At 49.0% G+C, this 283,951-nt stretch overlaps 4 protein-coding genes and 1 long non-coding RNA gene across 12 annotated transcripts; 3 read left to right on the forward strand and 2 right to left on the reverse strand.

Moving 5' to 3' along the window:
- The first annotated feature begins 7,170 nt into the window (after positions 1-7,170).
- Positions 7,171-96,170, forward strand: CREBRF (CREB3 regulatory factor). 4 transcript variants are annotated; one of them, XM_089336215.1, is made up of 10 exons: positions 7,216-7,372; positions 36,645-36,852; positions 38,782-38,907; positions 41,946-43,032; positions 58,721-58,915; positions 60,831-61,020; positions 62,173-62,246; positions 73,846-73,968; positions 84,046-84,181; positions 96,032-96,170. In XM_089336215.1, exons 2-9 carry the CDS (start codon positions 36,844-36,846, stop codon positions 84,159-84,161), a joined length of 1,920 nt encoding a protein of 639 aa, XP_089192341.1. In that variant the 5' UTR covers positions 7,216-7,372; positions 36,645-36,843; the 3' UTR covers positions 84,162-84,181; positions 96,032-96,170. The 4 variants fall into 4 exon arrangements, with proteins under 4 accessions (XP_069932526.2, XP_008253616.3, XP_089192341.1 ...); XM_070076424.2 differs by lacking the exon at positions 96,032-96,170 and adding an exon at positions 31,605-31,785 and having other exon boundaries at positions 7,245-7,372; positions 84,046-89,663; XM_008255394.5 differs by lacking the exon at positions 96,032-96,170 and having other exon boundaries at positions 7,196-7,372; positions 84,046-89,663.
- A 9-nt stretch (positions 96,171-96,179) lies between these two features.
- On the forward strand, positions 96,180-132,893 carry BNIP1 (BCL2 interacting protein 1). Of its 5 annotated transcripts, none has more exons than XR_516447.5 (7): positions 96,180-96,274; positions 99,615-99,707; positions 106,272-106,363; positions 108,505-108,606; positions 110,729-110,847; positions 113,209-113,555; positions 132,690-132,893. XR_516447.5 is itself a non-coding variant. In XM_002710383.6 (6 exons), exons 1-6 carry the CDS (start codon positions 96,191-96,193, stop codon positions 113,403-113,405), a joined length of 687 nt encoding a protein of 228 aa, XP_002710429.1. In that variant the 5' UTR covers positions 96,180-96,190; the 3' UTR covers positions 113,406-113,825. The 5 variants fall into 5 exon arrangements, 2 of the variants coding, with proteins under 2 accessions (XP_002710429.1, XP_089192342.1); XR_516449.5 differs by lacking the exon at positions 132,690-132,893 and adding an exon at positions 115,131-116,524; XR_016236462.1 differs by lacking the exon at positions 110,729-110,847.
- A 10,372-nt stretch (positions 132,894-143,265) lies between these two features.
- NKX2-5 (NK2 homeobox 5) lies at positions 143,266-146,608 on the reverse strand. The gene is made up of 2 exons (XM_002710385.6): positions 146,048-146,608; positions 143,266-144,570 (listed from the first exon to the last, which is right to left on the reverse strand). Exons 1-2 carry the CDS (start codon positions 146,385-146,387, stop codon positions 143,930-143,932), a joined length of 981 nt encoding a protein of 326 aa, XP_002710431.1. The 5' UTR covers positions 146,388-146,608; the 3' UTR covers positions 143,266-143,929.
- A 64,414-nt stretch (positions 146,609-211,022) lies between these two features.
- On the forward strand, positions 211,023-217,856 carry LOC149126155 (uncharacterized). The gene is made up of 3 exons (XR_016236463.1): positions 211,023-211,149; positions 213,365-213,481; positions 217,097-217,856. It is a non-coding gene; the product is annotated as an uncharacterized LOC149126155 (long non-coding RNA).
- Positions 217,496-229,666, reverse strand: STC2 (stanniocalcin 2). The gene is made up of 4 exons (XM_002710386.6): positions 229,073-229,666; positions 226,948-227,090; positions 224,536-224,747; positions 217,496-220,068 (listed from the first exon to the last, which is right to left on the reverse strand). The coding sequence occupies exons 1-4, from the start codon at positions 229,221-229,223 to the stop codon at positions 219,666-219,668; spliced, it is 909 nt and encodes a 302-aa protein (XP_002710432.1). The 5' UTR covers positions 229,224-229,666; the 3' UTR covers positions 217,496-219,665.
- Positions 229,667-283,951: the final 54,285 nt, after the last annotated feature.

Genomic DNA, 283,951 nt, shown 5'->3' on the forward strand with positions numbered 1-283,951 from the left:
CAAGTCTGGTTTTCCTCAGATCCCAGACAAGTTCAGAACCATTGTTATTAGTAGTAATAACATTGGCTAACCTTTACCTAGGGTTTACCACACTCCAGGCTCTGAGGACATGATTTATGTTACTTTATGCTTCACCGGATTGTTAATTGGGTCAAGGCAAGGCAGAAACCACCAGTGCACACTTGTTGCCTTTCTATTGCCAACTCCTCTGTTCTCCACCTGTGGAGTCTTCGCTTCTCTCATGGTGTTTGCAGGAACCTACCCCTATGGCATTACTGGCATTGTTAGGAGGAGGAGAGACCCACCCTCTACTTCATCCTAATCCCCACTCCAGTTCCCAACACTACTCACAATTTTCCCAAATGTGGCTTCCCCTTTGGCCAAACTGGGAAAGAGATTATTAGGCAATCGGACAGGAGGACCCATTGTGTTGGGCCGACTGGTTGTAAGGGCACAGGGGAAGAGCTGTGGCCAGCCCGCCAAGACTCCTGCAGCCCAAATCCTCCTCCGGCTTTAGCCTGAGGATGGGATGCACTCCCAGGCCGCCCAGGGTTGTGTGCCCTCAGGGTCTGTATGGAAAGGCAGACAGCCCTGCAGGCACCTAGGTAGGTACTGAGTTATGGGAAGGGGACTTGGCCCTCTCGCCCAAAAACCTGCAGCTGGCGCTCTCGTCTGTCATGCACTTCACAGCCCACTGTTGCTTGCAGAATCTTGTGCTCGCCTATTTTATCTTGACTCAGTTGCAGCCTCGGGACCTGTATAATCACGATGCACTGTATTTTGCTGTAGCCTGAGGGACATTCACAACTTGGTGAATTTGCAGGTCAAAAAACAACTCTGGGTGCACAGGACCACCTAAATTCACTCTCACATCCCTGAGCTTCTTACTCCTTATTTCTTTTCCTTAGGAACACTCTGAGCCGTTGACTCCCTGCGTCTGGGAATCCGTTTTCATGGTGTTAGAACAGATTGGTTCCTTGGGAGCGTGCCTCTATTTGTAGTTCAACAAACTGTTATCGCAGGACAGGTCTCTGTTCCTGCTTCTTATCAGTCTGTTCCTCTACTTTCTGTTTTTATCGCCCTACTTGTGGCCTCACCAACAGAATGTCTTATTGTACCTGGACTTCGGAATCTTACCTACAACAAATGCTGGATTGTTTTGGCTCCCTTGCTTCCTGGTTTACTATCAGTCAGAAAGGCTGATCCTAACAGCCGTTTGTTCAGTTCTGCACTGACAAAAGACCAAAACAAAACTCGAAAGACCAAAAGCCACAGCAACTATTGGAAGTTTTCAGTCTTCATGAAACAGACAAAACAATTTTGACGGGAACGGGAAGGCTGCATGGGAAGATAATGGAATCATAACACAAGCTGTGTTGTTCCCTGCTGCTCTTGGCCACGTGGCTCCCAGCGACATTCCCCCCAGGAAGGTGGGGGAGGGGCGCCCGCTCTGTATTTGATATCAGGCCCTGCATTTGATCCTTAGAATCAACTTACAACAGGAATTGAGGAAGACAGGTTAGTAACTTTCCCAAGGAGGCCAGCAAGAAAGTGGCACTGAAACACTTCTGTATCCATTTTTTCCCCCAAGATCTATTTATTTATTTGAAAGGCAGAATTACAGAGAGGGAGAGAGAGAGAGAGAGAGAGATATCTTCCATCTGCTAATTCACTTCCCAAATGAACACAAGGGCCATCCAGGTCTCCCACGTGGGTGGCAGGGCCCCAAGTACTTGGGCCAAGTTCTTTTGCTTTCCCAGGTGTGCTAGCAGGGAGCTGAATGGGAAGCAGAACAGCCTGGACTCCAACCAGTGCCCAAACGGGATGCAACATTGCTGGCAGCAGCTTAACCTGCTGTGCCACAATGCTGGCCCCATTTTTCTGCTCTCTCTCTCTTTTTTTTTTTTATTTTATTTATTTACTTGAAAGAGTTACACAGAGAGAGAAGAGAGGCAGAGAGAGTCTTCCATCCGAGGGTTCACTCCCCAATTGGCCACAATGGCCAGAGCTGTGCCGATCCAAAGCCAGGAGCCAGGAGCTTCCTCCAGGTCTCCCACATGGGTACAGGGGCCCAAGGACTTGGGCCATCCTCTACTGCTTTCCCAGGCCATAGCAGAGAGCTGGATCAGAAGTGGAGCAGCCGGGACTTGAACCGGCGTCCATATGGGATGCTGGTGCTTCAGGCCAGGGTGTTAACTTGCTGCGCCACAGTGCCAGCCGGCCCCTTGTCCTGCTCTTAATAGCCGCATCAGAAGGCCCATTTCAGGAGCCCTGTTTTTTGGTTTTCTGCCTCCCGGGTTGGTCTCCTTCAGTCTCTTTTGAGTTCCTGCAGGGCCAGGACCAAGTCTTTGCTCTAGCATTAGCCACTCAACACATGTCAGTTTATGTTTCTCCCTCTCCTTCCTCCACTCATCAACGAAGGCAGACTTGGTAATGAGGTCTAAGGAAGAGCTTTGCATTCTCCAAAGTTCAAGGATATGTCAATGTTCAGGCCATTTGGTTTCATTGGAGACATAATATTGACACATCTGATTGGAATAATGCAAAACGCTAAGGACAGTTGGTGCCCCATTGGGCAGCAGAGGAAAGGAGATGTAGGATGAGAAATGGACACGTCAGAAATAGTCCATGAAGGAGGAGATGTGGAGTCCTGCGGGGAGGAATAGGGTCAGGACGTTAGACCATACCAGACTCTTATCCTGTGGCAGGCCTCATGATGGGTGAGAGGAATTGGGTGGGGTAAAGAATCAGGGTAAACACATAAATGATGGGCTAAGGAAGGATATTTGGGACCACACCAGGTGATTTCTGGGAGAAATGGAAACTGGGACTCAAAACAACACTGTACCCTATTAAGAGATCAGACAGTGGGAAGAACTGACTTTTCTTATTCTGACTTTTCTAATACTGTTTAGAGGCAAATGTTTAGCCTAGGGGTTAAGACACCCACATCCCACATTCAAGTGCCTGGGTTGGGTGCCCAGTTCCGGCTTCTAACTTCAGCTTCCTATTAATGTAAACCCTGGGGAAAGTGGTGATGGTGGAAGTGACTGGATTCCTACCACTCAACTTGGAGACCTGGAATACATTCCTAAGTCCCTGGCCATTTTTTTTTTTTCAAGATTCATTTATTTATTTGAAAGGTGGAGTTATGGGGTGGGGGTAGAGACAGAGAGTGATCTTCCATCTGCTGGTTCACTCCCCAAATAACCACAATGGCTAGTGCTGGGCCAAGTTGAAGCCAGGAGCCTGGAATTCCACCTAGGACTCCTAGGTGGGTGGCAAGGGCCCAAGAACTTGGGCTCTCTTCTGCTGATTTCCCAGGCACATTAGTGAGGTGCTGAATCGGAAGTGTTTTTTTAAAGATTTTTTTATTTATTTGAAAGTCAGAGTTACACAGAGACAGGAGAGGCATATATATATATATATATATATATATAGAGAGAGAGAGAGAGAGAGAGGTCTCCCATCCACTGGTTCACTCCCCAATTGGCCGCAACAGCGGTAGCTATGCGGATCCAAAGCCAGGAGCCAGGAGCTTCCTCCAGGTCTCCCACATGGGTCCTTGGTCCATCTTCTACTGCTTTCCCAGGCCATAGCAGAGAGCTGGATCAGAAGTGGAGCAGCTGGGACTCGAACCAGCACCCATATGGGATGCCGGCACTGCAGGCAGCTGCCTTACCCACAGCGCCAGCCTCGCAGCTAGAATGTGAACCTACATTCATATGGGATGCTGGCATTGCAGGTGGTGGCTTAAACAGCTACACCACAACTCTAGTCCCTAAAAGTTTCCTTTAGAAGAATTTTTTTTTTAAGGCAAGATGAATGAAGAATGGGTACCGATTGTCAACCATGAATTTTATCTCTTTTAGATTCACTCTCAGCAACACTCGAGTCTTTTCAGGAAGAAAATCAGTTTTCAGTGTCAGAGGACACAGCTTTTCCTGGAGACCTTCCAGTTTTGAGTTAATTAATCTCACTTTTGAAGCTGTGAAATCTTAATATATCACTCAGGTCCCAAGGGGTCTGGAAAGACAACACTTACACTCAAAAGGATAACACTTAACAAATGCGTACACAGTCGGCAGGCAGAGCCCAGCCTGCTCCGAGGTAGGCTTACAACAGTGCGAATTTCAGGTTGTTAAGGAAAATGAGCCCCTCTGGCAACTTGTTTTTTTTTTTTTTTGTCTTTCTTGTTTAGATTTTTTAATTAATTGTGACACTAGTGTTTTCAGTTCCTGCTAGTGGCTTTACCCAGATTCTTTGAAGCCTCTGGGGCTGCTTTGCATGCCTAGCAACCATTTAAATTTTTTCAGGATGTGGGCTCAACGTTAAATTTAGCAGGATCACGGAGAACCCCCAGATGTAGTCCAAATTCTGCATGGTGAAGGAACCAGAACCCAGGCCGATTGCCCTAGATCTCATAATAAGTGACAGAGCTCAAACTGGGGTCTTGGATCCGAGAACAGTGTTCCAAACACACCAGAGTTTAAAGTGCGTGAAACGGCGCCGCTCTGGAAGGACTCGCAGCCCTGGGTAGCTGTAGATGCCTCTGAGAAGGGAAATGAGCGCCTGGGAAACAGGGGCAGGAGGGGGAGTTACTCCTCAGCGATGACCTTTTGGAATCTTTTGAATTTTGTGCATGTTGCCTAACCAAAAATAAAGGATTTATTTTAATTCTTTTATTTATTTGAGAGAGAGAGACAGAGAGGGGAAAACACGTGCTCCCATCACTGGTTCACTCTCCAGATGCCTGCAGTGGCTTGGGGACGGAAGCTGGGAGAGAGGAACTCAAGGCAGGTCTTGCACGCAGGTGTCAGGCACTCAGCTACCTGAGGCATCGCCGCTGCCTGCGAGGACCTGCATTAGCAGGGAGCAGAGTCAGGAGTCAGGTACCAAGCTCGGGCGCTCCAGCATGGGGTGTTTCTGTCCTAACTGCTGAGCCAGGTACCCACCCCGATCATCTAGGTTTCAGCCTAGTGCTTTGTTTCCCTTTCTTCTCACATTTGTGCAAAACACGCTTTTCTGACTCGGACGACTGCAATATGCCGATTACTCCGGTGCCAGTTGGTGAGTGCTTTGTGGCTGGAACAAGAGGAGCCTTTTGAGCATGCAGCCAATGCTATTCCGGAGCCTCAGCTTCCTGCCAACTTGGACCAAGGAGGAATCTGGCAGGATTAAACCCAGAGAAACACAGATCAATTAGGAGCCAGGAACTCCATTCACTTCAGAACAGGACCCAGTCATTCACAGTTCTTGATGGAAAGGTCTGTTAGCCAAAATTCTCTCCTTTCCAAGACAACAGAAGATGCAAGAGCGGGAATCCAGTGTACTTTACCACGGAGGAGATAAACCTGGAGGTTCCCGGAGCTCAGGAAACTTGCCCAGCAGAGGAGGTGAAACTGCCAGTGTCTAGCGGGAGGTGTAGCAGAGCTGACCACGGGCTGGAGCTCTACCAAATACAGTGCTACCAGAGAGGCCAGTCCGTGGTGCATCCCATGGAGAGGTACTGCACGGGTGTCATGTAAATGAGCTGGGGGCACCTGGCTGGATGTTCCCAAGCTAGTTTTCTATTCAGGTTTTTATTTTAAACCCCAGTTGGCATGGAGAATGAGAATGTTGTATGTATTCAACTTGACAACGAAAGCAATTATTATTGTGCCATTTCTTGTGCTTTAGAGAAAACAGACTCCTTCACTGGATGTTGAAGCCCTACTGTGTGCCTTACATTGAGGGGGCTATGAGGGATACAGAGGATTTACTCTTACTTTCTCTTGGTCCGGTCCTACATAAACATTTAAAATACCTATTAATTCTGTGTGCACAACTAGTATTTTAGTGACTGTTAAACTACTGAAGTGTAGAGTCCTCCTTATTTGAATTTTAGTCTATGGGAGACTTTCCAAATGCCGCCTTGAAAGAATCTCATAACAGAACCACTCATTAAGTGTGTACTTTATACCAAACACTATAGTATGTGCTTTATACGAGTTATTTCACTTAATGCTCACATCAACCCCAGAAGTTACTCACAGAGGAGGGCATTGAGCCTCACAGAGGTCAGGTAATTTAGCTGGTTCACAAGCGGTAGCATAAAGACTCAAATGCAAGTTGTCCATCCAGCAGTCAGTATGCAATGACTGCCCCAGTGCCAGGCATGGAAGGCAGAGGATAAACAACACAGTTACTCCCTTCCCTCTTGAATATTATAGACTACTGCAGTCTTTTGATTCTCCAGTCCCTGGTTTTGACACTGTTTCCCTAGATCTGTCCAAAAATCTGTTTTTCAAAGACAATTACTCTTAAGAGAAAAGTAGCATTTTGAAGAAATCTAGCTAAGTATCCCGATCTCCTATTCTGGTGCTTGCTTACTGAAAACTTATGTGCTGTGATCAGATGACACAAGGTCTGTGTCCTTAAGAAGTCTGAAGAGCATTCTGGAAGCAGAGACCATGTTCCAGTCCCAGCGAGGTCATTTACTAGCCGCCTGACCTTGGGTAAGTAACATAACCCTCTGAGCCTTCCCTTCCCCAGCTGAAAAATGGGTATATTGTTACTGCATGTGCTTGCAGGGAGAACGAATTCCGATGATGTGCCCATCACACAGCACGTTACTGTTGCCGAGTGTTTTGAAGGCTTCTCTAGGCGCTTCTAGGAAAAGTTGGTTGTGTACCGTAAGCATACAGGTCTTCACTTTCTTAAAGGTGCACGCAGTCTAACTGATCCCTGTGTCTGGAGGATTCAGGCTCCATAAATGTTAACTGAACCGTAAAACAAACGAACAACCGAAAGCCAAGTCAGTTTATCAGTGAGCGGGGAGGCAGCGCATAAAACAGAACGCCGGTACAACCCTCTGATTGATGCGCCCTCAGTCCCTTCAAATTGCAGTGAACTGAAGCCGTAAAACTGGCACACGGACACTTCAGGCCTCACAAACCTTCTGAGACCAGATAAAACGCTGTATATGAAAACCCAGGTTAACTCAACACCCTCTACAAACGTGAGAGCGCTGCTGGCTACCAAAGCCAGCCCACGCCCACGCTGCAGTGGCAGGCGCTGAACCCCAGCTCCGCCCTCTCTTCCTGGTTTTCCCCGGCAACCCGCCCCTCCGCTGTCATGTGACAGGGGTGCCCTGCCAGGTCGAGCCTCTGATTGGCCGAGCTGCAGAGCGCCTCGCGATTGGCTCGAGGCCGGCGGGCCCCCGCCTCCCTCCTCCTCCTCGCCGCGGCCCACGTGAGGGGGGCGAGTCACGCGATTTCCGGGAACCCGTCAGGAAGGACATAAACAAAACAAACCCGAGGCAGCATGGAGAGGGGCCGCGGCCCCTGCAGCGGAACCGGACCCAGCCCCTGAGTCGTCGCCACACCTACAGGTGAGCGACGCTGCCCGCTGCCCGGGACCTGCAGGGGCCCGGGCCAGGGGACCATCCAGGCGCGGGGCGGAGGAGGGCCGCTGGCCTAGGTGGCAGTAGCGCCGGCTCTCTGGGCCGGGCCGGCGCGGGGCGGGGGCTCGGACAGGGGCCGAGTCTGGAGGCGCGCGGAGCGCGGGCCGCCGCCTGCCGGGCACGGGGGCTCCGCTCCCCTCCCCCACCCCCGGCCTGGGACGGTTACATAAAAGCGCGGGGCGGCGGTAGATGGGACCGGCGGCCGGGCAGCAGGCTAGGCCGGGGGTGGGCAGCGCGGGTCGTCCGCCCCTGCCAGGCCGCCCGGCCCTCGCGGCTGCCTCCAAGCCCCGGGGCTGCGGGAGCCGGCAACCGGCCTGTCAGAGCAGCGAGCGGGTGGGAGGGGCCCAGGAGGGGAAGGGAGGCGAGGCTGGCGGGGGAGGAGAGAGAGGGGCGTGTGAGGAAAGGGCCAGGGCCGCGGAGGTTAGAGTCGGGCTGGCGGCAAGAGACAGGGAGGCGCGGGCTAGGGATGGGGGGGCGTCCTGCAGGGGTGCCTCGGGGGCGGCCGCTCCCCCTTCCGTCCCCGCCCCAGGGGCGGCTGGCGAGAGGGGCCTCCCTCCCGGGATTTGTTTATATGTCTTCTCAAAGCAGCCTGAAGCGGCTTGGGGGCGGAGCCCTGGGAGTGGAGTGGCAGATGATGCCGTCCAATGGAGCAGGCAGACGGGGGCTGGGACACCAATGGGCGCAGGGGAGGCGGTGTCGCGGGGGGGGTTCCCCCCCAATTTGTTAGGTTGTGTCGGGGGTGGGCCGGGCGGGGCGGCCATGTTGGATGGGAGGGGACCAGTGATGGTGGGTCACTGAGAGGGGAGGAGACAGGGCAAAGGGCGAGGGATCGGGGCCGGGGGCGACTCGGCGTCTCAGGGCCAGTCCTTTCGGGTCGGGAAGTAGCTCAGGGGAGCCTGGCCCCGACCTGCCGCTCTCCTCACTCGAGCAGGAGCGGCAGGAAAGTACCGTGGGCTGTCAAACCTCCCCCGGGGGTGGTTCCTGGGACTCGATGGAGCTCGGTCTCTGGATTTTCCCTCTTTCTTGGCCCTACGCTTCCTGACAGACCCGGCAGCCAAACCCTCTTAACCCGAGAAAGCAAACCTGTCAGCTGTTTCTGAGCGGGCTTGAGCCTTAAGACTGCCTTAAGGAGGTACTTGGAGAACTAGCGGTTTGCATTTCTTTTCCAGGCCTCAGAAGGAGGCAAGCATTGAGGGGGAAGTTCCGCTTTTCTGGTTATTGCAGAGCGAAACCCGGACTAGAAAAACCGAGAAAGTTGAGGGCTGGGCGGGGCTTTCATTTTCTCATCAGGCTGCGTGCTGAATCTAAGTAATTTACATAAATGGTAGCTCACATAAATCAACTTTATGGGAAAACTGAACCGTGAGAAAATTAGTTAGGTTTTTAGGTTCTTTCGGACTTTGTCTTGCGAATACCCTTGCAGGTGAGAAAGAAGATTACAGACTGACTTAATAAAAAGCAGAAAGTAAGACTTTCATGTAAATCGTGTGATCTATGGTAAACTGGTTGTTACTTGATTGGGTTTTAAAGCTTTGTCTCCTTTTCTTTAAATCCAGACTAGCTAGGAGATACACCAAAGGCGAAGGGGAAAGTGGTATGAGTACCTTATTGGAAAATCACTTGACTTTAATTGTATTGTGATCATTTTGGCTTCGGGTTCCCCTTGTTAACTGCCTAGACTTTTGCTAACAACAGCCTATAACCTATGACTGCAGTGGTATTTCAAGGGTACCAGGCTATTGGTGCTTCTTTAGTTAAGCACTTAGGCATAGGAACATCTTTATCTTGCAGGAATTGTTCAAGAGTTGGCAATATTTGAGAACTGGCAAAATCTCCTGTTAACCAGAAGAAAAAAATTAATAAATGACATTGATTTTTCTATTAATTTTTTTGTGCATGACTCAGTTCTGTTAAGAATGATATGTAAAAATATAACTTGTGGTTATTTGCTAGCCTTTCTGGTTCTAAAGTATAATTTCTGCAGTAAATAAAATGAGTATTAGCTTATCTTTTTCTAGTTCTTATCAGTATTTGTTGCTTTCCAAACCCAGGCCCTTCACAAGATCCATAAGTATGAAAGAGAAATATAGCTAAAATTAAAACAACTGTTTCATTGATATCTAGGATGTATCTTCCAAGCAGTTTTTGTTGTTGGTTAATAGTCAATTTACATTGTTTATTTAATTTTTAAAAAAGATTATTTGAAAGGCAGAAATAGGAGGAGAAAGAAAGAGAGAGAGAGAGAGAGAGAGAGATGATCAGTTAATCCACTGGTTCACTCCCCAAATGGCTGTAATTGCTGGGGCTAGGCCAGGCTGAAGCTGGGAGCTTCTTCCTGGTATCTCATGTTGGTGCAAGGGCTCAAATACTTGGGCCATCTTCCTCTGCTTTCCCAGGTACATCAGCAGAGAGCTGGATCGGAAGTGGAGCAACCAGAACTCCAACCAGCACCCATATGTGATGCTGGCATTAACTTTCTATGTCATAGCACCAGCCCCATATTTGATATTTTATACCAAGAATGGCAGATACCATTCTTACTTGGCAGAACTTTGATATTTTTGTTTTTTACTATGAATGGTAGAGCAGCTTTTGGGTTTTTATTTTACTTTAAAAAATTGTTTTTCAGGGCCGGCACTGTGGCATAGTGGGTAAAGCTGCTGCCTGCAGTGCCAGCATCCCATGTGGGCACCTGTTTGAATCTTGGCTGCTCCACTTCTGATCCTGCTCTCTGCTATGGCCTGGGAAAGCAGTAGAAGATGGCCTGTGTCCTTGGGCTGCTGCAGCCACATGGGAGACCCAGAAGAAGTTCCTGGCTCCGGATCTACCCAGCTCTGGCCATTGCAGCCATTTGGGGATGGAGGACCTCTCTCTTTCTGCCTTTCAAATAAATAAATTTAAAAAATGATTTTCAAGACTTATTTATTTGAAAAACAGAGTGACGGGGAAGAGACAGAGTTTTTCCATCAGCTGGTTTGTTTCCCAAAAGGCCGCAATAGCTGGGGCTGGATCAGACCAAAGCCAGGAGCCCAGAACTACATCTGGGTCTCCCTTGTAGGTATCAGGAGACCCAAGTATGGGTACCATTTTCTTCTGCTTTCTGAGGAGCATTAGCAGGGAACTGGATTGGAAGCTGAGCAGTCAGGGCTTGAACTGGTATTCTGATATGGAACACTGGTGTTACAAGAGGCAGATTAATCCATTGTGTCACAACACTGATCCCAACTTTGAGATTTTTAGACTAGTGTTTTTAGACTGGTTTTTCACCTACAAGGGACTGAATATGCCCAGAAGATATTTTGGAGACTCTGCTGCCTTCTCATTCTCTATATGTCATGGCAGAGGAAAACTCTTTTTTTTCAAGATTTATTTTATTTATTTGAAAGAGAGTGGGAGAGACACAGAGATCTTCGACCCACAGGTACATTCCCCAGATGGCCCAGATGGTTGGGGCTGGGCCAGGCTGAAGCCAGGAGGCAGGAACTCCATCTGTGTCTCGCGTGTGGCAGGCAGGGGTCCAAGTACGTGGGCCATCTTCTGCCTTCCCAGTCACATTAGCAGGGAACTGGATTGGAAGCAGAGCAGCCAGGACTCAAACTGGCACTTCAGTATGGGATCTGGTGTCACAGACAGTGGCTTATCCTGTTGTGCCACGTACCAGCACGAAGACAAACTGTTACAAAGATAGCATCCTATTTAGTTTACTGGTTGGATGTGTGTGGGCCCTCGGACACCAACGTAAGGAGTCCTTGGGCCCCTGCACTCACGTGGGAGACCTGGAAGAAGCTCCTGGCTTCAGATTGGTCCAGCTCCTGCTGTTGTAGCTGTTTTGGGAATGAACCAGCGGATGGAAGATCTCTCTCTCTGTAATGCTGCCTTTCAAATAAATAAATAAATCTTTAAAAAAGTAAGAGAGTAGCTACTATGATTATTGGTGGGATTAGCTAAATATGTATGAAATGCAAGAAAGGATGAGTTTGTATGTTGATTCTATTGTTGTAGCACAATGGTTTTTGTTTTTTTTTTTAGATTTATTTATTTATTTATTCACTTGACAGGCAGAGAGAGAGAGAGAGGGATCTTCCATCTGCTGCTTCACTCTCCAAATGCCTGCAACAGCTAGGTCTTGGCCAGGCTGAAGCTAAGAGTCAGGAACTCCATCCTGGTCTTCCACATTCGTGGCAGGAACCCGAGAAGTTGGGCCATCATCCCTTGCCTCCCGTGCCATTAGCAGGAAGCTGGATCAGAAGCACAGAATAGCCAGGCCTGAAACTGGCACTTTGATATCAGATGTGGGCATCCCAAGTGGAGGCTTAACCTGGTGTACCACAATGCCCACTTCATAGCAGTTTTTAAAATATTAACACAACTAAATTCATTGGTTGTTTCTTTTTTTTTTAAAGACTTATTTTATTTATTTTAAAGAGTTACAGAGAGAGACATAGAGAGAGAGAGGTCTTCCATCCTCTGGCTCACTCCCCAAATGGCCACAACAGCTGGAGCTGCACCAATCCGAAGCAAAGAGCTAGGAGCCAGGAGCTTCTTCTGGGTCTCCAGTGTGGGTGCAGGGGCCCAAGGAGTTGGGCCATCTTCTACTGCCTTACCAGACCACAGCAGAGAGCTGGATCGGAAGAGGAGCAGCTGGGACTAGAACCAGTGCCCATATAGGATGCTGGTGCTTCAGGCCAGGGCATCAACCCACTGTACCACAGTGCCAGCCCCTCTTTCTTTTTAAAGATTATCTTTCTACTACTTTCCCAGGTGCATTAGCAGGGAGCTGGATTGGAAGTGGAGCTACTGGTACTGAACTGGGACTCATTTGGGATGCCTTGTCAGAGGCAGCGGCTTTACCCACTGCACCACTACGCCATCCTCCTTTAGTTACTTTTTTTTTTTTTAAATATTTATTGATTTGGAAGGCAAAGTTACACACAGAAAGGGAGAGAGAGATCTTCCATGTGCAGGTTCACCCCCAAATGGCTGCAATGGGCCAGGCCAAAGCCAGGAGTGAGGAGCTTCCTCCAGTTATCCCACATGGGTGCAGGGGCCCAAGGACTTGAGCCATCTTCTGCTGCTTTCCCAGGCACATTAGCAGGGAGCTGAATTGGAAGTGGAGCAGCTGAGACTTGAACTGGTACCCATATGGGATGCTGGTATCAGCAGGTGGAGGCTTTACCCACTACACCTCCAGCAGTTGGTTTTAAAGCTTAATTTTTAGGATTGGCAATGATGTGATTTTGAAATGAAGTAGCAGAGGCTTGTTTGGTTTCTATGTGAGTTTATTCTTTGATGTTTGGGGGAAGAGTTCAGTTCTTTGAATGTATTCCATAGTTCATTATAGAGCACATAAGCTCTTAAATTATCGATAGACATACATTTGTCAAATTGTTCTGATTATTCTAAGATTGATTGATGTGCTTTTTCCCATATCCAGCCCAATTGTAAATATTTAGGTTTTGTGGGCTATGTAATCTCTAATACTCAGCATGAAAACAGCCACAGAATATATGTTTGACTTGCATTCCAATAAAACTTTAATTACAAGAACAGGCAGTGCTTCCATTTAACCCCATGGCTGTGATTTGTTGACTCCCATTGTAAGACATCAGATTTTAAGTGCTTAGATATGAAGGGGTATTGCAGGATATGTAAACAACACCATAGGTAAATTTCAGCACATACAGAATGTACATATGTCCTTCCTTGAAAGATTGTTAGTAGAAGAGCATGTGACCATATTGTTTTCTATATTTTTACTTCATTTACATATAGATGCTTTCCTGAAAAGCTTTTTAAAGCAAATATTGATATAAGTCCTATTTATTTAGAGTTGCAGTCTAATTGAAAAATTTTGGCTTTAAGATAGGATACCCAAGAACTTTACTACATTCAGAAATGGTCCTATTTGGTTTAAAAGTGCATTTAGCATATCATTCCTAACAAAATTCTGTACAGCTGCTTCAAGAGATGTTGCTCAAGTGAATCGTCAATACTTGCAGTGCTTTATTCAAGTATATAGTTGGTTTAGAAGCTACATTGTACGATTGCCTGATGTGTTTGTAGAATTACATGAATAGGGTAGGATGCTTTTTCAAGGCCCCCCAAAATCCGGGTAGCCTCCCTTCTGTAGACGATGTCACATGGTGCTAACTGCCTGTGAAGCAGAGATGTTATGATCTAAAAATAGCACACAAGGCAGGTACTTAATTTTTTCATCAATAGCTTTTGCCTTGTTTTTAGATAATATTTTGCTGTTTTTGTTGGCTAAAACTGGATTAAAAGGGGAAACATAAAAGTTAAAAAGATATTTTGACCTTTTTTGAACTGAAAAGCATCATGTGTCTTGTAATCTTATTTCTAGTTCTAGCTATTCTATTGTTTGGCTGGATGACGATGGGTAATCTCTGTTTATTAATTTATAATGACTTCAGTTAATGATGTTTTCCATGTCATAGAGGATATTGGAAAATTTTTAGTTATTGTGTTCTCAAAATCTTGTAGTTTGAATATACTAATATTTCAAGCTACTTGGAACTACCTCTCTTATCTGGATTTAATTTTCTTTCTCTTGGCATCACTGCCCTCTCTGTTTATTAGCATTAACCTGTAAAGTCCTTGAGGTTAAAATCTACATTTTGTTTCTGTGTACTCACTGCTTCACACTGTGCTTAAAACCTCTGAGTACTCTGGAACTGTTTAAATAGTGCATTACTAAGAACTACTTATCTGGAAAGTAATAAAGTTTACTGTTAGTTGAGATGTTGGGCTTTTGGAGTGGAGGAATTAATCACCATCTGTTCAAAGAAAAAGCCTTAATTCAAAAGATGGCTCTTTTAAGAAACATAAAGAAGCTATTATAATGTTGTTTAAAAATCCCCTTTTGATAATTTGTTTTCTGATAAACTTCATCAGTTAGACTTGATTAATATTCTTTCTAAGCACAAAAGTTATGCTTTGTTCTTTGCTCTTGTCATTAGCTCTTGGCACACTTGGTTTCTGAATATTTGACAGATGTGAATGAAACCTACATTTTTACAGGTTTAGGATAATTGTTCATTTGTATAGCTGGATTCCTTTTTGGGGTGAGTACTATAAAATCCTTTTGTTAATAAGGCTAGTTCAGGGGCTGCTGCTGTGGTGCAGTAGGTTAAAGCTCTGGTCTGCAGCTCTGGGCATCCCATATGGGCGCTGGTTCGAGTCCTTGCTGCTCCCCTTCTGATCCAGGTCTCTGCTGTGGCCCGAGAAAGCAGTAAAAAGATGGCCCAAGTCCGTATGGGAGACCTGGAAGAAGCTCCTGGCTTTGGCTCAGCTCTGGGCACTGTGGTCATTTGGGGAGTGAACCAGTGGATGGAAGACCCCTCTCTCTCCCTCCCTCCCTTCCTCCTTCCCTCCCTCTCTCTCTCTCTCTCTGTTAACCTTTTCAAATAAATAAAATAAATCTTTTTTAAAAAATATGGCTAGTTCGCTTTGGAGTAGGCTAGCTCTGCAGAAAGTTTAGTGCTTGGGACTACAATGGTACTTTGCAACCACTGTGCTGTTCCATTCCATCGTCAACCAAGTCATGTATGCTTTTTGACCAATTCATAACCTTTCTTCCAAAATCTGCATGGAAAGTCTTTTCCTGAACAGCTTTCTGAACTACTGTTTACTCTCTTATTAATTCCAGGCAATACTAATTGTCTCATTCTGTTCTTTGAACACCAAAACCACTTATACACTTTGTTGCAAAGTTTTATTTATTTATTTATTTATTTATTTATTTATTTATTTATTTTTTTGACAGGCAGAGTGGACAGTGAGAGAGAGAGACAGAGAGAAAGGTCTTCCTTTTTGCCGTTGGTTCACCCTCCAATGGCCGCCGCGGCCAGCGCGCTGCGGCCGGCGCACCGCGCTGATCCGATGGCAGGAGCCAGGAGCCAGGTGCTTTTCCTGGTCTCCCATGGGGTGCAGGGCCCAAGCACCTGGGCCATCCTCCACTGCACTCCCTGGCCACAGCAGAGGGCTGGCCTGGAAGAAGGGCAACCGGGACAGAATCCGGCGCCCCGACCGGGACTAGAACCCGGTGTGCCGGCGCCGCTAGGCGGAGGATTAGCCTAGTGAGCCGCGGCGCCGGCTGCAAAGTTTTATTTTCACTGTTTATCTTTGGATATTGTTGTCTATGATGATTTCTGGTGAAAACTTCATGAGCTTGCTTATAGTTTTTCCTCCAGTTTTCTTCAAATTAAAAAAAAAAGATTTATTTATTTATTTGAAAGAGGAAGATAAGGAGAGAAGCCGAGAAATTTTCTATCTACTGGATCACTCTCCAGATGGCCGCAACAGCCAACACTGGGTCAGACAAAGTCAGGAGTCTCCCACATGAGTGGCAGGGGCCCAAACACTTGAGCCATCCTCTGCTGCTTTCCCAGGCATACTAGCAGGGAGCTGGATTGAAAGTGTACGAGTAGCTGGAGCACAAACTGGTGCCCATAAGAGATGCTGGCATCACAGGCGGCAGCTTTACCTGCTAGGCCACAACACCAGCCCCTTTAGATTATTGTACACTTATTTTTTTCAGTATACTGTTTAGTCTTTGTGGGTTTAAGGAGCTGCTTTATTCTGTAGTGGAATTTCCTTCTTTGATGGATACATACCATTCCTGATGGAATTACTGCCTTCTTTAAGGTGTGTCACTCACCAAGAAAGCATTAAAAAATAAAACTTAATTTAAATTTTTTTTTATTTATTTGAAAGGCAGAGTTACAGACAGAGAGAGGGAGAGACAGGGAGAGAGAGTTTTTCCTTCCACTGGTTCACCCCCCACATGGCCACAATGGCTGGGGCTGTGCCCATTCAAAGCCAGGAGTCTGGAGGTTCTTCCATGTTTCTCTTGTGGGTGCAGGGGCCCAAGCTCTTGGGCCATCTTCCGCTTCTTTCCCAGGCACATTAACAGGGAGTTGGATTGGAAGTGGAAAAGCTGGGTCTTGAACTGTCACTCACAGGGCAAACAGGCTTTGCAAGTGGCAGCTTAACTTGCTATGTCACAATGCCAGCTCCCAAAGTAAAACTTTTAGAAAGTCCTTATGAAGAACAATTAGAAGTAGGATGGGTGTACTTTCAAATTATTTACCTTAAAAAAGGAAGCCTTCTAGCATCCTACTTATGTTGCGTAAAGTGAATTGAGCATGTCCAGTTTTTTGATTTTTTGTTTTTTAGTAAGGTTTCCAGTTTCCATCCTTTCTATTGAATCTTCTAAAGTTGCCAGTAGACTAAGAGAGGAGACAGGCATTGCAGTACAATGTTATCATAGTATTTCTTTCTTTTTTTTTTTTTGACAGGCAGAGTGGACAGTGAGAGAGAGAGACAGAGAGAAAGGTCTTCCTTTGCCATTGGTTCACCCTCCAATGGGCGCCGCGGCCAGCATGCTGCTGCCGGCGCACCGCGCTGATCCGAAGCCAGGAGCCAAGTGCTTTTCCTGGTCTCCCATGGGGTGCAGGGCCCAAGCACTTGGGCCATCCTCCACTGCACTCCCGGGCCACAGCAGTGAGACAGAGAGAAAGGTCTTCCTTCTGTTGGTTCACCCCCAAAATGGCCCCTACGCACTGCGCCATTCTGAAGCCAGGAGCCAGGTGCTTCCTTCTGGTCTCCCATGCGGGTGCAGGGCCCAAGCACTTGGGCCATCCTCCATTGCCTTCCTGGGCCACAGCAGAGAGCTGGACTGGAAGAGGAGCAACCAGGACAGAATCCAGCGCTGCAACTGGGACTAGAACCTGGTGTGCTGGCATCGCAGGTGAAGGAGTAGCCAAGTGAGCCGCGGCGCCGGCCATGATAGTATTTCAGAACAAGATGTTCTCAAAGTATGGAAGAAGGACTGCTAACTCTGCCTGGGAAGGTTGGAGAAGCTTCACAGAAAAGATGACATTGGAACTGGGTTTTGAAGAAAAGTAAAGGAAGCATTCTAGTCCAGTTGACAAGGCTTAACAGGCAGAAAAAAAAAAGGCTTTACAGGCATGCAGATGCAGATAAAAGGCTTGAGTTAAGGCAGAGGTTGGTGAGGGAAGGTGGTATAGAAGATGAGGAAACTGATTTGTAGGGTTTAGGAGGAAAGTTTTTTTGTTTTGTTTTGTTTTGTTTTGTTTTGTTTTTGACAGGCAGAGTTAGAGAGAGAGAGAGAGAAAGGTCGTCCTTCCGTTGGTTCACCCCCAAAGTGGGCGCTACGGCCGGCGCACTGTGCCGATCTGAAGCCAGGAGCCAGGTGCTTCCTCCTGGTCTCCTATGAGGGTGCAGGGCCCAAGCTGTTGGGCCATCCTCCACGGCCCTTCTGGGCCACAGCAGAGAGCTGGACTGGAAGAGGAGCAACCGGAACAGAATCTGGTGCCCCAATTGGGACTAGAACCCCAGGTGCCAGCGCTGCAGGCAGAGGATTAGCCAAGTGAGCCGTGGCGCTGGCCTAGAACTTTTTTTTTTTTTTAAGTTTTTTTTATTTATTTATTTGAAAGTCAGAATTACACAGAGGCAGAAGGAGAGGCAGAGAGAGAGGTCTTCCATCTGCTGGTTCACTCCCCAGATGGCCACAATGGCCGGGGCTACACCGAACTGAAACCAGGAGCCAAAAGCTTCTTCTGGGTCTTCCATGCAGGTGCAGGGCCCCAAGCACACAGGCCACAGCAGAGAGCTGGATCAGAATTGGGTCTTGAACCAGTGCCCATATGGGATTCCAGCACTGCAGATGCCGGCTTTACCCCTGATGCCACAGTGCCGGCCCCTAGGAAAGAACTCTTAACCTTCACCTTGTCCTTTCATTCTCCTGAGCCTCTTCTGTATTTTTGGGTCTCTGGTCTCTCTTCTCTGTAGATCTGATTTTAGTTGGTTGGTCTTTTCCCCTAGTTTTTGGCTTTTCCTTTAATTCCTAGTCAGGGTTTGACATACTTATTTCTTTTCTGATCTGTTGGTATCTGACCAAGGTGTCCCTTGCTTTTATTTCACTCCATAACTCCATTTCCTTTTTCTTTTTTGGTTTCCTTGATCCATCCCCTTTTCATTTTTCTTCATTGAAAAACAAAACAGGTGGGCATTTGGCACAGCAATTAAGTTGCTGCTTAGGATGCCTGTATTCTCTATCCAAGTGCCTGGGTTGGAGTCCTAATTCTGCTATCCATTCCAGTTTCCTGCTAATGCATACCTTGGGAGGCAGCAGATGATGGATCAAGTATTTGTGTCCCTGCCACCCATGTGGGATACCTGGACTGAGTTTCTAGCCTCTGGCTGCAGCCTGACCCAAAAAAAAAAAAAAAAAAAAAAAGAAAAAAAAGAAAAAAAAAGAATTGTTGGGGCAGGCATTGTGGCACAGCGGGCTAAGCTGACACATGTGACTGACATCTCATGGCAATGCCAATTCATCTCCCTACCAATGCACCTGAGAAAGCAGTTGGAAGATGGCCCAAGCACTTGGGCCTCTGCACCCACATGGGAGAACTGGAGGGAGTTCTTGGCTCCTGACTTCATCTTGGCCCAGCCCTGACTGCTGTGACCGTTTGCGGGGTGAACCAGCAGATGGAAGATACTCATTCCCTCTCTCTCTGTAACTACCTTTCAACTAAATAGTAAATAAATAAATCTTAAAAAAAACACCCAGGAGTTTTTTTTTTTTTTTTTTTTTTGACAGGCAGAGTGGACAGTGAGAGAGAGAGAGAGAAAGGTTTTCCTTTGCTGTTGGTTCACCCTCCAATGGCTGCTGCGGCCGGCGCGCTGCGCTGGATCCAATGGCAGGAGCCAGGTGCTTCTCCTGGTCTCCCATGGGGTGCAAGGCCCAAGCACTTGGGCCATCCTCCACTGCATTCCCTGGCCACAGCAGAGAGCTGGCCTGGAAGAGGGGCAACCGGGACAGAATCCGGTGCCCCGACTGGGACTAGAACCCAGTGTGCCGGTGCCGCAAGCCGAGGATTAGCCTAGTGAGCTGCGGCGCCGGCCCAGGAGTGGTTTTTTTTAAAGTGAATTGTGGGGTTGGCGTGGTGGCTAGTGCCGGCATCCTATGTGGGTTCCTGTTGGAGTCCTGGCTACTCCACTTCTGATCTAGCTCTCTGCTAATGCACCTGGGAAGGCAGTAGAGGATGGCCCAAGTCCTTGGGCCCCTGCACCCTCATAGGGCACCCAGAAGAAGCTTCTGGCTCCTGGCTCCTGGCTTCAGATCAGCCCAGCTCCGACCATTTGGGGAGTGAACCAATGGATAGAATACTTCGCGCTCTCTCTGTAACTCTGCCATTCAAATAAATTAATACATCTTTTAAAAATGAATTGTTTAACAGTTATTTATTAAGAGTGCCAATTGTTAAATCAACAACGGGAGTCACTGGGTACAGGCTCCCCACGTAGGATCTCTGTCCTTAATGTGTTTTACTATGATACTTAAAAACAACACTACTAGTCGAACAATACCCTATACCTTGTGTGGTTGTGTGAGTGCAGCCTGTTGAAATCCTTGCTTAGTATATACTAAAGTATATATATATGAAGGTAATTGAAAATGAAACTGGATGAAGTGCGGGATGGGAGAGGGAGTGGGAGAGGGGAGGGCCACGGGAGGGAGGGAGGTTGTATGGGGGGGAAGCCACAACAATACAAAAGTTGCACTTTGTAAATTCACATTTATTAAATTAAAAAAAACTATAACAAACAAAAAAAGAAAAAAAAGAACTTAAAAAAGTTATTTATTTTGCATATGGATGGAAATATACATATCTATGGTTTCATTCCTTTTGGAAATCTTGCAAGATCAACTAGTCTTTTTCTGTTTTTAAGACTTACTTGAGACACAGAGTGCCAGAGCTCTCACTGACTGGTTTACTTCCAAATGACCACAGCTGGAGTGGGACTGGAGCAGAATCCAGGAACTGAATCCAAGTCTCTCATATGGGTTTCAGGACCCACCCACTTGAGCCATCACTACTGCCTCCTAGGGTCTGCACTGGGGGGAAGCTCAAACCAGGAGCCAGAGCTGGGAATTGAACCTATTCTGCTGTGGGATATGGGCATTTATTTAAACTTTAAGCTAAATGCCTGTTCCCTCAGTTAGTCTTTGATACCTATTCAAGTACTTATTATCCATCTCTAAGAATTTTTTTTATGAAACATTTTTCTTTGTATTTAAAGACACCACTCCTCATAGGCCTACAGGACAGAATGTACAACACAAATGACTACTAATGTGCCATGGATTTTACTTTCTATGCACCTTAAAATTACTTTTTAAAAGATTTATTGGGGCCAGCGCTATGGTGCAGCGGGTTACAGCCTGGCTGAGGCACCAGCATCCCATATGGGCACCAGTTCTAGTCCCAGCTGCTCCACTTCTGATGCAGCTCTCTGCTATGGCCTGGGAAAGCAGTAGAAGATGGCCCAAGTCCTTGGGCCCTTACACCCACGTGGGAGACCTGGAGGAGGCTTCTGGCTCCTGGCTTCCGATCGGCACAACTCCGGCCGTTGCGGCCATCTGGGGAGTGAACCAGCAGATGGAAGACCTCTCTCTGTAACTCTTTCAAATAAATAAAATAAAACTTGAAAAAAAATATTTTTTGATTTGAGAGATAGAATTACGGGGTTGGGGGGAGAGGTCTTCCATCTGCTGATTCACTTCCCATATGGCCATTAACTGCTGGGGCTGGGCTGATCCGAAGCCAGGATCCAGGAGCTTCTTCTGGGTCTTCCCACACAGGTGCAGGGGCCCAAGGGCTTGGGCCATTTTCTGCTGTTCTCCCAGACCGTTAGCAGGGAGTTGATCGGAAGTGGAGAGGCTAGTACCCAAAATTGCACCCATATGGGATGTCAGTGCTCCAGGTGGAGGCTTAACCTGCTACACCACAGCACTGGCTCCATATTTCAACCTTTTTCCTGAAGTTTTTCCAAACTTTTCCAGGTAGAGTTTGTCATTTTTCTCTGTAGCTCTTTTATCTTTTCTAAATACTTCTTTTTAAAGATAAGCTTTATTAGAGGTATAATTTATATAAAAGAAGAATTTGTTTTGAATTTTGATAAATACATGCTGTCCTGTGTCACCACTGTAGTCATACCTAGAACAGTTTCATCACCACAGAACTTTTATTTAAGAAATGATTTCGATGCCTGCAATATCTTTTTTTAAAAAAAGATTTATTTATTTATTTGCAAATCAGTTACACAGAGAGAGGAGCGGCGCAGAGAAAGAGAGGTCTTCTATCACTGATTCACTTCCCAAGTGGCTGCAACAGCCGGAGCTGTGCCAATCTGATGCCAGGAGCCACGAGCTTCCTTCGGGTCTCCCAAGTAGGTGCAGGGGTCCAAGGATTTGGGCCATCCTCCACTGCTTTCCCAGGCCATAGCAGAGAGCTGGATTGAAAGTGGAGTAGCCAGGACTCAAACTGGTGCCCATATGGGATGCTGGCACTGCAGGTGGTGGCTTAACCCACTACGCCACAGTGCCAGCCCCAAGTTGTTTTTTTTTTTTTTTTAATATTTATTTATTTGAGAGGCAGAGTCAGAGAGAGAGGCAGAGAGAGATAAGTCTTTCATCCACTGGTTCACTCCTCAAATGGCCTCAAAGGCCAGTGCTAGGGCGATCTGAAGCCAGGATCCAAGAGCTTCTTCTGGTGCAGGGTCCCAAGCACTAGGGCTGTCTTCCACTGCTTTCCTAGGCCATGGCAGAGAGCTGTATCAGAAGTGGATTAGCAGGAACATGAGCTGGCGCCTGTATGGGATGCAGGAACCGCAGGCAGAGGCCTTGCCCACTACACCACAGTGTCAGCTCCACTGCAGAAAGCTTTGTGGCTTCTGTTTGTGGTCAGTCCCTCACCCGTGGCCCCAATCAGTGATTTGCTTTGTATCACTATAGTATTGTCTTCTCTAGAATTATGTATAAATGCAGTCACAGAATTTGTTGGCTTGTGAATCTGACTTTTTGTAGTTAACAGAATGCTTTTGAGATATTCATATTGTCTTGAGTATTAGCTAAATCTTTGTTATTGTATGAATATACCACAATTGGTTTACCCATATACCAGTTGAGGGACTTTTGGGTTGCTTCCGATTTTTAGGCCATTATGAATAAAGCTGCTATCAATATTCATCTATCTCTTTTAATGTTGACTTTATTTGGAGGTCCAGTTGCAGACTTGGTGCTAGCTTCCTTTACAAACAGGTGGTGTTTTTTGTTGCCAGCTCTGTGGTTTGGAGCATCTCTCAGCTTAGATTCCCCCATCTGTAAAGTGGGAAGGGGTAGAGATTGGAGCAAGCTGGAGAGCATACACCAGTTTAAAGGGGATAACTCACTTCAGGTGATGATCTTCCTGGATGTGCATGCTCGTGTTGTCAGGTCGGATTTGTTTCCCCCAAGAAAGTGTTGTTTGTTAATCAGAAAAAAAAATTTACATGCAATCTCCTAGTTAAGTCCTGGCAAATAAAATTAAAAATTTTAAAGACCCTAATGTGTGAGCTGAACAAAACCAGCCTGCAGGTATTGATTTTTGGTTGCAATCCAGTTTGAGACTTTGTCAGTTCACTGTCTTATTTTTTTTAAGTGTGCAGACTCTTAGCAGAGTGCACTTGTTAGGTCCCTGTTTCCTTTGTTTTTATAGCTTAGCATAATAACTTGCAGGTTGTATAAACTTCCAAGGTAAAAACTAAGGAATACTATAAATGAATTTTATTCTTCCCTCTGATCGGAGGGCTGCTAGGAATACTGAGTGCTTCGGGCTGTGTGAGGGGCAAGTTCTTGTACTTCTCTGATAGGTACTGATTTAACAACGCTGTTTCTCAGCAGTTGGAATAGTCTGCCTTTCTTGTTTGGTTTATTCTGAATCCTTTGCTTCGGACAAGTAAAGTATAGATTAAACTCTGTGTTGGATTATTAGAAACTATGGTATTATGGATATAAGGTAATTTTATGTGAGTTCATTTCCTCAGGTTTCCTAGACTCTGTGGTGAATCAGTATAACTAATTATAAAATGTGATAAATCATATATAATTGTTTGAACGATTAAGAGTAGTAATCTCTCTGAAAAGACCCTTTCCCCGTGTAATTTATCTGCCAATTCTTTATTTTGCACAGAAATGACTAGTTTGCAACTTTACACATTACTTTGTGGATCCAAAGATTCTTTTGCTGATTAAACCAGCATAATTGACACTCACCCTCGTAAAGCTGAGGGCAAAGGTGTTATATGAACTGTGTTGCCTGAATATCCCTTATCACCCTAGTTGCAGGCAGCTGAGGGTTTTTGTGGTAATTATATGTGGAACTTATGCAATTTAGGATTTTGAGTTGAACTTGTGTTTATACCTTCATAGCAGGAGCATCCCAGGAATATCATATACCTAGGAAGGGATCTGAGAATGAAAATAGCCACTATTTATTGTCCATTTTGTGCTAGGGCTAGACACTTTGCATATTATCAGTTTTTAAAACATTTTTATTTTATTTTAAGATTTATTTTATTTGTTTGAAAGGCAGAGGGAGAGAGAGAGAGAGAGAATATCTTCCATCTGCTGGTTTACTCTCCAAATGACTGCAACAGCTAGGGCCAAAGCCAGGAGCCAGGAGCTTCTTCTGGGTCTCCCATGTGGGTGCAGGGGCCCAAACACTTGGGCCATCTTCTGCTGCTTTCCCAGGCCATTAGTAGGGAGCTGGATGGAAAGTGGAGCAGCTGGGACTCAAACTGGCACCATATGGGATGCTGGCATTACAGGCAGCGGCTTTACCCACTGCCCAACAGCACCAGCTCCACTTTACGTATTATCAAGAATCACAGTATCTTCACACAGTTAGAGACAGAATTCTTGAATCTGTACAGAAAAGATGGCAGGTAGAATCTGGAACAGAATACTAATAATTTTAATGCAGAATCTCTTAGCTAGCTAGGGAATTTTTTCCCCCCAAGAAAGTGATATTTGATAATCAGGAAACAAAATTTTACATGAAATTTCCAAGTTAAGTCCTGGAAGTTACATTTTTTTCAAAAAAATATTTATTTGAGAGAGTTATAGATAGAGGGAGGGAGAGACAGAGAAGAGATTTTCCATCTGCTGATTCACTCCCCAAATGGTTGCAACAGCCAGAGCTGGGCCAATCTGAAGCCAGAAACCAGGAGCCAAGAGCATCTTCCAGGTCTCCTACATGGTTACAGAGGCCTGAAGCCTTGGGCCTTCTTCTACTGCTTTCCCAGGCCATTAACAGACAACTGGATAGGAATAGGAGCAGCCAAGACATGAACCGGCAACCATATGGGATGCCGGCACCACAAGCAGAGGCTTAACCTACTCTGCCACAGTGCCAGCCCCTTTAATAAATTTTTTAAAAGATTTATTTTATTTATTTGAAAGAGTTACAGAGGGAGGTAGAGACATAGAGAGGTCTTCATCTGCTGGATCACTCCCCAGATGGCCACAGCAGCCAGAGCTGCGCTGATCCAAAGCCAGGAGCCAGGAACTTCTTCTAGGTCTCTTGCATGGGTGCAGGGGCCCAAGGACTTGGACCATCTTCTACTGCTATTCCAGGCCATAGCAGAGAGCTGGATCGGAAGAAGAGCAGCCGGGACTAGAACCAGCACCCAAATGGGATGCCAGTGCTTAAGGTCATGGCTTTAACCCACTGTACCACAGCTCTGGCCCCCATCCTTTAATAAATTTTAATCCTACTTCTTTCTCTGCCCTTTTGTTCCTAGGCAAGATTTATCTCAGGTCTTTTTTTTTTTTTTTTTTTTTTTTTTTTTTTGACAGGCAGAGTTAGAGAGAGACAGAGAGAAAGGTCTTTCTTCCGTTGGTTCACTCCCCAAATGGCCACTATGGCCGGTGCACTGCGCTGATCCGAAGCCAGGAGCCAGGTGCTTCCTCCTGGGCTCCCATGCAGATGCAGGGCCCAAGCACTCGGGCCATCCTCCACTGCCCTCCCTGGCCACAGCAGAGAGCTGGACTGGAAGAGGAGCAACCGGGACAGAATCCGGTGCCCCAACTGGGACTAGAACCTGGTGTGCCGGCGCTGCAGGCGGAGAATTGGCCTAGTGAGCCGCAGCGCCGGCCTATCTCAGGTCTTTAAAATCAACTAAAATTCAAACCACTCTTCCTGGCAATTAAATTGAGAAGTATAACTTTTAATATTTTCACTATATGATACTGCAAAGTTCAAGACTTAAGTTTACAAGTTACTATAAGATATTTCAGAGCGCATTAAAGATTCTCAATAAATATATGCTGAGTGACAGACTTGTTTGTAATATCCTCATTATGTATTATCAGCGTCAAACCTCTGACTCCTTGTCCAGAAGTCCTGGTGGTCTTAGGATATCTCTGTATTCATTGTGTCACCTATCTCTGGATGCTTGTGCTGGGCAATCCATTCCTTTTAGCATGACAGTAAAACAGACACAGGTAAGATAGTCCTTTTCAACAGTTTTACAATCTGATAGTAAAAACACGGAGTTGGGAAGGAGGAAGAGGAAACGTGAGCACAGACATGAAGATCAGAGTCTCATGGTTGGAGATACTTAGTGGAGTGAAATGGGCTTTCCAGTACCTCAGGGGTTTAAGTAAATGGTAAGCTCAGTCTGATATTAGTGTTTATTTTTATTTTTAGAGGCTATTTATTTATTTATGAGGCAGAGTTACAGACAGAGAGAGGGAGACAGAGAGAAAGGTTTTCCATCTGCTGGTTCACTCCCAAAGTGGCTACAACGACTGGAGCTGGGCCCATGTGAAGCCAGGAGTCAGGAGTTTCTTCTGGGTCTCCCACATGGGTGCAGGGGCCCAAGGACTTGGGCCATCTTCCACTGCTTTCCTAGGCCTTAGCAGAGAGCTGGATAGGAAGAGGAGCAACTGGAACCAGAATCAGTGCACATATGGGATGCTGGCGCCGCAGGCTGAGACTTAACCCACTACAGCACAGTACTGACCCCTAGTTTTTATTTATAGAAGAGTAGTGAAAGGTGGGGCTGGAAAGATAATTTCATTTTATCTGGGCATTGTGAAAATTATCCAAAAAAATGTTTGGGAGTTACTGAAGACTTGAGTACAGTGCTCACATAATGTGGGTTAGGAAGAATGATTTTAAAGTGCAACATCAGAACTAGAGAGAGGAAGAGGCTGGAGACAGGAAAGCTATAGAGTACATGTTGGAATGATAGATATGTGATAATGAGGGCCAAGGAAGGGTTGAGAAAATGCAAAGAGCAAAGTGAAAACCTGAGTTTGTGCTCAGTACAAGGTAAGTGGTATCTGAATTTCAGCATGATCTAACAGGGTGAGTGGGGAGGAAGAAGAAATGAGTCAGGGCTGAGATCAGCTCTTTTCACCTGAATGTCAGAGTGATGGTACTATTGACAGAACAGAAACGTTTGGGTGGGGGGATTGCATGTTGTGTCTGAGACGAGAGGACGAGAACATGAAGATATTCCCTTCTCAGATGGAATCATGTCAGTTTAGGCTAAAGATGTAGATTTGGGAGTATTTTAACATTATCTTTGAGGCACTTAGAATAGATAGTCCCTGTGATGATGGGTTTGCAGGGAGACATGAGTTTACTGAATGACCTTGGACAAATCTGTTATTCTTGCTGAACTTTTATTAATTAATATGTAAAAAATGGTTGGACAGAAGGTGATGATTCTAATATTTATTTTGATTACTTCACTGAGATATTTTATTTAAATACTGGCTTACCTTGCCAAGTTTTATCAAATGACATAGTATAGCAGTGTGCATTGTAATCTGTAAACAGTTACATAAACAAAAATGATGACTATTTTGTCCCCAGTGGTAACCAAGGGTGGTTAGGGATAGGAATGCATTCTCTGATTTTGTCTAAAACTGATCCATGCTCTTATTCTTGTTCTCTGAGCAACTTAATTGCTAGTTTTCAAGGCTGTTGAAAGCCTCCAGTATCTTGTACTTGATAGTTTCCAGAAATAAAAAGTAGCCCTTTCCATTCGGCTCAGATTGATCCAGAGACCTACTTTAATGGTCTTTATTAATTGGTTCCTAAAAGGCCTTTACCTAGTTCTTACATATTGTCTCTGTGGCCCAAAAATTAGAGTAGAAGCCTTTGGAAAGGAACAAAATTCTGAAAGATGTCTTTTTCCAAGACTACATTCCAAGGAGAGATCACTTTTTTTTTTTAAAATATCTGTTTATTTATTTGAAAGGCAGAGTTACAGGGAGGCAGAGGCTGAGAGAAAGAGGTCCTTCATCCCCAAATGGCTGCAATGGCCAGAGCTGGGTTGATCCGGAGTCAGGAGCTTCTTCCAGGTGCCCCACAGGAGTGCAGGGGCCCAAGGACTTGGGCCATTTTCTACTGCTTTCCCAGGCCACAGCAAAGAGCTGGATCAGAAGTGGAGCACCCAGGACTCGAACAGCCACCCACATGGGCTTTACCCACTCTGCCACAGTGCTAACCCAAAGAGATCACTTTTTTTTTTCTCTTTTTTTTTAAATTTATTTTTTTTTTATCTTTTATTTAATGAATATAAATTTCCAAAGTACGACTCATGGGTTACAATGGCTTCCCCCCCCATACCGTCCCTCCCACCCACAACCCTCCCCTTTCCCACTCCCTCTCCCCTTCCATTCACATCAAGATTCATTTTCGATTATCTTAATATACAGAAGATCAGCTTAGTATACCTTAAGTAAGGATTTCAACAGTTTGCTCCCACACAGAAACATAAAGTGAAAAATAATAGATGATTTTTTTTAAATGATGATGAAATCAGATCAGACCTATTGTCATGTTTAATCCCAGTGAGAGTCAAGTTGGGAATTGATAATTTCTTTTTTTTTTTTTTTTTTTTTTTTACAGAAGATCAGTTTAGTGTACATTAAGTAAAGATTTCAATTGTTTGCACCCCCATAGAAACACAAAGTGAAATATACTGTTTGAGTACTCGTTATAGCATTAAGCCTCAGTGTACAGCACATTAAGGACAGAGATCCTACATGAGGAGTAAGTGCACAGTGACTCCTGTTGTTGACTTTACAAATTGACACTCCTGTTTATGGCATCAGTAATCTCCCTATGCACCAGTCATGAGTTTCCAAGGCTATGGAAGCCCCTTGAGTTCTCCGACTCTTATCTTGTTTAGACACGGTCATAGTCAAAGTGGAGGTTCTCTCCTCCCTTCAGAGAAAGGCACCTCCCTCCCAAAGAGATCACTTTTAAGATTTAGGATCTTCTCTTAGCTCTCTGGGATTCTCAGTAAAATATAATTCCAGTTAATTAAATTTTTGTGACAAATCTAATTCAACCCCCATATTTTAAAAATGCTCTGAGTGAATGATAAAAGGAAACTGGATTGACCAGAGGTAAAGTTTGCAGGGTGGTATTGCAGAAGGCTCCCAGCTGCTTATAAGATGGTAAGTACTGCTCTGGCTATGAAAATTATCTTTCTCTCCCAGTCTCAGGGAACAGACAGTCTTCTCCTTTATGCTCCTTTTCCCCCTATCATCTGTCTTTAAAGCCTAACAAGCACACGATTTGAAGAATAATGAGAGTCTTTTGCTAATAATTCCTGACATAAACTGTAACCATCTTGTTTGAAGCTTACTTATCTATTTCTGAATTTTGAAGTCAAGAGAACTGCTATTGAAGGGTGAGGTACAGTGATTTGTTTTCAGTGGTGTTTAAACGATTCGTACTACATAAAGGGGAAACCTGACTCAACCTTTCCCCAGTATATTCCTTGCATTAGGCAGTTTCTGCTTTCTGGATGGTTTGGAGATTTGGATCTCTCTGGTTTCTGCTATACTATGAAACAGGTAGTGGCTTAATTTAGTAAGCATCTAAAGAGATATTTTGTTAACTCTTGTGGAGTGAAATGGTTTTGAAAAGAAGAGGAATTCTCCAGTGAGACATAGGAGTTACAGCAAGATGGGTAGGAGGCGTGGCAGATGGGTCTTGGTTTGCTAAGGAATATTTTGGGCAAACTGATAAACTTTCTTGCCAAAAAGGGAGTTTATACACTGCATAACCTTTTAAATTATCAAGTGGTGGTTCATTCCCCGTGCCCCCAGCCCACCTCTTCTCCCCTGTCATCTCCCTGGCTGCTTGTCTGCCTTTCTTTCCTTTCCCTACCTCCCTTTCTATAATTTGTTCTCTTCCCTTCATTCCTTTATTTACTCCCTTTCTTTCTCTTTCAACTTTGCTGAGGATCAGGCTCAGGAGAAATGATTCATTTAAATTAGGAGTCAGGACAACTTTTTTTTTTTTTTTTTTTTTTTTTTTGACAGGCAGAGTGGACAGTGACAGAGACGGAGAGAAAGGTCTTCCTTTGCCGTTGGTTCACCCTCCAATGGCCGCCGCGGCCGGCGCGCTGCGGCCAGCGCACCGCGCTGATCCGATGGCAGGAGCCAGGTGCTTCTCCTGGTCTCCCATGGGGTGCAGGGCCCAAGTACTCGGGCCATCCTCCACTGCATTCCCTGGCCACAGCAGAGAGCTGGCCTGGAAGAGGGGCAACCGGGAAAGAATCTGGCGCCTCAACCAGGACTAGAACCCAGTGTGCCGGCGCCACAAGGCGGAGGATTAGCCTAGTGAGCCGCGGTGCCGGCCCAGGACAACTTTTAATTGTAGGTCTCGTACAATTTAAAGACAATAGAGAAGCAAGCAGTTAGCTAAGTGATTAAGAAGCCCCCGTAGTGTTCAGAGTATCCCAGGTTCGCTTCCTGCTTCAGCTGCTGACTCCAGCTTCTTACTAATGCAGAACCTGGGAGACCATCTGTAATGGCTCTCAAATAACTGGTTTCCTGCAACACATGTGGGAGACCTGGATAATGATCCTATCCCCAGCTCAGCCCTTGTTAGCATTTGAAGAGTGAGTCTCAGTCGGGCGTGCTCTCTCCCGATGCCTCTCAAATAAAAATAAATAAGACAACAGAGAGAGGATCAAGACCCCTAGCCACATGGAAACACTGAAGAGCATGAATCAGAAAGAATCAGGAATGGTAAAAATAAACCACAGTATATGAATTACACAATAGTGTAAGTGTATTTGTTTTTAAAGATTTATTTATTTGAAAGAGTTACACACACACACACAGAGAGAGAGATAGAGTCAGAGTCTTTTATCTGTTGGTTCACTTGCCAGATAGCTGCAATGGCCGGAGCTGAGCCGATCTGAAGCCAGGAGCTAGGAGCTTCTACTGGGTTTCCCACACAGGTGCAGGGGCCCAAGGAGTTGGGTCATCTTCCACTGCTTTCCCAGGCCATAGCAGAGAGCTGGATTGAAAGTGGAGCAGCTGGGACTCAAAGTGGTGCCCATGTAGGATGCCAGCACTGCAGGCAGTGGCTTTACCCGCTATGCCACAGCACTGGTCCCATAAATATATTTTTTAAAAAAGATTTATTTATTTATTTGAAAATCAGGGCTACAGAGGGAGAAAGAGACAGAGACAGAGAAAGAGAAATCTTCCATCCTCCAATTCACATTCCAAGATGCCGCAATGACTGTGGCTGGGCCAGGCTGAAGCCAGGAGCCAGGAGCTTCATCCTGGTCTCCAATGTAGGTGGCAGGAGCCCAGGAATGGGTCATTTTCTGCTGCTTTCCTAGGCACGTTAGCAGGGAGCTGGATTGGAAGTAGAGCCTCTGGGTCTCAAACTGGTGCCCATATGGGATACCAGCGCTGCAGGTGGTGGCTTAACCTGCTGTGCCACAGCTCTGGCCCCATAAATGTATTTCTTATTTAAACTTCAAAAAAATTTTTTGTGGTAAGATAAACCATTCTAACTTTCCAGTATGTAATTCTGTAGCATTAAGTACATTGATAATGTTATGTTGACTATCTGTACTATTTCCAAAACATTTTCATCATTCCAAACAGAAACTCTGTACCATTAAATAATAACTGTCCCAGCCCCCTGGGAACCTTTATTGCAGTTTGTCTCTATGAATTTGCTAATTCTAGGCACTTTATGAAAGTGGGATCATATAGTATTTGTCCTTTTTGTGTCTGTTTTACTTAGCATGTCTCCGAGATTCATTCCTGTTGTAGAATGAATCAGAATTTCATTTATTTTTTATTCTGAATAATATTTCTTTGTATATTAAATTTTATTGATTGATTAACTGTTGATGGCTTCTTGGATGGTTTGCACCTTTTAGTAATGTGGATAATGCTGCTGTGAACACGTATGCACATACCTGTTTGAGTACCTGTTTTTTGTTCTTCTAGGTGTATTTAGGTGGAATTGCTGGTGATTCTATGTTTAGTGTTTTGAGGACATTCTGAGCTTTCTCCCACACTGGCTGCACCATTTTATGTTTCTATCAACAATGCACAAAGGCTCTAATTACTCTACATCTTCGCCAATGTTTGTTACTTTCCATTGTTTGGATAACAGTCATCCTAATGGGTGTGTCAAAAAATTTTAACATCAGTTCTGATAATGTTGGGTGACTCAGAAGGCTACTTACTATTGGGTGCAATCAGTTTCTTCAAGTTACTAACAGGGAGCGGTGGCCTAAGCTGGTGCCACACACAAGAGGAGCTACAGGTATTCTGGCAATCATGTAGAGTATCTACTTTTCATCAAATATTTTTGTTTCTTGAGAGGTTTAAATGTTTCTTGATATGAACTTTTTCTTCATATGTGGACTCAGGGATCAGCTGAAACCCTCGGATTTCAGAAGAGGCACAATTTAAGAGCTCTTGGATATGTATATATGCTGCCTGGAACACACCAGTCAATTCTTGGTTTTAGCTTTTATTTATTCATTTTATAAATTTTAAAATGTATTTATTGATTTTTATTTGAAAGGCAGAGAGACAAAGCTCTTTTGTCTGTTGGGTCACTCCCAAAATGCTTGCAACAAAGAGGATTGGGCCAAACCTAAACCAAGAACCTAGAACTCATTCCAGGTCTCCCACATGATTGGCAAAGACCCAGGTGTTTGAGCCATCCACTGCTGCCTTCCAGGGTGTGTATTAGCAGAAACCTAGAATTGGGAGCAGAACCTGGGACTTACACCCAGGAACTCCAATATGCATCTTACCTGTTGCACCAAATGCCCACCCCAAGTTTGGCTTTTTTTTATTTGTTTATTACTTGACAGAGTTAGACAGTGAGAGAGAGAGAGAGAGAGAGAGAGAGAGAGGGAGAGAGAGAGAGAGAGAGAAAGGTCTTCCTTCTGTTGGTTCACCCCCCAAATGGCCGCTACGGTCGGCGCTGCGCTGATCTGAAGCCAGGAGCCAGGTGCTTCCTCCTGGTCTCCCATGCGGGTTCAGGGACCCAAGCTCTTGGGCCATCCTCCACTGCCCTCCAGGGCCACAGCAGAGAGCTGGACTGGAAGAGGAGCAACCGGGACTAGAACCCGGCGCCCATATGGGATGCCAGCGCCGCAGGTGGGAGATTAACCAAGTGAGCTGTGGTGTCGGCCCAGGTTTGGCTTTTAAAGTTGTGATCAGTGTTTTGAGCAGTCTTAGGGAATCAGTCTTTGTAAGAAGTTCTTTGACTCTACCTATTATTTTTTTGCCTTGCTTAATATCCACAGTAAGCCTCTATTTATGTTCAGATGAAAAGTCACAAAAACTTAGGGTAGAACCTGGTAGTTAGGGCAATAAAGGAAACTGAAGCTATGACTGTCTTCAAGTGGTACCATTGCTGCTCAAAAATCAATTATTTGTCCCTCCTTACTGCTCCAGAGAGCTAGTTCTCTGTTGCAGAAGTATCTTCCTTTGCTTAGGAGCTGCTGTTGAATAGTTTTAAATGAACCCAGGTGCAGGAAATCAATTGGTAAATATTATTTCTGATGGACCACAGTCCTTTCTCTCTGAAAAACTACCAAAATTATATTGGGAGCTGATGAGTTAGTGCTATGAATATCAAGAAAATATTAGTGCTATGAATATATAAAAATTATAGTGCTATGAATATAAAGAAATAAGCAGGAAGATACAATCTTTCCGTTGTTTGTTTTTTGGAAGAAACACAAGGCTTGAGTTAAGCTCGAGGGCAGACTGGAAGATTTTATTATCAAATAAGTTTGGGAAATGGTATGTACTATATTCACCTACAGATCATTTATAATGCACATAAGTACCTGGAAGTTTCCATGAAGTCCTGTAGTAAAAGCAGTGCATGCTCGTGTTAAATGTAGTGTTTTGTAAACCACACAATATTTTTGTTGAGTAATCATTTAACATTACTTCAAACAGATATTCTTCAGGTCACACTTTGAGAAAATAATGCCCTTGATTTTTTTATATATATATATATGACATTTATTTTTGTTTATTTGAAAGGCTGTGCGAGAGAGAGAGAGAGAGAGAGAGAGAGAGGTCCATCTTCCATCCTCTGGTTTACTCCTCAAATGGCCACTACAGCTAGGGCTGAGCCAGGCCAAAGCCAGGGGCCAGAAACTTCATCCTAGTCTTCCACATGGGTGGCTGGGGCCCAAGTACTTGGACCATCTTCTGCTGCCTTCCCAGGTGCATAGCGTGAAGCTGGGTTTGGAAGCAGAGTAACCAGGACTCAAACCAGCACTCCTATATGGGATACTCCTGCTACACTACAACACTGGTGTCTGCTCTTGATATATTTTAATATCAAAGCTTTGAGTATGATGTGGATATTCTTAAGCCCCCCAAAGTGAATTCATCCTGCAAAGCAAGTTGTTACACCTTCCTCAGTGTTACTCTACCATCTAAGCACTAAGGTGCCCTTTTTTTGGTATATGGCTATCTGGTGTAGGATAGGTTTTTGAGCAGTGTATCATTATGGATAATTGCTATAAAAGCCTTTGTTCTTTTTTTTCCCCCTTGACTTTTGGTGGGGAATTTTGTTCTTTATGGTAGTTTTACGATATTGGAATGGTATAAAGCATTTCTGGAAAATGGATGCAAAATGTTAGTATTAAGGATAGTTGTTATGGCTGAAGATGATTAGTTTTAGATAAAAGAAGCATTTATTACTGAAATGGGGGGGGTCTTACTGCTTGGTATAGAGTTGATCCTCCCCCAGCCTACCTGCTGCTGCTTGGGAGGCTAGGAGAAACTATTAGAACTTTCAGCATGTGGGTGCCCAGACTCAGCTCTGTACTTGGTGCATATTCTCTTTGGAAATTGCTGCCTTTAGAACACTTGCTGCCAACAGCTGTCACCGATGGGATGTTTTCAAGTTGGACTAGTTGTGGGACACAGAGGCATTGGCAGAATGTTCCTAGTGACAAAAACTACCTTTCCAAAATTTATTTTCTTACTACATCTTAATGTAATAACTCATTGATTCTCATAACATCCCTGTTACATAGTGAAAAGACTTTATTTACCAAATCTGGGAGCCTAAGGCATAAATGTTAACTGCTTTAATTCATAAGGCTGTTTAGTTTTAATTATGGAGTCAAAACTAGAACCAGGTCTTAAGGTTTTCACGCAAATGCTGTTTTTGCTAACTGCACTAATCAAAGTTTGTTATAATGTATTCAAATAAGATTTTATAAAACACTTGTATATGGATGGAAGTTTTATGGCTTAGAAAATTCAGTAGCTAGAGTAGTATTTTTTCTAGAAATGAGAAAAATGAAGCTTCGAAAGATTGTCTTACCTAGTGTTGTATAGTTCGCAAGTGAGAAATGTGACTAAAACTTAGCTCTTTTTTGTCCATTGTTTCCCTGATAAACCAAGCTGTTGGTAGTGTATTTAGTAAATGCCAATAGGTATATGTTGAAAAGAACTCAATCTCTTTCGGAGTCTCTTAACTGTTTTATGAGCCTTTAATGCTGGTAAGGGTAAGTTTTCAAGTTTAAGAGGGTATCAAACTTTTCTCTTATATCTAAGTTATATGCCACAATTAGTTTGTTGAATGCATTACTTGAATTAGGTATCTTATGGGGGTCCAAGTAATAGTTATGCGGGAATCAAGAGAAGAATTAAGACTGTAATCACATACCAAGGCATGGGGTTACATAAGGAGAAGCTGAGCGAGAACTGGCTTTTGGCAGGAGCAGAGCTCTCCACTTAGTCTGTGGCACTGGTTTGAAAAGTATGGCTAACTCTATTTCTAGGTGCAGCTGAGCGCTTGACAGTGTTTCCTGGGCTAGACCCGTGAGCTTGGAAGGACACCCCGCCAGGGAGAGAACCCAGCAAAGATCAAGGAAATAAAAATTGTAGTCAATATGTTGGTCCAATTAGGTAGAATTTAGTCCTTTATTGACTCTTATTTGTTCAGCAGGAGGTCTTTGAAATGGAAATAATATAGCACTCTAACCCTCTAGCCCAGAGAATGTGCTAACTGCAGTGGCAGTTCAGTTTCAATCAACTCTTTGTTTCAATTTAAGAAATGACACTGTGTCTACACTGAAAACAAGGATAGAGCTAGTGGTTCTCATACTTTAGAGGATCAGGATCACCTGAAGGGCTTATTAAAGCACATTGCTGGGCCCCACTGCTAGTGTTTCATTTTAGTAGATTGAGGCTGGGACCCAAGACTGCATTTCTAACCAGTTCTTACGTTGATGCTGCTGATCTTGGGTTGTACTTTGAGAACCACTGATCTAGGAAGAGAAGATTAAGTGGGTATAACTGTTTAGTTCTTCCCGATTAAGGTCTTCACAGATGAGCACAAGGAAACTAACATTTAAGTCTATATTTTCAAGACCCTATGCCAGATAATTTGCAGTATTGTTTATGTTAACCCTTGAAATCCCTGTGCAAGGTAGTCCTCATTTTCAGTTCTTCCCTCAACGTGTGCCTGATAAAAATTTGCCAGAATAATTATTTCTTCAAGGGCAGATTTTATTTATGAGCCAAAGAATAATGTTAGCATATACCACTACAAATGTGATCTTATTTAATGTATAGAATATATTAAATTACATTGCTGCTTGTTCTGAATTTATTATTCTTGTGGATTTATGAATTATAAAATGTAGATAGATTAATTCAGCAATAATGATTATACAATAGAAGAATTAAATGCTGAGAAATGTTTTATTATAAAGTGATTGAGAGGTTAACTTAAAGTATAGTACATCTTTCAGATGGCAGGAGACATAGGGCTATGTTACTTTTGAGTGATTTTTTTCTTAATGTTACTGACTGGTGATTGATTAGCACTATTTTAGAAACAAGTAGGAAGGAATGGTGAATTTCAGAGTAGTCTAGATAATGCAACTAAAAGACTTATTAAAAGTACAATAATTTTTTGTTAATGTTTTCAAAAGATCAACTTGTTTTCAATGGAGCTCAGTGAAGTTACTTTTTGTTGTTTGACAGAATTGCACAGAATTATTAAAAAAAAAAAAAAAGGCAAAGCAGTAATCCAAGAAATTGAATTGAAGGCATTCTGGGGAAACCTACCATTTATTGTGAGAATCATCTTTGTTCTTGGAATTTGAAAGTAAAGCTGGAAAGGAGTTTACAAACGAGAAAAAAAAGAAGTTTGGAATCGGACTCACAGGATCTGGGCTTGGAAATGCCTCAGGTAAATCATATGGGGTAGATGCAGAATTTTGTAATTTTCCCCGCAGAAAGTCAATACCATTGGTTCTGTCATCTGAGTCTTGAATGGACTTAATGTCTTTTTAAGACATCTTGTTTCTCTTCAGCTAGTTTTGAGTACAAATCCTTCCTCCCATTGCCTTCTGTTTCCTCTTTTGCTACACTGTTGACGTTTAGTGAACTTGACACAGGGAGCATGATCAATAAGTAGATTAGAAGGTGGACAGATTTGGTGGCTTTGTAAGGGTTAAACCAACACCCCTGACAGTATGCCACAGAAATCTCATTTCTGTCTCCTGTGACTTCCTCCTTTCCCCCAACTCTTCCTTTCCATTTACGACAGTTGAATTCAGAAGTAAAATGGAAATGGTGAAGGACCTCAATTCTCCTCTCCCCCAACTCAGCTATGTACATATATACTCCTCTACCTCCTACAAAGAATGATAATATCTGTTTATATTATGGCAGCTACTTCAAAATCATCAGTTTGGGTTTGAGGCAATCGCTAAAACAATAAATGGAGCCCTGTTAGTCTCCATTCTGCTTACCCAAACTTCTTCCCATCCCCTTCCAGGGATTAAATCTTCTTTACTGCTTGTTATAGTGCTGGGGAGAAAGGTAGAAATAATCATCTGGCAGGAACTCTTACATAGAGCTTATCCTTTGAGCACAGGAAATCAACAACTTGCTGGGATTATTTGGTGACAAGGCAGCAGAGGCGAAGAAAGGGGACTTGCCAACCAATAAAAGGATCAGAGGCCCACTTCCACCCTAATGCCTGCTTCGTATAGACTGCATATCCCCTTCAAGAGTTCTCACCCATTCAAGGTTTAGTTTGCTATTTATTGAATACTGGAATTTAAGGCTATAAAACTTATTTTCTCAGGCTAAAATTTTCTAGGAAGAGAAGCTTTGCAGACCTGGAAGAATGGAGGAAAATAAGAGAGAGGGGGAAAAAAAAGTAATAGAAAGTACCAGTGAAGAAAAATAGGATGAGAAGGGTATGTGAAAAGGCCAGCTTATAGTAGCCAGAAGGTATATGAATAGAAAAGGCTAAACAAATAAATGAAAATTATTTTTAAATTTTCCTGAAACTAGCAGAATAATAAAAAGACAAAGAGAAAATTTGTATTCTTACTCATTCTCTTCCTTCTTTAGAGGTAAATTCAAAATGAGGCCTTTCTGTTATTTGAACCACTTTAGGAGTGTGAGTCCTTACTTGACTGGAGTAATTTGTATACATGTTGAAATGTAGAAAGGAAGGAAAAAAAGGAGCATTAACTCTGGATGTTGAGTCCTTTTCTCTTATTAATTTTAGAATGGACTGTATCCTTTTCAGGGATCAGAAGTAAGGCTACAGAGGTCATGCCTGAATTACTGATCTTAACGGGAGATTTTGGAGTGTTTTGTTGATCCTATTTGTTAGACTAGAGATGCCCAAATTGTCTTCCACATTGTTTTGGGAAAGAAGACGTTGGACTCACTTAGGAGTACAGTGTAGACATGGATTTGCTACCTTTGCAGAGCCCAAGAAAGGATAGGAAAATCTCTATTTCAGGTAATTAAAACAGAGTGTGTTGTTAGAAAAGGATTTGAAGAACTGTTATATTCCTAGAGCTAAATCAGAATACTTACTAGGTACTTTATGCTGACTCTGGTGGCTAATTAAACTAATTTTTAGAAGTTAGCTATTATTAACAAATGCTACTCCAATTTTTGCTGTTTTTAGTGCATCATAGGTATTTTTCTAACAAAATCCCACAGTTTAATGAAAGTAAAAGCTCTTAAATATAATACACAGCAGAAAAAATAAATTTTTCTGAAAATGTTCCTTGGTAGGGGTGGGGCTTACATGTAATCAGTTTGTCTTGAAGTAGTCTTTTAACTTTCTAAATTGAAAATTCTGTTGTAGCCTAGTGTAAGCGGAATGGATCCGCCTTTCGGGGATGCCTTTCGAAGTCACACCTTTTCGGAACAGACTCTGATGAGCACAGATCTCTTAGCAAACAGTTCAGATCCAGATTTTATGTATGAACTGGTAAGCAACATTTTCTTGCTTTCTGCTTGGTTTGGGGTGAAAGTGTTATGGTAGAGTTTTTAACTTATAAATGCCTGAAAAGAAAAATGGATGTGTTTGGGCCAGCTTTCATTCTTCTTTTTGTTTGTTTTTAAGATTTATTTATTTAATTGAAATGCAGAGTTACAGAAAGAGAGGGGGAGAGGCAGAGAAAGAGAGAGAGAGATACGAAGTCCTCCATCTGTAGGTTTGCTCCCTGAATGGCCACAATAGCCAGGGCTGGGACAGGCCGAAGCCAGAAGCCAGGAGCTTCTGGTGCAGGGGCCCAAACACTTGGGCCACCTTCATCTGTTTTCCCAGGCACATTAACAGGGAGCTGGATTAGAAGTGGAGCAGCTGGGACTCTAACCAGTGTCCGTATGGGATGCCAGTGCTGCAGGTGGCAGCTTAACCCACTGCATCACAGTGCTGGGCTCAAGAAAAGGTTTTTGATGAGGGTCATGGGGAACTTTTTATTTTTATTTATTTATTTGAAAGGCAGAGTTAGATCTTCTGTCCACTGGTTCATTTCCCAAATGGCCACTACAGCTGAGGCTGTGCCAGGAGCCTGGAACGCCATTCAGGTCTCCCATGTGGGTTGCAAGGGCCCCAGCACTTGGGGCAATCTTCTCCTGCTTTTCCAGGTACATTAGCAGGGAGCTGGATTGGAAGTGGAACAGCTGGGACTCAAATCTGTGCTCATAAGGCATACTGGCATCTCAGGCAGCAGCTTAGCCTGCTACACAACAACATCAGCCTGGGAAGCTGTCTTTTTTAAATATGCCTAGTTACTTAAGGGTTTCTCAACTGGAAAATTAAGGGATGATGACATTGAATAAGGTGTATGACATAGAGAAAGTGAGACCAATAGCAATTCCAAGCAATTCATGAATAAAATTATTTAATCTTGAGGTAAATTGACACTTAAAATTCCTTAGAAAAATGTTTTAAAGATAATTCTGGGGAGGCTGGCGCCACAGCTCAATAGGCTAATCCTCTGCTTAGTGGCGTTGGCACACTGGGTTCTAGTCCCGGTCGGGGCACCGGATTCTGTCCTGGTTGTCCCTCTTCCAGTCCAGCTCTCTGCTATGGCCCGGGAGTGCAGTGGAGGATGGCCCAAGTGCTTGGGCCCTGCACCCCATGGGAGACCAGGAGAAGCACCTGACTCCTGCCTTCGGATAGGCGCGGTGCGCGGCCGCAGCGCACTGGCCGTGGTGGCCATTGGAGGGTGAACCAACAGCAAAGGAAGACCTCTCTCTCTCTCTCTCTCTCCTCTCTCTCTCACTGTCCACTCTGGCTGTAAAAAAAAAAAAAAAAAGAAAGAAAGAAAGAAAGATAATTCTGGGGAGTCAGCATTGTGGCATCATGTGTTAAGTCACTGCCTCTAACCCCAGCATAGCCTGTGAACACCAGTTCAAGTTCTGGCTGCTCAACTTCTGATCTAGCTCCCTGCTAATGCACCTGGGAAAGCAGTGGAAGATGGCCCAAGTGCTTGGGCTTCTGCCACCCACGTGGGAGACCCAGATGAAGTTCTTGGCTCCTGGTTTCAACCTGACCCAGCTCCAGCCATTGCAGGCATTTGAGGAGTGAGAAAGTGGATGGAAGATCTCTGTCTCTGTCTGTATCCATCTCTGTCTCTACCTTTGCCTTTTAAATTAATAAATAAATCTTTTAAAAATATTTCTAGTTACATATAATTTAAGAAGTAAATAAAAAAAAAAGAGGTATAGGGGCCAGTACTATGGCGTGATAGGCTGAGCCTCCACCTGTTGGTGCCAGCATCCCATATAGGTGCCAGTTTGTGTCCCGGCTACTCCTCTTTCAATCCAGCTCTCTGCTAATTGCCTAGGAAGACAGAGGAAGATGGTCCAAATGCTTGGGCCCCTGCACCCACGTGGAAGACCAGAAGGAAACTCCTGGCTCTTGGCTTCAGATCAGCTCAGCTCCGGCCATAGAAGCCATTTGGGGAGTGAACCAGAGGATGGAATACCTTTCTCTTTGTCTTTTGCTTTCTCTTTCTGTAACTCTACCTCTCAAAAGATAAATAAAATCTTAAAAAAAAAACAACACTAGAGGTATATGATAATTGAACAACGGGCACAAATCTGTAAGTTAAAGTCAGTGGGTTTTATGATATGTAAACTGTAGTTCAGTAAGCTTTAAAAGCACACAAAGATGAACATACAAGCTGAAATAAAACAAAAAAGCCAAAATAAACAAATCAGCCCAAAATCAAATCAGTTAGAAGAAACTAGAAAACTGGAAACTTTCTCATTTCCTTCCTGATCCTCTATCCTCCAAATCTTTTTCCAAGGGGTAGTTGCTGCTGACAGTTTTTCCACTGACTATATGAGCATATGAGTATATTTATATGTAAGCATGCTTATGTTTTGAATTGGATGATATGTTTATAGATACAGTGTTTTATAACTTAGTCTTTTTGACAAAAATATGTGGTGGGCAGCCTTTCGTGTTAGTACAATAGAGTGAAACTTCATTCTTTTCCATGGCTGCAGTCTTACTGACATTTCAGAATCACATCTCTAGAATCATGAGTAATATTTTACTCTCCATGCTCAAAAGTTGTTGTAAGGTCTTGGAAAAGATTTTCTCATTCTGTTGATGCCTTCAAATGTCTTTGAATCGCTCTTTGTCTCTTTACTGAAGTTGCTCCTTAAGAAGACAATTTCTTCTGTAATAAAGATAAGGTCTTGATTATTTGCTTCTTAATTGAAGCTTATTTGTAAGGACAAAGCTCCAAAACCTACCATAAGGAAGAACGCTTATGGTAAAGCTTGAGTTTTTGATATTTGAACCATTCCTAAGTCTCTCGTATTTTTCCCTCCCTTGGTGAAAGAAATGATATTCTGTGGCATGGTGAAGTGCCATGTCAGTAGTCTTTATCTTAAAATAAAGGTTAACGTTGTGAATTATCAATTTGGTATATGGGAGTGAGGTTGGTGGTGAATATTTCCTTCCTAAAATATGGTGTGTGATTTCTTTTTCTAAACCTTTCTCAGGATAGAGAGATGAACTACCAACAGAATCCTAGAGACAACTTCCTTTCTTTGGAGGACTGCAAAGACATTGAAAATCTGGAGTCTTTCACAGATGTCCTGGATAACGAGGGCACCTTAACCTCAAACTGGGAACAGTGGGATACATACTGTGAAGATTTAACAAAATACACCAAACTAGCCAGCTGTGACATCTGGGGAACAAAAGAAGTGGATTACTTGGGTCTTGATGACTTTTCTAGCCCTTATCAAGATGAAGAGGTCATAAGTAAAACTCCAACTTTGGCCCAGCTAAATAGTGAGGACTCTCAGTCTGTTTCTGATTCCCTTTATTATCCAGATTCGCTTTTCAGTGTCAAACAAAATCCCTTGCCCTCCTCATTCCCTGGTAAAAAGATCACAAGCAGAGCAGCTGCCCCTGTGTGTTCTTCTAAGACTCTTCAGTCTGAGGTTCCTTTGTCAGATTGTGTCCAAAAAGCAAGCAAACCCACGTCAAGCACACAAATCATGGTGAAGACCAACATGTATCATAATGAAAAGGTGAACTTCCATGTTGAATGTAAAGACTATGTAAAAAAGGCAAAGGTAAAGATCAACCCAGTGCAACAGAGTCGGCCCCTGTTGAGCCAGGTGCACTCCGATGCAGCAAAGGAGAACACATGCTACTGTGGTGCAGTAGCAAAGAGACAAGAGAGAAAAGGAGTGGAGCCCCTTCAGGGTCATGCCACTCCTGCCTTGCCTTTTAAAGAAACCCAGGAACTTTTACTCAGTCCGCTGCCCCAGGAGGGTCCTGGGTCAGTAGCAGCAGGAGAGAGTAGCAGCCTTTCTGCCAGCACTTCCATCTCAAATTCATCCCAGAAAAAAGAAGAGCACAATTATTCTCTTTTTGTCTCCGACAACTTGGGTGAGCAGCCAACCAAATGCAGTCCTGAAGAAGATGAGGAGGACGAGGAAGATGTTGATGATGAGGACCATGATGAAGGATTTGGCAGCGAGCATGAACTGTCTGAAAATGAGGAGGAAGAAGAAGAGGAAGAGGATTATGAAGATGACAAGGATGATGATATTAGTGATACTTTCTCTGAACCAGGTATTATAATGACTGGAGGCTTGCCAGCTGCCTTTGCTGTTAGTTTGCTAAAATCAAAAGTTTTTGTTCAGATGATTTCTTTAGTTTGAGGATTAAATGACTTGGTAAACTGACCCAGATATACAACTGTTGTTTCTATTCAAACTTCTCTGAAGTGATTACTTTTGCATATATAGTAATTGATATGCTGATTCCTTGAAAGCATATTTTTAATTGATCTTATGTTAAGTGACTTGATTTTGTCACTCCTTTGAGTGGTTGTGAAAAGGTACCAAGAGTTTATTAATTCAAAGAAATTCCTGTTTCTGCATGTGTCCCTTTATCATAGTTTAGAAGTTAGGTATAGCTAGAATGCTGAGCCGGGTAATGATGGTTTATTTATATTACTCATGACTATAACCATCAAAGCCTATTTAATGAATAATGTCAAGCAGAGCCTTTTCTTTGTGCCTGCTTCATTTTTATTTCCACAGTATTTTCTCATTTCAGAAAAATACATGCTATAATTTGATGAATGTGAAAGGGAGACTCTGCTTTGTTTATATGCAATGTGAATAAATAAAAGGGTCAAAGAAAATGAAACCTATGGGGAACTGGTTCACTTCAGCATGCTTGTGTGATTTGTTTATTAAAATGGTATTGCTAATTGGTACACTTAAAATGCACATGAAATAGTGAAGATCTAAAATATAAGCAGAAGTTATTTTCTTCAAAAATAGTGTTGATACTAGTAATTATGCATAAAACTAAGTTATTTATAAAGAAACTATAATAATCAAAAAGAGCCTTTTTGTTATAATCATGATTACTGGAATTTCAAGGTCTTCATATTTAATTTTCTGAGAAGCTTTTTTCAATACTAACTTTTTTTTTTCTTTTTTAAGCTTTAAGCTATACAGGTTTCATGTATTTCATATATGCAGCTTTAGGAACATAGTGATACTTCCCTTTCTCCCATTCACGCTCCAACCCTTCTTCCTCCTTCCTCTCTCATTCCCACTCTTAATTTTTACAGAAATCTACTTTCAGTTTACACAATGATTGTAAGGTTAACTTTACACTAAGTAAAAGAGTTCAACAAGTAGTGTGAAAAAAAAAAAAAAAACACTGTTCCTCAACAGAAGAGATAAGGGCTATAAACAGTCATTGAATTTCAAAATGTCCATTTCACTCCAATACATTACATTTTAGGGAAAACATATAATATCTGTCTTTTGGGGATTGGCTTATTTCAGTAAGTATAATGGTTTCCAGTTGCATCCATGAAAAATTTTTAAGGCACTTTAGCTGTATTGCAGCCATTGAAGTACTGTCATTGCTGAGCGACATTGCTTTTCATGACAAAAATGCTTAGATCTATATATTTGATACAAACAAGTTGTTTGACTTGTAGGGAGTTTCCAGTAAGCCAAGAGTACTGTAAAAAAGGTTTATGCTGTTTTCTTTTATTTACTTTAGAACGCTGTGTAGGCTAAATAGAACAGTTTTCTTTTTTGCTTGCCACGAAAAATTTTCTCTGGGAAATTAATAAAAATTTTTTTGAGATATTTCAAGGAAATTTGTCTTGGTATGTAGAGGTGATTTATTTAGCTCCCCACCTAGGAAGATCATAATGCGTCCATGAAAGCCATTATAATCTGACGGATCAATTTGGTTGCTTTTAGTCTCCCATCAAACACTAGGTTAGGACAAAAGTGAGACAAGATGAGGGAAAGAATGTGGGGAAGGAAATGCCTTTACCAGCAGGTGCTTAAATGCATATAGATCAGAGGGAATCGGTAAACGCCACTCTCACCAAGGCAAGCAAGGACTATGCCATTGGCTGTACTTGTATTTATAGTTTTGCTTTTCCTGACTGCTTTCCACCCCAACTTCGAGGTGCATTTAGCAAATAAAATTTATGTATATCTAAGGTTCATAACACATGTTTAATGTATTTGAGGGTACTTAAAAATTTGTAGGGAAGTGGAATCAGCCTAGCGGTTAAGTGCTGATTAAGATGCTTGTGTCCGATCTTGGGGTGCCTGGGTTCATAATCCAGCTCTGGTTTTGGCTCCTGACTCCAGCTTCTTGCTAGTGCAGACCATAAAAGGTAGCAGTGATGATTCAAATAACTGAACTCTTGCCGCCCACTTGGAAGACCTGGATTGAATTCTCAGCTCTTGGCTTCAGCCCCAGATGAATATTTTATTTGGGGGGTGAACCAACAGATGAGAGCCATGTGCATGCTCTCTCTCTGAAAAATTTTCTGAATGAAAAATTTTTTTTTTAAATTTTTTGACAGGCAGAGTGGACAGTGAGAGAGAGAGACAGAGAGAAAGGCCTTCCTTTTGCCGTTGGTTCACCCTCCAGTGGCCTCTGTGGCTGGCGCGCTGCAGCCGGTGCACCGCACTGATCCAATGGCAGGAGCCAGGTGCTTCTCCTGGTCTCCCATGGGGTACAGGGCCCAAGCACTTGGGCCATCCTCCACTGCCTTCCCGGGCCACAGCAGAGAGCTGGCCTGGAAGAGAGGCAACCGGGACAGAATCCGGCGCCCCGACCGGGACTAGAACTCGGTGTGCTGGCGCCGCAAGGCGGAGGATTAGCCTAGTGAGCCGTGGCGCCGGCCTTCTGAATGAAAATTTTAAAAGATAAGTTCATTTCAGTTCAGAAATTTTAAAAATCCATGCATAATTTCATTGTACACATTTAATGGACTTTTTGAAGACCCTATATGTGTTGTAAGAAGATTTAAGATTTACTCAGCAGATTTCTAAGTACGCAGTACAACATTATCAACTATAGTCACAGTGCTGTATATTAGGTCTCCAGAATGTACTTATCTTGCATAACTGAAGCTTTGTACCTTTTGACCAACAACCACTCTATTTCTCCCCAGCCCCTGGGAGCCCCCATTCTACTCCTTGCTCCTTAGGCACTCCAATATGGGATGCTAATGTTGCAAGTGATGGCTTAATTCTCTGTGCCAAAATGCCAGCCCAAATATCTGCCTTTTAAAAGACTGGATAATATTCCATTGTGTGTGTGTGATAATTTCTTTATTGATGGACTCTTGGTTCCATGTCTTGGGTGTTGTGAATAGTGTTGCAGTGAGCATGGTAATGCAGATATCTTTTCAAGATAGTGATTTCATTTCTTTTGGCTGTATCTGAGGTGGGATTACTGGATTATATGAAATTTGATTTTTTAAAAATTTTTTTTGCCAGGCAGAGTTAGACAGTGAAAGAGAGAGAGAGACAGAGAGTTATAAACAGTGAGAGAGAGAGACAGAGAGAAAGGTCTTCTTTCCGTTGGTTCACACCCCTAACGGCCTCTACGGCCAGCACTGCGCCATCCTCCTCTGCCCTCCTGGGCCACAGCAGAGAGCTGGACTGGAAGAGGAGCAACCAGGACTTGTACCCAGCACCCCAACCGGGACTAGAACCCAGGGTGCCAGCACCACAGGCGGAAGATTAGCCAAGTGAGCCAAGGCGCCGGCCTGAGATTTCTGTTTTTAATATTTTAGGGAACCTTCATACTGCCTGCAGCTGTCATCCTTACTTTTTATACATACAACTATATTTGTTTCTTTTTAAGATTTATTTTGTTATATATTTGAAAGTTAGAGTCACACACAGAGAGAAGTAGAGGCAGAGAGAGAAAGGTCTTCCATCTGTTGGTTCACTCCCTAGTTGGCCGCAGCGGCTGGAGCTGCACCAATCCTAAGCCAGGTGCCAGAGCCAGGAGAGTCTCTGGGAGAGGTCTCTCCCAAGCCTCTTTGAGGTGATTTAAAAAATTCTTTGTCTGACCGGTGCCGTGGCTCACTTGGCTAATCCTCTGCAGTGAAGGATGGCCCAAGTGCTTGGGTCCCTGCACCTGCATGGGAGACCAGGAGGAAGCACCTGACTCCTAGCTTTGGGTTGGCTCAACGCCGGCCCGTGGTGGCCATTAGGGGAGTGAACCAACGGAAGGAAGACCTTTCTCTCTGTCTCTCTCTCTCTCACTGTCTATAACTCTCTCTCTCTCTCTCTTTCACAATCCTTGTCAGGCAGTTAATAGAGCCCTATTTATTTTGGGCCAGTTGCTGGTATTTTTTTTGTTCCTTTGGTGATATCAGTTTCCTTGGTTATTCATAATCCTTGTGGCCTTGCATTGGTGTCTGTGTATTTGAAAATATAGACATATCTTCCAGGCTTTGTAGACTTGTTTTGCCATGGAAAGCCCTTCGCTAATCAACTCATCTGGAGATTGTGGGCAGGTCAAGTGAAGAAATACATGGACAGGCTTGCTTCTGGCATCCTCAGGTGGGCTCACCTTGATGTCTGGATCAGCACACAGGAAGTCTGGGATCTGGATTCACAAGGACTATCTTGGAGCTTGGGGCTGTGGAGCTGCCCCAGATTCACAGGAACCATCCTAGAGCTTGGGCCATGCTTTTCTTTGACTTTTTTTTTTTAATTTCATTTATTTGAAAGGCAGACACACACACACACACACACACACACAGAGAGAGAGAGAGAGAGAGAGAGAGAGAGAAACACAAATCTCTCATTCACTGGTTCCCTCAAGCCCAAATACTCATATCAGCCAGAGCTGGGATAGGATAAAGTCAGGAGCTCAAAACTAAATCCAGGTCTCCCACATGGGTGGCAGGGAACAACCACTTGAACCAACATCTACTGCCTCTCAGGATATGCATTAGCAAGAAGCTGGAATCAGGAGCAAACCTGGGACTTCATACTCCAATATAGGATGCAAGCAATCTAAGCAGCACCATATATATATGTGTGTGTGTGTGTATATAATTTATTTATTTTAACGGTTGAATGACGGGGAGGGAGGGAGAGAGAGAATGAGAATGAGAGAATCTTCTGTCTGCTAGTTCACTCCCCAAATGGACACAACAGCCAAAGCTGGGCCAGGCTGAAGCCAAGAGCCAGGAAAACCATCCAGGTCTTCCACATGAATGACAGAGTCCCATAATCTGCTGCCTTCCCAGCCACATTAGAGGGAGCTGGATCAGAATATTAGCTAGGACTTGAACCTGCACTCTGATATGGGATGCTGGTATCACAGGCCATGGCTTTACCCACTGTGCCACAGCACCAGTCCCTCCGAGCAGCATCTTAACTACTAAACCAATTGCCTGTACCTCTTTGACTTTGAACTCTATTTTATAAATTCATCTTTGATCTGTTGACTAGATTCCACTTGAATAAATATGTTGAGAGATGAGGATGTCCTTAAAGAGAGGTCATATGGTAAATTGACCCCATTTCCATTTTATCAGCTGTTGACTATGAGGAGGGGAACCAGTGTTAGAATTGGTATTGTCTTGTTATGCCACATTTTCTTCTCTTGTTCTCTATAGAAGAACCCTTATTTGTGAGCTTACTGTTTGTAAGCAACTGTACAATGGCTTTATATATTTGCTGGCACTCAGCAGGGGACAGTTTTCTTCTTGGACCTAGTTAATCAAACACGGTTGAATGTTTGGATGACATTTAATTTATTCACTTCCAGTTGACTTGAATAAAATTCTTCTGGTTAGCATTACTTGAACAATTCCACAGATGTTAATGAACAACATGCTTAATTTTATTCAGCATATGTTAATTTTATGGTATCATTTGGGCTTCATTCACCCTCGCTAATGAAAATCTCCCCTTTTCTTGAAAGAAAGAGTTAAGCAAATAACTTCAAGGATGTAAAGGTGAATTATTTGTGAGAAACAAGAAGAAATTCTTTAACTCAGAAAAGTCAGGGGAGCTGTAGTTTGTTTCAGAGTGCTGGTTTTAGGGAGGGTTGATTGCTATAATTTGTAGCAGACAGTTTACAAAGGCCCTTTTGTGATGACTAGCTCCCTTGATGCTGTTTCCTGGCAGACGACTACAACAGTTCTTGAGCCTTCAGAGTTCCAGGAAAGGTGCAAAATGGAGTTTCAGTCCCTGTCTGGACTGGCTCCCAAGTTTTAATAGAGCCTATTCTGTGGACAGGATATAACTGTTCGGGGTCGTGAAGTTACATGGTTGTAAGACTAAGAATTGAGCCTTCAGAATGAAAATTTGCTTTGTAAACCTTACTAAACTTTTTTTTAAAAGAACAAGAATTTTAACAAGTTAAAAAAAACTCTAGTGGGAATATAAACAACTGTAAACAGTAATTGAATGGAAAAATAACCGTTCCACCCATATATAGTAAATTTTAGAGTAATCAAAGATCATTTAAACTATAGTAGAATAACATTCTTAACCATTGGTTTCACAGAGCTATAAAATAAGGTTTTATAAAACTATATTTGCAGCAACACTGATACACACAGACATTTCTTTCTTTTATTTTTTAAAATTTTAGCTCCTACATATAACGGATAACATGGAGTATTTGTCTTTCTGGGTTTGGTTTATTTCACTCAACATGATGTCCTCCAGTTGTGTCCACTTTGCTGCAAATGGTAGAATTTCATTCTGTTTTATAGCTGAATAATATTCCATTGTGTATATATAACCTTTTTTTTAAATCCATTATCTGATGATGGACACCTTGATGAGTCCACATTTTGGCTGTTAACAGTGCTGCCAGGAACATGGTGGTACAGGTATCTCTTTGATACACTGTGTTCAAGTCTTTTGGATATATAACTAGTAGTGGGATTGCTGGATCATATGACAAGTCTATTTCTAGATTTTTAAGAAATCTCTACACTGTTTTCCACTGTGGCTGCACTAATTTACATTCCTACCAACAGTGTATAAGTGTTCCCCTTTGTCCAAATTCTTGCCAGCATTTGAAACTCTCTTGTGTTTCAGATTTTAGCCACTCTGAGAGGGGTGAGGTGATATCTTATTGTGGTTTTGATTCGCATTTCCGTAATGAGCATTTTTTCATATATATGTTGGCCATTTGTATTTGTTCTTTTGTGAACTGTCTGTTGAAGTGCTTTGCCCATTTCTTAGCTGGATTGCTTGTCTTTTTATTGTTAAGCTTTTTAAGTTGTTGATATATTGTGATATTAATCTTTTATCAGATAGGTGGTTTAAAAATATTTTTTTAAGATTTTATTTATTTGAGAGGCAGAGTTACAGACAGTGAGAGGGAGAGACAAAGAGAAAGATCTTCCATCTGCTGGTTCACTACACAAATAGCCGCAATGGCCAGAACTGGACCAGTCAGCAGCCAGGAGCCAGGGGCCTCCTCTGGTTCTCCCACACGGTTGTGGGGGCCCAAGCATTGGGCCAACCTCCACTGCTTTCCCAGGCTGTAGCAAAGAGCTGAATTGGAAGAGGAGCAGCAAGGACTAGAACTGCTGTCCATATGTGATGCCAGCACTACAGGCAGAGGATTAACCCCCTGCGCCACAAGGCCGGCCCCCAAATATTATTTCCTATTCTGTTGGATGTCTCTTCATTCTATTGATCGTTTTCTTGGCTGTGCAAAAGCTTCTGAGTTTGATATAGTCCCATTTGTTTAATTTTGATTTTGTTGCCTGTGCTTTGGGGATGTTGTACAAGAAGTCATCCCCTGTACCAATGTCTTGGAGTGTTTCCCCTACATTTTCTTCTAGTCTCAGGCATTAAACTTAGGTTTTTGATCCATCTTGAGTTGATTTTTGTATATGGTGAAAGGTAGGAATCTAATTTCATTCTTATATATATATGAATCCAGTTTTTCCAGCACCATTCATTGAAGAGATTATCCTCACTCCACTGTATGGTCTGAGTATTTTTATCAAAAATCAGTTGGCTATATGTATCTGGATTAATTTCTGGGCTTTTTATTCTGTCCCATTGATTTGTGTATTGGTTTTCATGCCAGTACCATGATGTTTTCATTATATAGGTTTGTAGTGTGCTTTGAAGTCAAGTATTGTGAAGCCTCCAGCTTGATTTTTCTTGTCCAGGATTGCTTAGAATATTTGGGGTCTTTTGTGATAGCATATGAATTTTAGGTTTGTTTTTTCTAGTTCTGTAAAGAATGTCATTGGTATTTTGATAGGGATTTCATTGAATTTATAGATTGCTTTAGGTAATATAGACATTTTAATGATACTGATTCCTGCATAAGCAAGGAATTTTTTTTTTTGTTTTTTTTTTGTTTGTTTGTTTCCTTGATGATTTTTTTCATCGGTGTTTGTTAATTTTTGTTGTAGAGATCTTTCACTTCTTTGGTTAAATTTACTCCTAAGTATTTGATTTTTTTAAATATTTGATCTTTTTGTGGATTGGGAATGGGAATTCTTTCTTGATTTCTCTTTCTCTGAGTTCATGGTTAGCATACAAAAAAACCTGTTTTTTGTACATATGTTTATTTTATAATCTGCAACTTTCCTGAATTGGTTTATCAATTCTAACAGCTTTTTGGTGGAATATGTAGGTTTTTCCACGTTCAATATTGTGTCATCAGCAAACATGGATAATTTGACTTCCTGTTTTCCAATTTTGACCTTCTTTAGTTCTTTCTCCTCTCTAATTGCTCTCACTAAATCTTCCAGTACTATATTGAATAGGAGTGGCAAAAGTGAACCTCCTTGTCTTGTTCCAGATCTGAGGGGAAGTGCTTTCAGTTTTTTTCTCATTCAATAAATTGGCTGTTGTTTTGTCATATATAGCTTCTATAATTTTGAGGAAATTTTGTATACCCATTTTGTGGATTTTTTTTATCATGAGAGAGTGTTGAATCTTATCAAATATTATCTCTACATCTTGAGATGACCATATGGTTTTTGTTCTTCATTCTACTAATGTGACTTATGACATTTATTGATTTGTGAATGTTGAACCACTCTTGCATTTCTGGGATAAATCCCACTTGACTGTGATGTAATATCTTTTTGATGTAGTTTTGGATCTGATTTTCTAGTATTTTTTTGAGGATCTTTGCTTCTATATTCATTGTTTTTTAAAAAGATTTATTTATTTTTTTTTTTGAAAGAGTTACACAGAGGGAAGAGAGACAGAGAGCTCAGAGAGAGGTCTTCCATCCACTGGTTCACTCCCCAGATGGCCGTAACAGCCGGAGCTGAGCCAATCCGTAGCCAGGAACCAGGAGCTTCCTCTGGGTCTCCCACGTGGGTGCAGGGGCCCAAGCACATGGGCCACTTCAGCTGCTTTTCCAGGCGACAGCAGAGAGCTGGATCGTGGAAGAGCCGAGACTCAAACCAGTGCCCATATGGGATGCTGGCTCTGTAGGTGGCGGCTTTGTCCGCTACGCTATAGCGCCGGCCCCTGCATCTATATTCATTAAGGATATAGATTTGTAGTTTTCTTTTTGTTTCGTGTCTTTGTTTAGTTTTGGTATCAAAGCAATGCTGGCCTCATAAAAAGAGTTTAGCAGAATTCCATCCTGTTCAATATTTTGGAATTGTTTTAAGAGTATGGAAGTTACTTCCTCTTTGAATGTTTTGTGGCATTCAGTAGTAAAGCCATCAGGTCCTGGAATTTTCCTTGATGGAAAATGTTTGATTCCTGCTTCAGTGTCATTGATTGTTTTAGGTTTGTTTTGGCTATCTGCATCTTTTTCATTTAATCATGATAGCTTATATGAATCCAGGAATTTATTATTTTCTTTAAGGTTTTCCAGTTTATTAGCGTATAGTTCTTCATAGTAATTTCTTATGATCCTTAGTATTTCAGTGGTGTCAGTTGTAATGTCTCCTATTTCATTTCTAATTTTACTTATTTGAACTTTTTCTCTCTGTTAGTCTGGCTAGAGGTTTGTCTGTTTTGTTTATCTTCTCAAAAAGCTAACCTTTTTGTTGATATTTTGCATTTTTTAAGTTTCTTTTTTTTATAAAATATTTATTTATTTATTTGAAACTCTGAGTAACACAGAGAGAGAAGGAGACTCGGGGGTTGAGGGGTGTATCTTCCATATGCTGGTTACTCCCCAATTGGCTGCAACAGCTGGAGCTGGGCCAATCCGAAGCCAGGAGCCAGGAGCTTCTTGCAGGTCTCCCACACGGGTGCAGGGGCCCAAGGACTTGGGCCGGCCATCTTCTACTGCTTTCCCAGGCCATAGCAGAGAGCTGGATTGGAAGTGGAGCAGCCAGGACTTGAACTGGCGCCCATATGGGATGCCGGCCCTTCAGGTGGCGGCCTAACCTGTTATGCCACAGCACCGGCCCCTTTTTTAAAAGTTTCAATTTCATTTATTTCTGCTCTGATCCTTATTATTTCTTGCCTCCTGCTGACTTTGGGTTTGGTTTGTTCTTCTTTTTCTAAGTCTTCAAGATATATCATTAGATCTTTAATTTGAGACATTTCTCTTTTTAAATGTAGGCACTTAATGTTATAGACTTATCTCTTAATACTGCTTTTGCTTTATCTCACAGGTTTTGATATGTTGTTTTTTCATTTTCATTTATATCAAAAAAGTTTTTTATTTCTTTTTTAATTTACTCAATGACCCATTGATCATTCAGTAGCATGTGGTTTAGTTTCTAAGTATTTATGTGTGTTCTATCATTCTTCTTGTTGCTGATTTCTAGTTTTATTCCTTTATGATCTGAGAAGATACATGGTGTGATTTCAGTCTTTTAAAATTTGCTGAGACTTGATTTGTGGCCTAATATGTGGTCTATTCTAGAAAATGTTTCATGTACTGAAGAGAAGAATGTGTATTTTGAGGCTGTTGGATGAAATGTCTTGTAAATGTCTGTTATGTCCATTTGCTCAAAAGTATCTTTCAATTCTTTTGTATCTTTATGGATCTTCTGTCTGGATGATCTACCCATTGATGAGAGTGGAATGTTGAGGTCACCCACTATTATTGTATTGGAATCCGTTTCTCCCTTTAGGTCTAATAGTATTTGCTGTATATATCTGAATGGTTTTGTGTTGGGTGCATATACATTTATGATTGTTATGTCTTCTTGCTGAATAGAACCTTTTATCAAAATATAACTTCTTTTTACAGTTTTTGATTTATAGTCTGTTTTATCTCACAGCAGGATAGCTACAGCTCGCTTTTGGTTTCCATTTGCCTGGTCTGTCTTCTTCCAGCCCTTCACTTTCAGTCTGTGTGTATCTTTATGAAGTGAGTTTCTTGTAGGCAGCATATAGTGGGTTCTTGGTTTTTTGCCCATTCAGTCAACCTAAGTTTTTTGGTTGGTGAATTTAATCCATTTACATGCAAAATTAATATTGATAGATAAGAACTAAGACCTGTCCTTTGTTGATTGGATAATGATTCTACCTGCTCTGTTAGTGAATTTGGTGGAGACATGTGTTTCACGATGTTTACTTTTAATGCAGAATGTCCTTCAGAATTTCTTGTAAGGATGGCCTGGTGGTGGTGAATTCTTCCAGTTTTTGCTTGGTCATCTAATGGTATCCCATATTTAACATCAACTTTCTTCATTCTTTTTAATTCTTTTCTCTTTATTTTTGTCTGATTGGGTCATTTCAAAATTCTTGTCCTCCAGATAGAAAATTCTTCTTCCATTTGATGTATTCTGCTTTTAAATGCTCTCATCATATTTTTTACTTCACTGATTGAAGATTTCATCTCCAAGCCACCCTCTCTAAACATTTTTTATGGTTGACTTTACTAGCTTAATGGCAGTACCCTGCACTGATCTGAATTTTAGACAGTAAAGATAGCCTTTTTGATTTTCTTTGGATGAGTTAGATCAATATGTGATCTTTTAGGCAAAAAGAAAAGAGAAAAGGCTCCATGGGAAATGTTTCAATAAATAAAATAATTGATTTGTTAAAGAGAATTTGCGTGTCTGCTTTGTATCGTGTCCTATTTCTATTAGGTATTGGCTATGAAGAGATGAACAGAACAGACTTGATCCTTGCTTTATGTGACTTAATGTTGAGTGGAGTTAACTTACTGCTATGATTTCCCACATTCTTTTAATAAGTTGATGTGATTTGGCACTGTGATTTGGCAAATGAGGGATTCAGAATGAGAGGATTTTTTGTTTGTTTGTTTTAAAGATTTTATTTATTTATTTAACAGATAGAGTTACAGACAGTGAGAGGGAGAGACAGAAAGGTCTTCCTTCAATTGGTTCACTCCCCCACAATAGCCGGAGCTGCACTGATCCAAAGCCAGGAGCCAGGAGCTTCTTGCTGGTCTCCCATGTGGATGCAGGGCCCCAAGCACTTGGGCAATCTTCTACTGCTTTCCCAGGCCACAGCAGAGAGCTGGATTAGGAAGAGGAGTAGCTGGGACTAGAACTGCCGCCCTTATGGGATGCCAGTGCTGCAGGCGGAGGATTAACCTACAGCGCCACAGCGCCGGCCCCTTAAATGAGAGGTTTTTTTTCAAATTTCATTGACCACAGCATGCACTTGGGAGTAAAGCTCTATCTTATTTTAATAGTGTTGCTCAGAACATACTTTGAGAAATATTAAGTGACCCTAAATGGTAGACCTAATGATTTGGAAATGAGACTTCTTCTGCATTTAACTTGATCATGGTTAGTCTCCATATTGAAAGGTGGATGGTTTTAGTCAACAAGTCCATTGTACGTGTGTAATGGTGAATTTAGTGTATATGCTATTGGAAAATGTTATGTTAGAAAACTGTTGGCTCTTAAATAGTTTTTTGAAAAGAAACTGAACATATGTAGGTAAATAAGACTAGTAACTACTTGGGTGGGACAAAATAAATAAAAAGTTTCATGACTCTTCAGAGTTGACATGGACTGTGTGAGTATGAGAAGTAAATCCATCCAGACTGTTTAGCTAGTTAGACACTTGGAGCTAGATGCTTGCATCCTGTGATCTGACTCACTCCCAGCTCTGCCAAATTTTGTCAGCCTTTCATGGGAATGTTACTTAGTGTAAATAGGGTTTCTAACCTCTTTTTCACCCATTTATTAGAAATTTCCAGTGAAATTTTAAAAAAAGTTTTGTTTATTTAAAAGGCAGAGTTACAGAGAGAGAGGGAGAGACAGATATTCCAATAAATGGTTCACTCCCCAAATGGCCACAATGGCTTGGGCTGGCCAAGACTGAATCCAGGAGCCTGGAACTCCATCCCTGTCTCCCACATGTGCAAAGGCCCAAGTACTTGGGCCATCTTCTGTTGCTTTCCCAGGCACATTAGCCAGGAGCTGGATCAGAAGTGAAGCAACTGGGTCTCGAACTGGTGCCCACATGGGATACCAGTGTCACAGTTGATGGCTTAACCTGCTGTGCTACAACACTGGCCGCCACTAAGAGGGATACAGTGTTTTGCCAGAAACCCAGGCCACCTGAGGAGAAGCAAATGTAGTTGCTTGCTAAGAGTCTATTGGAGTATCTAGGGGGATGAACCACATACTCTTTCATGTTTTGGGCTGGGGTAGACTTAAATGTTGAACATGAGTTCTTTATATTGGTAGGAAGATGACTGTTTTGGTTGGTGCATCTTTTGGGGTTAAAGTGTTTCCAGTCAATCTGTGAGCCAGTAATTTTGCTTAACCTAATAGAACAAGGGTGTTTTGTAAAAGGCCATTTCTGGTGACATGTTGTAACCCTTGCACCTTTTCTAAAGCTGGATTGTTAACCGGAACAAAATAAAAACATTTAGTTTAAAATGAAATATGAACACAATAGGCTAATGCTGTTGTTTTATATATCTAACACAGTTTCTAAAAAACAGCCTTCTAGAGATTATTTGTGATTCAGCCTCTGTGCATCATTTTTAGAACTTACAGCTCACTGTCACACTGCTTTCCATATGTTTTTTTTTTAATTGATTTTTTTATTTGAAAATCAGAGTTACACAGAGGGAAAAGGAGAGGCAGAGAGAGAGAGAGAGAGAGAGAGAGAGAGAGGTCTTCCATCCGCTGGTTCACTGCCCAATTGGCGTCAATGGCCTGAGCTGCACTGATCCAGAGCCAGGAACCAGGAGCCAGGAACTTCTTCCAGGTCTCCTACATGGTTGCTGGGGCCCAAGCACTTGGGCCATCTTCTACCGCTTACCCAGGCCATAGCAGAGAGCTGGATCATAAGTGGACCAGCTGGGACTCAAACTGGTGCCCATATGGGATGCCAGCACTACAGGTGCTGGGTTTACCTACTACGCCACAGCACTAACCCCCTGCATATTGTTTTAAAGTATCATATATACAATACAATTACATACTGTTAATGCCAGCAGTGCTACAGAGTTTGTCCTAACAGTTGCTCAGAAATCACTCTCTCCAAATCTTTTTTTTTTTTAAGCTTATTGAGGTTTAGTTTTCACAAAATATCTTAGTCTGTTTTTTGTTGCTGTAACGAAATACCTGACTGGGTATTCTATAAAGAATAGAAGTTATTTGGCTCATAGTTCTGGAAAGTCCTGGAGGTACCAGCTCTGCTCAGCATCTGGTGGGAGCTTTAGGGCTGCATCATCACATGGCAAAGGGTGATACAGACCAAGCTGCTGGCTCAGTCTCCCTTCCCTTTCTTAGAAAGTACCAAATGCCATCGTGAAGGCCTGCCCTCACTGCTTCATGTATTTCTAATGACCCTCCAAATACCGTACCAGCAACATCTAAGGCACTTCAGAAAGTTTGTGGAAAATGCATATTATGAACAAATATGCATTGATTTTAAAACGTTTTGCATAAAAATTAACATCTTTTCCATGAGCTTTTTGTAGCACCCTCATATGAATTTGGGGATTAAATTTCCAACACATGAACTCTATGAATTTCAATGTAGTCTTTTAACCACCACCAGAATCAAGATACAGAATAGTTTGATGTATCTCAAAATTCCCTCATTTCATTAATCCATCTTCAACCCCGGCAGCCACTATGTTCCTATAGTTTTGCCTTTTCTATGATATAATCTAACTTATATTTATAGATATATCTGAATACATATTTGTATTATATATTTATATTGTAGACTATATATTCCTTATTGATTCTTACTCTGAAAAAAACTTGGTAAAATTATAAAATTCAGATGTTTAAGGAGAAAAAAATGGTCATTTGCTTGGTCAATTCAGTGCTACCTGATACTTCCTGGCTGCCTTAGAGTTGGAATTGTGTGTCTGTGCATGGCCCATTCCCATTCTCCCACGTACCTAGCATTAGTGCTGTAGAGTATGTCTAAGGTGATCCTTCTCGGAGAGTATTTTAGGTTCGTAGTTCATTTTGAATTGGATCTGACCAACAGTTCTAGCTCAGAATTAAATATTTTCGGAAACTTCCCTTTAGTACGGAAGATACCCCCATCTTAAAAAGTAAAGTAAATGCAAATTGCTTCCAGTAAAATATTAGCTCGAACAGGTATATAAACTTTTACTTGATAATGTTTGTGAGAACTGTTATTTTTTGTACTTTTCTAAAAGTAGTTGGGTGGGAAATAGGAAGAAAATAGTTCCGTCTCACAAAACTAGGACACCTGGAAATGCACACAGTTTTCTACCTAGAATGTTTCAGATGCACAAATATTCAAAGGAATGTATTTAAAAATCACAGTATAGTGTCTAGTATCATTATATAAGAGTATTTTAACACTCTTGTGCCTATATTTGTTTTCTCAGTACTATTTGAAGATACACAAAAAGATACAGTGTCATTATGTTTATTAATCACTATTTTTTGAGTTATAGATATACATAGTTATTTTATAGGCCCTTTTATTATCCTTGACATGCCAATGGTGTCTTCAGATAAAATGTGTCAAGTTACACACAAAAGGATCATTTTGTTTGTCCTGATTGGCTTATTGAAATTTATGGAGCTTAAAAAATTAGGGAATCTTTTTTTTTTAAGGCTTTGAAAATGATTCTGTAGAAGACTTGAAAGAGATGACTTCAATATCCTCTCGGAAGAGAGGTAAAAGAAGGTACTTCTGGGAGTATAGTGAACAACTTACACCATCACAGCAAGAGAGGATTCTGAGGCCATCTGAATGGAACCGAGATACCTTGCCAAGTAACATGTATCAGAAGAATGGCTTACACCATGGTAAGAGAGGATTGCAGTAAAAAATTCAGTTTTGCTTTAAATAGAGATACTGCACCATAGTGCTTAATGTGCCCAGTTATTCAACTGTTCTTAGCAAATGACTGCCCTTTACTTACAAATAGCTTTAACCAGTGTTGAGAGCCATCAGTTAAGAAGAGAGGAGGCACCATGAGAGGAGGCACCATGTAAACACTTTTTCCCTTTTAGTCCCTTCTTACTCTACTTACTCATCCAGGAAATGGCAAGGAGGTTGCTATTCCTGACCTGTCAGTTACTGTAACAGAAGAGCTGGGGAGAAGGCAAATGGGCTCTAGCAGCTCTCTTTTCCATTCTTGTCCAATCCTCAGATCTAAATGTAAATGTGGGGAGATTGGATTTAAAATGGTGGTGGGAAGAAAAGGGGAGGAAGTGAAAAAAAGAATAGTTATGGAGCAAAGGGTAGAAAGAAAAGACATGAGGAGACAGAATTGGAAGAAAGAGGTTTATAATCCTAGGCAGGTCACTTTTTTGAGAGAGAGAGAGAGGTGGGTCAAAACCAAGAGTCACAGTCCAGGTCTCCACATGGGTGGCAGGAACTCAGCTACTTGAACCATCACTGCTACCTCCCAAGATCTGCAGTAGCAAGAAGCTAGAGTCAGGAGTTGGAGATGGGTATTGAACCCAGGCACTTCAGTGTAGGATAGAGGCTTCTCAACTGCTTGATTAAACACCTGCCCCAGATGCATCAGATTTTGAATTTTGAACCTGGATGCTGTGATTAAGTAGATTTTCTTGTACATAAATGTTGTCTTTACCTAAAAAGATGAGAAAGGAGAAAGTACTAATAAGCTTGATTCTCCATAAACAGTTTTTAATATTCACTCATGCTACAGATTTGAATTGCTAAGCATTTTTAAGGACAGGACTTGTATCTGAAGTATACTTAGGCCTCATTTTTTCCTTTCTGTTGGCATCTGGGCCTGCACTGTACTCTCAGTGAATAATAATCAAGGTTTTGCTTTATATCAATTTTCTACCAGAAATGAAAAGATAAGTCCAATAGATAATTCTAGGTTGCATGTGATATATAATATGGAAATTGTTTGGTATACTGAAGAAGTTTGGAGGGCAGAGCCATCCGTTTTGTTGTGGAGTCTTAGGTTGAGACCACTTGAGTTTTCTGTAATGTTATTTTTCAGCACTTCTTAGAAGCTTTCAAACAAGGTGATCCTTATTTGTTGGATTTCTTTTAAAGATTTATTTATTTATTTGAAAATCAGAGTTACAGAGAGAGATCCTCCATCTGCTGGTTCACTCCCCATCTGGCCGTAACATCCAGAACTGGGCCAGGCAGAAGCCAGGAGCTGGAAGCTTCTTCCAGGTCTCCCATGTGGGTAGCAGAGGCCCAGAGACTAGGGCCATGTGCTGCTGCTTTTCCCAGGTCATTATCAGGGAACTGGATGGATCAGAAGTGAGGCAGCTGGAACTCAAACTGGTGCCCATTTGGGATGCTGGCATTGCAGGCAGTGGCTTTACCCAATATGTCGGAACACTGGCCCCACTTGTTGGATTTTTGAGTCCAACACAAAAACTTAACGTATGTTTTACAAATTTTCGGTGCCAGGATCTAATACACATTGGTTTGGGTAAAATCTCCAAACTTTCTTACCACACGTTGTGCACTATCCCTGATTTTTGTGTGCAGTTAAACTTGCCCTCTGATCCTGAGATTCGAGATATTTAGTACTACCATGGAAATAGTTGGGAATTTGTCCACTAAAGCTAGAAACCCAGGGGTAGGTAGCTAAGCAGTTGGAAAAGGTTGGAACCATTTCTTACAGCTGCAGGGTGAGGAGGAGTGTTACTTAAAATGTGGCTGTGGAAAATGCATTTCATTAAAATGACCTAACTTAAACTTCTTTTGAACTGTTGGTAGGAAAATATGCAGTAAAGAAGTCACGGAGAACTGATGTAGAAGACCTGACTCCAAACCCTAAAAAACTACTCCAGATAGGCAATGAACTGCGCAAGCTGAATAAGGTGATTAGTGACCTGACTCCAGTCAGTGAGCTTCCCTTAACAGCCCGCCCAAGGTCAAGGAAGGAAAAAAATAAGCTGGCTTCCAGGTAAATGCTAATAATGTTCACTCATGTGAATAAAGCCCAAGAGGTGAGGTTAGACACTACATAACTTTATAGAAAAGATGACCTTCAAAGGTCATATCTTTCTTTTATAATACTATAAAAATGAATTATATACATGTTTTATAGAAGAAATTTTTAGGAGTGGAGAAGTGAATGTATTCAAGTGTGTATTCTAGTATATGAAAAAGATTACTTTTGTTAGCAAACTTTTGTTTGTTTACAATGAAAAAGATTACTTTTGTTAGCAAGTGAGATTTATTGAAGTATAACTTACTAGTGGTAAAATTCATCCCTTCTGATGTGCATTTTTATGACTCTTATGTTTTATGACAAACATCTAATCATATGGCTGCCACTACAGTAAAAATTTGGAAGATTTCTCATCACCTTAACAAATGATAAAGCAAGCCCATTTTCCTACCCTAGCCTCTCACAATCATGATTGTTTCTGTCGTTATCATTTTGCCTTTTCCAGAATGTCATGTAAATGAAATAGACTGTTTATAGCCTTTTGAGTCTAGCTTTCACTTAATGAATTTCATCTGTTGTTTCAAAGAATTATTTATTTTTATTACTGAGTAGTATTCCTTTGCAGGGATATCCTACAGGTTGCCCATTCACCAGTTGAAGGGCATTTGGCTTGCTTCTAGTTTTAGGCAATTTATGAATAAAACCATCATGAACATTCACTTACAGATGTGTGTGTGAACATAAGTTTTCATTTCTCTTGGATAAAAACCCAGTTGTGTATTTTTAACTTTATGAGAAACCTTCAAACTGTTTTCTAGAGTAGCTATATGTACTTTTTTACATTCTCACCAACAACCTGTGAGGATTCTGCTTACTTCATATCCTCTACAATACTTGATATTATTAGTTTTTGTTTGTTACCTTTTTTTCACTACTCTAACCCATGTATACTAGTCATAGCTTGACTTTTGAATGTGTACTGAAATTAAAAATATAAATTTGGATAAATTATTGAATTGTATTTTTTTGGCAACTCAGTTTCTTGCTAAATATCGGTAGGCAGAGATTATTTTGTTTGCTAGTAGAAAATGTCTGACAGCAACAAAAAGAAGTATATTTTGAATGTCACTTGAAAAGTGAACTAATCATTCCTTCCTTTCACAGAGCTTGTCGGTTAAAGAAAAAAGCCCAATATGAAGCTAATAAAGTGAAATTATGGGGCCTCAACACAGAATATGGTAAACATAAACTTTACAGAATTTCGGCTTTTTTGGCTTTCTAAAACTTTCTTAAAATTTTAATTAGTTTTTTAATAGATTCAGTGTGATTTGTAGATACAATTCTAAGAACATAATGGTATTCTATTCTCTTCTTCCCTCCCTCCCTTTCCCTCTCTCCTTACCACTCTCCCTCTGAATCTCTTTATTAATTTTTTTGTTTTTGAGATAATATATTTTATATTTATATTACAAAGTAATATAAGTATTGTAAGTAATATAAGTAAAAAGTCTTAATATTTTGCCAAATAAGTTTAACAAGTAAAAAACAAAGATAGTAGTTTAATGGGAATATAAAAAATGGCTCTAAGCAATATTGAATGGAAAAATGACCATTTGAAACCAAATAGAGTAAATTGTAAAGTAATCAAAGATCATTTAAACTATAGTAGTATAACCTTCTTAATCATTGGTTTGACAAAATTACAAGAATAAGTTTTGCAAAACTATATTTGCAGCAACACTGATATTTACAGAATTCCTCTTTTCTTTCTTCCCTTTTTTTAATGTTAGCTCCTACATGTAAGGGTGAACATGTGGTATTTGTCTTTGGGTCAGGCTTATTTCACTCTACATGATGTCCCCTTGTTGCATCCATTTTGCTGCAAATGGTAGAATTTCATTCTTTTTTGCAGCTGAAAAAATATTCTGTTGTACACATACACACACCACATTTTCTGTATCCATTCATGTGATAATGGACATCTTGATTGATTCCAAATTTTGGCTATCATGAACAGTGCTGCTATGGACATGGTGTACAGGTATCTCTTTGATACATGTATTCAACTTTTTTGAGTGTGCATCCCCAGTAGTGGGATTGATGGATCAAATGGCAAGTGTATTTTTAATTTTTAAAAGAAATCTCCACACTGTTTTCCACTGTGGCTGCACTAATTTACATTCCCACCAAGAGTGTATAAGTGTTCCCCTTTGTCCACATCCTTGCCAACATTTGAAACTCTCTTGTGTTTTAGATTTTAGCCACTCTGAGAGGGGTGAGGTGATATCTCATTGTGGTTTTGATTTGCATTTCCCTGATGGCTGGTGATGTTGAACATTTTTTCATATATATGTTGGCCATTTGTATTTGTTCTTTTGTGAACTATCTGTTGAAGTGCTTTGCCCATTTCTTAGCTGGATTGGTTGTTTTTTTGTTGTTGTTGTTGAGCTTTTTAAGTTGCTGATATATTTGTGATATTAATCCTTTATCAGATAGATGATTTACAGATTTTTCCCCCATTCTGTTGGATGTATCTTCACTCTGTTGATTGTTTTCTTGGCTGTGCAAAACTTCTGAGTTTGATATAGTCCCATTTGTTTAGTTTTGCTTTTGTTGCCTGTGCTTTGGGGGTCTTGTCCAAGAAGTCATCCCCTATGACAATGTCTTGGGGTGTTTCCCGTATGTTTTCTTCCAGTAAGTCTCAGGTATTAAATTTAGTTCTTTGATCCATCTTGAGTTCATTTTTGTATAAAGTGAGAAGTAGGGATCTTTTTTTTTTTTTTTAATTTTTTGACAGGCAGAGTGGACAGTGAGAGAGAGAGAGACAGAGAGAAAGGGCTTCCTTTTGCCGTTGGTTCACCCTCCAATGGCTGCCGCGGCCGGCACTCTGCGGCCGGCGCACCGCACTGATCCGATGGCAGGAGCCAGGAGCCAGGTGCTTTTCCTGGTCTCCCATGGGGTGCAGGGCCCAAGCACCTGGGCCATCCTCCACTGCACTCCCTGGCCACAGCAGAGAGCTGGCCTGGAAGAGGGGCAACCGGGACAGAATCCGGCGCCCCAACCGGGACTAGAACCCGGCGTCGCTAGGCGGAGGATTAGCCTAGTGAGCCGCGGCGCTGGCCGAGAAGTAGGGATCTAATTTAATTCTTCTACATATATAAATCCAATTTTGCCAGCACCATTTGTTGAAGAGATTATCCTCATTCCACTGTAAAATCTGAATACTTTCATCAAAAATCAATTGGCTATTTGTGGATTAATTACTGGACTTTGTAGTCTATTCCATTGATTTGTGTATTGGTTTTTATGCCAGTACCATGCTGTTTCAATTATATAGTTGGGTTTTTTTTTTTTTTTTTTTTTGGACAGGCAGAGTGGACAGTGAGAGAGAGACAGAGAGAAAGGTCTTCCTTTGCCATTGGTTCACCCTCCAATGGCCGCAGTGGCTGGCGCGCTGCAGCCGGCGCACCGTGCTGATCCGAAGGCGGGAGCCAGGTGCTTCTCCTGGTCTCCCATGGGGTGCAGGGCCCAAGCACTTGGGCCATCCTCCACTGCCTTCCCAGGCCACAGCAGAGAGCTGGCCTGGAAGAGGGGCAACCAGGAAAGAATCCGGTGCCCCGACTGGGACTAGAACTCAGTGTGCCGGCGCCACAAGGCAGAGGATTAGCCTACTGAGCTGCGGTGCCGGCAATTATATAGGTTTTTAGTGTGCTTTGAAGTCAGGTATTGTGATGCCTCCAGCTTGATTTTTTTTGTTCAGGATTGCTTAGGCTATTTGGGGTCTTTTGTGATAGCATATGGATTTTAGGATTGTTTTTTCTAGTTCTGTAAAGAATGTCATTGGTATTTTGATAGGAATTGCATTGAATCTATAGATTCTTTTGGGTAGTATAAACATTTTAATGCTATTGAATCTTTTAATCAGTGAGCAGGGAATATCTTTTTTGTTTGTTTGTTTCCTTGATGATTTTTCATCAGTGTTGGATAATTTCATTGTAGAGATCTTTCACTTCTTTGGTTAAATTTACTCCTAAATATATGACTTTTTTAAATATTTGATCTTTTTGTGTATCTGTTGGGAATAGGAGTTCTTTCTTGATTTCTCTTTCTCTGAGTTCATGATTAGCATACAAAAAACCTGTTTTTTGTACGTATGTTTATTTTATAATCTGCAACTTTCCTGAATTGGTTCATCAATTCTAACAGCTTTTTAGTGGAATATGTAGGTTTTTCTACATTCAATATCGTGTCATCAGCAAACATGGATAATTTGACTTCCTGTTTTCCAATTTTGACCTTCTTTAGTTCTTTCTCCTCTCTAATTGCTCTCACTAAATCTTCCAGTACTATATTGAATAGGAGTGGCAAAAGTGAACCTCCTTGTCTTGTTCCAGATCTGAGGGGAAGTGCTTTCAGATTTTCCCATTCAATGTGATATTGGCTGTTGTTTTGTCATATATAGCTTTTATAAGTTTGAGGAATGATTCTTGTATATCTGTTTTGTGGAGAGTTTTCTTTTATATCATGAGGGGATATCAGATATTTTCAGATGTTATCTCTGCATCTTTAGATGACCATATCGTTTTTGCTCTTCATTCTATTGATGTGATTTATGACATGGATTTGTGAATGTTGAACCACTCTTGCATTTCTGGGATAAATCCCACTTGATGGTGATGTATCATCTTTTTGATGTAGTTTTGGATTCAATTTTCTAGTATTTTGTTGAGGCTCTTTGTATCTGTATTCATTAAGGATATAGGTTTGTATTTTTCTTTTTGTATCGTGTGTTTGGATTGTTGCTTTGGCTTTGGTTCTAGGTTAACCCAGGATTGTAGGCTCTTGCATGATTTCTTTTTAAAGATTTATTTATTTATTTGAAAGTCAGATTTACACAGAGAGAGACAGAGAGGCAGAGTGAGAGAGACAGAGGTCTTCCATCCTCTGGTTCATTCCCCAATTGGATACAATGGCTGGAACTGTGCCGATCCAAAGCCAGGAGCCAGGAGCTTCTTGTAGGTCTTCCATGGGGGTGCAGGGGCCCAAGAACTTGGGCCATCTTCCACTGCTTTCACGGGTCATAGCAGAGAGCTGGGTTGGAAGTGGAGCAGCCAAGACTTGAACCAGCACTCATATGGGATGCTGACACCGCAGATGGTGGCTTTACCCACAACGTTACAGTGCCGGCCCCTCTTTTGTCTTAATGTTGGCCATGTCTATAAATGATACCATGGACTAGTCTGCTGCAGTTTGTAGGTATAGAAGTGTGGCTTTAAGATGAATAATTCTGATGAGTTCAGTGTCAGTCTTCTGGCAAATGTGATAGCCAGGGCCTTATTCTTGGTGTTGAGGGGGACAATGGTAGCTGCCCCCTTGTCCTACTGCAAGCCTGAGTGATGCCGGGGCTTGTGACACCAATTACTATGGCTCTAGGACTATGTGATACACATGGACCCATCCTCTGGTGGTTCTGCTAGGTGAGTCCAGGTGGTACAATGGCTTATAATGCCAATAGCCCTAGTTCTAGGACTAGGGGATAAGAACTCAACCCTGTTTCAGTCCTACAAGACAACTACTAGGTATACAGGAGATTTTTATTCTGGAGGGCATGAGTCCAGGGAGGTGGAATGCAGGTAGATCCCTCCCTGTTTCCACCGGGTAGATTCCAGTGGCACCAAGAAACTTAGAACGAATTGTTTGGGGCCAGGGCTGTGACACAGTAAGCTGTGGCCTACAGTGCTGGCATCCCATATGGGTACCAGTTCGAGTCCCTGCTGCTCCACTTCTGATCCAGCTCTCTGCTAATGTGCTTGAGAAGGGCACAGAAGATGGCCCAAGTCCCTGGGCTCCTGCATCCCATGTGAGATCCAGAAGAAGCTCCTGGCTCCTGACTTTGGCCTGGCCCAGCCCTGGTCATTAAGACCATTTCGGGAATGAGCCAGCAGGTAGAAGATCTCCCTCTGTCTCTCTTTCTCTCTCTGATTCTGTATGTAACTCTCTTTCAAATAAATAAATCTTTACAAAAAAAAAAAAAAAACCAGCTTGTTACAGTACTGGTGTTGTAGGGTACAGCAGGGTCATTATCCAGATCTCCCAGAGTGGGAACAGATTTTTTAGGGGCTGTTTCTGGTGTTAACCCCCAGATACTAAGGTGAATCCCCCTTGCTTACACAGAGTGGGTAAGCATAGCTTTGGGGCTAATGCCCAAAAAATCCCACAGTTGCAGGATGCCAAGGATTTGTCCTTTGCCCCACATGTTGTCCTAACTCTGACTATGATACTGATAGGAGAACAGAGGTGTGCTGTGTTAACTTTTCGCTGCCAAGTATAATACTCTGCAGGAGTGGGGGAGGGGAAGGAAACAAGGCGGCATCCCTGCTCCAAGCCCAGCTGTTGCTCAGATCCCAGTCATCTCGCCAGACTAAAGTATAAGTCAGTAGGTGAGTGTGGAATTCCCTCTCAGCTAAAACTATGAGTGGCGGGGCACACAGCGATTTCTTCCTACCTTGGCATGGTAAGATGGCAGCCACTGTTGGCAGCTGGCTGTGTTGTACAACTGGATGCAGCCATGTCTCTGTCTCCTCTGGTCCCATGCAGTCTTTGTGCTTTTTTTTTTCCCCACTTCTTTGCTGAAAATTTACGTCAGTCAGATCCCCGGAAAGATAGTCCCTGCTCTGTTCTTTTAATATCCCAGAGCAGCTTAATTTAGTGTGGCTATACCCTATTCTGCCATCTTGGGTCTCCCTTTTCAGAATTTTATTCACCGCCTGTTAACTTCGCTGACTACTCTTTTTTCTTTGGTTTTGTTATTTATTTTTCTTGTGTTCTTCCCAGCTTTTGGCTAGTCTCCTTTTTATTCATCAGTTCAGTTAGCCACATGTTCACTTTCATTCATTCTTTTTTTTAAGACTTATTTTACATATTTGAAAGGTAGAGTGATAGGGAGAGAAGGAGAGACAGAGAAAGGTCTTCCATCTGTTGGGTTGCTCCCCAAATGGTTGCATCAGCCAGGGTTGTGCCAAACCAAAGCCAAGAGCCAGGAACTCCATCCCAGTCTCCCACGTGGGTGGCAGGGGCTCAAGTACTTGGGTCATCATTGGTTGTTTTCCCAGGCACACTGGCAGGGAGTTGGATTGGAAGTGGCACTCTGATAATGGGATGCTGGTGTCCCAGTATTAATCTGCTGTACCACAGCCTGGCCCCATTTTTATTCATTCTTTTCTTCCTTTTAGTATGTATGTCTGTATCTGTGGCTCCTCAAAGCCATATTTCATCTGTACATGAATGAACTGATCCACTTGTTACCACCATAATTTGTTACTTCAATTTTACAGTTGTAGTCCATTTTGTTGACTGACTATAATTTCCCTTGTATTAAGTAATGAAATTTTTAACCTTTGTGCGGATAGCTTAGATCTCTGTTTCCCAAAATTTGACTGCTTGTTGGAATGTCTGAGCACTTTTTTTTTTTAAAGATTTATTTGAAAGGCACAGTTTACAGAGAAAGGACACACACACACACACACACACAGAGAGAGGGAAAGTGAGAGGGGGGAGAGAGAGAGAGAAATCTTCCATCCTCTGGTTTACCCCCCAAATGGCCACAACAGCTGGAGCTGGGCCAGTTTTTAGTCTGAAGCCAGGAGGCAGGGGCTTCTCCCACATGAGTGCAGGGACCCAAGGACTTGGGCCACCTCCCAGTGCTTTCCCAGGCATATTAGCAGGGAGCTGAATTAGAAGTGGAGCAGCGAGGACTTGAACTGTCACCCATATGGGATGCCACGATTGCAGGCAACAGCTTTACTACGCCACAGTGCCAGCTCCTTGAGTACTTTTTTTTTTTTTTTTAAGATTTATTTATTTCTTTGAAAGTCAGTTACACAGAGAGAGAAGGAGACGCAGAGAGAAAGAAAGGTCTTCCATCTGCTGGTTCACTCCCTAACTGGCTGCAACAGCCGGAGCTGAGCTGATTAAAGCCAGGAGCCAGGAGCTTCTTCTGTGTCTCCCACGTGGGTGCAGGGGCCCAAGAACTTGGGCCATCTTCTACTGCTTTCCTGAGAGCTGGATTAGAAGTGGAGCAGCCAGATAAAACCGGCTGGGTTTCATCCATATGGGATGCCAGTACTGCAGGCAGCAGCTTTACCTGCTGTGCCACAGTGCCAGCTCCCTGAGTACTTTTAAAATACAGATTTTTTAGGCTTCTCCTCAGATCTTCTGAATTGGTATCTGCAAGTGGAGCACAGGAATCCGTATTTTTAGCTTTCCTAGGTTATTCTTATGTAATCATCTGGCATATTTGGAAAGCATTGGTTTTGATATAAACAGAGTGCATCCCAGTCTTTCACATCATTGTACCTCTAGAAAATCATCTCTCAGGCATCCATGTGTAAGAAGGAGTAGGCTGCTTAGAGGAGGAGATCCTTCCAGGCCGAGGAGATCTTTATCTCTTGTATCTGGAACTCTTTCATAGCAAGCACATTAGGGGATTGGGAAATTTTTTTGATAAAAACCACCACCTCCCTTGCTCAGTTTAAGCCTGGTATCATGACAGTTGGTATGTTCCTTTGCCTCTAAAACTGTCTTCTTCAGTGTGTGACTCTTGGGTAAATTGTGTCTGAAAGTGGAACAGTATGCAAAATGATCAATTTTTTAAAAAAGATTTATGTATCTAGTTTAAAGGCAGAGTTACAGAGAGTACTCTTCCATCCACTGACTCATTCCTCCTGTAGCCTCAATGACCAGGCTGGGCCAGGCCAAAGTGGGGAGCCAAGGAGCATCTTCTGGGTCTCCCACATGGGTGCAGGGGCCCAAGCACTTGGGCCATCCTCTGATGCTTTCCCAGGCACATTAGCAGAGAGCTGGATAGGAAGTGGAGCAGCCAAGACTCCAACCAGTGTCCGTTTAGGATGCTGGTGATGCAGGTGGCAACTTTACCTGGTATGCTACAGTGCCAGCCCCAATTATGATTTGTTTCCAGGGATTTTCTTAAGTTTAGCAAGAGGTCTGGGATGTATGCACTCAATAAACTTTGTGCAGCTTTCTTAATCCTTTACCTTGATTATCTTATTTCCATTTGTGAGGGTAGAAAGAGGATTACCAGCTGTGAAGTTTACAACTTGTGAAATGAACTGATGTTTTTATTCTTAATGGCCACTCAGAAACTCTAATCAAGATAAACAAATTAGGTAAAACAATAGTTGGTTTGTTGGAATGGAAGTAATATCCATTTTCTTATATTCTTTCTTGCTGTTGAAGCAGAGCTCCCATCTGCTGGTTCACTTCTCAAATACTCACAACCACTAGGGCTCAGCTGGGACCAGGAACTCAAAGGTCTCCTCGTGAGTGGCAGGGACTCAACTATTTGAACTGTCACCTGCTGCCTCCCAGGGTCTGCATTGGTAGGAAGCACTTGATGATAGGGGATGTGGGTATTTTAACTGCTAAACCAAATGCCCACTCCTTGTTGAAGCATTTTGACCTTGAGCTCTGTGAGTGATGCTTAGTTTTTCCTAGGTATCCAGGAGTTACTCTATTACTGCTTTGTGGAGCAATTACTATCTATTATCTGTCTGTTAACCCATGGGTTTCTAAAATTTGTGATTCAAAATCAAAGACATTTGAAAAATATCTTTAAGGCATTTTATAAGAATAGAGGCTTGTCAAGTTAATATCTTGAAAAGTGAGGCCATTAAAAAGAACATCTATAATTACTATAATTTCATACAAGGAATGACATTTTTGAGAGCTAGATGCTTTTATTTCTAAAGCCACAGTTTCATGGCAGAGTGAGAGCTCTTCCCCTATACCCTTTCTTTGCCTCCTCTGCCCTCTCCTCTCCAACAGTGTGCTTGGATGGCCACTGCCAAGATTTGAGAAGACCTATTCTGCTCTGTTTGTTTTTTAACTTTTATTTAATAAATATAAATTTCCAAAGTACAACTTTTGGGATATAGCAGCCTTTTCCCCCCATAACCACCCTCCCACCTGCAACCATCCCATCTCCCATTCCCTCTCCCATCCCATTCTTCATCAAGATTCATTTTCAATTATTTTTATATACAGAAGATCAATTTAGTATATACTAAGTAAAGATTTAAACAGCTTGCACCCACACAGAAACACAAAGTATAAAGTACTGTTTGAGTACTAGCTATACTGTTAATTCACACAGTACAACACATTAAGGACAGAGATCCTACATGGGGAGTAAGTGCACAGTGACTCCTGTTGTTGATTTAACAATTGACACTCTTATTTATGACATCAGTAATCACCCGAGACTCTTGTCATGAGCTGCCAAGGCTATAGAAGCCTCTTGAGTTTGCCAACTCCAATCTTATTTAGACAAGGCCATAGTCAAAGTGGAAGTTCTCTCCTCTCTTCAGAGAAAGGTACCTCCTTCTTTGATGGCCCATTCTTTCCACTGGGATCTCACTCACAGAGATCTTTCATTTAGATTTTTTTTTCTTTTGTGCCAGAGTGTCTTGGCTTTCCATGCCTGAAGTATTCTCATGGGCTTTTTAGCCAGATCCGAATGCCTTAAGGGCTGATTCTGAGGCCAGAGTGCTGTCTAGGACATCTGCCATTCTATGAGTCTGCTGTGTATCCTGCTTCCCATGTTGGATTGTTCTCTTCTCCTGTTTTATTTTTCATTTTATAGTGTTTCTTTTTTCTTTTAAAGCTAATTTTTTAACTTGCTAAATATAGGAGAAACTCATTGTTTAAGTCCAGATTCTTGCCAATGTCCTTACTTGTATTTGAACAAATAGTGGTCTGTCTCATTTATTCATGGAGAAAAAGCATAAGGGGATCAATGCTGTGGCGAAACAGGTTAAGACAAAGTCTGTGGTGCCAGCATCCTGTTTTTATTTTTATTTTTATTTTATTTAATGAACATAAATTTCCAAAGTACAGCTTATGGATTACAATAGCTTCCACGCCCCCCCCCCCCCCATCAGCATCCATTTTGATTCCTGTTCAAATCCCAACTGCTCCACTTTGAATCCAGCTCTCTGCTAATGTGCCTGGGAAGGCAGTGGAGGATGGCCCAACTGATTGGGCAGCTGCACTCAGGTGGGAGACCTGGATGAAGCTCCTGACTCCCAACTTTAGCCTGGCTTAGCCCTGGTCCTTGTCGCCATTTGAAAAATGAATCAGCAAATACAAGATTCTCTCTCTCTCTTTCTCCTTCTCTTTTAACTCTGCCTTTCAAATAGATAAATAAACGAAGAAGCATACATTGTTGTTTCATATTGTCCTATGGGTTAGTTGTACTTTCTTTGTTTATTTTAATATTGGCCCTGCATATAGTTTTAACTTGTTTCCTTCCCCATTATTTCTTATTTTCTCTGTTTAACCTCTGTCTAGATTGCCCTTTTTTCAGTATTTTCAGTATTACTAGTTGAGGAAGAGCAAATCTATAATAGAGAGATTACTGCTTAGGGCGGCGCCACGGCTCAATAGGCTAATCATCTGCCTTGCGGCGCCAGCACACTGGGTTCTAGTCCCGGTCAGGGCGCCGGATTCTGTCCCAGTTGTCCCTCTTCCAGGCCAGCTCTCTGCTGTGGCCCGGGAGTGCAGTGGAGGATGGCCCAAGTGCTTGGGCCCTGCACCCCATGGGAAACCAGGAGAAGCACCTGGCTCCTGCCTTCGGATAGGCACGGTGCACCGGCCACAGTGCGCCGGCCGCGGCGGCCATTGGAGGGTGAACCAACGGCAAAGGAAGACCTTTCTCTCTGTCTCTCTCTCTCTCTCTCACTGTCCACTCTGCCTGTCAAAAAGAAAGAGAGAGAGAGAGAGATTACTGCTCTATGGTTTCTTTATGCATGGCCTCACAGATTGAATTAGGCCAGGAAATCTCTTCTCTTTTTCTCTCCTCCCCTCTCCCCATCCCTCTCCCTCCTTCCCTCTTTCTTTCTTTTGAGAAAGTTTGATGAGATCCATTTTATTTCTTCATTGAATTTTTGATATAATTCACCATAAAAACTCTCTGGATTTTCTTTTGGGAAGAGTTTTTGGTTTTTAATTCCTGTACTAGAAATAGACTATTCAATTTTCCATTTCTTCTTGTTGTTGATTTTGTTAAGATGCATTTTCAAAAAAATTTGTCCATTTCCTTCAAATTCATTGTATTTTCTTCTTATCAGTTTCATATTTATAGATTCTGAAGTAATAACCTTTTTTTTCATTCTGGATGTAGGTGATTGGTGTTTTCTTTTTCTTTTTTGTGATCGATTTTCCTTAAGGGGATAGAGGGTAGGTTGTGAATTCTGTTGATCTTTTCAAAGAACCAGCTTTTGGCCTTGTTAATTTTCTTTATTGTGTATATTTGTGTGTTTTCTGCTTTGTTGATTTCTGCTGTTTATTATTTCCTTCCTTCTCTTTACTTTTGTTTTACTTTGCTTTTTTTAAGCTTTTTAAAGTGGTGAAACTTGTTTGTAAAGCCTTTCTCTTTGAAGAACTTGGTTTGATTTATTTAATAAACATTTACTGTGATTTGATGTGCCAGGCATTTTCATAGGTCTTACAGCTATGAAAACAAGTAAGTCAAATTGCTTACAGGCCAGTAGACATTGATGTGTATCTACATGTGTTACCAAAAGCGACACATTATTTGATGTTAGTCTCTTTCGCTAGGAAGACTTATAACCATCATTACTTAATGTTTTCTTATATATTTTTAATTTTTAAAAGGTGAAAGATTTACATGATCTGAAGAGAAACCAGAGTATATTGTATTCTCTGTTTTTAATTAATATTTATTCCTACATAATTAAAAGCAAGCTCTTCCTTGTTAGTGACCTGGTCCAAATTGTTTTTTTTTTTTCTGTTCTACAGATAATTTATTGTTTGTAATAAACTCCATCAAACAAGAGATTGTAAACCGGGTACAGAATCCAAGAGAGGAGAGAGGACCCAACATGGGACAGAAGCTTGAAATCCTTATAAAAGATACTCTTGGTAAGAAGCAAATTGGATAAATTCATAACAAATAGTAACATATCGTATATGATTTAAGTAGGTATTAAAAGTTATTTTAGTTTAAGGAAAATGTCAAGTGCTTTCATTGTAGTTACTCCCCTTAGAATAGTTTTGCCTTTTGAGATTCAGTGTTTGTAAACATGTACTCCTGGTTCCTACAATATGTAATTTAGTCTTAATTGCTGACAAATGTAGACAAACGTAGAGCAACTTTAACTTTCCTTTTGGGAGGAAGGAGGGAAGACTCTGAGCTGTCAGGCGTCTGACTTGCAGTTTAATTTTTTACTTGTTTGTTGTACTCAGTAACATTTTTCACAGGATTCTAAGAAAGTCAGTTATCTGATTTCCCATTCCTATACAGATTGTACAGTGTAAGGAGGGTCAGAGAGGCAGGCATGCAGAACCAGGCAGACTAAGAGATGACAGGGAGGAGAGAGACAGTCAGTGTGGACACAGACAGGGTAACTATAACGGTCCAGGAGCTCAGCTACCATGGGTACACACCACCTTACAGGTCAGTGGCACGCTAAGACTGTCACAACAGAGAACAGACCTTGAAAACCCCCTAAATTCAGTTGATAGAATGGAAGCTAAAATGTTTATCTTGAACAAAACTATATTTATACTGAAAATGACCTTAGGGTTACAAGTAGATCCTAAATATCGGTCTTTTTCTAAACTGTTAAATTATTTTCTACTTTTGTGTAGGTTATTCTAGTACCAAAATGGTAAATTCATTACTTGTTAAGCAAAACAGAGTAGTAAATATGAATTTGTTTGCCTTTTTCTTTAAATAGATTGATGCTATTTTAATATTTTTTTATTTAATTTTTAGAATTTATTTTCTTTGAAAAGCAGATAGAGCAAATTCCTATCCACTGATTTACTACCCAAAAGCCTGGGTTGCACCAAGTTGAAGCCAGAAGCCAGGAACTCAGCCCAGGTCTCCCTTGTGCAGAGTCTCAATGGCCTCCCAGGATGGATATTAGCAGGAAACTGGAATCAGGAGCAGATCTGAGACTCAAACCCAGGCACTCCAATATGGGATGTGGGCATCCACTGCTAGGCCAAATACCTGCCCTTTAATTTGTTCTTTAATAGTTTATGTATTATTTCAAAGCATTTTGATCTTTTTTTTTTTTAAGATTTATTTATTTACTTAAGAGGCAGAGTTAGAGACAGAGAGAGAAAGTGACAGAGAATGAGGTCTTCATCCACTAGTTGATTCCCCAAATGGCTGCAATGGCCAGAGGTTAGCAGATCCAAAGCCAGGAGCCAGGAGCTTCTTCCAGGTCTTTCATGCAGGTGCAGGGGCCCAAGTACTTGGGCCATCTTCTACTGCTTTCCCAGGCCACAGCAGGGAGCTAGATCAGAAGAGGAGCAGCCAGGACTTGGACCAATGTCCATATGGGATGCTGGTGCTGCAGGCACATGCTTAACTTACTGTGCTACAGTGTCAGCTCCATGATCTACGCTTTTTATTTTATTTTATTTTAAAAAATATTTATTTATTTGAAAGGCAGAGTTACAAGAGGCAGAGGCAGAGAGAGAGAAGTCTTCCATCCACTGGTTTGCACCACAGGCGGTGGCCTAGCCCACCACGCCACAGTGCTGGCCTCTATCTGTGCTTTGTAAAAAGCGTTTTGAGGCTGGCGCCGCAGCTCACTCGGCTAATCCTCTGCCTGCGGCGCCGGCACCCCGGGTTCTAGTCCCAGTTGGGGCGCCGGATCCTGTCCCTGTTGTTCCTCTTCCAGTCCAGCTCTCTGCTGTGGCCCAGGAGTGCAGTGGAGGATGGCCCAAGTGCTTGGGCCCTGCACCCACATGGGAGACCAGGAGGAAGCACCTGGCTCCTGGCTTCAGATCGGTGCAGCGCTGGCCATAGAGGCCTTTTGGGGGCTGAACCAACGGAAAAGGAAGACCTTTCTCTCTCTTACTGTCTAACTCTTCCTGTCAAAAAAAAAAAAAAGCATTTTGAGTCTTCCTTTGTTAGGCAGAAAAGGGAATTGAATATTACAAGAAAAAAATTTTTTTCATTAAAAGACCTTGTATATACATTTATAAGCTTGCATATTCTCTCTATACATTTTTTAAAGATTTATTTATTTATTTGAAAGGCAGAGTTCCAGAGAGGCAGAGGCAGAGAGAGAGAGAGAGAGAGAGAGAGAAAGTCAGTCAGTCTTCCATCCACTGGTTCACTTCCCAAATGGCTGCAATGGCTGGAGCTGGACCCATCTGAAACCAAGAGCCTGGAGCTTCTTCTGGGTCTCCCACACAGGTGCAGGGGCCCAAGGACGTGGAACATCCTCCGTTGCTTTCCCAGGCCATAACAGAGATCTAGATTGGAAGTGGAGCGGCTGGGACTCTAACTGGTGCCCATATGGGATTCTTGTACTAAAGGTGGCAGCTGTTAGCAGATACACCACAACAATGGCCCCCTTCCCTCTACACTTGAAAGTCAGTTTTACCAGATACAAAATCCTTGACCTATATTTTCTTAAACTGAATATTTTTAGTATGTTTCTTCATTTTCTTCTGGCATAAAATATTGCTATTAAAAAGCTAATAATTGCTTAATTATTTTTTCCTTATCATTTATTTCCTGATTTTGCCTGGATGCTGGAAGGATTTTCTCTTTTCTTTGAAATTCTAGTGTTATAAGCCGGCGCCGTGGCTCAATAGGCTAATCCTCCACCTTGCGGCGCCGGCACACCGGGTTCTAGTCCCGGTTGGGGCACCGGATTCTGTCCCGGTTGCCCCTCTTCCAGGCCAGCTCTCTGCTATGGCCAGGGAGTGCAGTGGAGGATGGCCCAGGTGCTTGGGCCCTGCACCCCATGGGAGACCAGGAAAAGCACCTGGATCCTGGCTCCTGCCATCGGATCAGCGCGGTACGCCAGCTGCAGCGGCTGCCATTGGAGGGTGATCCAACGGCAAAGGAAGACCTTTCTCTCTCTGTCTCTCTCTCTCACTCTCCACTCTGCCTGTAAAAAAAAAAAAAAATAAAAATAAAAAAATAAAAAAAAATGAAATTCTAGTGTTTTTCCAGGCTGTATCTGAGAATTGGCCATTTTAGGTTGATAATCTCCTTTATGTACAGTGCTTTTTCAATTTGTAGATTCTAATTTTTTAACTTAGTGTTAACCTGTTGCCTTGCTTTTCCTCCAGCAGGATGCTACTGCTCTTCTCTGTGTATCTTCAGTATTTGTCACTTTTTCCTGAATCTCTTTTTATCTCTTCATTTCTTCTTTATTTTAAAATTCTTTCCTTTTCATTTTCTCTTTTTCTTAAAGTCCTTTTCACTTTCTCTTTCTCTTAAAGAATTATTTGCTTTGTTATTTACTATACCTATATTTCTTTTAATTTTGTTTTAATTTTAGAAATTAGCTTTTCCTTTTATATCTAATTATTTTCTCACCTTACCTCTGAGTTTTTCTACTTCTGACTTGTGTTCTTTCATGTCTTAAAGCATTTTCATTAATGTCTTTGGTTCATTTTGAAATAATAGTAGGTGATGATTTTCATCCATTTTGGGATCATGTCTTTAGGCACACTCACTGTTAAAGAGATGTTCTTGTTTTTCTTAGAATAACTTTTTTTTTTTTTGACAGGCAGAGTTAGACAGTGAGAGAGAGAGAGAGAGAGAGAGAGAAAGGTCCACCTTCCATTGGTTCACCCTCCAAATGGCCACTACAGCCGGTTGCTCATTTGTATGTAGAATTAGTTTGGAAAGTGAAGCTACAGGTAGAAGATCTCTTTCTCTCTGTCCCTATGCCTTTCAAATAAGTAGATTAAATCTTTAAAAAAAAAGCATGTAGCCACTTTTAAAATAGAAATATATATGTTATATATAAATATATAAATATCTATGTAATATATTTAATAAAATATATATTGTAAAAATATATATAATATATGTAATTATATAATATAATATTAATATATTATACAATATTATATATTATTATATAGAATATATTAATATTATATAATGTAATATTATATAATGTGATATAATATATATTGTATGATTATGTAATATATTACATAATATAATATAATTCATAATTTAATTATAATACATTATATAATTATATGTATTATATATAATTATATTATAATGTATTATATAATTACATATAATTATATATGATATAATATAATATATGATATAATATAATATTATGTATTATATTATGACATTATATTATATATTATATATTATTATACATAATATATATTTTATTATGTATTTTATTGTTATATATAATATAATATATAATATATTAATATATATTTTATTATGTATTTTATTGTTATATATAATATATAATATATAATATTGTATATTATATTATAACATTATATTATATACATAACTTAGTATAATTATATAATATTTAAAAGTATATGTGAAAAGGCAGAGTGACAGAGGAGAAGAGACACAGAACAAAGATATTCATCTGCTGGATTACTTCCCAAATGGCTGCACTGGAGCAGGAGCCAGGACCTCCATTGAGGTCTCCCACTTGGATGGCAGGAACTCAAGTACTTGAGCCATCAACTCTTGCCTTCCTAGGTGCATTAGCAGAGAGCTGGAACTGAAGAGGAGGTAATGGGCTTCCAGCCAGCATCTGCAAGCATCCATTTACCTACTGTACTCCAGTGGTGGCCCCAGCTAAGTGCTTTCTGAAATTTCTTGTTCTGTTCTCCTTCCCTCATTTTGTCTGCACTCTCTTTCTCTTCCACATCTTTTGTTTTGCCCAATATTAATTCCACTTCTGGAGATTTCTTCTGGAGATTTCTTATCAGTGCTGACTCTTATCCAATAAGAGAGAACCGGGGTGGTCAATTTTCTAACTTCTCAGAGGCTAGACTATGTTGTGGTTTTTTTTTTTTTTTTTGACAGGCAGAGAGAGGCTAGACTATGTACCCTTTTCCCCTTACTGTGTACATGCACCTTGTACTCACTCCTGGGATGCCCAGAGTCTCTCAAAACTTTAGCTGCACTTCTCAAGTTGGCCCCTGGGTGTTCAGTGAGAAACCTATTGGCTGTTTTCAGCTTCTTTTGTTCTGAGGTCCATTGCTCCCTTTTGGCTCATTCTACATCAGTACCGATCATACTGATTCCATACAGGTTATTGTGGTTGAATGTTGGGGTTCATTGGAATACCTTGTTGTTGATGACTGTTTTCCATTTAGTTATTCGAAACTGTTTTCACCATTTAGTTATTCTGTTTTTATAGGGGATATTGGATATTAAAATCTCCAATCTCCAAACAGCTGTCTTCCCAGAATTTCTCTCTGTACCAGCTTAAATATTTTTCCTTAAAGATTTAGTAGAATACTCACTGGTATACCAGAAACTTACTCGTCTAATGTCCTTGTTTTGGGTAACTCTTTGAAAACCTTCTCTATCGCTTATATATGATAATTCATCAGATTACAACCTCTTCCTGAGTAAGTTTTTTTAAAAGATTTATTTATTTATTTAAAAGGCGGAGTTAGAGAGAGAGGCAGAGGAGAGAGAGAGAGATTCATCTTTCATCTGCTGGTTCACTTTCCAAATGGCCTGGGCTGGGCCAGGCCGAAACCAGGAGCTCCATCTGGGTTTCCCACGTGGGTGCAAGGACCCAAGCATTTGGACCATCTTCTTTCCCAGGTGCATTAACAGAGAACTAGATAGGAAATGGAGCCAGCTGGAATTGGTGCCCATATGGGATGCCTGCATTGTAGGTGGCAGCTTAACACTGGCTTCAAGAATCAGTTCTTGAATTTACCAGTCCTAATTCTTTGAGCTACTAGGTGCTTAATTCATTTTATTCTTTCTTGTTAATTTACATAAATAAAAGCCTTTCTGATTTCTTCTTAAAGCTGCTTTAGCTGTACTTTTTAAGTCCTGATATCATATATTTGTTATTTCTGAATGTATTACAGTTTTATGTTTAATTTACTCTTTGACTCAAGAAATCTGTGAGACTTAAAATTTCTTGGGAGGTGAGGATTATTTTCTCGTTTTGTTACTAACTAATACTTTTGTGATTTACAGATTTTTTTAGCTACCTAATACATGCTTATAATTTTAAATGTTCTGTGGACATTTGAAAAGAAGATGTATTTTCTGTTTTATATTCAGACTGCCATATATTTTGACTAGATAATCTTAATTAGATATTCTCTTTTTTTGTGGTTCTATCAATAAGTTTTCTGGGACCCGGCGCCGTGGCTCACTTGGTTAATCCTCCGCCTGCAGCGCCGGCATCCCATATGGGCACTGGGTTCTAGTCCCAGTTGCTCCTCTTCCAGTCCAATTCTCTGCTGTGGCCTGGGAAGGCAGTGGAGGATGGCCCAAGTGCTTGGGCGCCTGTACCTGCGTGGAAGACTGGGAAGAAGCACCTGGCTCCTGGCTTCGGATCAGTTTAGCTCCAGCCGTGGCAGCCATTTGAGGGGTAAACCAACAAAAGGAAGACCTTTTCTCTCTGTCTCTCTCTCTCACTAACTCTAGCTGTAAACAAACACACACACACACACACACACAAAGTGTGTGCTGCTTAAAAAATAAATAAATAAATAAATTTTCCCCCCGTATAATAAACATCTGAGAGAAGCTACTTATGAAGGAAAAGGATTTATTTTGATTTATGGTTTTGGAAGTTCACAGTCCAAGATTGGGTGGCTGCTTTGGTCTGGTGTCTGGTGAGTGCAATGGATGGTGAAACACATGTGGAGAATCACAAAGAATCCAAGAAGCAGAGAGAGCAAGGCCAAACTCAGCTAAAATGACCAGCCTTCTCATGAGGACTACCTTGAGAGCATGCCCAGTGACCTAAGGACCTCCTCTCCCAAACACCATCAAGTCTTCACTTCTCCCAGTAACACCAGCATGGGGCCAAGTCTTTATGGGCACTGAGGAATACTGAAATTAATATCCAGACTTATAGTGGTGGAGGGGATCCATGTACTCTGGGTATACGCTAGAAAGGTTCCCAACAAGGTGTTTCAGATTCATCTTTTATTTTCTTTGTTTTTCTGTTGAATGCTTTGTTTCTGTGGATATTTGTGGGAGGGATATTTGAAGATAATTTGTTAATGTGATTTCTTCATCCCTAACTGTGTCAGCATGTGTATCTTACAACCAAGGACCTTCATCCAAGTTTTTCACATTGGTGTAAAATCTAATATGTGGGCCGGTGTCACAGCTCAATAGGCTAGTCCTCCACCTAGCGGCACCGGCACACTGGGTTCTAGTTCCGGTCGGGGCGCCGGATTCTGTCCCGGTTGCCCCTCTTCCAGGCCAGCTCTCTGCTGTGGCCCAGGAGTGGAGGATGGCCCAAGTGCTTGGGCCCTGCACCCCATGGGAGACCAGGAGAAGCACCTGGCTCCTGCCTTCAGATCGGCGCGGTGTGCCACCTGCAGCGCGCCAGCCGTGGTGGCCATTGGAGGGTGAACCAACGGCAAAAGGAAGACTTTTCTCTCTGTTTCTCTCTCTCACTGTCCACTCTGCCTGTCAAAAAAAAATCTAATATGTGGAATCCTTATTTAAAATTCCCCTAGTTGTCTTTTAATGTCCCTTGTAGCCTTTTTGTTTGCTTGTGATCAAGTTGAAGAGCACGCATTGCGTTTAGTTTCATTTCTTTTTCTCCTATAATCTACATCAGTCTCCAGACTTTTTAATGAAATATTCAGGTAGTTGATGTTGTAAACTGTCTTATTATTTGGATTTATCTGTTTCTTCATGACTAGATGTAGTTAAATATTTTGGCAAGAATACATCTTATGACTTGAGCTGCACTTGTCTTAACTGTAAAGGAACAGTTTTGAGTTTTTTTTTTTTTTCTTCATACTATTTGTTGAGCTCTTTACTTAACATAGAGTTAATCATATGTGCATAAAGTCAGTTGAGGATGGATCTCAGTAAAAATAAGAGTGGGAATAAGAGAGGGAGGAGGAAGTTTGTAACTGTAATGCTGTACAGTTCTGCATACATTCCTACAGAGTTACTTCTAAGGGGATAGCTTAAAAACTTGTCATGGGACTCCAAATCCCATTAAGCTGGGTGCCATCTTAAGTGTTAAGGTGATCATATTAAATGTTAAAGTGAACATATAGATAGGATTAAGTGTTAAAGTGATCATATAAATAGCATCAAGTGTCTAGTAATAATAATAGATAGAATTAAAAAGGAGAGAGTGTTCCAACATGGGAAGCAGTCCACACAGCAAACTCATAGAATGACAATCGCTTTAAGTAACACTCTGACCTCAGAATCAGCCCTTAAGACTTCCTGGTCTGGCTGAAAAGCCTGTGAGAGCATTTTAGGCATGTAAAGCAATGACGCTGTGGCAAAAAAATCCCTCTACATAAAGGATCTCTGTGATTGAGAACCCAGCAGAAAGAAGTAGCCATCAAAGGAGGATGTACTTTTCTCTAAAGGGAGGAGAGAACTTCCACTTTGCTTATGGTGTTGTCTAAATACTGACAGAGTTTGTGTATTCGAAAGTCTTCCATAGCCTAGGCAGCTCATGTCAAGAGCCTCAGGTGGTCATTGACATCATATATAAGAGTGTTAATTGTTAAATTAACAACAGGAGTCACCGTGCACTAACTCCCCATGCAGGACCTCTGTCCTCAATGAGTTGTATAATGAGAGTTAAATGTAAAACTAGTTCTCAGTTTTTTGTGTGTGCAAATTGTTGAAATATTTACTTAGTATAGAGTTGGTCTTCTGTGTACAAAGTAAATTGAAAATGAATCTTAATGGAGAATGGTACTGGAAAGGAGGAGGAAGAGGACAGGGGATGGGAGTATGCGTGGGAGGGCAAGTATGGTGGGAAGAATAACTATATTCCTAAAGTTGTACTTAGGAAATTTGTATTCCTTAAAAATAAAATAAATAAATAAATAAATAAATAGAATGCATCTTATGTTCCTCTCACTCCATCAGCCAGGAGGCACATAAAATTAATTTGTCCCATTGTTAATCATGCCAAACTTATACATGGTTAAGATGGGGTCAGTATTTTTTAAGGTATCTTTTTCTTGTTTCTATTAAAAATGATTAAATAAATGTTTCTATTTTCACCCTTTTTATTTTTCTTAAAACTTAAATAAATATACTTGTGCCTAGGTGATTTATTAATTTTAAGTATATTTTGATATTGCTATAAAAGATGAGGAAGATGAGAAAATCAACCTGTCTGCTACTTCTGCTTCTACTTTTTCTCCTTTTAACTTTCTTATTCATTCATTTTCTTTAAAATGAAGAAAGGGAGCATAACTTTTCTCCATTAATTATAAAAATGACTAAAAACATCCTTCAGGTCTGTATTTCTAATTGCATGAGTAAACCTCCTGCCACCCCTATGGCACCTATTGAGGTTTAGAGCAGTAAGAGAGGAAGGAAACATGTTGGGTCGGGTTAGGAAGCAGTGCCTATCTGTCTTTGGGTTGGGTTTGGGTTTGGGCTGTAACTACTTGTCCTCTGCTCAGCTTTCTGATATGAATTATTCTTTGCTTGACTCTTCTAATCTTAGAATTGTGGATTTTTTTTTTAACAGGCAGAGTGGACAGTGAGAGAGAGAGACACAGAGAAAGGTCTTCCTTTGCCGTTGGTTCACCCGCCAATGGCCGCTGCGTCTGGCGCACCGCGCTGATCCGATGGCAGGAGCCAGGTACTTATCCTGGTCTCCCATGCGGGTGCAGGGCCCAAGCACTTGGGCCATCCTCCACTGCACTCCCTGGCCACAGCAGAGAGCTGGCCTGGAAGAGGGGCAACCGGGACAGAATCTGGCGCCCTGACCGGGACTAGAACTCGGTGTGCCGGTGCCACAAGGCGGAGGATTAGCCTAGTGAGCCGTGGCGCCGGCCAGAATTGTGGATTCTATAATGTGATGCATGGAATGTTTTTCTGTGCTGCGAACAATACACAACTGAACATTCATTTGGGATCTGTATCAAGCTGAGGGCCACACCTGACCCTCAGACATTTCCTACTTCTTCGCTTCCTTTCCCCCTTTCCATTTCTGTGTCTAAGTATGCCTTTTATTTTTTTTTTCTCTCCAGGTCTCCCAGTTGCTGGGCAAACCTCAGAATTTGTTAACCAGGTGTTAGAGAAGACTGCAGAAGGCAATCCCACAGGAGGCCTTGTAGGACTAAGGATACCAACATCAAAAGTGTAATCACCTTCATTGGACCACTGGTCAGAAATGTCTGTTTTTGTCATGTTATCCATTGTAAATTTTCATTCTGTTTTGCATGTCAGTTAGCATTATGTAAACATTTACAATTAGGTTACATTGTTTTAAAAACTAAATAGCATAAGTGAAGCATGATCCAAAATACTTGATTATTGCATTTTCAGAGCATAAACCGTGGTTAAAACTGCTACTGGCATCAGGATTGGAGCTCTTATTTAAGTAAATGTTTAGATCCAGATTGCAAAAATCTATTAAGGCAAAACATTTGGGAGTGACTATGCTAATAAATGCCAAGTATTGTGGCAGGTTTATGCTCTGAATCACACACAAAAAAATTGAGGAAGCATTTTTTTGAAGTTTAGATTGTTTTAGAATTACTGCTTTTGTTCTAATTTTCCACAACCATTAATCTCACTTGTACATGGCACACCCAACACTCATGACTGTGTGCCATATTAGATGTTCATTCAGAGCTCAATATGATATATATAAATATATATATATATATATAAAACCATCTGTGCAAGTAAGAAAAAAGCATATTCTTTGTGCCTTGTATTTTGGGGAAACTATAAAACTGGTAATATTTTGTATGATGAAAACCCTAATGAGGAAAAATAAGACATATAGATGGAAAAATTATGGGGTTTAAATGTTTTTTTTTTGTTCCAACTCTTTTTCAAATTTTTTGAATGTATATAGGACTATGTTGAAATGTAGATATATGCCACAGAGTCTGTGTATTGTATAAAAAACAAAAAAAAAAAAAAGAAAAAAAAAAGATGGCTCTAGAAAACTCCTATTTCGGTACTTGACCGGAAGAAGACAAATACTTGCACATTATTGCGATTGTTTTATTTTTTTGTACCAAAGACAAATGCAACTGATATGGCAAACTGCCAGTCTAAGTAAAGTTTTGCACAGCTTACATGATACTGTATGAATGTATGAAAAAAGGAGAAAAAAAGAAAAAATTAAAAGGTCAGGGTTAGGGATCTTACTGAACTGTGAATTTTATTTCTGTTTGGGTCCAATTATCTACAGAAGGAGCATCCATACATACAAATATTATTTTGCTGTTCCTCTAGTCGCTTCCATAGTAGATAAGTTGGTGGCCATTTAGATGTCTGTAAGTCTTTTATTTCTGCACTTATTGTAGGAAATTTTAATATATTTCATTTTAGTAAGCTATTGGTAAAATAGTTTTTGACTTTGAAAATTAAAGTTTATTTAGCTTATTGTAGTATACTTCCACCAAACAACCAAAATACAGATTATTTTTATTGTATTATGTATATATGTAAAGAAAGAAAAAAGCTAAAAAATATCTAATTCTTTAGTTGCCACTTTTCCAATTGATGTATTATTGTGCATGTAATATTTTCAGAGATCAACACAAGCTTAAAACAAAAACAAAAAAATTTATAGATTTTTATATTTTTGTACAGGTATTTTCAGACTAGCTTCTTCAAACTTACATGTGACTTATTCTTCTATAGTTTCTAGAATTTGAGAAACATTAACACATTTAGTTTTTAGGTGCTCTCTTTTGCTCACATAAAACAGCTTAATTAGTCAGTGTTTTAACTGTTCAAGCTTTACCTCTTGAGAGATTTCTTATGTCAAGGCAGCATTATAAATCTTTCCCACAGGTTTTTTCCATCTGTCTCTCTTACTGTGTTATTCTCAAATCTGTGCTTCAAACTCTGAAAACTGGTGGCTTAAAAACTAAAAGAAAAAACAAATATATCTAACAAAACAATACCAAAAATTTCAGACCTAGCTGCTGGGAAAATCTCTTCCTCTACTCCCCTCTTTAGAATTTATTCTCTAATTATACTTTGTCCATATAGTATGCTTCCATGTCTTTTTCTTTCTTCTCCCCCTCTTCCTCACTTGTAAGTCATAGTACATGAAGCTATAGCTTATGAAGGTTTGATTCTAGAACACACCGTAACCCAGCAGTGTTGCTAACTTGCTTCTTGACATCATGGAAAAGGAAGTCTGAGAAGGATTTTGTCTTAACACCTTAGCTAAACTGTGATGCACAAGATTTTCCTGTGTGTTTGGTGGAAATGTACCTGCTAGTGCATTCACGCTAAACAAGGAATAAGCTCAAATCTGATGGTTTAAAATGGAAGTTCATTGTTTAAAGTTTTTCCTTTTTAGGTGAGACAAGGCAAAGCACAGGTTTGCAACTTGGAAGTATGTGAAGTCTTGACAGAGTGTGTCTGGTAATTTGAAAAGTATTCCAAAATGTGGCAGTTTTGCAATCAGGTGAAAATTGCTTCATGATAGAAATTCAGCTGATGAGGTTTATAAAATTGCCCCTTTCTAGCTGCTCTGTTAGGAGTTCTGGTTTTTGATACTTTTTTCCTGTCTGCAAACCAGAATTTGATTTTTTGGTCTTGCATTTCAAAAAACAAACAAACAAACAAAAAGACTTTGAATCTGTTTAGTAGATTCCATATCCTTGCATTTCAGTGTTTTATATGTACTACTTAAGTTAAATAGTTAAAAGCTTTTAAATAGTTGAGCTTTTTAATGTTGACACTTTATTTTGTACCTATTTATATATATATGTATATCTTAGAAAAGCACTTTGTTAAAAAAAAATTGCATTTTATATGATTCCTGCCATTTGCTGCTAAATCTGGGCTGGTCAGAATGCTGCAGCGATACTTGATCTAAATAAAAACCTGGCAGTAAAATGTAGAGTGAAAGTTAAAGCCTCTTGCTGTTTTAACTTTATCATAAAGATGACATAGGCAAGCTGTGCAGCTTTACATTTTAACCAGGGGACTCTGTGGCATTTAAAACCGTCTAGAAATGGTTGTACTTTAATGCCAGTAATAATCTGCTTCCTCTATTGTCATTAAAATATATACGTTTAGTGTGTCACACAAACAAATCTTACAAGGTAATGTAAAAACCCCAACAGTTGTACATGTTCTGTTTTTGAAAATTGTGGCATGTATTTTTGGGTGAAGATCATTAGAGAAAAGCTCTCTAAAGGTTTTCTGTGTTCATACATGGTATACAGATAGCTCATAAGAAGTCCAGAATCTTCTAAGTGAAGGCATTGTGAATTCACCTCAACTAAATCCATTGTTCCAAAAGCAATTATAAACTTTGACTCTAGTACTACTATGATTTAAAAAACAAAAAAACTTCCTAGTTTCAGATACACTGGATTCTTTATAGAGCTTGTCTCCATATGAAAGCATGCTGTCCAGTTGCTCTTGTTAAGATCTTGTCTGAGTTTTGAATTGGGTGCCACACTTTTTCAGTCACTACGATTGCTTGTTCTACTGTACCATGTATGATTCTTGTCCTTTCCTCTATCCTTCATGACAGATTATGATGTGGCTTTATATTGTGCCTTACTTGTACATTTAAAACTAAACGTCTTCATTCCCTTCCACTTCCTAAATCTTTAACTTTGACCTTTTTGATGTAAGAGAATCAGAGCTATTGCAAAAGCATCATGAAGGATTTCAGATGGGTATGGTTTCAAATTCCCTCTCTTTATAGTTATTTTATATTTGTATGAAAGACCACTTTTGAATGGTCTTTGACTGTGAGAGGGAGAGATTAGCAGTAATTTTACTACATCCCTTTCCTCTGGCTTTCATGAATTTGTCATACATCTTCTTTCTGATGCTTGACTTTATTTGCTTCTTAGCAATAGTCTGCATTTAAAGAAAGGTGTGTTCAGTTCATCAGCTTGAAATTGACTTTCATTTTTCCAGATTTTTTTAGGAGAAGAGTACCCATTTTGTTTGTTTTATAAAACAGTTGACAAGTCTCTTTAAAAGAAACAGAAGTACAGTACTTTTGAAATACAATGCTGTTAGTTTGAATCTTTTTTATATATAATATTCATACAATTATCTGATGTTTGCCTTCACTAATAAAGCTGTTAGTTTATTCACCAAAATGTCAAGAATGGATGTGCTTTTCTTTATTCCATACATTTAAAAATATTTTAGCTGCTAAGATTTAGTTAACTTTCTAAGAAATGAATTAAAGTTGCCTTCAGCAGGAATTAACAAAAACTTATGTTCCCTTTCTTTATATAGTCTTCCTAAAATTCTGTTCAAGTATTTTCTAGTTAATTATGTAACAGAATGTTAGCATCTCTCCAAATCTTGAAACTTGAATTTTGAGAACGCATTGAATTATGCTTTCAGTGTTAAAGTAAAAGGTTTCAAGTATCCTTCTGGTGAAGTCTGTTGTGGAATACCATTTCCCATGGAACTGAGGCCATTTCCACAACTTTGCACAGAACTGCGGTCTTGTTCTTCCCTTGGATCATGACAAATAAGTTTCACACAGTGCCGTAATACTTGTGGATTCTTTTGTAATCTTTGTAATCTTAATAAGGGCATTATGAGAAGATGACTCCATGTTTTTTTAATATTTCAAACACATTGGGATGTAACAATGAATGTCAACTGTAGGAATGGTTGTTTCGTTTTAAGGAATAAGTTTGTTGGGGAAAGATGATGAAAATGTACTACTGAAAGTCGAACACTTCCATAGACATGTGGGATTATGTGTTCAAGCATAGTCCTCATGCTTAGTAAACTGACTGAAATTGTAGAAATTACATCTAGGAACTGAACTATGCCAAATTTCCATTATTGTTCAGAAAAGAGAGATTTAGAGGTAGTAGTGAGGGAACAGAACCTTAAAACTACTTCCAAATACTATTTTGGAATTGAAGACTTGGTGACTGGTGAAGAACATCAAAGTTGGGTATTTCAGTGTGCCAAGTTTGGGTGAACTAGGTTTGCCTCTTTCATAATAACAGTGTAAACACAATGGTGTAGTTAATTCAATTCTGGGTGAATGTGAGCAAGACTGATTACTATGTCTTGCCCTTCACCCTTTGTTTTTTTCAGAACCAAATAACAGAAATGTTTGTGTGTACTGTATCTGCCTTTCCACAACATTTTTATGACACTGTATTCCACTCACCTGCTTTTTTAAAAAAATACCTTCTTTCCCTAGGATTTGTCCTATAGCTTAGCATTTATGGTTAGCAGTGATACTAGGGCTGACAGCACAGAAGTCACAAGAGAAGAGCGGAAGGGCAAGAATTCAAAGCATTTGTTCATACAATGTGGCAACCTCTTTTGCATAGTTGCATAGGATCCTGTTTGTAATGCTATCATAAATATTCTGTAGTTTTGGTTTTTTCCTCCCTCTCCAACTGGAGCTATGACACTTTTTATTGGATTCAGTCTTGTCTCTTGTCTAGAAAGAATTTTATCTTGTTGATGCATGAGCTGTTTAAAAATTATTCTATTAAATGTTGGTTAATAGTTGTGCAGTTTTTCATTTCAGAAAAGGCAATGCAAATGTTGCCTTTGTTTCTGTCACCTTCCAACCCCTCAACACTTCTAGTCAGATACAGATTCATCAGTGTATGCGACATCCTTTGTAATTTAAAATAAAAAAAGATGAAAAGGTTTTGAATTGTTTGCCTCATGTTTTCGCTTTTCCTTTCTCTGCCTTTCTATTGCTTAACACTGTAACCATCCACTCTGCAAGACCACCTAGTCCAAAGAGGTCCCAAACTACAAAGTAGTGATCTGTGGACCGTGTTGCCCCTTTCTTGGTGCTATACAGAAAGTTGATTTTTTTTTTTGATGCTTTAGGTAGATTTTCTAGTATTTCAGTGAAACTTAGCTATTTCGTGGAATTGTTTGTTGATATATGCATTTGTATTCTTCAAAATTTAAAGCATAGTTTATACTTACCTCTTCTTGATTTTTTGGGCAAGTAACTTCTCCAGGGGAAATAAAATATTTTGGGTCTCTCGTGATTGGAACATTTATTTGTGTTGTATGTTTAATCATTCATTTAAGTTTCCAGGCTAGGCTGAGCGTTTCGTTCGAGCCTTAAGTCAGAGGATCTGTGCGAAGGCCACTGTAGGAGTTATGTGTTCTTCAGCCAACAAACTGTTGAGCACTTACTCTGCCAGGACTTGTTCTGTGTACTGGGCTATAGAGAGACTAATGCAACCTCCAGGAACCCACGGTTGGCCGAGGTGGGCAGCACGTGACACAAGAGATGTCTGAGATACGCGCAGGGCTCCGAATACATTATCACTGAAGGGTTTTCAAGGACACAAGTACCATATCTTGGGGAGGAAATGGTAGAGAAGAAATGACAGACTTGTGTCCTTGACATGCTGGACCGCTGAAGGGAACTCCTTTATTTGAAGGTCGTTGGAACCATGAGGAAGCAAAGTAGACATGCCTTCCTCCCATAGAGTGGTTCTCTTTCAGGCCGTGGTCTCTCAAGACCTCTCCTCCCAGCAGTCTCTGTCCCGGTCCTGGTTACTCCGAGGAGCTGGGTGCACCAGATCAATATAGTCCTAGGGAACTAAATTTCTTGTTTTTTGAGTAGCATCCAGTTAGATGAGTCATTTAAATGTCCCTCTACACCAACAGTGGTTAATGTTTATTTAGGCCATTGCCATGGCTCAATAGGCTAATCCTCCACCTTGCGGCGCCGGCACACCGGGTTCTAGTCCCAGTCGGGGCATCGGATTCTGTCCCGGTTGCCCCTCTTCCAGGCCAGCTCTCTGCTATGGCACGGGAGTGCAGTGGAGGATGGCCCAAGTCGTTGGGCCCTGCACCCGCATGGGAGACCAGGAAAATCACCTGGCTCCTGGCTTCGGATCAGCACAATGCGCCGGCTGCAGCGTGCTGGCCGTGGTGGCCATTGGAGGGTGAACCAATGGCAAAAGGAAGATCTTCCTCTCTGTCTCTCTCTCTCTCTCACTGTCCACTCTGCCTGTCAAAAAAAAAAATATTTAACTGTCCTTCTTTATCAGCAATAGTTTGAAACCAGGTGAGCTCTTTAGCCATAGTACCATGAAAATCTGAAAGAAAAAAAAATAAAAAGGAAATGCCTCAATATCCCACTAGAAGGTTCAGATTTGAAAGGTGTTAGGAAGTCTCAGGGGGCTGGGGTGATATTCCATAAGTCCCTGCTGGGTGCTTGCATGTTACACCTCAGCTGCTACTCTTAAGGGCCCAATGAGACCAGAGGTAATTTCCATTTTACCAAGGAGTCAGACTCAAGTGAGGGGAGACAAGGCTGAGCCCCAGTTTGTATGATAGGGAGTCCCAATTTAAAATCCATATTGCTTGCTGCATTCCAGGGACAATCTGTGCCCATCTCAAAGGGACCAGGCCAAGTCGCTGGTGGTATTTGGAAGGATGTCTGTGTAGGAGGGAAATAATGGGCTTAGAGTCTGAAAACCAAAAAAGAACTAAAGCCAAAACTAGTATATGTAGTAAGTGAAAGCTGGCCTTAGAATCAATGTAAAGGAGGGGGAGAAGAACAGGGCTGGGAGTAATTGAGGCCTGGATGTGTGGATTGCCAGATGGCACAACTGTCCCTTAAAATTGTCTTCTAGAGTGGGTGTTGTGGTACAGCTGGTTAAGCTTCATCTTGGGATGCTGGCATCTACTGCAAGCTTCTGATATGGCTTCTTACTAATGTGTCTGGGGAGGCAGCTGAAGATGGCCCAAGTATTTGGGCCCCTGCTATGCACACGGGAGATCAGGATGGAGTTCCTGGCTCCTGGCTTCATCCTGGCCCAGTCCTGGCTGTTGCCGTCATTTGAAGAGTGGACCAGCAGATGTAAGATCTCCCTCTCTGTCTTTCCCTTTGTTGCTTTGCCTTTCAAATAAATATTTTTTAAATAATGAAATACTATGAAGGACACAGAACAGAACTTGAACAAATGGAAAGATATTTCAAGTACTCAGTAGTTGTCAACATAAAGCTACCAGTTCTGAATTAAAAATGTAATATCCTGATAAAACATACCAAAAAGATTTTTTCCCAAGAGGATTTTCTTAAAAAATTAAAACTTTATATGGGGAAAAATAATAGGTGGAAGCAGACTTGAAAGTCTAGAAATATCTGTCATTTTGTTATGGTAAATGTATCAAGAACCAGTGAGAAAAAGAGGGACACTTCAGCGCCCAGTGTTAGAATAACTGAGTAACCTGGAAAAAATAAAGTTGGCTCTAAATCTCTCACCATAAGACAACATATATTTCAAAGTAGATAAAGGTCTAAAAACAACATAAAAAATGTCTTTTATGAGGGACTGGCATTATGGCATAACAAATTAAGCCACTTCCTGTGATGCCAGCATCCCATATGGGCGCTGGTTCATGTCCTGGCTGTCCCATTTTGGATCCAGCTCACTGCTGATGCACCTGGGAAAGCCCCTGCGCACACATGGGAAACCTGGAGGAAGCTCCTGGCTCCTGACCTCAGCCTGGCTCAGCCCTGGCCTTTAAGACCATTTGGGGGGTGAACCAGTGAGTGGAAGATCTGTCTCTCCCTCTCTCTCCTTTCAGATAAATTAATTAATTTAAAAAAATACTAGAAGGAAAGGCCATTCTAACTGGGATTCAAAATCTAGAAGTCATAAATGAAGATTGACCAATTCTGTCAGAAACATGTCAAAGTAGAACTATAGACTTTAAAAAGCTTTGCTACTTGGGGCCGGCGCCATGGCTCACTTAGTTAATCCTCCACCTGTGGCACCAGCATCCCATAAGGGCACCGGGTTCTAGTCCCGGTTGCTCCTTTTCCAGTCCAGCTCTCTACTGTGGCCCGGGAGGGCAGTGGAGGATGGCCCAAGTCCTTGGGCTCCTGCACCAGCGTGGGAGACCAGGAAGAAGCACCTGGCTCCTGGCTTCAGATCTGCGTAGCTCCAGCCAAGGCGGCCATTTGAGGGGTGAACCAACAGAAGGAAGACCTTTCTCTCTGTCTTTCTCTCTCTTACTGTCTAACTCTATCTGTCAAATAATAATAATAATAAAGCTTTGCAACTCATCTCAAAGGACTAATCCTCCTAACACATAAAGAGCTCCTGGAAGCTGATATGAAGAAGACCTGCAACCCAACAGAGAAATGAGAGAAGTAAATACATATGGCTCTGAAACAGAAGCAATCCTCAGTGTCATGCATCGTGAGAAAAATGCAAAATGAAAGAAGGCAGTTTTCATCTACCCAGATTGGCAAAAATCCCAGTGTTTGTTAATGCACTGTGCTGGTGAGGCCATGGGAAGCAGGCATTTGTACTGTGTTGCAGGAGGGAGTGTAAATTGATATAACCCCTATGAAATGCAATTGGCTTGTATGTGTCAAAATTTTAAAGTGCATATGAGGACACTTCAAAAAGCTTGTAGAAATAAAGAAATTTATTTTGATGCAAAAATATTGAAACCCATGCAGTTGTCATACATTTTCCAGAGTGGTTTTTTGTTGTTGTTGTTTTGTTTTTTGAGCGAGAGCTCCCACCTCCTGGTTCAGTGTCTGAATGCCCACAATGTCTGGGGCTAGGCTGGGTCCAAAGCCAGGAACTGGGAACTCATTCTGGGTCTCCCAAGTGAATGGCAGCAGGGACCCAACTGCTAAAGCTGTCACCACTGCCTCCCAGGGTCTCTTCATTAGCCAGGACGCTGGAGTCAAGAGCCAAAGCCAGGAAGCCAACTCTGGCACTCTGATGCATGGGCATCTTTTTTAAGATGATTATTTGAAAGGCATAGTGAGAGAGAGAGAGAGAGAGAGAGAGAATCTTCCATCTGTTTGTTGGTTAGCTCCCCAAATGGCTGCAAAAGCCAAGTCTGGGCCAAGTTGAAGCCAGGAGCCAGAACTCTGGCAGGGTCTCTCACGTGGTGGCAGGGGTGCAAACACTTGGGCCATCTTCTGCCATCCCAGGTACATTATCAGAAATGTTAGGTTGGAGGTGGGGCAATGGAGACTCAAACCGACACTCTGATATGTGATGCCAGTGTACCAAACAGAGGCTTAACCCACTGTACCACAACTCTGGCCCCCATGCATCCATCTTAACCGTTAGGTTAAATGCCTATATACGTCCATGAACTTTGAAGTATTCTCAGGTATTCTTTGACCTAACAACACCATTTGCAAGGCATACTTCCTCTCTGTCCTGTTTTTGTTTGGTTTGGTTTTTTGAAAAGCATAGTTACAGAGAGAGAGAGAGAAAATCTTCCATCTGCTGGTTCACTCCCCATATGGCCCAAATGACCACAACGATTGGACTGGCCAGGCCGAAGCCAGGAGCCAGGAGCCAGGAGCCAGAGCCAGGAGCTTCTTCCAGGTCTCCCACATGGATGCAGGGGCCCAAAGACTTGGGCCATCTTCTACTTCTTTCTCAGGCCATAGCAGGGAGCTGGATCAGAAGTGGAGCAGCAGGGACTTGAACTGTCGCCAATACGGGATGCTGGCACCACAGGCCGTGGCTTAACCTGCTGAGCCACAATGCGGGATGATGCCAGTAAAGCATGTGACAAAGTGCCCAGATGAGGGCCAGTGATACAGAAACAGCAGCCAACAGGCATTCGATTCTCACACTGTGCTGAGTGCTTTTCATACATTATCTCATTTAACCAGCACATGCTGTGAGGTAGGTGCTATTATTATCAGTTACCTGAGGAGGCTGAGCACAGATCTGAGTGGGCTATAGAGCAGGTGCACATGCCAGCAACACATTGCTTCTGTCCTAGGCGCAGTGGGGGGCTGAGCAGCCTGAGTGGGTGTATGGGGAAGGCTGCAGGGACACAGAGGGGTAAGCACATACCCTGCTAATGCAGTGCTCCCCTGCAGGCCGGATGGGCTTTTGAGAAGGAAGTGCCTTTCCATCAAAGCTCCGCCACTTTCAAGTTGGGTTATCTTAGGACAGCTTGCTTGTTTTGCTTTAATCTACTTTCAGCCTGTCTCCCGCTAGGTAAAACTGGGGTATTACCAGTTTTGAGGGTGGTTGTGAGGATTAAGAGAAATGAATGCAGCTGGGCACTCAGGTCCTCACAGTCTGGGCTTGCTTACACGAACTGAGCAAAACTGGATGAGGTCTGGGCAGAGGGAGCTTGGCATCCCACAGCTACAGAGGGAGCCTAAGGATTCCGGGAAGGGTGGGGTGGGGTGGGTTGACTCATGGCCTCGGGGCCCTGTGAACTACTTAGTAGTAAAAATAAAATGGGGAGTGGGCATTTGGCGTGGCAGTTACGTGACAATTTGGGTTGCCACTTGGGACATCTGCATCCCATTCCAGTCCTGGCTACTCTGCTTCTCATCCAGCTTCCTGCTTAATGGGCATCCTGGGAGGCAGTGGATGATGGCTCAAGTACTTGAGTCCCTGCCACCCGCATAGGAGACCTGGATGGAGTTTCTGGCTCCTGGCTGCTGGCTTTTGCCTGGCACAGTCCTGGCTCTTGGAGACATTTGGGGAGTGAATCAGCAGTTGGAAGACCTTTCTCTTCCTCTCAAATAAAATGAAAAAAAAAAAAATTTTTTTTTTTAATTTAAAAAAACTGAGCCAGTTGTTGGCTATTCATTTGCTTGTTGCGGGCTTGCTCTGAAATTATTTCCGTCAACAGAACTACATAAACCTATGATGACCACTCCAGTGACAGAGATTTAATCCAGTTGTACAGAGGCCACAGAAGGGGTGTAGAGCAGGGCACTGACTCATTATCTGTCTTAAAAGGATTCCTCAGACCCTGTGGGATTGGAGGAGTGACCTACCTCGAAGTCCATGCATTAAAAAAAAAAGTTTATCATATTCTCTTTTACTCCATATTTATACTCACTATAGGAAGTAGGAAAAATACAGGAAAATTTAAAGAAACATAAGATTGTTAATTACATCTTCTAGAGACATCCCAATGTATACTTTTTTCTGTGCAAAAAATAAAAAATACGTGGTTGTTAGCATGGCTGATGGAACATGGAAAGAGCCCACTGTTAAGCGTTCCATCTTGTCTTCCTCTCCGTTTTGCTAGGACCCAACTCAGGCCGTTTCCCTGCACGTGTCAGGGACAGTCTCCAAGACGCCGGCCTCTAGGGGGCGCTGCCCGGAGAAGAAGCGGGGAGGGAGAGACGGCGGTGCGGAAACGCGTTTGGATTTGGACACCGCCGCTGTCCGTAGCTGGCGTTCCAACATGGCGGCTCCCCAGGACGTCCACGTCCGGATCTGTAACCAAGAGATTGTCAAATTCGACCTGGAAGTGAAGGCGCTTATTCAGGTACTGATTCCAGGGGCCCTGCCAGGCTTCAGCAGTCGTAACCCAAACTTCGCTGGTGAGCTCGGCGGCCTCACTCCCGAACTGATCCCACTCGGTCAGCGCTCCTGGGCCGTGGGTCGTCTCCCATGGCCGGCTCCCTCCTTGTCCACCCCATGTGGTCTGATCAGGGTGCTCCAGGCTCGCCCTCTCCTGGGACTCCCCCGTATCTGCCGCCCCAGACCCAGCTTCCTTAGTGGTTCCGCCCGGCCCCACCCACGGTCCTGGCCGCCTCCCCGCCCCTGACTACCTCACAATACACCTGTCACCGTGCGCGGCCCCGCCTTCTGACACTTCCTTGCCTGTCATTCGTGGCGTCCTGCAGTCTTTAGCCCCCGCCGGCCAGCGCGGCCGGTCCGGTGCCCTGTGGCACCCAAGGACGCTTGGCACTGGAGATGCTGGGTGAAGGGAACGTGACCGGGCCGATAGTCGCGATGTTGTGAAGCAAGGCCTGGGTCAGAAGGCGGGCAGGGAAAGACAGCCTAGGCAAAGACCGTTACAGGGTCTCCGCTCTGTTTAACAGCTAGGGGAAGCGAAGGGCTTTGCGTTATGCTGTTTAAGGGTAAAAGGCAGTAGTGCAGTAAAGCAGTTGATGAAGGCAAGAGTTAGGAATGCAGAAATGAGTCCTTAAACTCTGGCTTTCCGCAAATCATTTCAGTTGACAATGAGTGTCACTAAACAGATATAGACAATGTGGGTGAAAGCGTAGGGCTCCGCAGGTAAGCCAGACACAGAATAAACCAAAATTAGTGCTTTATCGTATGGAGAAAGAAAGTGTGATTTAATGAGGAGGCCACAGAACAAGTCAAGAAACTTGGTGGAAATAAATTTCTTAAACTTTGCTTCTTCAAAGGAGAAACTACAAAACTTCTGGGCCAATTCTAGAAAAATAAATGTAGTGTTCATACAAATGAAGTTACCTTTTCACATAATTCCAATTGCTTGGGCCCCCTTTTGGGTTCTTGTGCTTGCTAAAGAGAAAGATAGGTTTTAACTGGGTGAATTGCACTGTCTTCCAGCTTCTCTGCTAAGTGCTTTGCGTAGATACAGGGTTTTTCTATGGAGGTGATGTGTTGAAGAAACTGAGGTATGTAGAACTTACCATTTACATAGCCAACAAGTTGCTGTAGCCAGGATTTGAAGACACATCATCTGGTTTGAGAGTCTGTATTAAAACCTGGCCCCTGTAATTCGAAATGCCAAGAAACAAACTCCAAATCTACTTTTTTTTTTTTTTAAGATTTATTTATTTGAAAGAGTTACACAGAGAGAGAAGAGGCAGAGAGAGAGAGAGAGAGAGAGAGAGAGGGAGGGAGAGAGGTGTTCCATCCGTTGGTTCATTCCCTAATTGACCACAATGGTTGGAGCTGTGCCGATCTGAAGCCAGGAGCTTCTTCCGGGTTTCCCATGTGGGTGCAGGGGCCCAAGGACTTGGGTCATTTTCTACTGCTTTCCCAGGCCATAGCAGAGAGCTGGATCAGAAGTGGAGCAGCTGGGACTCGAACCAGCGCCCATATGGGATGCCGGCACTTCAGGCCAGGGCATTAACCCGCTGTACCACAGCACCGTCCCCTCCAAATCTTTTTCTTTTCTTTTCTTTTTCTTCTTCTTCTTCTTCTTCTTTTTTTTTTTTTTTTTTTTTGACAGGCAGAGTGGACAGTGAGAGAGAGACAGAGAGAAAGGTCTTCCTTCTGTTGGTTCACCCCACAAATGGCCGCTATGCCACTATGGTCAGTGCTGCGCCGATCCGAAGCCAGGAGCCAGGTGCTTCTTCCCGGTCTCCCATGTGGGTGCAGGGCCCAAGCACCTGGGCCATCCTCCACTGCCCTCCCGAGCCACAGCAGAGAGCTGGACTGCAAGAGGAGCAGCCAGGACTAGAACCCCGTGCCCATATGGGATGCTGGCACCGCAAGTGGAGGATTAACCAAGTGTGCCACTGCGTCGGCCCTCCAAATCTACTTTTAAAACATTTCTGTAAACTCTGATTTGGGCTAGCATTGTGGCACAGTGGGTTAAGCCACCTCTTGCAGCATCCAGTGTCAGCCCTGGCTGTTGTAGCTATTTATGGAGTGAACTAGCAGATGTAAGATCTCTGTCTCTCCCTCTCTGTCAGTCTGCCTTTCAAAATGAAAAGATCTTGAAGGGGAGGGGGGAACAACTTTGGCTTATAATAGATGGCTTGCAAAATCAGACTAAGTTAGGTGACAGCATTGTAGTGCAGTGGATTAAACCTCTGCTTGTTACACAAGCATCTAATATTGGAGTGCCGGTTTGAGTCCCAGCTACTCCACTTCCTATCCAGCACCCTTCTAATGTGCCTTGGAAGGCAGCAGAAGAGGTCTAAGTACCAGTGCCCTGCTGCCCATATAGAGAACAGGATGGAGTTCCTGGCTCTTAGGTTTGGCCTGGCCCAGCCCTGGTTGCTGTGACCATTTAGGGGGTGAACCAGAGAGTAGCAGATGTCTCTTCCTCTCTCTCTCTCTCACTCTGCCTTTCAAATAAATGTCTTTTCAAAAATTCCAACTAAGTTAACCTTGTCAAAGAGTGCCAGGAATTTAAGCATCACAATTTTCAGATTGGCAGGAACTAGAGTTATAGTATTGCTTTTGGGTGTCCATGTCTGATCGTTAAAGCAAGCTGCTTTAAGACTTTCGTACTATCTGTGTGATGTTTAAGACTTTCCTACTGGGGCCGGCACCATGGCTCACTTGGCTAATCCTCTGCCTGCGGCACCGGCACCCATATGGGCACCGGGTCCTAGTCCTGGTTGCTCCTCTTCCAGTCCAGCTCTCTGCTGTGGCCCGGGAGGGCAGTGGAGGATGGCCCAGGTGCTTGGGCCCTGCACCCGCATGGGAGACCAGGAGAAGCACCTGGCTCCTGGCTTCAGATCGGCGCAGCGCCTGCCATGGCGGCCATTTGTGGGGTGAACCAATGGAAGGAAGACCTTTCTCTCTGTCTCTCTCTCTCTCTCACTGTCTCTCTGCCTGTCAAAAAACAAACAAACAAACAAAAAAACAACCACTTAATAGCTTAATAAAACATATTCAGCCTCATCTTAAAAAAAAAAAAGACTCTCCTACTAACCACAGGACTAATGATTAGGTCAAAGCAGAGTTGTGTTTCTTATCTGTTCAATAATAATCGAAAGAAGGATGAGAAGAATGTAAATGATACTGTTTTTGCTTGTGTCGCAGAGGTAAACAGCAAAGACTGGGATGAATTACAGTCAGGCCACCCTTAGTTGTGGTCTAAGCCATCTCTCACTGAACAGTTGGTATCATTTCATCTCTTCCATGTCTCCTAGGATATTCGCGATTGTTCAGGACCCTTAAGCGCACTTACCGAACTGAATACTAAAGTGAAAGAGAAGTTTCAGCAGTTACGACACAGAATACAGGTGAGTGTCTGCAGAACTGAGATGCTGCCAATGGGTAGCAGTGAAGGGGACTCAGTTCTGGGACTAAGATCTTTCTAAGAGCTGCCCAGTTTCTGTAAACACCAGCTGGAGGGAGTTGTAAACCTGTAGGCAGTGAGGGTGAAGCTATTCACCAAACTTGAAAGCAGAGCACTGTTGCCATGGCAACAAGTAGCCAGCAGGGACACCATTGTCTGAGGTCACTTCAACTCCCTTCTCTTCCCTACCACTCTCTTCAGCTATTCACTCACCTTCACTGCAGTCTATCACCTGTGTCTCCTGGGTTTTTCTATGTTCTCCCTTTACCCAGTGTCTTCCTTTGTATTTCTGTAACCACTAGTCACCTCATGTGCATGTTTGATACACCTGAGTTAACTATGGTGTGTGTCATCCCAGAAAACATCAGCAAGGTTAGAAGAGTGGAAGTGTTGCCCCTGTGGTGCCCTCAGTGCCGGTGAGATGGGAGTGTGGATCTGTCCATCTCCGGTGAGTCTGGAGGCATGTGCCAGGATTGAAGGACTTGTGCTTTTCGTAGAACACAGCCCCAGCAGCTCTGTTGCCGCCTAACAGAAGAAGACTGTTCCGAAACTGGCAGTAAAGCTGGCCATGACCCCTGAGAGAAAGCAAGCCCGTGGCCTGTGTGTTGCCTTGCTAAGGCACTGTCAAGGATAATTTTGAAAACAGACAGTATGTACCAGAGGAGTTAACTGAAGGATTCCAGCAATGTCACTCTACCTATCTTATCTCTACCAGCATCTTCGGTCTGATTTAATCATCTTGTTTAAGTTTTGGAGGGTGTTCGTTTCACATTTTGTATGTGTGTGTGTGTGTGTGTGTGTGTGTATAAATGGCATTATGCAAGGACCAGTGCTGTGGCATTGCAGGTGGAACCGCCTCCTGCGGTGCCAGCATCCCATATGGCGCCAAATCGAGACCCAGCTACTCCATTTCCAATCCAGCTCTCTGCTATGGCCTGGGAAAATAGTAGAAGATGGCCCAAATCCTTGGGTGCCTGCACCCACGTGAGAGACCCAGAGAAGGCTCCTGGCTCCTGGCTTCGGATCGGCACAGCTCCGGCTGTTGCAGCCATCTGGGGATGGCAGACCAGTGGATGGAAGACCTCTCTCTCTCTCTCTCTCTCTCTCTCTCCCTGTGCCTCTCCTTCTCTAACTGTGACTTTCAAGTAAAATAAATAAATCTTTAAAAAAATGCCATTATGCAGTGAAAAATCTCAGGCCCCACATTAGTTCTCTGGTCTTGGATCTCCCAACAGGTGACCCCTTTTATTTGTTATTTATGTATCTTTCCACACTTCCTCTGCTCAGATATTAAGAAAGACAAAGGTATTTTCTTATTCCCATTTCTCATCTAAAAGCATACTAAAACAGTGCTTTTTAAAAGTTTGTACTTTTTTTTTAAATTTATTTGAAAGAGAGAGAGATCTCATCCACTGATTCACTCCCCAGTGCCCGCAACAGCCAGGGCTGGGGCCAAGCCAGAACCCCAAGAACTGGGAATTCTTTCTGGGATTCCCACGTGGGTGGCAGGGACCCAAGTACTTGAGCCTTCAGCTGCTGCCTCCCAGAGTGCACATTAGCAGGAAGCTGGAATAGGAAATGGAGCTGGAACTTGAACTCCCATATGGGATACAAATATCCAAGTGGTGTCTATAAACACAGTGCTAAGTGCACGCCTCTAAAACCCAGTGTTTTTCCCCCAAATATTTATTCATTTATTTGAAAGTAATAAAGGAGTGAAGAAAGAGAGAGAGAGAGAAGGAGAGAGAGAGAGATCTTCTATTTGCTGATTTACTCCCTGGATGCCAGCAATAGCCAGGGCTGGGCCAGTCTGGGGCCAGGAGCCTGGAACCTCATCCTGGTCTCCCATGTGGGTGGCACAGGCCTAACCACGTGAGCCATGATCTGCTGCCTTCCCAGGTGCATTAGCAGGAAGCTGGACTGGAAGAAGCATAGCTGGGACTCTAGCTGGTACTCCAATATAGGATGTGGGTGTTCCAGGCAGCAGCCGAACCCACTGTGCCACATACCCTCCCTTGAAACACTGCTGCTTTTTTTTTTTTTTTTGAGATTTATTTTATTTATTTGAAAGCCTGAGTTTACAGAGACAGAGAGGGAGAGAGAAAGAGAGAGATCCATCTGCTGGTCTGCTTCCCAAATGGCTACAATGTCCAGAGCTGGGCTGTCTGAAACCAGGAGCCAGGAACTTCTTCCAGGTCTTCTCCTACTCGGGTTACAGGGGCCTAAGGACTTGGACCACCTTCTGCTACTTTCTCAGGGACATTAGCAGGGAGCTGGATTGGAAGTGGAACAGCCAGGACTCAAACCAGTTACTGTGTGGGATGCTGGCACTGCAGGTAGCAGCTTTATCTGCTATGCCACAATATCTGCCCCCAAACTTAATAGTATGTATTGGAATTCTTTCCCCAAACCAGTAACTAAAGGCCTTCCTCATTCTTTTTTACAGCTATACTCTTTTTAGCCAGTTCTCTGTCAGAGGAGCTACATATATATATATGTATACTGCTTCCATGACTTCTCACTTTTTTTTAAAGTCAGAGGTGGACTTTTAAAAAAATTTTGTTTTAATTTTTATTTGAAAGGTAGATTCACACACACACACACACACATACAGGCAGAGACAGATCTTCCATCTGCTGGTTCACTCTCCAAATGCCAGGACTGGTTCATGCTAGAGGTAGGAGGTGGGACTCCATCTGTGTCTCCCACATGGGTGGCAGGAACCCATCACCTTGAGCCATCACCTGCTGCCTCCCAGAGTGCACATTAGCAGGAAGCAGGAATGGAGAGCAGTGAGTAGAGCTGGCACTTGAACCCAGGCACTCTGATATGGAATGTGGGCATCCCAAGTGGCTGCCGTGCCACAGCATGTGCCCCCTTAAATCTAATTTATTCTCTAAAAGCCTTCCTTCAACCTGGTGTGACTTCATCCCTCCATGTGTACCTACCAACTTCCGTATGAGTGTTTCCTTCTTGTTTTTTCACTTGCTTACTCAGTGTTTACTTCCTTCACTAATTCATATAAATTATCTCACCAATATATTTACATATTTATTATACACCCCTGCCCCCAGCAACATGAACTCCATGCGCACCGGTGTATCCCTGGCATCTTAGGACCTAGTAAGTAGGTGGTTACTGAATGAGTAACCCTGTCCCTGTCTTCATCTGCATTTCCTAAGCATTTAGATATTCCCTTTATATCTGGAAATAATACAGAATTTCTCTGTTTGGTGTTTTTAGCTCTCACCTGAATGCCTTTTTTGTGTATTTGCAGCAAGATTGTGTGAAACTAGAACTGGCCTTGTACCCTAAAAAGAGCGGTGTTCTGCAGAGACAGATATCTGTGCGTGGCCGAGGTTCTCATCTTTTCTCCAGAACTGTCACTGATTTGCTGGGACATAACTTCTGCAACCTTTCATGAGGAAATCTCACATTTTCCCTCTCTTCCTCCCTCTGTCCTTCACCTCTTCCTGTGCCTCCACGCTTCCATTCAGCGATTTGGTGCCTAATGTGTGCCAGGCACATGGGGCAGATGTAGATGTAGTGAGCAGTGCTAGGCATAGCACCACCTTCACTGAGTTTACAATCTACCAGGGAAAGTAGATTGTTTTTTCTTTCTTTGGTTTCATTTCCTTTTACACTTTTTAAAAAAATTAATTTATTTGAGAGAGTTAGAGGGAGAGACAGAGAGAGCTCTTCCATCTGCTGGTTCACTCCTCAAATGGGGCTGGGCCAGCCTGAAGCCAGGAGCCAGGAGCTTCTTCCAACATGGATGCAGGGGCCCAAGCACTTGGGCCATCTTCTACTGCTTTCCCAGGTGCATTAACAGGGAGCTGGGTTAGAAGTGGAACAACCAAGACTCAAACCAGCACCATATGGGATGCCCGTGTCACAGGCAGTGGCTTAATCCACTACACTACAATGCTGGCCCTGGAATATAGATTTCAAATGAATAATTATACAAATAATAACTGATAGCATTTGAAAAAGTTTTATTATTTTTCTCTACCTCAGCAATAAATTGAAAGTCGTCTCTAAGCTATTAAATTGGTGAAGACATGCCCGTGTTTCAGGCCAGCATATGCAAATTAGTATATGAATAATAAGTATCTATGTGAGCTAATATGTTGATGTTTTAGATCAATAGCTTGATTGAAAGTAGAAGAGAAACATATGACTTGAGATTGAGGTGTCGTGCCATCCGACAGTTGGGTGATCTGCAGTCCTGCAGTACTGCTGGCTGTGTCTGCCGCCTGCGCTCGCAGGGGATTGTTCGTCAGCGTTTGGTGATTGTGCGCTGTGAGCAGACCTCTCCGTGGGCCTTCTGCAGCCCGAGTCCAGGGCAGGCCCCTTCAAAGGTTCTCGTGTTTGTTTCTACCACATCTCCTGGAGTTATCACAAGGCTGGGAACGCTTTTTCTGTTAATTTGTCTTTAGGAAGAGAAATTTGGACCCCAGATCAGTGTGAGGATGGCTCCCCGCTTATAAATTCTCAGTTGTTTTTTTTTTTTTTTAAATTTTTTTTTTTTTTATTTTTGACAGGCAGAGTGGACAGTGAGAGAGAGACAGAGAGAGAAAGGTCTTCCTTTGCCGTTGGTTCACCCTCCAATGGCCGCCGCTGCAGCCGGCGCACCGCGCTGATCCGATGGCAGGAGCCAGGAGCCAGGTGCTTTTCCTGGTCTCCCATGCGGGTGCAGGGCCCAAGCACCTGGGCCATCCTCCACTGCACTCCCTGGCCATAGCAGAGAGCTGGCCTGGAAGAGGGGCAACCGGGACAGAATCCGGCGCCCCGACCGGGACTAGAACCCCGTGTGCCGGCGCCGCTAGGTGGAGGATTAGCCTAGTGAGCCGCGGCGCCGGCCAGTTTTTTTTTTTTTAACTCCTCTATATAGAGTCCACAATGGGGGCACTCTGCTGCTGGACGGTTTCCTAGACCTTTTCATTGATGGTGTAACCCTTTAGGGTCCTGAATTGTGGCCTAAGCCTTTGTTTTTCTGCCCCTACATGAACTTTGCGACCTTGACTGCTTAGTACCAGGATGGATGTTGCGGCACAATGGGTTAAGCCATCTTGCCATGCCTGCATCCCTGATTGGAGTGCCAGTTTGAATCAGGTGCTTCTGATCCGTCTTTTTTTTTCTTTTAGGATTCGTTTTATTCATTTGAAAGGCAGAGTTACAGAGACATGGAGAGACACAGAGAGATCTTCCATCTGCTGATTCACTCCCCAAATGGCCATAAGGAAGCCAGGAGCCAGGAGCTTCTTCTGTGTCTCCCACATGGGTGCAGGAGTCTAAGCACTTGGGCCATCTTCTGCTGCTTTCCCAGGTGCATTAGCAGGGAGCTAATGGAGCAGAAGTGGAGCACCCATATGGGATGCCGGCATCGCAGGTTGCAGCTTTACCTTTTATGCCACAGTGCCAGCCCCTTTCAGTTTCCTGTTAATGCACATCATGGGAGGCAGCAGATGATGGTTCAAGTTTTTGGGTCCCTGCCACCCATGTAGGAGACCCAGGTGGAATTCAAGGCTCCCAGATTTTTCATGGCCCAGCACTATTTGTTGCAGGCGTTTGGGGAGTGGATCAGCAAATGGAAGATCAATCTTTCTCTCTCCCCCCGCTCCATCCTTCTCTCCTCTCCTCTCCCTCTTCCCCTTTCTCTTCTCCCTCTCCCTCTTCTTCTTCCTCTCCCTCTCCCTTTCGTATTGATAAATCTTTTTAAAAAATTATTAGTGGTTTCTTTGTTTTTTTAAATACTGAAGCATATGTGTGATTTTAAAAATTTTACTTTTTATTTGAAAGGTGAAGAGACAGAGATCTTTTATCTGTGGTCTGTTTCCCAAGTGCCTGTAATAGTTGAGGCTGGACCAGGCCAAAAGTGGGAGCCAAGAACTTAATCTGGGTCTCCCACGTGGTCAGCAGGGACCCAGCTACTTAAACCATCATCATAACTTCTCAGGTACACATTAGCAGAAAGCTGGACGAGGAGGTGGAGCTGGGTCTCCAATGCAGTATTCAGGCATCCGTCTTAACCACTGTGCCAAATTAGTGGTTATTAGTGGTCTCTAATAAATAGGTAGAGATTGAGAGTGATCATGGAAGCATATAACAACTTGGTATTTCTGTGATGCCTAAACTCATCTTCTGTCACCTTATTCTGCCCGCTCTGGCTCTTGGTTCCCTTTTCACTTTGGGGTCCTAGAGATTTTCCATACTGTCTTGCAAGCTTAGCTATCATATAGGGGTCTTTAAAGAGCTCATGGGAAATGCATCTTCTGAAAAAACCATGTATGGATTTCAAAAATGTTTTGCAGAAAAATATATCTTTTAATTCCATTTTTTCATCATCATTTTAAAGTCCCCTTGAATGCTACTTGCATTTCTAGGTGTTCTTTGTAAAAGGGTGCTCCAAATACTGCCATAGGCCCTTGCCAGAAGTAGGAGTGCTCTTCTGTTTTTGTATTTGCTTTTAAAACCATTATAACCTCGAGCTATTTTCCCCTCAAAGGAGCTTGAGCAGTCGGCTAAAGAGCAAGACAAAGAGTCGGAGAAGCAGCTTCTACTCCAGGAAGTGGAGAATCACAAAAAGCAGATGCTCAGGTAGGCAGGGCCTAGCCTCCTGCCCGTCACCTCTGCTGGGTCACCTGTTCCCTGTGAGGCTTATACATGCGTCTGTCTCATGGACTGGTTTACTGGTGACTTAACTGTGCCAAGGACACACGGGCTGATGTTCCTCCTAGGTCGGTAATTTTCAAATGGGGCCGGGGGAGGGATAAGCAGGACCTTAGGCGCAGGTGGAGCTGTGCATAGTTCACAGCAGCACATGTAGTATTATTCTGCATCATATATGCATTTAAGAATGGGGTGGTTTTTATGTAAAGATGGTCGCTGATAGAAAAAGTCCACTGAAAGTAGATCTACTTAAGATGCACCAAAATCTAGGAAGTTTTGAATGGGCTGTCATCTGAACAAATGGATCAGAGAGGTGTAAATGTGCCTGTAGGATCGTAAGCCCAGTTGTGGTCAGTTGCCGCTGTGTGCTATTTCTTGATTCTGAGTTGGAGGAGATGCAGCTTTTCAGCTACACTTTTGCATCATAATCATAACAAAGGTTGTTAGAACAATACTGGAAGGGCTCCGTCAACTTTGCTGGTCCTCTGGGACAGATGGTTTGTTCTCTTTGGAAGGCCCACTGTCATCATTCCCACAGGTTTTCTCTTTGTCCCCTCGTCTGTGGGTCTAACCGCAGATTTGTGCCTGGCTATGGCTTGGCTTCGACTTTGAGTGATTCTCCGACATGAGCTCCTCCTCCCCCACCAGACAGCAGCTGTGTGTGACATGCGGCCGCAGGGGGAGACTCGGGCAGGGTGGAGCGAGCATGAGTAGGGAGGGGTTCATGAGTGGCAAGCAGTGCGCTAGTGTGTGGCTCAGTGTGATAACTCCATGTGGTGATGGCTGTGGCTTTCCCGAGCCACCGAGATCGCTCATGCTGTAAACACTGAGTAAGGAAGAGTCAAATAGTTACACCAGACATCATGAGCTTAGCACGGGCCTGATGCTGGGAGTGGCCCTTCGCCACAGGGAGTTACAAGGCAGAGGAGAGAGAACAGGAGGTTCATGCTTTGGCCGCTGTATGGAAACAGTAGTTGTGCTTGCCAGGTTGTCATGCTGGTCACAATGGACAGGATTTGTTCATGTGGCTTTCTCCTTGCGAGCCCCAGGCAGGCGGGCAACGGCCCTGTCACTCACTCCTCCACATCCCAGGGCCTGCGGAACTCCCTTGCTAATGCTTTGAAGATGTGATTGTTTCTTGTTAAGTGGCAAGTGTGACAAGGCAGAGCAGGTGCTGCTTGCACAACGGAGAGCCCCTTTGAAGACCTTCAGCACGCCGGGGTGCTGTGAGAAAGCCGCCCTGTCAGTTTGTACTCTGTCGCTTAACTTCTGAACATTTCCAGGGCTTTGCACAGTGGATTTGAGCTGTGTAAGAGAGCTGGAGCACAGGACACAAATCAGCTTTTGTGTAGTCTGTCAACAAATGCTACATTGCTAACTTCAGGGAGGTGTCCACCAAATTTCAGTTGTCTCTTGGAAGGGAAACAAATCATGTCCATCAGGACCCTGCTGTACAGCATGTGTGTGTTGTCTGTGATTGGTGTGTAGTGTGTAAGAAACAGCAAATCTTGGAGAACTGTTGAGAAATAATGGCTCCTTGTGATCTTTTTACTTCCTGAAACATACATTAATTCAGCAGTGGAGGGACCAAAACAGTTGCTTCTGTTTTGGAGATAGAAGGATGAGAAAGTTACAGTCATCAAGGAAGGACATCACCAGACCCGAGTTAGAGCTGTAAAGCCATGGCAGTCACTTTTCTGGTCTGTGTGCCCAGCTGCAGGGTAGCAGCCAGACCTGCCGGCTGGGCACACAGGCCCCTGACAATGACTTCTAAGGCTTTACTGCTCTGACTTGTGTCTTGTGATGTCATTCCTTGCCATCCGTGCTTTATGTCACTGCAGGCTGCTGCCTGGGGGATCAGGGCAGCTGTAGAACACTGCAGGGAGCTGCGGGTTCCAGGTGAGAGCTGAGCTGGGCCTGAGCTCGAGCAGTTGCTGGGCAACCAAGAGGTAGGGCTGCATGCACCTGGGTGGCCTTCCCATTGCTCCTTTGCCAAAGGAGCTGCTGTGACTGGAACTAACAGCCTGGGGGAGTGGACAGAAACTCATGCATGACCCTTGTGATTCCAGCAATCAGACCTCGTGGAGGAAAGCTAATCTCACTTGCAAAATTGCCATCGACAATCTAGAGAAAGCAGAACTTCTCCAGGGAGGGGATCTCTTGAGGCAAAGGTATCTGTCTTTTTGTGTTTTCTCTGATAACAGAATAGATAACAATGGGCAAACTGAAACCCGCTAGAGGGAATAGCCTCTTGTTTTAATTTGTATATATATATACACATATATATATACACACACATATATATATACACACATACATACATATAATACATATAAATATATTACTATATAAGTAGTAAGTAATATTTTAAAGGTTTGAAAGAAGTAAATGCTTATTTGTAATAAATTGGTAAGATAAAAGTATGACCTACAAAATGGAAATAAGCTATTGTTACTAATGAACATTCTGGAATATTGCCTCCTCCCATTATATTTTCTTTCATATTTATAAAATCATACTCTATGTAAAATTTAGTATCTTTAAAAATATATATTTATTTATTTATTTGAGAACTCCCTATCCACTGGTTCGTTCCTGAAATGACTGATGGTAAGGACTGTGCCAGGCCAAAGCCAGAAGCTGGGAACTCAGTCCAGGTCTCCCATGTGAGTAGCAGGGACCTAAGTACTTGAGCTATCACCTGCTGCCTTCCAGGGCATGCATTAGCAGGAAGCTGGATTCAGGAGTGGAGTGGGGATCTGAACCCAGGCACTCCAATATGGGATACAGGCATCTTAACCCCTTGACCAAATACTGGCCCTTAATATTTAGTATCTTCTTCATTTAATATTATAGCAGAAAGACTTGCTTATTTTTTTAAAAGATTTATTCATTTATTTATTTGAAAGTCAGAGTTACACAGAGAGAGGAGAGGCAGAGAGAGAGAGAGAGAGAGAGGTCTTCCATCGGATGGTTCACTCCCCAAATGGCCGCAATGGCCGGAGCTGTGCCGATCCGAAGCCAGGAGCCAGGAGCTTCTTCCGGTTCTCCCACATGGGTGCAGGGGCCCAAGGACTTGGGCCATCCTCCATTGCTTTCCCGGGCCCTGACTTGCTTTTTTTTTTTTTTTTTTTTTTTGACAGAGTGGACAGTGAGAGAGAGAGACAGAGAGAAAGGTCTTCCTTTGCCATTGGTTCACCCTCCAGTGGCCGCCGCGGCCGGTGCGCTGCGACCGGCGCACTGCGCTGATCCGATGGCAGGAGCCAGGTACTTATCCTGGTCTCCCATGGGGTGCAGGGCCCAAGGACTTGGGCCATCCTCCACTGCACTCCCGGGCCACAGCAGAGAGCTGGCCTGGAAGAGGGGCAACTGGGACAGAATCCGGCGCCCCGACTGGGACTAGAACCCGGTGTTCTGGCGCCGCAAGGCGGAGGATTAGCCTAGTGAGCCGCGGTGTCGGCAACTTGCTTATTTTTAAAAAAATGTTTAAACCTAATTTGAATAGTCTATAGTATCCTATTGTATTAACCAATCCCCTGTTACATGTTTACATTTCTAGCTTTTTGTTCTTATGAATAATACCCTGGGGTGTATCTGAGAACATAAGGCTTTCTCCACATTTTAGAAATGCCCTTTGAAGAAACTCCTAGGGCTGAGATGATCGAGTCAAAGGAGTGACCATCTCTAAGGCTCCCGGTACACGCGAGCAAGTTCTTTTCAGAAGGCAGCCCAGGCCGGCGCCGTGGCTCACTAGGCTAATCCTCCGCCTAGCAGCGCCGGCACACCGGGTTCTAGTCCCGGTTGGGGCGCCGGATTCTGTCCCGGTTGCCCCTCTTCCAGGCCAGCTCTCTGCTGTGGCCAGGGAGTGCAGTGGAGGATGGCCCAGGTGCTTGGGCCCTGCACCCCATGGGAGACCAGGAAAAGCACCTGGCTCCTGGCTCCTGCCATCGGATCAGCGCGGTGCGCCGGCCGCAGCGCACCAGCCGCGGCGGCCATTGGAGGGTGAACCAACGGCAAAGGAAGACCTTTCTCTCTCTCTCTCTCACTGTCCACTCTGCCTGTCAAAAAAATAAAAAAATAAAAAATAAATAAAAAAAAAAAAGAAGGCAGCCCAGTTTATGTTCTTCCAGTCTACAAGATGGTGGTCTCTGCACCCCCTGGCTGGCACTGACTGATAGTTTAAGGCGTAGTTGCTCATTTGATCAGTAAAAAATAGGGTTTCATTTGAACATGAGACTTGCTTGCTGCGAGGCTTTTGTTGACATTTGTCCTCCTTCTCCTTGTGACTTTTAGGAAAACCACCAAGGAGAGCCTGGCCCAGACGTCCAGCGCCATCACCGAGAGCCTCATGGGCATCAGCAAGATGATGTCCCAGCAGGTCCAGCAGAGTGAGGAAACCATGCATACCCTAGGTAAAGCTGGGCCCAGAGTAAGAGGCTTCTCCCAGAGACACTGACCCCACAGCCCCTGCCCGGCCAGCTGCACCCCAGGCTCCTGCCCCTCTGCCGCAGCAGCTTCCTCACCGCGGTGGTGAGGTGCCGCTTTATTTCTCTTTCCAGTTACAACAGTTTAGGAGCCCCCCACACCCCATGGATGCCCCTGCAGTGGAAGAGTTCCCTGGGGCTCTGTGTACAACAGAGACCCCCAGCCCTGTCCTGGAGCAAGGGTATCAGCAGGGCTTGGCTGAGGTCTGGTTTTCAGTGAGGACAATGAGGACTTTATGGCTAGGCAGGTGTAGGAATTGTTGCCCAAGAGATGTTTTGTGTAAAGGCCACTGGCTGGCCTGCTAGGAACACTGGAGGCTTCTCTGAGATCCTTCCAGACAGGGAAACAGAAAAACAGCTAACTCCTTGACTCCCATCTGAACGTTTCACAGAGACTGAAGAGGAGAGCAGGGCGTCGAGAATCCCAGTCAGCAGTGCCCGGCTCCGTTCTGCCCTCCCCTCCCTGCTCCTCCCCCTCGGAGATTGTTGTCACCAAACCCCAGACATCATCTCTGGCCCTCAGTGTCTGTGAAAGAAAAAGGCCTCTTTGAGTTGGGGAGGGGGGCCACAAAATAAAATACCCCAGAACTGCAGTACCATTATGACCCCTAAAAATGATCTGTAATTTGGAACTCATTCTCTTTTTTTTTTTTTTTTTTTAAGAATTTATCTTATTTATGTTGAAAGAGTTATAGAGAGGGAGAGTCAGAGAGAGAGATCGATCTTCCATCCAGTGGTTTACTCCCCAGATGGCTACAATGGCCAGAGTTAGGCCAGGTTGAAGCCAGGAGCCAGGAGCTTCTTCTGGATCTCCCATGTGGGTAGCAGGGACCCAAACATTTGGACCATCTTCTGCTGCTTTACCCAGGCTATTAACAGGGAACTGGGTGGGAAGTGAAGCAGCTGGAACTCAAACCAGCACCCATATGGATGCTGGCATCACAGGTAGTGGCTTTACCCGCAGTGCCACAACTCTGGTCCTAAGGAACTCTTTATTTTCAGTGCATCATTGAAACAGGAAGAAGCTAAAGCACAGCAAGCAAGTAACCCAGGGTCACACCTTGTGTTTGAAACTTGGCTTGGGGGCTGGCGCTGTGGCTCACTTCGCTAATCCTCCGCCTGCAGCACTGGTATCTCATATGGGCGCCGGGTTCTAGTCCCGGTTGCTCCTCTTCCAGTCCAGCTCTCTGCTGTGGCCTGGGAGGGCAGTGGAGGATGGCCCAAGTGCCTGGGCCCCTACACCTGCTTGGGAGACCAGGAGGAAGCCCCTGGATCTGGCTTTGGATCAGCGTAGCTCCAACTGTAGCGGCCTTTTGGGGGTGAACCAATGGAAGGAAGACCTTTCTCTCTGTCTCTCTCTCTCTCTCACTGTCTAACTCTACCTGTCAAATAAATTAAAAAAAAAAAAAAAAAAAGAAAGAAAGAAACTTGGCTCAAAACCAGCAGTCACTTCCTCCAGCATGCTCCATGGGCACGGCCTGTGTCTTAAGAGACCCTGGAGAAAGTGAGAGGCTGGAGACAATTTGGCTTTTGAGTCTCAGGTGTTTATGCTACACAAAGGGTAACAGGATACCCCTCATGCTGATGGTTTCTGGGGTGTTGAGAGGGCCCCCTAGTGTGAAGGTTGTTCTTGGGTGCATTTGGTAGAGGAGAAAGCCATTGACAGAAAAGTGCAGGTCTTAATCCTTGCCTGGACTTAAAAGCTTGTTAGGACCACAACTTAAAAAAGCCTATTGAGGATGTGGTGTCTGGGATTTGCTGCAATATTGCAGGAGTTGGGGGCATTGAGTGGGGGTCAGGAGGGAACAGGATTGCCTGGCAGTTCTTGGGTGTGGGGGAAGGGTATGTTGCATTTCAGGGCACTGTTCTGTCTTTTGTGATAGCTCAAAATCCAAAGTATAAAAACAAAAGTCTGTTGATGGTTTTTCCTTATCAAGTTCTGGCTCATGTTGGTTTGGGGAATGGAAGTGGGTAGGGTGGCTGGTGGGTATTGGTTTCAGAGAGCTGAGGCGGGTGATGAGGTAGGCACCCGCTGCTCCCTGTCTCCCTACTGAGGACTCCTTCCAAGCTGTCTGCAAGCCCCTCCTCTGCTGCTGGATGGGGCCTGGGGAAGAGCATGTCCTCGTTAGGTACTTGTCCTCTGTGCTCATGGCAATGGCCTCCATTCTGGCTCAGAGGAACCGGCTGCAGAGCTGTGTTGTCTTACTGGCCCCTAAGAGCAGCAGAGCAGGCTCTTTGGCTTAGGTGCTGTGCAGTCTTGAATCAGACTCCCTCCTTCTTCTGTTTCAGTCAACTCTTCACGAACCATCCTAGATGCAAATGAAGAATTCAAGTCCATGTCGGGGACCATCCAGCTGGGCCGGAAGCTCATCACCAAGTACAACCGCCGGGAGCTGACAGACAAGCTGCTCATCTTCCTTGCCCTGGCCCTTTTCCTCGCCACAGTCCTCTATATTGTGAAAAAGCGGCTCTTCCCCTTTCTGTGAGGTTGAGGGCCGCCAGCTCTGGCCCCTAAGCTCCTGTTTCAGGATCCATCCAGGCTTCTGAGCTCCAGCCCAGGCTGCCAAACTGAGCCACCCCAGCCAGCTGCCTGGCTGCTCAGCAGGTCTGATGAAGAGGCAGCACGTCGGCTTTCTGTAAGTGGCTTGTCCTGTGGCAGGGGCATCCTATCACTACAAGGCCATCCTCGGATGCCTGTGGGACACAGGCACTCCCTGCTCACTGTGCTGTCGTGACTGTGGGTGGCTGCCTCATGGCGTTTAAGATCCCAGCTTTGGGACTTGAGGCTCCTCTCTCCCTTTCCCTGCCAGGGCCTTCAAGGCTGGATCTGGTGGAGAGAAGAGGTGACAAAAAGGATGAGAAAACTCATTCCTGTTCCATAAGTAAACGTTGACTATTTAATAGGACGTCATGCGTTTGGTGTTAGAAGGTCTCCTTCTGGGGATCTGTGTGGCTCTTTTCCTGATAGCCAGGTTTCTAGGGTGTGAACTTGGGTTGTTTATTCATTCAGCAGAGAGTGACTAAGCAGCTGCCACATGTGGTGTGATGCAGAGACACTGCTGAGCACCACACGTGCACCAGCAGGCCTGGCCCTTCCCTCCAGCAGCAGCAGAAATAAGGTGGGTGCGGGCTCTGGGGAAGGCAGGCAGCCCTGCGGGAGGAGCCTCAGCCTGCGTCTGGACTCTGCCCTCTAGCACGGCAGCCTGGTGGGGCCCAGAGCGTGCAGTGACAAAGGACCCATGCCTTTCTCTCTGGAGTCCAGACTAAGTGTAACCACGGAGGGAGAAGCTAAGGCCAGAGGGATTGGGCCCAAGCTAGGCCTGCCCTGGTCATGTTGGTATTCCTTGTGTTACAGGCCTGGCTGCCTTTGCACTTGAAATCCCAGCCTCCCCCACTATTTATAGCCCCAGGGGACCTGGCAGGGCGATGTGGAGGCAGAAGGGAAAGTGGAAAGAACAAACTCAGATCCCTGGCTCAGACACTTGGTTTTGAGTGTTTGCTCTACTGCTAAGGGACCACATGACCGTAAACAAGTTATTTTATATAGCCGAGCCTCAGTTTCCCCATCTGTACAGTGGCGGTAATATCCGCCTTCTTAGAGGCAATCTGAGAGTCAAAAGGAGATGAAATAACAAGTGCAGCTTCCTTTTGACTGGGCTCGCCTTGGGCTTCCCAAGTGCTGCCACCCCCAGGCTCTGGCCCCTGAGGTTTCTTGCGACATAGTCATGGGCTTCCAGAAGGCAGCGGCAGTTCTGCGTTAAACCTTTTTGAGCAGGATCTGGAGTTAAGGCCTCAGTTATGAAGGGACGGATCATCAAGGGACCAAGTTGAGACTGGTTGCATGCCCCAGACAAGCCTTATAAGTAGGTTCTGAGTTGGTGTGTGTGTGTGGACACACATTTTCTATGTATCATCCTTAAACAATCCAGGCCCCAGAAGACACGCGTGCAAATTATGTGAGCATGTGTCTTATTTATAGTCCAATTAAAGCCAAGAATAAAGCGCAGATGGGAAATTCCCCCTCGGATTCCAGCTGTAAGTGCAGCAGATGGATGTTATCACATTAGGATTTTCTTGTCTTAACATTTTTCTTTACTGTTTCCCACTAATCGTCAACATCCTCTTCACAATATGGAAATGTGTGAGCTCTGTTCTCCCTACAGATTCTCCCTTTGACATTTTATTCCTCTTTTACTTGCCTTCTGAAACAGAGTTGGATTTGACCCATTTTGAAATGTTGAAAACCTATGAAGAGGCCTTCAAAAATTTAATGGAAATCCATACTGTGGAAAACCTACACGTGGAGTTCAAAATGCCTGCACCAAAGCAAACTTACCTTTTGGTTCCATTATTCTGTGAAGTTTCTGAAGTCCCTTCATTCTGGCAACCCTGGTCAGCCCCTAGGTTTAAGCCCTCCCACTCTGTTGGCTGTGTAAGAAGCTGCCCTCCCACAGTCAACCATCAGAGGGCAGTATCCACATTTGCTCTGCCATCTGGTAGTGGGGTGATTGTCTCTCTCCATTTGAAATGTTCTACTGGACTTTTAGAAACAGATGACAAATTTTTTTTCAAAAGCCATATGAATGTACAATGCTTAGCTATATCTTGTTTTTGAAATCTGTTTCATAAGTGGCCGTAATTTTCACTGTTAATCAGTGAGGCAAGTTCATGAGCTGTGTTGTGGTTAGTTGACAGTCAAGGAATTGAAAGATTCCCTGAGATGGTTCATTCAAGATATATTTACTGAGCACTTACTGTATACCAAGCACTTGTGTTAGGGATGCACGGTAAATAAAAACAGATGCCCCAGGCCGTTGCCACGGCTCACTAGGCTAATCCTCCGCCTTGTGGCGCCGGCACACCTGGTTCTAGTCCCGGTTGGGGCGCCGGATTCTGTCCCGGTTGCCCCTCTTCCAGGCCAGCTCTCTGCTGTGGCCAGGGAGTGCAGTGGAGGATGGCCCAAGTGCTTGGGCCCTGCACCCCATGGGAGACCAGGATAAGTACCTGGCTCCTGGCTTTGGATCAGCGCAGTGCGCCAGCCGCAGCCGCGGTGGCCATTGGAGGGTGAACCAATGGCAAAGGAAGACCTTTCTCTCTGTCTCTCTCTCTCACTGTCCACTCAGCCTGTCAAAAACAAACAAACAAACAAAAACAGATGCCCCATGTCAGGGAGCTGCAGTCATTCATTATGTAAGGTAATAGTGGCCTGGGGAGAAGCAGAGTAGTCAATGTTGGCCTCACTGGGGTGAGATCTGAGTAAAGGCTGGAGGCACTGGGGCTGGTGTTGTGGAGCAGTGGGTTAAGCTGCTGCTTATGACTCTAGCACTCTGTGTATGAGCACTGCTTCAAGTCCCAGCTGCTCTGCTTCCAGTCCGGCTCCCTGCTGGTTCACCTGGGAGGCAGCAGATGGTGGCCCAAGTGTTTGGGTCCCTGCCACCCCCTGGGAGATGTGGATGGAGTTCCAGGCTTCTGACTGGGCCTGGCCCAGCCCCTGGCTGTTATGGCCATTTGGGGAGTAAACCAGTAGTTGAAGATCTCTTGTTGCTGTCTCTTTTTCTCTTCCTGTCACTCTTTCAAATAAATAAATCTTTTATTTAAAAAAAAATTAAGGAGTTCTGCACAAAACAAACATAACAAAAAAGACAGGAGGCAGGCAACTGAGCCACGTGCAGGTGAGGGCAGAGGTTCCACAAGGAGGGAGCGGCCACGCAGAGGCCGAGCAGGTCCATGCAGGTGGCGGAGCTGAGGGACAGCAAGGAAGCCAGCATGGCAGGGCGTGGCAGGAGCAGAGCGTGAGGTCTCCATGCCGCCCGCCGCTCAGCAGTTCTTCCAGGGCGTCCCGGGCTGTGTGAAACCACGCTCTCTTGTGTTTCCTTTCACTTCTCGGCAGCGCCTCCCTCTGTTCATCTTCTCAGCCTTAAATGCTGCTCAGATCCTGTTCCCTCCCCTCCCTTCGTGTATTCTCTCAAAGCCAAGGTCTTCCATGACTCCAGCTTCAGTGGTCCCCGAGTTCTGTCAGCAGTGCCCACTTCTCAGGGGAGCGCTGACCCCAGGATCATCATCATCACCCCAGAGACTCTCAGGCCCTCCACCTGCGTGCATGGCCGACACCCGCCCCACAGCAGGCCCTTCTCCAGGCTGCACTTCCATTTCCCCTTCTGGGGTCTGCTGGGGCTCGGGGCATACCACCCCAGAATATGTCTGTGGGAGACCAGAATATGCCACCCCAACATCTTCTCTGGCATATCCTGGGCTGGTTTTTCCGAGAAACCCAGATACTGGAGTAGTTCTGAAAAGCTTTATTTAGAGACATTTTGTAGAGAAGGGACATTACATTAGCAGAGGACCTGGGTCAAGAGGAGGGCAGCCCCTGACTCAGGGGAGAAGGACCTCCCCTGTGTGGGAGACCTCCTCAGCTCCCCACTGCCCCCCTACAGCTGTCACCACTGTCCCCAGGAGCCCACAGCCCCTGTTCTTGTCTGTAGCTCAGACTGCCCTGTGAGCTTCCATCACTAACCCTTCTTGTCTCCGGCTTGTGGGGCTTTCCATGTGCTTCAGCACATATCTAAGTGCAGGTTTTCTCTGGTTAACCTGGTTTATGGCCATTTAATCTGTTGCCTAGACAAAGCCCCTCAGAAAGGTGGGTGGAAGGCGTGTTTTATTCTCCTGCAGACCCCTCTCCCATGGAACCTTGTTCCCCCAAACCAGAGATGAGACTACTCAGCAGTGCCTGGAAATGACGTTTGCAGGAGCTGGCAACAGGACGCCGTGTTGGTGAATTTAGCTCTCCCTCACCCCGTGCCCCACTGAAGGCAGTTTGGCAGGGTAACTCAATATGGAGAGGAAGGAAAAGATAGTAAAACAAGTTCTATTTTCTTCCCGGCCTAATGGTGGTCTTCTCTCAGGCCCCTCCACCGAGTAGGCCCAAGCTGTGTTTCTTCCCCAAGCAAGGGCAGAATAAAAATAGCTGAGGCTAATCTAAGAGATAGCAGACAGGAGTCTCAGCAGTGCTGTCAGGAATGACGGCCTGCAGCCTGGGGTGAGGGGAGGGTGGGTGTTATCACCCCCAATGTCCCTTCAGTCCCCAACAGCAAGCCCAGGCGACACACCAAGAGCCCTGGGGACCGTGGCCATGGGCATGGTGTTGATCAGTCTGTATCTTTAATGGGCTACCGTGCAGCAATTAAAATGCAGCCTTTGGTGGCAGAGGCCTGGGTTCTGACTGTCCTCTTCTCCATCATTGTCTCCTGTCTGCAGCACAGGGACAGCCAACGGCAAGGGCACTGGGAGGAACAGAGCACAAGAGGCTAGGCAGGTAGAGACTCCCGCGTCCCACCTTGGAGTGCCTGGGTTCCGTCCTTCTCCCCAGGTCCTGAGTCCAGCTCCCTGCTGGGGTGGACCCCGAGAGGTAGCTGTGATAGCTCGAGTAAGTGGTTCCTGCCACCTACACGGGAGACCTGGATTGGCTTCTCAGCCTGACTGCAGCCATTGCAGGCGTTTGCAAAGTGAGCTGGCTGGCGGAAGTTCTCTTTTGTCTCTCTGCCTCTCAAATACATTTTTAAAAGAAAAGGACTAAACCTAGACCAAGAACACGTAAGGCGCCTCTCACACAGTAACCCCAATAGCTGCCACGCTCATTCCCAAACAAAAGTTGAGTGGCCTCATTCCCCTTTCTCTTTTGGGCTTAACTTCAGGAAAACAGTGCTTAAGATGAGAAGAGGCTGCTGGGCTTGGCAAGGAAACAGAAACCCAGGCTGCACTTTCTCAAACGGCTGAGAGCTGAGGGTAGGGCAGAGCAGGCCCTGGCCAACGGCCCTCCTTCCCAGTCCACAAGAAAAGCAAATGGGTCACATTAGCTCAGTGTGAAATGTTGTCTTTCCTATTATTTTTAAATCATTATTTTCTCCCTCCTTCCCCGGAAATCTTTTGAAAGGAAGAGTGACACACAGAGAGAGAGGGAGAATCAGAGAGATCTTCTGTCTGCTGGTTCACTCCCTAAATGACCACGAAGGCTGGGATTGGGCCAGGTGACAGGGTCCAAAGTAATTGGGCCATCATCTGTTGCCTTTCCAAGGGCATCAGCAGGGAGCTGTATCAGAAGTGGAGCAGCCAGAACTTGAACCAGCCCAGCATCTATAGGAGGAGGCCTGTGTTGGCAAGTAGCAGCTTAACCCACTACGACACAACACCCGCCCCTCCCCTGCCATCTTGTTTGATGGACAAGAGTTCTCCTCAGTGAAATGAATCCAGAGCAGCAAATGACTAGAGGCTGCAAAACGAGCAAGGGGCAAATCAGGCTTCTAAAAATATTTATTTATTTAATTCTTTTTTGGACAGGCAGAGTTAGTGAGAGAGACAGAGAGAAAGGTCTTCCTTTTCTGTTGGTTCACCCCCAAAATGGCCGCTACGGCCGGTGCTCTGTGGCTGGCGCGATGCGCCAATCCGAAGCCAGGAACCAGGTGCTTCCTCCTGGTCTCCCATGCAGGTGCAAGGCCCGAGCTCTTAGGCCATCCTTCACTGCCTTCTCGGGCCACAGCAGAGAGCTGGCCTGGAAGAGGAGCAACTGGGACAGAATCCGGCGCCCCAGTCGGGACTAGAACCCGGGGTGCTGGCACCGCAGGCGGAGGATTAGCCAAGTGAGCTGCAGCGCCAGCCAATTTATTTAATTTTAATTTGAGAGAGAGAGGTGACAGAGAGCTCCCCTCTGCTGGTTTATTCCCCAGATGCTCACAACAACTGGGGTTGAACCAGGACAAAGCCAGGAGCTAGGAACTCCATCCAGGTCTTCCATGTAGGTGACAGGGACCCAACTACTTGGGCCACCTCCTGCTGCCTCCCAGGGAGCACAGTCACAGGAAGCAGGATTGGAAGTGGAGGAGCCAGGACTCCAGTGTAGGATTCAGGCATCTCAAGTGCTGTGCCAGACACTTGCTGTGGCCTGTCACTTTTAAGCTAGTTGCTGGACTGATAGGAAAGACAAGACTGCTCACGGCAGGAGTTTCTATCTCTACGAAGGGTGCTCCTGGTTTGCGTGGTCTGGCTCTTCTGAGCCCATGATGGATTAGAGGACAGGGTAGCAGGGGCTGCTAGGCTGCAGGGCCCTTAGCTGCCTTCCTGAATGCCCTCCTTCCCTACGCCTGCCCCACTGCCTTCCTGTGTGTGTCCTGCAGCCAGTCTCCACGCTGGGCCCGGAAGACCCAAGAGTAAGCTTGCTGCAGCCTCACAAATGAGCCTGTCAGGAGACCATCCCAGAGCCAGCAGACACACCCAAGAGTGGCCCAGGGCCCCTGGGAAGCCCAATGCTGTGATTCCTCTAGACCACCTAGAAGCAGCAGTTGGCAACACTTGGCGTGACGTTGAAGTTCGGAGTGTTAAGTTCGGGATGGGATCCTGATGCGGATACAGTTACCCAGTGTTCACTGTGCGCCTCTCACCGTGTGTCCCACTCAAGCAGGAGGTGGGTGGCAGTGTTGCAGCAGAAACAGTCGGGGCCCAGAAAGAAGCCCAGGCAGGTTCACACAGGCAGTCGCCAGGTGGACCTGGGCTTCAGATCCAGGTCGTGGGGCTCCAGGGTCTCTGGAATCCTCTCCATGGCAGGAATGAGAGAGGCCAAGGAAGCTGGGGCTGAGAGGTGAGGGATGGCAGGCGGGCATGGGCGGGCACTAGAAGGACTGGTTCCTGTCCCTGCGTAGGGCAGTGACAGAGCAGAAGGGAGGAGGGAGTTGGAGGGTGGGGTGGTGCCTGAGCGCCACATAAGCAAAGGAAGGAATTCACTGGCTCATGTAGTAGAACAATCCAGGCACCTTGCTCTCCAAGGCCTCAAAAGCGTGAGCACAGAATCACCATATGATCCAGCCATTGCACTTTGGGTACAGACCTAAAAGAACTGAGAGCAGAAACTAGAACAGATCTTTGTACCCCTCTCTATATAGGATTATTCACAACAGCTAAAAGTGACCATATAGTGACTGAAGGGTGAGCAGAATAACAAAATGAGGTGTAGTCATATGATAGAATAATCGTCATCCTTCACAAAGGAGCAGTGGGCTTTTCTGAAAAAAGAAAGAAAGAAAGAAAGAAAGAAAGAGAGAGAGAGAGAGAGAGAGAGAGAGAGAGAAAGAAAGAAAGAAAGAAAGATAGATTCCAATACATGCTATACTGTGGGTAAACATTCAAAACTTTATGCTAAGTGAAATAATCCACAAAGGGGCAAATATTATTTAATTCCATTGACATAAGTGCCTGGAATAGTTAAATGCATAGCGAGAGAAAGTAGGATAGAAATTACTGGGACTGCAGAGAGCAGAGAATGAGGAGTCAGTGTTTCTTGGACATCGATTCTCTCAGTTTGGGCTGGAGATGGTTGGTAGTGCTGATGGCGCAATGTTGAATGTCCTTAATTAATGCCACTTGGTAATGACTGAAATGAACACTCTGACAGCTGCCATTGGTTCTGATTTCCAGTTTGCCGCACAATCCCAGAACCTGCCTCTGTCAGAGCTTCCTCATGGCCCCGGCACCAGCCAGGCTATGGCCACCTGACCCAGGAGTCTGGCTTCTGCTCCCCTACTCTCTGTTCCACCAGCTGTAGGCGTGGTTGCTGCTCTCTGTATCCACCCCCCACCCCATCCTTGTGGCACCTCAGGACTCACTTTAGGTTTGCCTTTTAAATTCTTCAGTGTTTGGTTAACCTGCTCCCTGTATGAAATTATGAAATTCCACTGGGATGGGTGTTTGGCTTAGAGGTTGGGATACCAATTAAAACACCTAAATCCTATATTGGAGCGAGTGCCTGGGTTCAGCACCTGGCTCTGGCTCCTGACTCCAGCTTCCTGCTAATGCAGACCCTAGGAGGCAGTGGTGATGGCTCAAGTAGTTGGGTTCCTGCCTCCCACAAGAGAGATCTGGATTGAATTCCAAGCTGTTGCTGACATTTAGGAAGTAAACAGGTAGATGGAAAATTTCTATCTTTCCTGCCTCTCAGATTAATACACCAAATTCTAATGGGGAAAAACAAATATCATGTTATGTATATTTTACTACTACAGGAATTTTTTTAAAAGATTATTTATTTGAAAGAGTTACACAGAGGGGAAGGAGAGACAGAGAGAGAGAGAGGTCTTCCATCCACTGGTTCACTCCCCAACTGGCCAGAGCTAGGCCAATTCGAAGCCAGGAGTGGGTGCAGGGGCCCAGGGAGTTGGGCCATCTTCCACTGCTTTCCTGGGCCATAGCAGAGAGCTGAATTGGAAGTGGAGCAGCCAGGATTCAAACCACTGTCCATATGAGATGCCGGCTTTATCCACTATGCCACAGCGCCAACTCCCATGGAAATTTTTAAAGTGGGAGGGATTTCCTGGGGCCAGTAGTCCAGGATGCCTGGGCCATGCTGAGGACAGCCTCCTGGTCTCAGGTGCACAGCCCCGGACTCTGCCACCTACTGTGGCCCTGCTCTGCTCCAGCATAAGCAGCTTCTTGCCAGCCACTTGCAGCTCTGGGACTTCGGGTGGAAAGGCACTGTCCCCCCAGAGCCAGCAGGAAAGCCCAGGCAGGCAAGGGGCGCCCAGTGCAGACGCTGGACACCCCAAAGTGAGCTCCAAACCCCCCTCAGCCCCTGTACCGTCTCCAGAAGGAGCTTTCCTTTGTCCCTCCCTGTCCCTACTGCTTTCATGGGACCTCAGTGGCTTAGCCTTAGGCTAACCTCAGAAACCTTCCCTGGCCCCAACCCCGGGCTTGAGGTGTATTCCTGGAACTGAGGTCGGGGACAGGGAGGAGGAGAACAATGGGCTGGGTGTGGTCATTGGCAGAGGAAGGCTGGGGACCTCCAGTGTCACCAGGGGAGGTGTCAGTTTACCTCTAAGCCCTGCCAGGGGGTCCGTTGTCTTGGTCTCCCTTTCCCAAGGTGACAGACAGCCTTCCTCCAGTGTCCCCAGTGAAGGCCTAGGCAGAGCCAAGGATGGGGGGTGGGGGTGGGAACAGTGGGGTGGGGGCAGATGGATGGAGGGGAGCTGAGCACCAGCTGAGCATCGCCCGGGTTCTAAGGTTCTTGGGAATTTGGGTTCAAGAAACACTGTGTCACTCTGAGATCCTTTAACAAGAAGTTTCCAAATTCTCAGTTTCTTCCATCAAAAGTGGAGCCCGGGGCCGGCGCAGTGGCTCACTTGGTTAATCATCCGCCTATAGCGCCGGCATCCCATATGAGCGCCGGGTTCTAGTGCCAATTGCTCCTCTTCCAGTCCAGCTCTCTGCTGTGGCCAGGGAAGGCAGTGGAGGATGGGCCCCTGCACCCACATGGGAGACCAGGAGGAGGAACCTGGCTCCTGGCTCCGGATCGGGACAGCGGCCATGGTGGCCATTTGGGGGGTGAACCAACAGAAGGAAGACCTTTCTCTCTCTCTCTCTCTCTCTCTCTCTTTCTCTCTCTCACTGTCTATCTGTCAAATAAAAAAAAAAGTGGAGCCCAAGTCCTCTGATTTTCCACATGGGTTCACTTTCGTGACTTGTTTCGGACTCTAGACTGTGGTGGAGTCACACACACTGTGACACCTGAGACTCCCTGATAGGGCCTGTTGGAGCCACCTGGCGCTCTTCCTGGGAATACTTGCTGTTTGTTTTGTTTTTTAAGATTTACTTGAGAGACAGAGGCAGAGAGAAAGAGAAGTCTTTGATTTGCTGGTTCACTCCCTAGATGGCTGCAACGCTGGAGCTGTGCCAATCCAAAGCCAGAAGCCAGGAGCTTCCTGCAGGTCTCACATGGGGTGCAGGGGCCCAAACACTTGGGCCATCTTCTACAGCTTTTCCAGGCTGTAGCAGAGAGCTGGATCAGAAGTGGAGCAGCCAGGACTTGAACTGGTGCCCATATGGGATGCCGGTGCTGCAGGCAGCAGCTTTACCTGCTATGCCACAGCACTGGCCCCATACACTTGCTGTCTTTCACCCCAGCCACCACGCTGTGCTGTGCGGAGGCTCCAGCAACACCTACTGATGCTCTCTTGCCCAGCTGAGGTTCCAGTCAACAGCCTGCAGGCATCAAGTACCAGGCCTTCTACACAATTTCAGGGCCAGCCGCCAGGAGACTGCTCTGCATCAGAGACTCGAGGCAGGAAACTCCCAGCTGAGCCCAGCCAATCCCCAGAACCACAAGAGAGAGTACCAATAATGCCAGCAGACTTGGGGTGATTTGTTACTCAGCGCAAGATGCATATAGCATGCCGCCCTGCCTCTCTCGCGGTATACATTCCCTGGGTTGATTTTATCTTTATTGTATGAACATCAGGTTTGTTTTGATTATCAAAGTGAAACACGCTGATGTAGAATGAACCTAAGTGTTGGGGCTGGCGCTGTGGCTCACATGGTTAATCCTCCACCTGCAGCGCCGGCATCCAATATAGGCGCTGGGTTCTAGTCCCAGTTGCTCCTCTTCCAGTCGAGCTCTCTGCTGTGTGTTGGGAAGGCAGTGGAGGACGGCCCAGGTACTTGGGCCCCTGCACCCGCATGGGAGACCAGGAGGAAGCACCTGGCTCCTGGCTTTGGATCAGCGCAGCGTACCGGCCATGGCGGCTATTTGGTGGGTGAACCAACAGAAAAGGAAGACCTTTCTCTCTGTCCTCTCTCTCTCTCTCACTATCTGACTCTGCCTGTCAAATAAAGAAAAAAAAAAGGATATAGGAAGAAAGAAAAAAGATGATGTCTAACCTCTCTTTAAAAAAAAAAAAAAGAATGAACCTAAGTGTCCATCGATGAATGGATAAGGAAAATGTAGTACATATACACGATGGCATAATATTCAGTGATAAAATACATGAAATCTGTCATTTTCAGGAACTGGAGGTCATTGTGTTAAGCACAGAAGGGCTGCAAACTGCATGTTCTCACTTAGATGTAGACACTAAAATGTTGCTCTACAAGAAGCAGTGAATTAAGCAGTGGTTACCAGAGCCTGGCAGGGGTATGGGGAGGGGAAGGTGGGGGGAGGCGGGTTAATGAGTGCAGGGTTGTGGGGTAACTGTGATTGACAACAGTAATTGTCTGTTTCCAAATAGCTGGTAGAGAGGATCTTGAATGTTCCCAACACAAAGAAATGATAGCTGTCTGAGGTGATGGTTATGCCCATCTTCCTAACTTGAACACTCTGTACTGCACACATGGATTGAAAGGTCACAGTGAGGAGCCAGTGCTGTTGCGTAGCATGTAAAGCTGCCACCCACAGTGCCAGCATCCCATACAGGCACCAGATTGAGTCCTGGCTGCTCCATTTCTGATCCAGCTCTCTGCTATGGCCTGGGAAAGCAGTGGAAGATGACCCAAGTCCTTGGGCCCCTGCACCCATGTGGGAGACCCAGAAGAAGCTCCTGGCTCCTGGCTTCAGATCAGCCCAGCTCTGGCTTTTGCATCCACCTGGAGAGTGAACCAGCGGTTGAAAGACCTCTCTCTTTCTCTCTCTGCCTCTATATATATATAACTCTGACTTTTAAATAAATAAATCTTAAGGAAAAAAAAGTGTACTTAGAAAGAAATGTCACAAGGTATTCTGTAAATTTGCACAACTACTATGTGTCAGTTAAAATTGTGTATATTTATAAAAGAATCCCAGAGCTCCCATGTGGTGCAGCACTTGCAGCCACACTGGCTTCCCAGATTGGAGCACTGGCTGCAGTCCTGGCTGCTCCACTTCTGATCCAGCTCCCTGCTAATGCACCTGGGAAGGGAGCAGATGATGGCCCAAGTGCTTGGGAACCTGCCACCCATTTGGGGAGACCCAGATGGAGATCCAGGCTCTTGGCTTCAGCCCAGCCCAGCCCTGGCTTTTGGGGGCATCTGGGGAGTGAACCAGCAGATGGAAGATTGATCTCTTTCATTCTCCCCCCACCTCTTTCTGTTGCTCTGCCTTTCAATATATCAATCGATGTATCTTTAAAAAAAAAAAAAGTCCTAAGTAACAAGAAATGATAAATGCTTGAAATGATGGATTTATTAGTTCCCCTTGATCCAATCATCACATAGCGAATAAAATATATTGAATTATCACACTGTGCCCCACAAATAAGTACAATTTTTTTTTTTAATATTTGACAGGTTGAGATAGAAGACAGAGAGATCTTCCTTCCGTTGATTCACCCCCCATATGGTCGCTATGGCCGGTACTGCGCCTATCTGAAGCCAGGAGCCAGGTGTTTCCTCCTGGTCTCCCATGCGGGTGCAAGAGCCCAAACACCTGGGCCATCCTCCACTGCCCTCCCGGGCCACAGCAGAGAGCTGGACTGGAAGAGGGGCAACTGGGACAGAATCCAGTGCCCATATGGAATGCCAGCACCGCAGGTGGAGGATTAACCAAGTGAGCCACGGCGCCAGCCCCAAGTGCAATTATTTTTTATAAAGATTTATTTATTTGCAAGTCAGAGTTACACAGAGAGGAGAGGCAGAGAGAGAGAGAGAGGTCCTCCATCCGCTGGTTCACTCCCCAGTTGGCCGCAACGGCCAGAGCTGCGCCAATCTGAAGCCAGGAGCCAGGAGCTTCTTCCAGGTCTCCCACGTAGGTGCAGGGTTCCAACGACTTGGGCCATCTTCCACTGCTTTCCCAGGCCATAGCAGACAGCTGGATTGGAAATGGTGCAGCCGGGTCTCAAACGGGCGCCCATATGGGATATGCCGGCACTTCAGGCCAGGGCGTTAACATGCTGCGCCACAGTGCTGGCCCCAGTACAATTGTTTTTTAATTGAACTTTTTTAATGTTTGAAGAGAAAAACAGAAACATTAAAAAATTCAGGAAATACTGAAGAAAAAAAAAATCTGATGACCTACCTCCCAGAGATAATCACTGACATAGTAGGTGCTAGATAAATGTTCCGGATGAGGTGAGTGAGCCTGATGAGCCGAGCACGCTAGGGTTGACTCCCCTCCTTTAACAAGTCATGCAGTCAAATGGCAAGAATGGTCCTAGTGAAGGGGTGGGGGGCTGTGGGGCAGTAACACTGTGCCTTGCATATCCCTTGGTGACACCTGGATTAGACTAGTAACACCTGGCAACACCTGGGCAAAGGTGGATGAAGAGTTTGGGGGATGCCACAAGCCCTGGCCAACATCATATGGGCCAATCTCAAGGAGGCCCAACTATTGAAATGGAACTATTGTTTTTGTGATTTAAAAAAATTTATTTGATAGGCAGAGAGGGGGAGACAGAGGAGATATTCCATCCACTGGTTTACTCCCCAAAATGGCTGCATAGGCTGGGGCTGGGCCAAGCCAGTCAGGAGCCTAGAACTCCACCTGGGTCTCCCACATGGGTACAGGGCCCTGGTCCTTGGGCCATCTTCCATTGCTTTCCCAGGTGCTTTAGCAGAGAACTGGATCAGAACTGGGCAGCTGGGACTCGAACCAGTGCTCTGATATGGACTTAACCTGCTGCCCCACAACACAAGTCCCCAGAACTATTGGTTTTGTAGCCAAAGTCTGGTGTTGTGCCCACGTAGAGAAACTAGTTAATCAGTGCAGCTGGGCGAACAGAGCAGGTGGCCCCAGGGGCCTCCTCTGGGTGTCCCAGCTCTGCCCACGTCCACTGCCCCTGGTTCCAGTCTCACCTACAAACGCCTCTTCAGGACCACACAGGGCCAGACCTTGCAGCAGCCCCACTCCTGGCCTCCAGGTGTGTCCTGAGCTCATTAGGTGCCAGACGCATGAACGAATGCCTATGGATTGACTTGTTATGGGGCCTGTGTTCAGTGATCTCATGCTAAATGATTTGGTTTATGTGGCCTTGCATTTTTCATAGCAAATCCATTGAAACTAGTCTTGTGAGCCCGGGTATGTTTCCTAGGGACACTTAACAAAGTACCACAAACTGGCTGATTTAGAAGAGAATATTCTTGTCCTGCTGTTCTAAGGCTGGGTGTCTGACAGGAGGGTGTCAGCAGGGCCCTGTCCTTTAAGGCTCTGCAGGAGACTCCTTCCGTGCCTCCCTGGCTTTTGGAATTTACTGCAACTCTGTGATGTGCCTTGGCTGACAGGTGCATCACTCCAGCCCCAGCCTCCGCTGTCACGTGGTGGTCTTTTCCCTCTGGGTCCTCACATCTTTTCCCCTCTGTGCGAGTTGGTCTCTGTGTCCTGATTTACCCTTTGAGTGCAGGGGTCATGTAGGGTGAAGGCCCACCCTCACGACCTTATCTTAACTTAAGGTCACATTCTGAGTGCTGGGACTTAGCATTTCAATATAACTTTACGGGGAAAGCAGTGCAATCCGCAACAGCTTGGATGACACAAGTCCATTCCTGAGACGCAGGATGCTGAGCCAAAGGCTTCCAAGCCAATGTGACGAGGGTGAGGACCAAGCTTCGGGGGATTCGCCAGATTGCTACTGGAGTGCCCACCTCGCCCCACCGGGGTCTCTGGGGATCCCCAATGTACCAGACATACCGTGATGAGCCTACCACCCAATCTGAGGAGGCCCTGTGATCGTCTCTCTGAATCCGTCTTGTATGGTGCACCCATCGCTGTGTGTCACAGCTCCAGCAAGGGCAGGGTCCTCACGAATCTTGCCCGTACCTGTATCCCCGGCACCCAGCATAATGCCTCAATAAGCACGGATCAAATGAGTGCATGAGACTGGCTTGCTGGAAGGAAACAAGTTCCAGAAACCTCCCTTTGCGCCACTGTGGGTGGAAGGGCAGAGACCGAAGTGGAAGGGATGAGGGAGGTGGCCCTGGCTGTCACATAGAACGCATGTGAGATTTAGTTTGTGAAAGTTTCCACCTGAAAGCAAAATGCCGCTGGAGGCTTGCAGGGAGATAAGGCTTCCAGGTCTGGTGATAACAGCGCCCCTGGGAGCCAGGGAGGCGCTGCGTGGGGATCAGCGTGCACCCCCGCCCGTCACAGAGCCAGGGAGGTAAATATAGAACCACATGAAAGCCGCCGGCAGCCTGCCCCAGCCCCTCCTTTCCAGCTGTGCAATGGTCACTTGTGACCAAGCCCTGCTGCTTCACAGCCCCCTCCCAGGCCTGTCTTGCCCACTGTACCTTTCCTTCCTGGTGCCCAGAGTGGGACCAGGTGCCCAGGGACAGTGAGAACAGAGGGGACATGGGTACTTGGCAAGCTCCCTTGCAAGCAACAGTCACCCAGACTGCTTGCTGCCCAAGAAACACAGGCAGCAAACCCCATTCGGTGCTGCAAGATCTACCAGCCGCCTGCCAGGCAGGCCTCCAAGTCCCAGTGACCACCCCCAGCAGCTCCAAGGGAGAGAACCGTCACCATGCCAACCATACTAACCATGGTCAAGGTCATGCAGCTCAGCAGTGGAGCTCAAGGCTGTGTGTGTCCAAAGCCTGTGCTCTGACCACTCCACCGCCGGCCCTCCCAGTCCACCAGGCTGCGAACGGCTCTGCGAATCTCCGCTTTTGTGGCTCAGAAAAGAATCGTCTGAAGCCAACGACATGGCACGGTGGGCTCCGTGTGTTCTGTTTTGCAGTCAAGGAATCAAGGCTCAGGGAGGTGGAGCACGTTGTCCAAGGACTCATAATGGCAGAGTTGGGATAGGAACCTAGGTTCGAGGCTGCTAAACCCGTGCCTTTCCTACTACCCTCTGGCCCTTCCCAGAAGCCCTCGTGCACCTGCTCTTCTCCCCTAGTCTTCAGGTCTCTGTGCAACCCACCAGGGCTTTTTTTTTTTTTTTTTTAAGATTTGTCTATTTATTTTAAAGGCAGGGTTATGGAGAGACGGGGGAGAGACAGATCCATATTCCAGTTGCTGGTTCACTCCCCAGATGGCTGCAACTCCCAGGGCTACACCAGGCTGAAGCCGGGAGCCGGCAGTTTCATCTGGATCTCCCGAGTGGATGGCAGGGACCTAAACACTTGAGCCATCCTCTGCTGCTTTCCTAGGCCATTAGCAGGGAGCCGGATCAGAAGTGGAGCAGCTAGGACATGAACTGGTGCATTTCAGGAGGCGGCTTTACCTGCTGTACCACAATGCTACCCCCCCTCCAACCAGGGCTTCTTGACCATGACTGGTCAGCCACGGGCCCTGTGTGCTGGTAGCCATGGAATATGACCAGTTCTCCCACCCCAGGGCTGCATTCCTTGGAAATAAGAAGCTGAACAGGGACAATGCTTAAGACATAGCTTGAGACACTTGCGACCCATGTTGGTGTGCCTGGGTTTGAGTCTCAGTACTGTTCCCAATGCCAGCTTCCTGCTAATGCACACCCCGGGAAGCAGCAGGTGACAGCTCAGGTAGCTGGATCCCTACCACCCACGTGGGAAACCCTGGATTGAGATCCTGGGCCCCAGCTTGGCCTTGGTCCAGCCCTGGCCATTGTGGGCATTTAAGAAGTGAATTAGTGGGGGCCGGCGCTGTGATGCAGCGGGTTAACACCCTTGCCTGAAGCACTGGCATCCATATGGGCGCAGGTTTGAGACCTGGTTGCTCCACTTCCGATCCAGCTCTCTGTTATAGCCTGGGAAAGCAGTGGAAGATGGCCCAAGTCCTTGGGACCCTGCACCCATGTGGGAGACCCGGAAGAAGCTCCTGGCTTCAGATCGGCACAGCTCTGGCCATTGTGGCCAACTGGGGAGTGAACCATCAGATGGAAGACCTCTCTCTCTCTCTCTCTCTCTCTCTCTCTGTATAACTCTGACTTTCAAGTAAAAAATAAATTAAAAAAAAAAAGAAATGAATTGGTGGATGGGATATCTCCATCCCTCTCTGCTTTTCAAATAAAAATAAGTTTTTTGTTTTTTTTTTTAAATAGGGTGGTCCTGCTGGGCTAGCTGGGTGGCATTTAGGTATGAAAATAGGCTTTGTTTAGCCAAGGCCCAGATGGAGAGAGACCTCAGATGACCATAGCTCTCAGGGGCCTTTTGCTAAATTGAGTGTGAGAATATTCTGCAGATAGCAGAGGCAGGCTGAGGAGGCCCTGGGGTGAGACACCCTTGGAGTTGGCCCTGGAGCTCCAATTGGCTGTGGGGGGAGGGGACGGCCGAGGAGGAGCAGGGGGGCCCAGGGTTCGGAAGCCTGTGTTCTAAGGTCAGTCTGCTCGGATCTAGCCTGGTGCCTGTAGTTGTCATTACGGCCCTGGCAGCGTTTGCCGGGCCATGTTACACTGTGTCTCCATATTACCCTCTCTCCATGTCATTTAGCTGTGGCCACAACACTGTGTCACAGCACCAGCACCACACCACAGCAGGCATGAAATGAGCTCCGTGGCTTTTGGGGGCCAGCTGGTGCACAGTCTCCCTAGTTTGTACTGATTTTCAAGTTCCTTTGGAAACTCTCTCTCTCTCTGTGTGTGTGTGTGTGTGTGTGTGTCTCTCCTTCTTGCTATTGCTCTGTCTTTTTTTTTTTTTAAGATTATTTATTTATTTATTTGACAGGTAGAGTTACAGATAGTGAGAGGGAGAGACAGAGAGAAAGGTCTTCCGTCCATTGGTTCACCCCTGAAATGGCCTCAACAGCTTGAGCTGCGCCAATCTGAAGCCAGGAGCCAGGAGCCTCTTCCTGGTCTCCCACGTGGGTGCAGGGGCCCAAGCACCTGGGCCATCCTCCACTGCCCTCCTGGGCCACAGCAGAGAGCTGGACTGGAAGAGGAGCACCAGGGACTAGAACCTGGTGCCTATATGGGATGCTGGTGCCGCAGGTAGAGGATTAACCTACTGTGCCACAGCGCCGGCCCATATTGCTCTGTCTTTCAAGTAAATAAATAAATGATTTAAAGGTAAAAGTGTGTTGCGTTGTTCCGACATGAAGATGAGGTAAGGAGGGTAATTGGAAGAGAGGCTGCACACCCTGATAAAATAGTGCCCACCATGTTGTTAGGAGTTAAACTTTGGGGGCTGGCGCTGTGGTGTAACATGTAAAGCCGCTTCCTGCAGTGCCGGCATCCCATTTGGGTGCCAGTTTGAGTCCTGGCTGCTCCACTTCCGATCCAGCTCTCTGCTATGGCCTGGGAAAGCAGTGGAAGATGGCCCAGGCCCAGGTCCTGCACCCGCGTAGGAGACCCAGAGGAGGCTCCTGGCTCCTGGCTTTGGATCGGTACAGCTCCGGCTATTGCGGCCACATGGAGAGCGAACCAGCAAATGGAAGGCCTCTCTCTCTGCCTCTCCTTTCTGTGTGTAACTCTGACTTTCAATTAAATAAATAAATATTAAAAAAAAAAAAAAAGAAAGAGTTAGGCTTTGGAGCTGGACACCCTGGGTTCATATCCCAGTTTGCTACTTTCTCTGTGTAATCATGGAAAGTTACTCATCCTCTCTGTGCCTTGACTTATCTAGTGATAAGATGGGACATTAATCATAAAACTAGGAGTCAGCATAGTGTGGTGAATTAAGCCGCACCTTGGGACGGCAGCATCACATGTGAGCAACTGTTCCAGTCCCGGCTGCTCCACCTCTAACCAGCTCCCTGGTAATGCACCTGGGAAAGCAGTGGAAGACGGCCCAAGTGCTTGGGCCCCTGCACCCACATGGGAGACCTGGATGGAGTTTCAGGCTTCTGGCTTTGACCTGGTCCAACCCCAGTCATCTGGGAATGAATGAGCAGATGGAAGATCTTCCTCTCTTTTTCTCCCTCTGTCACTCTTTCAAATAAAGTAATCTTTAAAAAAAAATACAAAGTGCTTAGATTATTGCCTTACATCATAATTTCTTACCTTTTTATAGCTGAGTAATAGTCTACTGTGTGGGGCTGGTGCTTTGGCACAGTGGGTTAAAATCCTGGTCTAAAGTGCCAGCATCCTATATGGGCGCCGGTTCGAGTCTTGACTTCTACTCTACTTCCGATCCAGGTCCCTGCTGAAGCACCTGGGAAAGCAGCAGAAGATGGCCAAATCCTTGGGCCCCTGCTCCTGCGTGGGAGACCCAGAAGAAACTTCTGGCTCCTGACCAATGCAGCCATTTGGGGAGAGAACCAGCTGATGGAAGACCTCTCTCTCTCTCTCTCTACTTCTTTCTGTAACTCTTTCAAATAAATAAAAACCTTTTAAAAATAATCTATCGTGTATATGTTCCACATTCTGTTGAACATGGATGGACAGATATCTGTCCCAGTCTCTGCTTTCAAATGTTTTTTTTTTTTTTAAATGTTTATTGGGGCCAGCATTGTGGTATAGTGGGTAAAGCAGCCACCTACAACGTTGGCATCCCACATGGGTGCCGGTTCATGTCCTGGCTGCTCCACTTCTGATCCAGCTCCCTGGTAATGACCTGGGAAAGCAGTGGAAGATGGCCCAAGTGCTTGGGCCCCTGTACCCACGTAGGAGACCTGGAAGAAGCTCCTGGCTCCTGGCTTTGACTTGGCCCAGTCCTGATTGTTTGGGTCATCTGGGGAGTAAACCAGTGGATGGAAGATGTCTCTCTCTCCACCTCTCCCTCTCTCTGTAACTCTTTCAAACAAATGAATCTTTAAAAAGTTATTTATTTTCATCTACTTGAAAGGCAGAGAGAGAGATCTTTTTTCTTTTAAAAATTCATTTAATTTATTTGAAAGACAGAGTTACAGAGAGAGGTAGAGACAGAGAGAGGGGTCTTCCATCCGATGGTTCACTCCCCAGATGGCCACAACGGCTGGAGCTGTGCCGATCTGAAGCCAGGAGACAGGAGCTTCTTCCAGGTCTCCCACTTGGGTGCAGGGGCCCAAGGACTTGGGCAATCTTCTACAGCTTTCCTGGCCCATAGCAGAGAGCTGGATTGGAAGAGGAGCAGCAGGGACTAGAACTGGCACCCATGTGGGATGCCGGCGCTTCAGGCCAGGGCGTTAACCCGCTGTGCCACAGCGCCAGCCCCAAGAGATCTTTCATCTGCTGGTCCACTCTCCAAGTGGCCACAACAGCAATTCCATCCAGGTCTTCCACGTGGGTGGCAGGGGACCAAACACTTGAGCTACCATCTACTGCCTCCCAGGGTACATTAGCAGGAAGCTGGATTGGAAGTGAGGAGTAGGTGGGACTTGACCGAGGCACTCCAATAGCCTGTCCCAGGCAGCAGCTTACCCTGCTAAGCCACAATGCCTGCTCCTGCTTTGTAGGCCTTGGGTTTATTATATTCAGACGTGGAATCGCTGGATCCTATGGTTTTCGCAGGTTTCGTTTTTTATGGAATTGCCAGAGCACGTTCCAAAGCGGCTGCCCCACTGCATGAGCACACCTGCAGTGCACAGGCTCCCGGGTCCTCCACACCCGGTTCCATTCTCAGTTGACAGCAGCCACCCTGGCGGCTGTGAGGTTTTGAGCTGCATTTCCCTAGTGAGCATCTTTCCATGTGCTTATTGGGCATTTGTGTATCTTCTTTGGACAAAAGTTTATTCAAGTCCTTTATACATTTTTTAATCAGGTTGTCTGTTTGTTGTTGTTGTTGAGTTGGAGTTGGAATCCTTTGTGTATTCTGGATATCAATTCCTTATCAGATAGATACACAGTTTTCAAATGTTTTCTCCATTCTGAGGGTTATCTTTCACTTTCTTGACTGCTTTTGATGTACAAAATGTTAATTAATTGACAAGAGAGGAGAAGGAGGAAGAAAGGGGGCGGGGAGGGAGAGAGAGAAACTCCCATCCTCTGGTTTGTTCCTCAAATGCCCACAAATGTCTGGGGCTCAGGCCAAGAGCTGGGAAGTCAATTATTCAGACCATCATTGCTGCCTCCTGGGGTCCCCATTAATGGGAAACTGGAGCCAAGAGTTGGAGTTGGCTAGAGAACCCAGGTACTCCAATGTGAGACGTGAGTCTTTTTTTCTTTTAAAACATCTTCTCATTTATTTATTTGAAAGGCCGAATGACAGAGAAAGAGATCTTCTGTCTGCTGGCTCACTCCCTGAACAGCCAGGGCTGGGCCACGCTGAAACCAGGAGCTCAGAACGCCATCTGGGTCACCCATGTGGGTGGCAGGGATCAAGCACTTGAGCCATCACCTGCTGCTTCCCAGCACTCCGACAGGACACGGGGGCGCGGGTGTCCCACGGAGCGGCTTAGCCTGCTCTGCACAAGGCCTGCCCCCCTGGGGCCCTGGGTGTCTGAACTGGCCACCAGACCAAACACCCATGCCAAATCTTTTTTTAAAAAAGATTTTATTTATTTATTTGAGAGGTAGAGTTAGAGAGAGAGAGGTCTTCCACCCACTGGTTCACTCCACAAATGGCCGCAAACAGCTGGAGCTGCGCCGATCCGACGCCAGGAACCCACAACTTCTTCAGAGTCTCCCACGAGGGTGTAGGGGCCCAAGGACCTGGGCCGCCATCTACTGCTTTCCCAGGCCATAGCAGGGAACTGGATGGGAAGTGGAGCAGCCAGGACTCGACCTGGAGCCCATATGGGATGCTGGCGCCACAGGCCGTGGCTTTACCTGCAGCACCACAGCCACAGCGTCGGGCCCCCAAAGCTTTTCCATTGTGGTGAAATCCAACTTACCTACTTTCTTTGGTCGCAGCAATTCCTTCTTAGCCGGCACACTGCGCATGCGTTGTTAGTGCTGTTCCGCCTTGCCGGCGGCCCGGCTCCAGGAACTGCTTGCTACAGGTGGGAACCTTCTCAGAGGCGACCTTGGTGATGACAACACCTGACCCCCAGTGCCCTCGGAGGAGAAGCCATGCTCCTACTCTTGAGCTCACCACAAGATCCGCAGGGTTTCTGCTAAAACGATTAGAAACATGAAAAGGAGCAAGTGTGTGTGCCCGGGAGCTAATCGCTGCCAGGGCCTCCCCTGGCGCAGCCTCTGGGGCTCCAGCCGCACTTGACTCTGAGCCGCAAGCCCCAGAGGCTGCGGGATGAAAGAGCGGGAGGAGGGGTTCTAGCATCTTGATTTCAGACCACAGCTCGGACAGCTGCGGGGAGCAGGCTCCCCGATCCACAAGAGAGAGCCGCCTCGGCCACCTGCTGGGTGGGAGCTGGGGGCGCCTTTCTCTCCTGAATGCTGTGCTTAAAGCAGGTTCTCCGGCTTTGAAGATGATGCCTGCAGGACCAAAGGGTTCATTTTCCTGTGAGCAAACCCTGTCACGTTCAAAGCCTCCCGTCTCCAGGTGGCTGTAACCTCCCCAGCAGCAATACTGTTAGGCAGGGGCTTGATTTCAGCTCCGAGGAGATGTAACTCGGGGCTTCACGGAGCTTCACGCTTAACGAGGATGGGCTGGCACAGGGAACAGACGGGCAATAGGGCCAGAGACAGCCCCGAATAGGTTGATGTTATCCATCTAGTGACTTTCACGTCTGAGTTTTATTTCAGTCGATGCAGCTGTGCTCTCCCGGACACTGAGCCTTAGGGCAGCACAACCATTTAGCATCCCTTCAGTCTCCTCGGGTTTGCTAACCACTTACTGTGTGCCAGTTCCAGGGACAAAAGCGTGGGCTCTGGGTGCGGTCCTGCCTCTACCCCTAACTCTCTATGCCCTGTGGGCTGAGTCTGTGAAAGGAAGCTAAGGAGAGAGCCTATCCCAGGTTGTGGTGATGGCTGAACGTGACATTGCAAGTGCAGCCTGACCCTTGGTGATTGCTCAGCGGCAACTGTGATGACATGGTCCCTGCCTTCACGGTGCATACAGCAGGGGAGGAAAGACAATAAACCAATGCACCTGTCGGAATAAAGGGCGCTGGAGGAGAGGACTTGGTGGGGTCCGTGCTGTGGTGCAGGAGATTAAGCTGCCGTCTGCAATGCTGGCATCCCATATGAGTGCTGGTTTGAGTCCTGACTGTTCCACTTCCTTTTGTTGTTGTTGTTTTAAAGATTTATTTATTTATTACTTGAAAGGCAGTGTTACAGAGAGGCAGAGAGAAAGAGAGAGAGGTCTTCCATCCACTGGTTCACTCCCCAAATGGCCGCAACCAATCTGACACCAGGAAACAGGAGATTCTTCCAGGTCTCCCACATGGGTGCAGGGGCCCAGTCACTTGGGCCATCTGCTTTTCCAGGCCATTAGCAGAGAGCTGGATTGGAAGAGGAGCAGCCAGACATGAACCAGCGGCCATATGGGATGCCGGTGCGCTGGCCCCTGTAGTTGAGGTTTTTTTTTCTTTCTTTCTTTCTTTCTTTCTTTTTTTTTTTTTTTTTTTTTTTGACAGAGTTAGTGAGAAAGAGAGACAGAAAGATAGTTGAGGTTTTTTAAAAAAATTTTTTTATTTATGTGGTGCACACATCTGGCCCAATGATTAGACACTACTTGAGATGCCTGTGTTTCACACTGGACTATCTGGGCTCTGGTCCCAGCTTCCCATCCAATTCCAGCTTCCTGATAATGCACACCCTGGGAGGCAGCAGATGGTGGGTCAAATACTTGGGTCTGTGTCAGCCACATATGAGACCTGGACTGAACTCTGGGCTCCTGACTTCTGCCTGGCCCAGTCCTGGCTGTTGTAAGCATTTGGGGAGTGAACCAGCAGATGGAATGTCCTTCTCTGTCCACCTGTCTCTCTGTTTTCTCTTTCTTCAATCTCTCTCTGCCTTTTAAATAAAATAGAAATAAATATATTTAAAAAATTAAGTTACAATCCATACAGAAGAAAGCTTTCAGGCTCAGCAGTAAGTATCATAACTCTAGGGTCTTCAAAAAGTTTGTGGAAATGCATATAATGAAAAACTGTGCATAGATTCAAAGATGTTTGACCCCCAAATGAAATGAAATGAAGTATCTTTGTTTCCATAGACTTTCTGAAGAACCTCGGTAGGGATGGTTCCGGTCCCAAGCACTGCCTTCTGCTGCACTGGCCCATCGGTCAGCCTTGTGCCAGTGTCACACTGTACTGCCTGCCACAGCTTTACAGGCCTTGATACGCAAGGGTGAACCCCCGCCTCAGTCTCCTGGGCTATTCTTAGACCTCTACACTTCCATGTGAGTTTTCTTTTCTTCTTTTTAAAAAGATTTATTTATTTATTTGAAAGGCAGAGTTACAGAGGCAGAGAGAGAGAGAGAGATTTTCCATCCACTGGATAACTCCCCAGGTGGCCACATGGCTGGGGCTGGGCCAGGCTGAAGCCAGGAGCCCGGAGCTTCTTCCAGGTCTCCTATGTGGGTGGCGGTGCCCAAGTACTTGGGGCCATCCTCTGCTGCTTTCCCAGGTGCATCAGCAGGGAGCTGAATCAGAAGTGGAGCAGCTGGGACTCAAACTGGTGCCCTCATGGGATGCCAGTATTGCAGGTCATGGCTTTATCCACTGCACCCATGCCGGCCCTCAGCTGTTGTTCTAATTGCATGAGATTTATGAAGAACCACAGAAGAACAAGAATGAATCACTCTTGCAGTCATTGAAAATAAGAACTCCCTTCCATGCAACTTTCTTTTGTACAGGCCTCCTCTAGAAAGCTGAAGATAGCGGGAAACCCGTGTGTATGGCAGGAGGTCTTGGGGGGAGGTAGAGCAATGGAGATTTCTGCTGCGCTGGAGTTCTGGGGAGGTGCCGATAGTTTGGGTGTTCTTAGCAGGAAGAGGAGGGTTTGGTTATAGGGCTCACTTGGATGGCACTGGCATTTTGGTGTTGTGGATTAGGCTGCCACACATGATGCTGGCATTCCATATCAGAGGGCCAGTTCCAGTTCCTGCTGCTCAGCTTCCTATCCAGCCCCCTGCTAATGCACCTGTGAATGTGGTGGAAGATGGCCCAAGTGCTTGGGCCCCTGTCACCCGCATGGGGTACCTGGATGGAATTCCATGTTCCAGATTTGGCCTGGCCTAGCCGTGGACTCTTATAGCCATTTGGGAAGTGAAGCAGCAGATGAAAGACCTCTCTCCACCTCTCTCTCTGTGTGTGTGTGTGTGTGTGTGTGACTCCCTTGCCCCCGCCCCCCCCCCCCATCACTTTGCCTTTCAAATAAAGCCTTAAAAAAAAGAGAGAACTCAGCTGGGCTGCTTCCTAGCTGTAGGAACAAAAGTGACACAGCCCTTTCCAGCCTCACTTTCTTCATCGGTACCGTGGAGTCCACAATGCACAGCTGACTTCGAGGCTTCCCTGGCCAGGCACAGGGAGAGCCCCCATGGAGGGGGTTTGCCACCTCTCCAGAACTCCAACGTGGCAGAAATCACTCTACCTCCCCACCCCAAGACCCGCCGCCATATGGGGAGCAGGGAACCAGATCAGAAGTGCAGCAGTCAGGACTCCAACCAGTGCCCATATGGGATGCCGGCGCTGCAGGCTTAACCCACTGTGCTACAACGCTGGCGCCTCTGAGGGGGATTTAAAGAGTCAGAGCTGGGGTTGGGTGTTAGGTGTTAAGATGCCCCTGGGATGTCCACACCCACATCTCAGGGGATTGCATAGGCTGGAATTCTGACTCAGTTTCTCATTCCGGCTTCTTGCAAATGCACACTCTGGGAGGTGCCACTCACATGGGAGACCAGACTGAGTTCCTGGCTCCTCCTGGCTTCACCCACGTGGGAGACCAGAATTGAGTTCTTGGCTCCGGCGTTGGCCTGGCCCAGCCCTGGCAGCTGTGAACCAGCAGGTGGAAGATCTCTGCCTCTGCCTGCCTTTCAAGTAATTAAGTAAACAACAACTTCAAAGCAGCCAGGGTTCTTGTGGCACCATCTGGATTCAAACACCAGCATCCCACTCCATACTGCCAGGGTGGCCTCCGGCAGGTGATATTCTTAATAACCTTTCTAGCTTTCAACTTCCTCCGTGGAAAATGATGGGATGAGATTTGCAGGGTCAGCTCTTATCCCCCAGCCTGGCACGAATAACCCCTGCTGTCATTCCATGTGGGGTGGTGGGAACCCCGCCCCGGGAGCTCTGGGTGACCCTGGCAGGTCTCTTCAGAGCTGCCGCTCTTCTCTGGAAGCAGCAGAGTGAGGCCAGAGGGCCAGACTGCTGGTTCAAGATCTGCCCTGCTCCATGGGCTAATGATCAAGCAGATCTCACAGGCTGATGTGCCTGGCACATGGAAGTCTACTAAGAGCTAAGGGGCCGGCGCTGCAGCACAGCGGGTTAAAGCCCTGGCCTGAAGCGCCGGCATCCCATGTGAGCGCTGGTTCGAGTCCCGGTTGCTCCTTTTCCGATCCTGCTCTCTGCTACGGCCTGGGATAGCAGTAGAAGATGGCCCAAGTCCTCCGGCCCCTGCACCCTCGTGGGAGACCCTGAGGAAGCTCCTGGCTCCCGGCTTCGGATCCGCGCAGCTCCGGCCGTTGCGGCCATCTGGGGAGTGAACCAACAGATGGAAGACTTGTCTCTCTGTCTCTACCTCTCTCTGTAACTCTGGCTTTCAAATAAGTAAAAATAAAACTTTAAAGAAATAAATAAAAGAACTGCTGGCGAACGTATCCCTCCACTTGCAATAACTAGCAATCATTCCGCGGCGCTGCCTCTACCAGACCTGAGAGGGGGCGGGGTGGCGGCGAGCGCGGGGCTCTGGAGCCAGCCTGCCTGGATCTGAAACCCGGCTCTGGCACTGACCAGCCGCCACTTGGAGCAACTTTCTCCTCCTCCCTGCGTTTCAGTTGAATTCTTCGTCTGCCTCTCCAGCAGCGCTCGGAGGTGTGAGAGAGGATTAGCCGGCACGGATAGTGCCCGCCACGCCGCAGTAAGCGCTGTGAGTGAGAAATACATGGAATCCAGGTCACCGCCCCTTTCTCCAGGAGGAGAGTCGGAGACGTGGGGGCCTGGGGGCTGTCAATTCGGGAGCGGGTGCAGGTGCCCCAGCCCAGGACTTCTGCAAGAGGCGGAGCGGGCGCAGAGCGCAGGCGCGGGAGTGGGGCGTGCGCACCGATCCCCGGGACCGCGTTGCCCATGCCTGTCCGTCTCAAGCATAACGGGCATCGACTTAAGGAGAAACCGAGACAAAACAAGAGAGTTGGAGCTATTCCGATTTGGCAAAACCTGTGCCTGCGGGTTAGACGTGACAGAAGGAAACTAAGGGACGTCAGAGACTCTGCGGCGGGGCTGGAGGGGCACAGTGGCCGCGCCTCTGGGTCTGGGGTTCCCAAACCCGGCCCCACACTGCCAGCTGCCAGCTGTTGCCCCAGGCTGAGAGAACCCCTCCACCGCAGACCCAGGGGCCAGGTTATCTTCTTAATATAGCTGTTTAACTTTTTTTTTTTTAAATCGCTGCATGCACTTGTTTGCTTTTAGTTATTAAAAATAAAACCAGTCCCCTGTATGCCTCCTGCTTGCTCAGCGTGCTCAGAGCAGGTGATCCCACGCCTGCCCCAATATCCGCGGGCTTGGCCGTGTCTCAGGTGCTTCGACCTTCCTGTTAATTTTCTGTTTTCCTGTCCTGCGTCGTTTATATAATAACTGGAAAAATGACACAAACGATACCGACTTGATCGGGGGAGAGAGCGTTAGACAAACGCAGCCATTCCCTGGCCCCAGGCGCCCTGGCTCCCTGGAGTGCAAGTTTTTGCGAAGACCTAGAGCGTACCGCTAGGACGGCCAGAGCCTGGGGCCCCGCTCTGCGCTGTGGCGTCGAACCGGTCCCACGTCCCTCTGTGCCTCTGCCGGGGACACAACCAACCCCAGCGTGGTGGCCGGCTCTCTTGCCTTCCACAGCTCTCCTGTGCTTCCCAGCTCCCCTGAGGCCTAGGACCTTGACCATGGACTCAACCGCCTGCTTCCTGGTAGACACCAGAGGGATTAGTTTCGAGAACTGTACAGCATTTAGTGCGGGCTCTGGCTTTGAGCGACCCCTCTGCAGATGCCAGTCAGCCATTGTTATGCCTTTGACAGCTCCTGGGGTAAGACGTGCAAGGAGATCCTGGCTCAGTGGTACAGGGTGACAAAAAGGGAGGAATCGGGGCCAGCATTGTAGCACTACAGGTTAAGCTTGCTGATCGGCTCCCCTGCTAAGGTGCCTGGGAAAGCGACAGAAGATGGCCTAAGTGCTTGGGCCACTGTCACCCACATGGGAGACCTAGAGTTCTGGGATCCTGGCTTTGGGGGGGTCTCTCTCTCTTATATATGGTGGAAGAAGCCAGCGTGTGCTGAGTCCAGGGTCCAGGGTCCAGGGTCCAGGGGTGATGGGCGAATACACCGATCTGATTGAGAGCATGAACGTGGGTGATATCCAGGCAGGACTACCCTGGGGCTGCATGGTAGGAGCGGCCCTCCTCCCTAAGAGCTGCTCTGGTGCCGCCCCCCCCCCCCAGGAGCCTCAGTGTCCCTGGGGGACAGATCTCACAGCAGGGCCAGCAATGCAGGAAGCGGTGGTAAGGCTTGGTTGCAAGGCTCACAGCAGGAGGCAGAATGCCCCGGGACTGCGGGACTGCGTTGAGGGCGTTCCATCCCCTGCGGCCCTCCCAGCTGAGCCTCAGCCTTACGGCAGAGGGTATTCAGGTCAGGGGCTCCCAGTGAAATTTCATCTCAGCCCATTCCCCATCTTCCCCACAGCCCAGCCCATGGTCGTGCATCAGTGGTGGCCCACCTGCACTCCAGCGCTCCTGTATCCTAGGCGCATCGGCTCAGCACCTTGCACTTGGTAGTGCTGAGAATCTGGGTGGGCGGCCGCAGCAGGCTGGGGAGTGCACTTACTGGGAGACAGGACACTGTAGTCCACGGCAGGGCCACATAGGTTCTGGAGGCAGAAGGAGCCCCCCCCCCCCCCCGTGGTACCAGGCCCTGTGCAATGACCCTGTGTGTCCAGCACTCAGCCCCTGGATGCCACACAGCCACCCTGTCGCTTCCCAGGCAAAAAATGGGAGAAGCCTATATCCAGCAGGAACACAGTTCCAGTGCCCTCCTGCATTCTCCCACTAAAATTTTTAAGACGCCCAGGTTAGTACCTCCCACCCAGGATGCTGGCGACAAGACCCGCGGCCTGGGGAGGCCCAAGAGCAGGATATTTCTTGTTATCCACGTTTCACTGATGAAGAAGTGGAGGTGCTAAGCGGGCAAGTTTTTATCTTGATTGCCAAGCCTGTTTCCTCCCATAAAACTGGCACAATAATAACACCCCTAGGTGAGGCCTAGAGCCATAAGAATTCGGTGCTCCGAGGCACTTAAGGACTCAGCGGGGGTTAGGGCACAGGGGCTTCGCTGACCTCAGTTCTGAGGTCCTCCCACAACTGGAGGGAGCCCTATCCACAGGACACCAGCTTGTGGTCAAACCCCCGTGCTTTCCCAGGCGCCACGGCTGTTGAAGTGGGCGTGAGGACTCCTGGGCTGCTGGGTTGGAGCAGCTTGACATTGGCTGTGGCTTCTGGCTTTTCCATCTGTAAGTGGGCTAATGCACCCTTTTAAGAGGGGATGTGCTATGTGTCCTGTAGTCGCAAAGTCCCAGGTCCCTTTGCTCTGCCTTCAAAGTCTACTACTTGGGATGGCGCCCGGGATGTGCTCCAGGCAGGTGCCCTCCTTCTGTGAAGTGGGTTGGGCCAGGAAGGAACCCTGAGCTGGGGCACTTGCCACTTAGGGTGCTGCGGGCATCACTGGTAAATTTAAACAGGGTTTTGCTTTTTGGAGTATGGAAGATTCTCTGAGATGATCCCAGAGTGCCTAATGTGGGAGCCAGCGTGGGCTGGTTTTTCCCATCCCCAATATGATCAGTTAGCGCAATAAATGCCAGCGCCTGCCACTAGCCACGGCCCACAGGCTGCCTCAGACCTCAGAAACCGGTTTCTGGAGCACCGATGGCTGAAAGAAGCACACGCGCGGGGGTCAGCGCACTCTCTTTAATGAGAAGGGGATTCTTATTTCTTACAGCAACAGGTAAAAACATAAATACGGGTGGGTGGGCGGAGGCTAGGTAGGCAAGGCCCGGGCGCCCGGCCCAGGCTTGGGGATCTGAGGCCGCGCGCGCTCCGGCTCTCGGTCCCAAAGGGCCCGGTGTTCGGTGCGTCAGAGGCGCCCCTGGGCTCTCGGAGGGCACTCCTGGGGCGGCGCCCGAGACACCAGGCTGCGGGATCGCTCACCGCAGGCTGCGCAAACGAGGCGCCGAACTCTCCCGCGCGCGGGGACCCCGGGCGCACCGGGGCGGTTCTAGTCCCGAGGCCTCAATAGGAGCGACTGCGACTCGGAGAGACGGAGGATGATGCCGGAGCCCTTCCTCCCCCCACCCCTCCCAGAGTCAGGGGCCCTCTCTTGGGGCGGGAGCGGTCTGAGCGCCCCAGCCTGATCCCTTCCCTACCAGGCTCTGATACCGTGCAGCGTGGACACTCCCGAGTTGCCCTGCGGAATCCCGGGGCTCTGCACCGCGTTCAAGTCCCCGACGCCGAAGTTCACGAAGTTGTTGTTGGCCGCGGCGGTGGCCGGCTGCGCCGCGGGAGGCCCGGCGGGATAAGCTGCGGTGCAGCTGTAGCCGGGGCTGCAGGCCGCACTCCCATAGCCGGGGTACGCGGGGTAGGCGTTATAGCCGTAGGCGTTCAGGCCCACGCCATAGGCAGGCGCGTAGGGCGCCGAGTCCCCTAGGCAGGGCTTGCCGTCGCGCACCAGCACCGGCACGGCGATCCTGCGGGCAGGCGGCGGCGGCGGCGGGGGCAGCCCCACCAGCTCCAGAGTCTGGTCCTGCCGCTGCCGCTTGCACTTGTAGCGCCGGTTCTGGAACCAGATCTTGACCTGCGTGGACGTGAGCTTCAGCACGCTGGCCAGCTGGTCGCGCTCGGGAGCCGACAGGTACCGCTGCTGCTTGAAACGCCGCTCCAGCTCGTAGACTTGCGCCTGCGAGAAGAGCACGCGGGGCTTCCGCCGCCGCCGGGCCCGAGGCCGCTCTGCGCCGTCCGCCTCCGGCTTCTCCAGCTCCACCGCCTTCTGCAGCGCGCACAGCTCTGAGGGGTAAACGCGGGGGGAGAGAGAGAGGCTTGGTCAGAGCGGCCCAATTCTCGGAACGCCCGCGCCCACCTGGGAATGCGCCCTTGTGGGTGCCCATCTGTGCCAAGCGCACTGGGCCCCTCGGCCCGCTTTTGTTGAAAGTTTCCTGGGTGCCATGGACGGCCGCAGGCTCTGGAAAACAATTCCCTGCCCTCGGGCAGTGCTCGCCCTGCTGCGAAAGAGGCGACTTAGGATTCCAGGCTGTAAGAACACAACCCAGGGATGCTCAGGCCAGAGCTACGTTAGGGCGCCGTTCGTTTAAGAAACCAAACGAAAGGAGGCCGAGGCTTCACCTTGGGGACAGCCATGTCATCTCAAAATCAAGGAATCAAAGGAAAAGAAGGCCAAGAGGTGTTGGTTAGGTGGCCGCAGGCACTGGCGCCGCCGCCGCGGTATTGGCGCAGGGCCCAAGCAGCCCCGGGGGGCCGGGCGGCTTAGGAACTCGCTCTGCGCTCGTGTTCTGGCCGAAATCCGCGTGGGAGGCGGTCGGCTCCGGCCGCCATGCCCGTCCGCAGACATTCCCCCAGGCCTTCTCTCCGCTTTTCGGAGCCCTTCGCCGCCTCTCCGCTGCCGGGTGCGCAGTGCCGCCGGCCTCCTGGCTGCTGGGCCAGCCTCACCCCGCGACCCTGGGGCGGCCTGCGAGCCGGTGCGGCCGCCTCCCACGGCCATGCCGCCCACGTCCCGACATTTCCCACTAGAGACCCTATCTCCGGGAAGCTGTGCTGGAGAAAACAAAGCCAAGCGCGATTGCTGAGCGGCCGCGCTATTTCAGTGTAAAACCAAGGCCTCGGGTCCCGAAGCGCCCACTGTCCCAGCACAAAGGAGGAAAGGCCGCAGAAAGCCGGGGAGCCCGCGGGCTCGGGACCTCCCCGAGCCCGCCTCCACTTGTGCCGCACAAGCCTGTCCGGTGCGCAGCGTTTTAACCTCCGTTTAGCGGTTCCCCTCACCTCTCAGAGACGCTGTGCGCCCAAAAAATATTTAAAAAAGAAAAAACAAAAACACAAAACAAACAAACAAAAAACCCAAAATCAAACAGACAAACGAAAAAAACCTATACAGAGTCGATCTGTTTCTCTGTTCTACCGCCAGCCAACCGATCGCTCAGCTTCGTAGCAGATCAAGAGCAGGGCCGCAGCCGCCTGGCGCTTTGTCAGCACAACTAAGAAGCTTTTGTTTGGTTTCTTGTTTCCGATCCTCTTAATCCGGCATTGATTCCGCACCTCTGATTGAAAGTGGGGAGTGGGTGGGGGGATCCCCGCGACAACCTCGCCTCTGACGCTCCGATTCCCCTGCGTGAGGTCCAGGGCCCAGGCGCGCGTCCTTCGGTCACGGGCCTCGGTTCCTTGGTGGCGAGGTTTGGGGACAAAGCGACCCAAGTGTGTCTGTGTGTGTGTGTGGAGGGGGTGGAGGTAATGGTTTGTGATTCCTCCTCACCTTTCTTATCTGCTCGAGGGTCCTTGGCCTGATCTGAGTCGCCGTAGGCCCGCGGATAGAAGGCGGCGGCGGCGGCGGCGGGGAAGGCAGGCGCGCACTTGGCAGGCGAAGGCGCGGGCCCCAGCTCGGCGCGCATCTCGGGGAGGCCGGGCGCCGCCGCCGCCTCTGGCCCCGCGTAGGCCTCGGGCTTGAAGGCGGCCAGCATGCAGGAGGCGGGCGCCAGGGTGGCCTCCAGGCGCGCGGAGAGCTCTCCGGCGGCCAGGCTGCGCTGCTGCTGCTCCAGGTTCAGGATGTCTTTGACGGAGAACGGCGTGGGTGTCAGCGCAGGGCTGGGGAACATGGTGGCAGCGCCAGTGTCACAGCGCCAGGTGGGCGGCAGAGAGTGGCGCTGCCCACGGCCCCAGGCAGCCTCCCTGCATGGTGCCCGCCGGCCGCCCGCGCACCCGCCTGCCTTCTCTGGATGTGGCAGGGCAGCAGGTAGCGCGGAACACAAGGGGAAGGAGAGGCGGGACCAGGCCGGAGGAGGGGGACTCAGCCTGCCATTGGGCCAGGGGCCTCGATGACAGGAGCGATGAGCAGTTTTGTGTCACCTAATATAGTCATAGGGCTAAAAAAAAAAAAGCAGAAGAATCCTATTCCTTTTTTTTTTTTTTAAAGGGACCGCTGCGCATTTGGAACGCTCTCCCTCTGCTCCTTCAGCTTGGGATGGCTCCGAAATCAGCCTCGATTACCCAGACACAGTGGCAGGAAAAGTCCCCACTCTGCTCAGAGCCCGGCTCCTGGGCAGGGTGGGGTGGGTGGTCCTGGGGTTTGAAGAAACATTTCTCATCCCCCAAAACAGAATGGGGGAGAGGAAAAGATGGGGCTGGAAGCTCAGGTGGGGGCGTTCTTTCCAGGGGTCCTGGGGGTTTATTGCTGAAGGTGTGCCTGATTGGAAAGATTTGAGTGGGAAGAGAAGCAGGAGGGGCGGGTTTTGCTCCTAGGGTGATGGCAGGACTGGCAGAGTCTGAACAACGCTGAGGTTGTTGGTCTTGACCTACAGGGCCAGTCTTGCCCCATAGCTGCCACCCTCTCCTTCTCCAAGGTCCCACAGGCCCCCAACCTGGAAGGGCTTGATGGGTGCTGGTGAAGTGGGAGCGGCTGCCTCCTATGGCTGATCAAGCTGCACACGCACAACTCCAGAGGGCCCAGTGTCCTGATGAAACCAACCCAGAATCCCACAGGTAAGCCCAGCTTCCCAGAAGAGCGCGCTCTCCTAGGGCGCCCCAGCTACAGGAGGAGGCCTAATTCCTCCCCCAGCCTCACAGCCCCGCAGCCCCGCAGCCCTGCAGCCCCACAGCCCCTCAGCCTGGCGCCTTCCTCTCCCATTCTCCCCGCCTGGCCGCCAGCTCCAAGGCCTCAGGCCTGCAGCCCAGGCTTAGCTCTGGGGTGGGCAGAGCTCCTTTTGATCCTAGAGAGGCCAGGATTTCTCAGAGGCCTCAGAGCCAGACTCAGAGTGGGGTGCCCTGGCTGCGGGGCCAGCATGGCGGGGGGGGGGGGCAGTGCATCACATAGCGGGTGAGCATTGTTATCCCAGGGCCAGTGAAGGAGAGCACTTGTGTGTTTCACAGCCCAGGCAGATCCTGAAGAGCCAGCCTCATCTGGGAGGACTGATGAAACGCTGGGGCCTTCCTGGACCTCAGAGCTTTGCAGCAACCTGCATTTTCCTTACAATTCCAGGGAGGGTTGGGGCTAGGCAGAGGGGCTCCAGGTTAAGGAGCGGGTCACACCTTATAGCGGCGGACACAGACTTGTCGGTGGAAAACCGTTGACTTCCTAACATGCAAGCTTGTACAGGGAGTCCAGGCAGGACACGCAGACCTGCTGGGAATGCGCAGGTGCAGGGCTCTGCCCTTGCCGAGGGAGGATTGGGGGTTCGGGGAGAGGTTCTTGAAGACCTAGCTGAAGACCTTGCTCCTGCCCCTGGCGCGGGATCCAAAGCTCAGAAGGAAGACGCCAGATACCCGGTGCCCAAGCCTGATGCTGAGCCGTCCCGCAGCGCTGACGCGAGCACAGTCAAGCTTTGGCACCTTTCCTGCAACACTCCCCGGGCCTGCGGCCTTCTAGCCCCTCAGGGCAGTGGTGGTGGCAAGCGGCGCTCCGGCCCCGTCTCCCCGGCGCCAGCCATCGGTACGAGGCCCAGGCCGCTGCAGTGCAGTCTCACCCGGACTTTCCCAGCGCGGAACTGTGCGCGTTCCTGGGGCTGGGACCTGGTGTAAGGAGAACGCCCTTCCCTTTCCTCCCTGGAGCCCCTGGAAGCCGGTCCGCGCCGCCGCCTGTCCACTCCTTAACCGAATTTTCCCTCGACGGATGTGGTCTGCGCCTCGCATGCTGCTATGGCTCCAGACCAGCCCATCTCGGGGACTCGCCTTGCTTCGCCTCAACGCTGAGGATTGCTTTTTGGGGGTGGGAGAGGCTGCCTATCGCCGAGGCGGTGACGTCTGGCAAACGAGCCACATCCGATTCAATTAAACTTCTCGCTGAAAAGAGCTGGAAGCTGGGGTCCCGGCCGGGCGGCGCGCGATGACAGTTTGAAAGATGAGTGTGAGCCGAAGCCTGGAATATTACCGTTTAATGGGGGGGACATCGGGGTTGCATCCGGGATCCCTGTTTGTAGTTTGTAGCCTTTTTTTTTAAAGAGACAGTTTTTGGAGAAAGAAAAAAAAAATGCATCCATTTCCTTAGCCATCAAGGCGCAGACGTTTTATCTAATTTTGGGTGGGTGGGTGGTTCCCAGAGCTGACAGATAGCCCCCGGGGTCAGGTGTCAGAAGAATGGAAGGAAAGAAATCGCTTCCTATTTGGAAAAAATCAGTGATTTCTGCACCCCTCCGTGGGCGCTCTGTGAATCCGGTAATAATTTCTCTTGACTTCTTCCAAAAGAAAAAAAAAGGCCTTGGTGTTTCGGAAACGGGGAACATCGGATAAACATGCACAATCGAAGTCAGGGTCTCCTCGGACGGCGAGTTGGAGCTTTTCTTTACCCAGCGGTCGGCCGGGTGGGGGCGGGGTGGGAGGAAACCCGATTCTCGGCCCGCGCACCCGACCGCGGCTTTCTTCCCAGAGGCGGCGGGCGCGACCTGGCCTCAGCTCTCCGACCGAGCCCGCAGGACAAACAAACAGCCTTCAGCCCGTGGAGAGGCGGCGGGACAGACCCCAGAGCCACCCGTCCGTCTCTTTGCCTTTTGTGAAGATCAGCCACATTCCGGGGCTGCGCAAATAAATTATTATTAATCGAGAGGCGATCGGCGCAGCCCGGGCCGCCCCCGCCCCTTCCTGCAATCAGCCGGGCCGGCCGCGAAGGGGATATATGATTAATTGAAAGATAAGCTGGAACTATCACCGGGAATGTCATTAATGCGCCGGGGAGACGTCCATTGGAGACAGGCGGCGTTATCCGCGGCTTTATCTTCAACAACGCCTCGCTCTCGGCCCGCGCCGGCGAAACAGATGGGGGTTTCTGTCTGGGACGCTCGCCCCATGTTTATATTTTGGGAAGAATCGCAACTCGTGGGAGTCCCCGGCGGGCCCCCTGATAAATGAACATTAGCACTTTTTGGGACTACCGTATCAACAAAAGTGCTGCGGCGCGGCAATAATTGGCGAGAAAGCAAACAGAGGCCCCGGAGCGCGCCTCTGCTCTTCGTCCGGCTGATGGATGGGAAGCGCCGTTGCGGGCCCGGCTCCGGGCCGGGCCGCGGGGCCCCTCCGCCGCCCGGGCTTCCTCCTCGGCCCGTGCCTGGGGGCGGGTCCCACCGAGGGCTGCCGGCCTCGCTCCCCCGGGCTCCGGAAGCATCCGGGCGGCCTCCGGGGACCCCGGGCTTCACCGGCAGGGTCGGTCCCAGATTCTGCCCGCTGGGCGCCCCGCGCGTCGCACAGGTGTCAGCGCGGAGGAGCCGCCCGTTTCGTGGAGGAAGGAGGACCAGAGAGGTGGAGCCACTCGCTCAAGGTCACACAGGCCGGAAGTGACGGTGCCCAAGTGCGAGGATTCGCACGGACTTGCAGAACCTGAGTGATTTTCTCTCGTTGCTGCGCGCGCGGCTGCCTCCCGGAGAAAGCAAGACCCCCAACCCTGCAGCTGGGGACCGCGCTGTTGGGTTTCAGGGGCTGGGCCTCCCCAGGCCTTCCTCACTTCGCCCAGGAGGCTTTCCGCAGAAAGGGGGCCAGGAGAGAGCGAGAGCTTGAGATGTCCCCACCCCGCTCACTCTCCCCACCAACTTTTCCTCCTACTTAGAGTGACTGCTTCTTGAGCTTGTCTTCACAGACCACACTAGCTCGCGTACTGACAGCAAACAATTCAACGATTTTTAGTATGCTCACCCAATAAATTCTAGAACATTTTCATCACCCTTTAAAGAAACTTGCAGCCTTGAGCCATCACCCCCTCCTCCAACTCCTCCACCTTGCCAGCCCTGAACAACCAATACCCCGCTTTCTGTCTCTGTGGATTTGTGTATTTTACATGCTTCATTCATATGGGGTTTTCAAGAAGATCGTGGACAATGCATCTCATGATTTAAAACCATGAGTAGATTTCAACATAAGTTTATCTTTTAATCCCATTGTCCATACACCTCGGGAAGCACCCGTACGCAATGTGTGGTCCTCTGTGTCCGGCATGGTCTCTCAAGCAGCGTGTTTTCCCAGGTCCTGCATGCTGTAGGTTATGTCAGTGCTGTGCTCCTTTACTGTCTGAATCGGATCCCGCTGTGTGGACAGAAGTGGTCTGAACCCACAGAGGCCAGGGAAGGGAATGTCTCTTCCTGTCCCTCATGACCAACCTGAGCCTCGGCTCAAGGCCAGCTTTACTGGCGTGGGATCCATGCAGTCACATGCGACCCCAGCTTTGCTTAATGGTCGCTATGTTGAAATTCTCTTTTTGTTTTTTAAAGATTCATTTATTTATTTAAAAGGCACAGTTGAGAGAGAGAGAGAGAGAGAGGGAGGGAGATTGAGATCCTCCATTCATTGGTTCACTCCCCAGATGGCCATAATGTCCAGGGCCAGGCTGAAGCCAGGAGCTTGGAGCTTCCTCTGGATCTCTCCCGTGGGTGCAGGGGCCCAAGCACTTGGGCTGCTTTTCTAGGTGCATTAACCAAGAGCGGGAGCCAGTGCTCACGTGCAATGCTAGCATTGCAGACAGTTGCTTAACCTGCCGTACCACATCATCAGCCCCGCTATGTTGACATTCTTAGTTTTTGAATAAGGGCGCACATTTTCCTTAGCCACTGAGCGCACCCTTGCTTTTTACAGACAGCGTGGGCAGAGCCCTGCCAACGCTAACTCTGGCTCTCCAAGGCCGCGGTTGTCTGTGTGGCTTTGCAGTCCTTTGCCCCAGTGAGGACTGGCAGGCAGTCCCCCAGGCTCAGAGAGGTGCAGCCCTTGCTCGCCGTCCGTCACACAGACTGGAAGCGACCGTGGCAGGGTGTCAGCACTGACACACAGAACTGACGCAGAGCCAGGGCTGTTTTCCTTCACTGTGTGTTGCCGCCTTGCTGAACCGGAAAGGCTCATCCTTAGGGGCAGAGTTGTTCAGCTGGAGCCCACAGAAGGGGAGAGTGGATCCATCTGGCTAGTGGCTTGTGCGTGTGTGCGTGTGTGTGTGTGTGTGTGTGAGGGAGGAGGCTAAAAGAATCAGAACTCTCGCCCAGCCTCCAAGCGACCCCACCATCTGGGGATTTTTGAGTGTTTGGCCTGGTTTCCTCCTTCCAGTCACCCACACTGATCAGGTGCTCATACCCAGCAGGTGCCAAGGTGGCACAGCTCATGGCACACAGAACCTCGTAGACAGGGTTATATCAGAGGAGCAATGGACTACGAGCCAGGGCTGGGTCTGATCCTGCTTTTCTCCCCAGCGTGTCCATTTTTCTCTCTGGGACCCAGTTTTATGTTTGATCTCTAAATGACATTAGGTGTACCTAAGACCCCTTGCCAGCTGTGCTAACCTGGGAAGCATCTGCATAGTGGAGCGGTGTGGAGAGGTATGTTATTGGCTGTCCAATGTAAATAAATAAACAAATAAAACTGGTTAAGAGGAGCAATAGGTCCCCATCACTTGTAATATTGTGCCACTTTGGGAGGTGTGATCCACACTACCCCACATCTTAAAAATAAAGTGAGGTCAGAAAAAGGGAAAGGTAATGCGTTATTCTTATACAAAATACATTTGGTTCCAGAGAAATGAAAAATCGAAGCCTAAAAACTGAGACATAAGAATGCTGTAGATGATTAAGAAAACAACCCTGGAGTGTTTGTGTACTTGGGAGAATGGATAAGGAGATCAAAAGACCTAGAAACCATTGTAGGTTGCAAGAAAACAAATGGGTACAGCAAAACAAATGAAAGGGAAAATGAACATGGAAAACCGATTCCCACCATAAGGCAAGAGTTCCTGTAAGTCAGTAGGCAAATGACCCAACAGAGCAACTGCAAAGTAGACCAAGAGTAGTAGAGCCCTGCTGGTTAAAACAAAGAACGGAAGGAAGAAAAAGAAATAAAGATGCAGACATGTAAATTAAAATGGAGAGGTCAAGGTCTCTACTTACCAGACTGACAAAGACCAAAACGTTTGATAACTGCTCTGCCTATGCAAGGCAGTATCAATTGGTAAACTTCTTAGGAGCTACCCAATTCTTCAAAATTTTTAAAATGCATGCATCTTTAAGACAAAGACTTCCACTTGTAGATATTATTCTATAGGTAAGTGCAAATGCCCACTTATTAAAGAAAAGGCTTTATTTAGCAGTTCAAAAATGTTCTTAAGAACCAAAATCTGGTAGAAACAACTCGATATATCCATCTTAGGAGACTGGTGAAAACAAATTACAGTCCGCCATTAGAACAGACTGCCAGCAGGTCCGAGAGAGGAATAATCACGTTTGTGTGTATTGTTATGAAAACGTTTTGAAATACATTAAAAACATCAAAGCAAGTGGCTGAATTTGTATTTTAAATATGGGCATATGTACATATGCATGGTACTATGGGATTTTTTTTTAAGGATAAATACAATAGTGATGAAAGCTTTTGGTGAAGAAAACCGGGGGAATAAAATCTGACACTTTTCCTAATGTGTTTTTGGGGGAGAAAGCTAGGGAACTGTTTCCTTTTTATTTTTGAGAACCGTCTGGGCCAGAAGCCTCGGAGGTTCGGGTTAAAAACTGCAGGTTTCTGGGCTGGACCCCGTCCTGGAGTTTCAGAACCAAAGTGGTGCACACTTTGGGACAAGCACCAGAAGCCGCTGCCCGATTAACAGTTGCAGAGGGGTCTGTAAGGGAGGCAGTGACAGGAAGATGGAATAAGACGGTGTGCAGAGCTGCCGGGAAAGAGGCAGAGGGCGGCTTGGTCCAGGACACCCCGGCCACCACCCAGCAGATTCACCCACGCCCACCCTGCTCTTGGGTCCACCTGGAGGGCAGGCCCAAGCCTTGGACCACCCCCTCAGTGCTGGCTTGCTGGCTGGAACTGCTGTGCGGCTGGTTCCCAGGCTAATGTTCAGCGTTGTGGAGAGAGGAGGCTGGGTGACAGGCTCTGTAACGGTACCCAGGCCCTGCTCTCAGGCCAGCAGAGGAGCCTGGCAGTTTCCGGTTTTCCTGGCCCGGCCTTTGGGCCTACTGTCCATCCTTTATCCAGAGGCCGGCCTCCAAACACCTTCCTGAAATAGCCCTGTCTGAAACCTGGATCTGGAATACGTTCCAACAGGGTGGGTGAGCCTCTTCCCTGTCTTGGGCTGGGGGTGGGGACAAATGGAAGCATTTCATCCCTGGTTTCCCCAAACACCACGGAGACCTTGGCATGGCACCGCTGGTCCCAGACCCTGTTCCCTGCGCAAGGGTCGGTAAGCTGCAGCCCGGCTCCTCAGGCAACCAGGGACCCCTAGGGCGAGCCTGGAGAGCGCCTGGGTGCAGCCCTCTCCCCAGGCAGACAGCCGCATCTTTGCTCCAAGCGGGAAGCAGCGTCCCGGGAGCCTCTTTGATCGGGAGCCGTGTCCCTGTGTGTCCTCCGGAGACACCCTTGGCTCTCCTAACCGCCAGAAAAGTCCTGGGCCCTCAGTTCTCGTTGGCGTTACACACAGGCGAATAAAAACAAGCACAACGAAGCTGAGCGTTCACTGTGTTTCCCCTGCCTGCAGATCCCGTGGGCTAGACCATGCGGGATTTTCCCACGCCTGCAAGCGGGGTGGGGGTGGGGGGGCATAAACATCTCCTGTTTTTGCTTTTGCTGTCTTCCTCAACGATTGACTGACTTACCACCACATCCGGTGACTATCCTAAGCACCCTGTTTTTGAATAAGGCATCCTAAAGACAAACCAAGAAAGCAGCCACATCAGAAGGAGACACAGGGGCACGCTTCTCAGACCCCCACCCCACCCCACCCCAAGCACTGGATCCTTGGTGCAAAGGCGAAGTCATCATCCGGCTTATTTGCAGAGGCTTCTCTTGCCTAGGACCAAACGAACGGGCTCTTGCACACCGTTTGAGGAGTCCCGGCACCTGGGAAGACGCTCACGCCATCCCCACCCTTGGCTGTCACGGATCTAAAAAAAAAAAAAAAAAAAAAAAAAAAAAAAAAAAAAAAAGCAACTTTCCAGGGATTTGCTGCAATTTTAAATCCAGTTACTCAGACGTGGGTTTTGTCCTCAGAACAATCATATTTTGTAATTCCTTTTCTTTCTCTTTTTTTTTTTCCGTTGCTAATTTTTTGCTGCTCGCAAGCGGGTGTCAGTCACTTTTCTCTGCGGTGGGGAGATGCTTCCAACACGAAATCCACCCCGGGTGCGTGGGTATGACGCGCTGTAGAACTCGCAAAACGGGTAGCCAGCTCGGAGGGAGTCGCTCTCAGACTCCCGTCGCTCAGTTCGTCCTCGTAGCTCCTCTGCGCACGGCAGCCGCCGGAGGCGTCCGGCTCCTCTCCCCCGACGGCTGCAGACCGCGGCAGCGAACGCCGCGCGGAGATGCGGAGAGAACCCAGACGCTGGACACGGACTCTGAAAGTCTGTTTCTGTAGATCACAGCTCTGTAGATCAGGCGGCGCTCGGACCCCGATTGTGAACCCGGCGAGGGCGCTCGGATTTGCCGAAAGCCAAGCCGGGCTGTGTTTGTCCCAGGGCGCGGGGCACGCGGGACGCGTGGGGCCTTCCAGCCAGCTCTGTGCGCCGGGGTTCGCTCTGCGGCCGGAACGCTGAAGAGGCCCTCCCGCATCTGCCGCCGAAACCCGGGCAGCCGGTCACCGGAGTTTGCTGCTGGGAGTCGCTCGGCCTGGTCAGTGTTGCGCTGTGGCTCGAAACCCGCAGTGGCGATCGGAGCTTCCCGGGGTCGCTGCCCTTCCTTCCTCTGCAGCCGCCTTCACCGGCAGCCCTTCCACCGCGCTCTGCGCCCACGCTGCCGTTTCCACCGCCAGCCAGACCACACGGTGAACCTGCAGACGGCGAGTCGCTGCCCAGGAAAAACGATTTCTCACAATTTGGGTTCCATCAGGGTCTGTCTATGGAGAATTTCCCCAGGGCGTGGCTCAGGGCGCCCGGAGGCCAACAGGCAAATTCGGGACCAGCTGCGCCAAGGGCTCAGAGCGTTCAGCGCCCCTAATAAATTGGCGAAACGCGGGAATTCATATACGCACGGAGTGCACTATGACGCACCCCGCACTCTCAGTGTACACATGACAATTGCAGGTGTTTGCGCCCTTAAAAGGAGAGTGGAGTCGTTCCACTGGAGACGCTGGGAACGTATTCCCAGCCAACAGTCCGGTGACGGTTCACTTTGAGCATGCATCCCGGTGCGCTTTCCATGGACTGAGAAGACACGGGGGGCAGGCATGTCCATTCCTTAGGGTACCGGTCACTTTGTGTGTGTGTGTGTGTGTATGTGTGTGTGTTTAGCGTGCACACGACCACAAAAATGTCCAGAAGACGATCCTGCGGTCCCGGCCACTCTCCAGCGGCGTTCCCGACCCCCGCGCACCGGCGGTGGAGACGGGTCTTCGCTTCCACTGCGCCCGAACTGGGCGTCGCCCCTGCAGGCCCTCTGTGGTGTCGCCTGGTATCTTCAGGCAGGGAACTTCTTTGTCTCTGGCAAGAAGTTTTCCTCCGGGAAAGATAAAGTAATCGATAGCATCTTTTAAATAGCTGCGAGTTTCCTGTCGCGGCGCGCGCGCTCCAAATCTGCTCTGGTATGTCACCTTATCTCCCATCCCCGCTGTTGTCCCCGAGCGCCGCCTGTCAAGGGAGACGCCACCGGCATTAGGACCCGGGCTGGGGCCCTTCCGCTCGGGGTCACGCGCAGCGCCCTCGGCTCGGGCCCCGCGCCCCTCGGAGCGTCGCAGGGGGCGGGGAGCAGAGGAGGGGGAGGCATGGGGGCTCAGGGACCCCAGAACCCGGGACTGGACAGAGTGGACACTAAGAATCACTGAAACTGACCGATCTGGGAGACGCGTTAGCAAGAAAAGCGGTCTGCGGAGGGTCTTTTCCTTTTTCTATCCACGGGAATGGTGGATCCCGGGGCGCTAGGCTACTGGAGCGCCAGGCACCGGCAACTTTGCTTGCCAGTGTCCAGAGGAAAATCCAGCTCATCTTTGGAGAGGGCCAGGGGGCCCTCGGAGGCGCCTGCCTGGGCAGGGGCGATCTTGCGCACCGCGGCCAGGTGCAGTTTCGCCAATCCGCCCGCGACGTGTGTTGGAACAGGAGCCTGCTCGCCATCCCTGGGACTCAGTGGGACCAGGGATCCAGCCTTTCTGTCAGCCTCCTGTGGCCTTGGGGCAGGGCCTAGGGGGGAAAGACAGCACAACCCGAGGCTGCTCTTCCAGCCCCAGCTAAGGCCCCGAGGCCGGCTGCGGACTGTCTCTTCCTTTGGAGAGCCCCCGGCAGAGGTCCTACCCCCTGCCCCCCCCACCCCCCCACCCCCCGCCGCAGGCTCTTCGCGGAAATTTCTAGGCACTCCGATCTGCTGGTGGGCCTTGGGCCTTTTTCAAGGCCCAAGCAAGATTAGCAATGTTAGGTACAGGTCTTCATTTTTTCCTATGCTCAAAGTTGGCTGTATCCATTTTTTTTTTTTTTTTAAGAAAAATAAACTGAATAACAATACCCCAGCCCTTTCAGTCCCCTCCTCCCTGCCACCCTACAGCTGTGGACAAACCGGTCTAGATAAGGTGGGACCCAGCCTCACATTATCCGAAGGCTCCCTCCCTTCTGGGAAGTTGTGGTGGGAGGATGCCTTCTTGGCTTCAAGACAGACTTGCTCCCTCTCCACTTGCCCAGGATCATTCTGGATTACCTACGTGCTGAGAGAAGACCACCCACCCAAACACAGCCCAGGGAACTGCTTGAGCTTGGGAAAAATCCAGCTGCTCGGTTATCAGGGTGTATTTATCCGAAATGAAACCCAATAGTGGAAAACATCACCTTTCTCCTTTGTAGGGAGCAAGGGGGCATTTTCTGATTGTCTCCATTCTGTAAAGCTCTGGGTTGGGCCTTCTTACTCCCCGAGGGCCTTTCATATGATCTCAGGCTCCTTTTGAAAACTAATGAATTACTGGGGCCAGCCGTTGTGGGTGAAGCTGCCTCTGGCCGCGCTGGCTTCCCACCCTGCGGTGCCAGCTGCCCGGCTTCTGACTCAGCTCCCTGCCAATGCACCTGGTAAGAATGATGGCTCTTTGGGCCCCTGCTACCCACATGGGAAGCCTGGTTCCTGGCTTTGGCTCTGGGTATTGGCAGGTATTTGGGGAGTGAGCCAGCAGATGGAAAATCCCTCTGTCTCTCCTCTTTCTCTGTTGCTCTGCCTTTCAAATAAATAAATCTTATAAAAAATAACAAACTAGAATGATAATCGAAGATTGTTGATGACGGAGGGGACATTAGTTGGCTGTGTTTTCTTGCATAGTGGTCATAGGCACACTGTTGCAGCCAGCAGAGGATGTGAATGGGATGTCACTGTTTCTTCCTGGACCAGTGGCTGAATGCACTTCATTCCTGAGCCCCCTAAGTGGACCTGGAGGTGGCTCTGCTGGAGGGAGAGGGCTGCCTCCCTACTCCTCTGGGGAAGAGCTTCCCACCCGCCGTGCGACGTATTCTTCATGTTATACTTCAGGCACTATTTCTTTCTTTTTCTTTTAAAAATTTATTTACTTATTTGAAAGGTAGAGTTACAGAGAGAGACACAGAGAGTGAAATCTTCCATCTGCTGGTTCACTCCCTAAATGGCCACAATAGCTGGAGCTGGGCCAGGAGCTTCTTCCAGGTCTCCCACACGGGTGTAGGGGCCCAGGGACTTGGGTCTTCCTCTGCTGCTTTCCCGGGTGCATTAGCAGGGAGCTGGATTGGAAGTGGAGCAGCCAGGACTTGAACTGGCACCCATATAGAACACTGGCACCGCAGGCGGCAGTTTAACCCACTGGCAACAGTGCTGGCCCCACATTTTTTGGTCTTACACCTGCATGTAAGTATATGGGCTGGCTTGTTCCATTAGAGTTTTGTTATTTCTGAATTAGGCGATGAGGGTGGGGTTGCCTTTGAATGAGCATTTGTTAGAAGGAGCCAGGGTGGGTGGGTCTTTTCCTAACAAAATGTATGGATTGAGAGCTGGAAAAGTTGGAAACTTTACAGATGAGAGTGGTGAGACAGCCAAGGAGGGTTTGGGTGGGGACTCCAGTCCAGTGCTCTCTCCCTGGATGTGACGTTCATCCATTTCTTTCCAAGATTGATTTATTATGGGCTCATTCCCCAGAGGGCTACCATGGCCAGGGCTGGGCCAGGCAGAAGCGAGAGAGTGCAGGCTCCCAAGCACTTGGGCCATCTTCCCCTGCTTTCCCAGAAGCCTCAGCAGGAATGCTGGATGGGAAGTGGAAGCAACTGGCCGTGAGCTGGCACTCATATGGGATCCCGGCATTGCAGGCGGTGGTTTAAACTGCCCAGCCACAATGCCAGCCCCTAAGCGAGGGTCTTAAATAGCAGCTTAAGCCGCTGAGCCACAATGCCTGTCCCTAGGGTTGTTTCTGAATGGGAAGCTGTATTCCTTGTTCATTAGAAACTGGGAGAGAAGTAGGACCAGGGCCACCAGGACGGCTGTCAACACTTAGGAACTGGGTCCAGCCGTGACTCTAGCAGACCCCACCTGGGGTAAGAAAGTGAGCTTTGCTTGTTCCTGTGACGAACTCTGGGGCTCCCTCAGCTGTCCTCCACCCCACCCCCCTCCCCGAGTCTAACTTGTTCCTTTTGGCTCAACACAAGTGTGTGGCTTTGCAGCCTTTTTGTTCCAGCGTAATGCCCAAGTGCGCACACACATGTGAACAGCTGAGCCCAGCTGTGTAACGGGCACACGGTCCAAGCACCAGCAGCCCAGGGCTTGGGAGCTCCTGGAGCTCTTTCCTCCCCATCCCCCAGGGTAGTCACTCTCTGCTTCTTCTCCTTTCATTATTATAAGGTTTATTTATTTTTTATTTGAAAGGCAGAGTTACAGAGAAAGGAAGAAGAGAGAGAGAGAGAAAGAGAGAGAGAGAGAGAATCTTTCGTCCATTAGTTCACTTCCCAAATGTCACAATGACAGGGGCTGGGCCAGGTCAGATCCAGGAGCTTCTTCCAGGTCTCCTTTTCCCAGGCACATTAGCAGGGAGCTGGGTCAGAAGCAGAGCAGCTGGGAATGGAACTGGAACGCCTATGGGATGCCGGCATCACAGGTGGTGGTTTTTCCCTCTGTGTCACAGTTAATTTTTGAAAAAGTTAACTATTTATTATTTCTTTGAAAGGCAGAGAGATAGAGACAAACACAGAGAGATCTTCTATTCCTTAGTTCACTCCTGAAATGCCCCAAATACTTGGGCTGGGCCAAGCTGAAGTTGGGAGCCAGCCTGGACCTCCATCCAGGTCTCCCAACCGGGTGGCAAGGGACTGCTGCCTCTTGGGTGTGGTTAGCAGCAAGCTGGAATTGGAAGCAGAGCCAGGACTTGAACCCAGGCACTCCAGTATGGGATATGGGCATCCCAAGCAGCATCCAATACATTGCACCAAACACCTGCCCCGGGGGTCTTCCTATCTACTTGGGTTTGAGTCCCTTGGGTATCTGTGCTGCTTGTGAATATCAACCCCCAGTGGTTTGCTGTTTTAGTCTCTTAGTGACATAGCACCTATTTTTGGCTCTGGTCTAGTGACCTACTTGTGACCCTGAGCTTGTAGCCCTGCTAGTCTATGCCTTTGGGGTATCTGTGGCTGAGATAACTTCTTGGGCACTGAACTACCAGGCCTGCCATCCACAGCAAATTCTCCGAAGACAGATGCCAGAACTGCATCTCCTTGGTTTCCTCATGGTTGCTACAGCATTGTCTTTCCCCGCGATAGTTTAATAGTTTAATTACCCATTAGGGGGTGATTAGGGGGTCCCTTGTAGGACCTTCAGATCAGGAGAGGACTGACTTGATTATTCGGAAACTTTCTATATGGTGATGGGTCGGATCCTAAGAGACATTCAAGCAGGAGAATTTAAATACTGCAAGTTTTGAAAGCACAGATGATGTGACCATTCTTCTTTTAAGTCTTTGCAAAATATTAGGTGGAAATAACATATAGTTATTTGTAACTATTTCAAATGTTTGTCATCCATTCATATTTTCCTTTTTTAAAAAAAAAAGATTTGTTTATTTGAAAGGTGGGGGGGGGGGCGGCGCCGCAGCTCAATAGGCTAATCCTCCGCCTTGCGGCGCCGGCACACCGGGTTCTAGTCCCGGTTGGGGCACCGGATTCTGTCCCGGTTGCCCCTCTTCCAGGCCAGCTCTCTGCTATGCCCCGGGAGTGCAGTGGAGGATGGCCCAAGTACTTGGGCCCTGCACCCCATGGGAGACCAGGAGAGGCACCTGGCTCCTGCCTTCGGATTAGTGCGGTGTGCCGGCCGCAGCGCGCCAGCCATGGCGGCCATTGGAGGGTGAACCAACGGCAAAAGGAAGACCTTTCTCTCTGTCTCTCTCTCTCACTGTCCACTCTGCCTGTCAAAAAAAAAAAAAAAAAAAAAAAAAAAAGAGAGAGAGAGAGAGAGGGAGGGAGAGGGAGAGAAAGAGAGAGAATGAATCTCCCATATGCTGGTTCATTCCCTAAATGCCTGCAACAGCCAGGGCTGGGCCAGGCAGAAGCCTGGAGCTGGGAACTCCATGGGGTCTTCCACTTGGGGCAGCAAAGACCCAAGTACTTGAGCGGTTACTGCTACCTCCCAGGGTGTGCATTGACGGGAAGGGGAAGCTGGAGTTAGGAGCCAGGATGCAGACCCTGACAGGAAATGCAGGCACCGCAGGGGGCGCTTCCACCACCCCGCCTAGTACTCTCCCTCCTCCCCAGCCATGATAAAGTGGTTGTCTGCATATCACCAGGTGCTGAGCTGGCTTGTCCGGCCATAGACAACCAGGACATAGTCCATGCAAAATGGCTTCGCATATTGTTTGCCCAGTATAGGTGCTCAACGAACAGGACTCAGAGTAGCAATATTGAGAACAGAGTTGTCCCTGTGTAGAGAACAAGAGACTGGTAAAGGGGAATTAGCAGGGAGGCTTGGTATAGGGAGGTTGGCCCAAGATGGTCTTAGCGCTTCTACCTGTACTGTGTCTCTGTCGTGGCCCCAATTCTCACAGCCTGTGGCCACAGGAGCAGGTCAAGAGGCCTCCGAATTTTCTCTTTGGTACCCCAGGCCCCAACTCCTTTTCAGGGTGGTGAAGGCAGGGGTTGTAGGCAGGAGTGGAGTGGTGGGAGTTGAGCAGGTGTTAGAAACAGAGCTGTGGGGCCGGCGCCGCGGCTCACTAGGCTAATCCTCCGCCTAGCGGCGCCGGCACACCGGGTTCTAGTCCCGGTCGGGGCGCCGGATTCTGTCCCGGTTGCCCCTCTTCCAGGCCAGCCCTCTGCTGTTGGCCAGGGAGTGCAGTGGAGGATGGCCCAGGTGCTTGGGCCCTGTACCCCATGGGAGACCAGGAAAAGCACCTGGCTCCTGGCTCCTGCCATCGGATCAGCGCGCTGCGCCGGCCGCAGCGCGGCAGCCATTGGAGGGTGAACCAACGGCAAAGGAAGACCTTTCTCTCTGTCTCTCTCTCTCACTGTCCACTCTGCCTGTCAAAAAAAAAAAAAAAAAAAAAAAAAAAAAAAGAAACAGAGCTGTGGTTGCAACTGCAAAGCCATGGTGAGACTGTGACCAGCATCATGAGTGGCAACCCTTCGCCTGTGGGCTGCCGCCTTTCCTGCGCATGGCCTCGTGTTCCCACGTACACTCTGAGCTCTCTTCTCGATAGGATGTAGTGTCGAACAAATGAACATCCAGCAGTGACGAAGTAACGAGTCTTTGTGGGTGTGAGTGGATCATCTGCTGCACAGGAAGCCATCTTAATTCTTTTTAAAAGATTTATTTTATTTTATTTTTGACACGCAGAGTGGCAGAGAGAGAGAGAGATCATACATCCATGGGTTCACTCTGCAAATGGTGGCAAGTGCCAGGGCTGGCCCAGGCGGAAGTCAGAAGCCAGAAACTCCATCAGGGTCTCCCACTTGGGTGACAGGGGCCCAAGCACTTGGGCCATCCTCCACTGCTTTCCCCAGGAGCATCAGCAGGAACTTGGATGGGAAGTGGAGTAGCTGGGACTTGAACTGGTGCTCTGGCATGGGATGCTGGCACTGCAGGGCATGGCTTAAACCCGGTGCACCACATGCTGGCCATGGGAAAAGGATTTTTAAAGATTTTATTTATGCATTTACATGTTTATTCTTGTGGTCAAGATTCAGGCTTTCAGGTGGCTCTGTTCAAGTGATCTGTCTCTCTCTCCTTCCCCAGGAGCTTGGGGGAGAGATGCAGTCAGGGGACAGTTGAGCCACACAGCATCTGGGAGCGCAGACCGGCCCACCCGCAGGGAGAGCCTGGGAGCTGGCAAACAGTGTAAGCCTGGGAGCTGCCGCACCGGGGCCCTGGACTCCAGCGGCACTGGTCTCCTGGAGCAGGGAGCCCTGGGCGGCGGCTGTGTGTGGAATCCTCTGGGTTTTCCACCTGCTCCTCCCGGGGAACTGCAGCAAGCAGAGAGGCACCGACAGAGTTTCAGCCCCTCCCAGCACATCTGTAGGCCACACCCCTCTCATGGGGAGGTGGGGGCGCTCTGGCACCTCACCCTGGCCTTGTCCAGAGGAGGCTGCTTAGAGACCTGGGAGAGACTGAAGAAGAGGGACTGAGAGAGAGAGAAATGGAGGTGGGGGGAGAACGAGATAGAGGGGAAGGAAGAGGAAGGTGAGGGCATGTACCCAGCCTGGCCTTTGAGGGCTCTTCCCTGCGTGGTGAGCCTTCTCCTCCTCTCTTCCTGACTCCCCTCTCTCCCCCTCCCATCCTCTGCAGGAGACTGCCGGCCGCCAGGTGTGGGGGCGGAGAGTGGGCCTTAGAGGATGGGAGGCATTGGGATCTGATGAAACCTTTATCTGCGGGGGAGCCATAGCAAGGGCGTCTCCCTCCTCATCAGCTGAGCGCGGTTGAGTGGGGTCACTGAGCTGTGCCTCCGGAGACCCTTAGCGCTGGTCAGGAGGGCACCCCCCTGGAGGCGGGAGCGTCCAGAGGGGTGAGTGCCCCTGGCCCACTTTGTGAGCCAACTAGCCCCTTCCTTCCGTTGCAGAAGATGGGGACCCCAGTGGCTGCTGTCAGGTGCAAGGTTGCAGATGGGAAGCCTTGAGCCCTACCGCCAGTCATGAGGTACCCTGTATTTCAAACTAGCTAGCAGTAGGCTTCAAGCGTTTCACCATCAAAAATGACAGGTGATGGATGTTAGTCTGATTGGATCATGCACTGTATGCATGTATCAAAAGCACGTTGCCCACATAGAAACACTCAGAAAGGTAAGGATACCAATTTCTTGGCTGTTGTGAGAATGAACTGTGCTCACCTGCTCAAGGCAAAGACTAATGTCTGTTCCCGGCCCCTCAGCCACCCTCGGCACTCCCAGGCGGCTGACTTTTTGTGTGGTGGCTGTCACAACGCCTGTTCCCTTCTCCTGGCTGCCGAGATGCTAGGAGGGACCCCTGCACACAGAAGATGTGACGTGGATGTCAGCAATTGATTTGCACTATCGAGAATGTGTCTTTGAAGAAACTCTTCTCTCCCACTGTTAGACAGGGAATTGTTTTTGGTTTACTTTTTTAAAATTTTTTTGACAGGCAGAGTGGACAGTGATAGAGAGAGACAGAGAGAAAGGTCTTCCTTTTTGCCGTTGGTTCACCCTCCAATGGCCACCATGGCCGGCGCGCTGTGGCCGGCGCACCGCACTGATCCGGAGGCAGGAGCCAGGTGTTTCTCCTGGTCTCCCATGGGGTGCAGGGCCCAAGCACTTGGGCCATCCTCCACTGCACTCCCTGGCCACAGCAGAGAGCTGGCCTGGAAGAGGGGCAACCGGGACAGAATCCGGCGCCCCGACCGGGACTAGAACCCGGTGTGCTGGTGCTGCAAGGCGGAGGATTAGCCTAGTGAGCCGCAGCGCCGGCCATTTTGGTTTACTTCTAAAGAAGAACATACGGGTAACAAGCAAAAAACCCAAATAGATTCAAGGTCTCAATTTCAGGGAAAACTTCCCACTCAGATGTCCCAACCTTATTTCGTGACTGATTCCTACAAGAACGGTAGGGGCTGAGGGTAGGCTCTAGTCTGCCCATCTAGGCTTTCTCTGCTTTGGAGGGTCAGGGACAGGGCTAACCCTGGACAAGGCGGTCTGTCAAGGACGGGCCTGTTTTTCCGTTGTGGGATGTTCATGCATCATTCAAAAAGATGAGCAGGGGAGGGTGTGGTAGCACAGTGGTTACACTGCTGGTTGGGACAGCTGCATCCCAAATCAGAGTTCCTGGTTTGAGTCCTGGCTACTCCACACTTCCAAGTTAGCTTCCTGCTAACGCACCTGGGAAGGAAGCAGATGGTGGTCCGAGTACTTGGGTTCCTGGCACCCACGTGAGAGACCTGGATGCAGTTCTGGGCTCCTGGCTTCAACCTGGCCTAGCCCTGGTCATTGTGGGCATTTGGGGAGTGAACCAATGGATGGAAGTTTCTCTCTGTCTCTCCCCCTCTCTCTGTCACTCTGTCTTTCAATGAATAAACATTTTTTTTAAGATGACCCATCTTCATACTGAAGCAAGTAGAAATCAGAGTACCTAGATTTTCTTTTTTTTTTTTTAAGATTTATTTATTTATTTGAAAGAGTTACACACACACACACACACAGAGAGAGAGAGAGAGAGAGAGAGAGAGAGAAAGAGAGGGGTCTTCCATCCACTGGTTCACTCCCCAATTAGCTGCAACAACCAGAGCTGTGCTGATCTGAAGCCAGGAGACAGGAGCTTCTTCTGGGTCTCCCATGCAGGTACAGGGGCCCAAGGACTTGGACCATCTTCCACTGCCCTCCCAGGCCACAGCAGAGAGCTGGATCGAAAGTGGAGCAGCCGGGACTAGAACCCGTACCCATATGGGGTGCTAGCACTGCAGGCTGGGACTTTAACCTGCTGCACCACAGTGCTGGCCCCAAGGGTCTGCATTTAGGTGTTTTTTTTTTTTTTTTTTTTTTTTTTTTTCAGGCAGAGTGGACAGTGAGAGAGAGAGACAGAGAGAAAGGTCTTCCTTTGCCATTGGTTCACCCTCCAGTGGCCGGCACACCGTGCTGATCCGATGGCAGGAGCCAGGTGCTTCTCCTGGTCTCCCATGGGGTGCAGGGCCCAAGCACTTGGGCCATCCTCCACTGCACTCCCTGGCCATAGCAGAGAGCTGGCCTGGAAGAGGGGCAACCGGGACAGAATCCGGCGCCCCCACCGGAACTAGAACCCGGGGTGCCAGCACCGCTAGGCAGAGGATTAGCCTAGTGAGCCACAGCGCCGGCCTTGCATTTAGTTTTTTAACATTTATTTTTATTTATATGAAAGGCAGAAAGAGAGAGAGACAGACATAGATAGAGAGATCTTTTATCTACTGATTTATTCTCCAAGTGCCAGCAACGATCAGGGCTAGGCCAGGCCTCAGCCAGGAGCCAGGAACTCAACCCAGGTCTCCCACATGGGTGGCACAAACCCAAGTGCTTGAGCCTGCTGCCTGCCAGGGTGTACATTAGCAGGAAGCTGCAATCAGAGGCAGAGCCCAGATTCTAACCCAGAGACCCTATATGGGATGTGGGCCTCCCAAGTGAGGTCTTAATGCTGCACCAGGAGTCTGCATTTTGAAATAAATGCTCCGGGCTGTTTGGATGACCCTGGCTTTCTGATCTGCCCTTTGACAAGGGCAGACTTAGTTTCCAGCCCTGTGTTTGAGAGCACTGTTCACCTCTTCCTGGGAGATGGCAGACTTCTCATGAGGTAGCCAGGGATTTCTCTTCCTAGATTGGGAAATGAAACTTGTCCCCAGGGCCAGAAGGCCAGCCCCCAGGGCAGCTGGGAACCAAACATTAAAAAAAATGCAAGTATTCTTTTTGCTTGATGAAGTTAATTCTGTGCTTTCTTTGTTAGTTGCTTGGCTCATGGATGGCCTCACTTCTTATTTTTCATAATTTATGTGTTTTTTTAAGTTATGTATTTGAAAGGCCAAATGATAGGGAGAGACATAGAGACAGACAGGTCTTCCATCTGCAGGTTTACTCCCCAGATGGCTGCAACAGCCAGGGCTGGGATGGATTGGGCTGAAGCCAGGAGCCAGGAGCTTCCTCCAGGTCTCCCACATCGGTGCAGGGGCCCAAGGACTTGGGCCATCTTCCACTGCTTTCCCAGGCCATTAGCAGGGAGCTAGATTGGAAATGAAGCTGCCGGGACTCGAACTAGAGCCCATACGGAATATGGGTGCCACAGGTGATGGCTTTACCTGCTATACCACAGAATCAACTCCACTTGCGGAATTTTTTGGCACCAAAATAAGTCTTTTAATTCCATTTTTCCTTGAACTTTTTCAAATAGCCTTGTGTATAGCTTACATGTATGATTACAAGGATAACTGGGATCTCTCATTTTGCATTGATCTACAGTTTACTTTTTTCTTTATCAATCTGATGCTTCCCATCTTCCCATCTCAGCAAGCACACATCAGAACATTCCAGACTGAAGAGCCACCGCTTATGAAGTCACCTCCAGTTGAGGGACATTACTTTGTGTCCATCTTTCCTGTTACATACCAATGAACAGCTTTGATCTTTGACTTTTTTTTTTTTAATTTATTTTTTTATTTCCACATCTCCTGGTTTACAGGGCTAGCTGGGTTTTCCAGAATCTTCCCGAAAAGCCTCGGTGGTGACTTGGCCAACGAAGAGTGCCATGTGGGTCACTGCGGACCTGGGGGCTTTTTGAGAGTGAAAGGCGGTGCTAGCAGCAATGGCTGGGGGAAGTGTCCTGTGCAGAGTGGGACAGAGCGTGAGTCCCCGCGTGCGTCTTCATGGTGGATGCTGCACAGGAAAGGGGTGGAGGCCTCTGAGCCCTCGTCTCAAACACACGCCGGGCGGGGTCCAGTGTCCGGGCCGCCTCTTCCTCCCGTCTGGGGCAGGGCTTCTGAAGCTGGGGGTGGGATGGGGAAGGGATCAGAATCTCCACAGGGGAGGCTCCCGGCCGGCAGCTCTGCCCCACGAGGAGCAGATGTGGGCGGAGGGGCTGCCGGGGCTCATCCCTGTCGTGACCACTGGCCTGGCCGCTAACTCAGGGCGATCTCAGCTGCCGCGACCTCGGGGTGAAAGGCCCCGGATCTTGTTTCTGGTTCCTTCAGGAACCCTCCACTCTCTTCCTGTCCTCCTTTCTGTGACTAATTTCTGAAATCTCTGTAACTGAGAAGGCATTGGATGAGGTTTCCCGCTCTGGGAGGGCCCTGGGTGCCAGACTGGGGCGGTGTGTGTGTGTGTGTGTGTGTACGCATGCACGCACTGGCGGGTGAGGGCTGAGACTCCGACATGGTGGCTGTGGTCACATGCTGTCCCTCAAGAGCCTCCGGACTGGGTGGCAGCAGCTGGCGGGGTGCTGGGATAAATTCGCTGATGACGGGGCAGATAGGGCTCTCCATGTTGGTGGGTTCCAGAAAGCAGAGCGCTCCCTGATGAAAAGGCCATGGTCATTGTCTTAGGGGATCTGCCCGGCCTGGTTTTGACAGTTCTCAGCTGCTCCATAAATCTTCCATCAGCTCCATCTGGCCAAAAAGATGTCATCACTGCTTTTCTCGTAGCCACGAGGAGTAAAAGGTCATGAATGAAACCGCTCTTCCAGCCCTGTTTGAGCTAAAGAAGACAAACTGAAATTTGTTCCATGGAAGGGGGGTTAGCGTGGATATTGGGTTGTTTATGCTGGAGTGATAGTTTATGTTCACTCAAGGATTATTATTGGAGGGAGAATAATTATGCCTTAGGTGCTACTGAGTACTCTTGGCACCCACATACTTCCCACATAGAACTGCAGAATCTCAGAGGATGTTAACATCAGCAGTTAACCAGCTGTTTCTGTTTTTTTTTTTTTTTTTTGTATGATTTGAAGCAACAGAGCTCTTGTTGCGTGTTTTGCGGTCAAATCCCTGGACATAAGGTAGAAGGACCAGGTGTAGTAGAGGCCTGGCACGGTGCCCTCCCAATGCCATCTCCCTCCACACTCACGTTGGCTCCTGTTGGCACCTGCTGTGTTTGAATCCCCCCTCCAGCCTCTCAGCCCCCACTGGCGCATCCCCAGCTATTGGTTATTGGTGCCTTGCTTCCTGCTCACACACTCCTAGTGCCCAGGGAAGCTGCCTCTCTTATGCCAGGATGGAGCTGATGACCAGAAAGATTTACATTCTTCACAACAAAAGTTTTTTTTTTAACTTTTTTTTTAACTTCTGCTCTTCATCTCTTTATAATTCTCTTTCCAATAAATAAATCTTTAAAGTTTTATTTATTTATTTGAAAGTCAGAGTTACACAGAGAAAGAAGGAGAGGCAGAGAGAGAGAGAGAGAGAGAGAGAGGTCTTCCACCTGCTGGTTCACTCCCCAATTGGCTGCAATGGCCGGAGCTGAGCCGATCCGAAGCCAGGAACCAGGAGCTTCTTCCAGGTCTCCCACGTGGGTGCAGGGGCCCAATGATTTGGACCATCTTCTGCTGCTTTCCCAGGCCATAAAAGAGAGCTGGATTGGAAGTGGAGCAGCCGGGTCTCAAACCGATGCCCATATGGGATGCCTGCATTCCAGGTGGCGGCTTAACCCACGCGTCACAGCACCGGCCCCAAATAAATAAATCTGAGTCCTTAGGCTGGACTGAGTGATTGGTCAAGGGTCTAGCTAAGCTCATCTCGACATGCACTGAATGGACACTTCAAGGGATAGGAGGAGGCCACGCTTCCTTGTCCTCAAGAGCTTGAGGCCTGGGCTGGCTCTGGTACCAGGCTTCCTGCAGGGGTGCAAGGGAGAGGCACTGGCCCCATCTCTGTCACTGCAACAGCTGCCCCTGATGCCTGGCTGGGACACAGGGACAGCGCTGGGCTTGCTGTGCCATTCCTAGGCCCCAGCCTTAGGAAGCATTGCTTTTTCAGCCGATGATATCAGGTAGGAAGCTATCCCAGTGATGTCCGGAACACAACAACCACAGAACAACAATCCCAACAACAAGAAGCCAACAAACACAACCCCCGCCAGGTGCACACTCATCAAAGGGGACTCAGGATGGCTTGTGCACTTGGCTGCAGCCTGTGTCTGCCTTGGCCTCCAGGCGTCTATGCTGGTGGCTTTGAGAGCTTCCCGCAAACCTTCCCCTGGTGGTCGTCTCTCTCTCTCTAGCTCGCTCTCTCTCACTCTGCCTTTCAAATAATAAATAAATCTTTAAAAAAATAATTTTTAAACTTTACATAATGTTTTCCCATTTTTTCCTGATAGTACTTTTGGTAGCAAAACCAAAACCAAAATCAAAAAAGTAGTGTGGGGGATTAGCTGCTCAGCTCCGGTTCCTGACTCCAGCTTCCTGCTAATGCAGACCCTGGGAAGCAGCAGTGATGGCTCAAGTAGTTGGGTTCTTTCCACCTATGTGGGAGACCTGGATTGAGCTCCTGGTTCCTGGCTTCAGCCTGGCCAAGCCCCAGCTGTTGTGGGCATTTGGAAAGTGAACTGGTGGAATAAAAGGAAATAAAAAGTTGTGTGGCGCCTCACTTCCAGCAGGAAGGCTGCTCTGCCTGGCTCCTGCTGACTTACCCCCCACCCCACAGTTCCCACTCCCTCCCCTGAGACTGCTGGGCCATAGCTGCTCTCAGGTCCCAGCCCGCCTGCTGTCTGTTGACAGGTAGACACAGAGGGTCAGGACTGGTGCCACTGAAACCCACTGTTGGAGGGAGAGCTTTGTGCTCCCGTAAGTGGCCAGAGACTCAGGGAGAGGAGAGGAGCAGGAGACGAGGGGTATTCTGGCTTCCGTTGACCTTCAAGCCAGCGTTCTGGGCATGTGTGGGTCTCTGATCTGGTTGCTTCCCTTACGCGTGACTCTCACACAACAGAACCACCCTCGGGCCAGCGCTGTGGTGCAGTGGGTTAACGCCCTGGCATGAGGCGCTGGCATCCCATATGGGTGCCGGTTCGAGACCCGGCTACTCCACTTCCAACCCAGCTCTCTGCTATGGCCTGGGAAAGCAGTAGAACATGGCCCAGGTCCTTGGGCTCCCCCTGCACCCATGTGGGAGACCCGGAAGAAGCTCCTGGCTCCTGGCTTTGGATCTGTGCAGCTCCAACTGTTGCAGTCAATTGGGGAGTGAACCAGTGGATGGAAGACCTCTCTCTCTCTCTCTCTCTCTCTGCCTCTCCTTCTTTCTCTCTGTAACTCTGACTTTCAAATAAATAAATAAATCTTAAAAAAAAAAAAAAAAAAAAAACCCAGAACCGCCCTGAGGGCTTGTCAGCACCCGTGGCTGGGCACGCCCTGTTTCTGATTCAGCTGGGCTGAGCTGGAGCTGAGAATCTGCTTTGCTAGTGAGTTCTCAGGGGTGCTCAGACTGCAGGCCCTGGGGACCGGAGAGCCACTGGCCTGGGGCTGGCCCTTGGGCTGTGAAGCTTGAACTGTAGTTAGTTGATCTTATTTCTTGCAGTAGCTTATTTGATGAAGTCATAGATTTTCCCCTGTCCCATGTGTACATCCTTTCTTTAAAAATTAATTTATTTGAAAGGCAGTTACAAAGAGAGAGAGAGAGAGAGAGAGAGAGAAAGAGAAAGAGAAGGAAGAAGGAGATCTTCCATTTTCTGGTTCACTCTCCAGATGGCCAAAAAGGCCAGTGCCGGGGAGGCCAAAGCCAGGATCCAGGAGCTTCTTCCAGGTCTCCCATGAGGATAGCAGGGGCCCAAACACCTGGGCCATCTTCCACTGCTTTCCCAGGCCATTAGCAGGGAGGTGGATGGGCAATGGAGCAGCTAGGGCTGGAACTGGCGCCCTTATGGGATGGTGACGTCGCAAGCAGCGGCTTTACCCACTCCACCACAGCGCTAGCCCCCACGTCCTCGGTGTGACTCTTCTGTGCCTCCCCGGCGGAGGTGAAACGTTCTGCACACCCGAGATCCGGCATGCCCTTGTGACTTGCATTGGCCAACAGGATGTGAGGGGCACAATGTCGGGGGAGTACCTTTGCTCTTTCGGTGTTCTGCCCTGGAAGCATGGGGGGAGTTGGGGTAGCCTCCTGGGGGTGATTCCCTGAGGCCCTAATGACAGTGCCAGCCCCAGGTGCCAGGGATGTGAGTGAGCGCCTTGACCCTCTAGCACTGGCTTCTTGGCCTCAGCACCACTGATGTTTGTACTATTTTAGGCTTTACAGCCCATAATTTTTGTCACAGCCACCTCTGCTGCTGTAGGAGAAAGCAGTGACAGACAAATGTATGGGCGCGCTCCACCAGACCTGGTTCACACATCAGGCAGTGGGCCCGATCTGTCCCATGGCTGAAGCTTGTGGATGCCACAGGTGGAGTGTGGAGAGATTTCAGCCATTGCCGACAATGGGGAAGCATCTGATAAGTGCTGGTTTACTGACATTATTACCATATTGTTGCTACTACTTTACTCTTTTTTTATTTTATTTTATTTTTTAAATTTTTGACAGGCAGAGTGGACAGTGAGAGAGAGAGAGAGAGAGAGAGAGAGAGAGAGAGAAAGGTCTTCCTTTTGCCGATGGTTCACCCTCCAATAGCTGGTGTGGCTGGTGCGCTGCGGCCAGTGCATCGCGCTGATCCGATGGCAGGAGCCAGGTGCTTCTCCTGGTCTCCCATGGGGTGCAGGGCCCAAGCACTTGGGCCATCCTCCACTACACTCCCTGGCCACAGCAGAGAGCTGGCCTGGAAGAGGGGCAACCGGGACAGAATCCGGCGCCCTGACTGGGACTAGAACCTGGTGTGCCGGCGCCGCAAGGCGGAGGATTAGCCTAGTGAGCCGCGGCGCTGACCACTACTACTTTACTCTCTCAGTTGCTGTATTCTGCTTTCCATTTTCACACTTGGTCTCTTCCAGTATTGCTATTTGGTCCCATCTATCGGGATACAGGGAGAAATTCAACTTCTTTCTGGCTACACACACACATACACATACACGCACACGTCTCCCATCTACTGGTTCACTCCCCAAATGCCTGCAGCAGCCAGAGCTGGGCCAGGCCAAAGCCAGGAGCAGGAAAGTCAATCTGGATCTCCCATGTGGGTGGCAGGGGCCCATCACTTGCTGCTTCCCAGGATACGTATTAGTGGGAAGCTGGAGTTGGAGGCAGCGTTAGGATTTGAACCCAGGCATGGGCATAGGTGCTGCAGCATCTTAACCACTGTGCCAAATGCCCATCCATCAGGTGAGAGTTTATTATGCTCGTTCTCACTGTTTTTAGACACGATTGCAATTCAGGAAGCTTCCATGGATTGCTTCTTTACTTTTCTTGTCTAATGACATTCCGTGAGCAGACCCACATCGCGCAGCAGTGAGGAACCCTGGACTTGGCTCAGAGAGCCATGGCCTCCCCCGGCAGCTGGGTCCAGCGGCAAGCAGGGGCCCCTCTGGGTCTCATGCGTTTTTGGCCTCTGTGAACTGTGCAGAACCAGGGCTGGCCCTGCTGATCTGTGGATGTGTGGCCACGACAGGTCCCAGTGTCCTGCCGGGGCTGCAACGTGATGGCATTTGTGACAGGGTGAGGGAGAGAGACTGCTGGCTGGGCTGCAAGGGGCGCGATTAGATTACGGCCGAGCTGCCTGTCTGGCGGAGGTGGAAGACTCGGTTCTGTGCGTGCCGTGTGCAAGGGAGCTAGAGCTAACGCTGGCCCTGGGGTCTGCATTTGGAGCAGCCGGCGACTGCCCACCCAGTGCAGAGCCGAGGGGCTCTCTCCACAGCGCTGCCCTGTGCTTTTGCTTTTTATGCCTTTCCCTCTTTACCTTCCTGGACCTTTTCTGAGCTTGTATGTTGCTGGGGTCCTAAACGTCTTAGGAGAAGCATGGCCAGCCACCTGGGGCCTGGCTGTCTCTGCTCATGCTTGTCTTCCTCCTTTGCCCCTCCTTGCTCTCTGGGCACGCACAAGTCCTTTCCAAGGCAAGGAGCAGGGGCGTCAGTGTCAGGCTCTTCAGGCTGAATCTGTGCTCAGCCAAGTTACACTGGTGACCTTGGGCAAGTTACTGAACCCCAACGGGGCTCGGCTTCCTCAACTGTGATCTTGGCTTCTTAGCTGCTGTAGGGCTGTGGTGAAGAAAATCCACAAAGCTTCTAACAAGGTGCATGGGGGGACCTTCAGTCAGTGGCATTTCCCTTCTCTTCAGTGGCGGTCTGCAAAACATTTAAGAAAAATTCTTCTCTCCACAGTTTTTATGGTCGATTATTTGAAAGAGGGAGATAGATGATAGGCAGGTAGATAGAAAATCACCCATCCTCCACTGGTTCATTCTTCAAATGCCCCAACAATTGGGGCTAGGCAAGGGGGAAGCCTCGAGACCAGAACTCAATTCGGGTCCCCCATGTTGGTGGCAGGGACCCAAGTACTTGAGCCATCACCTGCTGCCTCCCAGAGTGTGCATCAGCAGGGAGCTGGACTCAGAAGTGGAGCTGTGGCTGGCACGGTGGCTCAACAGGCTAATCCTCCGCCTTGCGGCGCCGGCACACCGGGTTCTAGTCCCGGTCGGGGCGCCGGATTCTGTCCCGGTTGCCCCTCTTCCAGGCCAGCTCTCTGCTGTGGCCAGGAGTGCAGTGGAGGATGGCCCAAGTGCTTGGGCCCTGTACCCCATGGGAGACCAGGATAAGTACCTGGCTCCTGCCATCGGATCAGTGCGTTGTGCCGGCCACAGCGCGCTGGCCGCGGCGGCCATTGGAGGGTGAACCAACGGCAAAGGAAGACCTTTCTCTCTGTCTCTCTCACTGTCCACTCTGCCTGTAAAAAAAAAAAAAAGTGGAGTTGCACTTGAACCTAGACACTCGATATGAGATGTGGGTGTCCCAAGTGGTGTCTTTTTTTTTTTTTTTTTTTTTAATATTTGAAAGGAATCATTTGAAAGGCAGAATTACAAAGAGAGGAGGAGGAGGAAAAAGAGAGAGAGAGAGAGAGAGAGAGAGAGAGATCCTTCATCCACTGGCTCACTCTCCAAATGACAATAGTTGGGATTGAGCCAGGCAGAAGCCACGAGCTGGGAGCTTCATCTGTGTCTCCCATGTGGGTGCAGGGGTCTAAGGACTTGGACCATCTTCCACTGCTCTCCCAGGCATATCAACACGGACCTGGATCGCAAGTAGAGCAGCCGGGTCTTGAACCAGCACCCATACAGGATGCTGGCATTGCAGGCAGAAGCTTAACTAGCTACGCCACAAATGCCAGCTCCTCCCCCGCCCCCATAAGCGATATCTTAGCCATTGCATCAAAGACCTTCCCCAGGAACATCTCTTTGATGAGGAGTAAGACATTTAGACACAGGCAGGCTGCTGTGGAATTAGCATCTTACTATGCTGTCCTCCTTGGTGTCAGTCTTCCCATGGCTTCTATCAAAGACCTCTAGTGGGTGAACTGCATCCAGATCACGGAGAGAGAAGACAGGACCAGGAGGAGGCTCCAGACAGAGCCTCACAGCCTTCACAGAGGTGTAACATAGGAGGAATTCAGGCGGAGGATTAGCCTACTGAGCCACGGCGCCGGCCTTTGCATCACTTTTAAAAATGAATTCCCTAATGTAAAGTTTCCAAAATTTTATTGTTCACCATAGTCAGGCACTGACCTGTTATTCTTTTTATTTTTTTTTTAAGATTTATTTGAAAGGCACAGTTATATATATAACAGAGCTGATCTGAGGTCAGGAGCCAGGAGCTTCTTCCTGGGTGGGTGCAGGGGCCCAAGCACTTGAGTCATCTTCCTCTGCTTTCCTAGGTGCATTAGCAGGGAGCTGGATCAGAAGTGGAGCAGCCAGGACTCGAACCGGCACTCTGATACAGGATGTTGGCAATCCAAGTGGGCAGCTTAACCAGCTGTGCCATGCCTACCGCACATTAATATGCAATTTGGGTCCTGATTTTTCCACTTAATATATAGTTATAAATATTTCCCCTATGTCATCAAATACTCTGTAAATTTGATCAGGGTTGTGGGGGGGGCTGATCTCTCTGTGACATCACAGCTTCTTGGGGCCCTCTGTGACTCCTCGATCTGCTGTGGACCTGAGTAGGCCACACTGTCCACCAGCTCCGTTTGCCACCAGGAGTGCAAGGCCCTGATGTGTATGGGGCTCCAGACATGCTTTGCCCTGAAATACCTGCTTGATCCTCCCACGAGCTTCGGGCACACAAAGCGGCTCACCAGTGATTGGCCGTGCAAAGCTCTTGTTCGACACAGCGGCACGAAACCACAAACCAACGTGTCCTCATCCGTGTCCTCATCCGTGTCCTCATCTGTGTCCTCATCCGTGTCCTCATCCGTGGCACGCCGGGTTCTCCTATGCCGAGAGTCAGGGAGAAACCTCTCTCGGAAACCAGTCAGGAGGAGGCAGCTCTGGGCGCTTCCTCCTGTCTGTCCCCACGGAGGGGAGGGCGGGCTCCGTGTCCTAGGTCCTAGGAGGGTTTCTGAGGCTCGCTCCTGAAGCTCCTCGCTTGGGAGCATCTGTGTGGCCTCCCCGTGTTCGTGTCCTTACACAGAGGCTCAGCCTGAGCCCACCCCAGCACAGCCAGGCCTTCCGCTTTCTCCTGGGGTGGAGAGGTGTTTGCCGCGGTGGTGTGTCAGGGAGAAATGGCTGAAGACAGCACACCCAGTTCTCCAGACAGTGCAGGGCGGCCAGCCACTCTGGGGGGACTCCAGTGCTCAGAGGCCACCCCGGTGCTCTGGGCCCCAGAATGTGGGCGGGGCCCGGGAGAAGCACTGAGCCTCCGGACCTGGAGGATGACAACGAACCCCTGGTGATGATTGTACCCAACCTTGGTGGCTCCGTGTCCTATATCTCACATCTCCGGGACAAGCCAGGGAAGCAGGCCCCCGTGGCTGGAAGCTCAGAATTTCCACGGAGCTTCCAGAAAAACCATCTCTTTCCAGGCAGGACTGGGATTAGAGGTGTTTTCATCAGGGCTCTCTCTCCCAGTTGCTCTTCTCTGCCCCAGTGTCGTTCTGGCTCCGACTCAGCCCAGGCCACCCAGGGGCAGTGGGCCGTGGATGGGGGCAGTCCCGGCAGCTGCTCTCTCCGAATTCCCTGGGATTCAAGGCCGGGTGCTGGGTGATTACACCGCTGTTATCTGGGATTAGCTATTTTCGCTCCCTGTATTTATATCATGGAAGCTGCAGCGTGATGCGGCCAGATGCCAGCGTGGGCAAACTGCTTCTTCCTCTGCACCCACCTGCTGTTCTGCTAACACCCGGCAAGGTGGCAGGGGTGGGGACCAGATCTGCCAGCCGCTGTGTTCAGAGGGGTGAGCCGAGTCGCAGGGATGGGCGGAGCCTGGAGCCCGCCCTGGCAGCTGAGGGGGCGGAGGGCTGGCGGTGCGCCCTGCAGAGGGCGCCCGTCACCTCCCTAACCCCAAGAAGTCTTCCAGTCCTGCAGCCCCCTAGCCTGCCTGCTCCTCCCTGACCCCTGGTATCTGTCCAGGGTGCCCGTGAAGGGTGCGAAGGGGTCTCATTTTGGGCAGCCCAGAAAAGCACCCGAAAGTCCCAAATGTAAGTTCAAAGGCATTACAAGGTTCTACACCCCCGTGGCTGGCCGTGGGGCCCTCCCGGCTTGTCGGCTGTCCTTCCGGGAATACTGAGGCTTCTCAGAGGCGTGACCTGTCTCGCGGGAGTTGAGCCAGATGACCTCAGCGAGCGCCTGAAGTGCAGTCCGGGCTCGGTAAGTGGACTTGCTCGCGGCACCGCGGTGATATGTGGGGGATGCGTTTATCTCTGTGTGCATGTGTGTCTACTCGCGGACCTTCCCACGGTGCCCGGAAGGCTGCTTGCAGACTCATTTGGTCCTTCTGGGAAAAAATGGACAATGTCAGGCCTTGGCTGAGCCTGGCTCGGGAGCATGGAGACACCAAGTCAGAGAGAAGCTCCAGCTAGAGCCCCAGGAAGCCCATCCTCCCAGATTGACCCACGGAGACCCTGCACTCAGTGTTGCCGTGTGCAGAGGGAGCCCTGGCTTTCCCTAGGCCTTGGCCTGTGGGACTTTTCTCTCTGGGGCCCATATCTCAGGGTAGCAAGCCTCCCAGGTGCACACTCTCTCTCTCTCTCTTTTTTTTTTTTTAAGATTTATTTATTGATTTGAAAGAGGAGAGAGGAGAGGCAGAGAGAGAGAGAGAGAGAGAGAGAGGTCTTCCATCCACTGGTTCACTCCTCAATTGGCCGCAACAGCAGGAGCTGCGCCAATCAAGATAGGAGCCAAGAGCTTCTCCCACGTGGGTGCAGGGGCCCAAGGACTTGGGCCATCTTCTACTGCTTTCCCAAGTCATAGCAGAGAGCTGGTTTGGAAGTGGAACAGCCAGGACTTGAACTGGCACCCATATGGGATGCCGGCACTGCAGGCAGTGGCTTTATCTGCTTTGCCACAATGCTGGCATGGAGAATTCATTTTTTTAAAAAAAATATTTATTTATTTATTTGAAAGGCAGAGTTACAGAGAGGCAGAGGAGAGTGAGAGAGAAGTCTTCTATCCGTTGGTCCACTCACCAAATGGCCATAATGGCCAGAGCTGTGCTGATCAGAAGCCAGGAGCCTGGAGCTTCTTCCAGGTCTCCCACGCAGGTGCAGGGGTCCAAGGACCTGGGCCATCTTCTACTGCTTTCCTAGGCCATAACAGAAAGCTAGATTGGAAGTGGAGCAGCTGGGACTTGAACTGGCATCCATGTGGGATTCTGGCACTACAAGTGGGGGCTTTACCTGCTACACCACAGTGCTGGCCCAGGAAGACAGTTCTTTCCTTTTTTTTTTTTTTAATATTTTATTTATTTATTTGAGAGGTAGAGCTACAGACAGTGAATGGGAGAGACAGAGAGTGAGGTCTTTCTTCCACAGATTCACTCCCCAAATGACCATGGAACTTCCTCAGAGGTGTAGGGGCCCAAGCACTTGGGCTATCCTCCACTGCTTTCCCAGGCTAGAGAGCTGGATTGGAAGAGGAACAGCTAGGACTAGAACTGGTGTCCATATAGGATGCTGGTGCTGCAGGCAAAGGATTAATTTACCGCGCCACAGCACCAGTACTTCCCCAAGAGCTTTCTAACTGTGGATTGGAACTGGGGCAGAAGCAGCTTAGGGCTCTGAGCCACAACACCGGCCCCAAGCCTGGACCTTTTGATTTTAACAGATAGAGTTAGACAGTGAGAGAGAGACAGAGAGAAAGGTCTTCCTTCCATTGGTTCACTCCCCAAATGGCCGCCACGGCCGGAGCTACGCTGATCCGAAGCCAGGAGCCAGGTGCTTCCTCCTGGTCTCCCATGTGGGTGCAGGGCCCAAGCACTTGGGCCATCCTCCACTGCACTCCTGGGCCACAGCAGAGAACTGGACTGGAAGAAGAGCAACCAGGACTAGAACCCGGTGCCCATATGGGATGCCAGCTCCACAGGCGGAGGATTAGCCAAGTGAGCCACAGCGCCGGCCCCCTGATTTTGCTGTCTTCCTTCCCCCTCCCCCAGTACTGGCACTGAAGCATCTTCCAAGGACAAGGTGGACAGAGTGGACCATAGCGGCTCCGGCCTCCTGTCCTGAGTGTGACCTAACATCTGGGCACCCCTGCCTGCTGCCAGACTTGGACACAGAGAGGGAATGTGCACCAGCCGGGGTGGACAAAAGAGATGGCAGCAACAAGGCCTGGGGCCGGGAGCGTCCGTTTCCAAAGCAGAGGAAAGGAAAGGGGTTTAGTTAGTGCCTCCCCCCACCGCCCCCATCCTCAGTCACCCTCTACCAGAGCCAGAGCTCAGCCTGCTCCCTTCCCTGTTCTGCCGCAGGCTCCCAAGTCAGAGAAGGGGACAAAAAAAAAAAAAAAAAAAAAACAAAAAAAAAAACAAAAACAAAAACACAACAACAACAACAACAACAAAAACTTCAGCAATTGGTGGAAAGCACTGGCCATCCTTAGGCCTGGTGCTCTCCATTTGCCTCTCTCTCTCTCTCTCTCTCTCCCTCTCAAAGGGACGTATTACTTGCCATTTCTGATCTGATTTTTTTTTTTAAATCTGAGGCTTGTTGGGATTTTTTTTTAAAGATTTATTCATTTTTGAAAGGTAGAATTACAGGGGTTGGGGAGAGACAGAGAGGTCTTCCATCCACTGATCCACTCCCCAAATGACTGAAATGGTTGGGGCTGGGCTAATCCGAAGCCAGGAGCTAGGAGCTTCTTTTGGTCTCCCACGTGGGTGCTGTGGCTCGAACCAGTGCCCATATGGGACGCCAGCACTGCAGGCATCGGCTAAACCTGTTACGACACACAGAGCTGGCCCCTCAGAGTCGATTCTTAGACTTATTATAACCTTATCCTATGCCATTAAATGCTCTAGGATGTTAATCTTGGTAGCTAAGTTTCCTGGTTTTGTGCATTTAGGGTTCCATTTTGTTTTATTGTTGTAAATAATATTGCATTTAATAATTTGGTCATGCAACAAAACTTCCAGAGTAGTCCATAAACGGGACTCCTGACTGTGTGGTGTTGGATTTAGGATGTAGAAACCATGTTCTGTGTGAATAAGAGGGAAACACAAGCCTGTATGTTTGTACCTACATAAAGAAGTCATTGAAGACTCCTCGTGAAAGTATTTGGCCACGGACTGAGGCTGGGTCAGACCTGGCCGTGTGGATTTAAAGGGAGACTTCTCACAGAAGGCACTTTGCTTACCGTGGGGTCTGAAGCACGAGTCTCTCTTATCAGCTAAGGAAACATAAAAGACAAATTGCTGCTTGATTGCAGAACAGGAGCAGGAGGGCCTCTGTAGCCGGCTACTGTGTCTTCCTTCTTGCATCCAGAGCCGAGGACTCCCAGCCAAAGGTTGAGTTAGATGGGTTGAGTCATGCAGGTGAGGGAGGCGGCTCTGATCCACAGATAGCTAGCTGGGGAAGCGGGTGACCACTGGGTGCAGCCTCTCCTGGACCCTCCTGAGCCCCTGCCAACTGCATGCTTTAGCAGTGCCGGCAGAAGTGTCCCAGGGGGACGTGCTGATGCAGTGATCGGACCGTCCCCACTGTGATGCAAAGATCTCCAGGGAAGCTTTTGCCCCTTGCTTGGTGTTTAAGGCCAAACCCAGGTCCTGCCCACCATGGGGCCCGGCCTGGTCCCCTCTGCCCGCCCCTCTAGCTGTTCTGGCGTCGGGAGGAGACACTCTCGGACCCCAGTCCTGGCCTGGACACTAATAGGCCATGCCATCTCAGGCAAATGACCTCTTGCAGCCTTAATTTTTCATCTATAAAAGGCAGAAAGTGGCACCCACGACCTCAGGAGGTGGGAGTGCATTCAGTGGGGTGACGTGCGAGGGCGTGAAGGGCCGGGGTGAGGCTGTGCACCCTAAATGGCGGTGCTTCATAGCTGTTACCACCCAGTGACAGATAAACCTGAGCTGCTTAAATCCCAGCTGGATCAGCAACAGCATAGCCTGTCGGTTTCTTCTATTCCACCCTCCCCCCGAACATTCTGCTTTTCTCTAGAGAAGAGAGCTCACCTATTAAATGCACTTATGCTTCTTTTTTTTTAAAATTAACTTATCTTTTTTTTTTAAAAGATTTATTTATTTATTTGAGAGGTAGAGTTACAGAGAGAGAGAGAGAGAGAGACAGAGAGAGAGAGACAGAGAGGTCTTCCATCTGATGGCTTACTCCCCAACTGGCCACAACGACCAGAGCTGCGCCGATCTGAAGCCAGGAGCCAGAAGCTTCTTCTGGGTCTCCCACGCAGGTGCAGGGGCCCAAGGATTTTGGGCCATCTTCTACTGCTTTCCCAGGCCACAGGAGAGAGCTGGAGCGGAAGTGGAGCAGCTGGGACTTGAACTGGTGCCCATATGAGATGCTGGCACTGCGGGCGGCAGCTTTACTCACTATGCCACAGCGCCGGCCCCGTACACTTCTTTTCTAATGTGCTTTAAGGAGCCAACGGTTTCTGAGGAGCTCCCTGGAGGCCATTTGCATCTTCACCCACGGGAGTGTCTCTACTTGGGACACACAGGGACTTCAGAGGGCCTGAAGCACCAGGACTGTGTCATTACAGAATCTGTGTTTTCTGCAACGCACTGCCGGTCAACAGTTCCCATGTTAAAAAAGTGAGTACACAGACCTGCGCTGTGGTGCAGTGGAGTAAGCCTCCACCTTCAAAGCTAGCGTCCCATGTCGGAGCGCCGGTTCGAGCCTTGGTTACTCTGTTTCTGGTCTCTGCTAATGCGATCCTGGGAAGGCAGCGGAAGATGACCCAAATGCTTGGGTTCCTGCCACCCATGTGAGGGACCCGGGTGGAGTTTCTGGTTCTTGGCTTTAGCCTGGCCCAGCCCTGGCTGTTGTGGCCATTTGGGGAATGAACCAGCAGATGGAAAATCTCTCACCCTGTCTCTTTTCTTTGATGCTCTTTCAAACAAATAAATACATCATAAAGAAGAATAAACAACATGAATGCAAAACAGAATGTAGGAAATAAGTTACTCTTGGTCCATCCCCTTATGCATCCAATTTTTACTTATTTCTGTTTCCCAATTGCTTTCTCTCTACAGGTGTATATAATTTTTAGAATGAGTTTTGCATTCTTCCTCCCATGTATATGATCTGTATAATCTTCAGCCTTGTAGCTTTAAATGCTCATCATATGGCTGCATCACAATTTACTTAGCATCATGGTCTTTATGCTGCTTTTAACATCTTTACTATTTTTTTTAAATTATTATTTGACAGGTAGAGTTATAGAGAGACAGAGAGAAAGGCCTTCCTTCCATTGGTTCACTCCCCAAATGGCCGCTATGGCTGACGCTGCGCCACTCTGAAGCCAGGAGCCGGGTACTTCTTCTTGGTCTCCCATGCGAGTGCAGGAGCCCAAGCATTTGAGCCATCCTCCACTGCCCTCCCCGGGCCACAGCAGAGAGCTGGACTGGAAGAGGAGAACCCGGAGCCCATACGGGATGCCGGCGCCACAGCGGAGGATTAACCAAGTGAGCCATGGCGCTGGCCCGATAGTCTTTACTATTTGTCCATAAGTCTGCCAAGAGGCACACAGCTCCCCACCCCCTCACCTTCTTCATCTCCTGGAAGCCGGTTCACTCTCAGGGCCAGCGCAGGCTTCCTCCTGTTCCTCTGCACTGGTTTCCACAACTGCTCCTTCAGTGTCCCGGGCAGCCTGGTCTCCTTCGTCTGTGGTCTGACCGTGCAGGCCGGAGGTGGACGACGGGCGAGTGCTCCTGGCCAGGCTGAAATCTGAAGCTCAAGGTTGCCTTCAAGTGAGGACTCATGGAACTGCAGGGCTGGGAGCCTGGCTCAGCCTTCTGTGCGCACATGCATGGTGTTTGGGCATGCCTGCGTAAGCGTGTGCATGCATGCATGTGTGTAAGCGTGTGCGTGTGTGCATACGTGTGTATGTGTGCATGCACACATACCTGTGTTTCAGATGTAGGGTTGGGAGAGGAGCAGGACCCCCTTCAATTTTTTTTTCAAAAAATGTTTATTTTCATTTACTCAAAAGGCAGAGGGGGAGGGAGGGAGGAAAGAAAGGTGAGGGGAAGAGGAGAGAAAGAGGGGTTTAGAGAAACACAAGTGCTTCCATCTGGTGGTTGACTCCCTACATGCCCACAGCAGCCAGGGCTGGGCCAGGCCCAAGCCAGGAACCCAGACCTCCATCCTGGTCTCCCGTGTGGGCGGCAGGGGCCCAAGCACTTTCTGCTGTTAGCTTCTGCCTCCAGGGAGGCATTAGAAGGGAGCAGGGGGCTGGGAAGCAGAGCAGCCAGGCCTGGACTCTGCCGCAGGAAGCTGGAGCCGGAGGCGGTGGAGCCTAGCCGCCCCTCCTCTCCAACGTGGGGCAGGCACGGGTTCACCGGGCAGTGAGATGGCCGCACAGACTTTCTCTTTCTCCTTTTGTTCAGGTGCGCTGTTGATTTCCTTTCTAGTAGCAGGGGTAGGAAGCTGGGCAGGGGAGAGGTTTAGAAGGGGACAGGGGAAGGGGGAGGGAGGCGATGAGTACAGCCTCTATTAAACGCTTACTGTGTACCAATGTTTTTGCTGTGGATGGCTTACATTGGTCCATGCTGAATTTTATAGCAAAGCTCTTACGAGGGCTATTTAACAAGCCGGGAACCCGAGGCTCAGAGAGACCAAGTCCTGCTGGCCGCAGGAGCCAGTTTCTGCAGGATTCTAAAGCACAGGTTGATTGGCAGATCCCCAGGGCCCTGGCGGTGCTTCCCCCACCCCACGACCCCACTGCCCTCCCAAGACCCCTGCTCAGGCTCCCGGGGAAGCTCCACCTTCCACAAGCCCGCCGACTCCGTGGCTCCCAGCCCTGGGAAACCAGGCGCTGCCTGCCTCCCTGTGTCGCAGGGCGTCCTGGTCCCCTAGCTCCGGGGTCGGGTGTGCCCCCTTGCCCTGGATGGGGAGGGGGCCGGTGCAGCCCCGCCCCCTGCACTGCGGAGGCGGGGCCCGCGGCAAGCCCGAAACTGCCCTGCTCCAAAACCTGCGTTCGTTAGCGTTAAGAAACAGGAGTGAAAGAAAAGGAGAAGCAAACCCAAAAAGGTCACAAGCCTGATTTTTAGATAAATGTTGGTAATTAAAAAAAATCAATACATTCCATCGGCAGAAAAGTAATTCCAGCAGCATAGAAAGGCAGATAATTAAAAGCGCCTAGGTTTTCTTCGAGAATGTTCTTTAGCATAGACCGGCAGACAAATCATACCCGTGGTTACTTAGACATATTTAAACACAACAGGGGAGGGTTGTGGGTTGGAGGGACGTTATGGGGGGGAAGGCATTGTAATCAATATTCTGTACTTTGGAAATTTATATTCATTAAATAAAAGTTAAAAAAAATAACAACAACAACAACAAAAAAATAAACACAACGGGGGCGCGCTAGACCCGCGTCCAGCCCTTCTCCTTTTTTTTTTTTTTTTTTTTTTGACAGGCAGAGTGGAGTGAGAGAGAGAGACAGAGAGAGAAAGGTCTTCCTTTTTGCTGTTGGTTCACTCTCCAATGGCCGCCGCGCCAGCGTGCTGCAGCCGGCGCACCGTGTTGATCCGATGGCAGGAGCCAGGAGCCAGGTACTTATCCTGGTCTCCCATGGGGTGCAGGGCCCAAGTACTTGGGCCATCCTCCACTGCACTCCCGGGCCACAGCAGAGAGCTGGCCTGGAAGAGGGGCAACCGGGACAGAATCCGGCGCCCTGACCGGGACTAGAACCCGGTGTGCCGGCGCCGCAAGGCGGAGGATTAGCCTAGTGAGCCGCGGCGCCGGCTTGCTTCTCCCTTTCTTGTGGGCCTCCTGCTGGGGTCTGTGTGCGTCTGGAGCGACCTCGCTCTTGGCACGGGCTGCGCAGGTTGCTGGGTTTCCGCTGCGATAGCTTCAAGACGCCTCCTAACGGCGGAGCGGATGCTGGGTGGTCCCGCCCCCGGCCGCCGTTCCCCCGCAGCCACCGCGGGAGCGGGAACCAGCCGCAGCGAGGTGAGGTCGGGGCACCGGCTGGAGTTCGCTCTCCTAGCAACGTCCTGGTCCAGCCGGGTCCACCGGGCAGGTGTGCGGAGGCCTGGAGATGCTGAGCTGCTGCCCTCTTGCGGCCCGGCCTGGAGGCGTCTTCTGGCTCCCCCCGTGTGAGTCCCAGCCAGTCTTCGGCTCTACCGACTGCAGCCCCTTCTCCGTGTCACGCGGGAGAAGCATCTTTGGGCCTCGCTCAGTGACTGAATCCAGCTCCCGGCCTGCCTTGGCCGTGCTTCAAACACCCTGTGCTTGACAGTGACTGGGTGCCTGCTGGGAGCTAGGAGGCAGCTTCTGCCTTGCCCTGAAATGCAAAGACCTGTTGGGATCCGGGAAACCTGGCTCTACACTTACTGCTGTGTCTTTTTCATCTGTTCATCCTCCCACACCCCATTGCCACCTCAGTCCACCCACCCACCCACCCACCCATCCATCCTCCCCATCCAGTGACCCACCCATTCAACCGCCCGTCCATCTGTCCATCCATCCACCACCCACCCAACTGCCCATCTAGCCATCCAGGTACTCGTCCCTTCACTCATTCATCCTCTGCCCACCCACCCATCAGCTCATTCATTCACTCACCCATTCGACTGCCCGGCCACCCACCCATCTATTCATCCATCCATCCTTCTGGTCATTCAGAATTACTTGTAGAGTGTCAGCCTGTGCATCGTGAGTTTTAAGCTCTGTGATCTTGGGTGAGTTACCTTACCTCTCTGAGCCTCAGTTTCCATGTCTGTAAATCTAAAATCTCGCCGAGTTGTTGAGAAGATTCAATGAAGCAATGTAGGTGAACTGCTTGGTAGATAGTAGGTTCTTTTTTAAGTTGCATTTATTATATCTGAGGTTTAGAAGATACCGAATCTTCTGTAAGCTTATGCTGTAGTTGGGGAGACCTGGTGTGGGTACATAAAGCAATGGGAGAGTTTTTAAAAAAATATTTATTTATATATTTGAAAGAGTTACACAGAGAGAGAAGGAGAGGCAGAGAGAGAGAGGTCTTCCACCTGCTGGTTCACTCCCCAATTGGCTGCAATGGCCGGAGCTGAGCAGATCTGAAGCCAGGAGCCAGGAGCTTCTTCCAGGTCTCCCACGTGGGTGCAGGGGCCCAATGATTTGGGCCATCTTCTGCTGCTTTCCCAGGCCATAGCAGAGAGCTGGACTGGAAGAGGAGCAGCTGGGACCAGAACCGGCATCCATATGGGATGCCGGCGCTGCAGGCATCGGCTTTACCCACTGCGTCATAGCGCTGGCCCCAGATGGGAGAGTTTAACAAGCACCAGATGTGGTGAGGCTGTCGTGCACGGTCTGTGGGCTGAAGCTGTGTAAAGTGAAGGTCCATGGTGCTGGACTTCCTGGGAGTGAAGTCTTCAGTCTGATTTGCAGGAACTGAGAGAAGATGAAGGGGCGGGTCAGGAGACAGGCTCACTCGGGTGGAAACTTCCTTCCTCAAAAGTGCCCATCAGTGGGGGCTGGCATTGTGGCCTGGTAGGCTAAGCCTCTGCCTGCGGTGCTGGCGTCCCACGTGGGCACCGGTTCTAGTCCCGGCTGCTCCTTTTCTGATCCAGCTCTCTGCTAATGGCTGGGAAAGCAGTACAAGATGGCTTGGGCCCCCCGCACCCCACGTGGAAGATCTGGAAGAAACTCCTGTCTCCTGATTTTGGATTGGTCCAGCTCTGGCCATTGTGGCCATCTGGGGAGTGAACCAGGGGATGGAAGACCTCTTTCTGTGCCTTTCCCTCTTCCTGTCTGTAACTCTACCTCTTATATATCAGCCATGACACCTGCCAAAGAAGCGACGCAGGGCCCTGTCAAGACAGCCTGTTCCCTGCGGCAGGAAGCAGCCAGTCTACTTGAGATTAAATCAGCCACTGATGCTAAATTCAGTTAATGCAGTTGATCTGGGAGTCCAATGGGAACCCTGGCAGAATTGTCCAGATTTCATGCAGGGAAGATTCAATAATTCTGACTCAACCAATGATTAGACACCTGCCACGAAGCATTGTGCTGGCTTCTCCAGGTACCCGTGAGGTGGGATCATTCCGCCCATTTCAGAAGAGGAGACAGAGGGTCAGAGGGGAAAGATGATGCGCCCAGCACCACACAACTAATAGGTCTACAGTCGGGAGTCCCACCCGAGTGCCTTGATGACCCTCCCCCCTCTCTACCCTGTCTTCTTCATGTTCTGTCCTGGTTAGCTCCAGGCAAGGTCTATTTCCATGTCACTGGGTTTTCCTTGTTGTTGGCTTGAGGGTCTGGGATCCCCCCTCCCCCACCAGGGAGCAGGGAGCATGGGGCGGCCCCTCCTCATCTGGAGTGGTTGGGGGAGGCACTCAGAAACCCCAGGGAGTTTCTTTTTCTCTAAAAGGGGTGGCGTTTGCAGCAGTGGTTAAGATGTGGGAGTGCCTGGGAGGAGTCTTGGCTCTTCTGCTGTCTATCCGGCTGGCCTCTCGAGTGGCGATTCCCTTCGTGAAGTAGTGGAGCCGTGGGTTCCTACATCTGTGGGTTCCTGCACCCGTGGCTTTGCTCTGGAAGCCATCGCTGTCCAGCTCCGGCTCTGGCTCTTCCACGACGCAGGAAGAAGCCCCCACCCACCAGATGCTGGGGCCGTGCCCTTGGGTTTCCCAGCCTCGGAACCAGGAGCCAAGAAAGTAAACCTCTTTTCTTGCTGAATTATCTAGTAACTGGCATTCAGCTACGACAATAGGAAACTGACCGAGACACACATGAAATTCTGATTTCCAGCTTGGGATCCTTGTTTCTGTTAAAGAACCTGTCGCTCCCCGTCTTCGCGGAGGAACGACACAGGACCCTGCGCTGTTCTTTCGTCTGCTCGGCCCTCCCCGGGTTTGCTGCTGGTTCTTCCCGGGTTGGCTACCGTCCCTTCCACCTCCGTGGAAGGGCGGTTCCCCCTGCCACATTCCCCACTTCCGCGGGGGAGCGGCACACCGCCGGCGGGCTCTCTCGGGGGCTGCACAGGTGTTCCTTCAGGTAGATGTTCCTGGTGCATGTTGTCTCTCTCCTCCTTTATAGTCCCCTTCCGCCAATCCGTGCTCGGCTGCCCACACGCTGAGTACGCTGCTCTCCTCCAATCAGGAGCAGGATCAGCTCCTGGAGGTCATCACTCAAGTTGGCAAGAGGCAGCTGCGTAGAAGCTGTTTTCTCCTCTCCCAGCGCCATATTGTGGGAGAGCAGATGCATAGAATAAGTCTTAATTCCAGTAACTCAGTCCAGTCCGGGTTGCTCCCCACAGAACCCACCAGCTTGCAGCCACCCTGCTCACTCTGGGTGTGCAGGGTCTAGGCTCCGAAGTCCCCACTGCTCCCTCTTGTCTCCCACCTCTCATCCATGTCATTGCCAATGAAGTGTAAGCTGTGCAGAGAGTAGATCAGAGCAAGGGCTGTGGAAGCCTTACCTCCCGGCCATGTAACCTGGGACAGATTGTTGCCTTGGTTTAAAAATCTGTGAATGGGGACAAGAATATTATCCATCTCATAGGTGTTTGAGAGTTTCACTGAATCAATCTAGAAAAAGTAACTGCTGCATACAGAACATCATATAAACCTTAACTACAAGTTGAAAATTCCTCATCTAAATACTTGACAACAGAAGTGCTTGCATTTTGGATTTCAGCTGTTAGATTTTGGAATATTTGCATGATGTGTTGACATATGATGGGGATGGCTCTCACATCTAAGCATACATCTTACCTGTTATCCATCTGTCTATCTGTCTATCCGTCATCTGTCATACATAGACAAATTTTTTTTTTTTTGACAGGCAGAGTGGACAGTGAGAGAGAGAGACAGAGAGAAAGATCTTCCTTTTTCCGTTGGTTCACCCCCCAATGGCCGCTGCAGCCGGCGCACCGCGCTGATCCGAAGCCAGGAGCCAGGTGCTTCTCCTGGTCTCCCATGGGGTGCAGGGCCCAAGCACTTGGGCCATCCTCCACTGCACTCCCGGGCCACAGCAGAGAGCTGGCCTGGAAGAGGGGCAATCAGGACAGAATCCGGCACCCCGACCGGGACTAGAACCCGGTGTGCCGGCGCCGCAAGGCAGAGGATTAGCCTAGTGAGCTGCGGCGCTGGCTCCAAATATTTCTAATAGTTTTGTGGCTTAGCAGGTTAAACTTCTGCCTGCATCCCATACGAGCACCCGTTTGAATCCAGGCTGCCCCATTTCCAATCCAGCTCCCTGCTGTGGCCTGGGAAAGCAGCAGAAGATGGCCCAAGTGTTGGGCGCCTGCCACCCAAGTTGGTGATCCAGATGGAGTTTCTTGGATCCTGGCTTCATCCTGGCCCAGCCCCAGCTGTGTGGCTGTTGGGAATGAACCAGTGGGTGGAAGATTTCTCTGTCTCTGTCTCTGTCTCTGTCTCTCTCAGAAACTTTACCTTTCAAATAAATAAATAAAACTTTTTTTAAAAAAAAACCACAGTTCCGTGGTGTGGACTTTCCCACATGAGGCACCACGCTGGTGCTCAAAGTTTGAGCTTTGGATTTTCAGATTCGGACTGCCCCATCTATATTGGTGTTGCTATTACTGTTTTCTGTTTGTATTTGCATTTTTCAGCTCTTGTTTTCTCCCCTCGCCCCCTTTACAAATCTCTCACGTCTCTATCCACCTATTTGCTTACGTATTTGAAGGGCAGAGTGTCAGAGAGAGTGAGCGAGCTCTCAGTCGCTAGTTCACTCCCCAAGTTCCTGAACAGCCAGGGGCTACGAACTCCATCCAGTTCACCCCCGTGGGTGCAGGGCAAGCACTTGGGCCATCTTCTGCTGCACATTAGCAGGGAGCTGGGTCGGAAGTGGAGGTGGGGTGGGGAGGACTCCGGTTTAACCCGCTGCACCACAATGCTGGGCCCTGCTTTTCCCTCCTGAGCTACCAAACCCTGTTTCCATGTGATGTGACAGAAGGAAGTGCTGTGGACAGGGCCCTTCCTCTTCCCCCAGAGCCTGGGCTGCCTTCTCCCGGAGCCAAGCCTTTGCTTTTGGTGGTGGGTGGGGGTGGGTGGATGGTGCCACTGCTTCTGCCTGGGAACCTGCTCTGACCTGGGGGACTGCTGTGCCGCCTGTCACCCAGTGTCCCCGACACCCTGGCCTGTCAGGTTGAGCTGAGTTCCTTCGGCCCAGCACCAGACACCTCCGAGACCCTGGAGCGAGGAGGCAGCTGACAGAGAGGCGGTTATCTTGGCCCCGCTCCCCCGCCGCCCAGCTGGGCCGCCCGCCCCTGCTCTGGACAGCATAAAAAGTCAGGCTCTGCTGACAGAGGCACAGGGCAGAGGGCTGGCAGCTGGGATCAGCGCAGGCCCCCAGAGAGTGGGGGCCGGCCTGGGCTCTGCTATTTATAACTTCCTGTGATAATAAGGCCCATTCACCCCCATTCACCCCCTCCCCAGGGCCCTAATTGCTCCGGGCGGGCGGATGACAGCCTCATTATTAACTTCACAAAACTTGAACTTGGGCTGTGTCAACAAAACCCACGGGCGGCTCCCGGGCTCCTGACTCTCGGGACTCTTTGCCCTCTGTGGGGCCGAGGGTAGTGGGAGAAAGGAGCAACCTGGCTCGCTTCCAGCTCTCTGGGCTCTGATTTCTCCGGCCTCAGATTATCCTGGGGAGGCTCTGCCTTGAGCTGACCGAGGGCTCTTTCCTCTTGGCTGTGCTCAGCTGTGGTCAGCTGGTCCCCCTGCCCCGGGCAGGAGGCCACATTTTGCTCCCTGGAAGTATGGGAGGTGAGGATGTTAAAAGGGACTGTAGCGACTGCTTGGCTGCAGTTAAAAACTGGGCCCAGGAACTGGTGCTGTGGCGTAGAAGGTTGGCCTGCTGCCTGTGGCACCAGCATCCCATATGGGCGCCGGTTCAAGTCTCGGCTGCTCCACTTCTCATCCAGCTCCCTGCTAATGCACCTGGGAAAAGCAGCGGAAGATGGCCTATGTACTTGGGCCCCTGCACCCACATGGGAGACCTGGATGAAGCTCCTGGCTCCTGGCTTCAGCCTGGTGCAGCCCTGGCCATTGCAGTCATTTGGATAGTGAACCAGTAGATGGGAGAGCTCTCCCTCTCCTCTCTCTTATTAAAAAACAAAACAAAACAAAAACAAAAAACAGCCTGGTTCAGCCTAAGTGTGTATTTTATTTGTCAGAATATTTGAAAACAGATTGGAGATCCCTTGCTTTGAAGGAGGGTGTTTGGTGCAGTGCTTAGGATAATAGGGCCGCCTGCCTCCCGTATTGGAGTACCTGGGTTCGAGTCCCAGCTCCGCACCCAGCTTCCTGCTAACGCGCACCCTGGGAGGCAGCAGTGATGGCTCAAGTGCTGGAGTCCGTGCCACCAATGTGGGAGACCCTCACTGAGTTCCCGCTCCTGCGCGGCTCAGCTCTGGCTGTTGTGGGCATTTGGGGAGTGAACCAGCGATGGGAGCTCTGTCTGTGTGTCTGTCTGTCTCCCTGCCTTTCAGATGAACAAAGAAACCAACTGAACATTCAAGGGTGCAGTTCCGAGATTCGTGGGCACACACAATAATGGACACCTGTCAGCACCACGGAGCTGCCCGCCCATGAAGCACTTCCTCCCCAGGCTTCCTTCTCTGCAGTGACGGACAGTGAGAGGGACACACACACACACACAGAGAAATAGATATGCACACACACACATGCATACAGACACATGCACATATACACAGGCAGATACACACACACAGAGAAACAGACACACAGACACACACAAGAAGATACACACACACACACATACAGAAACAGGCACACACTGATCTTCTGTCTGCTGTTCCACTCCCCAGATGGCCACAGCAGTTGGGGCTGTGCCGGCCAGGTGGAATCCAGGAGCTAAGAACATCCTGGTTCCCCAGGTGGGTGGGGGAAGCCGAGTGCTGGAGCCGTCATCTGCTGTGCCTGAGGCTCGTCAGCAGGGAGCTGGGTGCCTCATGTCTGAAGCACACGCTGTCGTCCGTGTGCACCCACAGGAGGAAACGCCTCAAGGACAGATGTGCAGTATTGGCACCCCTGGGGGGGTCTTAGAACACATCCAGTGCTGGGGGGGTATTGTGCATTCTACTCTCCCCCCTCTTTTTTTAAAGATTTATTTATTTACTTGAAAGTCAGAGTTACACAGCAAGAGAAGAAGAGGCAGAGAGAGAGAGAGAGAGAGAGAGAGGTCTTCCATCTGCTGGTTCACTCCCTAGTTGGCCACAACAGCCAGAGCTGCACTGTTCCGAAGCCAGGAGCCAGGAGCTTCCTCCAGGTCTCCCACGTGGCTGAAGGGGCAAAAGGACTTGGGCCATCTTCTACTGCTTTCCCAGGCCATAGCAGAGAGCTGGATCAGAAGTGGAGCAGCCGGGACTCAAACCGGTGCCTATATGGGATGCTGGCACTGCATGCGGTGGCTTTACCAGCTATGCCATAGTGCCCCTCCCCCTTTTTCTTAAACGATTGAGTTTTTTTCTAGTAGCACTGAACTGCTCAATCTTACGTGGTTTATAACACACTACTGCTCCAAGAAAACAGACTGACTCGTCATTGTCTCCCAGTGTGTTACACATGGTCTCACTGAGCGCTCACAGCAGCACTGTGCAGCAGGAAGCTCTTATTAATTCTAACCAGACAATAACGACCTCCTGAGTTCTCACCCTCAAGTTCAAGGTTAGGTCCTGTGCCCCGGTTCCCCGGGCCACTGTGGGAAGCGTTTTCAACTTTCCAAAGGGCATGAACATATCTTGTTTCTCTCTTGATCAAAGTACTCCAGGACAGCTGGAAAAGTCGGGAGAGATGGAAAAGTACATGCAATCTCCCCACTCACAATGACCCGCGTTCTCCGTGTGCCGTGTTCCCGAGCTGTGGGCGCAATCTTGTAATATATGAGAGTTTACGCAAAAAGGAACACAGATCATCTGGCAAGCACCATTTCACACTCCGTATGTAGCATGGAAAACGAAGCCAAAAACATGAGGACTGTTTTCCACGTTGTGTTCCCGGAGTGAGAGGAAGGAGGCAGCCGGCCGAGGCTTTGGGGCAAATGAAGGCCTGGCCTCTACTTTAGGGCTGTGGGGGGCTCCTCTGCTGCTGAGGTTGGGGGGCTTCCCCACCTGGGGCGGGACAGACCAGCAAGGCTCCCCCGCAAGGTGGGTGGCCCTGGTTTGTATGTGATGGGGACCCGCTGGGAGGAACGGAGGCCTTGGGCGCCCACTTCTGCACTGGCAGAACGGGCTGGAGAGTGAATGTCAGTGTGAGCCCCACACAGAGGGGCAGTGGGCTGTGCTGGGGCGTCAGACTGCCGCTTGCCCTGGATCAAGAACATGCTGTGCTCTCTGGGGCCACCAGGTGGTGCTGTGGAATAGGAAATGAACTGGCTGTCACGGTGCAGAACGAAGGCAGCCAGGTGCCAACCCACAGTGGAGGGTGTGTGCCCAGTGAAGGGCGAGGAGAGCCTGGGCAGAAGTAGAACCGCTCTGGCGAAGAAGGGCAAAGCGGTGATGAGTTCTCTATGCAGAGGGAATTCCTGAGGTTCTGGGTTCTATGGACCAAGCTTGGTCCAGGTCCAGGCACATTTTAGTGGTAGGATGGTAGCAAGTGGCCTTGTTTTGGAGCCTCAGTTCTCCTGTCTGCAGAATGGGTGATCCCTGTGGGCCGCAGGACAGATGAGAAGAGGAGGGTAAGGGCTCTGGTCTGAGTGGCTCACGCAGGATGATGGGGGAAGGGACAGCAAGGTCAAGACCCTGTGCGGCTGCCTGGTTCTCCTTGGGCTACCAGGGGCACAGCTGCTGTCTGCGTACCAGGCCTGGGGCATTGGTTGCATGGAATCAGATGAGCGAATGTTCATTCCAGAGCATGCTCAAGGGGCTCAGGTTGGGAGACAGACAGCAAACACTGCAACTGGGAGATAAGGGCACAGGCAGGCTTCCTGCAACTGGGCGGGCTTGGGCCAGGCCTTCAAAAACAGGTGGCGATGGAGCGGGAGATCAGATTTCGGATTCCTGGACTCAGAGGATAACCAAGGCGGACGCCTGAGGTGGAGATGGATGTGCTACTGAGGAGGAGGGCGCCCCGGGCGAGGCCTTGAGAGCCCAGCAGGATCTGGACTTGCCTGTGGCAGGTGCAGCGAAGCCGGAGGTGCCTGCCCTGGAGCAGCCTCCAGACCAAGCCTGTCGTGGTTCCAGGTGCTTCTGCCTTGATGAGCTGTGGAGCAGACCCCGTGCAAACCCTGGGAGTGGGCAAGACTCTCCCTGTTTTATAGCTGAACTGGAGCTGAGAAAGGTCAAGTGTCTTGGGTGCAGTCGCCCGGCTCGTGAGTGGCAGAGGGGGAATTCTGACCCCCACCTGTCTCAGGTGCCCCCGGGGGAGACAGGCAGGTGGGAGGAGAGAGGAGCAGCAAAGCCGAGTTTTAGGTGGTGGCCACTCTTGTGAATCGTGGGTTCTGGAAGGCTTTGCTGGAGATGGTTTCACCCGCTCAGCCCAGTGCCAACGAGGACCAGAGTGACAGCCCCGGCGCCGTAGAGGAACCACGGCTGTCTGTTGGGGCGTTTGCATGGGCTCGGCCCGGAGTCGGTGGAATCCTCTCCCTGGTGCTGCGATGTAGAGACCATGAGCTCCATTCTACAGCTGGCAAAGCTGAGGCTCAGCGAGGGGAGAGGTCGTGCCCAGAGTTACATCGATGGTAAGAGTCGAATCCAGTGCTGTCAGTGCTCCAGGCCTGTGGGCTCCACAGCTACGGGTGCAACCAACTGTGGAGAGGAAATGTGACAATATTTTCATTACGAGAGAGAGAGAGAGAGAGAGAGGAGAGATCTTCCATCTGCTAATTCATCTCCTAAGTGGCCGGAGCAGCCAGGGCTGGGCCAGGCTGAAGCTGGAGCCAGGAACTCCATCCAGGTCTCCCACGTGGGTGGCAGGGATCCAGCCACGTGAGCCGTCACTGCTGCCACCCAGGGTGCACGTTAGCAGGAAGCCGGGGTCAGAGTGGAGCTGGGAGTCCAACTCCAGGCACTCCCATATGGGAGGCCAGGATCCCAAGCAGCTGCTTCCCTCCTTCCTTCCTTCCTTCCTTCCTTCCTTCCTTCCTTCCTCCCTCCCTCCCTCCCTCCCTCCCTCCCTTCTTTCTTCCTCCCTTCCTCCCTTCCTCCCTTCTTCCCTTCCTCCCTTCCTTCTTTTCTTTTCTTTTCTTTTCTTTTCTTTTCTTTTCTTTTCTTTTCTTTTCTTTTCTTTTCTTTTCTTTTCTTTTCTTTTCTTTTCTTTTCTCCCTTCCCTTCCCTTCCCTTCCCTTCCCTTCCCTTCCCTTCCCTTCCCTTCCTTTCCTTTCTCTTCCTTCCTTCCTTCCTTCCTTCCTTCCTTCCTTCCTTCCTTCCTTCCTTTCTTTCTTTTTTTCTGTCTTCTTTCTTTCATAAATGCACCTGGCAGGTATGGTTTTATTTATTTCTTTCTTTATTTTTTAATTTATTTATTTGACAGATAGAGTTAGACAGTGAGAGAAACGAGAGAAAGGTCTTCCTTCTGTTGGTTCACCCCCCAAATGGCCACTACGGCTGGAGCTGGGCCAATCTGAAGCCAGGAGCCAGGTGCTTCTTCCTGGTCTCCCATGTGGGTACAGGGGTCCAAGCACTTGGGCCATTCTCCACTGCCTTTCTGGGCCACAGGAGAGAACTGGACTGGAAGAGAAGCAACCGGGACTAGAATCCGGTGCCCATATGGGATGATGGCACCGTAGGTGGAGGACTAACCAAGTGAGCCACGGCGCCAGGCCCCTACTTATTTATTTATTTCTTAAAGATTATTTATTTGAAAGGCAGAGTTACAGAGAGAGAAGGAGGAAGTAAGAGAGAGAGAGAGAGATTGATTCTATCTGTTAGTTCACTCCCCAAAAGGCCCAGGGCTGGGCCAGGCCAAAGCCAGGAGCCAGGAGCTTCATCCAGGTCTCCCACACAGGTGCAGGGGCCCAAGCACTTGGGCCATCCTCTGATGCTTCCCCGGTGCATTAGCTGGAAGCTGGATCAGAAGTGGAGGAGCTGGGACTCGAACTGGCATCTATATGGGATGCCGGCACCACAGGCCATAGCATCAGCCTCTGCACCACAGTGCCAGCCCCACAAGCAGCATCTTAACCACTGTGCCAAGTGCCCAGCCCTGAAAATATTTGAAAAATAAAATCACACCTGCACCGAATGTGGAGAAATGTTTCAAGTTGTTGTTCTCTGAGAAACACAGCACAGCAGCTATGTAAAAAACGTCCGTACTGGGTTCGGTATTCTAAGTACTGTAGACATGACTTGGAGTGTATAGAGGACGTGTGCAGGCTCTGTGCTGCTCCCCAGCGCTGGCCAGTGGGCCTGAGGTCATGGGGGAGGGGCCCCGAGGGGCGGGAGGGCCTGGATCTGCTTGGCTTCTTCTGGGCTCTGGGGGGGGGGCAGCTTTCCTCCCGACAGGGGCCTTGGCTGGAGGCTGCTTTGGCAGGTGTGGGAGGCCTGGGAGAGGGCCGTGTTCGTGGGTCTTCTGGAGCCGTCGCCGCAGAGCGGGGAGATGGGGTCATTTGCTGGGGACAGAGGTGGACTTTGGCTCCTGGAGGGCGGGCCGACCGAGGCTGCGTGGCCTGGGTGGTGGGGGGCCTCGTGCTGCTGCAGGCACAGGGCTGACTTGGCGAGGGGAAGCCTCTGTGACTACCCGACTCTCGCCACGACTCAGCTGGCTCCCCCTGAGAGCCAGAGCGGGGGCAAGAAAGGCTTGAGTCCCCCCCCACCCCAGCTCTGTCGCCGTGGCCCAAGCCCCTGCCAGTCCCTCCCACCCCCAGCACTGCTGCATAGGGGGATCACAGCCCCGATACGCAAGCCTTTGGGGTGGGGCACCCAGACCACAGCAGGGAACACTTCCGTTACGGTAACAGGAGCCCACACCGGGCGGCTCGCACCAAAGCGGGCCCTCAGCTGCCTGCCCTCGGGGCCAAATGGGGGGCCTGGGGCTCACACAGGTGGGCAGCGCTTGGCCCTGTCTCTGCCCTGCCCATGCCTCTTCTGAGGCTTTCTTCTGAGGCTGCCCTCTGTGACGTATGTGGCACGTACATCTCCCGCCCTACATGGGGGCGTGCACCTGTCCACAGCCACCAGCGCGGGAATCACCCATAGACTCAGGCAGCATCTTACCCAAGGTCACCCCTCAGCCAAGGCCAGCGCTCACCTCCCAGCCTGTTGGCTCCCGATGCCTTCAGCACACCTGTGAGGGGCGCCACTCGCGGATCTGCTTCTCCCTGCCCACTGCCCCAGCTTCCCAGGCCTCAGCCTCCCCATCCTCGGCTTCCTTCCTTCTACACTCGCCCCACATTTCAGAGGCTCGGGGACCGCCAGCCTTGAGGATGGTAAGATCTGCTTTTTAAAGGCAGGGTTCTGGAATGAGTCATTCACACTTTAGCAAGAATTAAGCCAATGTGTCTGATGCTTGCGCTGTGTATTCCTAGAGTGAAGAGGCAGGAGAAAGGGGTTGGTAATGCCCTTTAGACAGTGTTGACACAGGGGATGAAGTCCCATCTGGCAGTCACAGCTGTCTGCGGAAGGGACGGCAGCTCAGGTCGGGAAGGGACCTGTGTTGGGGTGTCGTGGAGGGAAATCAAGTAGTTGGTTTTTTTTTTGTAAGATTTACTTATTTTGAAATGCAGAGCAAAACAGAGAGAGAGAGAGAGAGAGAGAGAGGTCTTCCATCTGCCAGTTTACTTTTTAAATGGCTGGGATGTTTGGGCTGGGCTAGGCTGAAGCTAGAAGCTGGAACTCCCACATGGGTACAGGGGTCCAAGCACTTGGGCCTTCTTCTGCTGCCTTCCCAGGCTCATTAGCAGGGAGCTGGATTGGAAGTGCAGCAGCTGGGACTTGAACTGGTGCTTTGATATGGGATGCTGGTGTTGCAGGCGGCAGCTTAATCTGCTTCTCCCCACCTGAGAACTCCACTCGAGTCTGCAAGGCCCCGAGCACTTGGCCATCCTCTGCTGCCTTCCTGGGCGCATTAGCAGGGAGCTGGTTCGGAAGCCAAGTAGCTGGGTCTTAAACCAGCACTCATCTGGGATGCAGACGTCACACATACTGGCTGCACCCACTGCACCACATTGCCAGCCCTCTTAAAGGCTAGTTTGTATACTGATGCTAGAATTAGCACATACAGGAGCCAGTTCCCACCCCTCCCAGCACCCACAATCTCTCTGTAGCAGAGACGGCCACGCCCCACACTTCCCCCTCCAGCTCCATCCAGCCCAGGACCAGTACCTGCAGCTCTTCCCCTGGGGGCCCTGTCATGGCCCATGCACAGGGCAGTAGAGGAGCCAGGAGCTGAGGGCCCTGGGAGCAGCCCTGAGCCAGTGACAAACACACCTGGGCCTCCTCACTCCTCGGGGATCAACCCCAGGACATGTGCTTTGCTGCCCCTTAGCAACCCCCAACCTCAAGTCCTTTCTCATTCTAATTCTGCTATGGCCTGGGAAAGCAGTAGAGGATGGCCCAAGTCCTTGGGCCCCTGCACTCACGTGGGAGACCAGGAAGAAGCTCCTGGCTCCTGGTTTTGGATTGACCCAGCTCCGGCTGTTGTGGCCAACTGGGGAGTGAACCAGCAGATGGAAGACCTCTCTCTTTGTCTTTCACGCTCTCTCTCTGTAACTCTACCTCTCAAATAAATAAATAAATTGTTTAAAAAATTTATGTTATATTTCACAAACTTTTTGAAGTACCCTCAGACCATATTTTCCTATTCATAAGAGACTTTCACCTTTTAAAGGGGGCACATAAAACTTCTCTTCAGCATATCTACATTGGCAGCAGCACGCTCCTTGTGCTTTGGGACTATGATTAAGTAAAGTCAGGGTCACTGATACCATGGCAGTGGACCTGATAACTCACATCGCTACTGAGGGACCGGTGGGTGGGCAGCATATACAGTGTGGATACGCTGGACAAAGGGGCTGATTCATTTCCCAGATGGGATGGAGCTAAGCAGTCTGGTATTTCTTTTTTTTAAAAAAAATTTTATTAATATAAAGTGAATAGACTACATGTGTTTCATAGGTATATACAGTATAGTATTTCATCACGCTACTCAGAATGGTATGAAATATGAAACTTAGTGAATTACTTATTTCTGGAATTTTCCATTGCATAATTTTGGACTGGAGTTAGCTGAGAATAACTGAGCCGTAATAAAACTCGCCTGCAAACAAGGGGGACTTCTGTAATGATGGACGCTGGGCTGTGGCAGTCTTTTAAAAAAATTAGAAAACAGTGTATCTTATTAGTTTTTCATCTAATTAAAAGGAAGAATGACAGACAGAGAGGAAGGGATAGACAGACAGAAGAGAGATCACCCGTCCACTGCTTCACTCCCCACATGCCTACAGCAGCCAGGGCTGGGCCAGGCAGAAGCCAGGAGCCTAAAACCCCATCTGAGTCTCCCACGGAGGGGGCAGGGGCTCCAGCACTTGAGCCATCACCCATCTCCCAGCATGCATTTCCATGGAGCTGGACAGGAAGTGAAGTAGCTGGGACTGTAGTGTGGGATGCAGGGACACCAAGTGGTGCCTTAGCCCACTGTGCCATGAGGCCCACCTCCACTGGCAGCCTTAGGAGGAACGGGGGTGAGAAGCAATGGAGAGAAGAGCAGCAGCTCCCGCGTGCGGTGTGCTCTGCGCCGGGTTCTTCCCACATCACCTCCCTGCCTGAAGCCGGCAGCCGTCCACAGCGGCCGCGCCAACGCCTCCCACCACCAGGCACTGGCAGAGCTGGGTAACCCGAGCTTCGCTGACTCCCCTCTTTGTTTCCAGCTCAGGCCCCCTGGAGGTCCAGGCCGTTAGAGCACTCGCGCGGAGACCCCGAGGTTGGAGGCTGCCCAGTCGGTGTATTCCTTCTCCCTGGCCACGGTGACTGTGAGAACCCTTGGGAGGGGAAGCGCTCTCTCCCCTGTGACTGCCAGCAGGAGAGAGGCTGCCAGCCTGCAGCTGTAGCTGGCGTGGAGGGAAGCCGAGCAGAGTCGTGGAGAAGAGGCGAGGGCTGAGAACTCATGGCACTGTCTGAGCCTGGATCCAGCTAAGCCTGAGGCTGGAACCCCAGATCTTTGTAGCTGACTGAGCCAATACTTTCCACTCACTGGCTTGAACAACTGGAGCCATCTGATACAAACGTCAAGGGTTGTTCTCATTGCCAGGTACTCTGTTCTGTTAGATCTGTCAGTTTGGGGCACCTTCTACACTAATACTGTACAGTCAGTCTCGCCCCAGAATAAGCTCGACCCCTTCCACATCAATTACTGATGGAAAATATTACAAAAAATTGCAGCTCCACTGGACATGCACGGACTGTTTTCCTTGTCGTTAAACAATGAAGGTTAGCAACTATCTGAATGAGGAGTGTGCTGTATGAGATATTACACATCATCTGGAGATGATCTAAGGTATTCAGGAGTGGTGTGTGGGTTCTGTGCAAATACCACGACATCGTGTAAAGGGACTTGAGCTCCGGTGGGTTTTGGTGTCTAGGGGCAGTGGGTGTGGAGGGCAGCTGTGTGGGTGTTGTCTCCCCAGCCTGGTGTGTCGGTGTGTTGCCCATGGCTTTCTCTTTCTCTTTCCTGCTGTTTCCTGTTTTCCCGATGTGTAAGTCACTTACAAGTTCTAGACTCTGTCTAGCCTCTTCTGACCTTGGCACACATGAGGCTGCTTCGACAGATGCATGGGGAAACGGAATTAAAAGATATGTGTGGGGCCGGTGCTGTGGTGGGTTAAAGCCCTTGCCTACGACGCTAGCATCCCATATGGGCGCCGGTTCGAATCCCGGTTGCTGATACAGCCCCCTGCTAATATGCCTGGGAAAGCAGCAGAGATGGTTCAAGTCCTTGGGCCCCTGCGCTTGTGTGGGAGACCCAGAAGAAGTTCCTGGCTCCTAGCTTTGGCTTGGCCCAGCTCTGGCCGTTGTGGCCATTTAGGGAGTGAACCAGTGGGTGGAAGACCTTTCTCTCTATGTCTGTCTCTACCTCTCTCTGTAACTCTTTCAAATAAATAAAAATAAATCTTTAAAAAAGAGATGCGTGATTTTCTTGCAAAAATTTTGTAATCTGAGCATAGTTTCTTTGGAATGTGCATTCTCTGTGAACTTTCTGAAGAGTCATTCTATGCGAGGGTTTGAAAAAATTTTGCCCCCGAATAAACCTTTTTTAAAAAAAAGATTTATTAATTTATTTATTTGAAAGCCACAGTTACACACAGAGCGAGAAGGACAGGTAGAGAGAGAGAGAGAGAGAGAGAGAGAGAGAGAGAGGTCTCCGTCCGCTGGTTCACTCCCTAAATGGCCCCAATGGCCGGAGCTGCCAGGAGTCAGGAGCCAGGAGCTTCTTCTGAGTCTCCCAAGACTTGGGCCATCTTCCACTGCTTTCCCAGGCCATGGCAGAGAGCTGGATTGGAAGTGGAGCAGCTGGGACTCGAACCTGCACCCATATGGCGGTGGCTTTATCCACTATGCCACAGCGCCAGCCCCCGAATAAACTCTTAATGTTCCCTTTGTGTGAGCTTCTGAAGTCCTCCCACTTAGGTGCTCATCAAAACCTTCCAGGAAGTGGAAGATCCTCCTCCCACTGTTCCCACTGCCTTTGTCATCCCAGTGTTGCTGGGAGTGGCAGGTGGGAGCTCAGGGAGGGGCGGGGCCCAGGGCTCTGGGATGTGTTGGCCTGCTCTGCTTCTGCCCCCGGGTCAGGTCCAGGTCACCTCCAGCAGAGGCTTTGGCGACTCAGCCCTCGAGGACGGCTCAGCCTCCTGCTCTCCGCTCTACCCAGTGGTCACTTTAGACAGAGGACTGAAGCCAGGGGCTGGGCTAGAGGGCAATTCTCTTCCCTAAGGTGGGCCTGCCAGTCTAGCAAGTTCTCTACAGCGCGGCGGATTTTGCACAGAAAAGCTTGTACTCAAAGACTGGCCTAAAATCGCCCCCTTCTGCCAATGGGAAAATTGAGGCATACCCCAGCACCCTGACTGGCCGGAGACCGCAGCGAGGGGCCTGGCCTTTTGCTTCTGAGTCCTGCGCTGTGCATTAGTGCTTGGAGCAGCCGCTTGGGCTGCGGAGTTTGTCTCTTCCCTTCCCAGCGAGCCGGAAACACAGCTGCGGGGGCTTGGGGAGGATCTCAATTTCTTAGGACCCCCGCCCCCCGGCGAGGGCTCAATGGGCTGAACTCCTGACCCGCGGGCCTGCGGCAGGAAGTGTGACGTAAGGACTCTGGCTGCGGCTGCGGCTGCGTTCGGAGGCCTGTGGGAGAAGCACGCAAGCTGGGTTGAATTCTTTAGCTCAAGAGGTTAAAAATATGTGGCGGAACGGCTGTGCTAGGACGGCTCCCCCCGCTCCCCAGGCCCTTGGGCGGCTGGGGTGATGTGTGAGCATCCGCGGGATTTAGGGGCCCTCGGAGGCTGCAGGTGCAGCTGCGTGGCCTCCAGGTCACCCCAGACACCCGCAGGCCTTCCTGCAGAGCCACGAGGGCTTCGCAGCTGGGAGTCGGGACTGCAGCAGGTGGAGGGCAGCGGGGAGGGGCGGCCAGGACCCCTTGTCTGCTCCCGGAGCCCCGTGGGGCGGGGCGGCAGGGAACTCGCTGCCTTTGTACCGGGCCTTAGAGGGAGGGGAGCCCTTGGCTGGGATGTGGCCGGCCCTGGATCCAGAATCTCTTGGTCCTCTTGTTGAGTTCTGCGGGTGTTGCTGCCTGCTGCCTAATTTCCCATTTGTGTTTAGCCAGTGCGTCTTGGGGAACTCTTAGACTTCTGGGGCCAGCCTCAGGTCCCTGGACTTGGTCAGGCTGCAGGGGCGAACACATGCCCCAGGCTAGACCTCAGGATAGGCCGGGTTCAGCTGCAGGACCAGATTAACCCCCTGTTGTCTTTACAACAGAAGTGGTTTCTTTGTTTTGTTGGGTTTGAATCCTCTGTCCACCATTGGAAGAGAGGTGCTGTCTTCTTCCTGGGGATGCAAAGCTGTGGGATCTGGGTCTGGGGCCGCCTGGGAGTGAGGCTGTCACGGAGGAAAGCAGAGCAGACAGAGGTGGATTCCCGACGGCATCCCTGAGCACCTGGATCCAGCCATGCCTGCTTGCTTCCCGTGCCCTGAGTGCATAGTGCCCCCTCACATTTTCCTCTTCATCCATTCCTCCTGAGCTCTCTTCTCCCTTTCCTCCCCCTCCTGCCCTCTTTCTTGTTTTCGTTGGGTGAATCTGCTTTGAATTAGATCACTTTGCTTATAAAGAATCCTAATATATAAAGTCAAATTCTATGTCCTCCCAGTAGCTGGTTCAAAACTCACCTCCTTCAAGCAGCCTTCCTAGATTAATGCCTCCTTTCTCGGATTCACCAGTTCTCTTCGATGCTCCTTTAGACTTTATAACTTTTATTTTCATGGGATTGTTTTGTGATTGTCTGTATACTGTCATTTTAGCATATTGATTTTTGTAAAGTCAAGTAAAAGTGCCGAAGATACTTACCAAGTGCTCTGGGTGCGTGGCGCTGTGCTGGGAGCTGGGCTGGAGTAGGAATAAGTCACTGCAGAACAATGGTGGAAGATTTCACTGTGGCCAGAGACACAACTCCTGCGCTGGGAAGGTGCATCCGAGCTGAGAGCCTTCGGGATGGGATGGCGGGGGAGCGGGGCTCAGGCCTGGGTGGGTCAGGGTCCCAGGTGGAGGGCAGCAGGGGTGTGGCCAAGCACACGCTGCTTCCAGAATTGCCTCCAGTAGCTCCTCACCCGGGAGCGTCTGGCCTCAGATCTGGGAGCAGCCAGGGAGTGTGACCATCGCTCCATGCATGAAGGGTCTATGCAAACACAGTGCTGTTGAGGACCCGAGCATTCTCAGACAGACGTTGGCATCCGAGCCGGGGCCTGGGGGCACCCGTGGATACTTAGGGATCGCTGTCTGTGCAACAGAAACACACGCCTATGTGCCCCCAATGTGACATTCTAGAATGTTCCTTGCAGCACTCTTCAAAATAGCACTAACCTGGAAGCCACAGCTCTGCCTCTTCTTGGGAGAATGACCTGATATATTGTGATGCAGCCAGGGGACCCCTGCTTCAGGGCAGTGTGAGTGAACAGTCTTCCACTGTTAATGGTTTGAACCGATTTGGCTCCCCAACTCCAGGCAGCCATTTAAACATCAAAGTCTGGTGCTAATGTTTAACGGATTCATGTTAACGTTGATGGATTGCGGGTGGAGACTTGGTCTAATCGTGGAGTCTGGGAGGTGGGGGGCTTGCCCTGGGGCAGGCAGCTCTCGGGAGAGCAGAGTGTTCCTCTGGGTCCGGTGCACAATGGGAACTTTCTTCTGCTCGGTTCTTCCACCCACCGTTCTCAGCAGACAGCAAGCTCAAGGGGCTGCCCGGTCTCGGACTGTGGACTTCCAAACTATAGGCCAAAGTGAACCTTGTTTTCCGGGAAGCTGCCCTCCCGGCTGCGAGTTAGTGGGAAGCTGGAGCGTGCATTTGGTGCAGTGGCTAAGATGCCTCTTGGGATGCTCACATCCCACACCAGAGTGCTTGAGTTCAAATCCTGGCTCCGCTTCAGATTCCAGCTTCCTGTTAATGCACACCCTGGGAGGGAGCAGGTGATGGTTCAAGTGGTAGGGTCCCTGCTGCACACATGGGAGACCAAGAGAGAGTTCTAGGCTCCTAGTATTGGCCTGACCCAGCCCTGGTGTTGAGTGCAGTTGGGGAATGAACCAGCAGATGGGAGATCTCTGTCTCTGTGTGCCTTTCAAATAAATGAAAAACAAAAGTTTTGAAAAGTCACACAAAGGCCGGCACCGTGGCTTACTTGGCTAATCCTCTGCCTGTGGTGCTGGCACCCCACGATCTAGTCCCAGTTGGGGCGCTGGGTACTAGTCCCAGCTGCTCCTCTTCCAGGCCAGCTCTCTGCTGTGGCCCGGGAGTGCAGTGGAGAATGGCCCAAGTGCTTGGGTCCCTGCACCTGCATGGGAGACCGGGAAGAAGCACCAGGCTCCTGGCTTCAGACTGGCGCAGTGCAGGCCGTAGTGGCCATTAGGGGAGTGAACCAACGGAAGGAAGACCTTTCTCTCTGTCTCTCTCTCACTGTCTAACTCTGCCTGTCAAAAAAAAAAAAAAAAGGAATCTTCATCCGGGTGCCACCTGGAAAAGGCTGGGTCCTCAGGAGCACAAGCTGCCAGGCCTCAGGGAGGTGGCAGCACCTCCAGCCCCAAGGCGCCCACCCAGGCCCCAGCCCAGGCTGCCACCACTCAACTCCTAAAACTCCTAAACTGTCTTTGTACTTCATATAAATGACGACTTCTGGTCTGTGTTCTTTTGTGGGTTTCTCTTTTGCTTAATGTTATCTTTATGGGGTTGATCTACATTGTGGCGTATGGTTGCTTTATTAGCTTTGTGTGACTTTTTTTTTTTTTTTTTATTTGACAGGTAGAGTTATAGACAGTGAGAGAGAGACAGAGAGAAAGGACAGAATCCGGCTCCCCAACCGGGACTAGAACCCCGGGTGCCAGTGCCTCAGACGGAGGATTAGCCTAGTAAGCCGCAGCGCCGGCCTTGGATGAAGATTCCATTGCGGGGGGGGGGCTCCTGCCCTGGTGATGTCTTCCTAGAAACTGAGCTCCGTCTACGAAACCCTAAGCTGGGGACCTGCCCCGGCTCCCGCTCTCTTCTGCTCTCCTTCCTCCCGCTCTTGCTGTTGACCTGGTTCTCCCTGGCCTGCCTGCCCGTCTCTGTTGGGCCATCTGGGCTCCAGGCTTTGGCCGGTGGCCGAGAACCCACTGCATCCAGGCAGGCCTGGCGAGGCTAGGTTCCGGGCACAGTAAACTGTGTCTGATCTAGAACCACATAGTGCACCCCAGCGCCTCCCTGGGCACGTGGGGTGCAGGGGGAGGCAGTGACTGCGTCCAGGTCACCCACAGGGGCTGCGGTTTTATTCAGAAATGCGGGTGCTGCACCTTGAGATCCTCAGATGTTAGTGGAGGAGCAGAGAGCAACTTGTCCTGGCTTTGGAGGCTTTGGAAGGGAAAGGCTTGGAATTCTATATGCTCGGCTCACGGCCTAGCCTTGACAAAAGCCCTTTGAGGACTGAAATAACTGCAGTTCTCAGCTGGGCCACCCGTTTCTACTACCAGCGGCACTGGCTCTTTGTGTGGAAACTGCTGCGCTGGTGCTGGCAAAAGGAGCTCCTCGCTGCAAACCTCGTGCTCCTTCAGCCCCGCGGAAGGCTCACTTCCCAGGAACCAGGGCTGCCAAGCACCCCACCTGCCTCCCACCCCCGCTTCCCTGCTGTGCATCTTGTCTTCCAGTGCCTCATTGCATCTGGTGACCTACTGACAGGCCTGCGGCAGACCTGCCGAGAACCCCAGAGTGGCAGGTGGTCACCCAGACCCCTGGGAGGAGAGAGACCTGGACTTGGTCTTGATTGCTGAGGTCAAGTCCAGCTTCCTCCGGCACAGGCTGGGGGAATGTCTCGTAACCTTGGAGAATCTGTTTCCGCAGCTGTAGAGTAGGAACAATTTCCACCTTGCTGGGGTGGGGGGAACTGCCAGACTTGATTTTTTTTCTCTAAACACTGGTCTCAGTGTGGAAGGCCATCTGCAAGGTGGGTGTGAAGTCACTTGGCCCTGGAGTGAGAGGCTGTCATTTTTTTTTTTCTTAAAGATTTATTTATTTCTTTGAGAGGCAAAATTAGAGACACACAGAGAGAGAGAGAGAGAGAGAGAGAGAGAGACAGACAGACGGACGGACGGACGGACAGAAAGATCTTCCATTTGCTGGTTCACTCCCCAAATGGCCGCAACTGCTGGAAGCCAGAAGCCAGAAGCTAGGAGCTGCTTCTGGGTCTCCCACGCAGGTGCAGGGGCCCAAGCTTTCCTAGGCCATCAGCAGGGAGCTGGATTGAAAGTGGAGCAGCTGGGACATGAGCCACAACCTGTATGGGATGCTGGCGCCACAGGCAGAAGTGTAGCCTACTACGCCACAGTGCCCGCCCCTGAGAGGCTGTCATGTAATACCTCCAGCCCATAATGGCAGCTTCTCAGGTTCCTGGGTGGGTGGGGGCTCACCTGGTTTTGGGGCTGTGGTGGGAGGATGACAGCTCGCTTCAGGGGTCTCTTACCTGCAGAACTGTCCTTCGTCTGCTGGCTGCACGGCCTATTTCTTTTTGTTTGTATTTTGATCTTTATCAAAATTCTCTCTGTATATAGTTAAAAATTTTAAATACAGGTTTGAATGGCAGAGACTTCCTTTTTCCATAGTTGATTTGCAGCTCTCCAGAATTTTTTTTCCCCCTAAGCTCACTTGTACATACAAGTGACCCCAGGGCTTGGTTCTGGCCAGGTAGATTTAAGCAGAAGTATTACATGGTAGCTTTGGGGCAAACATCTTAAAAAAGACAGCTGGTGTGCACCCATCCTCATCTTTGTCTCCTTTAACATCTTACGTTCTGCTGGCTAGAATGTGGGTTTGATGGCTGGAGCTGGAGCAGCCCTATTGGTGCATAAGAAGATCTTGGCACTGGAGGCTGTGCATGATGTTGTAGTGAGAAAACGGAGCCTGAGCCTTGGAGAACTTTGTGGGGCAGCCCCGAATTTCCTCCTTCCAGAATTTTACCTATGATGGAAGCACATTTCTGTTTTTTTCTTTTTAATTTAAAGATTTATTTATTTATTTGAAAGAGTTACACAGAGAGAAGGAGAGGCAGAGAGAGAGAGGTCTTCCATCCACTGGTTCACTCCCCAGTTGGCTGCAACGGCTGGAGCTGGGCCATTCTGAAGCCAGGAGCCAGGAGCTTTCTCCCGGTCTCCCACGTGGGTGCAGGGCCCCAAGGACTTGGGCCATCTTCTACTGCTTTCCCAGGCCACAGCAGAAAGCTGGATCGGAAGAGGAGCAGCCGGGACTAGAACCGGCGCTCATATAGGATGCCGGCACTGCAGGCGGTGGCTTTACCCACTATGCCACAGCGCCGGCACCACATTTCTGTTTTAATTCAAGCATTTTGTTTTGTGTTTCTACTTTTTTGCACAGATTAATTCTAACAGTCCCCAATTACAAGTCCCAGCATCATTTCTCATGACTCACTGGTGCTGAATTCGACCCCCAGAGGCGATCGCTGTTTCTTCTGATGTTTCCCTCCAGGCGTCTGAACAACACACTCTGCTGTGATTTCTGGTTCAGTTACGTATTTTATTTGAGACGGTGACTTCTTCCTATGAAACATTAGGAGTCAGCTCTCTTTGCTCATCCTCAACCTCCTGCTACACACAGACGTGATGTGGTCCTCTTCTCCGTCTTGCCAATGCTGATTTCTGGTTGGAACCACACCTGGTGCACGTCATTTTTCACAGCTTGTTTGAGTACTGTTCAGATTGGAGCAAAATCTTTGGGTTACATTTTCCTTTGAAATGTAACTCTTTCCTTTTCATGGAATTATTAATGAGCCCTTTTTGGCTTTGTACTTCCTCCCAGCACTTTGTGAAGGAACAAATTACATAGAGCAAAACGTAGAAATCTGACGCAGGCCGCTTAATGACTTTTGCATGTGATATGCCTGGGACACTGCCACCAAGGTCAAGAGGGAGAACATTTTGGTAACTCCAGAAGGCTCCCTTATGTCTTTGTCCAGCCGAAGCCTGCCTGTCCTTGTCTCGCGAGACAGCTGCACTATTTTGACATCTAGCCATGTGGATTTTATGCTAACACACTCACACGGCACATATTCTTTTCTGCCTGGCTTCTCACATGCACTCCGCCACTCATTCCTTTTCATTGCTGAGTAGTACTCCTGGATGGAAATACCACGTTCTGTTGATCCATCCCCTATTTGGTGGACATTTGAGCTGACTCCAGGTTTTGTTGATTACACGTTTAATTAGTCTGTGTATCCTCATACGGGTTGACATCTGTAAACTTTCAAAAGAAATGTATCTTGGGGAATTTGTCATGGACTATTTTGAGTGCACTGTAGCCTTTAAACATATATTTTTAAAATTTATTTGAGGGAGGAGCGGCACTGTGGCTTACCAGCATCCCATATGGAGCGCTGGTTCGAGTCCCAGCTGCTCCACTTCCGATCCAGCTCTCTGCTATGGCCTGGGAAAGCAGTAGAAGATGGCTCAAGTCCCTGGACCCCTGCACTTACGTGGGAGACCCGGAAGAAGCTCCAGGCTCCTGGCTTCGGATTGTCGTAGCTCTGGCTGTTGTGGCCATCTGGGGAATGAACCAGCAGATGGAAGACCTCTCTCTCTCTCTCTCCCCCCTCCTCTCTTTCTTTTTCTCTCTCTCTGCCTCTGCCTCTCTGTAACTCTGCCTTTCAAGTAAAATGAATAAATAAATAAATAAACCTTTAAAAATATTTATTTGAGGGGGGCCAGCACCATGGTGCGACAGGTTAAAGTCCTGGCCTGAAACACCAGCACTACATATGGGCGCTGGTTCTAGTCCTGGCTGATCCTCTTCCAATCCAGCTCTCTGCTGGAAGGCAGAGAAAGATGGAAGGCAGTGGAAGATGGCCCAAGTCCTTGGGGCCCCTGCACCTATGTGGAAGACCCAGAAGAAGCTCCTGGCTCCTGCCTTTGGATTGATGCAGCTCTGGCTGTTGTAGCCATTTGGGGAATGAACCAGCAGATGGAAGACCTCTCTCTCTCTCTGTCTCTTCCTCTCTCTGTAACTCTTTCAAATAAATAAAAATAAATCTTATAAAACATAATATTTATTTGAAAGGCAGAGAGACTAGGAGACACAGAGAGAGACATCTCTCACCTGCTGGTTCACTCTCCAAATGCCTGCAACAGCCTGGGCTGGGCCAGGATGACCCACGGAGCTGGGAGCTCACTCTGGTCTCCTGTGTGGGTGGTAGGGACCCAACTCCTGGAGCCATTCCCTGCTGCACCCCAGGGTGCCCACTAGCAGGAAGTCGGAATTTGGATCAGAGAAGGGACCTGAGCTCTGTTGCACCTATGTGGGGTTCTAACTGCTGTGCCAGTGCTTCCCCCACACCTGACCCTGCAGCCTTTCAGTCTGGGACCCGGTGTGCTTCTGGTCTCTGCTGTGTGTCATCGAATGTTCTCCCTACTAATTTCTCTGTCCCCTCATTCTGGAACTCTTGCTGCTTGTATGTGAGGTCTCCCAGGCTGACCCTCTGATTTTCCCATCTTTTCCTTCCATAGTCTGTTTCTGCTTGATTTTCTCAAATGCAGTTTCCCCTGACTTTTTGAATTTTTCATTTGATTCCTCTCATAGCTTAATTTCCAGGAGTCTCACGGGGGTTGGAAAACATTCCTATTTTATGTCTCCTTAAGAAAAGGAATGGCCATGGATGGCTGTGCTGCATTCCCGGGAGAAGGCAGGAGGCCTGGGGCAGCTGGGCTGGTCAAGTAGGGTAGAGCGCGCAGGGTGGGAGATAACAGGGGGTGGGGGGACTGGGGAGCTGGAATGTGGGCTCAGTATCGGTGGGCTTTTCATTCTTGCAGAGAAGCTGGAAATCCGGACTTCTGTGAATAAAAAAGTCAACATGTGCATCAACCCAAGTCCAAACTGTTGGCTGCCATTGGACCTGTGAGCCAGCACTTGGTGGCCCTGCGGTGTGGGTTCTGAAGCTACATTCCCTGGGAGCAGCTGCATTTGCTCCCTCACCACTTTCTCCCAATCTGGCCAAAGGGCTGGGCGTGGGGAGAGCCTGTCTCCAAGCCTGGAGCTCTGTGTAAGGGTGTCGACTGTCCGGCAGTCCTGGGTGAGGGCTGCTCACACGCCGTCGCTGGGAAGAAGGGAGTTAGATCAATGCCTCCCTGGGTTCCCTCCCTGCTTCAGGGTCTGCTATGGTTGGATGTGGCTTGTCTCCCCCTGGGGATCACGTGCTGGAAGCTGTTTCCCCAGTGTGTTAAGGTGTGGTGGGGCCTTTAAGAGGCGGGGCCTGCAGGAGGTCGCTACTGGCCACGCCCCTCTCCCTCACTTCCTGTTCCGCCTTGTGATTCCTGCCTCCCTGCTGAGGATGCACGCAGCCTCTGGGGCCCCTGCAAGAGCCTGCACCATGCTTTTTGGATGTTCAGTCTCTAAAACCGAGTGAAATCATCTGTTTTCTTTGTAAGTTACCCAGCCCCCGGGCATGCCATTTCAGTCATTAAGCAATGGAAGGTGACCCACCCTGGGGGCCAATGCAGTGTCCACCCTGAGCCTCGGGGCAGCCCAGCGTCCTGGCTGGCCTTTCTCTGCGCTCTACTGTGGTCCTGCCCGTTTCCTTCCCTCCCACTCTCCCTTCACAGGTGTCATCTGGCACTGCCGTCCAATGCTCCCCGCCCCTACCCCTGTTCTCTGTGTGGTCCTGCACAACCCTGCCCCCAACAAGTCGCTGGCCCTTTGATTTCTCTCTGCTTCCCAGGGGACCCTCACTGCCATGGCTTTGAAGGCCCAGGCCTGGTTCCTTCCTTCTCTGCCTAAGGATGTCCCTGGTGGAGAGGCTGTGGCTGGGAAGGGACTCTCAGGATGCCCCAGTTGGGGGTGGGGGCATTCCTCTGCACAACTGCATTCAGTAGGAGGCAGGAGGGTCTCAGGGGAGGCTGTCCTCCCTGGAGGTGCTGGGATGCCCCCGGGGTCTCTGTCCATTCCCTGTTTTCTGTTTGGAAGTAAGCAGTAATTGGGGAGATTGATCGCGGGAGGCCCTCGGTGAGGACAGCTGGGGCAGGAGCTTTGCACCGACCCCCACCCTGAAGCCCCTTCCTCAGCACGGGGCGCTGAGTCCATGGAAGTCCTGCCAGGGCACAGGTAGAAGCCGGTGCTTCCTGAGTGACCCTGGTGGAGGAGCAGCCGAGCTGTGCCGGCAGCCACACCTCTGTGTCCACCTTGCTCTGTGGTCGCCCTCCTCTCCACTGCATATTTCAAAGTGAGGATCAGGGTCAGCTGACCTTGGCTGTTGAAAGGGGATGGAGTGGTGTCAGAGCCTCTTTCTTCTCTCCTGCCCGCTCCCCGGTGCTTCTGTGGGTTGAAGGGAGCAGGGGGAGCCCTCCTCTCCTCCTTGCCCTGCTAGGCGGGTGTGAGCCCCGCTCCTCTGTGCTGGAGCTCTCTTGCGTTTCCAGCAGCATGGAGGGGCTACAGTCCTGCCAGGCCACTCCTGGTGTTTCTCTTGCAGAGGCGGGCAGAAGCCCTTGGGGACCAAGAACCCAGGGTCCCCCGAAGACCGTCTTCATTTTCCTGGTTTAACCAGTCTCTTGCCCTTTTTTTTTTTTTTTTTTCAAAAAGAGCTCACTTACTGTGAGGAGGCATTTGGCGCTGTCCCTGGGCTCTGCTTCATTCTTTTGTGCCTTTCATCGTCTCATTTAAAAAAAAAATACATTTTTCTTCATTTCAGCTGAGTCATTTTCCTCCTCCTCCTCTTCTTGACACTCCCGGGAGCCGGAAGGAGCCCTGTCCCAAAACCTCGGCTCCTCCAAGGCCAGATCTTTTCCAAATGTCAAATGCTAAGGAACCTTGGCACAGAGCAGTGCGGGCCCTGGCCCCGAGTCCCTTTCCTGCCTTGTCTTGGGCAGTCCCTGCTTGCCATTTGCGTTAGAGGGGTGGTTATGGCTTTGTATGTGGGGCCTTGCCTTGAGGTATGCACAGCCAGCCTGCAGGAAGGGCCTGGGCTCCCCAGCCAGAGTCTCCTTGCTGGGAGGCGGAACGTGCCTCGGCCTTGGGGAGCTTGCCTGAAACTCACACCGGCCCAGAGCGGCAGCCTCCCGCATAGCTGCTCTTAGAGAGGGGGCTGGGACTCGCTCAGGGTGCCCCCTAGTAAACTCGCATCCCTTCCTGTCTAGTTCAGGCCAAGTCCCACTGCATGGCGCTGGCCCCTCTGCCCTGTCCCATAAAGATTTTGTACCTGCCAACTAATCCGTGGCAAGAACTGGGCAGCCAGCCTGCCTGCGCCCTTGGCTTTAGCTGCAGCCTTCCAGAAGGAACAAAAGCCATCATCCACATGGAACTTGATGGTCCTCATAACTTTTCCTGTGTACGAGGTTTATTCGAAATGTTCACGGAAAAATGGAACTGCAAGCAAAGTTTATTTTGGAGCAGAAAATCTTGAAATTCCACACACACACACACATATATATATATATATTTTAAAGATTTATTTATTTATTCAAAAGGCAGAGTTACAGAGAGGCAGAGGTGGGCGCAGGGGGAGAGGAGTCTTCCATCTGCTGGTTTACTCTGCAAATGGCTGCGATGGCCAGAGCTAGGCCGATCCAAAGCCAGGAGCCAGGAGCTTCTTCCAGGTCTCCCATGCGGGTGCAGGGGTCCAAGTCATCTTCTACTGCTTCCCCAGGCCACCAGCAGAGAGTGGATTGGAAGTGGAGCAGCTGGGACTCGAACCAATGTCCTTATGGGATGCCAGCATGGCAGGCAGCAGCTTTACCGGCTATGCCATAGCACCAGCCCCCAGGTATAGTTTTTTCATAATGTACATTTTTCACAAACTTTTTGAAGACCTCTTGTATGCAGGGATTTCAAGAACTTTTGTACCAAAGCAGCTTATCTTTTAATCCTTTTCCCATGGACTTTTGGAAGTGCCCTGGGATGTGACCGATGTGACTTTTTGGAGTGGGTACTGCGTCTGGCCTCACATCCGCAGGATAAGTGGTCAGTTCCCTCATTTGGAGGCTGCGGAAGCAGGTGTGGAAACTTTACCTGTCTTGCCAAGGTCTCTGGATCCAGCGGGCTTTGTTTTTTTCAGTCATTACTTTTTTCTATCTTTTCCCCAAAGCAGTTTGCCTGGTGTGAGACAAGCGTGTGGTTGGTTGGGAGTCTCCTGACTGCGGGACGACAGGGCTTGCTGTGTTGACACCTTGAGTGATTTGATTCGTCTCATGCATAGGCAAGGATGAAAAGTCACCCCTTCCTGGTTGTGGATTAAACCAACCACACATTGAGACTATTTTGGAAAAAATCCGCATCTCTACTGAACATGTACAGACTTCTCTCCTTTTCGTTATTTCATGAGCACCACGTGTAACAGTGATCTGCATAGCCCTTACGTCCTATCAGGTATCGCAAGTACTGTAGGGACGGTTTAAGGTGTGCAGGAGGATGCAACAGGTCATATGCAAGCTCCTTGCCATCTGATATATAAGGGACTCGAGCATTCGTGGAGTTTGGTATCTGTGTGGGTTCTGGATACCCAGGGGCAGCTGTATTTGCATAGAAGTCAGAGTGAATTGAAGCTTATCTGATTTCCTGCTTGGGCACCCTGGTAGACAACAGGTTTCATTCGTTCACCCACTTATTCCACTGTGTGGTAGCAGGGATCCCTGTAACTGTGTGTGAAAGCGACCTAATCTCTGCCCTCAGGGAGTTTATTTCGATCCTGGGGCTGACAGGACCAAAGGCAAAATCGAAAGTGTCAGCAGATTTGGAGAACATGCTGTAACGTCCTCCGATTAGTCTTGGGAAGGCAGTCACTGTGGAATGAGAGAGGCTACCCCAAGATAGCCATGTTCTGACAAGTGCTGGTGGGGAGAGAGGGAAGCAGACAGGAGCAGCCAGCTCCGAGGCACCATCTTGAGGAAGCCATCTTGGAATTGAATTTTCCAATCCCTGTTGCCCCAGATAACACCCTAGAAAGGGTCTAACCGCCAGCTGAGCCCTTCCACATTTCTGACCCACAAACTTAAGAGCTAAATAGTTGTTTCATCTTCACCATGCTCAGGTGGTAGCTTTGTTGCATAGCAATGGGCCATTGGGGTAGATGCCTAGGGGCTGATGGCTCTTCCTGAAGATGTCCTCCATGGAGCCAGCAGTCCCCCTTCTAACCCGAGGGCTCATGGGCAGTGAGCACTCCCCCTTCCCCTTCAGAACCACCACACATCCTGGAAACCGTCTAATGGAAAATAGCACCAGCTGACTCTCTTCAGCACCTTGTGAACAATGGGCCTGCCCTGAGAGTCGCTGGGGGAAGCTTTCCTTGTGTGTCCCAAGGCTCAGCTAGCCCAGGCAGCCTGATGCCACATGGTGGCTGTAGACCCACCATGTGGGCTCCATGAAGAAAGTTTGTACGTGTTAGTAGAGTGGGTGTTGGGAGATTTGGGCTCATGGTGGAGGAATCCATTTCATGCATATGGTTAGGTTGGCTTTGTGACTTTTTTGTCTGTTCCTTTGGGGAGTGACTTTGTGTGTGTGTGTGTGTGTGTGTGTGTGCTTTTCGGGGAGTGATAAAAACTGAACTGCTTATGCAAGCAGCAACGCGTGACTCCTAGTCCAAGGCTTCTATTGCTCTTTTCTTTTCTTCTCCGCCCACAAAAAAATAATTCACATAAAACCTGTCCTCTGGCCAAGGCTTGTCCCCTGCTTAGCAGGGGGCTTTCTTTTTTTCCTTTTTTTTTTCCTTTTTTTTTTTTTTTTTTGTTGACTTTAGAACAAATTTGGCTTTCTGTCTCCAGATTTTGAGGCTCGCTGCTCTGGCTTCCTTGCAACTCACTTAAACACCAGCCTATTTGGAAACCCCTCTGCCATTTTTCTCCCACAGCCTAAAAATTGCTGAACTGTTGGACTGGAGTAATCCGGGGGGGGGGGGGGTGTCAGGGAGAGGAGGGCAGCTGTGTTTCAGAACTTATCCAGGTGCATTTAACCCATGCGTTCACATCTAGGGTGAGAGAGGGCAAGTCAGGGGAGCAGAGGGAGCCTGGGAGTAGGTTTGCATGCAGGCTCCAGCACTTGCTACCTTGTGACTGGCTCTAGGCGTGTTAAGATGTCTTTGAGCCTCAGTCTTATCATCTGTAAAGTGGAATTCAGAAACGGTATCTGTGCAGCACCAGACAAAGTAGGGGGCACATCACGGATCCCCAAGAGTCTGAAATAGTCACGAGGAGGAGGATGACCATTAGGAAGAGCTCTGGAGAGCCTGGCTTCTCTGTTTTCCTTGGTGGTATGTGAGTGGACCCTTTGGAAAAATCGCCTGCCAGGCAAGCAAAGTGATAAAATTTCACAGTTTTCCTGCTCCCTCTCCTGGACCAGAATCTGGGTCTTTGCAGAGGGGAGAGGTGATGGCGTCACTGCTCCTTTCCATTGCAAAGGGGAACTCATCGGGGGCCCAGTGCTTCCATAAAAGCATGGACTTGTCCTTTCCCCAACCCGCTTAAGGGACAGGCCTGCACTCATCGGTTTAAATTAAAAATAGATCGAAGACCTGAAGTGTGGGCTTCCCAGTCCCCAATCTGGGTTTGAGCTCAAAATCCCATTCACAAGTACCATGACTTGGGACAAGACTCTACCTCAGTTTTTTCCACTGTAAAATGGGAATGATACCTACAACCTCTGGGGATGTAGTCAGGATGAAATCTCGCATGCAGAATGCAGGCCATTTGTGAGCCAGGACTTCAGCTGAGTTTTGTGGTGATGAAGTGCTGGGGAAGAGGCGGTGAGCTCCCTGGCCTGTGCCAGCCTCAGAGCTGTACGGTCGGTGGCATTTACTGCAGGCTCAGTCTGAAAGACAGGGTGGCCAGGCCATAGGAGGAGTTGCCATTGTGACACCAGTGTGCTGTGAGGAGCCCAGACTGGGTGCATGCGATCCCTTCTCTTTGGGTCGCTCCAGCTTGGGTAAAGCCACAGTGGAGGAGAAGCCTGGGTGGTCTTCCTCTGGTTTCCCCTTATCCAGAAGCAGAAGAGCCCCTGGAGTACAGGGTCCCCCCGGGGATGTCAAACACCCTCTGGGACAATGAGGCTGTGGCACTGGCAGCCATTACTTAACACCTTTGTTGATGCTTGAACAAAACATATGCACCGTGACCGTGTGTTAGTCCTGCTGCCCAGACCCCCAGCAGGAGCAGGCACTGCGGCCTGGCAAGCCCGCATGGGCTCCGGGACCAGACGGGGCTGTCTTTCCTTAGGAAATGGCCACTGGAAGCATTGTTTTTCCAGATTGTGTCAGCGACGCCTTTGACTCGGTTCGAGTTAAAATTTCTCCCTTTGTCTGTGTGTGTGAAAATATGACTGCCGTTCTGGTGTCTTCTATTTATTTAGTTTTGGGTGTCAGCATGTTACTCTCCTCGCCCTCTCATTTCAGAAGAACAGAGCTATTTATTGATACAAAGGAGAGGTGTTCAGAGCATCCTGTTAAGATGCAGAGCTCAAAATAAACATCAGAGCTTTCTTTGGAGACCCACACCCTTCCTCAAAGGAAGGCCCGTGCTTAAATTTGTACGGAGTCCGAAGCCCAAGCCGAGGAGCTATTTTTAATGACTGCTTTGCTTACATTTTACACTGTGCAAGTGCCTAGACCAACGCTCATGGGAATCTGGACTTTCCTTGGTTTTGAGCGGAAGAAGCTGGGTGGTAAATGATTTTTGTACATAACACTAGGAACCAGAATGGAATGGTATCCTTCTGACTTTTGAGAAAACAAAACAAAAAAACCCAATAAACAAATGGCATAAAAAATGCACAAGAGACATGAGCCAAGGCGTTCAAAAGAAGAGATTAAGCAGTTTTATGCTTTAGGGGATAATCAATACAAATGACAAATATTTACACCCGAAGCAGCAAGTGGCACATCGGTAGGCACAAACATGTGTGACATGGACATGGAGGAAACTACAAAGTGATGCCTCTCACACCTCCAGGCCAGGAGACGCCAGGAGCCGGCCCAGCTACGAAAGAGAAGGCCACTGCTTTAGCCCGGAGCAGTGTTCGGAGAGTCACGGGCTGTGGGGGGTGTGCGGTTCCCATGGCAGGCTCGGGCTTGCCCCTCCTCCTGCCCACGAGAGCAGAGCTGGACGACGCGCCCCGACTCCTTTGCTGTCTGCACCTGTAGATCTTTCTGGGTGCTTCTTCGGGCACACTGCCCCCTCGGCCCCACCCGATGATGTGTTTCCGACGTGGGGTTGGGTTTTGGGCACTTAAGCATTAGCTGTCTTTCAGGTGAAGTTGTTCTCCAGAAGTTATGTGAGAATAGCTAAAGGCAGCATCTTCTGCGTCCGTGGCCTCCTGTGGCCTCCAGGGAGAGCTGCTAAGTTGATAGATAACGGTGGATGCATTCTTTCTGGCCCAGTCACTAGAACAAGGATTAGCAAACCGTGGCCTCTCAAATCCAGCTGGGTGCCTGCTCAATACAATTTGGCCGGCACAGAGCCAGGACTTTGGGTTCATGTGTCTGTGGCTGTCTGTGTGCCCTCACAGCACGGTTGAGGAGCGGCTGCAGAGACTCCGTGGCCCGCCAAGCTGAAAAGACCCTCATCCACCATCTGGCTCTTGATGGGGGCAAGCCTGCAGACCCTGGCTCTGGATGGACCTGGCCCAGCTCACCCGTGCACTCCTGGCAATAGCGACTCCCGTTCCTGCACCGGCAGTGGGAAAGGATAAGCCTTCATTTGATTGCCTTGGAGGGAGAAAAGGCTGGGCTGCGAGACGGTTTAAATTGCTGCAAGAACCCCACTGCTGTCTTCCTATCAGTCTCCCCTTCCTTGTATTTTTAGATCTGTCTCTCTTCTCTGCCTGCTCTCCTTTCTTCCACTTCAGCTCCTTGTTGCTAAATTTCAAATAAATTAGGATCTGGAAAATCCTGGCCCTTAGAGATTTTGGGCAAGCTCCTCCATTTATGTGAAAGGTCAGCATTCCTTGCTGGGAGTGACCGATTAATTCTTTCAATCTCTTCAACTTTGGGAAAAGCCAGGGTTCCAGCCTGGCCTCCCGGAATGGCCAGGAAGGTGTTTTCCGGCTCTTGGCTGAGGGTCGGGGTGAGATAACCAGATCCTAAGGGAATCTCCCTCCAGCAGGCACCTCCTGTGCTCACACGCCAGCAGGTGTAGTTTGTCTCCAGTGGGGACGAGCCCACGTGAGGCAGTCCCAGGTGCAGCCACGCTGGATTCCTTTTTCAACAGCACTTAAAGAAAACACCAGCCTCCAAGGATGGGCCGTTTTTTTTTTCCCCCTTTGAGCTGGTTTTAAAGACCGAGTTGCTGTGTTTAAAAGCCATTTATTTAGACGACAGATAATGTAGATGGAACCGGATAAATAAAAAAGTGAAGTCGAGATTGGAAGCAGTGGTTAAAATATAAACACACAGGGCCACTCCCTTGGACGGTGTCCCCCAAACAGAACAATGGCTCAGAAACGGCACATGGAAATGACATGCCCCACCCTCCCAAGCAGCTCCGACCCACAAGGTCCCATGCAAGAAACTGGATTTCACTGTGGCGCCAAGCACGCCCTGGGCTCCTGGCTGCTCTCTGCCCTTGCTCTGCAGCGCCAGGGACATTTCACTGTTCTCTCCTGCCCCTGTGCCCTCCACAAAGACAGCACCCAGCGTGTGGCCTAGCCTGGGTGGGCTGCTTCATCCTGCCCCTTCCTGCCTCACCTGCCCTGCCACGGAGTGCTCTGCCCAAGGAAGATGACAAGGGTGCAGGAGGAAGTGTGCGTGGTGCCCGCTGGCCAGGCACCACTGAGACCTCGCTGCCCCTGGAGTCTCCACCTCACCTGCGCATCCCGCTAGCGTGCACCTGCACGAAGTCCACAATCCCCACAAAATCCTGCGTGTGGCATCCCCCCTCTTTAATGGTAAATGTTCTGGAATGTCCATAGATAAGAAAATGGACGGCATGGAGGAAAAAAGGCTCGTGACCTGCCGCGCTGTCATTTCACCTCCGGATGTCGGAATACTCGGACTGCTCGTCTTCCCACTCGCTGCTTCCGGAAGGTCCCTGGGCCCCGGGGCTGCCGGCCCGGCCCCGGGCATGGGCATTTGGGTGGCTCCTGCTTCCTCGCTCTCCCTTGGCTCCACGGCTGGTCTCCTTACTGCTGGGCTCTGCGTGGTGGGGACCAGCTTCGCCGTGGTGGGCCCTGGGGAGCTTGGTCCTGTCCACTTGGAGCTGGCGCTCTGGAAGTGCTGTGGGGGGCCTCTGGATGGTGGGGGTGCAGAAGCTCAGGATGGAGCAGAGGCCGCCCCAGTTCTGCTCACACTGGGCCTGGACGCTGTGGGTGACGGCCTCCTTCACCTCCTCCCCACAGGTCAGAAGCAGGTTCACAAGGTCTACGTAGGGCCTAGGGTGAGAACAGAGACGTGATGAGAATGGGACAGGTGCCGAAGAGGCTATGGACCATGCTGGGAAAGAGAGCTGGGGCTAGCGCCGGCCTGGGTTTGGAATTCTCTAGGATGGCTTCCAGCCTTGACCCGCATTCCAGTGAGTACTGGTCCCTCACTCTTCCTGGGGGACTTTTGGGGCCCTAGAAGGCTCCCACTCTTGGGAGTCATTGTAGAGGCAGGGCACATGCAGGACAAAGGGACAACTCCCAGGTGCACAGGACAGGAGCCTATGGTTGGGGCACCCATGTCAATGATGAGAGGAGGCGGGGGTCCTGGGCTGTGCCCAGGCTGCACCAGCCGGGCGGGTTAGCACAGGTGAGGAGTTGGGTCTTCAGCACACAGCGGCGAGCAGAGGAGTCTTGGGTAGGGCAGAAGCCGTGCAGGTTCAGGGCGAGGGGAGCGGCCACTGACCGTCTTGTGAGCCCCTTATTGTTCCCATCCCTCACTTGTGGTATTGGAGAGGTTGGCTGGTTTGGTACTGGGTGAGTCTCCCCAGAGCGAGGCGCCCAGGAAGCCACGGTCCTCACGTCTATGATTACCCCTGGCTTAAACTTGTGACAGAGGAGGGGCTTTCTGGAAGCCACTGGATGCCCCTCCCTCTGCACCTAGCTAGGGTGGAGCTGTCCTTTCCCGTGGAGCTTTGTATCCCGGGTGATGGGGCTGGGCAGTGGACGTGGCTGTCCAACCATCTTTATTCTTTCAGCCTGGGGGGCGGGGGTCCACGTGCAGAATGAAAGCAAGCTCCTGCGAAGCACGCTCAATTCTGGAGGGCAGAGACAGTGGCTCAGACCCTTGGGTTGTTCTTTGGGAAAACTTCCGGAGTGCACTGTGGGGTGGAAGCTTTTGCATTTGTTCACCCCTTGATATGTGGTGTTCCCAGCCATGGGCTCCCATGGCCCACCCACTGAGCCTCTCTCACCTGCCTCCCTGGCCTTTTAGGATCCCTAGGGAGCATGGGATGTGTCATGTGTATAACCTGCTCTCTTGGTAGCCCTCGGCTAGCAGAGGGTCTGGACACGTCTGACCACGAGCCTCGCGGCCCTGGGCCGTCACCCCGCTGAGGGAGATCCCTCTGGAATGTGAGGTCCTTGGGGACAAGGAGCACACGTGCTCTTCTGTGGGAGCCCTGTCCACTTGGGAGGCCGTGTCACAGCCTGGGTCATCTTTGCCTTGTGGGCTGGCCCTTGTTGCTATGCAGAAGGAGCAGACTGTTACCCGCCATCCCAGTCCTCTTGCTTCCCGGATGTAAACAGCGAGGTGGCTTCTGGAACCTTCCAGGTTGGGGTAGAGCGGAGGAATGCTCTGGCTGACAGAGAACAGGCTGCTTTTTGAGGCCCATCTGATGTCCTTGGAGTTGGATGGGCTGAGAACTGACTCTCTAAGGCAGGTGGCTGCTGCTGACCAAGACGGTGATCAGGCAGGTGGCCAACCCAGGGACACGCTCAGAGCATGTGGGTTTCCTTCATCTTTTGAAAACTAAAGCCACTGTGTCAGGGAGCTCAAGTCCAGTGCTAAAACAGCTGCAGGACTTAAGCGCCTCACTGTTGGGGCCACCCCCGGGCAAGTGTAGGTGTGCCCCCCTCTGGGGATCAGGAGCAGTCGTGCTGGGCTGTCAAGCTGATGTTCCTCCTTAGGCCCCTCTGAAGCAACAGGAGGGCGCCCTCAGTCTCCTTGTGCAGGGCAGGCTGCCTGCCAGGTGAGCTCTTGGAACCCCCAAGGCCAGATCAGCCCACGCTCCCCTCTGCCCTTGGCCCTCACCCAAGGAGGAAGCTGTGAACCCTGGGGACGGGTGTGTGTGTGTGTGTGTGTGTGTGTAACCTCGCATATCTAAGCCGTGTTTGAAGCTGGCACCTCCTCAGGCTGCAAGCTCAGCCCGTATCTACGGACGACTTGCTCGGCTGGGTGTCTGCAGAGGCTGAGAGATTTGAAAGCCTAGTTGGAGGGGGGTGTGTCTGGATGAGTGTGGTGGCCGGCCTGGCAGGCTGGCGGCAGCTAGGGAGAGGCAGACGAGAAGGCGAAACGTGGGGCAGGGAGCAGAGTGGGGTCGGGGAGCTGGGGAGAGAAGCTGCTTTAACTGCATGGGCAAGCTTTGGGCTGCGTAGGGTTGGGCTGAGGAAGAGGAGTGTTGTGGATTCTGGGGTGACTTGATTTCCCCCTCTCTAAAGGGAAAAGCAAATTCTGTCCTAATTTTCTTGCTTGTGACAATGGATGCCACCCCTTTGGAACCGGCCCTCTTGATAGCTGGGGAGGGACCGATTTCTTTAACCTGTTAAGACGGGTGGAGAGAAAACCGCCAAAGAACTCGGGCAATTCAGCTCGAGGAGTGCGCTGACGTATACCGTGTGCTGGTGGCGTCAGAACGGGAGGTCATGGGGGCTGCTGGGGGGCTGGAGTTAGGCGAGACCCGGTGCCTGGAGGTGCTGGCTTAGAAGGAGACAAGGGGACTGCCAGGTGACCACAGGGAGCGTTCTTCCTGGCTTCTTGGAGGGGCTCTGGGCGTGTGCTACAGACTTAGAAACCAGTGCCTCTCACTCGCACCTGACGCCAATCAGCTGTCTCAAATGACTGGCATGTGAGGACAGAGACGCTTCCTGGGGTTCCTCAGCCGTGGGCACTTGCCTCTCCCAGGGCACTTTGAAGGAGAGCGGCATCACAGCGCTCTCTGTGTGTGACGGGGATACATTTGAGAAAAGGAGAATGCTGCCGTATCTGGGGACCGAGGAACCCAGGCCAGGCCAGCAGCAGGGAGGCTGGGAGGTACGAGGTATCACAGCTGGCTTTGGGCATAAACAAAGAGTTACTTCAGAAAGTTCATGCAGAAGTGGAATTAAAAGGTGACATTATTTGGGTTGCAAACTTTTCTGGGGGGACCCACATATAGTTATTTCATCATGTGTACATTTTGCATGAATTTTTTGAAGATCCCTTGTATCACCAACTCCCAAGCTGCAAAGTAGGAATCAGATCTTAGAGCGAGTTTGGTAACCTCTCTGCTGCACTTTCCTGTCTGTTAAATAACAACAGTCACTTCTGTCTCCAGCACCCCTGGGAAAGGTGAATGGGCTAATCCACGCAGAAGCTCCGGCCAAGCGCCTGGCACATTAAGAACTGACAGCTCTTACTGCCGTTGTTACTCTTCCTTTACCGGTGTCTGGAAGAATGAAAGATACTGCATAAAGCATTGGCGTAATTCGAGGAGAAGGCAGCATTATTTTGCTGCCTGCAGAGTGTCACTTGAACCTTATTCTAGCACTGCAGCAAAAGGGTTCTGCGAGCTACCTGGGACCTTCTGTCAAGTGCAAAGTGACAAGAGATAGCCAGTGGTGTTGGTGGGGCCTGGGGCAGCTTGGTTAGTGACACTGCTGGGGGGAGCCCATTGCCCAGAGTTTATACGATTGTACTGATTTGGCCCTATGAGTCCCTGAGGGAGGACCCATGGCACCATCAAACTGGCAGTGACATAGACTGGACTGCACAGCTGCTGGCTTTCTTCCTGCCCTGCACCTCCAAGGAAGGGGCCACTGTCGCCTCCCCAGGTCACTGACCACGCTTGGGAACAACCATGTGTGTTTAGCTCTCTGTAGCATTTACCTGCAGCTGGGATACAGGGAAGGGAGGAGATGTCCCAAGTTCATCACGGAACTGCAGGTCTTTACGTGAACTTACTAAACGTTTAAACTTACTTTACGTAAGTTCACGTTTCCCGGCTCTGGCACGGAAGTGCTTAGCAGCTCAGTGAGAGTCTTTGATGTTTGTTTTGCATTTTCTCTCTGAGGGCATTAATGTGTTAGGAAAGATGAGTTGGGCCATCTAAGAGGGAAGGGAGGTGTGGAGGGAAGGAAAAAGAGCTTTTGCTCTCCCCTTTTGGGCTTTTAAGAGTGTAGGTTCTGGAGCTGTAGTGCCTAAATCCCAGTCCTTGCCATGCCTCTCCCTAGCTGTGTGACCTTTGCCTCGGGACTCAGTTTTCTCATCTGTATAATGGAAGGGCTATGGGAATTCAGCTTATAGGTGTGTTATAGGGTCCGAGCAAAACATTCCTATAAAGGCCCCAGCACAGTGCCTGGACTTAGCAAGTGTTCAACAAATGTCCTTGGCCACCAGCTGTGAGGACACTCTGGCGGCTACTCTGATCACTGGGAGAACCATTGCCTTCTTGGCTAAGGGGAGGAGTGCTTGTGAGTGGGCACATTTCATGCTTAGTCAAAAAATAAAGAAATCTTCATGTTTCTGCTGCTTGTGATTTTGAAAGCGAGGATGCAAGTATCACTTTTCCTGAAAGCCAGCAGCCAAGAGGGCTCCTAGGGCCGGCAGTGCAGCTTTCTGCTGGACCAGAGTGCAGCCGCCAAAAGCACAGCCCCTCACCCAGAGTGCAGCCCAACCCCCCTGCTCTGCCCTAGGTCAGGCCCCGGTGGGGCAGAACTCACTCGTGCAGCAGTAAGTCCTTGAAGTGTATCATCTCCACGATGACCCGGATGTTGTCCTGGGCGGCTGAGCACAGGTCGTGTTTGAGGTAGCATTCCCGCTGCAGCTGGAACACCATCTCCTTAATGGCCGGGCACTTGCGGCTTATGCAGCCGAACCTGTGGCGCAGAGCGTGGGCCTTGCACTTCAAGGCATCCTTGATGAAGGACTTGCCCTGGGAGCACAGCATGGAGAAAGGGAGAGGGGGCAGAAGAGGCTTTGGTCCAGGTTTAAGCATCCACAGGTGCCAACAATGGGGCCCCAAAGTCCCGCCCCCGACTGACGCCCTCCCCGGTGAGGGACTTGACCCCTCAGGCAGTGGGCCAGAAAGGACACTCGTTCTGTCAGCTCACCCATCTGCCTCCTTCCTCCCCGGCCGCACCTTCAGCTTCCCTCGCACTGGGGCAGCCCGGGGTGGCTGAAGGGTGGCAATTTTTTGGGAACACATAGGGGAGTTTGGCCAGACGCAAATCCACAACTCCTTCGTGGCTCTCAGCATGAGTTTTTCTTAAGCGGAAGGTACCCTTCTGTCCAAATCTCACCCTTTCCCATTTCTCACATCCTCAGCGTGACTAACTGCCCTCCCTCTGCCACCCGAGACCTGCACTCTCGTGGCCTCTGATCCCTCCGGGAGCAACGTTCTTGTCCTTCTTGAAAGCGGTTCTATTCCTTTAAACGGCTGGGATGGCTGCCTCGGAGAGGCCGGCCTGGCGCCCTGCCTGGCAGCATCTGGAGTCTGAACTGCCCAACCGACGGGCCCTCCCCCACGCTCCCTGCTTCTGAGCCGCTGAGGCCGCCAGGCATGCATCTGGCCTTCGGTCCGCTTTCCTGGCAACCCCCTTACATTGTGCTTATCCTAGAAAGGAGACAGCTGCTGGGGGTGTGCAGGCGAGCCCGGGCGGCGGCTCCCTTATCAATCTCCGGGGGCCCAGAGGCATTGTGGGATACCCACAGGAATCCCAGGACCCCCCATTACTATAGAAACGAGCTGTCGTCCACGAGGTCACCCCTCTGTTTTTAGACAGGCCCGGAAGTCACTGAGTTGGGAAAGTAAACCGGTTTAGGTTGGAAGTGGGAAGGCAGCCAGCACGTTTATTTTGGTTCTCTCTTTAGAAGCAGCCGAAATGTCTGCAGATAGTGTCTGATTGCCGAGGAACCATGTTCCCCCACCCCCACCCCCCACCTTCCCAGTAGGAGCCAAATGGGATAGAGGGCACGGTGTGGCGACGTATGGAGGAGCTGTGTGTGCACTTGAAAGCGGTGCCTCTCACCGCAGAGCTTGGGAAGCTCACCCAGGCAGGCTGAGTCTGTGGGCTCTGCTTGGGCGTTCTGCTCCGACACACGGTGGGGTTGCCCTGCAATGCACCTCCTTCCTCCGGAATTCCTACTCTGTTTCCTAATGCCAGTTAAGATGCTTTATTAAGGAGCCGCCAGGAGTTCCTTCCCTGGTTTCTGTTTCCTGCTCTGGACACCTCATATCCTCCTGAGTTTGGGCTGCCAGCCCTGCCACCCCCCTCTGTTGGTGCCCAGGCAGTCCTCCGTGAGGTCCGGCTTTGTCCAAGATGTAGCGGATGGTGACTGGCGGCAGCGTGCACTAATTGCACCTACATGGTCGGCCCCCTCCAGACACTGTGACGTGGAGGACCAGGCACGGGAGCTATAATAGCAGGTGTTTCAACAGGGCATGGAGGCCAAGGAGGAGAATGCAGACAATGAGCCTTGGGCCACCTGCCACCTAACTGTATTACTGGAGTCCTCAACCCTGCAGCCCTGCATTGCTTGTTGTCTTCCTGCCCTGCTCCCAGCAGCACCGAGGCTTTCCCCTGGGGACCCGAGGATGACTGAAGTGGCTCAGGCCCTGATGATGCTACATGGAGCCAAAGAGGAGTGTGCAACCACGAAGAGGAGTGTGCAACCACGACAGTCATTCAGGGTTTGGCTTTTCAGGTCTGGAGAGAAGAGGCTGTGACTTAGCGGGGAATGAAAGTCTGCTCCCTTGGAGGCCTTGGAATTATCCAGGTGGCCTGGATTCTCCACACACACCCCAGAGTAGGAGAAGCCAGCTCTCAGGACTGGGTTCCCTGTGGCCAGACGCAAAGTGTTCATCATTTGTTATGACTTTGACAGCCAATCCACTTTGCTTGTGTAGACACTACCAAAGGGTGTAGAAGGTTCTAACCTGATGATGGCTACAGAGGTCAGACTGTGGGTGCAGCTGGGGGACACTGGCACCCTGTTGTAAGCCTAGCATGCCTCTGGCCAGTGCTGAAAACACACCACAGAGAACAGCTAAGGAAATCTATTCACGTCCCAGCCACCTTTTCAATCACACCGCGCTAACCCCAAACATTCTTCCCACTCTAGTTAGCTTTTACCTGGGCATCAAATTTTCCAGCGTTGTGCAGGAAAGTCATGCAGATCCCATGTAAGCCTCGAATCTCACAAGAATTGTTCTCGAAGCATTCAAACACGCCACACCCCACGTCACCAGCGTTGACCAAACAGTGCTGGATCTCGGCTAAAATGAAAATGACACACAGATGTATACAAAACTCTCAGCCCCACTGGGGAACGCAGACAGGTCAGTTGGAATACCAATTATTGACCGTCGAAGGAAAACTTAAAATAAAAAAAAAAAGGAGAGAGAGACAGACAGACAGACTATTTTAGGAATTGAAAAGCCAGGAGGCAGAATCTCATCACGGAGTGGACTCATGAAAAATATGGTTATTTGAAAATACTTGTAAAAATTTGCCAAAAGTGCAAACATTACAACCAGAAGTTCTTAGGTCTGAGCGTTCTTTTTAAAAAATCTATCTTTACCATTTCATTCAAGTATTTGTGGGACTAGCTGGAGAGCAGCCCCTATTTCAGTGTTTTAAACCCACGGCCAACAATCAGAGGTTGATTGAAAGCTGTGCTTTATCAATGAAACGCCCCTCTCTACTTGGATCTGCAGAGGCTGCTGCGCCGAGGTCACAGCCATTGCCTCCCCGATTCCCAAATGAGAGCGTCCAAAAAGCAGTTTCAATTCAGCTTTATGATTCAACACCTAAAAATCAAAACAAAATTCCTATTAAGGCAGCGCCTCCAAACCCTCCGCATTAAAAATACCAGGCTGGGGAAGCTGCGGTTTGCCTGCAGGCTCGGGGAGCTAGGCAGAGGGGCAGCCTTCCGAGGCTCATCACCCCACCCCCGCCCCCGCCCCCGCAGCTGGAAGCTCCTTTTGATCAGGATCCAGGACGAGCGATCACTTAACACCCCCCCCCCCCCCCCAGTCCCTGCGGCCCCGTAGCCCGCGCCCTCCTCCACGGAACGCGGATGTCACCCTCCTCTGAAAGGACCAAACGGGGGAAAATGACTGTCAGGCTGCAGTGTGCGGAACCTCTCGCCTCCTCCCCTCTCCCCAATTCTCTGATTTCAACCAACCACAAAATTACATCAGAAAAGTAGATTTTCGCAGAAGGGCGGGGTCGGAGTAGAAAATCCGCATTCGGATGAAATCTAGTGAGAGAATGAGGGGCGTGTATCGTGCGGTGGGTCACCCACGACCGAGAATCGCGTTCCTTTCTCAGGGACAGCTCGGAGAGGGCGTTGGGGGGCTCGGGCCTGGGGTGCCGGCCCCGGCCTGTGGAGGTACCGGGCTCCGGGCCACCCTGCGCCCGGCCGGGGCGCGAGGGCTGGACGCACGGGGCCGCGACACACTCACTCAGGGAGTCTCTAATGAGCACTGGTGCCTTCCTGCTGGCGCGGTGAGCGCACGCACGCCGCCGCCGCCGCGTTCGCACGGCCCCCGAGAGGCAGCAGTGGGAGGCGGGTGCAGAGCGACAGGACCGGAGGCAGATTTCCTTTCTCTCCCCAGGGCTGGGAAAAGGGCCAGCCCCGTGCTCTGCACGCCCAGCTCGGCTCCGCAGCTTGCCCGTGAGCCGAGAGCCCGGGGGCCGGCGGCGCCACGGCAAAGGTACGCCTTGCGCCACCCGGTTCCCCCCTCCGGAAAGCAATGCCCCCAGGGGCGAAGTTCGCGATGCCATTAGTCTCGTCCGCGAAGTTCTGGGATTGGGGGCATCTTGGGGTGGGAGTGGGGGTGGGGGCTTAGCAGTCCTGGCGAGGCTAGCCGGCCGGGAAAAGAAGTTTTCCGGGTGCACGGCGCAGCCCAGCTCTCGGGACTTGAGGGCTTGCCGCCGGCCGGCCAGGATGGAGAAGTGCGCTTTGCATGGGGTCCGGGACTTGAGGGGCTGGCCCCAGCAACGTCAGGCGCTGCCTCATTCCCCTCGCCCCGGAGTACAGCAACAAGTCGTGCCCCAGCCATTTCATCATCCGGCTAGCACGTGCGGATTCCGGGCGCTCGGAGCTCCGCGCGGACCTCGCCTCGCCTGGCGCTTCCCTCTGCGCGGCCCGCGCCACCCCGAGAGTTTTTGCACGGTCCGAGGTGGGCGCGCTGCGTGGGTGCACGGCGTCCCCTCCGAGTTAAGTCCCGGCCGCCGAGGCGCACGCATTTACCTGTGTTCTGCAGGGACAGGCGGCCTTTCTGCTGGGAGCCCCTGTCTGGGAGCCCCTCGGGCGGGTGGGTGGCGTCGGTCCCCCGCGCCAGGTCGAAGGTGGCGAACACCAAAGTCAGGGTCACGAACCGGCCCAGCCGCTCGGCACACATGCTTCTCCGTGCAAACCTCCTGCCGGGAGACCTGGATTCTTTGTGCGCCCCTCCTCCTCCTCTTCCTCCTCCGCCGCTTCCCCCCCTCCTCCCACTCTTCCTCCTCGCTCGCCTTTCCCTCCTGGTGGCGGCCGCGGCCGGAGTAGAGGTTACCCAGCGCCCTCCCGTAGCTCCCAGGAGAGCATGTGACCAGGCCGTTAGCAGCGCCGCGAGTGCCGGGCAACGGCGCGGATGGTGCCTCAAATATCCCTGGAAGCTCTGGTGTCACTTGAATGAAGGAGTCGAGCAGGTGTTGTCCCGGCGGCTGGACCAATCCGAGACCCCGGCCCGTTTGACAACACAGCCGGGAGGCGGGGCCTGCGTCCAACTACTCCAGGAGGAAGCCGAGCGCCGCTGGGAGCGCCCCACAAAGTTGCCGACCTGGCGGCAGCCGGGCGTTTGCGTGCTCGTGTGTGCGTGCGCGTGTGTGCATATGTGTGTGTGTGTGTGTGTGCGCGCGAGAGAGAGAAAGAGAGAGAGAGCGCGCGACCAAGCGAGCGCGTCCGGAGGGGCGTGCGCGTGTGCAGGGGCGCCAGGGCAATGGCCGAACGGACTTCAAAAAGTCAGAGCGAATCGCGGCTCGCGTTGTAGCTACGCAAGGCGAGAGGGGACCGTCCGCGCTGGGACAACGACCTTCCAGTCCCTGGCTCGACTCAGTGCAGCATCAGGCCGGGTCACTTTCCTATTTCCTCAGTTTGGAAACGAGTGGGAGCCCCAGCCCTGATCCTTGATCGATTGGGCACACTGATGCTGTGTGGGCAAACTGAGCACATGTCAGGATTCCTGGAGCTGTGACGCTTGGCATTAAAGACAAAACAACCCACAAACCCACTCCTGAGGATGGGAACAGGAGCCCCAAAGTATTTGGCCTGAGCAACGCCCCCACCTTCCCACCACCTTGTGGCTCCGCTTTGCTGGTCCCTGCAACACCTAAGGTGTCCTTTCTCGCCCCTCCTCCATCCCAGACGGCTTCCAGGCTGGGCTGCAGGGATCCAGGTGACAATCTGGACTTGCATCATTTCCAGGTGGGTGGCGGGGAGGCCCAGGCCGCCCTGAGTCAGCCCACCGCGGAGCATCGCGTGCCCCGGAGGCTGCAGCTTGAAAGGCAACTTCCCGCGTCTCCAAACACACTGTCCCACGTTCCCAAAGCGCGGCTCGCCGCCCGGCTCTGGATTCCCTTTGCACTCCAGCCAGCGGATGGAAGTGATGCGAACAAAACCAGGAACTAGGGGGCAAGGTCCGAGGACATTCTCTGTTGCAGCCCCCTCCCTAGTCGCGGCCCGGGTCGGGTCGGTCCCCAGCAGCTCTGCCCCGCGGCCCCGCGGCTGCCGGGAGAAAGTTGGGCGCGCTCAGAGCGCTCTTCCCCCCGCTGTGTGCGTACGTGTGCACGCTCACGTCTCCCTCGCGCCGGGCCGGGGACAGGAACTGCTCCTGGCCTCCGCAACCCGACGGCGCAGCCGGAGGGGCAAGCAGGGCTGGGGTGGGGGAGGGCGGGCATGCGAGCGTGGCGGCCCAGCGCCCCGGGACACCCTAGCCGTTCAGCACGCCCTTGCCCCTCCCCCGCCGGCGCCATCCTCCTGCTGGAGAACAGGTGAGCTGGGTACCAGCTCTTACCTCCACCCCGCCCGCGCCCTCTGCAGTAATGCACTGGCTAGGTTTCGTCACCCGCTGCGCAGGGTGACGCGGCCCCGGATCTCCGCGGCGGGGCGCCCTGCTTGGGGAGGGGGTGCGGAGACGCGAGGGTGGGTCATCCTTCGGCTGCCACTGGGCTTGTGAAGAAGCGTCCCTTCCCTGGGACCTGGCTGCACTCGCACCTGGGAAAGGCGAGGGGGCTGGGATGACCGCTACTGACTACAGCTGTCCCACTTGTGGAGCTGTCTGGAGTCAGGAGGAAGGAGGGAGATGGGAGGATCGCTTTGCATGGGCTGTCCCTGGCCTGGATCGCTACCAGCTGCTGTCCACCGGCCTAAGGTCCGAGTCTGCATGGGTGCTGAGACACTGATCAGTGGAACCCCTAATACCAGCTGTGGGAGGAGGTGGGGGTCCCAGTATATTAAAGTACGATAATAGGGCCATCTGCATTGCCCACTCCCTTTTGTTTGCACTGGTTAAACCCAACTTCCTTTATTAGCTTATGAAAGACTACAGCCAGTAGATCCCTGAAAACAAATCAAACAAACAACACAGCATTCTGGCCTCCCACCTGACTCCTGGAGGCCCTGAATTCCCTAGGGCCTTGGAGCCATTTGATCTCCTAGTCTGGCTTAGAAGCCCAGTGGATTTTCTTTCTCGGTGCTGTCTTGTAGGTGAGAACATGAGCGACGTTGGCATCAAAAAAGCATCTGGGTACTTGGTGTGCTGAGGAGGGAGACCCAGGGAGCTCACCATTGCTGGGTGCAGACAGGGCCAGGCAGGTGAAGCTCTTGGGCCTCCTGCCTCCCCACGCCTTATGCACTGTCTTGTCACTGCCAGGCCCTGGGTCTGTCCCCCAGCGGTCCTACTGAATTTAAAATTTCATCTTGAGGCTGTTTGCTCCAGCCTGCTAAGAGCCACTCAAAATTCTCCCCAGCCAGTTGCCCCTTTAGAACCAAAAGGCCATGGTAGCAGGAAGCAAAGGCCCTGGTTCTTAAAGGTTTGTCTCTAGGACACTCCGCCAATGGCACAGCAGTCAGAGAAGGAAGCCCATCCCAGCGGCTTCCACCAGGGCTGTGAAAATTCTGCAGAATCACTGGGCAGTGTGTGGGGACCGTGCAGGCCCCTGGTGGAAGTGGGGTGCAAGGCTCAGGCTGATGACTTTGTAATGACCCCCACTCCTGCCTGGTGATTCTGTTTTAGCTCCATGACATAGGTCCTGTTGCGATGATAACTGATAGAAGGCTGATAGAAATTGAGAACAGACACTGGGTCACCCACCAAGCTTGCGGCTTTGGAGGCCCTCCAGGCCCAAAGTTCTGCCTTGGATGGGAATTAGAGTTGGGAAAAGTAAGGACAGAGCAGCCGGTGCTGCCCTGAGCCTCAGCGGGGAGTCTGGCTGGCTGGACACGCACGAGTCTTCACCCGTGTCTCCGTGGAGAGGCAGACGTGGCCGCGGGTAACATCCAACAGCTTCTGTAGCTGATACCCATGCTTTCCTCCCTGAATCCACTTTGTGGGTTGCATTCCATCAACATGCAGGACACAGGTTTTTCTAGGGGAGCGTAGTGCTAAGCAGAAGCAAGGGAAAGAGGGCGGGTATTGCAGGTGGGAGGACCAGCCCCGGGAGCATGCACGGACCTGGCGAGGTGGGGTTGGTGTTAGCAATGGGAGTTGTGCACTTAGGTGTCAAGCTGGTGGGGTTAACTAGGGCACGTTGTCGAGGCTGGGAGCATTGTGACCCATCTGTACTCATCCTAAAAGATCTTGGCCTGTCATCCTGATGGTATTTAAGGATGAGACTCTTCGACTAGAGTCTGTTTAGGAATTAGGAGAAGCTGGGGCCCAGTGCTGACATTGTGGAACGCGAGGGGAGGAACAGGAAGCAGTAAGCCAGGATCTTGATGCCCAGAGGGATGGGAAGTTGTCCTTGGTCAGATGCGAGCAGTTGAGGCCTTGGAGGATGGGGTCAGTTCTTGGCTGCTAAAGCAGTAACGAGGTTGACATACGTTGTCCAGTCTAGGCTTTCTGTGAATGTGGGAGTCTGGGTGGACAACATGGCTCACCCACGGGGAGCTCTGCCCACTGCATGCACCTCCCCCTTGGGAAAGACTGTCTGGGCTGCTGGCACCACCTTATGGTCAGAGAGGGAACTGTCTAACCCAATAGTCAGTCTCCTCAACTTGACCTGACTCGAGGGCTGGGGCACTAAATACTGGGTCTCCTGCCTTCTCTCCAATTTCCTTACCTTTTCTTTAGGAAAATCAGCTAATGCTGGGTTAGGCAATCTCTCTCTCAATGCTTTAATTCCCCCAAGAAGAACCTCTTTTTATTTTCTCTCTTCTCCTTCCATCCGTTGCTGTTTTCCTTGGTGAACCTAACTCTACCCTAATCATGCCTTCTGTGCATCCAGCTTTTACGAAGCAACTTGGAAAAAGGCATTGATATGAAACTGGGCAGACGGAACGACAAATTGCTGCTGTTGAACTGCCTGCATTCGTGCAAGCAGAGACCTCTCCCTAAAGAAGCCTCCGTCTTGTCTTATCTTATGCTGGTTGTTTCATCATATAGATTCAGGATAAAAAAGACTGTGTCTTTACTACGCATATTTGGGCTTATTGGGACTACACCAAAATTGCTATTAATTTTTACCATAATAGTACACACTTCAACGGTGTTATAAGTTAAGAAAGCTTTTGTAGGGCTAGCCTAGAATCCTAACTCATTTATATTACTGTTTATTGGAGGAAAATAGATTCTGAGTTCCCCAAACCACCAGCTCTCTATAAGAGTTGCAACACAACACCTTGGTGAACTGGGTATTTCCTCTGTGTCGTAGATCAATAGGCAAACCGATCATGGATTGCCTGGAAATACAAAGGACATATCTTCCCTTTTTTTTTTTTTTAAAAGATTTTATTTATATTTTTTAGAGGTAGAGTTACAGACAGAGGAAGACACACAGACAAAGGTCTTCCATCTGCTGCTTCACTCCCCAGATGGCTGCAACAGCCAGAGCTGGGCCAATCCGAAGCCAGGAGCCAGGAGCTTCTTCTGGGTCTCCCATGTGGGTGCAGGGGCCCAAGGACTTGGGCCATCTTCTGCTGCTTTCCCAGGCCATAGCAGAGAGCTGGGTTGGAAGTGGAGCAGCCAGGACTAGAACTGGAGCCCATATGGGATGCGGGTGCAACAGGCGGAGGCTTAGCCTATTGTGCTACAGCACCAGTTGTCCCTGATAAAGACCTTAAAAAAATCCCAAGAGAACAGAAATGTGTCCCTCAAAATAAATCTGTTTACTGGGAAGAATACAAAGCAGTAACAATCGAGTGTCTGATTTTTTGTTAGTGCCTTGCTGTGAATTCTGAGTAACATCCCAGATGTCTTGCCTGCTTTTGTGTGTGTGTGTGTGTGTGTGTGTGAATTTTTTATTTTCCACTGATCCAGATTTTGGAAGTCTTCAGGAAATGACCCATTTATGAACAGGATTTAATCCTCAGTGTATACCATCAGGGTCCATTGGACCGAAGTTTAGATTTTAAGTTTGAGCAGTTCTAACTTATTTTATGACTTTTATCAATTTTTCAAAGTCTTTAAAAGATAAAAGAGAACACCGACTTTTAAACAAAAGTAGGAAAACTCATGCTGACTTGAAGTTACAGTATAGGCCCATTGGAACCCTTTCCAAATCCATACCATGGGTCTTAGTGGCCTTGATTTTCTTATCTCTTCAAATTTTTCTGTTTTTTTTTTTTTTTTATCATTCTTGGGGTTATTTCACCATTACGCACCAACTCCTGCCAGTTATGATAAGAAGCACTAAAATGATAGGGATGTGGAAGAGTGACGGACTCACCTGGAGGTAAGGTGCAATGGGGAAACGAATCACCACTATTGCATCATCCTTCAGTGCTCTCTGGTGCACTGCCCGAAGAGTTACGTCATCTCCCAGGAAGGTGGAAAGCAAGACAGAGCACACCATTGTTGTAGTTTCACTTTACTGTGTTTGCTTTCATTGAATACAGTTGTGATTACAGGATTTTTCATTTTCTGCACGAAGTGGTAAAGAGAAGAAATTGACAGAGGAAAGGAAATGTCCAACCACTCGACAGATCAGAAGATGATTGCGAAGTGACAATGACACCATCAACCCTGGTGATAACAGCGAAACTGACCCAATAAACAAAGGCAGACTGGGACTCTCTCAAGACAATAAGCTGGATGAATTTCTCAAACTTAAGAATCGGTGCATAAGCAACTGATTTCTAAGGACGCAAAGAAGATCTGGTATTCTCATCCAGTCAGTTATTTGACAGAATGATTTTTTTAAAAGATTTATTTATGGCCGGCGTCGTGGCTCACTAGGCTAATCCTCCGCCTTGCGGCGCTGGCACACCGGGTTCTAGTCCCGGTCGGGGTGCCGGATTCTGTCCCAGTTGCCCCTCTTCCAGGCCAGCTCTCTGCTGTGGCCAGGGAGTGCAGTGGAGGATGGCCCAAGTCCTTGGGCCCTGCACCCCATTGGAGATCAGGAGAAGTACCTGGCTCCTGCCATCGGCTCAGCGCGGTGCGCCGGCCGCAATGCGCTGGCCGCGGCAGCCATTGGAGGATGAACCAGCAGCAAAGGAAGACCTTTCTCTCTCTCTCTCTCTCTCTCTCTCTCACTGTCCACTCTGCCTGTCAAAAAAAAAAATGAAATAAAAAAAAAGATTTATTTATTTATTTGAAAGAGTTACACAGAGAGGGAAGGAGAGGCAGAGAGAGAGAGAGGTCTTCTATCCGTTGGTTCACTCCCCAAATGGGTGCAATGGCCAGAGTTGCGCTGATCCAAAGCCAGGAGCCAGGAGCTTATTCCGGGTCTCTCACGTGAGTACAGGGACCCAAGGACTTGGGCCATCTTCCACTGCTTTCCCAGGCCATAGCAGAGAGCTGGATCAGAAGAGGAGCAGCCAGGACTCGAACCAGTGCCCATATGGGATGTTGGCACTGCAGGTGGCAGCTTTACCCACTAGGCCACAGCGCTGGGCCCTGGATACAATTTGAAGGGGGACAAATGAAAGGTGATCATAAAGCTGATCAAAAAGAAACAGGTGACATGAAAACAAAAGAAATTTCATTGGAGGAACTGTTCTCATTGATGTTGATAAATTTAAACATAAGACTGCTTTGTAACTACAGGGAAAAGAAACACAAAACTGTGAGCTGTTTTGTGTTTCAAAGGTGAGGAGTTTTCTGATGGAAGTGTAAGAAGAACCTCAAGTCATGCTGTGCTAGAACTTACTAGAGATTGACTGGAACCAGTATTTGTAGGTTGGGTCAGCCCCATTGAGCTGTCACTCACAATCAGAGGACTGTGCCTGTTTTGGGTGCTTATCCCCTCAAAACCAGGAAAATGTGCAGTGAAAATCTGCTTTGTTAAAATTACTGTTAATTTCTCTAATTAAAATCTTACATTATTAAATTTTCTAATTAAAATGTCAAACATTCAGTCTTCTGTAGACTATTCATAAAAATAGGAAGGGCTCATTAGACCCTGAGGATAAACCATCATCATTTCCTGGTGCATTGAGGGTTAAAGTTCTAGAGGAAAAAAACCCCACCTTTTTAAAAAAATGCCTATCTCTGTTTTTAAATATTTATTTTCATCTGCTTGAAAGGCAGAATGGTTTACTCCTCAAATGCCTCCAACAGCCAGGGGTTGGCCAGGCTGAAGCCAGGATCCCAGAACTCCATCCAGGTCTCCCGTGTGGGTGGTAGGGGCCCAAGGACTTCAGATATCATCTGCTGCCTCCCCGGCGCCTCAGCAGGAAGCTGAATGGGAAGCGGAGCAGCTAAGACCTGTGCTGGCATCTGGTGTGGGATGAAGGTGTCCCCTGTGCCACATGGCCCTCCCTCCGGAGGCAAAATGCTAATGCACGAATGAAGAAAACCGTCTCAGCAGGTGTGGGTCCCTGTGGAGGTCTGCGTCCATTCCCAACCCTTTCCCCACATGTGCCTGCCAGTGAGGACGGATGGTTATTTTAACTTCTTTGTTTATCCTTCCCTTCATTGCAACTCAGTGCTTCTCCAACTCCTGTGGGGATAAGGATCCCTGCGCAGGGCTGCATACACAACACGAACACGGATCCTGACTGTGTTGCCATGGGTGGTTTGTAGGATTTTTTAAAAAAATGTATTTATTTGAAAGAGTTGCAGAGAGAGGGAGAGATCAAGATGGGGGCAGGGAAAGAGAGAGAGGGAGGGAGAGAGAGAGAGAGATCTTCTCTCTGCTAGTTCACTCTCCAGATGGCTGTAACAACCAGGCCTGGGCCAGGCTGAAGTCAGGAGCCAGGAGATTTTTCTGGGTCTCCCATGTGGGTGTAGGGGCCTAAGGACTTGGCCATTTTCTCTACTGCTTTCCCAGGCCATAGCAGAGAGCTGGATCAGAAGTGGAGCAGCTGAGAATTGAACCAGTGATAGAGACAGACAGAGAGATCTCCCATCTACTGGATCACTTGCCTAATGCCTGCAACAGCCAGGTCTGGGCCAGGCTGATGCCAGGAATGAGGAACTCCATCTGTGTCTCTCATGTGGATTCAGGGGCCCAAATACTTGTGCCACCATCCCATGCTTTTCTAGGCTCATTAGCAGGAAGCTGGATTGGAAGGGAAGCAGCTGCAGCCGGAACTGGAACCAGCGCTCTGATGGGGGATGCCCATGTCCCAAGCAGTGGGTTAACCCACTATACCACAATGCCAGTCCCAAGCTCAGAGATTCTTTTCTGAGGTTCACACAGCTGGAAGGGCCCAAGCCCAGATTTGAAGCTGGGGGTTCAAATCCCTAGATCTTATATTTTCTGATGGTTCTAGAAGTCCTAATCCATGTCTCCATCCTTACACTAATAATGATGGTGGGTCGTGTGGCAAATCACTTTTATGATGCTCCCCAGATGGCCACAGTGGCCAGGGCTGGGCCAGGCTGAAGCCAGGAGCCAGGAGCTTCATCCGGGTCTCCCACATGGGTGCAGGGGCCCAAACACTTGGGCCATCTTCTGCTTTCTCAGGTGCCTTAGCAGGGAGCTGGATTGGGAGTGGAGCAGCTGGAACACCAACCAGTGCCCATATAGGATGCTGGCACTGCAGACGGTGGCTTTACCCACTATGCCGCAATGCTATCCTCTCTTCTTGTTTTTGGCAACACTACCACACACAAAGAATTGACAACAAGATAAATTAGGCACACAAAACTAAAGCAAGAAGGATAAAGCATGCTAAAGGAAAAGAAAAAAAAAAAAAAGCAAGCAGCTCCTTGAGGGGAAGGCAGAGGAAAGAGAGGCTGGCCAGAGGGGGCGCTGTGAGCAGCACAGGGATGGCGTCATTGGCTGTGCGGTGGGCACTGCAGGCCAGCAGGAGGGGAGCGTTCCCAGGCCACGGAAGCGAGGGAGGTGTGGGGTCCCGGGTGGCATTACACTGAAGGCAGCCACAGCAGGAGATTGGAGGGCCATCTCCGGAGGGTGGGGTGGAGCAGGCGGGAGTTCTGCACGTAGATGCCTGGGAGTTTATGTCCCAGCCTGACAGTGATGAGCTGTGTGACCTTGGCCAGGTTACCTAGCCTCTGAGCTTTAGTCCGTTCAACATAAGCACAGGAGTAACACCACGGACTCCGCGAGGCGGTTGGAGCGTTGAATGTGATCGTGTGCCCAAATGTCTTGCACAGTGCAGGGAGAGCTGTTGCATTCCCCAGTGATCACAGCAGGGGCCGGGGGCTGTGGTCATGCCGTGACCCGCGCCAGGGTCTGAAAGCCGTGACTTTCTGTGCTCCGGGCATTGTCAGGCTCTCAGAGGTAGGCAGCAGAGGTGGGCGGCCCTGGCTCCAGGTGAGGCTGGGTAGACTTCACTTATGAGGGAGCTGTGTGGGTTGCACCTGGGTACGATTTTATTTGCAGGTTACCGTATGCAGTAACTCGCCATATTCGCTTTTTAAAAAAAGCCTTCATGGGCCTCCATAGTAGAAAAGAGAAAATCTTTCGTTCCTACGCGGGTGTGTCGTCCAAGTGTATTTTTAAAGATGTATTTTTGTGTGTTCGCGATGTTCTTGAATAATGTTTCCATAAGGACGGTCAAAGATAACAGGCGCACAGTGCACAAAATCTGCTCCTGCATATTTTATGGTCTGATTGTCTTTTCCCCAGCCTTGGCGTCCGTTTGCCAACTTCTTCCGAGCTGGGGTTTCCTTAGGAGGAAGCTTGCTTGGGCTGGCTTGGAGGCTTTTGAACATGGGCCAAGCTCACGGGGGTGCCCTTGCTGGGTATCACCCCTTCCCCGTTGCTTGAGACTGCTTGGCTCTCTAACTGTACAATGGAAGCCGGACCCTCACATCTCAGTCCTTTATTCCACATGGATTTGATGGGTGACTCCAGGTGCTAGGGGCTGTGCTGAGCTTTGGGGGGGGGCATGGTGGGGAGCAAGACGGGCAAGGCAGCTGCTCTTTTTTTTTTAAAATTTTTTTATTTATTTTATTTTTGACAGTCAGAGTGGACAGTGAGAGAGAGAGGTCTTCCTTTGCCGTTGGTTCACCCTCCAATGGCTGCTACAGCCGGCGCACTGCGCTGATCTGAGGCCAGGAGCCTGGTGCCTCTCCTGGTCTCCAGTGTGGGTGCAGGGCCCAAGCACTTGGGCCATCCTCCACTGCACTCCCGGGCCACAGCAGAGAGCTGGACTGGAAGAGGGGCAACCGGTGCCCCGACCGGGACTAGAACCTGGTGTGCCAGCGCCGCTAGGCGGAGGATTAGCCTAGTGAGCCATGGCGCCGGCAAGGCAGCTGCTCTTACACAGCAAATCAAGTCATGAGAAAGGGGACAGTGACCAAGGCCTGGCCTAGCTGGGGGGTGGGGGAGTGCTCAGGGAAGACATCCCTGAACCAGTGTCATAAAAAATCAGCCAGCAGGCACAGTGCAAGTGCAAAGGCCCTGTGGTTGGAATAAGTTTGGCTTGCTGTTGAAGTGCTGAAAGATGATTGGAGTGGCTGGAGCCTAATGAGTGGCACAGGGAGTGTGGGACATGAGAGTGATTTAGGGCCAATGGCTAGGGTATGGAGTGTGGATTTTGTCAGATGGAACGGGACTCTTGGGCACTGTGGAGGTGTTCCTGGAGAGGAGGGAGGGGAGGGAGAACAAGCAAGGGTGTAGTTTGTTAGGGCCTGTGGGCCAGGTGGCCTGGGTGTGGCCTGGACGTGGCTTTGCCTCACGCTCTGATCCTTTTGGATGCTGTTTCTGCGACTCTCCTGGCTCTGCAGGTTGGCACCTCTGAGTGCTGAGACCAGCTGAATTCCAGAGGCAGGGTCTGGCCGGCTGAGCATCCCAGTTCTGCTGCCTGGGGAGTCAAGGGGGTCGGGGCTATGTGCCGTGGCCTGGCCGGCGGTGCCCACCCTGGTACCTGGGGCAGGCCGGGGAGAGTCATGCCCTGTGATGGGACCTCAGATGGCCCCCAACAGTGTGAATGCGAAGATCTAGAGGGGGGTGCGGCCTCTGGGTGTGTCTGTCTCTGCCACCCTGCTGTCCTCCGGCTGGGGGAGTTAGAGCGAGAGACCAGCACAAGGAACAGCCATGGGCGGACGGGAGCCTGGCTGGAGAGTGACCCTCAGTCAGGCTGGTCAGGCCCAGTGAGCGCCTCGGGGCCACCTCGGACACCTGGCCTGGTGGACTCCTGCAGGTGGCACAGGAGGTGGCTTGCTGGAGCCTGTCCCCCACAAGGCTCTCACGCCCTCACCAGCCAGGCCCCAGGGCCAGCGTTTGGTCTTTGGGTTAAGATGCCCGCGTCTCAGGTCAGAGTGCCCGGGCCGATGCCTGGCTCCGGCTCCGGCTCCGGCTCCAGCTTCCTGCTAGTGCAGACCCTGGGAGGCAGTGGTGATGGCTCAAGGCACCGAGTTCCTGCTGCCCACGTGGGAGACCTGGGTTGTGTCCCTGGCTCCCAGCTTCTGCTTTCCTGTGGCTGCAGACATTTAGGGGGAGTTTCTCTCTGTTTGTGCTGTCACTCTCTCTGTCTTTTTCAAATAAATAAAAAGAATTCAAAGCAGAGGTTCTTGACATAGGAGTGTTTCTGGGCTCTACCAGACTCATCTGGAGTTCCTGGGCTTCCCTTTCTCCCGCAGCCCACTGTTCCGAGTCTGCTCCCGCTCTCACATACCCTCCTGGCCCCGTCTCTGGGAGTTTCTGTGAGCGTAGCCCTTTTCTTTCCAGCAAATTCCCTTTCTCTGCAGCTCCCCTGTCCCGAGCCCAGCAAAGACCCTTGGCCGACATCTGCCCATTGACTTGAACTGGCTTGTGATTCTGATCTGTTCTCCACCAAGAGAGGATCAAGGTGCATCCACAGGGTGTGTCTGTGCCTGTGCGCTTGGTGTCAGAATCCACAGTCACCACTTGTTTATTTACCTCCATGTGGTTTTTACCAGGCCCGCATTCCACTGGGACAAGGACCTCCTACTTTTTCGCAGATTGCTTCCTTTTTTTTTTTCACTTAGAAAAAATTTTTAAATACTTCACTTAGAAATTACATACATTAAAAAATTTACTTTAGCAGGAAACTTGATACCACTGTGGCACATGGCATCCATGTCATGCCCTGAAAACAGGAAGTGATTGTAAAATTTACATGCATTTCCCTTAAATAAAAAGCATTTGTCAGGGCCGGCACTGAGGTGTAGTGGGTTAAAGCCCCAGTCTGCGGTGCTGGCATCCCATATGGGGGCTGGTTCGAGTTCTGATCCAGCTCTCTGCTCTGTGGCCTGGGAAAGCAGTGGAGGATGGCCCAAGTCCTTGGGTCCCTGAACCCATGTGGGAGATCTGGAGGAAGCTCCTGGCTCCTGGCTCCTGGCTTTGGATTGACTCAGCTCCGGCTGTTGCGGCCATCTGGGGAGTGAACCAGCAGATGGAAGACCTCTCTCTCTCTCTACCTCTCTTTCCCTCTCTGTGTAACTCTGACTTTCAAATAAATAAATCTTAAAAAAAAAAAAGCATTTGTCCATAGCCCCTGAATCAGCTTGAGGGCTCCAATAAAAGGCACACTCTGCCCTAGGGAATGCTGGTTTGTATCATGGGTCAGCATGCATTTTAGGAAAGGCATAACCATCCTTGACAATGTCTGTCTCTTGGGCAACCTTCCATTCTGTAAACTGAGGCCGGGGTCAGCCACCTATCATGGATTACAGTGCCCAGGTCATGTGGGTGACTGGGACGTGGCCATCAGGCCCTACTTCCTTTTTTTTTGACAGGCAGAGTTAGAGAGAGAGAGAGAGAGAGAAAGGTCTTCCTTTTTCCATTGGTTCACCCCCCAAGTGGCCTCTATGGCTGGTGTGTTGCGGCCGGCACACTGCGCTGATCTGAAGCCAGGAGCCAGGTGCTTCCTCCTGGTCTCCCATGCGGATGCAGGGCCCAAGCACCTGGGCCATCCTCCACTGCCTTCCCGGGCCACAGCAGAGAGCTGGACTGGAAGAGGGGCAACCGGGACAGAAGCCGGTGCCCCAGCCGGGATTAGAACCCAGGGTGCCGACGCCGCAGGTGGAGGATTAGCCTAGTGAGCCATGGCGCCGGCCCAGGCCCTACTTCTTCTTTTTAAAATTTATTTGAGAGATAGAGTTACAGAGAGAAAGGGAGGGCTCCCATCTGTTGATTCGCACCCCAAATGGCTGCAATGTCCATAGCTGGGCTGATCCGAAGCCAGGAGCCAGGAGCTTCTTCCAGGTATCCCAGATGGGTGTAGGGGCCCAAGGACTTGGGTCATCTTCTACTGCTATCCCAGGCCATGGCAGAGAGCTGGGTTGGAAGAGGAGCATCCAGGATTAGAACTGGAGCCCATATGAGATGCTGGTGCGGCAGGAGGAGACTTAGCCCCCTGTGCCACAGTGCTGGCTCCCATCAGGGCCTGCTTCTTCCCTCCTGCCCACTCCAGGTTCCTCCTTCTGCTCGCTCTGAGGACAGCCGGGGAGGAGGAGGCTGTGAGGAAGGGACTGGAAGGGGAGCCTAGCCACTGGAACAAAGGTGGAGCTATTGGCTGGGGGAGGAGCCAGTGGAATAAGGGGTGAGGAAAATGGAAGGGAGGGGCTGAGAGGCTGTAGGGTTGACCTTGTAGCAGAGAACGCGGTTTAGGCTGCTAGGAAGAAGACAGCAAAGTGGATGTTTGGCCATTGAGCCTTGAAGTGCAGACTGGGCAGAAAAGCACGAGAGCAATGTCTCAGCTCTGAGGTTGCGACGGGAGACCCTTCTGTGTGGTGGCAGAGTTTCAGAGTGGAAGGCAAGGTATCACCGGAGAAGTGATAGGATTCTTACTAAGGTAGAGTCTCTCTTCAGATTTCTTGTCTGTTTGGACTTGGCTTAATTACTAGCTTGGATTTCAGCAAGTTAAGAAATCAGATCACACAATGGGCTGGGAATAAACCTCCCAATTCCAGATCTGTTGTGTCATGGCCCAGTGAGGCTACAGAGTCTACACTGAACTGCCAGGGGACTTGGGAGAACACTGTCTTAGTGCATTTTCTGCTACTATAACAACATACCTGCAGCTGGCGACTTTATAAAGAAGGGAGATTGCTGTAGCTCACAGCATAGGAGGCTCAAGAGCACGGCGCCAGCTCTGCTCGCCTCTGGTGGTGAGGGCCAAGGGGCTTCATCACCACACAGTGTTGGTGTCGTGGTGGGATTGTGTGTGAGAGAGACACACAGTGAAACAGGAAGCAGGGAGATTTGAGGGTCAGGCTTGCTCTTTTTACAATGAGTCACTCTGTTTTTTTTTTTTAAATACTTATTTATTTATTTTTAAAAAATTTAGTTACTTATTTGAGAGAGAGAGAGAGAGAGAGAGAGATCTTCCATTCACTGGTTCATTCACCAGATGACTGCAACAGCCAGGGCTAGGCCAGGCCACAGCCAGGAGCCAGGACCTTCTTCCCAGTCTCCCACATGGGTGGCAGGGGTCCAGATATTTGGGCCATCTTCCACCGCTTTTCCCAAGCCATCAGCAGGGAGCTGGATCAGAAGTGAAACACCTGGGATATGAACCAGTGCCCATATGATATGCCGGCATTGCAGGCGGTGGTTTAACCAGCTATGCCATAGTTCCGGCCCCTAAAGATTTATTTATTCATTTTTTTAAGATTTATTTATTTATTTGAAAGTCTGATTTACACACAGAGAGAAGGAGAGGCAGAGAGAGAGAGAGCGAATGAGAGAGAGAAATCTTCTATCTGCTGGTTCACTTCCCAATTGTCCACAACAGCCGGAGCTGGCCTGATCTGGAGCCAGGAGCCAGGAGCTTCTTCCGGGTCTCCCACGTGGGTGCAGAGACCCAAGCTCTTGGGCCATCTTCCACTGCTTTCCCAGGCTGTAGCAGAGAGCTGGATCGGAAATGGAGCAGCCAGGGCTCGAACCGGTGCCCATATGGGATGCTGGCACTGCAGATGGTGGCTTTACCCAAGACGCACAGCACTGGCCCCAAGATTTATTTATTTAAAAAGATTTTTATTTATTTGACAGGTAGAGTTACAGACAGTGAGAGAGAGAGAGAGACAGAGAGAAAGGTCTTCCTTCAGTTGGTTCACTCCCCAAATGGCCGCTACGGCTGGCGCTGTGCCGATCCAAAGCCAGGAGCCAGGTGCTTCCTCCCAGTCTCCCATGTGGGTGCAGGAGCCAAAGTGGGCCATCCTCCACTGCACTCCAGGGCCATAGCAGAGAGCTGGACTGGAAGAGGAGCAACCGGGACTAGAACCTGGCGCCCATATGGGATGCTGGCGCCGCAAGCAGAGGATTAACCTAGTGAGCCACAGCACCGGCCCCCCAAGATTTATTTTTTAAAAATTTATTTGAAAGGCAGAGTGACAGAGAAGGAGGGACACACACACACACACACACACACACACACACACACACACACAGATCTTTCCTCTGCTGGTTCACTCCCCAAATCTCCAAATGGCTGCAATGGATGAATCTGGGCCAGTCCAAAGTCAGGAGTCTGGAATACCATGCAGGTCTCTCATGTGGATGGCAGGGATCCATATACTTTGGCCATCTCACTGCTTTCCTGTGTGCATTAGCAGGGAGCTGGAATGGAAGTGGAGCAGCTGGGGCTTGAATCAGCACCTGTATGGGATGCTAGTGTTGCAGGCAGAGGTTTAACCCATTGTACCAGAACCCCGACCCTCCTGACCCACTTCAACCTCCTGAACTAAAGGCTTTGCCAGCTCAGTCACCATTTCTCCCAGGTTTTTGTCTTCATCCCTGCCATCGACTCTTCTGCTGTCAGCGGTCCCTGGGCTCTCACTTCCCCCTCCCTTCTCCCAGGACTCAGGGCTGTGTGTTTTGAATCTGGTTCATCCCTGCCAACACAGATGGAAGCAGAGTTGGGAGGTCAGAGGGTAGAGCTAGGAGTGAGTTCTCATCCCTGTGGGCCTGGACTAGCTGGTTCCCTCCAGAGTGGTTTGTTGGGAAGCCAGGCTGCCCTGTGTCCTCCCTCTCCCCTCACAGCTGTGCGCTTCTGCTTCCCTGCCCTGCATGGCACAGCCCAGTGCCCTCCCCAAAGGCCAAGCAGGTGCGGCCACCTGGTCTTAGACTCCCAGCCTCCAGAGCTGTCGGCCTTTGGGATCTTGCCAGTCTCAGGTGCTCTGTGACAGCAACAGCAAACGGGTTGAGACAAGGGCCTCACACTTAAGTCTGGCTCCGATCCACTCACACTCTCCCAGGGATGCCGGGAGCAGCCCCCGGCTCCAGAGGGGCTGACGGCGCGTGGGATGCTCTCCTCCAGGTTGGGCCTCTGCTTCGATCCCTCTCCTGGACCATGTGGCCCTGTGCCCTTGACCATCATTGACTTCTCTCTCACAGGTGGCAGAAGCCATGAGGGCTGCTCATTTTCATTCCTGGGCTTACTCCCAGGCTCATAGTCAATCTCACTTCCAGTGTCCCTGGCTTCCCCCTGCCGATGGCCAGCTCATCTGCCTGGTCTCTACCTCTGCTCTGAGCCTGGCCATGTGTCTCTGGCGGTCTCAGTTGGCACACTCTCAAAACATCAAGGACCTGACTCCTCAGGCTGCTCCCAACTCGGCTCCTCTTCCTGATGTCCCTGCTGTGTCCCTCAGCGCCAACTCTGCCTGCTCCTGGCCCTCTCCTCACCCCCTACAGCCAATCATCCTTCCCTTCCACCCTGCTCTCCTCCTGCCCGTGCAGCTCTGCTTGTTCAGCAGCTGCCTCCATGGTCTGTTCTTTCCAGGTCGCAAAGACTGGCAGGTGTGGCATTACCCGTCTCCTGCAAACCTTCATGACTCCTAGGGCGGAGCACGGGCGGCAGCCCTCTCTGCAGGGAGCTCGCGTCCTCCCCATGCTGACCCGCACACAGCGGTCCCTGCCCTCAGCACTCCCATCCATGCCTAGATCGGCTTAGCCAGCGCCTTTCTTGCTCCTTTTGTGATGGATCCTGTAATTGTTAGCTTCTGGAAAAATTGAGAGAGAGAGAGAGAGAGAGAACCTCCCATCTGCCGGTTCACTCTGCAAATGCCTGCAACAGCCGGGGCTGGGTTGAGACTGAAGCCAGGAGCCAGGAACTCCATCCATGTGGCTGGCAGGAACCCAAGTACCTGAGCCATCACGGCTGTCTCCCAGGGTGTGCATTAGTAGGAAGCTGGGGTTGGGAACCAGAGCTGGGTTTTGAGCCCAGGCATCTGTGGTTACCGCTGTGCTGAAGACCCACCTCTGATGATTAGACCTTTGTGCTGACTTGGCTAGCTTGCTCGCCTGCACACCAGCCTCGATGTGGCTGCGAAGGCGTTTCTTGGATGTGGTCAGCATCTGCCACCAGCTGACTTTCAGTGAAGCTGGTGACCCTTGGAGACGTAGGTGGGCTCCATCCGCTCTGCCTCAGGACTGTGGTCTCTGTTGCATCTGCTGGGGTTCCCTGTCCTGTACAGTTCCAACGTGCAGGCCCCATGGTTGTGAGCCAGTTATTATAAGAACGCTCTGTCTGCCTCCGTGCGTATACACAGGCAGCACACCCCGCCTGAGCGTTCTGCATTTGCAGATGCAGCCAACTGACAATGTTTTTGGAAAAATTGTGTCTGTCCTGAAGGTGAGGACATTTGTGTCTTCATCATTCCCTCAACAATACCGCAGAACAACTATTTACATGGTATTTACATTGTGTTAGCTATCGTAAGTGATCTAGAGATGATTTAAAGTATACAGGAGGGGCCAGTGCCGCGGCTCACTAGGCTAATCCTCTGCCTTGCGGTGCTGGCACACCGGGTTCTAGTCTCGGTCGGGGCGCCGGATTCTGTCCCGGTTGCCCCTCTTCAAGGCCAGCTCTCTGCTGTGGCCAAGGAGTGCAGTGGAGGATGGCCCAAGTACTTGGGCCCTGCACCCCATGGGAGACCAGGAGAAGTACCTGGCTCCTGCCATCGGATCAGCGCGGTGCGCCGGCCGCAGCGCGCCAGCCGCGGCGGCCATTGGAGGGTGAACCAACGGCAAAGGAAGACCTTTCTCTCTGTCTGTCTCTCTCTTTCACTGTCCACTCTGCCTGTCAAAAAATTAAAAAAAAAGTATACAGGAGGACATGAGTAGATCATATACAAATATTGCACCACTTTATGTAAATGTCTAAAATATGTATAAATATAAAATATAAACTCTAGAGCTGATTTAAAGTTTATAGAAGGACATGAGTAGGTTCTATGCAAAGACTGCAGCATTTTAGATACGGGACTTGTGCATCTGTGGATTTTGTTGTCTGTGTGTATGTGTGTGTGTGTGTGTTGGGGGGGTCCTGCAATTAATCCTCTCTCATACTGAGGGATGACTGTTATACACACACATGCTCAGACACACATGCACACATGACACATCCAAACGTGCACACACATGTAGATACCTGCAGAGATACGAACACACATGCACACATAGATAGACACACCTGCATGTATACACACACCTCACTGGTTCTGTTGCTTTGGAAAGCCCCTCTGACGCTTGTCTCAAGTCTTACTCTCTGGATGCCTTCGCTGAGAATCCAGCCTCCAGGAGCTGTGACTCTGCCTATTGCACAGATGGGCTGGATGCCTCCTGTAGGCTTGGCTCCTGCTGTGCCTGTGGGGTTACATAACTCCTGGACTGGGCATCCCTTCTGATTCTTGGGATAGGTGCCTGTTTTGTACTTGTTCAGATCTTCCTCAGTTCCTAGGAGTACCGAGGACACAGTAGGTGGTCACCAAATATCTTCTGAAAGAATGCATGTGGTGAGACCAGGTGGTATACAGGGGGTGGCAGCGACTCCAGGCTCATCAGGGACACTCTCCTGGATTTTCTGAGGGGAGAGAGTCAAGTGGCGGTCCCTCGGGCTTCTCCAAGGAGTCCCTGGTGCAAAGCCACAGATGTGCCCTTGTGATTGCAAGCCTCTGAGTGGACTGGGCAGGACAGTGCCAAGCTGGGGACTCAGAGGCACCCGCACAGCGCACACTGGCCTCCTCTGCATCCCTGGTGATGCTTCAGCACATGACCCAGTGAGCACACGGAAAAATTCACTTAACAAGTCTCTGTGTTACAGTGGGCTAAGCCTCTGCCTGCGGCACTGGCATCCCACATGGGTGTGCTGGTTCAAATCCTGGCTGCTCACTTCCGATCCAGCTCTCTGCTCTGGCCTGGGAAAGCAGTACAAGATGGCCCAAGTCCTTGAGCCCCTGCACCCATGTGGGAGACCTGGAAGAAATTCCTGGCTCCTGGCTTCAGATTGGCTCAGCTCCGGCTGTTGTGGCCATTTGGAGAGTGAACCAGCAGATAGGAGACCTTTCTCTCTCTCTCTCTCCCTCTCTCTGTAACTCTGCCTCTCAAATAAATAAATGCATCTAAAAAAAAAAAAAAAAAAAAGAAGAAGTCTTTGTCGTGAGCTAGGGAACTTTTCGGTTTCAACAAAAGCCAAGACCTTCCTGGAATTTTCTTTTTCTTTCAAAGACCCAGCACATCACCCTGCTCTACCTCTGCAGGGAGGTTTTTGGAACCGACAACCCCTCTGCTCTCTTCACCAAAGCCACCACCCTTGTTGGTGGGCGAGGCGAGGCAGAGTTAATGAACACAAGCAGGCAGTGCAAATAACTTCAGAGGCAAAAATTCCTTCTAGCTTGTCGTTTTTATGGAAAGGTCAAATAATTGAAAGGCGTCCTCGATGAGGAGTTATACTTCGGGCTTACAGAAAAGCGCACTTTGTTGATAAAATATGAACTGTTTGAAAGATTTATAAGCGTCTAAAATCCTGCAGAGCCCTTCAGAATTCGAAGCAGCAGGAAACCACGGCGATATTTTTAAAACAAGTATTTATAAAAGTAATTGGGTCCCTTTGATGTGGAATAAGGAGGGGAAAAACAAACTGCTCAGGAAGCTATATTGGAGCTGACATAAAAGCGAGGTATGTAATTTGGGAGCAGAACGAAGAGCTAGGAACATGGACACACAGTACCTGCAGGCCCGTCTTTCCGAGGAGCCAGGGGCAAGGACACTGACCGCTGGCCCAGCTCGGCCGCCTCCCCTGGCACCGGGGAAGGAGGCAGCCAGGTCCTAAGGGGCCTGCGGGCAGTGCCCAGGTGTCACAGCTAATTTCTGAAGCCCCGGGTTGAAACTCCGAGGCCCTCTACAACGATGACACGCAAACAGGATGGCAGACACATGTTTCTGTGAATATTTGAGTTGAAATTAAAAATGTGGCTGGGACCGTGCCAATAATTTCCTTGGGAATATCCGAACCAGATGCTGCTAGCCCGTAATTCTGAGGAATTTGCCAAAATTATGGATTTACTTTAATCGCAGAGATGAAGTTAAAGTATGCATGGCTTTTGTTATTTGGGATGCAAGGAAAAAAAAAATTCCAGTGTGACTTCAACTGCTACAGGATGGAGAATGAGAAGCGGTTAGGCTGGGCATGAATTTGGTCACTCACTTGTGACCCCGGGTCACTCAAAGGCTGTAGGGTAAAGATCCTTAGAAAGGACCCAGCAAACATTGTTGGGAAGGATGGGAATTCACAGCACAACCTTGAATTAAGACAGCGTTTCTGCTGGTGACAGGGTCATGACGTCTGAGTGACTGCTCTCACAGGCACATCGTCTTTTCTGGAAGAAAATGGAATGTTGTTGGCAGTCTGGACGGCTGCTCTTCACGGAGGCGGACCATCGGCGCGTGGACAGCATTGCCTTGTGCTGGCTTAGACGTTCAGCTTCCAACTCAGCGTCGTGCAGTGTGTCCAGCCTGCAGGCGCTGAGGCCAGACGGCCTGGGTTCAGATCCCAGCTTTGCTGCAGACGGCTGTGTGGGGGTAGTTACTTAAGCTACCTGGGCTCAGTTTTCTCATCTGCAGCATGGGTACCATGACCGCATCTACTCTGAAGGATTGGTGTGAGGGTTGTGTGAGTTGATGGAAGCCCTCAGTGTGCTACCGGCACCAGGTAAATGCCTTCAGGCGGTGTTTTTTCATCTCCATTCTTCCTAGCATTTGAGACCTAGGGCAGGCTGGTCCTTCCATTTGTACCCTGTTGGCAACTGAGAGGGTTACTTGGTGAGGGAGAGATTTAAGTTTTTATCATGGCAAAAATTACAAAAAAATTATAGATATAAAATTTATCATTTGAGCCATTTTTGTGGCTTTAAGTATACTTGCATTGCTGTGCGACCGTTGCCACCATCCATGTCGCTGAAGAGTTTATTTTTAATGTAAAAACATCTCTGGGGTCCATGGCTGGCTGTCCCTGGTCCCCGGCTGGCCTCATCCCCTCCCCTGAGTCACTTTGGAGGCAGGATTTTTGCTCCTTGGATCTACATTGTTGCTCTAGTTCTGTCCTTTTGGGATCTGTCCTGAAATGCAAACCTGGTTCCCGTTAGCCCTGGTGTCCTTCCAGCCCCATCTGCTGCACTGTCCCCATGGGGAAAGTGTGGCCTCAGCAGCTCAGGGCTCGCCACACAGGCCTCTAGAGTGTTTGGTGGGGGGGGTCTTTGAATATGCAGTGGCTGTGGGGTAAAGCGATCCCACCCAATTTACAGATGGGTAGATGTGTCAGCTCCAGGCTGCAGGGCCTCCCACTTCTGACTGCGTGCTTTATAGAGTCAACACCAGGTTCCAGGCAGCGTTCCCTCCTTCCAAACACATGCTTGGGGTCATCCCTGCACCAGAAATGGAGCCACCAGGGAGTCAGGCTGATGGAGACCTGTGTCTGGTGTGGGGAGGGCCTGACCCTCATGGGCTTCCGTCCTTCGTCTCTGTAATGGGCAGGCTATGCTGTGGCCTGGGAGGCAGCGGGTGCTGGCTTCCCTCTGAAGTGTGGAGAGAAGTTGGGGGAGAAGCGAGATGGGTCTTTGCATGTGTGCTTTGGTGGCTGAGTGGCTGGCTCCTGTCACCTGCTCACATTCCGAAAATGTGCAGCTGGGGCCTGGGTGCAGAGCAGACACCAAAGAAGTGTTCTTGGGAATGATTGTGACTCACGGAGGCACTTTTATTTTAGTTTAATTCTAAAGATTTATTTATTTATTTGAAAGTCAGAGTTACCAGAGAGAGAGGAGAGGCAGAGAGAGAGAAAGGTCTTCCATCCGATGGTTCACTCCCCAATTAGCCACAATGGCCAGAGCTGCACTGATCTGAAGCCAGGAGCCAGGAGTTTCTTCTGGGTCTCCCACGTGGGTGCAGGGGCCCAAGGACTCGGGCCATTTTCTACTGCTTTTTTCCAGGCCATAGCAGAGAGTTGGATGGAAAGTGGAGCAGCCGGGTCTCAAACCGGCGTTGATATGGGATGCCAGCGCTTCAGACCAAGGCATTAACCCGCTGTGCCACAGCGCCGGCCCCTAAAGATTTATTTATTTATTTAAAAGGCAGAGTTACAGACCGACAGTGGCAGAGAGAGAGAGATCGATCTTCCATCTGCTGGTTCACTCCCCAAATGGCTACAATGACTGGATCTGAGCCTATCTGAAGCCAGGAGCTTCTTCCGGGATCTCCCACGCAGGTACAAGAGCCCAAGGGGTCAGAGCTGTGGCGCAGCAGGTTAATGCCCTGGCCTGAAGCGCTGGCATCCCATATCAACGCCGGTTTGAGACCCGGCTGCTCCACTTCCGATCCAGCTCTCTACTACGGTCTGGGAAAGCAGCAGTGGAAGATGGCCCAAATCCTTGAGCCCCTGTACCTGTATGGGAGACCCAGAAAAAGCTCCTGGCTCCTGGCTTTGTATCGGCATGGCTCTGGCTGTTGTGGCCAACGGGGGAGTGGACCAGCAGATGAAAGACCTCTCTTTCTCTCTCTCTACCTCTCCTCCTGTCTCTGTGTAACTCTTTCAAATAAATAAATAAACCTTTTAAAATAAAAAAAAAGTGGAAAGCAAAATTGTGATTGCCAGAGACTGGAAAGGGTAGGAGAGAGGGGGCATATGGAGAGGTCATGTAACAGGTGCAAGGTTACAGTTAGAAAGGAGAAATAGGCTGTAACGCTTTGCAGCAAGCAGGGTGACTGGCTATAGTTAATAGCTCAACGGGCATTTCAAAATAGCTAGAAGAAAAGCTAGCTCTGCTGGGTGACACCTAGGCTCGTCATCCTGGCTGGGCTACTACATCTTGTCTCCCTGCACCGACAGAGTGCACTGGGCCCCAGACATCTGGGCCCCAGACCTGGCCATTACCAGGTGCCAATTGAAAATGTGCCAGCTGGCGAGGAGGAAGAGCAGGGAGGAGCTGGCGATGGGACCTTGGCTAAATCGTCTAGCTCTTTGTGCCTCAGTTTCCTTATCTGTAGCATGGGGATAATAACAGCAGTGCCTTTTTGAAGTGCTGTGAGAATTAAGTGAACGTGGGGCCCAGTGCTTGGTGTGTAGTATCAGATAAATAGTGGTAACTGGTAATCATTTGGGGGCTTCAGAAACTTGTTGCGAACTGGAATAAAAAGCATTTTGAAGTTTCTCTGAGCTTTTCAAAGTCCCTTTGCATTTGCTTCCCTGGAGACACACTTATGGCTGCCCTGGGGCCTTCCTCCTTTTGTACTTTTGTACTTGGGGAAGTGTGGTGGAATGATAAGGTGAGAAGGTCATGCCAAGATGGCTGCTGACAACAGAAACTGCCTGGCAACAGACCATGATTGGATGGCTTCGGAAACCACATGACAACAGAGCCTGACTGACAACAGATCGTGATTGGATGGCTTCGGAAACCACATGACAACAGAGCCTGACTGACAACAGGCTGTGATTGGATGGTTTCAGAAACTGCCTGGCAATAGCGCCTGACTGGCAACAGGCTGTCATTGGATGGCTTTGGAAACTGCCTGGCAACAGGCTGTGATTGGTTAGGGCATAGACCACCCCTTGACTGGATTGACTGCCTTGGCTATATAAGCTATTGTACCAACTGAAATAAACGAGTCTGTAGGCTGCTTGCCTCTGGCCCGTTTTAACCCGACTCCCGGGGTCTGTGTGGTGACTCTGCGCCTCTTGCCCCCACCACGCTCCTCCTCTCAGAAATGAATCCACTGCAACATCTGGCGTGCCAATATGACTGAGAGAGAGACTGCGTGTCGGACTCGGCAAGGTCCCCCTGGATTTCGGTAAGTAGGCCCCTCGGTGTTTTGTGTGCTGTTCGGTTCTGTGAGGGTGAGCACAGAACCCCCTCCTACGCCCCTTTCCTTGTCCTTGTCCTCGGTCTAAGTGACCCCAGGTTAGGCACACACCGCCCAGAAGCATGCGCCACTTCTCGGCTTGCTGGGCTAGCTCAGTCAGTAGAGCATGAGACCCTTAATCTCAGGGTCGTGGGTTCGAGCTCCACATCGGGCGCCAGAAGTCAAGTTCAACCATCTTTTCAGCGTTCCTCCAGGGCCATGGGCCGACCCCGGTGGGGCCTATCCAAGGGCCTCACTAAACCATCCAATAGCGACAGGTGGTGTGTACAAAGGGCAGGGACTTAATCAATGCAAGCTTATGACCTGCACTTACTGGGAATTCCTCGTTCATGGGGAATAATTGCAATCCCCGATCCCCATCACAAATGGTGTTCAATGGGTTACCCGTGCCTGCCAGCGTAGGGTAGGCACACACTGAGCCAGTGTAGCGTGCGTGCAGCCCCGGACATCTAAGGGCATCACAGACCTGTTACTGCTCAATCTCGGGTGGGTGAACGCCACTTGTCCCTCTAAGAAGTTGGGGGACGCCAACTACTCGGGAGTCGCATAACTAGTTAGCATGCCAGAGTCTCGTTCGTTATTGGAATTGACCGTGGGCTGGGGTGCGGGGGAGGAGCCACTCCCCGGGTGTCTCTCCTCCCCTCCACAGGCTTCTGTCTGCTCTGCCCTTCACCCTTCCCAGCCACGGTAGACCATGTTCCTGATTTGCAGTACAGGGCTCCTTAGCAACCCTCTCTAATACAGGATTAGGGACAAAAATACTTTTGGTTAGAATTTCAGTGATCTTTATTATAGACCATTGCTTTTTAAAAAATTACTTGTATTTCCGCCACCACTTTATTTCAAAAGTCATGCAAACTCATTGTAAAGTATTTAGAACACCCAAATGATCAGGAGGAATAAAAACCAGCCTCGTGTCGGCACCACGGTGCGTGTTCTTCCAGTTTTGAAAAGGTAAAGGGGGTGAGCATTTGGCACAGAGGTGAGGCACCACTTGGGACATTTGCGTCACATACTGGAGGGCCTGGGTTGGAGGTCCGGCTCTGCTCCTGAGTCCAGCTTCCTGCTAACGTGCACCCTGGGAGGCGGCAGGTGATGGCTCTGGTGCTTCGGTCTCTGCCACCCACAGGGGAGACCTGGGTTGAGCTTCTGGCTTCTGACTTTGGCTCAGCCCAGCCTTGGCCATTGTGGATCTTTGGTGGTGGGGCGGGGGGGAGTGAATCAGTGAATGGAAGGTCTTTCTCTCTCTCTCAGAAAAAGCATTTCCATATAGAGGTCCAAAATAGGAGCTGTTCTACGTATCCTTTTGTAAACAACTTTCCTCCCATTTCGTGATGTCCGATTGCCCAGAATATTTTAAAAGAACATAATGCTTCGAATCAGGTGAAATGCAGCTTCTCCAGGAAATATGTGGCATCCGGCTCAAGGCGTGTGCAGAGGACAGGATGTGGAGAGGTGAGGGTGGAGAGCTGGGTGCAGAGGGCAGCAAGGATGCAGGTAGATGGGAGAGCATCTCCCTGTGCTCGCTTTTCTTGTGCCCAGAGCTGGCTGTAGGTGCAAGGGGGCGGATGGACAGCCTGCTCTACTCACTCCAAGATGGTTACAGAGAGACGGGGACCTCCTCCCGGAGGGGTGGGAGGTGGTCGAGCACACAGGCGCTTGGAGCCCAGCTTCAGCTGCACAGCACCGCTGCTGCACGCTAGCTTTGTGGCGGCCATGGTTTCAAATGTGTCCCCCAAAGCTCCTGTGCTGGAAACCCAGTCCTCAGATTCGGATTTTGCGGTGTTTGGAGGTGGGGCTTCTGGGAGGTCATGAGGGCAGGACCCCCATCGTGGCGCTGGTGGCTTCCTAAGATGAGGGAGAGAGGCCCGAGCTGCCACACTCGCTCGCTTCGCTGTCATTGTGGGATGCCCGCCCCTTGGCCGTGATGCGCCACGGTGAGTGCGCCTTTGCCAGATGCCTGCTCCTTGGCCCGGGACCTCATTGCCTCCACGAGACATCAGTTTCTCCTCTCTATAAATTACGTATCTCAGCTCCACTGATGAAGTGAGACAGCGATGCGGCCAAGTTCTCTACTCTCTCCCCGTGCCTCAGTTTTCTGGTTGCAGCATGGGGATAAACATGACGCCTGTCTTGCAGTGGACTTGTGTGGGTCAACCTGACACACCTACACAGAACACTGACGGCAGTGTCTGGTTTGCGATAACCACGGCATGAGCCTTAATTGCACTTGTGACTGCTGTGGGTCAGCAATTGCCAACCTTGGTTACACATCAGAATCACCTGGGACAGTCTTAAATACCAGCGGTGGCCGGCCCCGCCCCTGAGCCGTGAGATCAGGTCCTTGGCCGTGGTTGGCCCAGGAACTCTTTTTATGTATTTTTTTTTTTCAGTTTATTTATTTTTACTGATTTGAAAGTGAGATAGATAGATGTGTGTGTGTGTGTGTGTGTGTGTGTGTGTGTGTGTGTGTGAGAGAGAGAGAGAGAGAGAGAGAGGGAGGGGAAGAGAGGGAGAGAGAGAGAGATCTTCCAATCACTGGTTCTCTCCTCAACTGGCTGGTCTGGGCCAGGTTGAAGCCAGGAACCAGGAACTCCATCTGGGTCTACCACGTAGGTGGCAGGAACCCAAGTACTTGGGCCATTGTCTGCTGCCTCCCAGACTGTTAGCAGGAAGTTCGAGCAGAAACAGAGGAGCCAGGACTTGATCCCAGGCACCCTGATGTGGGATATGGGTGTCCCAAGTGATGAAGTGATGGCCTTGTCTTTATTTCTTTCTCTTTCTTTCTTTCCTTTTCTCTCTCTCTCTCTCTTTTTTTTTTTTTGTTTGTTTGTTTAAAGATTTATTTTATTTGGTGCTGGCACTGTGGTGAAGTGGGTTAAAGCCCTGGCCTGCCTGCATCCCATATGGGCGTCAGTTCAAATTCCAGCTGCTCTACTTCCAGTCCAGGTCTCTGCTATGGCCTGGGAAAACAGTAGAGGATGGCATAATCCCTGGGCCCCTGCGCCCATGTGGGAGACCTGGAAGAAGCTCCTAGTTCCCGGCTCCTGGCTCCCGGCTCCTGGCTTTGGCCTAGCCCAGCCCTGGTTGTTGTAGTCATTTAGGGAGTGAACCAGCAGATGAAAGATCTCTTTCTCTGTCTCTACTTCTCTCTGTAACTCTGCCTTTCAAATAAATAAAATAAAAAAATTTTAAAAACATTTATTTTATTTGAAACTCACAGTGGGGGGGGGGGGAGAGTGTGTGTGTTTGTGTGTGTGTGAGAGAGAGATCTTTCATCTGTTGGTGCACTCTCCCAAATGACCATAATGGCTGTGCAGCCTAGAACTCCTTCAGGGTCTCCTATGTGGGTGGCAGGGGACCCAAGCACTTGGGCCATCATCTGCCACTTTCCCAGTGCATTAGCAGGGTGCTGGGTCGGGAGTGGAGCAGCCAGGACTTGAAACTGAGCTCTGATATAAGATACTGATGTCACAGGTGGCAGCCTAACCAGCTGTGCCACAATGCTGGCCCCCAAGTGGGGGCTTAATCCACTGTTTGACAATGCTTGCCTGCTGGGAATTCCAGTGTGGCGGGGGCTGAGAACCACTCCTATCCTGTGGAGGGGGAGCCCAGCTCCTTAACCCAGCATTTGATTGACAGCAGTGTGTGTGTGTGTGTGTGTGTGTGTGTGTGAGTCATCTTCAAAAAAGTCCACGGAAAATGTACATCATGAAAAAAACTATTCATGGATTTCAAAAGGTTTTTTTTTTTTTTTGGCATCAAAATAAGCTTTTAATTCTATTTTCTACAAACATCTAAGCCCTCTCATCTGTCACTCAGTGGGGACAGGTGACAGTTACCTGTGAAGAGGATTTAACCTGGCAGCTCAGAGCTGCTCCATGCAGGGACCCCCCAGACCTGTGTGGGTGTTGGACTCACCTGGGGAACTTGAGAAAAATGAGGACTTCTGGGAACAATTCCTGGAGACTTTAATTCAGTCGCTCTGCAGTGGGGTTCAGGCATGTAGACTTTTATTTTGTGAATTGTTAAGAGTGAAAATTGATCATGAGTGTACCTATTTCTGGGGTACGGTGTGATGTTTCCACATGTGTAAGACAGCGTGTGATGATCTGATCAGGGGAAGTGGTGTAGCCATCACCCCAGACAGTTGGCATTTCTCTGTGCTATGAACATTCAAAGCATGCCCTGCTAGTATTTTGAAATACACGATTCAGTGTCAACCCCAGGTATGTGCCCTCCTGTGCTTCAGCACACGAGACGTGTTCTTCCTGCCCAACTGTGCCCCGGCCCCCATTACCCCTGCTTTCCCCACCCCATTCCAGGCGTGGGGGACCACGGTTCTACTTTGTTACTGTGAGATCAGCTCTGGAAGCTCCCGCACACAAGGGAGATCATGTGGCATGTGTCTCTCTGGCCTTGACTTGCTTCACTCTTTTTTTTTTTTTTTGCCAGGCAGAGTTAGACAGTGAGAGAGAGAGAGACAGAGAGACAGAGAGAAAAGTCTTCCTTCCCTTGGTTCACTCTCCTAATGGCACCAGCCGACTTATTTCACTTCTTATCGTGGACTACAAAGCCACCCGTGCTGCCGCAAATGACTGGAGTTTAGAAATCTAGATTTTTGGGCCAGTGCCATGGCTCACTAGGCTAATCCTCTGCCTGTGGCGCCGGCACCCCGGGTTCTAGGCCCGGTTGGGGCACCGGATTCTGTCCCGGTTGCTCCTCTTCCAGTCCTGCTCTCTGCTGTGGCCCAGGAAGGCAGTGGAGGATGGCCCAAGTGCTTGGGCCCTGCACCCACATGGGAGACCAGGAGGAAGCATCTGGCTCCTGGCTTCGGATTGGTGCAGCACGCTGGCCGTAGTGGCCACTTTGGGGGTGAACCAACAGAAAAAGGAAGACCTTTCTCTCTCTCTCTCTCTCTCTCTCTCTCTCACTGTCTAACTCTGCCTGTCAAAAAAACAAGAAATCTAGATTTTTGGAAAGCTCCCAGGAGAGTGGAAGAAGGCACATCCTTGGCCAGGTGCAAGTTTATCCACTTGTCAGAGCCTCACGTGGCCCGGCTGGACAATGGGAGTCATGGTGTGGCCTGCTCCTGGGAAGGCTGGAGGGCTCGGCCTGGCTTGAGTCCGTCCCCCCCCCACCCCCGGGCTCCACTCCGTGGCTGACAGGGAGGACACAGCGCAGTCACACAGGTGGCAGCATGGACCTCACGCGTGTGCTCCTGGGCAGTGCGCCTCGGGGCCCAGCCGCAGGGCGCTGGGCTGTCCCCAGCTGGCTGGTGCTTTTCTGTGACACTCCCAGCAGGGTGGGCACCTCCTTCTGTCCTGCCTGGGGAGCATTTCTCTATCGCACGTGTTTCCTGTTGCTGCTGTCAACAAGTGACTACAGCCGCAGGGGCTTCATGCAGCACGAGCCCGGGCTCCACGGCTGCTTCCTTTCCGCGGGCTCTGAAGGCCAGTGCGTTTCCGTGTGTTCCCCAGCGTTTCCGTGTGTTCCCCAGCATTTCCGCGTGTTCCCCAGCGCCCAGAGCCCCTGTGTTCCTTGGCACGGGGCCACAGTCCTCCTCAAAGCCAGCCAGCAGGCTGAGTTCTTACATCAAATCTCTCAGATCTGCCACTTCTAGGGACGCTTGGGATTCCACTGGTCCTGCCTGGGTAGTCCAGGATGCGGCCCCTGTTTTACTGCTGGGTGGCCACCTTGATTCCCCTTTGCCATACCAGGTCACATATTAACAGGTTCACGGGACGTGGTTGGGGGCCGTTGTTCTGCCCACTGCGTGTGTTGTCTGGGACGATTCTTTAGATCTTTTCCTAGGCTCTGATTCTCAGGTGTGTCTGGTAAGATTGAGGTCATGTCTTGTTTTTACCTGAACTGTCCATGAGGTGAGCCTCAAATCAGAACAACTGTACTCCTGGAAGTACAGGCAACCTTTGCAAAAGCTTCTAAGGACAAAGGTAGTTTCAAGGGAATCCACAGGTCTTTTTGCTAACACACATCTGCCTGGGAATGCGCCTGCAAGGGGGGTTTGTTCTCTTTCTCTTCCTGCTCTTTCCTTTTTTTTTTTTAACTTTTATTTAGTAAATATAAATTTCCAAAGCACAGTTTATGGATTACAATGGCTCCCCCCCATAACTTCCCTCCCACTCGCACCCCTCCCATCTCCTGTTCCCTTTCCCATTCCATTCACATCAAGATTCATTTTCAATTATCTTTATATACAGAAGACCGATTTAGTATATATTAAGTAAAGATTTAATCAGTTTGCACCCACACAGAAACACAAAGTGTAAAATACTGTTTCAGTACTAGTTATAGCATTACTTCACATTGGACAACACATTAAGGACAGATCCCACATGAGAAGTAAGTACACAGTGACTTCTGTTGTTGACTTAACAATTTGACACTTTTGTTTATGGCGTCAGTAATCTCCCTAGGCTCTTGTCATGAGTTGCCAAGGCTATGGAAGCCTTTTGAGTTCTCCGACTTCCATCTTATTCAAACAGGGTCATAGTCAAAGTGGAAGTTCTCTCCTCCCTTCAGAGAAAGGTACCTCCTTCTTTGATGGCCCCGTTCTTTCTACTGGGATCTCACTCGCAGAGATCTTTCATTTAGGTCTTCTTCTTCTTCTTTTTTTTTTTTTCAGAGTGTCTTGGCTTTCCATGCCTAAAATACTCTCATGGGCTCTTCGGCCATATCTGAATGCCTTAAGGGCTGATTCTGAGGCCAGAGTGCTGTTTAGGACATCTGCCATTCTATGAGTCTGCTGTGTATCCCGCTTCCCATGTTGGATCGTTCTCTCCCTTTTTGATTCTATCAGTTAGTATTTGAAGACACTAGTCTTGTTTGTGTGATCCCTTTGACTCTTAGACCTATCAGTGTGATCAATTGTGAACTGAAATTGATCACTTGGACTAGTGAGATGGCATTGGTACATGCCACCTTGATGGGATTGTATTGGAATCCCCTGGCACGTTTCTAACTCCACCATTTGGGGCAAGTCTGATTGAGCATGTCCCAAATTGTACATCTCCTCCCTCTCTTATTCCCACTCTTATATTTAACAGGGATCACTTTTCAGTTAAAATTTAAACACCTAAGAATAATTGTGTGTTAATTACAGAGTTCAACCAATAGTACTAGAACAAAAAAAATACTAAAAGGGATAAAGTATTACATTGTACATCAATAGTCAGGACAAGGGCTGGTCAAGTCACTGTTTCTCATAGTGTCCATTTCACTTCAACAGGTTTCCCCTTTGGTGCTCAGTTAGTTGTCGCCAATCAGAGAGAACTCTTTTCAAATGTTTTCCTCCTACCTTAAAAAAGAAAGACCCATGGGATGACATTGTGGCTTAGCAGGTTAAGCTGCAGCCTGCAGTGCTAGCATCCCTTATGGGCACCAGTTTGAGTTCCAGCTGCTCCATGTCTGATCCAGCTCCCTGCTAATGGCCTGGAAAAACAGGGAAGATGGACCCCTGCACCCGCATGGGAGACCCAGATGGAGCTCCTGGCTCCTGACTTTGGCCTGACCCAGCCCTGGCCTTTGTGTCCCCTTGGGGAATGAACCCAGTAGATGAAAGATCTCGCCATCTCTTCTTCTCTCTGTAACTCTGCCTTTCAAATAAATAAATAAATAATGAAGTGTGAAACAGTGACATTGGAAATACTGGTGTTTTTGTTCTGAGTAAGACATATATTTTCAATAAATTGTATGTGTGTATTGCATACCTGCATTTAAAGTGTGTTAAACTTATATTGCCCTCATAAAATGTGTATAAATAAGAATTGCAATGACTGCTCAATCCAGAGGAAAATTGTTTTACACCCAGAGCTTAACGGTAATGGGAAATGAAAGTAAATTAAAATTTTAATTTATAGACTTTTTTCTTGCATAGACTCATAATAAGATGATAATGAAGCAATTTCTAGTATGACAATTATATTAGAACAAATGAGTGCATTGGATTTCAAGGAGGGAAAAGAAAAAAATGTAAAAATTTCTGACTCATAAAGAAGTTTGTGTGTTTTTTTCAAAATAGCTCATGGTGAGTATCAAATTGCTATGGTATTTAGATTCCATTGGAAACGTTTAAAAGAGTGATGTAAGTTTTATTTATAAAATGTCAATATTTACAGTGTAGTGGGAATTACATCCTTTGTACAATTTAAACTCATAAAATTTTAGATGTCAATCACCAATGTGCAAGAGCCTGTATAGTAAATCAAAACCATTTGGGGACAGTAAAATTTTGAACCCTGCCTCTCCTGTGGGATTGGACACACAGTAGGTGCTCAACAATGTCCGGATCTCAAGAGGGGACTGTAAACCATTAGAAGGATAAAATTAAAGGATTCTGCGTAGTAGGTAAAACTGCTGACTGCAATGGGCACCAGTTTGAGACCTGGCTGCTCCACCTCCCATCCAGCTCTCTGCTATGGCCTGGGAAAGTGGTGGAAGATGGCCCGAGTCCTTGGGCCCCTGCACCTGTGTGGGAGACCTGGAAGAAGCTCCTGGCTCCTAGCTTCAGATCAGCCCAGCTCCTACTATTGTGGTCATTTGAAGAGTGTATCAGTGGATGGAAGACCTCTGTCTCTCTCTATGTCTCTCCCCCTTTCTAATTCTGACTTTCAAATAAATAAGTACATCTTAAAAAAAGAGCCCAAAGTTAGAAAGTTTGCATAAATAAAATTCTCTACCGAGTGCCTTGGAAGTAATCCTGTTTACGGCTCGTGAGCCTCTGTAGGGATGCTGGGGCTCTACCAAATCAGGCTCCTTTCTCAGCCCGAGAAGCTGGGGCTCTTTAAGGCATAGGAGCAAAAGTGACTTTCCGGGCTTGGCCAGTCCCTGAAGAAGAGTTCTCCGGAAGCGAACAGAGATGTTGTGTGCTCATTCATCCTCTCAGTGAACCAAGCAGTCAATCCACCAACATCCAGCCAAGCCATGAACCAACCGACCAACCGCCTAATCAGCTTCTCAGAGTGCTCGGTCCAAGGCTAGGAGACGGGAAGCGCGAGTGAAACGGAGCACAGTTCCTTTCCCGGAGGAGCGGTGGAGATTCACACACACCACCCCACCCCGCCCCAGCCGCCCGCTGTCCCTTTCAGGATTGAGTCTGACTGATCGGACCTACTCTGGTGGTGGAAGAGGATTTGCTGCCCAACCCTGTGGCTCTTGGGATCCGTGTTCCTGGTGGGAGCCCCGGATGGCTCCTGCTCCCTCCCTCACGTGTGATCAGGGCCATGTTGGGTTGTTGATTGCCTGTTAGCAGGAGGGAGTCCATTTGTAGGAGTGATGAGTAGATGGAAAAATATCACCAGTCACTCATGACAGAGGCTGCCAGCACTAATTAAGAGCAGAGAGTTCTAGCTCAGCAACTTGGGTACATGGTGCAGAAAGAATGCTTCCTCCCGGAGCAAGGATCGGGGCTCTGGCACGAGTTATTATGGTCAGTCTGGCTTACCTTTGTGGAGGGTGATCTGCTATCCGACGTAGGGGATGCAGGAATGAAAAGATGTAGTTTCTGCCTGCATGGAGGCTGTATTATTACAAAGATGTGCATGACAAGGAGTAAGATATAAAACTGTGTCTACACTCCTGCCCCATCCCACTCCTCTCGGTAGCTATAGGGCAGGGGAGGGGCTAGGAGAGGTTCTACCTCTTTTCCTGCAGGTTCCTGGGCCTCATGTGCTGATGGGGTCAGAACGGGGCAGAGGGGATGGTGGTGAGCGCTTGAGAGATGAAGACGCACGGGGAGGAGCCAGGGAGTGGGCGTGGGGGATGAAGGCATCCGGAATCTTGTGCAAGGACTGGGGGGAGAGTTTTAAAAAAATATTTATTGGAAAGGCAGAGAGAGGGAAAGAGAAAGAGAGGTGTTGAGAGCGAGCGAGTGAGTGAGCTCCCATCTGCCTGTTCACTTCCCACAAGCCCCTAACAGCTGGGCTGAAGCTGGGAACTCCGTCCCACCTGAGCAGTGAGAACGCAATGACGATGCACACCTGCTGCCTCTCAGGACGGGTGCTGGCAGGAAGCTGGAGGCAGGAGTCCACCTCAGGCCCCTCCATGGGGGCTGTGGCAGCCTCAACTTATAAGCTAACTGCCCACCCCTTGGGGAGTTTTTTTTTTTTTTTTTTAATTAAAACACTTCTTCTATTTTGTTTTTTCTTAGGTTTGAAGAGGAGTTTGTTAGGCGAGGCTGTGGGTCAGAGCGCCCTGTGGGCTGTGCATCTCATCCCTTCCCCTCCTAGGAGGGGCGCTGGTGAAGATCGCCAGTGCCCCTAGTTCCTCTGGGTCTCCTGGCCTCACTTCCTCACGTCCGGCCTCAGGTGGCGTGCGTTTGCTGAGGCTGCTGCAGCCAAGTGGACCTCGTCCTTGTTCTGGAGGCCGCAGGCAGGCCTGAGAGGCGGGGTGGCGGGCCCGGTTCCTTCTGAGGGCCACATGGAAGCTGCGTCCCAGGCCTCCCGGCTCAGCAGCTCTGTGGCCATCGTCACTCTCCTAGAGCATTGCTTTGTGTGCTCACGCGTGCCCACATCTCCCCTTTTATGAGGACGCCCGTCCTACTCTGCCGGGATCTCATTTTAACCCAAATACTTCCGTCTGCAGTAGTCCTCAGATAAAGTCATGTCTCAGGTCCTGGGGTTAGGACATCAACCTTTGAAATTTTATTCAGTCCAGCCCATAATGCAGATGATGCCCTGGCTTGTATTTGGGTTATATGGATTTTTTAAATCAAATGAGTTAACTCATATAACAGAATAAATGATAAAAAACAACGCATTTTTTCAACTATAATCAACTTACAGCTCCCAGTTTAAGGCTAGATCTGTTATGTGAAAAGTCTTCAAAATGTAATGTAGATTTATTTATTCATATATTTCTGTTTTTTCTTTTTATTTTTTTCTCTTAATTTTTTTAAAGATTTATTTTTATTTATTTGAAAGAGTTACACAGAGAGAGGAGAGGCAGAGAGAGAGAGGTCTTCCATCCTCTGGTTTACTCCCCAGTTGGCCACAACGGCCAGAGCTGCACCAATCCAAAGCCAGGAGCCAGGAGCTTCTTCTGGGTCTTCCACATAGGTGCAGGGGCCCAAGCACTTGGGCCATCTTCTACTGCTTCCCAGGCCATAGCAGAGAGCTGGAATAGGAAGAGGAGCAGCTGGGACTCGAACTGGCACCCATATGGGACACCGGCGCCTCAGGCCAGGGCTCTAACCCACTGCGCCATAGCGTCGGCCCTATTCATATACTTCTTCTTCTTCTTCTTTTTTTTTTTTTTTTTTTTTTTTTTTTTTTTTTTTTTTTTTTTTTTTTTGACAGGCAGAGTGGACAGTGAGAGAGAGACAGAGAGAAAGGTCTTCCTTTGCCATTGGTTCACCCTCCAATGGCCGGCGCAGCCGGCGCGCTGCAGCTGGCGCACCACGCCTATCCAAAGGCAGGAGCCAGGTGCTTCTCCTGGTCTCCCATGGAGTGCAGGGCCCAAGAACTTGGGCCATCCTCCACTGCACTCCCTGGCCACAGCAGAGAGCTGGCCTGGAAGAGGGGCAACTGGGACAGAATCTGGCGCCCCGACCGGGACTAGAACCCGGTGTGCGGCGCCACATGGTGGAGGATTAGCCTAGTGAGCCGTGGCGCTGGCCTCATATACTTCTTATGCTTAAAAACCTTCAGCAGGGGGCTGGCGCTGTGGCATAGTAGGCAAAGCCTCCACCTGCAGTGCTGGCATCCCATATGGGCATCAGTTCAAATCCTGGCTGCCCCTCTTCCTATCCAGTCTTTGCTAATGGCCTGGGAAGGCAATGGAAGATGGCCCAAGTGCTTGGGCCCCTACACCCAGTTGGTAGACCCAGAAGAAGCTCCTGGCTCCTGGCTTTGGATTGGCTCAGCTTCTGCCATTGCATCCATTTGGACAGTGAACCAGCAGATAGAAGACCTTTCTCTGTCTGTAACTCTACCTCTCAAATAAATAAAAATCTTTAAAAAAAAATGCTTCAGCAGCTTCTCCTTTCACTTGAAGTAAAATCTCAGCTCCTCGGAAGACTTCCCAGGCTTTCCGAATAACTCTTCTCCACCCCCTCGGTGGGCACATTTCAGGTCATTTTAGTCCCTCTGGTCATGCTGGTCTTCTTCCAGTTTATGGAGTATTATTAACTTGATTGCTCTCAGGGCCTTTGCACAGGCTGTGCCTTGGTCAGCAGTGCTTTTTCCCGCTACACTTAGTTCTCCCCTACCCTGTATGGCATGATCCTCCTCACCCTGGTCATGGCTTATATCTCACCTTCTAAGAGGCCTTGACTTTTTAAACAGTTTACATTTAAGAAGATTTCTCTGAAGGGAAGAGCAACAGAGACAGCACGCCCATCCACCGATTTACTCCCCAAATATCTGCAATAGTTGGGGCTGGGTTGGGGCCAAAGCCGGGAGCCGGGAACTCAATCCAGGTCTCCCTTGGATCCCAGTGACTTGGGCCATCACTCCTGCCTCCCAGGGTCTGCATTAGGAGGAAGCTGGAGCCCAGAGCTGGAGTAGGATTTGAACCCAGGCACTCCAACATGGGACAAGCATCATAACTGCTAGGCCTAATACCCACACTAGAGGCCTTTTCTGACCCCCTGGGCTACAGTGATGTACCCCGTCATTGTCTCTCACAGAGTGACTTCCCAAAACGTGTGTCCCTGGCCAGGAACTGGTGAATGTGACCTCGCTTGGAGAAAGGGCCCTTGTCGATTTCATTGCATTGTGCATGCTGAGAGATGATCATCCTGGGTCGCTCAGCTGTGGCCTTGTGAGAGACAAACGGGAGCCCGGCTTGGGAGTGGGGGAGAAGAAAAGGCCGAGTGGAGGCCGGCGCCGCGGCTCACTAGGCTAATCCTCCGCCTTGTGGCGCCGGCACACCGGGTTCTAGTCCCGGTCGGGGCGCCGGATTCTGTCCCGGTTGCCCCTCTTCCAGGCCAGCTCTCTACTGTGGCCCGGGAGTGCAGTGGAGGATGGCCCAAGTGCTTGGGCCCTGCACCCCATGGGAGACCAGGAGAAGCACCTGGCTCCTGGCTCCTGCCATCGGATCAGCGCGGTGCGCCGGCCGCAGTGCGCTGGCCACGGTGGCCATTGGAGGGTGATCCAACGGCAAAGGAAGACCTTTCTCTCTGTCTCTCTCTCTCTGTTCACTCTGCCTGTCAAAAAAATAAAAAAAATAAAATAAAAAATAAAAGGCTGAGTGGAGACAGAGGCAGAGAGAGGGGGCACCTTGTGCCCTTGGAAGTTGAAGCGGCCAGGAAGGTTCTGTCTTAGACTGTCTGGAGGGAGTGTGGCCCCGCGCACACCACGCTGGACTCCAGACTCCCGGCTTCCAGAACTGTGAATGAAGACGTCTCTGTTGGCTTAAGCCCACCCTGGTGCCCTGGCGTTTGTGATGATTTGTCACGAACATGTAGCCTGCCGCTCTTTCGCTGACTACCCACTTGCACAGCATGGCCTTGGGGACCTGGCTACTGAATGTCCCCAGCCCTCCCTTCTGTGCTGAGTCACTGTCAGGCCCGGGGCCTTTTCCATTCTCTGCTGTATCCGCTGCACCCAGCACAATATCTGGCCCAAAGCAGATGCCACACAAATATTTGTAGAATGAATGAGAGTTGGTAGCGTGTCTTCAGTGCACGAGGGGGCATGGGCAGGGTGCTCCCCAGCCCTTGACATCCCTAAAGATTGCTGTTCTGTGCATAACCAGTCTTTCTGGAGTCAGCTCACCCTTTGACATTTCTTACATTTCTTTGCTTATTATTTTTTTTATGGAGACATTGAACTTCCCCATGGTCTTTGTCAAAATGACCCCAGACTCACAGCTGTGAGTCTGGGGCAGTGTAGCTCAGAGCCTGGAGGTGAGGTGCAGAGGGCCTGGGCACGTTAGGTTTCAGCAGGACTCGGTGCCAAAGAAAACACATTCTTTGATGAGGAGGGTAATTGCTAAAGACTGTCTAATGTGAAGGCGGAGGAGATGGACCATTTGAACTGGCTTAGTATTCATGATAATATATGGTTCAGGACTCAATAAAAGGCTATAATTCTATCGAGGGATTCCACTGAGCTCATAAACCACGGGCGTGCGGCTCGTCAGCAGAATGCAGGCCTGGGGCTGCCACGGAGCTTGTCAGCCTGGGCTGCTGGTGATCCCTCTGAGAAAGGGTTAGCACAGGGCTGCTTTGGACTGCGTGGCTAGAAAATCAGTGCTTAAAGGACTTGGTTAAATGTGTGTGTGTGTGCACGCGCGCGTGTATGTGTGTATGTGTGGTGTGTAGTCCAAGTCCAAGGATGACTTTGGAATAGTTTCATTACGTGGTATTTGTTAATGAAATTTATGTACAAAAAAGCCATCTCTCAAATGGGTGCTTCCTAGAACTCTGGGTGAAATAGCTTTTGCTTTTCCCCAGGAATCATGACAGTAACTGTGAAAAGTGGTAAGGAGTAAGACAATAGGGATTAGAGGGGACTGTGGTCTATAGGAAACTGCAGGTCTTGCCAAACAAACTGTGTGCAGCCTATGTGAGGTCTTGGTTTTGCACACATGCTTATCTCTCCACTAGACTTGGAAGTCACAAACTGTAGTCTGTTGTATAAAGCCTTATTGGAGCACAAATCCACCTGTTTATTTACTTCCTGTCTCCGGCTGCTTTTGAGCTACACAGGCAGAGTTGGGTAGTTGTGCAAGACAGCAGATGACCCTCAAAGGCTAACATCCATCCTCTGGCCTTTTCCGGAACCATTTAGTGACTCTTTACCAGACTGCGAGGGCAGCTTGACGCGTGCTCTGAGCTCAGTAATTATTTCTATCGAGGAGGGGATTTTCTCTTATCCACGGTAGGTGCTGGGGGTTGATTACCCACCAGCCATTCATTCAGAGTCAGCAGGGAGCCTCAGGGTGTGGGAGGATGGGGCAGGGAGCCCCAGCGGGGAATTCTGATCAGCTTACGTCAACCCCCATTATCTTCTTCCTCTTCCTAGTTCTGGGGTTCAGGCGCAGGCTTGTGATGCTGCGATGGTCCATGAGGTGTGAGGGGAGTTCACTGGGGGTTCAGGGAAGGGAAGCTTATGGGACAGTTTCACACTCTTCAAAAGGAACCCAAAAGGAGCCCTATCTTTCCTGTTTCAGCCTCTGGTCATCGTTGAGGGAGAAGATATGAAGTGTTGGGACAAGTCCAAGGCCAAAAGCCAAAGAGCTGAGAATGGCCAAGTCACAAGATAGAACCTTGGTCCTCACTGATAAAATGCAAACCCAGTGAACCAATCCAGGAACTATCCTACATTTTTTTGATGATTAAATGTCCTTTTTACTTATTCTACTTTTAAGTGGACTAAAAAGCTTGCACCCTAAAAATTAAAAGTGCTGTGGTGTTGAATCTGTTTACTCTTGCCTTTGGATTTTCTTTCATACATATTTATTGGAAGATCTCCTATAGTATGAAAATATTTTTCTTATGTGTTTTGTTTTTCCATTTAGAACTACGCATTAGAAATTTTTAAAGTAATATTTATTTGAAAGAGTTACAGAGAGAGAAGACACACACACACACACACACACACGAGAGAGAGAGAGAAAGAGAGAGAGAGAGAGAGAGAATCATCCATCCAATGGCTCACTCCCCAGATGGCCAGAACAGCCAGTGCTGGGTCAGGCCAAAGCTGGAAGCTGGGAGCTTCTTCCAGGTCTTTCATGTGGGTGCAGGGGCCCAAGCATGTGGGCCATCTTCTACTGCTTTCCCCAGACCATTAGCAGGGAGTGGATTGGAAGTGGAGCAGCTGGCGTCCATATGGGATGTCGGCATCAGAGGTGGCGGTTTTACCTGCTATGCCATAATGCCGGGCCCCAGGACATTTTTTAAATGGTGTGAGATGGAGGTCTAACTTTGTTTTTCTACCAGATGTAATAATATGTGTTCTTAGTTGGCAAGGGTGAATGAATCCAATGCATTTACAGAATTTTCATAAAGAAGCTCTTTTCTAATACAAGATTGGTTTCTTGTAGCTATCTTTTTTTTTTTTTTTTTAAATTTTTTTGACAGGCAGAGTGGACAGTGAAAGAGAGATAGACAGAGAGAAAGGTCTTCCTTTTTCATTGGTTCAGCCGCTGCCGCTGCCGCCGAAGCCAGGAGCCAGGTGCTTCTCCTGGTCTCCCATGGGGTGCAGGGCCTAAGAACTTGGGCCATCCTCCACTGCACTCCCTGGCCACAGCAGAGAGCTGGCCTGGAAGAGGGGCAACCGGGACAGAACCCGGCGCCCCGACCGGGACTAGAACCCGGTGTGCCGGCGCCGCAAGGCGGAGGATTAGCCTAGTGAGCCGCGGCACCGGCCAGCTGTCTTCTTAGAGCGTGAATTACCCAATTGATGATTAAGTGCAATAGTGATGCAAACAGAGTATTTTAAGATTTCCAAAAAGACCGGAAAGCAACTTTGTCAGGGGCACCGATTTTGAGATAAGAACACAACTTGAGGGAGACACTGACCTTGTTCAGTACAATCACTTGTTGCTTACGGGGACACATTCTGAGAAAGGCATCGCACAGATTTCATCACTGTGCAAAAGTCACAGTGAACTCATTCAGGTTTAAAGCTGCTCTGCTTCCAATCCAGCTCTCTGCAGGTGCACTTACAGAAGCTTAGATGGCCTAGAATACTGCATGTAGGCCTTGTGGTGTAGCCTATAGCTCCTATGCCACAAACCTCTAGCATGTTACTGTACCAAATGTTGTAGGTTATTGCGACACTGTGGTAGGCATCTGTGTATGTGAGCATGTTTGCCTATAGAAAAGGCACAGTGAAAATACAAGGTGATAGGAATTTTTCAGCTCCATTAGAATCTGATGGAACCACTGTCACACATTGTTAATGGAACCGTCTTTCTGTGGCCCACGACCGTTATCTGATCTGGCACATCCCGAGGAAAGATACTGAGTTCTTTTCTGGCACTGAGTGGGAACGTTGACCGCAGAAAGTCTGAGTAAAGAATTGGTCAGCATCTTGTGCTGTGTTGACCTTGAATTTCAGCAGTTCCAGGTTATCTGACCATGATAGGTATAGCAAACCCTTACAGTAAATCCTCTTGAACTAGGGGCTAACGCTTCTTCCTTATCAGATCTAAAACAAGCACACACACAAACAAAAACAGCACTGACTGGTACTTTGTTAATTAAAAGCTATGTCCAAAAAGTTGAAATGATAACTTGCCCAGAGAAGGCATTTGCAGTACACACAACAACAAAGGATTAGAATCAAGGACAGTTATAAATCAACATGAAAATATGTAGAAAAATGGGCAAAGACATGAACAGCTATTTCTCAGAAGAGAAACCACAAGAAGCTAATCAGCATAGGCACTCTTGTTCAGAGTATTCAGGGTCAAGAAAATTCAGGTCAAGGTTCCCACGAGATAAACATGTTCACTTAGCTATGAGAAATGGACTATAACATAATCAGATTTAGGTTATAATTGTGGCTGTGTACTAACTCTTGGAACATATGAACTAAGAATCAAATGTTGATTTTGTGTGTGTAATATTTAAAAAAAATTACCAAGTCATAATATAGCACTACCTGATATCCACAGACTTATAGAAAAGATCAGTGTTGACAAAAATATTTGAGGACCTCAAATTCCAATGTTCAAATAATCCTTTTTTTTTTCTTTTAGCAACATTGCTGCAGACTTTCTTTTCCTTTTAAATAGTTTGACCAGATCCTGCACTGGATTTGAGTTGTCCTCCACCATTATTCTCTTGAAAAAAATTTTAAAAAGATTTATTATTTATTTGAAAGCCAGAGAGAGAGAGAGAGAGAGAGAGAGAGGAGGGAAGGAGGGAGGGAGAGAGAGGTCTTCCATCTGCTGGTTCACTCCCCAGATGGGCACAATGGCTGGAGCTGGGCAGATCTGAAGCCAGGAACCAGGAGCTTCTTCCGGCTCTCCTATGTGGGTGCAGGGGCCCAAGGACTTGGGCCATCTTCTACTGCTTTCCCAGGCCACAGCAGAGAGCTGGATCTGAAGTGGAGCAGCTGGGACTCAAACCAGTGCCCATATGGGATGCAGTATTTCAGGCAGCGGCTTTCCCCGCTACCGCAGCGCCAGCCCCTGTCCTGAAATTAATGACTTGCATCTTTGGAAAGATTATTGGTATCACTGTGCATTAAGGTGATGTTGCACTGTAGAGGATTTGCATCTCCTGGATGGGTTTGACAACGAATTTGATCTGGAGTTGCTGAGGTTAGTGGAGGTGGGGAGTGAGTTGGGAAGAGATTAGCCTCGGGAATGGCTCATGCTTGCTTTTGTCTCTCTGGCACACATTTCCTCCTTTTTAGTAATGGCGCCCAGACTTTCTTGGGGAGATACCCTGTTTCCCAACTCCCAGTCCATGTGGTTTGACTGAGGCTGCTCCCACATCCAAGTCAGAGGGAGGCATGTATCCCAGGCCTGGTCAAACAGAGCACCTGCATCTTCCTAGCCACAGTGGCAAAATAGTCCTTGGGTAGCCGAGATCCCTACTGGTTTACTAGATGTGTCCTTGCTGGAAGCCGGCACATGTTTCCTGTGGCTGCTATGGCAACTTACCTCAAGCAATGGCCTAAAACAACACAGATCATCTTACAGCTCTGCAGACATGCTACCTCGGTCTCACTGGGCTCAAATCAAGGTCTTGGAAGGACTGTGCTCCTTTGTGAGGCTGTATTTGTCAGCTTCTGGAGACCACCTGCATCCCTGGCCTCCTGGTCCCTCCTCCCATCGTCAAAGCTGACCAGGGTGGCTCAGGGGCTTTCACATGTGTCACTTGGGTCTGCTCTGCCAACTTACCCATTTTCCAGGACTCCTGCTTTTACAATGGACCCACTCAGATGATCCAGGATAATGTCCCTATCTTAATATCAGCCCACCAGAAGCTTTCATTACCTTTTCATTACCTATGTAAGGTCACCCATCCACAAGTTCTGGGGACTAAGGCAGGGGTGTCTTTTGGGGACAGGGGTGAGGGAGAGGAGAGGAGATGGTCTTTTTCTGCCTACCACAGAAATTCGTTAATTGATCCTAACTTGATGTAAATGGTAGCTTAACACTACCCACTTTCCTTTGCTTGAATTTTTGGTTCATTGAGAAATCTGTATTTAAAGAGGTAACATTTGTGCTGCCCTAAGAACTTGTTTATCTGATAGGCTATCACGGAATGTCAGGACTGCTGCCCCCACTCGTACTATGCTCTCTGATTTGGTTTCTCTCTCTCTCTCTCTCTTTTAAGATTTCATTTATTTATTTGACAGGTAGAGTTATAGACAGTGGGAGAGAGAGACAGAGAGAGGTCTTCCATCTACTGGTTCACTCCCAAAGTGGCCACAACAGCCGGAGCTGAGCCAATCCGAAGCCAGAAGCCAGGAGTCTCTTCTGGGTCTTCCACACGGGTGCAGGGGCCCAAGGACTTGGTCTGTCATCTACTGCTTTCCCAGGTAATGGCAGAGAGCTGGAGACAGCAGCATGGTGTCATGGATGGGGGTAGTTTCTTCTTGACATTTTTAAAAAAGTTTACTCAAGAGGCAGAGTGGCAGAGAGAGAGACAGAGAGAGACAGACAGAGAGAGACAGAGAGAGATATGGAGAGATCTTCTGTCTGTTGGTTTACTCCCCTAATGCCTGCAATGGCCAGGGCTTGGCCAGGCTGAATCCAGGAGTCAAGAACCCCTTCTGGGTCTCCCATGTGAGTGGCAGGCCCCAAGTACTTGGGCCATTATCCGCTATGTCTCAGGGTGTGCACTAACAGGAAGCTGGATTGGAAGAGGAGGCGAATTTAATCCCAGGCATTCGGATATGCAATGCAGGTCTCCCATGTAGCAGCTTTACCTAGTACACCATAATGGCAGCCCCCTCATCCTGACTTTTTTTTTTAATGTTTTGAGAGATTTTTATTTTCTATTTTTTGTTTGAGTTTTTTTTCCCCCATTTGCCTTCAAAGGAGGCCAGTGAACTAATATGATGGCCAAATTGAGGTTAGTACTCACAGGCTTACTCCCACGCTGCAGTCTCCAGCACACTGGGGCACTTCCCCACAGCCACGTGTTCAACGTGTTCAATGTCAACCTGCTTCCGGATTTGTGGTCTTGAGAGGGATGATGCTTTTACACATGTGAGAACCCACCGCCTGTACTCACGGAACCCTGGCTGCATCAGCCAAGCAGGTGCTCTGAGAAATGCCACCAAGCTTCCCTCATCCCCAGCAGGCTTGTGCAGGACCTTCCCAGTGAAACTTCTTAGCAGGAGGTGAGTTTGCACCCAAAGTGTAGGCCTTTGAAGAGGGTTCAAAGAATTGCTAGTGGGTGCCACTTAGGAACCGAGACACGGCTCAGTAAGAAGCCAGGAGACAGACTAAGCCATCAAACATGGCCAAAAATGGTGTTAGAATGCTAGCAGGGAGATGATGGATGTGAGAAGGGTAAGTAATTTAATGAGCATTTATCATGGACTTTCCAAGTGCTAAAGGGAAGAGAGGCTGTATGTATCAGTCAGATCAGGTTAGGTTTGCTGTGGTAACAAGCAGTCCCTACATTGTAATCAGTTTTGCTGCAAATACAGTGTTTTGTCAACCTAGGTTTTAAATCTTTGTCAACCAAACTGCCAAGAGTTTTCTACTGCTGTAGTTTTAATGATCTGTGACTATTTAAAAATTTTCTGTGTATGAGTGAAATTGAGGGCTTTTCAGCTGTTTATAGCCCTGGCCTATATTTCTGCTGAATTAGGGTATTTTTATTTTTTATTTGTTGAACTCTTCACTTAGTGGAACATTAAACCTTTGATCATAATGTAAATAAAAAATGTTTCAAAAAAAATAACCCCCAGCCAACAAAAGTTTGTTTCCCACTCATGCTGCATGACCAGGGCAGGTTGACCAGGGTACCCAGGCGTCAGAACAGACACCATCTCCAGTGTGGCCACGGCATCCACAAAGGCATAAGAACTCGGGGGGTTCATGCACTTGCGATTAAATGAGTCACACCACCTTCATTAACAACTCCTGGGGCAGCCGTCAGGGAACCAGAACCTACAGTGCTGCTAGGTGTTGGCAGTGGGAGCGTTGGAAATATCTGGTGAGCAACACTTGTGAGATTCATGGTAGATACCTTCTGGGCTTTGCCCTTGATGGGAGGGGAATAAGATGTGTGGGGGGAATAAAAGTGGCACCAATCATGTGAGGCAGGACGAAGGGAGGGGGTGAGCTAAGCTGGGGCTGGAAAGAGCAGGTGTCAGGGTCCCATGGGTGTGTCACTCACTCGATGTGCTGGATCAGAGCTGCCGTTGGTTTCAAGTACCTGGATACCAGGTACGCTCTTGTGCTAAGCTCTTCCATCAGTTAGTGAGGGCGCTTGGGAGGTTCATAGCGTAAATGTGCTCTACCCAACAAGTAAGGATGCGTGGTAGCAGGAGGCTCCCGGGGAGCTCGCAGAGCTGTAGGGAACACAGAGGAACCAGGCTTCCCAGCAGAATGAGATCAGTGCCAGGGCTCTCGGGGCAGGGCCAGCACACGGTCCTGTGGTAGCATCGGGGAGCCATCTGCAGCTCTCCGGCTCAGGCCTCTCCCACAGGATGCCTCTGCACTTCTGGCTGTCTTCATTGTGGCCTTTGTGTTTGTGACTCCATGGAGAGAGAGAGGAGAGAAGGGGGGAGAGAGAGGGAGAGAGAGGGAGGGAGAAGGAGAGAGAGAAGGAGAGAGAGAGAGAAAGAGAGGAGGGAGGGAGGGAGGGAGAAAGAGAAAGAGAGAGAGAGGAGAGGGAGAGAGAGAGAAGGAGAGAGAGAAGGAGAGAGAGAGAGAAAGAGAGATGAGAGGGAGGGAGCAAGAGGGAGAGAGAGAGAGAGAAAGAGAGAAGAGGGGGAGGGAGGGAGGGAGAAAGAGAGAGAGAGAGGAGAGGGAGAGAGGAGGAGAGAGAGAAGGAGAGAGAGGGAGAGAGAGGGAGAAAGAGGGAGAGAGGAAGGGAGAGGGAGGAAGGGAGAGAGGGAGGAAAGAGGGGGAAAGAGGAGAGGAGAGAGATGAGAGAGGTGAGAGAGGAGAGAGGGAGGGAGGAAGAGAGAGAGGGAGGGAGAGAGAGAGGGAGAGGGGGAAAGTAGGAGAGAGAGGGAGAGAGAGAGGAGAGAGAGAGGAGAGAAAGGAGAGAGGAGAGGGATAGAGAGAAGGAGAGAGAGGGAAAGAAGGAGAGGGAGAGAAGGAGAGAGAGGGAGAGAGAGGGAGAAGAGAGGGAGGGAGAGCAGGAGAGAGAGGGAGAGGAGAAGGAGAGAGGAGAGGGAGAGAGGAGAGGGAGGGAGGAAGGGAGAGGGAGAGAGGGAAGAGAGAGGGAGAAAGAGGAGAGGAGAGGAGAGAGAGGTGGGAGGAGAGAGGGAGGAGAGAGAGAGATCAAGAGAGAGAGAGAGAGAAGGCACCACACACTCAGTACTTTCATTCCACTTGGACCTGCTGAGGTCACACACACCCCCTGACTCAATAATTGTTGCTCAGGCAATGCTATGTGCTGATTGGCTCACTTCCATATTCTTGAACCAGCTGCTAGGAATCCCTTTGGCCAATCAGGCCCATCCCTGGGGGAGGGGCCTTCTCAAAGAGGGGAGTGGGTGCTGGGGACACAGCCAACTCTGGTGTCCCAGGATGGGGAGGGCAGCGATGTCCAAGTAAGAAAATACTGTGCTAATCCCTGCCTGGGAGTTCAGGGGAAAGAATGTATAAAATATGATATGCATTAGGTGGAAACTTTAATAGAAATATTGCGGCTGCCACATTTCATTTAGGAGAAAAGCGCCACAGTGGCCACTGTTGAGCAGCTGTTGAGCTGAGTGCTTTCCCTAGACCCTGTCATTTCATAGTTTCACCCTTGTAACAACCCTGCACAGACGAGGGAGCAGGCTCTGAGCTACGCTCGGACCTACTGCAGGCCACACAGCTGAGGACGCAGTGGGAAATCAAGCTCACGTGTCTACAGGGAAGACCCCTCAACACCACATTTGGCTTGTTTTACTTAAAGAAGCAAAAGTAGGATGTGTGCATTTGTCTGATGTGGGTCTCTCACTGCTGTCAGACATGCATGCCCTCCAGCCCGGGCACCCATGGGAAAAGCACGAAAAGCATTGTTCAGATGTTCAGACTGAGGTCAGGGGTAGCATTTGGTACAGCTGTTAAGATGTGGCTCGGGACACCTATATTCCAGATCAGTGTGTGTGGGTGTGGGTCCTGGCTCTGTTTCCTATCCCAGCTGCCTGCCAGTGTGCACCCTGAGAGGCAGCAGGGGATGGTCTGGCTACTTGGATTCCTGGCTCCCATGTGAGAGATCCAGATGGAGGTCCTGGCTCCTGGCTTCAGCCTGCTCCAGCCCCAGCTATTGTGGGCACTGGGAAGTGAACCAGTGGGTAGAAGATTCCTCTCTCTCTTTCTCTCTTTCAAATAAAATGACAATATACAAGTAAAAATGTATTTAAGCCTGGAGTTGTGATGCGGCAGGTGAAGCTGGGGCCTGCAACACCAGCATCCCATATGAGCACTGGTTTGAGTCTTGGCTGCTCCACTCCCCACCCAGCTCCCTGCTAAAGCTCCTAGGAAAGCAGCAGAAATGGTCCAAGTTCTCAGGCCCCTGCCACCCACGTTGGGAGTCCCAGATGGAGTCCCATGCTTCTGACTTTGGCCTTGGCCCCATCCTGGCTGCTGCAGCCATTGGGGAATGAAACAGTGGTTGGAAGATCTCTGTGTGTCTCTCTGTTTCTCTCTGTAACAATGCCTTTCAAATAAAATGAACCTTTAATTTTTTTTTCTTAAAAAGCAAGTGAAAAATGGCAGCAGGAGAGTTGGGATGGCAGTGAGTAGGAAGCTACAATGCTTTTGTGCTGGAAGACACAGAATCTTACCTGGAGCTGGGCAAAGAAGGTGGGGACCCCTTCCCACCACCAGAGAGCTCCTCACTGTCAGCCCTTGCTCTAACTGGTGGTTTTATGCTAACAGGGACTTTGGCTAGTAGGTAACTTTTGGTCATTCAGTGGGCATCTGGAGCACTGACATTGCCATGTGCGCTGCAATCTGTTTGCCTTGGGAGGAGCACCCAGCCGCACAGGTGATTACGTCTGGGTGGGGGTGGGAGTCAGGGAGACTCCTGTGGAATAACAGGTCTGGGGAGGGGCTGTCTTATCTCGAGAGATGGCCCTGTGGTGGTCCCCGCAGGCTGCAAGGGTCAGCATCTGCGGCTCCTTCCCTCGGCAGTGCATGCTGGGGTGTCTTAGTATCTTGAGCTGCTGTAGAAATATGGCCATGACCTTGGTGGCCCGAAACAAGGCAGATGGCCTTTTTTATAGTTCCAGAGGCGAAGTCCAAAATGAGTCTTCAAGGGCTACAGGGAGGTGTCGCCCAGGCTGGGTGTCTGCTGGAGGCGCCAGAAGAGAATCCATTTTGGTGCCTTTTGTCATTTCTAGAGGTCACCTGGACTCCCTGGCCAGCGGCCCCCTCCTCCGTCTTCAGTCTCGGCTGCTGTTGGCACATCTGTCCTCTCTGCCTTGATCCTCTGCCTGCTTATGAGGAACCTTGCATTTATGGGGGCCCACTTGGTAATGCAGGCTAACCTTCCAGTCCCAGATTCTTAACTTCATCCTTCCCGCCAAGTCTCCTTGGTGCAAGTCATAAGGTGACAGCAGCTGTGGGGGTCAGGGCATGGGCATCTTTCTGAGGACTGGCATGAAGGACAGTGAACACAGTGGCCACTGGGAAGCCATCGTCACCCACCACCGAGGACTCAGGAAGGCACTGCGCGAAAGGGAAACCAGGGAAGGGGTGTGTGGGGCATCATCTTGCTCATTTGGGGCTTTCAGTTTGATAACCTTCAACAGAGGGGATTCGGGGGGCTGCGCACACAGCCCCTGGCAGCATGAGACCAGCGGCACCACTCAGGTCCATAATGCTTATCAGGACTGATGCTCCCAGAGAGGCCCCCTCTCCTCCGACCCCCTCAGGTCTGAACGTGAATGGCCACTTCCCTTCCTGTGTGCAGGCTACAGGTGCGTGGCCATGTTATGTGCTCCCTCCTGCTGGCTGTAGCAGGCTGCACGTAGATGACTCAGGGAGGGCGGATGGCCTGGTGGGAGGTGGGACATGGGGATGTCTCCAACAGGGCGGTGGCTCCCAGACTTCCAGCATTCATAGGCCGTTTTGACAATCAATCCCACATGGGTGTCTTATCTGCACTAGTATGGAATTAGTATTTCATAAACTTTTAGGAAACAAATAGTTCTATCTCATATTACTTCCACAAGTGAATAAAAATAGCACCACTTACTAAATGTAGAGAGAATGTAATAAAAACGTCAAAATGGAAAGATATCCTTAGGCCAAATAAGGCAGCAAGGAGGCCCTGGCCAGATGCTGGCACTGCGCCCTTGGGCTTGCCAGGATCAGGAATTACAAGAAATGAATCCCTTTTCTTTATACAATAGTCTATGGTCTTGCACTACAGCAGAGAGTCGGGTGGCATTTCTGTCAGGTCCTTACAGAGAACAGGCCTTACCTGGGTCTGAACCTGGGGAGCCCACCACGGGGCACCACACCTGTCGGTGGGGAGATGCCCGGCTCCCAGCTCTGCAGGTGCAGAGGCGGCAAACTCCTGGGACCGCAGGGTTCAGACTCTGTGCACGGGTGGCAGGTTTTCTCTTCCAGCACCATGGTGTCGACAGCGGGGGGTATGGGCAGCTGGGGGAGTGCATTTCACCAAGTATTTAGCAAGGAATAGGAACTTGATCAAGCCTGATGTCATCAGAACTGGAAGCTACTAAAGCTCTGCATTCTGCAGGCTGCTTGGAGGGAGGAAGCAGCCCAGGAGCTAAGAGGGTATTGTCTGGGCCTTGGGGGTGGAGCGTGTGTGAGAGGAAGGTGCTTGGGCGTGGCCAGGTGTCGGGTTGGGTGGAGCATGGCCACGCTGGGTGCTGTCTCCACGGTGGGCTGCAGCACAGGGGCAGGTGGCAGGAGATGGGGCTTGAGCCCAAGGAGAGGCAGCTCTGACTTGGTGGGCCCAGGAATCCCCCGTGCAGGAAGCCCGTGTCCTTGAGTCCCACTGTCCTATCATTTTGTGCACCAGGAACATGAAATCTTTTGGATAAGATAATGAGGTTAGCACCCTTTATTCAGCAAACATGACAAATGCTGAACCTTGTCAGCAGTGACAGAAATGATGGGCAAAGATTCCTAATGTGCATTAGCTGGAACTTAAAAATAGTAAATAGTAACTAAATTTTTAAAAGGATTTATTTATTTATTTTGACAATCAGAGTTAGAGAGAGAGAGAGAGAGAGCTCTCCCATCTGCTGATTCACAAATATTGGCAATGGCTGTGACTGGACCAGGTCAAAGCCAGGAGCCAGAGGCTCAGCCCAGGTCTCCCAAGCCAGTAGAGAAACACAATGACTTGAGCCGTCATCACTGCCTCCCGGGTCTGCAGTACAAGAAGCTGGAGTCAGGAGCTGGAGCTGGGTATGGAGCCCAGGTACCTCGAGTGCGATGTGGGCATTTTAACTACTTGGCTAAATGCAGTCCCTAGTAGACTGAATCTTTGAATTGAGCAGGACTTACTGAGACCTATTTTGTATGTTTTTCCTATGGGAGTTGAACCGGAGGTGGCTGGCATATTGCAGCCCTCTTGCCATCATGAAGAGACAGCTTGTCTGAGAATAGGGCTATGCCAGAGTAGGGAAAGGTAAGAGATGGAAAGAGAGCGAGGTGGAGTCTGACAACACCACTGGAGCCCCTGAATCAAGCTATGCCTGAAGCTGGATCTTCCTTCAGTTATGCGAGCTATGTTTGAGTCAGGTTTTCCATCACTGACGAACGTTCCAGCCAACACAAATGTAGTGATGGAGAAGAGAAGGCTTGCATCCACCATTCATTGAGCATCTATTCTACAGTCTTAAATGGTTTCTGTGTATTCCATCATTTATCCTCAGAACAAGCACAACACGTGGGGCTCTCTGATCCTTATTCTACAGACAAGGAGACCAAGGCACATAAAGTTTGAAAAGCTTGTCAAGATCAAGAAGCCACATTGGGGCTGGGTGTTCTGGCGCCAGAGCTGGTCCTCGTAGCCTGCCTCAGCAGAAGCCCTGGGTGCAGCTTTCTAGGCAGCTGGTCGAGACTGGCTTTGCCTGCCGGTCCATGTGTCAGGCCAGCCCGTGGGATTCTGCACATTTCAACTGGGAGGAAAACCCACAAGACGTTTGCAAATTGTCTTTCTACATTTAGAAGATGATGATGGTTTCCCAGCATGCAATACAATGATATGGGACTAATTCGGAAATTAAATGTTTGCTGCTGGGAATGAATAGATTGTTCTCCATCACTAGGGGATTTTGTCAAGTCGTGTTGAAGCTGGAGGAGCAAGACGCCTGCTTGTGCGGTGTGGCTCCCGCTTCCGCTCTGCAGCCCGTGTGATGTGTGCTGGCGGCGTTTCCCGGTCAGATTCTCTGGGAGCACGCTGCTCGCTGTCCCTGACGCTGGAGGAATCAGGCCGCGGGCTCCACGTCTTCCTCAGCCTAACCTGTGCTTCCTTAGGGGCTGAGACGCGCTTCCTGGATGCTCAGTCTTCTTCTGTTGTAACCCCCACTTCCCTCAAGGTCCTCTTCTCCGATGTTTGCAGGTGGCCCTGTGACCCTCTGTGAGATGCCCCAGCTGCAGCTGTCTGTGGAACTGTGACGTCATCAGGTTTCACCCAGCCCTGATGTCACTGGGCCCCTACCACTCAACGGTCCTCTTGCCCTCAGGAAACACTCCCAGCACACCCGGCGTGGCAGGTGCACCCATGAACTCGCACTCTCCTGTAAGTGACCATCGGCAATGCTGATCTGCCTCATTTCTGCTGTATGATATTGATGTGAAGCCTTTTTTTTTGGGGGGGCATCATAATAATTTTGAAATAATTTCCTTTTTTGTTGAAACAAAACACACACAGAGAACATTTAAATATCTTTTTTTGGTCTCTTATTGCACCCTAAAATAACAGAATTTTTATCCCTTCCGATATTAAAAGATCAATAATCACAGCCCTTTTGGAGCCCTGTGCAACATTTATTATTGAAATATTTTGTGCAGAAGGCCATTAGAGAGCATTCTCAGCCTCCGAGTCAGACAGAGTGGGTTCAGGTCCAGGGGTTTTACACTCGTTCCCAGATGCCCGGTGGATGCGTGACAGCACAGATAGGATCTAATCCTACATACGTGCTGTTTCTTTCTATGCATACATATGTACCCATGGCAAAGTAACATTCATAAACCAGACCCAGTAAGAGCTTAACGCTAACTAAAAATAAAGTAGAATTATAATAATACACTGTAATGAGTTATTTGAATGCATTTTTTTCTCTCCATCTTCCAGAGAATCTTGGACTCACCTTGTTGTGGGGATGCAAGATGGCACAGTGCCCGTGTGCTGAGGTGCGGTGGGGGGTCACAGAGGTGCTGTGATGTAGCAGGTGGCTACTACGTAAGGGTCCTTGGACACAGGTTCTGTGATAGCCCCACAGTCCATCCGACGGCTGAGCCAGTGAGCAGGAGTCTAACAGGAGGGCAGCATACACCCTGTGGACACGCTGCACAAGGGCATGCGTCACAGCCAGGTGGGATGGAGCCGGGCCACGTGAGATGTCTTCATCCGACTCTGAGGGACGTGCAATTTAAAACCCATGAATTGTCTCTCCCTGGGATTTCTCATTTAACATCTTCCGACGCTGGTTGAGTGTAGGGGATTGAGAATGTAGCAGAGAGGACTCCGAGTGAGCAGCTACCACTGTAGTCGGCAGCCGTGGCACTATGGGCAAAACACTGCACGTCTCTGAGCGCCCATCTCCCTCCTCCACAAAATGAGGAAGCAAACATCTCTGGGAAAGGGCTTGAGAGCCGGCCAAGGGTCAGCAGGTGAACGCTCTTTCTCTCCTCGCCCGCCCTGGCAGCTTTTTCCCCTGGGCGAGGCTCCCGCAGGAGTTTAGGTATCAGCTTCCGGCTTCAGATGGGGAAGCGGAGGAGCGGGTCATGTGATGTCCAGGCAGACTTTGTCTTCAGCAAAGCGGCTGATGAAAATCAGGGCTCAAGAGCAAATCACGGGTTGGGGACGCTCGTTTGCCTTCAGAAAGTCGTAAACTCTCCCGATTCCTTTCAAACATGGCTTCGTTTTCCTGCCACTTTGGGGTCATAATCCGAGCCAGGAGCTTCTTCCGGGTCTCCTACTTGTGTGCAGGGGCCTCAGGACTTGGGCTGTCTTCCACTGCCTTCCCAGGTCATCAGCAGGGAGCCAGATGGGAAGCAGGGCAACTGGGACTCGAACCAGTGCCCATATGGGATGCCGGTGCTGAAGGCAGTGTCTTTACCCGCTACGCCACAGCGCTAGTGCCAAAAAGCAAGACTGTAAGATAGAAGCCGCAGCACAGATGAGAGGGAAGGGGAGACGGGCTGCAGGAAGCGAAGCCTGGGAGGGCTGGGGTCTCCTGCAGGAAGTCTTGTCAGGGTGGGCGGAGAGGGCAGGAGAGAGGCCACACACAAACGGTTAAAGGAGTGCTCACTTCCATTATGTCATGAAAAAATGGCAGTGACCAGAGCTCCCTGGATTAGGAAAAAAAGGGTGTAATTCCATCCTGGGCTTCTGGTGAACTGAGCTTGTGGCTCTGTGGTTATGATGTCACCAGAACCCCTGGCTGGAATTACAGCCTGTTAATTTACACGTTGGTAAGTGGGGAGGCAGAGGGTCCATCACGCCTGCTCGCGGAGTGTGGCGAGCACCCAGAGCTCCAGGGCGGTGTGAGAGGTTGAGGTTTGGAGGCGAAGCCCCCTCTGCCCTCGGTGGGCAGGTGGCCTCGGGGGATCGCGCTTCTGTCCTGTCCCCTGGGCCCTCTCGCCCTCTCTCCCCCTCCCTCCCTCCGCGTTTCTCCGGGTGGTGCAGCTTGGTTTCCCCCTGGTTTGCTTTGTGAAAAGCCCAAGTGAAGCGGGTTTCTCTGCCCTCGCACTCACTGCGTTCACTGCTCCAGCCTTTCCCACCCAGCCCTCACCCAAGAGGCTGAGATCTCCGGCTTCCAAAGGCAGACCCCTGGCCTGGATGGTTCCCGTCTGTCTTTCGCGCCCCAGCCCCCCATTCTCCTGCGCATGCCCAGTAGCGTCTGTGGGTGGACGCCTCCAGCCTTGGACTGAGCGCTGCGGCCTCCGGTGACATGGCGACTGTCACGTCCCTTGCCTTTAGCACGCTGCTTCCTCCGTCTCCATCTGTTCTTTAAGCTGTGTTCTGCATATTTAGTCGCCAGGAGGCCTTGGATTGGGCTCTGGGGTTACAGTGGAAAGGGAGGTGCACGTGGCCGCTGCCCCCGGGAAGACACTGCGCGCCCACGTTCCAAGGCCGTCTGGCTGTTGCCAGCGAGATCCC

This window comes from Oryctolagus cuniculus, chromosome 6, assembly GCF_051225735.1.
Source record: "Oryctolagus cuniculus isolate XC-2025 breed Fujian yellow rabbit chromosome 6, ASM5122573v1, whole genome shotgun sequence".
In the NCBI taxonomy this organism is placed as follows: Eukaryota; Metazoa; Chordata; class Mammalia; order Lagomorpha; family Leporidae; genus Oryctolagus; species Oryctolagus cuniculus.

Excerpts from the sequence above, each read along its gene's own strand:
- BNIP1 (XM_002710383.6), top strand. The coding sequence starts at position 96,191 with ATGGCGGCTCCCCAGGACGTCCACGTCCGGATCTGTAACCAAGAGATT. Across the intron at positions 99,708-106,271 it reads AGTTACGACACAGAATACAG|GAGCTTGAGCAGTCGGCTAA; the intron begins GTGAGTGTCTGC and ends TTCCCCTCAAAG. Across the intron at positions 110,848-113,208 it reads GGAAACCATGCATACCCTAG|TCAACTCTTCACGAACCATC; the intron begins GTAAAGCTGGGC and ends CTTCTGTTTCAG.
- CREBRF (XM_008255394.5), top strand. Across the intron at positions 38,908-41,945 it reads CAGATTTTATGTATGAACTG|GATAGAGAGATGAACTACCA; the intron begins GTAAGCAACATT and ends AACCTTTCTCAG. Across the intron at positions 58,916-60,830 it reads GAAGAATGGCTTACACCATG|GAAAATATGCAGTAAAGAAG; the intron begins GTAAGAGAGGAT and ends AACTGTTGGTAG.
- STC2 (XM_002710386.6), bottom strand. The coding sequence starts at position 229,223 with ATGTGTGCCGAGCGGCTGGGCCGGTTCGTGACCCTGACTTTGGTGTTC. Across the intron at positions 227,091-229,072 it reads CCTGTCCCTGCAGAACACAG|CCGAGATCCAGCACTGTTTG; the intron begins GTAAATGCGTGC and ends TTTTCATTTTAG. Across the intron at positions 220,069-224,535 it reads AAGGACTTACTGCTGCACGA|GCCCTACGTAGACCTTGTGA; the intron begins GTGAGTTCTGCC and ends TTCTCACCCTAG.
- NKX2-5 (XM_002710385.6), bottom strand. The coding sequence starts at position 146,387 with ATGTTCCCCAGCCCTGCGCTGACACCCACGCCGTTCTCCGTCAAAGAC. Across the intron at positions 144,571-146,047 it reads CCCTCGAGCAGATAAGAAAG|AGCTGTGCGCGCTGCAGAAG; the intron begins GTGAGGAGGAAT and ends TTTACCCCTCAG.